Raw genomic sequence first — 288,358 nt, 5'->3', positions numbered from 1 at the left:
CACCTGGTGGGTAGGTCACATATGATGCGATGTTCCGGAAGACATAATCGGCGCTGCAGAGCTGCAATGCGTGATCTTGCATTGCTGGAACGCCGCAAGTGAGCGCACTCTATGCGGACCTTGTGAAGCAGTGCATCAAGATCCGGATAGTCCCTCAAAAAACTCTGCACGACCAAGTTGAGCACATGTGCCAGACATGGGATGTGAGTGAGGTTGCCTAGGCCCAGAGCTGCCACCAGATTTCGGCCATTGTCACACACTACCATGCCTGGCTGGAGATTCGCTGGCACAAACCACACGTCACTCTGCTGCTTGATGGCATTCCAGAGCTCCTGCGCTGTGTGGCTTCGATTCCCCAAAGAAATTAATTTTAATACGGCCTGTTGACGTTTGGCCACGGCTGTGCTCATATCGGTCATCATAACAGGTAACCGTTCACGGGTCGATGTGGAGGTAGACCGTGACGGCTCCTGCAGCGCTGATTCAGAGGAACTGGAGTATGAGGAGGAGTCAATGTGTACAGACTGGATTCCTGCAATCCTTGGAGTTGGCAGAACACGTACAGCGCCACTCTCAAGATCTGTACCCGGCTCCACAACATTTACCCAATGGGCAGTGAGGGAAAGGTATCGTCCCTGTCCATGCTTACTGGTCCACGCATCAGTGGTCAGGTGGACCTTGCTACTGACGGCGTTTTGTAGCGCATGTTTAATTTTTCCCTCCACATGATGTTGCAGGGCAGGGACGGCTTGCCTGCTGAAATAAAAGCGGCTGGGCACGTTGTATTGTGGGACTGCCAATGCCATAAAGTTACGGAATGTGTCAGTCTCCACCAGCCTGAATGATAGCATTTCAAGGGCCAGTAGTTTAGCAATGCCAGCATTCAGAGCCTGTGCTCGGGGGTGGTTTGCCGAGTATGGGCGCCTTTTCTCCCATGCCTGTGCTAAAGATGGCTGTAGACTGGCCTGGGAGTGTGAGGATGACTGGGAAAGTGGTGCTGTGGGTGGAATTACACTGTCTCTGTAAAACAGTGCCAGAGATTCTTCCATGGCGATCCTGTGAGGAAGCCGAACCAGCTGTGTGTGAGCTGGAGGAAGAGGCTACAACACGAGCTGAAGAGGTGGTAGGTGGCGCTGTAGGTTGGCCTAGGTCTTCAGTGTGTTTGTGTAACTCCACCACGTGCTTGGTCCACACATGTTTCCACATATTTGTGGTATTGAGGTTGCTGACACTTTTCCCTCTTTTCACCTTCTGATTACACAGCTTGCATTTGACAAAGCAAATGTCATCTGCAACTGTGTCAAAAAAGGACCAGGCACTGCAAGTCTTGGGAGCGCCCGCTTTGGATTTTGGAAGAGCCATGCTCCTAATGGGTGCCGAAGTGGAGGCTACAGGCAACCAAGTCTGCCCCCTCCCTCTCCCTCCTTTTTGGGCCGTTCGGGGAATCTCTTCCTCAGAGCTGCTCCCACCACCTTCCTGTCCCTCACGCCATGATGGGTCAAGGACCTCATCATCTACACCACCCTCTTCAAACAACTGCTTCTCCTGGGTAGTCTCGACAGCACAGTACGCACCAGAAAGTGGCACCTGAGTCTCATCATCAGATGCGTACTGAGGTGTGCTGCTGACCATAGGCACTGGCCCACCCGCCTCTTCAGATTCAGAGAGACAAAACGGTTGCGCATCACTGCATACTACCTCTTCTTCAAATTCTCGAATTCTGCTTGGCTGGCCCCCTCTTTCCAAGCCAAGAGATTCAGAGAACAGAAGTAGAGATGGCTCCTGTCCAGGGCTCTCTGACTGCCTGGGCAATTTGGCAGGTGGTGAAGAGACAGATGGGTGCTCTTCAGTGCTCAGGACCTGAGAGGATCTGGAACTAATTGAAGTCGATGCGTTAGCTGCCATCCATCCGACAACGGCTTCAATTTGGTCATCGCGCAGCAGTGGGGTACGGCTAGCTCCTACAAAGCTGCGCATAAAGGACTGTTCCCTGGTAAAACTGGGGGATGCTGAGTCACTGGTGCCCGCAGCAGGCACAGAATCCCCACGTCCTCTCCCTGCAGGCACAGAATCCTCACGTCCTCTCCCTGCAGAAACTCCACGCCCACGCCCACGCCCACGACCACATGCCTTACTCCCTGCCTTCTTCATCTTGGTAGACTGATAAAGATAGGCAGAAAAGTACTAAGGGCTTAGTGTGCTTATTCCTGAACAGCTGCTAACAGGTATAAGAAACACTAATTTTATAAAGTGTGGACTAGACTTTAATATGAGCTAATGTGGCCTACACAACTGTAAAGTGGAGTGTTTGGTGAACTTTATTTAGGTTTTTTTTTGTCACAAAAAGACACTGGATGTGCCTAAAGATGTAATAACGATAGTATCACAAACTTTTTGTAGCTATTACAATGTAGGAAGGTAACCTACAATGCAATAGATGAGGCTGCAAAAAATAGGCTAATACTAATCTGGCTGGGGCTGCAGGGCCCAAGGCTGCAGAAAGGCTCCTCTATCTACTCCTATATAGTGTGTTTGGAATCAATTTAGCTGAATACGGATGGAACCACCACACTAATAGGAGATATCAGGAAAAATTATGAATTGGCAATAAAGGACAATGTATGAGGCAGTGACACACACTGAGTGCACTACAACCAGACGGGGTTGAAGCACACACTACAGGGTGAGCTGCACTCACACACCAGACCTTGCAGACAGCGGTGAACAGTACAGATGCAGAGCACTGTGCACTAGCGCTGCAAGACCAAAAAAATTTCTCTATCTACTCCTATATAGTGTGTTTGGAACCAATTTAGCTGAATACGGATGGAACCACCACACTAATAGGAGATATCAGGAAAAATTATGAATTGGCAAAAAAGGACAATGTATGAGGCAGTGACACACACTGAGTGTACTACAACCAGACGGGGTTGAAGCACACACTACAGGGTGAGCTGCACTCACACACCAGACCTTGCAGACAGCGGTGAACAGTACAGATGCAGAGCACTGTGCACTAGCGCTGCAAGACGGAAAAAAATTTCTCTATCTACTCCTATATAGTGTGTTTGGAACCAATTTAGCTGAATACAGATGGAACCACCACACTAATAGGAGATATCAGGAAAAATTATGAATTGGCAAAAAACTACAATGTATGAGGCAGTGACACACACTGAGTGCACTACAACCAGACGGGGTTGAAGCACACACTACAGGGTGAGCTGCACTCACACACCAGACCTTGCAGACAGCGGTGAACAGTACAGATGCAGAGCACTGTGCACTAGCGCTGCAAGACCAAAAAAATTTCTCTATCTACTCCTATATAGTGTGTTTGGAACCAATTTAGCTGAATACGGATGGAACCACCACACTAATAGGAGATATCAGGAAAAATTATGAATTGGCAAAAAAGGACAATGTATGAGGCAGTGACACACACTGAGTGCACTACAACCAGACGGGGTTGAAGCACACACTACAGGGTGAGCTGCACTCACACACCAGACCTTGCAGACAGCGGTAAACAGTACAGATGCAGAGCACTGTGCACTAGCGCTGCAAGACGGAAAAAAAATTCTCTATCTACTCCTATATAGTGTGTTTGGAACCAATTTAGCTGAATACAGATGGAACCACCACACTAATAGGAGATATCAGGAAAAATTATGAATTGGCAAAAAACGACAATGTATGAGGCAGTGACACACACTGAGTGCACTACAACCAGACGGGGTTGAAGCACACACTACAGGGTGAGCTGCACTCACACACCAGACCTTGCAGACAGCGGTGAACAGTACAGATGCAGAGCACTGTGCACTAGCGCTGCAAGACCAAAAAAATTTCTCTATCTACTCCTATATAGTGTGTTTGGAACCAATTTAGCTGAATACGGATGGAACCACCACACTAATAGGAGATATCAGGAAAAATTATGAATTGGCAAAAAAGGACAATGTATGAGGCAGTGACACACACTGAGTGCACTACAACCAGACGGGGTTGAAGCACACACTACAGGGTGAGCTGCACTCACACACCAGACCTTGCAGACAACGGTGAACAGTACAGATGCAGAGCACTGTGCACTAGCGCTGCAAGACGGAAAAAAATTTCTCTATCTACTCCTATATAGTGTGTTTGGAACCAATTTAGCTGAATACAGATGGAACCACCACACTAATAGGAGATATCAGGAAAAATTATGAATTGGCAAAAAACGACAATGTATGAGGCAGTGACACACACTGAGTGCACTACAACCAGACGGGGTTGAAGCACACACTACAGGGTGAGCTGCACTCACACACCAGACCTTGCAGACAACGGTGAACAGTACAGATGCAGAGCACTGTGCACTAGCGCTGCAAGACCAAAAAAATTTCTCTATCTACTCCTATATAGTGTGTTTGGAACCAATTTAGCTGAATACGGATGGAACCACCACACTAATAGGAGATATCAGGAAAAATTATGAATTGGCAAAAAAGGACAATGTATGAGGCAGTGACACACACTGAGTGTACTACAACCAGACGGGGTTGAAGCACACACTACAGGGTGAGCTGCACTCACACACCAGACCTTGCAGACAGCGGTGAACAGTACAGATGCAGAGCACTGTGCACTAGTGCTGCAAGATGGAAAAAAATGTCTCTATCTACTCCTATATAGTGTGTTTGGAACCAATTTAGCTGAATACAGATGGAACCACCACACTAATAGGAGATATCAGGAAAAATTATGAATTGGCAAAAAAGGACAATGTATGAGGCAGTGACACACACTGAGTGCACTACAACCAGACTTGGCTGAAGCACACACTACAGGGTGAGCTGCACTCACACACACAGACCTTGCAGACAGCGGTGAACAGCACAGGGAACTGTGCACTAGCACTGCAAGGCACAGTGATTTAGAAAGTAGCTTGGGTAAAGCAGTATAAAGCAAATAGGTAGCTAAAACTGTCCCTCAGAACAACAGCGTCCTATCCCTAACTGAATTCACAGCAGAGTGAGCTCAAAATGGCGGCGGTGGCTTTTATAGTGCATCATGACATCATTTCAGCAGCCAATCACAGCCATGCCATTAGTTAAGATGCCTACATGCCTAACAGGATGTGCCCACACTTCTTAGGATCCTCATTGGCTGAATAAAATGAAAATGTCTCATTGCATTATGGGAACTTCCGATTCCGGTATACGATATTGCAAAAGTATCGGAATTAAGTATCGGAATTCCGATACCGCGAATATCGGCCGATACCCGATATTTCAGTATCGGAATGCTCAACACTAATCAGAACCCTCGCGATGATCGATTACAGCATTTAGGGAATTAAACAGCCGGGGCTGTGAGAGCTGGGTCCCAGCTGTCATGTAAACTGAGCTCCCGGCAATGATCGTGCTGGCACAGCTCCTGTGCCTGTGCCGCACATGATCGCTATAATGTGCCTATACTTCGGTTAGGAACTCCTTCCCTTCCATGAAGTATAGGTACGTGAAGGGTTTAAGCAGTGTAGTTTCCAAAATGGGGTCACTTGTGGGCTGTTGTTTTTTTGCTGTTCTGGCTCCTTAATGGCTTTGCTAATGACACCCAGAATCTATTACAACAATATATACAGTCATGGCCAAAAGTTTTGAGAATAACACCAAAATTATATTTTCACATGATCTGCTGGCCTCTGGTTTTTATTAGTGTTTGTCTGATGTTTATATCACATACAGAAATATAATTGCAATCATATTATGAGTACCAATAGGTTATATTGACAGTTAGAATGAGTTAATGCAGCAAGTCAATATTTGCAGTGTTGCCCCTTCTTCTTCAAGACCTCTGTAATTCTCCCTGGCATGCTCTCAATCAACTTTTGGACCAAATCCTGACTGATAGCAGTCCATTCTTGCATAATCAATGCTTGCATTTTGCCAGAATTTGTTGGTTTTTGTTTGTCCACCCGTCTCTTGATGATTGACCACAAGTTCTCAATGGGATTAAGATCTGGGGAGTTTCCAGGCCATGGACCCAAAATCTCTATGTTTTGTTCCATGAGCCATTTAGTTATCACCTTTGCTTTATGTCAAGGTGCTCCATCATGCTGGAAAAGGCATTGTTGGGCGCCAAACTGCTCTTGGACGGTTGGGAGAAGTTGCTCTTGGAGGACATTCTGGTACCATTCTTTATTCATGGCTGTGTTTTTAGGCAAGACTGTGAGTGAGCCGATTCCCTTGGCTGAGAAGCAACCCCACACATGAATGGTTTCAGGATGCTTTACAGTTGGCATGAGACAAGACTGGTGGTAGCGCTCACCTCTTCTTCTCCGAATAAGCTGTTTTCCAGATGTCCCAAATAATCGAAAATGGGACTCATCAGAAAAAATGACTTTGCCCCAGTCTTCAGCAGTCCACTCCCAGTACCTTTTGCAGAATATCAGTCGGTCCCTGATGTTTTTTCTGGAGAGAAGTGGCTTCTTTGCTGCCCTCCTTGAAACCAGCCCTTGCTCAAAGAGTCTCCGCCTCACAGTGCGTGCAGAAGCACTCACACCAGCCAACTGCCATTCCTGAGCAAGCTCGGCACTGCTAGTAGTCTGATCCCGCAGCTGAAACAGTTTTAAGATACGGTCCTGGAGCTTGCTGGTCTTTCTTGGGCGCCCTGGAGCCTTTTTGACAACAATGGAAGCTCTCTCCTTGAAGTTCTTGATGATGCGATAGATTGTTGACTGAGGTGCAATCTTTGTAGCTGCGATGCTCTTCCCTGTTAGGCCATTTTTGTGCAGTACAATGATGGCTGCACGTGTTTCTTTAGAGATAACCATGGTTAACTGAAGAGAAACAATGATACCAAGAACCAGCCTCCTTTTAAAGTGTCCAGTGATGTCATTCTTACTTAATCATGACTGATTGATCGCCAGCCCTGTCCTCATCAACACCCACACCTGTGTTAATGGATCAATCACTAAAACGATGTTAGCTGCTCCTTTTAAGGCAGGACTGCAATGATGTTGAAATGTGTTTTGGGGGTTAAAGTTCATTTTCTGGGCAAATATTGACTTTGCAAGTACAGTAATTGCTGTTAAGCTGATCACTCTTTGACATTCAGGAGTATATGCAAATTGCCATTACAAAAAATGAAGCAGTAAACTTTGGAAAAATTACTATTTGTCTCATTCTCAATACTTTTTGCCATGACTGTATGTTCCAAAAGCCAAATACTGCTCCTTCCTTTCTGAGACCTGCCATGTACCCAAACAGCAGTATATTAATTGTAGGGTCAATTTTCTTTTATTACCCCTTGTGAAAATGACAAATTTGAGGCTAAATCAATAATTTTCTTCTTTTCTTTCCACTTTTGATTAATTCCTGTAAAACACTTAAATGGTCAAAAAAAAGTGTTGACAGCAGTTTTGAATAACTTGAGTGGTGCAGTTTTTATGCAATATCACTTTTGGGGTTTTTCTAATATATAGGCCGACATATGTCTCTTAGAGAGGAATTCACATTGATAGGGTCCTTGTATTTTGAGAAACGCCTTACCATGGCTACCAGGTAGACATGAATTGGCCAATTTATGCGTTAAGATTTCTCATTTATTTCTATTTTCTACAGCAGTAATGCTATTCAAATTTCATATATTTCATGTTGGCATACTTAGCGTTGCAGTGTGCTTCTTTGTTTGTTAGTTGTATATGGAGGTAACTGCTCCTAGTAAGCAACTGTTCACACCTGTTTCTTGTTTTGGAGGTGCCGGACAGTTTTTTCTGTTTCTAAGTACTTTGTAGATGAGCTTTGAATGGTAGCAAGGTGGATCGCAAGGTGTAGTTGGAATCTGCCCAACTCTGCTCGGCAGGCGCTGTTTGATGTGCTCCGATGGACTTTGAGGAGGTGTTTGCAAAACTCTAAGTGGAATATTTCTTTTGGCCCAGCGTCCCACTTTGACCAGTTTGGGCATGAGACTGGACTCCAGACTTTGCTGCTGTACATAAGGATTTGGGTATTGATGGTATCAAAGATTTTTAGCGTGACAGTTGCAAGTGCCTTAAGATGGTGCAGATGTCTTCTGATGGCATTGATGGCTTCGCACACCTTGTCTTTCAGCATCTCTATGGCTTGCTTAAAGCTCTCTGAGTTTTAGGCCCAGGTCGGTGTACTTGTTGGTTTCTGTAAGTGGACAGTTGTCTATTATGAAGGTGGCATGGCCAGCTGGTTTCTGCTTTCTTTTCTGGAACATCATGATATTAGTTTTTCTTCGGGTTGATTGGCAGTGTCCATGTGGTGCTGAAGGTCTCTAGGTTTTTAGTTTATCTTGGAATCCTTTCTCAGTTGGTGATAACAGCACAAGGTCATCAGCATACAGCAGAAATTTCACCTCAGTGTCATGGAGGGTGAGTCCTGGTGCTGAGGAGGACTCCAAAGCCACCACCAGCTCATTGATGTAAATGTTGAAGACGTTGGACTGAGGCTGCAGCCCTGTCTCACTCCTCGGCTCTGTCAAAAATGGTCCATCCTCCTTCCATTCACCCTCACACTGCAGCTGTTCTTAGGGTGGAAGCTTCAGATGACATCATGTGTTTTGACTCCTATTCCACTTCCCAGCTGTTTTAGGAATAGCCCTGGGTAGAGATGAGCGTTGTTCTACTCGAACTGTTCGCCAATCTCAAATTCGAGCTGTTTTGGGCGGTGTTCGAGCCGTTCGGCGAACACGAACGATTTGAGAAAAATTCGGCTGTTCGAGGTTATGTTCGATAACTGTTCGTGCACCAAAATCATAACTGGATTTTTTCTCAGTAATGATGAAAATTAATGTTAATACGCAGTTTGAGTGTACAGCGGGGTGGGGGGAGGGGCAGGGGATGGATCTCTGCAGGAATAATGAAGATCTCCATTTTTTTTTCTCTTTCCCGCATTTACAGTGGGGAGGTGCAATCTGTCAGCCTATCAGCAGCGCACACACGGAGCGAAGTGCTTTTTTTCACACAAGCAAGGGCATGTGTCATTGGCAGTGTATGTCACATGTCCTTGCCCTATAAGACCAAGCCATTTTCCCCGTCGCCACCATTTTCTCACTGCTGCAGCTGCGTGTTAGACGGCACCGCTGTTGCTGTGTGCGCTATACCTTGTTAATTTCAAGCCAATTTTCGCACAAATCTACAGATAGTTTGGGAGTAAAGACTAATTGTAATTGGAGTCCTTTTCAGGACTAGGTTACATCAGTTCCTATCAGTTTTTGCCAGGCAGGTCTGTGCCAGTGCTGTGCAAGTTTTTTTCACAGCATTTGGCTGAATCTAGCAAAGCTAATCCTTTTTGGCCTATTGCAGAGTGTGTTAGTCAGTGGAGTAGCCTATCTGTGTTGCAAGATATACCACCTGTGTATAGAATACCAATTTTTTACTGCACCTAGTGAAGTAAAATCTTTTGGGCATAACATCATTCTATTAGTCCATCTATACTGACCTCCATCAGGTTGCAAATTGAATATAATTTTTTTCTGCATCTAGCTCTGAAAAAATATTTGGCCTTCTAGCAGTGTGTGGGACTTTCTCTATTAGTCCATCTATACTGACCTCCATCAGGTTGCAAACTGAATATATTTTTTTCTGCATCTACCTCTGAAAAAATATTTGGGCTTCTAGCTGTGTGTGGGACTTGTTGTATTAGTACATCTATACTGACCTCCATCAGGTTGCAAACTGAATATATTTTTTTCTGCATCTACCTCTGAAAAAATATTGGGCTTCTAGCTGTGTGTGGGACTTGTTCTATTAATCCATCTATACAGACCTCCATCAGGTTGCAAACTGAATATAATTTTTTTCTGCATCTAGCTCTGAAAAAATATTTGACCTTCTAGCAGTGTGTGGGACTTTCTCTATTAGTCCATCTATACTGACCTCCATCAGGTTGCAAATTAAAAATAATTTTTATCTGCATCTAGCTCTGAAAAAATATTTGGGCTTCTAGCTGTGTGTGGGACTTGTTCTATTACTCCATCTATACTGACCTCCATCAGGTTGCAAATTGAATATAATTTTTTTCTGCATCTAGCTCAGAAAAAATATTGGGCTTCTAGCTGTGTGTGGGACTTGTTGTATTAGTCCATCTATACTGACCTCCATCAGGTTGCAAACTGAATATTTTTTTTTCTGCATCTACCTCTGAAAAAATATTGGGCTTCTAGCTGTGTGTGGGACTTGTTCTATTAATCCATCTATACAGACCTCCATCAGGTTGCAAACTGAATATAATTTTTTTCTGCATCTAGCTCTGAAAAAATATTTGGCCTTCTAGCAGTGTGTGGGACTTTCTCTATTAGTCCATCTATACTGACCTCCATCAGGTTGCAAACTGAATATAATTTTTTTCTGCATCTAGCTCTGAAAAAATATTTGGCCTTCTAGCAGTGTGTGGGACTTTCTCTATTAGTCCATCTATACTGACCTCCATCAGGTTGCAAACTGAATATAATTTTTTTCTGCATCTAGCTCTGAAAAAATATTTGGCCTTCTAGCAGTGTGTGGGACTTGTTCTATTAGTCCACCTATACTGACCTCCATCAGGTTGCAAATTCAAAATAATTTTTTGTCTGCATCTAGCTCTGAAAAAATATTTGGCCTTCTAGCAGTGTGTGGGACTTTCTCTATTAGTCCATCTATACTGACCTCCATCAGGTTGCAAATTGAATATATTTTTTTTCTGCATCTAACCCAGCCAATAGTTTTGGCCTAATACCACAGTTTGGCCACTCAGCTCTGCTCGGTTCCCATCCATTGTTTTTTTGTGCAAACAACTCCAGAGTTGTGAATTAGTTAACCACCAAAATGAGTGGAAAAAGGCCTGCTGCTGGTGGAAAGGGGAATAGGCGTGTTGGGAAGGGGAAAAAAGGTTGTGTCCGTGGGGTAGATGTTAAAGCAACAGTAACATCTGCAGAAGAAAGACCATCTTCCAGCCAAACTAAAATGTCTACTTCTTTTAGCGGACAATGTGATAAGATCCCTTTCTTACGGCCACGCCAATCGCTACAAATTCCAGATGAGGCACAAAAACAGCAGGTGCTTCAACGGATATCAAGTGCTCCTTTAAGTGGGCTCTCCTCCACATCAACTTCAACATCACAAATACTCCAGTCCTCAAAGGTGTCACCCCAATCGCACTTGCTTCCTCACAGCTCCCAAATCTCCAGCTGCCCGTCTGAGTATGAGGTAGAACAGATAGTTGAGTCTGCAGAGCTGTTTACTCATACTATAGCCTGGGAATCAGAGGTCGACTCCAGCGCTTCTGTGAATCCAGACGAGGAAATGATCTGCACTGATGCCCAGAATCTTTATGAGTCGGATCCAGGACCAGACGCAGAAGGTACTGACCATAATGTAGACCCTCATTCCCAAACTGTAACTCCTGTTGGTGGAGACAATGAGGAAGACGATGATGAGACTCAAATACCTGATTGGAGCGACAACTTTAGTTTTTTGTCAGGGCAGGAACAGGTTGGCTCTGAGGACGACGGGTGTGATAACGCACAGGGTGATGATGATGAGGTTGGAGATCCCACTTACTGTCAACCCACAGTCAGCCAAGAGATGAGGTCAGCAGAGGAGGTGGAGGAAGATGCTAGTGACGACGAGGTCAGGTTGCGCCTTCCTGGACAGAGACGTAGTACTGGAAGCACGTCAACAACTGCATCCTCAAACACAACTCTGCCTCTCACCACAAGTCGTGGTGGCTCTTCAGGTCGCATGGGTGCTAAGCCTTGCATAGCCTGGGCATTTTTTCAGATCGATAAAGATGACCCAACTCGTGTTATCTGTAACATTTGTCAGCAAAAGCTAAGTAGAGGCCAAAAAATACATAGTTTGAGTACTTCATGCATGAACCGGCACATGGACATGAAGCATAAGTTGCAGTGGGAAGCTCAGTGTGCTACAATGCGGCCTAGCCAGCCGGGCTAACCACCGTCTGCCATATCTTGTGCATCCGCGGCCTCTTCATCCTCTGTGACTGGGGGGACAGCAGTCACACCTGTTTTGGGGCGCAGACCTGCCACCTCTTTACCCGCAACAGCCAGCGTGATTGGCAGGTCATCATTTTCTTTGGAGGTGGTAACACCAGCTGGTGTTGAGCGCTGTCCGACATCGATAGCACCACCTTTGGATCAAGGCAACCTAACATGTCCGCCTGCATCTTCCTCACAGACCGGCAGTTTGCCGGGGACACCCTTATCAACCCCGTCTAAGCACAATAGCCAGCCCTCGGTCCCTCAGATGTGGACAAGTAAAAGACCATTTCCTCCTAGCCATGAGAAAGCTAAGAGGTTGAATTTCACCATCTGCAAGCTCTTGGCTACAGAAATGCTGCCTTTCCGCCTGATGGACACAGAGGATTTTCGAGACCTTATGTCCGTCGCAGTGCCGCAGTACCAGATGCCCAGTCGGCACTACTTCTCAAAGAAAGGTGTGCCTGCGCTCCACCAGCATGTCGCACACAACATCACCGCTTCTTTGAGAAACTCTGTGTGTGACAGGGTGCATTTCACCACAGACACTTGGACGAGTAGGCATGGACAGGGGCGTTACATGTCGCTGACTGGGCACTGGGTAACTATGGTGACAGCAGGACAAGGGGCTGCTGTCCAAGTCTTGCCGTCCCCACGAGTTGTGCGTCAATCCTCTTTATGTCAAAGTTCCTCCACTGCTTCTGCCTCCTCAACCTCCTCTCGGTCTTCCACCTGCACCCAAAGCCTGTCTGGTCATGCCACAAGCTTTCTAACTGCGCAGAAGGGATCCTGCACACCTCCTTACTATGCTGGCAGTAGGGCTCAACGTCATCAGGCGGTTTTTACTTTGAAATGTCTGGGAAATGTGAGTCACACAGCTGAGGAGTTGTGGTCAGCTCTGGAGAACCAATTTCATGAATGGTTGTCTCCACTGGACCTGAAACCAGGGAAGGCCGTGTGCGACAATGCTGCAAACCTGGGTGCGGCCCTTCGCCGGGGCAATGTCACACACGTGCCTTGTATGGCTCACGTGTTGAACCTGGTTGTCCAGCAATTTTTAGCCCACTATCCCAGACTAGATGGCCTTCTGCAGAGGGCACGGTCACTGTGTGCTCACTTCCGCCGTTCGCATCCCGCAGCTCAGCGACTTACATCTCTACAGAAGTCGTTGGGCCTGCCACTTCACCGGCTAAAATGCGATGTGCCTACCCGGTGGAATTCAACTCTGCACATGTTGCAGCGACTGTGGCTGCACCGACAAGCCCTGGTGCAATACGTTCTGACGTATAGCCTGGGCCAACGAGATCCAGACGTGGGGCAAATCACGCTGGAGGAGTGGTCTCAGATCAGGGACCTATGCACCCTTCTGCACAGTTTTGAAATGGCGACGAAGATGTTTAGTGCTGACGATGCCATTATCAGCATGACTATTCCGGTGATTTACATGCTGGAGCACATGTTAAACAGAATTCGGAGTCAGGTGGTGGCACAAGAGGAGGTGGAGGAAGTAGAGGAGGAGGAGTTGTATGCGGAAGGGCTAACATCTGCAAGGTCCAGACGGTCGGCAGCACCAAGGCGGCAGGCATGTGAGGGTGGGGGAGATGGTTTTACCAGGGCGCATGGTAGCAGCCAAACTAGTGAGGAAGGTGCAGGAGCCCAGGAAGAAGTGGAGGACGAACTGATGGAAGACTCATCAGATGAGGGAGACCTTGATCACATTTCTGTTGTGCGAGGTTGGGTGGAGAGGACAGAGGAAGGAAGCATGATTGTTACCTCGCCACCAACACAACAGGGACTTGGTGCTCCTGGATGCGCAACACACATGAGTGCCTTCTTGCTGCACTACCTGCAACATGACCCTCGAATTGTGAGAATTAGAAATAATCCTGACTACTGGGTTGCCACACTGTTAGATCCCGGGTACAAAAGTAAATTTGCAGAAATTATTCCTGCCATAGAAAGGGATGCACGCATGCAGGAGTATCAGCAGAGACTGTTGCAGAATCTTACATGTGCTTTTCCACAAAACACCAGTGGTGCACGTAGTGAATCTCACAGTTCCAACTTGCCAACCGTGGGACCGTCAAGTGTTCAGCACTCAAACCATAACAGAACCACAGTATCTGCTGGTAACATCAATTTTGCGCAATCATTTCACCACTTTTTTAGCCCATCCTTTGCAAGGCCACAGGAGACAAGAAGTCTGACACATAGTCAACGCCTAGAGACGATGGTACAGGAGTATCTCCAAGTAAACACTGAAGCCATGACTGTGTCACTGGACCCTTGCTCTTTTTGGGCTTCCAATCTGGATAAATGGCCGGAGCTAGCCACTTACGCCTTGGAGATCTTGTCATGCCCCGCAGCCAGCGTTCTGTCTGAACGTGTGTTCAGCGCTGCTGGTGGTGTGCTGACAGATAATCGCACGCGGCTCTCCACTGATAATGTAGACAGACTCACGTTCATAAAGATGAACAAATCATGGATCCAAAATGACTTTTCTACCCCTGTGTCATCCTGGGGAGAGTAAAAGATGGATGATTGGTTAAAATCACCCTACCAACCGTTTTAAGCTTTCAAATTACTAATCCTGTTTATCTGTATCTTGGCTGGAAAATAATTTGGGCTTTGTAGCAGTGTGCAGCAATGATTCTATTAGGCCATCTATAATAAGCTCCACCAGATTTAAAATTACTAATCATGTTTATCTGTATCTTGGCTGGAAAATAATTTGGGCTTTGTAGCAGTGTGCAGCACTGATCCTATTAGGCCATCTATACTAAGCTCCACCAGATTTAAAATTAATAATAATTTTTAGCTGCATCTAGCCCGGAAAATAATTTTGGGGCTCCGAGATGCGCAAGACACATAAGTGCCTTCTTGCTGCACTACCTGCAACATGACCCTCATATTGTCAGAATTCAAAGTAATCATGACTACTGGGTTGCCACACTCTTAGATCCCCCAAACTTTTCGATCAACCTTTTCATTTTAATAAAGACCAAAAAAATGGTCATTTTTGAAATTATAAGCATTAGCAGGTTATTAGAAACTGAAATCAAACAGTTTTCAACTCAAAACTTTATTCTAGGTGATGTTACATTTTCACATAGGACCCCTTGTTCGAAAGGAGCTTCTGAACTCTCTCGTCCATTGAATTTGTCAGGTTTTGGATGGTTTCTGCTTCAATTGTTTTGCATGAGGACAGAATACCCTCCCAGAGCTGTTGCTTAGATGTGAACTGCCTCCCGCCATCATAGACACTCCTTTTGATGATGCTCCAGAGGTTCTGAATGGGGTAGAGGTCAGGGGAGCATGGGGGTCACACCATAAGTTTGTCCCCTTTTATGCCCATATCAGCCAGAGATGCAGATGTTTTATGTGCAGCATGAGATGGTGCATTATCATGCAAAAAAATGATCTTGCTGTGAAATACACGGTTCTTCTTCTTGAACCATGGCAGGAAGTGCTGTTTGAGAAAATCCACATACATTATGGAGTTCATCTTTAGCGCCTTCAGGGATCCTAAAGGGGCCGACAATCTCTCTCCCCATGATTCCAGCCCAAAACATTACTCCACCTCCTCCTTGTTGGCGCTGTAGCCGTGTTTGCGTGGGGTGTCCATCAACCAGCCATCCTCCACTCCATCCATCTGGACCATCGAGCGCTGCACGGCACTCATCCGTGAACAAAACAGTTTTGAAATCAGTCTTCATGTAATGTTTGGCCCACTGGAGCCGTTTCTGCTTGTGTGAAGTGGATAGAGGAGGTCGACAGGATGGCGTATGCACAGCTGCAAACCTCTGAAGGACCCTGCATCTTGTTGTTCGGGGGACGTTGGAGGCACCAGCAGCTTCAAAAACTTGTCTGCTGCTATGACAAGGCTTTTTTGTCGCTGCTCTTTTAACCTGACGTAATTGCCTGTAGGAAAGAGTCCTCAATTTGCCCTTATCAGCACGCACACGTGTGTACTGTGAATCAGCTACATACTTCTTGATTGCCAAGACACTTCATCCTGATCATCGCACAATGTTGATTGTAATCATGCCTTGACCTAAACACTCCACAATTTGTTGCTTCTCAGCAGCCGACACATCCTTTTTCTTTCCCATTTTGGCAGAAAATGTAGGCTGCTTAATAATGTGAGACAGCCTTCTTAAGTAGTCTTGCCTTTCATTGGACACACCTGCCAAACTAATTAGCACAGGTGTCTGCAATTTCTTACAGTGATATAAAGAGCCCTGACACACATCACCATCAATGAGTTTAACTGACAAACAAACAAATTCTTCCCTTATCACTCCTAAACACTTTTTGCATAATAATTTGGAACACAGTGTACATGTGCTTTTCCACAAAACACCAGTGGTTCACGTAGTGAATCTTACAGTTCTAACTTGCCAACCGTGGTCTGTATGGAGTTGTTCAATAAAGGGCCCAAAATTAAGATAACATAGATGGGAGAGGTCTCTATGAATAGGAATTCCTAAGTATTTGATACCCTGTGAGGGCCAGGCAAAGGGAAAGTTGGACTGGATGGAATCCTGTATGGATTTGGGGAGGGAGACATCGAGGGCCTCAGACTTCGCTGCATTGATTTTAAAATTTGACCATGTAACAAAGTGATCTATTTCAGCCATAACAGCATGGATGGATATATGTGATTGAGTGATATATACTAGTACATCATCAGCAAATAGAGAGCACTTGTACTCGGTGCCTCCCACCTCAATCCACCTAATATTGGGGTTATGGCGAATTGATGAGAGCAGGTGCTCCGTCACTAGGATGTATAAGAGAGGGGACAGAGAACATCCCTGCCTTGTCCCATTGGTGATTGTGAAAGGTGATGAAAATGTTCTGACGCGCCCCCTGGGCCTTGGGACACCCGGAGCCGGACCCTTTTTGGTGGATGCTGGTGGTTGTAGTCTCCGTGGCGGCGAACCGGTTCCGTGGCTCAGGGCGGTCAAACCAGTGGCGGAACTATTTATGTGGTTTTGATGTTTAAATGTCCGACTACGCCACCCGTGGATTGCGGTCAGAGTGAACCGCCGCTCCAGGGCAGACCGCTGAGGCTGGTGTTGTGGGTGCAGCAGAGCGTAGCATAACTCCCCACGGGAGGAGTATAGCCTCAGGGCAGTGTATGCGGAGGATGGGGGTGATGGTGCAGGGCAGCAGCAGTAACGACACGGAGTCAGTGATGCAGTCCAGGGCCTTTACTCACAGTTCTTATTATCCAGACCACGTCTGCAGGTAACGTCTGCCCACGTCGTACTGTGCTCACCAGGTGAGGGGCTCAGACAACTCCCAGATAACTTTGGAGCGCTTCACAGGACCCCCTTTGTGTGTCCTTTGTCTGGCCTTTCTTACCAACCCTTCTGTCTGGCTGCCTCGGGCCTCCTCTTGGTAAACTTGGCGCCAGTTTCCCTGACCCTATGTGGTGCCTTCCTAGCGGGTGTAGCGAGGGGCTGCGCCACATAAAATGTCACAGCCTCCTGTTTCTAGCTGAGGGTCGTTTCCTGCCTCCACTAGTTTCGGGGACCGGTCTCCCCCTTTGGCCTGACCCCTCCACGCAGGTGGATTCGGGCGTGCGGTGGCGACTCGCCCGTCCGCACCCCTGGGATCCCTTCGTTCCTCGTTCCTGGAGCCTTCTCCGCTCCTCTTCCTTCCTTCTCCCTCTTCCAGGCCTGGGCCTCTGTTACTAGGCCCGCCTCCGGAGCAGAGCTCATGCAGAGCCCCTGCTCCCTGCCACTTCTGCTCAGACTTCTCTGCACTGAACTAAGATGGTGCCCACCTTTTATACTCCCTTCTCAATGCACCCAGGAACTGCTTCCTCCCTGCTCCTGCACTACAGGGTTCCCCTTCCTCAGTGTTCCCTCCCCCCACTCCAGCCAGGGACAGGGACTGTCGTGCCCATCTCAGGGGCATATTGGTCGCCCTGCCCCACGGCAATGTGGTGTAATGCATGCAGGTGTCGGGTCCTGATCCACACTCCATCCTTACCTGAGAGTGAGATATCACACCTCTGGGTGAGGTGCAATACCTCTGTAGCAACCGAGCCCTCAGGGTAATACAGTTCCATTTATCTTCAGCCTAGGTGACGTATTGCGATACAGGGCCGTGATTTTGGCTATAAAAGGGTCCCCTAGACCCCTACCCCAAGCTTTTTAAGAGAATCATATATGGCGTGCCAGGAGACTCTATGGAATGCTTTCTCAGCATCCAACGAGAGTATCTAATTACAAATTTTTAACTGCATCTAGCCCAGGAAATACTTTGTGCCTAGTAGCAGTGTCTGCTAGTCAGCGGATTAACCCGGCTGTTAAGCAAGCTACACCACCTGTAGTTTTGACACTTAATTTTTTCAAAGGAAATGCTTCGGGACCACGGGATACTCAGTGAAGAGCATCAGGAGGCACCCCAAGGCATAGGGGCTGGGACTGGCAGTAGGATGCCTTGCGGTGGACAGCCGAGCTCGATCCTTATAAAAGCTTTTTAACTGCAGCAGCTTTAGTGGACGCTACTAGAGCTGGAATTACGCGGCTGCTGGCATGAGACTTGCCCTCCAATAGATCCTTGTAAATGGATTTAAAGTGTATTCATTCAAATTAGAGAGACAATTTAAATTAAAAAGCTTAGAGCTGCCTCCACCACAGGGGGGCTCGCTCGACCCACCAGCGGACAGGCACCAGTATTGGGAGAGGGGGGCTGGCCGTCAGGGTTCACCGCGGCTCTGGCACAAACCCGGCGACACGGAGGTGGCACGGGCAGGAGCGGACTGAACGTGTCGGCTTCTCACTTTTTGGATTTTAGAAGGGCATGACATGCCTATATCTGTGTCTCCCCCTCCTTTTACTCCTCCACCTCTTTTCTTTTCGCATGATTATATGTACTTGTCACTTTTCCATGTGTTAGTTGTGTCTTCAGAGCAGTTTGTCAGCTTTTGGACACCTTTGAAGGTGTTTTCTATGTGTTTCTATGTGTTTTTGTTTGCCTGCCATTGGTTTTAACGGTGTTCGACGAACAGTTCGACGAACAGTTTGGCGAACACACGGGTGTTCGACGAACCGAACCGAACTCGAACACTACGGGGGTGGCTCAACACTAGCCCTGGGTGCCACATAGAGCCGAAGGCCTTCTTGAAGTCCACAAACCAGGCATAGATCCTTTCATGCTTTGTATTGTGGATGTGGTTCTTGATGAGGCTATGCAGGGTGTAGATGTGGTCCGTGTTGTGGTGATTTGGCATGAAGCCTGCTTGGCTTTTGCTGAGGACATTGTGTTGGGTGAGGATCCTCTTGTTCTCTCTCTGTCTCTCTCCTCTTCTCTCTGTCTCTCTCTTTGTGTGTCTCTCTCTGTGTGATTGAAATGCATCTAGTTGTTCCCCTCCTAGGGACATGTTGTGATTTTTAATTTTGGAATAAAAGGATTTATCGCATGTGGCACCGGATTTTACGTTTTTTATATATCTCTCTCTGTCTGTCTCAATCTCTGTCTCTCTCTCTGTCTGTCTCTCTCTGTTTGTGTTAGAACCCTCCTGTTTGTTTTTTCCATCCTGTGTTTTGCGGTCACGTGACCACCTGCCTTTATATTCCAGCTCCGCCCTCCTGGCTGTGCTGGACTTCAGTGTTTGACTGTTTCTCTAGCCAGGTGCTTCGGTGCCTCTCTGTCAGTTCTGTTGGTCCTTCTGGGATCTCTAGTACCTTTTTGTCCGTTTGCTTTTTTGTGTGTTCTGCAACAACTTCTCTATTTAGGAGGTGTCCCATTTTTGTTCCAGTCCTTAGGGACCCCTCCCCTTATGCTATAGGTACTCTGACCTATAGCACCAAGAAAAGACCTGCCCACAGGCACCTGAGACTATGCAGGATGCCATGCAATTAGCTGTTAGTGTGGTTAGAAGGCTGAGATTTAGGCAGAATGAGGTAAAGACTCATGTAAAGCCAGGTCCTAGTCCCCAGAAAATCTGCTCTGATGGCGGAGAACCGATGGAGGTTGGGGTGAAGTCTCTCTCCTCTCAGGAAAGAGACCGGAGATTCGCCGAGGGATTGTGTTTTTGTTGTGGTAAAGCTGACCATTTGATTAAGAATTGTGAGCTTCGTTTAAGTAAAGAAAAAAAAGAGGTCAGGTACGCCCGTATTTCTTTCAGGGAGTACTACTTTGCAGGAAAATTTGATTGAATTTCAGGTATTTGTGGATTGTGGTTCAACACTTAATGTGATTGATAAAGGGTTTTTGGAAAAACTTAAATTGAGATCCAAACCTTTGTCAACACCTATTTCTGTGATTGCAATTGATAGCACTACCTTTAAATGTATTACTCACAAGATTGCGGCATTTCCCCTCACTATCAATGGAGTTCACCAAGAAATTTTGGACTTGATTGTATTAGATAATTTATCCTCTCCGGTCGTTCTAGGCTTGCCTTGGTTAAAACTGCACAATCCTTTACTGTACTGGTCTACTAATGTGATTAAGTCTTGGAGTCCGAAGTGCTATGATAAATGTTGTAATGGTCGCATTGCGGCTGTGGAAAAAGGGGAATTACCGGCACCTATTCAAGATTTTTGGAGTGTTTTTTCGGAGGAGGAGTCGCAAGTTTTACCTCCTCATAGGGATTATGATTGCGCCATTGAGTTTGTTCCAGGAGCTACTCTTCCCAAGAGTCGCTTGTTTAATCTGTTTGTTTTTTCCATCCTGTGTTTTGCGGTCACGTGACCACCTGCCTTTATATTCCAGCTCCGCCCTTCTGGCTGTGCTGGACTTCAGTGTTTGACTGTTTCTCTAGCTAGGTGCTTCGGTGCCTATCTCTGTCCGTTCGCTTGGTCCTTCTGGGACCTCTAGTACCTTTTTGTCTGTTTGTTTTTTTTGCGTGTTCTGCAACAACTTCCCTGTTTAGGAGGTGTCCCATTTTTGTTCCAGTCCTTAGATCTTTTAGGGACCACTCCCTTTATGCTATAGGTCTTCGTTCAGACTAGCAGAGGACTAAGGCGGGTCTGTTCGCTAGGAACAGGCAGCCCGCTACATCGTAGGGATTCAGCTTAGTCTTACTGTAGGGATAGCTTTCCCCTATCTTTCCTTAGTACTTGTTGCAGGTCATAACAGTTTGTCTCTCTGTCCGTCTCTCTCTTTGTCTTTCACTTTGTCTCTCTCTGTCTCTGTCTTTTCTTGACAGGTCTTTTCTCGGTGCTCTGGCCTATAGCACCAAGAAAAGACCTGCCCACAGGCCCGCTCTGAAGCGCAAACATGTCATTAAATGGAAACTTTAAACACAGATTATGCAAGAACCACAAAATGGATTTCTTAATTTCAGGTATCATTTTAATCAGTGTAACAGCGCCAACATGACAATGCCTGTAATTTACTTAGCAAACTCCTGCTGACAGGTTCTATTTAACCAAGATCCATACTATCCTGTGTTGCAACCTTTCATCAATTTTTCTCTGCCGTCCGCATCCAGGGAGATTAGCTACAGTGCCATGGCTTGTAAACTTCTTGATTATGTTGCACACCGTGGACAAAGGAATATCAAGATCTTCGGCTCTGGAGATAGACTTGTAACCTTGATATTTTTGATATTTTTCAACTATTTGGGTTCTCACATCCTCAGACAGTTTTCTTCTCCTCATTCTGTTCTCCATGCTTAGTGTGACACACAATGCAAAGATTGAGTCAAATTCTCCCCTTATTATTCGGTTTCGAGCTCGATTTTTATATTGCCCACACCTGTTACGTGCCACAGGTGAGTTTGAACTAACATCACATGCTTGAAACAAAGTTGTTTACCCACATTTTTGGAAAGGTGCCAACAATTTTGTCTGGCCCATTTTGGGGGTTTTGTGTGAAATGATGTCCAATTTGCCTTTTTTCCTGATTTTTTGTGCTGTTCCAATACACACAAAGGAATTAAACATGTGTATAACAAAACATGTGTAAGTGCAATAATTTTCTGGGATAAATACTTCATTTTCTGCAACAATTTCAAGGTTGCCAACACTTTCAGCCATTCACACTGTGGCCATTAAAAAAACACTCCCCTCAAAGTTTTTATCGTCTTAATATATTGCAGTTATCATATTATATAGCACTGTGTACTTACAATTGCTTATTTTGCCATTCTACCCAGCTAATTCTTCTCTTTTCCATTAGTTCTATGCCATCACATGATTAAAAACAGAGTTGCTGAATTCTTCTACGCTCTATGTAGAAATAGGAAGTCTCTTTTCCCTGCATGAGTCATCATTAGAACTACAATTCTACATCACTGCAAAGTCCCTGGCAGAGGGAGGAGCAGAGCAGCTGGGTCAGGAGTTGAAGAGGTGATGGAGCTTGGTTGCCAGGGACTTTAGGATATAGGATTGTAGTTCTAATGATGACTCAAAATGAGCAATTGTAAGTACACAGTGTTATATAATATAATGATTGCAATATACTAAAGGGAATCTGTCACCCCCCTGGGATGTATATAACCTACTAATATGGGCATACAGGTGATAGAAATGTTAATCTAGTCCTACTTGTATGCCTCATATTAATAGTTTTTATGTTGTGAAATCTTATTTTATCCTCCACGATCCTTCGTTCTATGGGAGAAAGTCTCTGTGACTCACCGGCACCTGCACAGAAGATCACAGACTAGTGTATTCCTTGATCTTCTGCACAGTCGCCAGCATTGACAGGCTGGCACTCTGCCGTGCATAGGGTATAACAGGTCCTGGATTCTGGGAAGATGGCAGGTGGGTCAGCCCGGCTCTGATTAGTCTGTAGCAGAGCACAGGGGACGTCGCTGGCAGTGACGCCCCTGCGCAGAAGATCACGGAATACATTAGTCTGTGATCTTCTGCGCAGGCACCAGTGAGTCACGGAGACTTTCTCACATACAGTGGGGGAAATAAGTATTTGATACACTGACGATTTTGCAATTTCTCACACCTACAAAGAATGGAGAGGTCTGTAATTTTTATCGTAGGTACACTTCAACTGTCAGAGACAGAATCTAAAAAAAATTCCAGAAAATCACATTGTATGATTTTTACATAATTAATTTGCATTTTATTGTATGAAAAAAGTGCTTGAACAATAGAAAAACAGAACTTAATATTTGGTACAGAAACCTTTGTTTGCAATTACAGAGGTCAGACGTTTCCTGTTGTCCTTGACCAAGTTTGCACACTTTTCTAGATCTTTCAGGTTTCGGGGCTGTCGCTGGGCAACTGAGTTTCAGCTCCCTCCAAAGATTTTCTATTGGGTTCAGCTCTGGAGACTAGTAGTGTGTTACTAATGGTAATGCTTGAGACTGTCGTCCCAGCTCTCTTCAGATCATTGACCAGGTCCTCCCATGTAGTTCTGGGCTGATTTCTGACCTTGCTCAGAATCACCCTTACCCCACAAGGCAAGTTCTTGCAAGGAGCCCAAGAAGATTGACAGTCATCTTGTGCTTCTTCCATTTTCTAATAATTGCTCCAACAGTTGTTGCCTTCTCAACAAGCTGCATGCCTATTGTCCTGTAGCTCGTCCCACCCTTGTGCAGGTCTACAATTTTGTCCCTGGTGTCCTTACACAGCTCTTTGGTCTTGGCCATGGTGGAGAAATTGGAGTGTGATTGATTGAGTGTGTGGACAGGTGTCTTTCATACAGGTAACGAGTTCAAACAGGTGCAGTTAATACAGGTAATGAGTGCAGAGGAGGAGGGCTTTTTACAGAAAAACTAACAGGTCTGTGAGAGACAGAATTCTTGCTGGTTGGTAGGTGATCAAATACTTATTTCATGCAATAAAATACAATTTCATTTTTAAAAAATCATACAATGTGATTTTCTGTTTTTTATTTTTAGATTCTGTTTCTCACAGTTGAAGTGAACCTGTGACAAAAATGGCAGACCTCTCCATTCTTTGTAGGTGGGAAAACTTGCAAAATCAGCAGTGTATCAAGTACTTATTTTCCACACTGTAGAATGGAGGATCGTGAAGGGAGCTCAACACGCAGGCGCGAGATTACTGTGCCGCAACTGCATGGCACAGGACACTGTGACATGCAGGGGAGGGGGGTACTATTATAATGAACAGAGGAGGCAGGGATTCCTTATGGGCCCGGGGCCTGGAGGAATCATTACCATAAAGTTATAATATAAGATTTCACAACATCAAAACCATTAATATGAGGCATACAGGTAGGACTAGATTAATATTTCTACTACCTGTATGCTCAAATTAGTAGGTTATATACAGGTGCATGTCACTAAATTAAAATATCAAAAAGTTAATTTATTTCAGTTCTTCAATACAAAAAGTAAAACTCATATATTATATAGAGTCATTACAAACAGAGTGATCTATTTTATGTGTTTATTTATTTTAATGTTGATGATTATGGCTTACAGCCAATTAAAACACAAAAGTCATTATCTCAGTAAATTAGAATACTTTATAACAACAGCTTGAAAAATGTTTTTAAAATCCGAAATGTTGGCCTACTGAAATGCATGTTAAGTAAATGCACTCAATACTTGGTCGGGGCTCCTTTTGCATCAATTACTGCATCAATGTGGCGTGGCATGGAGGCGATCAGCCTGTGGCACTGCTGAGGTGTTATGGAAGCCCAGGTTGCTTTGATAGCAGCCTTCAGCTGGTCTGCATTGTTGGGTCTAGTGTCTCTCATCTTCTACTTGACAATACCCCATAGATGGGGTTAAGGTCAGGCAAGTTTGCTGGCCAATCAAGCACAGTGATACTGTTGTTTTTAAACCAGGTATTTACTTTTGGCAGTGTGGACAGGTGCCAAGTTCTGCTGGAGAATGAAATTTCCATCTCCAAAAAGCTTGTCGGCAGAGGGAAGCATGAAGTGCTTTGGTTTTGACTTTGGTCTTGATAAAACACAGTGGACCTACACCAGCAGATGACATGGCTCCCCAAACCATCACTGATTGTGGAAACTTCACACTAGACCTCAAGCAGCTTGGATTGTGTGCCTCTCCACTCTTCCTCCAGACTCTGGGACCTTGATTTCCAAATGAGAATTGGAACTCTGGGATCTTGGGGAGTGTGTCAATGACCGCCTTCTGGACATCTGTCAAGTCAGCAGTCTTCCCCATGATTGTGGAGTCTACTGAAACAGACTAAGGGACCTTTTTAAATGCTTAGGAAGCCTTTGCAGGTGTTTTTTGTTAATTATTTTAATTTACTGAGATAATGACTTTTGTGTTTTCATTGGCTGTAAGCCATACTCATCAACATTAACAGAGATAAACACTTGAAATAGATCACTCTGTTTGTAATGACTCTATATAATATATGAGTTTCATGTTTTGTATTGAAGAACTGAAATAAATTAACTTTTTGATGATATTCTAATTTTGTGAGATGCACTTGTACGTTCCAGGTGGTGACAGATTCACTTTAAGAGGATAAAAACTTTGATGGGAGAGCCTTTTTAACAAAAACCTAGGATAAAAACAAAATTAGCAAATACCGTGCAGTACTTAAATAAGTAAATAGTAATGGTACATATAAATAACATAGGGTTTGTTAACACTATTTTGATGAAAAAAAGTGTAGAAGCCATCCCATCATGACAAGTGATACCAAATCAGGATGGTCCTACCTCTAGTATTAAACCCTTCTTTGTGTCAGCAAGCCTTAATAGATGGGGACAGAGCAGGACCCAGGCCTGACTGTTTAAACACCTGAGTCAGTAGGAATATGGCACTCCTGGATAAGTTGGTGCTCCGATAGGGTCCCAACCCAAATCCATAAATAGAAAGAATCCAGCACTTGTATGGGGTTATGGTGAAATCAGATGAAAAATGTATTATGTGGTCCAAACTGTGTGTACAATATGTGACGTTTCGGTCTTACATAGACCTTTTTCAAACATACACACTGATGATCCTGAGAGATCCTGTTCAGGGTAAATTGTATGGCATCCTCCAGCTGAAGAGGATTCACCAGGGGCTCACCACTGAGGCGTGGGTAAGAGCAAGGCAGAGAAATTAGGTAGTGCAAACCCTGTAGCTTGTGGTGCAGGACACTGACCTCTCAGGATTAGTATTGAGCGAATTTGTTCGGCATTTCAAATTCGTATTTGGGGTTTCGGCATGTTCGCGCCAAAAAATAGACTCCACCCACGAACATCCCTGATTTGCCACGCTATCACGCAGATAACAAGCTATATAAACTAAATGCCCAGCCCAAAAAAGGGGAGCTACAGCCCTGTATGTACAAAGTACAAAAAACTCAAGCAAAACCAAAGAAATTAGCTGGAATGCATGTTGATATAAGTGCAATGTGTAGGTGCAAATTCACACTGTGGCTATTAACATACAAAACATAGGATAGAAACAAGTGAGCAAATAAGTAGTAGAAAGTAAATAATAATAGTATATGTAAATAATATAGGGTACATAGTTGACATTATTTTGACTAAAAAAAGTGTAAAAGCCTTCCCACCGTGACAAGGTGTACCCATTTTTTTTTTCAGTACAATAAACCAAGTGTTTTTTCAAACACTAGAGAGATCAGAAATTCTTGATCAGATGAAAAGACAGTCTTCTCCTCCAGTAAGGAACAAAAGCCTAAAGTTATTTTTTCATTCTCTCTGGAATTATGTTATCTAACTTAAGAGCCAGGAAGAATGCCAGTCTGTGAACGAGAGGACAGTTTCAGACTGGTGAAAAATCTTTTACAAATTTGGAAATCTATTTTATTTTCAGATTTACTTTGCATGTGTAAAAAGATTGATTTGTTTTTTTTTTTATGATTTATTGATGACTCAAAAGTCATATGAGTTTTCTATAATTTCTTAAGCAAGGAGGTAGGAATTATTTTGGCTACATACTACCTACGGGTCACAGCCCTCAGGTGTGCCCAGTGCCAACTAGGCTGAAGCACATATGCTAATAAAGAGAGAAAACATGTAAATTTTCCTTTGCATTAAAAACTGCAAGACATTACATCAGGGCATGTAAACATGTATCATACATGCTTTAGAAATACACTAAAAGTAAAATTTTGACTTTCTATATAAGAATAATGGAAAATGGAGCTATATCCACATCAACAATAGGCGAAGATAAAAAGATAGTTGATCCAAATTAAAAAGGTATTCCCATCTCCAAGATCCTATCCCAATATGTACTAAGTGTAATAATAATAATATTAGCAAATACCTCCAATTAGAAATGTAGTATATATCTCATTCGCTTTGCCTCTTTCTTCATGTGCAGGCATTGCAGGATCTTGGGTATCCATGGTTACGGCCACTGATATAGTGACAGTTAGCTAGTTTCTAGTGGTCGTAGCCATGGATACCTAAGGTCCTGCACATGAGGAAATAGACATAGCGAATCAAAAAAACTATACTGTATTTCCAATTGGAGATATTTTCTAATATTATTATTATTACACCTACTACATATTGGGATAGGATCTTGGAGATGGGAATACTCCTTTACCAGCAGCTATGATAACTGTGCTTTCTGTGCACATTCTGTCTCAATCAATATCCTTGTTCTCTAAGGTAACTTATGTAATGCCAAGATTATTCACCCAAGCTCAATTAAATGCATGTTATGTCCTTCTCCATTAAAATTAATGAAATAAGTTTAAAAAATAACTTTGACCTTGGCTCACTTTTGCCATATTCCATTTTTTTCCCATTTAATAGTCTAAACATGTTATGTAACTTTGTAAATACTTTGCTTTATTTACATTGTATCAATTTTTAATTACATGATTTTATGTTGGCTGTTCAGACTGAATTATAAGTGATTAAAAATATTTTAAAAATGTACAATTACACAGAGCAGTTTATTGTGGGAGCTAAGCTGACAGTTACTTGGTGATAAGCTATTAGGTCACATGTCAAATAGCAGAATGGTCTTGGCCAAACTCACTCAGCATATTTTTGCTTGAATATTAAAACTAGATCAAATGAATTAGGACACAACATGAAATAAATTGAAATGCAAGCATAACAGTAAAGCAAAGTACTTAAAAGGTTACTTAAAATTACATGTGACAATGAACAAGATCATAGAAAAATCAGCTCCTTTCCATTGAACAACACATTATCTATGGAATTTTCTTTAGAAATTAGCAACTTTGGATCTACTGAGAAATCTCCTTTATATGTAGCTAATATATTTATGACATGAAAGCTGTAAAAAGTCTTGGTTACACTAAAAAGAGTCAGAGAAGAAGAAATTTATGAAAATACATGACCACCATGATTTCCCTTTCAAGAGATAGCATGAAATCTGAGGCTCAGCCACCAGGCATGGGCTTTTAAGGGGATTTTTTGGCTACCTGCCATAAACAACCCCCTTTTACATTATTGGTCAGTTAAGCAAAACACATACATATGATCATATTCGGCAGGCTTGAAAGCTACAGAGGAAGTGTTCCCTCCAAGTCTTGACAGCTGCTGCCTTTTCCCTGACTGGTGTATTTTGTAGTTGACCTCTCCCACCTTTTTTACTATTTCATAGGTCCCCTGCCATTTGGCCAGGAACTTGTTCTCCACTGTGGTCACTAACACCAGTATCCAATCCACAGGCTTGAACTGTCTCACTCGATCTGACCGATTGTATACCCCGGACTGAGCCTCATGTGTCCTGAGAAGATGTACTTTCACAATCGGCATAACTTTGGCAACCTGCTCCTGCATCTGGGTCACATGTTCTAATACGCTTTTATATGATAGGGTTTCAGTTTACTATATCTTCTTTGTTTCATCCAGGAGACCCCGAGGGTTTAGGCAAAACACAGTATCTCAAACGGGGAGAGCCCTGTGGAAGCTTGTGGTATTTATCTGACAGAGAGCAAGAGATAAGCAGTCTTAATCGAAACCATCCTTTTCTACTACCACCTTCTTTGACATGGCCTTTAAGGTTTTGTTAAACCTTTCTACCCGGCCATCTGTCTGTGGGTAGTACACCGAGGTTCGGAGCCGTAAAATTTTCAGGGCCTAACATAACTCCCTCATGACTTTCAACATGAAAGATGTCCCTCTATCCATTAATATTTCCTTGGCGAGGCCAGTTCTGGAAACCATATGGAACAACTCTCGAGAAATAGTCTTGGGAGAGGAGCTTCTCAAAGGTACCGAATCTAGGGACCATGTAGCATAATCCAAGATCACCAAGATATACCAATGCCCACTGTCGGACTTTACCAGGGGTCCTACCAAATCCATTGCTATTTGTTTGAACAGAACTTCAATAATCAGAAACGGAACTAAGGGACTACAGAAGTGGGCTACTGGAGAGGTCAGCTGTCAGTCATGTGGGACAAGGCCAACAATAGGTTAGAATTTCCCTATATCCTCTGGAGTATTTGCTCCTGGGTCGTGTCTACCCCCCGATGACCACTCAATACATGGGAATGAGACATCTAATATCATGTGTCTGTAGCGTCCATGGAACCAGTAATTGCTCTATTTCTTCACCCCTCCCTTTGATCACATGATACAACAGATCACCAATATTGGAAAAATACAGGAACCAGCTATCGGCCCCAGACTCCTGGGGAGCACCATTTAACACTGTTACATTACATTTTCAAAGGAGTTAAGTCCCTGAGCTGGACGGTTTCAAAGATTTCCCTGGATACCTCCAGGTCAGGGATATTGGCTTAAGGGTATGCTTCCTCATCCTCAGTGCGAATTAGTACAGAAAATGGAAATTCATCAGCCCCATCAGGTGACATCGTTATATTGGCCGAAACCTGGTTGATAGCCGAACTACATGGTTCTACAACTTTTCCTCACAATCCCAAAATAACGGAAAGTCACGTCTGACAATTGTCGCATGTAACAAGTCATTGACCACTCCTACTTCGTGAGACACGATACCACAGTTTGTGCGTATCTCTACCAGGGCCAAGGGATAGTTCTTATTGTCATGATGGAAATACCTTAACCCCAACTCCTTCCCAGAGACCGACACATGTGGAAATGTGGCCCTTATCAGGGTCACCAAACTCCCGGAGTCCAGCAATCTCGTCACTATGACACCATTCACGTTTGAGGCCCCTTGCCAGGATCAGGCATAGCACTACAGACAGGGTATGCAAATAGGAGCAGTGCCGGCCTATGCTGCAGTCCAGGTTGTGCGGCCGCCAGACAACGGTTGGCCATATGTCCTGGGTTATGAAATCGCCAATAGAAAATGGCATGAGATGGATTCCTTGGAAGCATCTCTGACCCCTCCTAGGTTTTGGGCAGCCCACAGGCGAGGATTTGGTCCCCTTCTTTTGGGTATCCCAGTAGGGTGACCTAACACTCCCCTGACTGCTCAGAGAGTTCTACACAGCCAGGTATCTCTCCACAAAGCTCACCAGGTCATCTGCATTTTGGGGATCTCTCTGGCCAACCCAGTATTGTACTGACCTAGGCAGTGAATAGATAAACCGGTCCATCACCACTCTTTCCACCATCTTGGCTGTGGAACAGGTCTCAGGCTGCAGCCATTTCTGCACTAAGTATGGTAGTGCACTCCAATACGGTCCAAAATTATTGCTTCCCAATCAACATATAACTACAATGAGAAATCCGCATGCTGTCACACCAGTTTCAAGAGTAGGAAGATACACAATAATTAACATAATTTTAAAATGAATATTTTTTATTTGAAAATAATTTAAAATAAATTAAAAATAAAATTCAGGTACTTTCAAATTACATACACCACCAGCCCCAGGCTGATCAATTATAATTTTAATATATATATTTATTTATATTCCATCAGTTGCTATTCTAATATTATATTACACCTGATCCCATATCAAAAGGTGCAAGTAGGCTTCAAAGTGCAAAATGCAAAATTTTCCAGTGCAAACATGCTACAAAGTGCAAATGCAGTTTTTAAATACCTCTTTTATGTCCCTATATACAAATGACTATTAATTAATGGTTCCATATGTGGATAAAAGTGCTAATGCTGAACTCCTCTTCAACATAAAGGATTAATCAATGATCCTATAGTCACACTGGGGTCTTTACTTAGTATTTCCTACATATACATCTATATGGGTACGAATATAAAGATGTACTTACAAGTGTATAATATCAGAGAGTGGGTGGTGGTGCTGGTCTTTACCCCAATGCCGCTGTTTCGCCTTGGGCTTCTTCCAAAATATTAATTTTAAAATGATGTTAATTATTGTGTATCTTCCTACTCTTGAAACTGGTGTGACAGCACGGGGTTTCTCATTGTAGTACTAAGTACGGTAGGTCAAACATCTGGGACCGGGGAGGCTTGTCTCTGTGGTAGCCCCTGCGGGGCACCCATTAGGCCCTGATGGCCAGGGTTACGCCCAGACGAGTAATAATTTCTGCATTCAGCATGCTGTAGTCCTTTGCATCTTGGAGGGCATGGTCATAGTAGGCTTTCTGCAATTCCCCAGTCAAATGTAAACAACCACCAAAAAAAACTATATAAAGTCAGTAAAACAAGTAATGATTAAAAAATGTAAATTTTATTATTCAAGTATAAAAAGTGGGTCACACAAACGAAAGGGAAAGACAAGTGCAACAAAAATGAGTTAATAAATGGACATGTGCCAAAGATGAAACGGGGGGGGGGGGAACCATGCTGCATGGTAGTAAAGTACATATAATATAGATCAAAGTCCAATATATAAATATAATTACACATTATAGATATAATCTGTAGCAGGTTGTGAAAGTAGTAGTATACAGCATATATAGGTAAGTATATAGGTATAACAAAACACAAACATCCAGCAAAGACAAAGATGAATTAACACATACCAATTTGGCAGCAGGACCTCCTGTGTGAAGCGCCCATCCCACACAGTGGGCTACACTCGCCTGTGATCTTTGGGATTTTATGCCTGCATTTAATCCACCAATTGTAGTGGGCTGACGCTCTCTGGTAGCTGCTAAGTCCACACAGTCACAAGCTGTTTAAAATGTCAAACAGGTAAAGTTTATTTGTTCTTCATAAACTTTCAAAACAAAACGGCTTTTCTTCAGCCCCAAATGTATAACAAACCAAACAGTCTTTTTTGTCAGGGTAGACACAGTACATTAACATGGTCATACTCACACAACAGCATAGGCATTAGTTGCCTCAGGCACAGTCTGTGAATGAACACTGGCTTCCCTGCATCTCCACTACCACAGACACACCTGAGCAAATTCAACTGCCTTATGTAGGAGCTGCAAAGCTTGGATTGGACGCATGGGAGGACCATTCCCACACAGGCTCTTTGATCACTTCTAAATCCCAGACCAAAAATCCAGTCCATTAAAAACCTCCTCAGCAACCTGGAACCTTCTTTTCCAAGACTTACATCACCGAGGCCAGCCACCTTGATGACACATACCTGCCATTCAGGACCTTACCCTCTGCTTTTCTACATGCCATACTGATCTTTAGTCAAAACCTATATGACTAATATTACCACCATACAGGGACCATATAATTGTAACATCAATTTTACACCAGAGTTCTGACTATATATGTGTATAAGGTACAGATACTCACCAGAGATGTTGTTGATGATTGTATTTATTCATTTTCCCTTTTTGTTTACATTCAGCCCAGACTGCCATGACTATTCCATAACTAATCCCTACATAATGTATTACACTTTGTATCATGTCTTTGGATTCCTGCTTTTCCTGCACCCTCCTCACATCCCCCATCTCTACACAAACCATATAGTGTCCTAGACAGTAATAATGCCCCGATTGTGCCCTGCACAACAATGGTGCCCTCCTTTTGAGCCCCACACAATAGCAGTGGCCCCTCTGTGCCCCTACATAGTAATAAGGCTTCCTTGGTACTTCCTCATAGTAATAATGCTCTCTTGTACCTCCTTGCAGTTATACAGAACCAATTAGAAATAATATCCTTCTGTGCTGTCTTACAATAATAATGTCCCTGTGCCTCCTTTAATAATTACACTGTAACTCTTTATAATAATGACCCCCATACCACCTTAAAATTATAAAAATGCCCCTCCCTCCCTCCGCTTGCTTATAATACACGTGTGCTTCCCTAAAATAATGATTCCCAATTGAGCCGTCTTATAATGATGCTCCACAGCCCCCCATGTGCAGTATGATGGCCCCATAGTTCCCTATATATGTTATGCTGGCCCCACAGCTCAATATATAAAATCAAAATAAGTATTTGATACACTAACGATTTTGCAAGTTTTGCCAACTACAAAGAATGGAGAGGTCTGTAATTTTTATCGTAGGTGCACTTCAACTGTGAGAGACAGAGTCTAAAAATAAAAACCAGAAAATCACATTGTATGATTTTTAAATAATTAATTTGCATTTTATTGCATGAAATAAGTATTTGATCACCTACTAACCAGCAAGAATTCTGGCTTTCACAGACCTGTTAGTTTCTTTAAGAAGCCCTCCTACTCTGCACTCATTACCTGTATTAATTGCACCTGTTTGAACTCGTTATTTGTATAAAAGACACCTGTCCACATACTCAATAAATCACACACCAACATGACCAAGACCAAAGAGCTGTCTAAGGACACCCGGGACAAAATTGTAGATCTGCACAAGGCTGGGAAGGGCTACAGGACAATAAGCAAGCAGCTTGGTGAGAAGGCAACAACTGTCAGCACAATTATTAGAAAATGGAAGACGCACAAGAAGACTGTCAATCTTCTTCGGTCTGTTTCTCCATGCAAGATCTCGCCTTGTGAGGTAAGGATGATTGTAAGAAAGGTCAGGAATCAGCCCAGAACTACATGGGAGGACCTGGTCAATGACCTAAAGAGAGCTGGGACCACAGTCTCAAACATTACCATTAGTAACACACTACGCCATCATGGATTAAAATCCTGCAGGGCACGCAAAGTCCCTCTGCTAGTGCCAGCACATGTTCAGGCCCGTTTAAAGTTTGACAATAACCATATGGACGATCCAGAGGAGACATGGGATAAGGTAATGTGGTCAGATGAGACCAAAATAGATCTTTTTGGTATCAACTCCACTCGCCGTGTTTGGAGAAAGAAGGATGAGTACAACTTCAAGAACACCGTTCCAACCATGAAGCATGGTGGAGGAAACATCATACTTTGGAGGTGCTTTTCTGCAAATGGTACGGGATGACTGCACCATATTGAAGGGAGGATGGATGGGGTCATGTTTCGCACGATTTTGGCCAACAACCTCCTTCCCTTAGTAAGAGCATTAAAGATGGGTCGTGGCTGGATCTTCCAGCATGACAATGATCCAAAACACACAGCCAGGGCAACTAAGGAGAAGAAGCATTTCAAGTCCCTGGAGTGGCCTAGCCAGTCTCCATACTTGAGCCCAATAGAAAATCTTTGGAGGGAGCTGAAACTCAATGTGGCCCAGAGACAGCCCTGAAACCTGAAAGATTTGGAGGAGATCAGTATGGAGCAGTGTGTGCAAACTTGGTCAAGAGCAACAGGAAACGTCTGACCTCTGTAATTTCAAGCAAAGGTTTCTGTACCAAATATTAAGTTGTTTTTCTATTGTATCAAATACTTATTTCATGCAACAAAATGCAAATGAATTATGTAAAAATCATACAATGTGATTTTCTAGTTTTTACTTAGATTCTGTCTGTCACAGGTGAAGTGTACCTATGATAAATGGCTCACTACCCAGTTCCAGCTGTTAACAGAATCGGCGTCCAGTAGCAGAGCCTTACACAGGAATGTAAAAACTACCAATAAAATGGCATAAATATGTTTTCCTGTAATTCCTTAGCAAAAGTGTGAAAATATCCTAAAAAGAAGAATGTCAGAAAGTTTGTAATTTAATCTTTTCTTTCAGATGCAGGAAAAATATATATCTTTATACCATGTAAGGCTGTGTGCCCACTCTGCGTTTTTTAAGCATTTCCGCAGCGGCAATTCCGCCACAGAAACGCTTAAAAAATGCTTGTTAGTAGGTCTGCTATGTTCCCCAATTATGTGCTGTGCTCATGCTGCAGAAATTTCCGCTGCGGATTATCATTACAGAAAAATCCGCAGCACTACCAATTATTTAGCGGAATCGCGGCGATTTGGCCACCATAGACTTGCATTGAATCGCTTAATATCCGCATGACTACATGTGCACATGCGGATATTAAGCGATTCAATGTGTGGATGGTACCCGGGTCTGGAGAAGAAGAGACTCTCCTCCAGACCCGGGTACCATAGTACCTGTAAAAAAAAAAAGAATTTAAAATAAAAAAACACATACTCACCTTCTGAAGGCCCGAAGTCTTCTATCCGGTACGTCTTGGCTCCCCGGTGGCTCGTGATGGAGTAAAAGGACCTTCCATGACATCATTCAGTCAAGTGACAGATCACATGACTAAATGACGTCATGGAAGGTCCTTTTACACCACCGCGAGACACCGGGAAGACCGGAGAAAGAGACCGGGGGCCATCGGAAGGTGAGTATAATGTTTTTGTTTTTTTTTTTACCATTTTTATTCTTTTAACTTGGTCACACTATATAAATCCATGCCGGTTGCATGGATTTATATAGTGTGACCAAGTTGTCAAGCACTTTTCCAAGTGATGCTAAAATCGCTTGGAAAGCGCTTGACAGCCCGCATGCGAAATTGCATGTGCAAAACGCGTGACAAACGCTTGTCACTGGCTGAAAAAACGCATGTAAAATCTGCATGCGTTTTTTCTGCCAGGGAGATGCAGAAAAGCTCAGGAAAAATCCGGAGCATTTCTGCATCGTGGGCACATAGCCTTAGCCAGTATATAGAAAAATATTTTGATTTGAGAGTCCTCAGTTAAAGGTATCAACCACTGAGGACTCTCAAATAGAGATGAGCGGTGTTCGACTAGAACTGTTCGCCAATCTCAAATTCGAGCTGTTTTGGGCGGTGTTCGAGTTGTTCGACGAACCCGAACGATTTGCAAAAAATTCGGCTGTTCGAGGTTATGTTCGATAACTGTTCGTGCACCAAAAGCGTGTCCTGCATGTCTGGCGCTATTTAGAGCACCAATCATGCAGGGATTGTCTGCCACTCACTGTAATGCCACAGCCATGGTGGTTGTGGCATTACAGTGATTGCCCAAATCGATGGGAACAGTGCCAACAGTGAAACATGAAAAGCCGGCAATTCAGCAGCGGCATACACCGGTACCCGACAATTTAGAACCGAAAGAATAGAGCTTCACACATAGATTAGATAGATAGAAACATGTCAGTCACATATATAATAAGTACAGTGACAGTGTTGCTTACTGTACTTGTCATTTAGCGTAAAGGATTTATCAAAAAAAATAATAGTGTTTTCATGCACCGTCTCTTTAAAAAAGCCGGCCGGCAATTCAGCAGCGGTACCCGACAATTTATAACAGACAGAATAGAGCTTCACACATAGATTAGATAGATAGAAACATGTCAGTCACATATATATGAAGTACAGTGATAGTGTTGGTTACTGTACTTGTCATTTAGTATTAAAATAAAGGATTTATTATTAAAAAAATTGGCGTGGGGTTCCCCTTAATTTTAGGCTCTAGCGGAGGTTAAGCAGACGGCTGGGGCAGATGCTTGAAGCCTGGGAAGGGGGTAATACCCACGGAGCTTCCCAGGCTACTAATATCAGCCCCCAGCTGAATACATAGCCTTTACTAGCTATTAAAATGGGGGACCCCCCAAAAAAAATGACGTGGGGTCCCCCCTAATTTAATAGCTAGCAAAGGCTAGGCAGACAGCTGGGGGCTGATATTAATAGCCCAGGAAGGGAGCCATGAATATTGGCCCCCTCCCAGGCTAGAAACACCAGCCGTCAGCCGCCCCAGAAATGGCGCATTCATAGGATGCGCCAATTCTGGCACTTAGCCTCGCTCTTCCACGCTGCCCTGGTGCGGTGGCAGGGGGTAATAGGGTTGGGGTTGATGTCAGCTTATAATGCCAGCTGACATCAAGCCCAGGTTAGTAATGGAGAGGCGTCTATAAGACACCCCCATTACTAACCCCATAGTCAAAGTTAAAAAAAGCACAAACACCCAGAATAAAGTCCTTTAATTGAAATAAAGACACAATCCTTTATTGTTCTAAATTAAACCATACTTACCGTCACGCCCATTCCAGCTGAAGCCAACGATCTCCTGCAATAAAAGAAAAATAATAAAGCAACCTCATCCTTACCTTTCCATGGTTCCCACGACAGCTTCAGCTCTGCTACATCGAGATGACAGGCTGGACCGCAGCAGAACGCTGCCATCCAGCCTCTCATCCCACAGACACTGAGAAGCGCAGGCTTGCTTGCGCTGCTCAGCGTCTCTCTGTGACGACATCCAGATGAGCCGAGTTCATGTCCAATGAACTCGGCTCACCTCATGCACGTCACTGACAGCGTGGGAAAATTCTCTCACGCTGAAGCGGTGAGTGCAGGAGAATTCTCCCACGCTGTCAGTGACGTGCATAAGGTGAGCTCATGTCCAATGAACTCAGCTCACCTCCTGCACGTCACTGACAGCGTGGGAGAATTCTCCTGCACTCAGCGCTTCAGCGTGAGAATTCTCCCGCTGAAGCGCTGAGTGCAGGAGAATTTTCCCACGCTGTCAGTGACGTGCATAAGGTGAGCTCATGTCCAATGAACTCAGCTCACCTCCTGCACGTCACTGACAGCGTGGGAGAATTTTCCTGCACTCAGCGCTTCAGTGTGAGAATTCTCCCACGCTGAAGCGCTGAGTGCAGGAGAATTTTCCCACGCTGTCAGTGACGTGCATGAGGTGAGCCGAGTTCATTGGACATTAACTCGGCTCATCTGGATGCCCTCACAGAGAGACACTGTGGAGCGCAAGCAAGCCTGCGCTTCTCAGTGTCTGAGGGATGACAGGCTGGATGGCAGCGTTCTGCAGCGGTCCAGCCTGTCATCTCGATGTAGCAGAGCTGAAGCTGTCATGGGAACCATGGAAAGGTAAGGATGATGTTGCTTTATTATTTTTCTTTTATTTCAGGAGATCGTTGGCTTCAGCTGGAATGGGCGTGATGGTAAGTATGGTTTAATTTAGAACAATAAAGAATTGTGTGTTTATTTCAATTAAAGGACTTTTTTCTGGGTGTTGTGTTTTTTTTAAATACTTTACTAGAAATTCATGGTGGTCATGTCTAATATTGGCGTGACCCCATGAATTTCGGGCTTAGGGCCAGCTGATAATGCCAAGCTGGCCCTAACCCCTTTATTACCCAGTGAGCCACCGCATCAGGGCCCTGGATGAGTTGGGTACAGCGCCAGAAGATGGCGCTTCTATGAACGCGCCATTTTCCGGGGTGGCTGCGGACTGCAATTTGCAGCGGGGGTGGCCCAGAAAGCTTGGGCCTCCCTGCGCTGCGGATTCCAGCCCCCAGCTGCCTAGTTGTACCTGGCTGGACACAAAAACAGGGCGAAGCCCCACGTCAATTTTCTTTAAATTATTTCATGAAATAATTAAGAAAAAAAGGGCTTCCCTATATTGTTGTGTCCGGCCAGGTACAAATAGGCAGCTGGTGGTTGGGGGCAGCCCGTTCCTGCCTGCTGTACCTGGCTGGACACAAATATAGTGCGAAGCCCCACGTCAATTTTTTTAAAATTATTTCATGAATTTCCTGAAATAATTTAAAAAAATTGAAGTGGGGCTTCGCACTATATTTGTGTCCAGCCAGGTACAGCAGGCAGGAACGGGCTGCCCCCATCCACCAGCTGCCTATTTGTACCTGGCCGGACACAACAATATAGGGAAGCCCTTTTTTTCTTAATTATTTCATGAATTTCATGAAATAATAAAAAAAAATTGAAGTGGGGCTTCGCACTATATTTGTGTCCAGCCAGGTACAGCAGGCAGGAACGGGCTGCCCCCATCCACCAGCTGCCTATTTATACCTGGCCGGACACAACAATATAGGGAAGCCCTTTTTTTCTTAATTATTTCATGAATTTCATGAAATAATTAAAAAAAATTGAAGTGGGGCTCCGCACTATATTTGTGTCCAGCCAGGTACAGCAGGCAGGAACGGGCTGCCCCCAACCACCAGCTGCCTATTTGTACCTGGCCGGACACAACAATATAGGGAAGCCCTTTTTTTCTTAATTATTTCATGAATTTCATGAAATAATTAAAAAAAAAGTACGTGGGGCTTCGCCCTATTTTTGTGTCCAGCCAGGTACAACTAGGCAGCTGGGGGCTGGAATCTGCAGCGCAGGGAGGCCCAAGCTTTCTGGGCCCCCCCCCGCTACAAATTGCAGTCCGCAGCCACCCCGGAAAATGGCGCGTTCATAGAAGCGCCATCTTCTGGCGCTGTACCCAATTCATCCAGGGCCCTGGTGCGGTGGCTCACTGGGTAATAAAGGGGTTAGGGCCAGCTTGGTATTATCAGCTGGCCCCAAGCCCAAAATTCATGGGGTCACGCCAGTATTAGACATGACCGCCATGAATTTCTAGTAAAGTATTTAAAAAAAACACAACACCCAGAATAAAGTCCTTTAATTGAAATAAAGACACAATTCTTTATTGTTCTAAATTAAACCATACTTACCATCACACCCATTCCAGCTGAAGCCAACGATCTCCTGCAATAAAAGAAAAATAATAAACCAACCTCATCCTTACCTTTCCATGGTTCCCACGACAGCTTCAGCTCTGCTACATCGAGATGACTGGCTGGACCGCAGCAGAACGCTGCCATCCAGTCTGTCATCCCGCAGACACTGAGAAGCGCAGGCATGCTTGCGCTCCTCACTGTCTCGCTGTGACGGCATCCAGATGAGCCGAGGTCATGTCCAATGAACTCGGCTCACCTCATGCACGTCACTGACAGCGTGGGAAAATTCTCACGCTGAAGTGCTGAGTGCAGGAGAATTCTCCCACGCTGTCAGTGATGTGCATGAGGTGAGCTCATGTCCAATGAACTCAGCTCACCTCCTGCACGTCACTGACAGCGTGGGAAAATTCTCCTGCAATCAGCGCTTCAGCGTGAGAATTTTCCCACGCTGTCAGTGACGTGCATGAGGTGAGCCGAGTTCATTGGACATGAACTCGGCTCATCTGGATGTCGTCACAGAGAGACGCTGAGCAGCGCAAGCAAGCCTGCGCTTCTCAGTGTCTGCGGGATGACAGGCTGGATGGCAGCGTTCTGCTGCGGTCCAGCCTGTCATCTCGATGTAGCAGAGCTGAAGCTGTCGTGGGAACCATGGAAAGGTAAGGATGAGGTTGCTTTATTATTTTTCTTTTATTGCAGGAGATCGTTGGCTTCAGCTGGAATGGGCGTGATGGTAAGTATGGTTTAATTTAGAACAATAAAGGATTGTGTCTTTATTTCAATTAAAGGACTTTATTCTGGGTGTTTGTGTTTTTTTTAACTTTGACTATGGGGTTAGTAATGGGGGTGTCTTATAGACGCCTCTCCATTACTAACCTGGGCTTGATGTCAGCTGGCATTATAAGCTGACATCAACCCCAACCCTATTACCCCCTGCCACCGCACAAGGGCAGCGTGGAAGAGCGAGGCTAAGTGCCAGAATTGGCGCATCCTATGAATGCGCCATTTCTGGGGCGGCTGACGGCTGGTGTTTCTAGCCTGGGAGGGGGCCAATATTCATGGCTCCCTTCCTGGGCTATTAATATCAGCCACCAGCTGTCTGCCTAGCCTTTGCTAGCTATTAAATTAGGGGGGACCCCACGTCATTTTTTTTGGGGGGTCCCCCATTTTAATAGCTAGTAAAGGCTATGTATTCAGCTGGGGGCTGATATTAGTAGCCTGGGAAGCTCCGTGGGTATTACCCCCTTCCCAGGCTTCAAACATCTGCCCCAGCCGTCTGCTTAACCTCCGCTAGAGCCTAAAATTAAGGGGAACCCCACGCCAATTTTTTTAATAATAAATCCTTTATTTTAATACTAAATGACAAGTACAGTAACCAACACTATCACTGTACTTCATATATATGTGACTGACATGTTTCTATCTATCTAATCTATGTGTGATGCTCTATCTTTCTGTTCTAAATTGTCGGGTACCGCTGCTGAATTGCCGGCCGGCTTTTTTAAAGAGACAGTGCATGAAAACACTATTATTTTTTTAAATAAATCCTTTACACTAAATGACAAGTACAGTAAGCAACACTATCACTGTACTTCATATATATGTGACTGACATGTTTCTATCTATCTAATCTATGTGTGAAGCTCTATTCTGTCTGTTATAAATTGTCGGGTACAGATGCTGAATTGCCGGCCGGCTTTTTTAAAGAGACGGTGCATGAAAACACTAATATTTTTTTTAATAAATCCTTTACACTAAATGACAAGTGCAGTAACCAACACTGTCACTGTGCTTCTTATATGTGTGACTGACATGTTTCTATCTATCTAATCTATGTGTGATGCTCTATTCCTTCTTGTCTAAATTGTCGGGTACCGGTGTATGCCGCTGCTGAATTTGCCGGCCGGCTTTTTTAAAGAGAGTGTCTTCTGAGCAGTTTGTCAGCTTTTGGACACCTTTGCAGGTGTTTTCTATGTGTTTCTATGTGTTTTTGTTTGCCTGCCATTGGTTTTAACGGTGTTCGACGGTGTTCTAAGGTGTTCGACGAACAGTTCGACGAACAGTTCCTCGAACATCCCGGTGTTCGACGAACCGAACCGAACCCGAACACTACGGGGGTGGCTCAACACTACTCTCAAATCTAAATATCTTTCTTTCAGATGAGAATTTTGGTGCTGCACTGTTCAGCCATCCAGAAATTTGGTGTCATGCAAGGTGAGGGAAGGAACAAGTGTACAGCGACGGGAAGAGAGGGAAGGGAGCCCAACAACTAGGGAAAGGGGGAGTGGAGACCCCTAGGCAGATCCAATATCACCCTGACTACCCTATCGTCCCTCTTTAGGTTCCGCACCTATCACCAAGCAGGAGATAGGGTGAACACTAGTCAGGCCCCACTGTAACTAAAGACAACAAGGTAAACAAACAAAGGGGATACATTTAGCTTGAGAAGACACCAGGGAGAAAACGCCAACTGTCCTCCAAGGGAAGTCCAAGAAGAAACTAGCCGACTACTAGTACTCCAGGCATGGACAGAGGAACATAGAACTATCACCGACGACTCTCTGGAGACACTGAGATTATTTAACTACCAAGCAAGGGTGTGTCAATTAGCAGAAGAAGGTGCATATCGCTGCTGGGTCCTAAAGGGAGAAGCATATCACTACATTACAGAGATGAGAGGATCAAGAAGGCATCTGCAATGCCAAGTGCAGTGACCTTCTACACCCGGATCCAGAGCAACTGTCTGTCACATTTGATACACCCGTGACAATACCCACCCTTCTACGAGTGGCCCCTGGACACACAGGACCAGGTTTCTCAGGATGAGAGGTGTGGAACGAATGAACCAGCCTAGGGGCATTCACCTCTAATGCCGAAACCCACATCCTTTCCTCTGGACCATAACCCCTCCAGTGCACCAAGTACTGTAGGGACCGACGCTGGATACAAGAATCCACAATCCTCGAAATTTGAAACTCCAAATTACCATCATCCATGATTGGGGGTGGCGGCAGGGGAGAGGACTCAAGAGGTTCTACATATTTTTTGAGCAGAGACCTGTGAAACACATTGTGGATCTTAAGGGTCAGAGGTAGCTCAAGACGAAATGCAACTGAGTAGTGATGAGCGAGCGCTAAAATGTTCGAGTACTTGTTGTTCGAATTGAGCAAATTGGAATGCTCGAGTGCTCGATCCGAGCAACGAGCCAAATTTAAGTCTATGGGAAACTCGACCATTTTTCCGGCGCTCCCCACCCCACTTTCCACCGGAGGTCTGCAGGGGGTCTAAAAATTGCAGAAATCGATGGGAACAGTGCTCAAATGACATGGGAACAGCATGGGGAAGACTACTGGAAGCATCTCTGACTCCCAGGTCACTGCTGTCAACAATGTTGTCAGAGTATTACGCCACTTTTACGAACTCACAATAAAACATGCAAAAACTAAACAAAATGGATTTTCCTGGGAAAAATGTTAAGGAACATCCTTTCCAGGGTAATGACTTGTATATGAGGCAAAATAAATAAACAAAAACGTGCCTCCACACCTTGGGCTATGTTCACAACTAGTGTTTTTTATGCGTTTTTGCACTTTTGCATTGCTTTCAACTGTGAAAAATACATTCACTAGTAAATGTCATTTTAACATTTTACTACCTTATCTGGCCATGTTGTGTGTGAGACATGATCAGACACATCCTGTTTAATTTATGAAGGAGGGAATCTGAAAGTAAAGCCTATTTTTATAGGGCCATCAGGCGGCCCTTACTATTCTTAAAGGGCCAGCAGTCGGCCCTCCCTACTATTAGAGAGCCATCAGCCGGCTATGCTTTGTTGTTCCCATTATTAACGAGTGGGTCTCCTAATACTGTTATTGCATATGCAGTGACTGAAAGAGCTGTCAAAAATTTGGACGCACCCCAATACCCCTTTGAAGAGACATAGAGGAGGGCCTCAGTAAAAAAAAATGTTCCCATTATAAAGAAGTGGGTCTCCTATAGTGGTAATGCCCATGCAGTGACTGCAAGGGGTGTCTAAATTTGGGAAATACCCCAATACCAATTTAAAGACACATAGAGGTGGGCCTCAGTAACGATATATTCCCATTAAAAAGGAGCGGTTCTGCTATACAGTTAGTGTATGCAGTGAGTACAACGGCTGCCAAAATTTGAGAAAAACCTCAATACCAATTTAAAGATACATAGAGATGGGCCTCAGTAATGACATGTTCCCATTAGAAAGGAGTGGATCTGCTATACAATTATAGGGCATGCAGTGAGTACAACGGCTGCCATGATTTTGGAAGAACCCCAATACCAATTTAAAGACACATAGAGGTGGCCCTCAATAATGACATGTTCCCATTAGAAAGGAGTGGTTCTGCTATAGAGTTATAGGGTATGCAGTGAGTACAACGGCTGCCAAAATTTTGGAAAAACCCCAATACCAATTTAAGGACATATAGAGGTGGGCCTCAGTAACGACACGTTCCCATTAGAAAGGAGCAGGTCTCCCATACTGTTCTTGCATATGCAATGACTGCAAGGGCTGCCAAAAATTTGGAGGCACTCCAATGCCCCTTGCAAGAGATGTAGAGGAGGGCCTCATGAAAAAAATGTTCCCATTATTAGGAAGTGGGTCTCCCAAACTGTTATTGCCTATGCAGTGAATGCAAGGGCTGCCAAAAATTTGGAGGCTCTCCAATGCCCATTGCAAGAGACGTAGAGGAGGGACTCATGAAAAAAATGTTCCCATTATTAGGAAGTGGGTCTCCCATACTGTTATTGCCTATGCAGTGAATGCAAGGGCTGCCAAAAATTTGGAGGCACTCCAATGCCCCTTGCAAGAGACGTAAATATGGTGATATGGTAGATATGGTGGTGATATGGTGGTGGAGGATGAGTATGAGGAGAAGGAGGAGGACAAGAGCAAATAGACAAAATCAGGAAGCGTATACCAATGTCTGGGTGTAAATACAGAGGTGCATGGGAATAGAGTTAAACCTCCCAAAAAAAAGACACTGTATTTGAGTTTATGTTACGCTATCATTCGGTGGTGTTGAGAAGTCTGGCCAAATCCAGCACGTGTTCATTTTTATAAGAGTCAGCCTGTCAGTATTTTCAGTTGACAGGCGGATGCGCCTATCAGTTATAATTCCCCCGGCGGCACTAAAAACCCGCTCTGACAAAACTCTAGCGGCAGGGCAGACCAGGATCTCCAAGGCGTAGAGAGCCAGTTCATGCCACGTGTCCAGCTTGGATACCCAATAATTATAAGGTACAGAGGAATCACGGAGGACGTTGGTACGGTCGGAAAGGTACTCCTTCAGCATTTTCCAAAACTTTTCCCTCCTTGTCAGACTACCCTGGCATCAGGGCTTTTGCGATGGTAGGGTCTGAGAAAACTGTCCCAGAACTTTGACAGTGTTCCCCTGCCTCTGCTGGATTGGATTTGTGTCTCTCTTGCCTGTACTCCTTGGTTGTCCAACGAACTGTGACTTCTGCCGCCAGCGTTTTCAGATGGGAATTTTTTTAATTCCGCAACAAGGCCATCTGGTACTGCGCCATTTTAGCAGACCTGTCCGCTGCGGGAATAAGAGATAGAAAGTTCTCATTGTAGCATGGGTCTAGAAGTGTCACCAACCAGTAATGACTGTCAACCAAAATTTTTAGAACGCGAGGGTCATGGGAAAGGCAGCGTAACATAAACTCAGCCATGTGTGCCAGACTGCTAACAGGCAAGATTTCCGTGTCCTCACCAAGAGGACGACTGACCATGTTCTCCTCCTCAAGTCACAAAGCCTATTTTTATAGGGCCATCAGGCGGCCCTTACTATTCTTAAAGAGCCAGCAGTCGGCCCTCGCTACTGTTAGAGAGCCATCAGCCGGCTATGCTTTGGTGTTCCCATTATTGAGTGGGTTTCCTATACTGTTATTGCATATGCGTGACTGCAAGGGCTGCCAAAAATTTGGACGCACCCCAATACGCCTTTGAAGAGACATAGAGGAGGGCCGCAGTAAAAAATTATATTCCCATTATAAAGAGGTGGGTCTCCTATAGTGGAAATGCCCATGCAATGACTGCAAGGGCTGTCTAAATTTTGGAAATACCCCAATACCAATTTAAAGACACATAGAGTTGGGCCTCAGTAACGACATGTTCCCATTAGAAAGGAGCGGTTCTGCTATACAGTTATAGGGTATGCAGTGAGTACAACGGCTGTCAACATTTTGGAGAAACCCCAATACCAATTTAAAGACACATAGAGGTTGCCCTCAGTAACGACATGTTCCCATTAGAAAGGAGCGGTTCTGCTATACTGTTATAAGGTATGCAGTGAGTACAATGGCTGGCAAAATTTTGGAAAAACTCCAATACCAATTTAAAGACACATAGAGGTGGCCTTCACTAATGACATGTTCCCATTAGAAAGGAGCGGTTCTGTTATACAGTTATAGGGTACGCAGTGAGTACAATGGCTGCCAAAATTTTGGAGAAATCCCAATACCAATTTAAAGACACATAGAGGTGGCCCTCAGCAACGACATGTTCCCATTAGAAAGTCTAGAAGTATCACCAACCAGTAATGACTGTCACCATAAATTTGGAGAACGCGACGGTCATGGGAAAGGCAGCATAACATAAACTCAGCCATGTGTGCCAGACTGCTAACAGGCAAAACTTCCGTGTCCTCACTAAGAGGTCGACTGACCATGCTCTCCTCCTCATCTTCCTCCTTCTCCTCAGGCCATCCACGCTGAACAGACGGTATGACAGTTGTGCGGGTAGAACCGTCTATAGCGCAGGAAACTAGCTCCTTGTGTAATGCGGGGATGGCACACTGGGAGAAATAGTGGCGGCTGGGGATTGAGTACCGAGGGACGGCCGCTGCCATCAGGTTGCAGAATGCTTCCGTCCCCACGAGCCTAAAAGGCAATATTTCGAGAGCAAGCATTCACGAAATGTGTGAGTTTAGTAGTGTGGCCTGTGGGGCATTGGCTGCGTATTTGCGCTTGCGTTCCAAGGACTCGGGTAGGGACATGATGGTGCTAGTTGAGAGTGTGCAATGACAGTAGCAGGGTGGGAGACATCTTTGCATGCGCCACGGACAGGGGATTTGTGTGCTTGCACAACAACGGAACAAGCAGTGGTATCACCCGCAGACACTTTTTCTGGACCCTGGCGTTCGGCCCACTTAGTCGGGTGCTTTGCTTTCATGTGCCTGAGCATGCTGGTGGTGGTCAGGCTGCTAGTTTTGCTATACCTGCTGATGCTTGCCTGGCAGGTGGTTCAAATGGCCTTTTGTGGTTATCTGCAGAGTCTTTAAAAAACAACCAGACTCGGGAAGACCTAACAGTTTTACTGCCAACTTCTGTCGTGTTGGTGCTCCGGGGAGCGGATGCCAGCCTTGTGTGTGTGGCCACCACACTGCTTATTCCTGCATGTTGTGGTACTACGCATTCCACCCTCTGTGTGTTACTGTCCTCACTCTGCATGTCCCCCTGCCAGGTTGGGTCAGTGACTTCATCATCCACCACCTTATCTTCCACATCCGCACCCTTGTCCTCCTTCTGACTTTCTGGCAATTGTGTCTCATCATCATCATCCACCTCTTGCGACAGTAATTGCACTTTCCTGCCGGGACAGGAAGGTCGGGCGACAAGATGTGGGTGTTTGTTGCGGCACAATTTTAGCTTGCCCATGAACTCGGCCTCTGCATGCATCATCACCATCACGTCCACTTCCCCGTCCCTCGCCACGCGCCTTGCCCATTTTAAATGGAGGATAATATTTTTCACGTTCACTACAAATGCCTGGATTAGAACCGCAGTTATATGTGATACGTCTGACGGACACCCACAGATTTAAATAGCGGCCCTGTAGTTTACTATTCTTCACAGCGATCACGTGTGAATAGCTTCACTGCCACACTGATGCAAAACTCTAAATGGAGGACAATATTTTCCACATTCACTACAAATGCCTGGACTTGAATCGCAGTTATATGTGATACGTCTGACGGACAACCACGGTTTTACATAGCTTGGTTGTAGTTTACTGTTCTTCACAGCGACCATGTGTGAATAGCTTCACTGACACACTGCTACAAACTGTAAATGGAGGCCAATATTTTCCACATTTACTACAAATTTCTGGATTTTTGTTGCTGTAATATGGAAAAGATCTGGCTGTATTCTGCAGTGCTAACAAGCAAATGGAGCAGAAAAATGGTGTACTCTGGATTGCTTTTTAAGCAAATAATCAGGATTAAGATGAAAAAAATAGCCCTGGCCCCTGATATCTGGGGCTATGTCTACAAATATCTGTAACAGCAGGATCAGACAGAACGTGCAATGGACCCTCTTGTGCTACATACACTACCTCAAACCCTGCTCGCCTGCCTTGCTTTTTAAGCAAATAATCACGATTAAGATAAAAAAAATTAGCCCTGGCCCCTGATATCTGGGGCTATGTCTACAAATATCTGTAACAGCAGGATCAGACAGAACGTGCAATGGACCCTCTTGTGCTGTATACACTGCCACAAACCCTGCCTGCCTAACTCCTGCTATCATCACTGAATATATGCAGCTGGATTAGTCCTCAAAAAGACTGTTAGTTAAGATGGATATATGGATATGTTGTGGAATATCTACACTAACTAAACAAGCCAATCTCTCCCTGACTCAGCAGCAGCTCTCCCTACTCTGCCTGTTTCTGGGTTAGACTGTGACGAGCATAAGGCACCAGGTCTTATATAGACCCGATGAAACTGTGCGGCCAGCCAATCACTGTAATGCCACAAATAACATGGCTACGGCATTACATTGCGTGGCAGGCAATCCCTGCATGTTCATTGGTTCTCTAAAGAGCGTCAAACATGCAGGTCAGGGACCAGAGCTCCCGCTGAGCAACTCCGGAAATACTCGCCGAGTGCCGAGCATGTCGAGCACAGTGATGCATGGGCAAGTACTGATTAGTGGTGAGCAGGCTCGCTCATAACTACTGCTGAGTTAATGACAGCTGTTATTTTATAGGGACCAATAAATCTAGGTCCCAGCTTCCAGGAAGAAACCTTCAACTTGATATTCCTGGTAGATACCACACAAAGTCATTTACACATAGGTCCGTACCTGGCGAGCATTTCCTGTCAGCCATACATTTGTACCTGTCTCCCATGATCTTCAAATTACTCTGAACCCCCTGCCACACAGAGGAGAGCGACAAAGCAAAATGTTCCTCCTTAGGAACTCCTGAAGCCCCACCCCCACTAAAAGTACCAAACTGTGAATGGAAACCGTATGGACCAAAGAACGGTGACCTGCCAGTAGATTCTTCGCGATGATTATTAATCGCAAACTTGGCCAACTGTAAGTAAGATGCCCAATCCTCCTGGTTCTCGGAGACAAAACACCTGAGATAAGTCTCTAAATTCTGATTAATGCTCTCGGTCTGTCCATTTGACTGAGGATGGAAGGCAGAGGAAAAGGACAGCTGCACCCCTAGTCAAATACAGAAAGCTTTCCAGAACTTAGAAACAAACTGGGTCCCCCGATCTGACATCACATCGGAGGAACCCCGTGAAGCTTCGCAATCTCATTTATAAACACCTAAGCAAGAGTCTTGGCATTCGGAAGTGCCAGTAATGCAACAAAGTGAACCATTTTACTGAACCTATCTACAACCACCAGAACCACAGTCTTGCCTGCAGATACTGGTAGATCAGTAATAAAATCCATGGACAAGTGTGTCCATGGCCAGCTAGGAATAGGTAGTGGAAGAAGAGGACCAGACGGACGGGTATGCAATACTATAGAACGTGCGCAAATACTACAAGCAGACACATGTTCAACGACATCCTGATGCAACCCCGGCCACTAAAAACGACGAGAAAGGAGGTCCGCGGTTGCCTTACCACCTGTAACCATCAAACACCGAGCTATGTTCCCTAATTACTTTACTGCGCAGATTAGATGGTACAAATAACCTCCTCAAGGGGAAGTAGGCAGGGGCGACCCACTAAGCCTCCAACACCTTACCCTCCAGGTCAGGGTACAACACCGAAATGACTACCCCCTTCTGCAAAATCGGGGCAGGGTTCTCATGATGACCACCACCAGGGAAGCTCTGGGACAAAGCATCAGCCTTGATGTTTTTGACCCCTGGGCAGAAAGTGACAACAAAATTGAACCTAGTAAGAAATCTAGCTTGCCTAGGGTTAAGACGTTTAGCAGATTGAATATATGACAGGTTTCTATGGTCCATGATAACAGTAATAGTATGGACAGCCCCCTACAACCAATGTCGCCATCTTTGGATGCTAATTTAATCGGCAAAAGCTCTCTATTACCCACATTATAATTTCTCTCAGCTGAAGATAATTTCTTGGAAAAGAAAGCGCATGGACGCCATTTAACAGGGGACGGACCTTGAGACAACTCAGCCCCAACCCCCACCTCCGATGCATCAACTTCAACGATAAAAGATTGAGAAACATCGGATTGACTGAGTATAGGTGCAGTGGCAAAACAACTCTTTAGAGAGGTAAAAGCCTGCTGGGCGGCATTCGACCATTTAGAAAAATCAGACCTCTTCCTTGTCATGACAGTGAGGGGTTTCACAATTACCAAATAATTTTGGATGAATTTACGGTAAAAATTAGTAAAGCCCAAAAAATGCTGTAAAGCCTTCAGTTTCTCGGGACGGTCCCAATCAAGTACAGCACGGATCTTCCACGGATCCACCCGAAAACCCGAAGATGACATCAGGTACCCCAAAAACTGCACCTCCTGGACGGTGAAAACACATTTCTCTAGTTTGGCATATAGTTTGTTATCCCTTAATTTCTGGAGCACCTGTTTAACATGCCCCCTATGTGTCTCAAAATCAGGTGAGAAAACCAAAATATCATCCAGATAGACCACCACAAACATGCCCACCAAATGATGGAAAATATAATTTATGAAATGCTGTAACACCACAGGAGCATTGGTCAGACTGAAAGGCATAACCTGACTCTCAAAATGCCCCTCAGGGGTATTAAGTGCTGTTTTCCATCCATTCTCTGATTCTAACCATTGTATTGTAGGTTGCCCTTAAATTCAACTTGGAGAACACCTTAGCTCATACAACCTTGCTGAACAAATCTGGAATCAGAGGAAGAGGGTATGGATCTCGGATGGTAATTTGATTCAATTCCCGGAAATCTAAACAGGGATGGAGACTGCCATCTTTCTTCTTAACGAAGAAGAACCCTGCCGCCACGGGCGAAGATAAGGGTCTGAGATGTTCCTTCTCCAGACTCTCCGCAATGAAATCCTTCATGGCATGTCTTTCAGGGCCAGAAAGATTATACAGTCTGGACTTTGGTAGTTTAACTTCAGGGGTCAGGTTAATAGAACAGTCATATCCACGATGAGGAGGCAAATCTTCACACCCCTTTTCAGAAAAAATGTCCTCAAAACCAGACAAAAACGCAGGTAAGGTCTCCGTAGAGACTGCAGAAATGGAAATGTTTAAGGAGTTCTCATGGCAGTAATCTTGCCATTCAACAATCTCTCTGGATTGCCAATCCACTATCGGATTATGTTTCACCAACCAGGGTAGACCCAGTACAATCGGAGTGGGAAGGCCCTCCAGGACATAACAAGGAATTATCTCATAATGAAAAGACCCCACCCTCAGTCTCACATTATATACAATCTGAATCAGAGCTTTTTGTGCAAGTGGCGCTGAGTCGATGGCATAAATAGGAATGGGCTTAGCTAAAGTACAGCAAGCAAGCCCATGAGTTCCCACAAACTCAGCATCAACTCCAGCTCCACTGTCTACAAACACAGATATTTTTTCAGTCCTGCTCTCTAGCACCACCTCTGCTGTCAGGAAAAATCGAGAACTGCAGGTTGACGACAAACACATCCTCTGATTATCCAACTCCAGACTACCAAGGGTTAATCGAGTTTCTTTTTGCTTAGAAATCGAGGGACAGGCCTCAGTAAAATGTCCCTTTTTTCCACAAAAAAAACACAAGCCCTTTTTCTTGTGGATCTCAGGGGAAACATAGCCCCTAACTGCATGGGTTCTTCCAACTCCACAAGTACTGATTCTCCCTCAGACTGCCCCCCCCCCCCGGCAAAGAGGCGTTACCCAGAAAAGAGGGCCCAGAGAAGGTGGTCTCACCCACCTATACCGAAGGCATCCATCAACACGTATAGCCAATAACATGGCAGTCTCCAAGGACTCTGGGGTTTCAAACTTCCAAGTTATCTTTCAACCTTTCAGTAATGCCCTGACAAAACTGGCTTCTAAGAGCCTGGTCATTCCATTTGGTATCGGTTGCCCGTCTACAGAATTCAAAGCTATATGTCTCCACAGACTGATTCCCCTGCTGAAAGCGACGCAGCCTGGACTCAGCCAAGGAGATTCGGTCAGAATCATCATAGATGCAGGTTAGAGCCCCGAAAAAACCCTCTACTGACTGGAGAAAAGCAAAGAGAAAACCCAGGATTGAGGATCTCCTTTCAACAGTGAGATCACAATCACCACTCGCTGCTCCTCATCTCCAGAGGAGTAAGGAAAATGTTTAAAATATAATTTGCAAGCTTCTTTGAATACAAAAAACTTGTCCCTACCTCCTGAAAACCTGTCCAGGAGGGCAATTTTGGGTTCAGGCTGAACCGGCCTACCAGCAGAGTCCCCAACCTTAGGAGTCTGGAGCCGCTGCCGTTGCTGCTGAACCTCAGAGTGAAAGTCAGTCACCTCCAGTGACAGCCTGTGCAGCTGCTCTGGTAGCATTGCAATGGGATCCATGAACCAAGGGAAAGGGAAAAAAACACACAAAAAAAAAAACACGTGTCAGGTTGTTGTTTTTTTTATATTATTATTAGTGTTGAGCGAGTATGTTCTATTAACCCTTTCGCCGAGTATGCTCGGGCCGAGCTCCGAGTATTTACAGCTGCTTGGTGATATGGTTCAATCGCTCCCGTGTGCATGATTTGCAACTGTTTGACAGTTTTATTACATGTGAGGAATGTCTATTTCTTACACATTCCTCACATGTAATAAAGCTGTCAAACAGTTGCAAATCATGCACACGGAAGCGATTTAACCTTATCACCGAGCAGCTGTAAATACTCAGAGCTCGGCATACTCGGACAGAACATACTCGCTCAAACCTAATTATTATGTACGGCCGGTGATAATGTCATGCAAGGTGAGGGAAGGAACAAGTGCACAATGACGGGAAGAGGGAGAGGGGAGCCCAACAACTAGGGAAAGGGGGAGTAGAGACCCTTAGGCAGATCTAATATCACCCTGACTACCCTATCGTCCCTATATAGGTTCCGCACCTATTGCCAAGCAGGAAACCTAATGCCTGAATGTCCCTAGAACTAGGCCCTAGGTAGGGAGGGGACAGGATGAACGCTAGTCAGGCCCCACTGTAACCAAAGACAACATGGTAAACAAACAAAGGGGATACACTTAGCTTAAGAAGACACCAGAGATAAAACGCCAACTGTCCTCCAAGGGAAGTCCAAGAAGAAACTAGCCGACTACTAGTACTCCAGGCATGGACAGAGGAACATAGAACTATCACCAGTGACTCTCTGGAGACACTGACTACTAAGCAAGGGTGTGTCAATTAGTAGCAGAAGGTGGAGGTTGCTGCTGGGTCCTAAAGGGAGAAGCATATCACTACACTACAGAGGTGCGAGAGGATCCTAGCACAGAGCACTGACACTTGACTCCCGCTCGCAGCAGAGCAGGAGCCGAGTGTCATTAGTATATCGCATCCTATGCTATCGCACCCGATGCCATACGCTAGTGGGACTCCAGCCTGAGGCTGAAAGCACACTAGGGGATGAAAACTATGTCCGATGTTGATTCAGAAAAGTAGGATGAGTGTCATGCAAGTGTCAAGCGAGTACAATGCGATTTTTCTCACCTAGAATCCATATGACATCCATATGACTTGCGTATGCAATCCATATGCAATGCATTTTTAACATCATCTTTTACATACTGTAATTCTCAGTGTAATTTAAAGCTAGTTTTCTAACTAATAAAACAATTTTATATACAGATAGATAGATAGATAGCTAGATAGATAGAAAATATAAATACAATAGATAGAAAGATAGAATAGATACAGTGGGGAAAATAAGGATTTGATTAACTGCCAATTTTACAAGTTTTCTCACCTACAAAGAATGGAGAGGTCTGTAATTTTTATTGTAGGTACACTTCAACTGTGAGAGACAGAATCTTAAAATAAAATCCACAAAATCACATTGTATGATTTTTACATAATTAATTTGCATTTTATTGCATGAAATAAGTATTTGATCACCTACTAACCAGAAAGAAATCTAGCTTTCACAGACCTGTTAGTTTCTTTAAGAAGTCCTCCTACTCTGCACTCATTACCTGTATTAATTGCCCCTGTTTGAACTCGTTATTTGATGCAATAGAAAAACAGAGCTTAATATTTGGTACAGAAACCTGTGTTTGCAATTACAGAGGTCAGACGTTTCCTGTAGTTCTTGACCAAGCTTGCACACATTGCAGCAGCCTCCATATAGATATTCTCAAGAGCTTTCAGGTTTCGGGGCTGTCACTGGGCAACATTGAGTTTCAGCTCCCTCCAAAGATTTTTTATTGGCCTCAGGTATGGAGACTGACTGGGCCACTCCAGGACATTGAAATATTTGTTACGGAGCCACTCCTTAGTTTCCCTGGCTGTGTGTTTCAGTTCATTGTCATGCTGGAAGACCCAGCCACGACCCATCTTTAATGCTCTTATTGAGGGAAGGAGGTTGTTGACCAAAGTCTCGCGATACATGTCCCCATCTATCCTCCCTTCAATACTGTGCAGTTTATTCTTGCAGATGTTGTCCTTGGTGGGATGTGAACCCAGGAACCCAGTGCTGCAAGACTGCAGTGCTAACCACAGAGCCACCATGCTGCCCCAGTCCTGTGAAAGCCAGAATTCTTGCAGGTAGGTGATCAAATACTTATTTCATACAATAAAATGCAAATTAATTATGTAAAAATCATACAATGTGATTTTCTGTTTTTTATTTTTAGATTCTGTCTCTCACAGTTGAAGTGTACCTACAATAAAAATTACAGACCTCTCCTTTCTTTGTAGGTGGCAAAAGTTGCAAAATCGTCAGTGTATCAAATACTTATTTCCCCCACTGTAGATAGATGAATGGATGGATGGATAGATAGATAGTCTCTATGAGACTCGGCGTCCCTGATGAGCGCTGCTGTTACTGATGTCACCGCTTGAAACTCTACTGCAACCTATGTGTCACAAATCATTACGGGATTTGTGGCAGCTCTGGGTATGCTGGAATTTAAATGTAGTTTTTTCCTTTGGTCCAGCAAGAGTTAATGTCAGTCTCTTGCTGGCAGCTTTTTTAGTTTGGTTACCACTGATTGGTAACCACTCCAACCCTCTTTAAATAGTCACATGACCCATCAGCTGATCGTCGATTATAGAGTTTACTTCTATGCAGACCAGCTAGGTGTGGGGAGCTATATGTTGACTGTGGTTTTGCTGCTGTTGGAGTCCTGTTTACCTGGAGCCATTTTGGAGCTTTGAAGCAGTTTCTGAGCTGAGTTGTTATTCTTTTTGTCACTCCCTTGTTTGTCTTTTTCCCTGTGTTATATTACCAGCAGTGGCAAGGCTAGCGCCCTTTGCGGCCAGTGCACTAGCCAGGGTTAGTAGAGGTGACAGCAAGGGAGTAGGCATGTGACGGCGGTGGGGGGAAGGACCCGCATAGGGCATTAGTGGAGCTTAGGGACAGAAACAGGTTGGTGTCAGGTGTCCCATTCCCCACTCCCTACTGTTAGGGCCTTCCTCTCCCTTTTTCATCCCGTTGTACCCATATGTTGTGCTGTCCGCCGTTGTGGCATCATCGAGCTTGAATGAATGGGAGTGACCTATGAAGCATCATTCTCAGAATGACACTCCATAGGTTGCAATACTGAATCGTTGGATATAGTGGGCACGTGATGGATTACGTTGGAGCTGCAGGGATTTTTTTTAATAATAAATTGGTGAATGAGGGAGTGTTTCTTGACATTATTTATTTAATTCTCTTTTTTTATTTCTTTCAGGTTTCCATTTCTGGACAACTTCAGATTCCCAGGACTACTTTGGATCTTCATGTTTTTTTTTAAATTAAATTGGTGAACGAGGTGTGGGGAGAGTGTTTTTTAAAATAAGCTATTTTTTCTTTGTGTGTGTTTTTATTTTTGATTACTGGGTTCGTAATGGGTGTGTCTGATAAACACCTCTCCATTACTAACCCCTGGGCTTGATGCCAACTGACATTACAAAGCTGACATCACCTCCATAAACCATTACCCCGATTGCCACCGCACCAGGGCAATCGAGAAGAGCCAAGGCAAAGAGCCAGAATTGGCGCATCTAATGGATGAGCCAATTCTGGGGAGGCTGCCAGCTGCTATTTTTAGGCTGGGAAGGGCCATATTACCATAGACCCCATGTTATTTTTTTTAGTGTCCCCCTCATTTTTTTACAACCAGCAAAGGCAAAACAGACAGCTGTGAGCTCATATTACCAGGCTGGGAAGGTCCATGGTTATCTGGCCTTTCCAAGCCTGATAATATAAGCCCGCAGCTGTCTACGTTCCCTTAGCTGGTTATTAAAAATAGTGGGTACCCCACATCATTTTTTTATTATTTATTTAGTAGGTTTAATAAGGCTAAACACCCTTTAGTGCCAGATGAAAGACACTAAAGGGTGCTAGTTTATTATACAGCACAGGCCAAAAGTTTGGAAAACACCTTCTCATTTAAAGATTTTTCTGTATTTTCATGACTATGAAAATTGTACATTCACACTGAAGGCATCAATACTATGAATTAACACATGTGGAATTATATACTTAACAAAAAAGTGTGAAACAACTGAAAATATGTCTTATATTCTAGGTTCTTCAAAGTAGCCACCTTTTGCTTTGATGACTGCTTTGCACACTCTTGGTATTCTCTTGATGAGCTTCAAGAGGTAGTCACCGGAAATGGTTTTCACTTCACAGGGGTGCCCTGTCAGATTTAATAAGTGGGATTTCTTGCCTTATAAATGGGGTTAGGACCATCAGTTGTGTTGTGCAGATATCTGGTGGATACACAGCTGCTAGTCCTACTGAATAGACTGTTAGAATTTGTATTATGGCAAGAAAAAAGCAGCTAAATAAAGAAAAACGAGTGGCCATCATTACTTTAAGAAATGAAGGTCAGTCAGTGCGAAAAATTGGGAAAACTTTGAAAGTGTCCCCAAGTGCAGTTGCAAAAACCATCAAGCACTACAAAGAAACTGTCTCACATGAGGACCGCCCCAGGAAAAGAAGGCCAAGAGTCACCTCTGCTTCTGAGGATAAGTTTATCCGAGTCACCAGCCTCAGAAATCGCAGGTTAACAGCAGCTCAGATTAGAGACCAGGTCAATGCCACACAGAGTTCTAGCAGCAGACACATCTCTTCAACAACTGTTAAGAGGAGACTTTGTGCAGCAGACCTTCATGGTAAAATAGCTGCTAGGAAACCACTGCTAAGGACAGGCAACAAGCAGAAGAGACTTATTTAGCCTAAAGAACACAAGGAATGGACATTAGACCAGTGGAAATCTGTGCTTTGGTCTGATGAGTCCAAATTTGATATCTTTGGTTCCAACCACCGTGTCTTTGTGTGACGCAGAAAAGGTGAACGGATGGACTCTACATGCCTGGTTCCCACCGTGAAGCATGGAGGAGGAGGTGTGATGGTGTGGGGGTGCTTTGCTGGTGACACTGTTGGGTATTTATTCTAAATTGAAGGCATACTGAACCAGCATGGCTACCACAGCATCTTGCAACGGCATGCTATTCCATCCGGTTTGCGTTTAGTTGGACCATCATTTATTTTTCAACAGGACAATGACCCCAAACACACCTCCAGGCTGTGTAAGGGCTATTTGACCAAGAAGGAGAGTGATGGGTTGCTACGCCAGATGACCACGCAACCGGATGTTGCGTTCCACGATACCGGATATTGCGTCATAGCACTCCGGTTTCAGGAAGTGGATCACAAGTATAGCGCTATTTAAACACCGCTACTGCTCCTTACACTGCACCACCACCGGCAAGATATGCTAACCCAGAGGTACACAGGTAAGAGCCTTTCAGGCTGGTTTTTCCTAGCCCTCATGACACCAATAATACCTCCGTATTTACCCACTTTTCTCGGTCACAGGCACACTTGCCATATCCTAGAGGAATATCCCCTCGGTCACGACTACTATAATTGTTCACAGGCAAGTATGTCCTTTTAATAAAATACAGGGGGTATTTGGAGACTGGTGGCTTACACTTCGTATGCTGTCTTTCCACAGCTACTATTGCCGGTAGACACAATTTCCCTACTATAGCAACAACTGGTGCTTTTCATAGGTATGTACCTTCCCAGGAGGCTCTCATTGTGATGTATTAACACATATTATTGTATCCCACTTTTTCAGCGCCGCCTTAGTAGTATTAACCGCTTCCCGACCGCCCACTGTAGATAAACGTCCGTGCTGCCTGGGCTCTGTGCAGCACGGACGTTTAAAAACGGTGGGTGGTCCCGCAGCGCTCAGGACCCCCAGGGTCTTGCAAGCGCTGCGGGAGCGGTGCAGAGCGATAGCTCTGACAGGGAACATCATCGGGCCCTGATTGGATCAGGTCACAGTGATGTTAACCCTTTGCTGTCTTCTATATGCCGCGATCTATAGTGATCGCGGCATATAGAAGACAGCAGGAGGAGAGGGGGTCGTCCACTTACCTCTCCGACGGCCCCCTTATACCTTCCAGGACCTGACATTGCTATGACCACATGACCGCCTCCAGATCTGCCATATATGGTGTCCTGCCTGGCTCAGCCTGCAGCTGAAGACAGGCAGGAGACTGACTGTGAAACAGTCAGGGAAGATCTCATGTAATGTAATACATGTCTATTACATTACATGAGATCAGTGGTCAGAAAAATAAAAATTAATGTCCCATACAGGGACTAAGTAAAAATGTAAAAAAAAAGTAAAAAAAAATGTTTTTAAACTGTTAAAAAAAAATTACAAAATAAATAAAAGTAAATAAATTAAATATTAAACCGATAAATCCGTATATTTATGCAAAAATAAAAAAAGTACACATATTTGGTATCACCGCGTCCGAAACAACCCGAGCTATAAAACTGTCACACTAATTAACTCCTTCTGTGCACACCGTAATAAAAATAAATAAAAAACGGAGCAAAAAACTATGCTTTTTCCTCATATCGCCAAACAAAAAGTGGAAAAAAAATGCGATCAAAAAGCAAAATGTAAATAAAAATGGTACCACTAAAAACGTCATATTGTTCCGCAAAAAACAAGCCACCATACAGCTCCATCAGCCGAAAAATAAAAAAGTTATACCTTTCAGAATAAAGCAATGCAAAAAAAATATTTTTTCTATAAAATGGTTTTATTGTGTAAAAGCGCCAAAACATAAAAAAATATACAGTAAGTGTAGTATCGCTGTAAACGTACTGACCCGAAGAATAACGCTGCCTGATCACTTTTACCACACGCAGAACGGCATAAAAAAAACCCTCAAAAAACAAATCCTGAATTGTTGGTTTTTGTTCATTTTACCTCCCAAAAAACGGAATAGAAAGCGATCAAAAAATGTCACGTACCCAAAAATGGTACTAATAAAAATGACAACTCGTCCCGCAAAAAACAAGCCGTCACATGACTCTGTCGGCCAAAATATGGAAAAATTATAGCTCTCAAAATATGGCGATGCAAAAACTAGATTTTGCAAAAAAAAGGGTCTTTTAGTGTGTGACAACTGTCAGTCATAAAAACCCGATATAAATCTGGTATCTCTGTAATCGCACCGACCCGAAGAATAAAGTAATCTAATCAGTTATATCACACTAGGAATGGCGTAAAAAATAAATAAAACCAATACTTCACCTGCTACTGATTAGTTTATTATGTCTCCCAAAGATCGCAGTAAGGCGCAGAGCCTTACATTTATCCTGCGCTCTGCGCTGAGCACTTACCCCAGAGTTTCCGTGTAAATCTCTGAAATATGTGATTCAGCCGGAACCCATGACGGAAGATTACCTGTAATGAGGCAGATATAGGCACTGTGGATGCCGTCTGGCCTGGGATCCCACGGTGTCATTTGTTTTAGGCGTGCATAAAAGCGCGGTTGGCCACAGTTTTGTGCACTTCTGAAAAAAAGGACACCGCTAAACAGAGGCCAGATGAAGTCCAGAGTAACTCTGCTGCCTCATTACAGTGAATGGATCCCGCAGGGGTTTCATCTGAATTACATCACTTGGAAATTTAGATGGAAACCCCGATGTAAGTGCTCAGCCTAGAGCGCCGGATAAATGTTACGTAAAATGTTCCCAATAAAAGCTTCAACTCAGTCCTCAAAAAAAGCTAGTCCCCACCCAGGTCCGTCATCTGTTAAAAATATAAGGGACTTCCAAGTTACTGGTAGCAGAAAGGCTCTGGAAAAGCGAAATGGCCCTTGCCCCCCAAAAGAAACTCAGAAAATTTTGTGCTCCCAAATCCAAATGCCTATTCTGCAATAATTTGTTCTCCAATTGTCAAATAGCACTCCGTCCCCCCAAGATCTCGCCGTATGGCTGAGCGGTACGATACAGCCACATATGGGGTATTGACACTTTTAGAAGAAATTGTGTGGCACGTTTCGGCACCATTTTTACCCATTGCCCTGTGTGAAAATGTAAAATCTGAGGGTAAAACATTTTTTTGTGGTAAAAATATAATTATGCTTTTTTCACTGCCCAATGGTATAAATTTAAAAATTAAAAAATATTCACTACTTCCCTAGATGAATTCCTTGAGAGGTGTAGTTTACAAAATGGGGTCACTTGTGGGGGTTTCTGCTGTTTCGGCATGTCAGCGACTCTTCAAATGTGACATGGTGTCTGCAACCTATCCCAGCCAACATAGCGCTCCTTTCTCTTCCGAACCCTGCCGTACACCAAAGCAGTGGTTTTCCGCCACATATGGGGTATCGGCGTACTCAGGAGAAATTGCACAACAAATTTCATGGCGCAATTTATCCTGTTACCCTTATGATAATGCAAAATTAGGGAATGAAAAACATTTTTTGTGGGAAAAATGTGGAAATTTTATTTTTACGGCTCAATATTATAAACTTCTGTGAAGCGGCTGGGGGTGCAAGGTGCTCACCACACATCTAGATAAGTTCCCTAAGGGGTCTAGTTTCCAAAATGGTGTCACTTGTGGGGGGTTTCCACTGTTTAGGCACATCAGGGGCTCCCCAAATGCAACATGGCATCCGCTAATTATTCAAACAAATTTTACATTCAAAAAGTCAAATGGCGCTCCTTCCCTTCCAAACCCTGCCGTGCGCCAAAACAGTGGTTTGCCTCCACATATTGGGTATCAGCGTGTTCAGGAGAAATTGCACAACAAATTTCATGGTGCAATTTTTCCTATTACCCTTATGATAATGCAAAATTAAGGGATGAAAAACGTTTTTGTGGGAAAAATGTGAAAATTTTATTTTTACAGCTCAATATTATAAACTTCTGTGAAGCACCTTGGGGTTCAAGGTGCTCACCACACATCTAGATAAGTTCCCTAAGGGGTCTAGTTTCCAAAATGGTGTCACTTATGGGGGGTTTCCACTGTTTAGGAACATCAGGAGCTCTCCAAACGCAACATGGCGTCTGTTAATTATTCAGACAAATTTTACATTCAAAAAGTCTAATGGCGCTCCTTCTCTTCCGAACCCTGCAGTGCGCCCAAACAGTGGTTTTCCCTCACATATGGGGTATCAGCGCACTCAAGAGAAATTGCACAAAATATTTTAGGGTCCATTTTTTCCTGTTACCCCTGTGAAAATAAAAAAAATGGGTCTAAAGTAACATTTTTGTGAACAAAGTTAAATGTTAATTTTTTTCTTCCACATTCCAAAAATTCCTGTGAAGCACCTGAAGGGTTAATAAAGTTCTTGAATGTGGTTTTGAGCACCTTGAGGGGTGCAGTTTTTAGAATGGTGTCACTTTTTGGGTATTTTCTGTCATAAAGACCCCTCAAAGTGACTTCAAATATGATGTGGTCCCTAAAAAAATGTTTTTGTAAATTTTGTTGGAAAAATGAGAAATCGCTGGTCAACTTTTAACCCTTATAGCTCCCTAACAAAAAAAAATTTTGGTTCCAAAATTGTGCTGATGTAAAGTAGATATGTGGGAAATGTTGTTTATTAACTATTTTGTGTGACATATCTCTGATTTAAGGGCATGAAAATTCAAAGTTTGAAAATTGCAAAATTTTCAAAATTTTCGCCAAATTTCTGATTTTTTCACAAATAAACGCAAAGGATATCGAATAAATTTTACCACTATCATGAAGTACAATATGTCACGAAAAAACAGTCTCAGAATCAGGGGGATCCGTTGAAGCGTTCCAGAGTAATTACTTCATAAAGTGACAGTGGTCAGAATTGAAAAAATTGGCCCGGTCACGAAGGCAAAAACAGGCTCTGATGCGAAGTGGTTAAATACCAAACAGTCACATTTTCTCTATTACACAGTAATTTTTTTCCTGAAAGACTCTCAAGTTACGTGGGAAGTTTCCCAGAAAATTAGCAGAGTATAGTAACTAGGTATCTTTGAATTTTCTTTCTTTATAGCACTCTGCCCGTATGCCTCAAATAGACTACACTCATTCTCCCTCTCTCCCTCCTTTGTCCTCCTGTATATTTTTCCCTCCTTTTCTTCCCCCTTTTTTTCATTAATATGCTTCTTATTTTGGTAAATATTGCTCATTGTATGATTTAGTATATTATATGTCACTGATGGCTTTATTTATGTTTATGCTCTGGTTTTAAGCTCTTCTGACTCCCCTGAGGAAAACCCCGCTGGGGTTGAAACGTTGGGCAATTATATTTACTACGATTTGAACCAGCTAATGTTGGAGAAATAAGAGCAACTATATTGACAATGATTTGTACCAGTTATTGTTGGAGAAATAAAACATCTACTTTTATATCACCCATATGAGACTTTTCTGCATTATTTGGTGTGCCGGAATCTTTATCTACACGGATACATGTGTTGTATTCCTGGCACCCTTCTTCATTAGTTGAGCTTGGTCTCTATTTATTATTGATTCTATTTGGTTTGAACCAAGGCTCCTAGGCTATATCCCCATGTCGTTTAACACGTTTGCCTACAATGAGGAAGATACCGTAGCCATTCTATCAAAGATTGATAGGAACACCTTTCTTCACTCTTCCATTGAGGACAACAAGACACGAGACTACGAAAAGGAGAGAAAGAAACTGGTTGCCCTGGACCTCCATCTCTCCACCCTTGCTGAATACCACCGTGTCAAAAGGATCCCCAGGGGACTCAGGGTCAACCTTCAACCCACTTTATTTTCTGATAACGCTGACTTCTGCAACAAATTCGAGAGCATTCTCAACAAATGCTCCATGGACTTGATTTTACTTACCATTGAATCCATTCAAAAGGAGATAACAGAACTTGAAGGGAGGATCATCTCTCTAGAAGATCAACTGGCGAATACCATTTCCACTGAACAATTTGAGGGTCTTAAGAAAAAAACGACTGACATCCTATTCTCTTATGAGAAGACATTACAAGACCGTAAATTACATAAGTTCATGCGAGACGAGGAAGACTACCAATCCGGCAGGGTATACAAATGGCGATCAAGCCACACTATATATGGCTCCCGTTTCTACTCATCTTCCGGCAGCGACAGCGAGTATATGCCCCAACGTCCCAGACGTTTTTTTGGGGCACGACAACCCCGACGCACAAAATGCGGCGGGGCCAAAGGGGGTCTGTCCACAGAGTCCAACAGATTCCTAACTACTATACCACCTCCTGTTCCCCCACAGGTGCAGCCCGAGAGAATGACCCTCCGATCACAGGTAGGCCCGATACCCTCGTATACAACATCTCCTCACAGGTCCTTACCCCCACAGAGATTGGACTACTACAGAGGGGATTATCCTTCTGCCCAACCCCGTCCTTCGACCCATTTACCCTAGACCTCGAACTTAGACGCTTTTTTCGTAGTCTGAGACTCAGGGTACGCTTCTCTACCAATGATGACCCCTCGACACCTTCTTCCACTGCACTACAGAACCATGAACAACTATCACTAAAAGAACTGGGACTGAGGTTACCTTCACGTTTTAACCCCCCGAAAATATATCACCCAGTTGAAACTTATATTTCACTTGTCAACAAGGACATTGAAACACTTAGGACAAAAATACAACATAATGAATACCCTCTATACACTAATCTTACCAGGGAGGAAAAACAGAGTCTGAATTCCTTATCTAAGAACAACCTAATTACGATTAAGCCAGCGGACAAAGGGGGTGCCATAGTGGTCATGGACCGCTCTTATTATGTGAGTGAGATTGCGGGACAGCTAAATGACCAAGAAGTATACACTCAGGTTGCCATAAACCCTACATTTCGTATCAGCCGACTTAAAATCACTAACGAGCCGTGGTATTATTGATCAGAAATTATCCGAGTATCTCATTAACACACATCCGGTCACCCCAGTGTTTTATACATTACCCAAAATCCACAAGAACTTACAACATCCTCCGGGACGCCCAATTGTGGCATCCACTGATTCATTACTGTCTCCGTTAGCTAAAACTGTAGAAAAAATCCTGACTCCACTTTTACCGGCTATTCCGTCATATATCAAAGATTCCTCTGATTTTCTGTCACAACTTCATTACCTGGACACCATTCCCCCAGGATGCATTCTTGTTACACTAGATGTCAATAGCCTATACACATCTATTAATCATACCCTCGGCTTACAGGCATTGCAATGGTTCCTAGACAGATACAGTGGATATCCTCAATCGCGCCTGTATAGACCTAGAGGACATTATCCAAAATAACAATTTCTTTCTTTTTGGGGACAAATATTACATTCAGAGACGTGGGACAGCTATGGGGTCCAATATGGCCCCTCCATATGCCAACATCTTCATGGCACACTTCGAGCATCAATATGTGTCCTTGAACACCTTCACGGACATCAAAATGTGGAAATGTTACATTGATGATGTTTTCGTCATCTGGGGTAACACCGAGACTAAACTTAGGGAATTCGTCAATTACCTAAATAATTGTACCCCTCAAATCTCCTTCACTATGAACTATGACAAACATTGCATCAGTTTCCTGGACATAACTATCATCCAAGAAGAAGGAGGCCATTTCACAACCGATCTTTTTGTCAAACCCACAGACCGCAATAGCCTACTTCATTACATGAGTTATCATCCCCGACATATAAAAAATTCTCTACCCATTTCACAACACACCAGAGTTAGCAGAATTGTATCGGATCCATCAACACGTACCAAACGACACAGGGAAATGGGACAAAAATTCATTAACAGAGGTTACCCATCTCTAACAGCTTTTCCATCACTTGTCCCCAGACGACAGACACCCAAGACGAATCGCATGACTTTTGTAAACACTTACCACCCATACCAGACTCTGATCCGTGATATCCTTAGGATCCATTGGCCAATACTAAGCAATTCATATCCCAAGATCACGGACTTCCAAGAGCCAGCTATGGTATGTATCAAAAGACCTTTGAACCTTAGGGACAGACTGGTACGAGCAGACATTGGGAGTTTTTGCCCAAGGATACACCAGACGACACTATCGACACCACGCTTAGGCAATTTCCCGTGCCTAGGCTGTCGCCAATGTTCCTACATAACTCGAGGAAGTTCGTTCACACATCCTCTAACAGGTAAAAGGTTCCCAGTCAAGGGATATTTTACATGTGAATCCTCATTTGTAGTATATTTGATTAAGTGTCCATGCGGTCTAGGGTATGTCGGTGAAACAACACAGCACATTAGGGATAGGATCAGCAAACACAAGTCCACCATCCGATGTAAGTACAATTTATTACCCATCCCTAACCATTTTCTCGCTCACCACCATTCTATTGCACAATTGCGCTTCCAGGTGATTGATCATGTTCCACCAAACAGGAGAGGGGGTAATAGAATCCAGAGGCTCAAGGAAAGAGAGGCCTTCTGGATTTTCACTTTGAAGACATTAGAACCTCACGGTCTTAACCGAGAATATGAGGTTCACGTCTGAGATACCTCTTTATTTGAAAATGTACCGGTTACAATTTCTGATCTTCCTTATGTAAATACAAATATAAAGGACATCATGTACCTTGTACTATTGCCCATTACCCATATTTATAAAAAAATCTTTTTCCTTGTTCTGTATTTCTCATATTATGTTTTTGCTTCCTTTACAGACCCTACACATATAAATTGGATATATCCTTTTTTCACTTTATAGATGATATGTGATGTTACACTGTATTGCTTATACTATTTGCATGTATATGATGATATGTATTCCCCCTGCCTTCTTCCACCCATGTGGTTTCTCCTTTTCCTGTTCTTCTCTCTCTCCTCTACACATATATTGTCCTTTAAACAAGGTAGCCCTTCCCCCTAATTACCATTTATCTATACTTATCTGCTACTCCCTAGCCCAGAATAGGCCGCATTATCCCCATATAGCTCTTCAGAATGCATCCCGCGCACACGCGGTGATGCTTTCCACCCTTTTGCATAGTTCCACATAACGCATCCCGCGCATGCGCGGTGATGCGTTCCACGCAACCGGATGTTGCGTTCCACGATACCGGATGTTGATTCATAGCACTCCGGTTTCAGGAAGTGGATCACAAGTATAGCGCTATTTAAACACGGCTACTGCTCCTTACACTGCACCACCACGGGCAGGATACGCTAACCCAGAGGTACACAGGTAAGAGCCTTTCAGGCTGGTTTTTCCTAGTCCTCATGACACCAATAATACCTCCGTATTTACCCACTTTTCTCGGTCACAGGCACACTTGCCATATCCTAGAGGAATATCCCCTCGGTCACGACTACTATAATTGTTCACAGGCAAGTATGTCCTTTTAATAAAATACAGGGGGTATTTGGAGACTGGTGGCTTACACTTCGTATGCTGTCTTTCCACAGCTACTATTGCCGGTAGACACAATTTCCCTACTATAGCAACAACTGGTGCTTTTCATAGGTATGTACCTTCCCAGGAGGCTCTCATTGTGATGTATTAACACATATTATTGTATCCCACTTTTTCAGCGCCGCCTTAGTAGTAGTATTAAATACCAAACAGTCACATTTTCTCTATTACACAGTAATTTTTTCCTGAAAGACTCTCAAGTTACGTGGGAAGTTCCCCAGAAAATTAGCAGAGTATAGTAACTAGGTATCTTTGAATTTTCTTACTTTATAGCACTCTGCCCGTATGCCTCAAATGGACTACACTCATTCTCCCTCTCTCCCTCCTTTGTCCTCCTGTATATTTTTCCCTCCTATTCTTCCCCCTTTTTTTCATTAATATGCTTCTTATTTTGGTAAATATTGCTCATTGTATGATTTAGTATATTATATGTCACTGATGGCTTTATTTATGTTTATGCTCTGGTTTTAAGCTCTTCTGATGCCCCTGAGGAAAACCCCGCTGGGGTTGAAACGTTGGGCAATTATATTTACTACGATTTGAACCAGCTAATGTTGGAGAAATAAGAGCAACTATATTGACAACGATTTGTACCAGTTATTGTTGGAGAAATAAAGCATCTATTTTTATATCACCCATATGAGACTTTTTTACATTATTTGGTGTGCCGGAATCTTTATCTACACGGATACATGTGTTGTATTCCTGGCACCCTTCTTCATTAGTTGAGCTTGGTCTCTATTTATTATTGACGCCAGATGACCTGGCCTCCACAGTCACCAGACCTGAACCCAATCGAGATGGTTTGGGGTGAGCTGGACCGCACAGTGAAGGCAAAAAGGCCAACAAGTGCTAAGCATCTCTGGGAACTCCTTCAAGTTTGTTGGAAGACCATTTCCAGTGACATATTTTCAGTTGTTTCACACTTTTTTGTTAAGTATATAATTCCACATGTGTTAATTCATACTTTTGATGCCTTCAGTGTGAATATTCAATTTTCATAGTCATGAAAATACAGAAAAATCTTTAAATGAGAAGGTGTGTCCAAACTTTTGGTCTGTACTATGTGTGTGTGTGTGTGTGTGTGTGTGTGTGTGTGTATATATATATATACATTTTCTTTGTATTTTAGGCAAAAAACAAAAACATTGTCATTTTTTACATTTTAAAAATTACAAAAAGTAAAATGGGCCCATGCAAAAGTTTGGGCACCCTGCATGGTTAGTACATAGAAGCACCTCCTTTTGAAAGTATCACAGCTTGTAAACACTCTTTGTAACCAGCCAAGAGTCTTTAAGTTCTTGTTTGAGGGATTTTCATCTGTTCTTCCTTGGAAAACTCTTCCAGTTCTGTGAGATTCCTGGGTAGTCTTCTATACACTGCTATTTTGAGGTGTAGCCACAGATTTTCAATGATGTTTAGATCAGGGGACTGTGAGGGCCATTATTAAACCTTCAGCTTGCGCCTTTTGAGGTATTCTATTGTGGATTTTGATGTGTGTTTAGGATCATGATCCATTTGTAAAAGCCATCTTTGCATCAAGAATTTGTTGAATTTTCATTCAATTCATTCTTTCCTCTACTCGTGAAATGTTCCCTATGCCATTGGCTGCAATACAACCCCAAAGCATAACTGATCCACCCCCATGCTTAATGGCTGGCGAGATGTTCTTTTCCTGAAATTCTGTGCCTTTTTTTCTCCATACATACCTTTGATCATTGTGGCCAAAGAGTTCTATTTTAACCTCATTGGTCTACAGGACTTGTTTCCAAAATGCATCAGGCTTGTTTAGATGTTCTTTTGCATACTTCTGAAGTTGAATTTTTTTGGTGAGGGTGCAGGAGAGGTTTTCTTCTGATGACTCTTCCATGATGGCCATATTTGTGCAGGTGTCTCTGAACAGTAGAACAATGTACCACAACTCCAGAGTCTGCTAAATCTTTCTGAAGGTCTTTTGCAGTCAAGCGGAGGTTCTGATTTGCCTCTCTAGCAATCCTACGAGTAGCTCTCACTGAAATTTTGCTTGGTCTTCTTTCGAACTGAGGAAATGGCAACTTGAAAATGCTTTGCTATCTTCTCATAGCCTTTTCCTGCTTTGTGGGCCTCTGCCATTTTCATTTTCAGAGAGCTAGGCAGCTGCTTAGAAGAACCCATGGCTGCAAATTTTTGGCACAAGGTTAGGGTAGACTGGGTTTTTATAAAAGTGGGAAGTTTGCATCACCTGGCCTTTCCTACCGATGATAGTGAACAAGCCATAACCCTAACAGGCTAATTAAGGTCTGAAACCTTGGTCCAAGTTATCTGAGCACAGAAATCTCCGAGGCTGCCCAAACTTTTGCATTGGCCCATTTGCCTTTTTGTAATTTTTAAAATGTAAAAATGACAATATATATTTTTTTTACCTAAAATACAAAGGAAATGTGTCATTTTTAACTTTAGCCCTTTAGATCATTTCATCAACTTGCTTAACTGTTCACAATAACAGTAATTGTGACCAGGGGTGCCCAAACTTTTATATGCCACTGTATATACAGTATATCAATGATATCACCTTTAAAACAATAAAAGAAACAAAGAAGCTTTTTTTTAAGGAAAGTGTGGTTGTATCTGTTATAGGCTTAACTGGTGAGGTAGATTCACTAAGCAGTAGGTCTGGGTGAACAGAATGGACCGGTTGTGACAATGTAGCGGATTGGGTCTTGACAGGGGACATGTGGATTAGCACAGACCAGAGCAGCAAGGAATACAGGATGGAAGGCAAACATTTCGTATTTTAAAAATTTTTTCAAGCTGTTGTCATAAAGTATTCTAATTTACTGAGATGACGTTTGTGTTTTCATTGGCTGTAAGCCATAATCATCAACATTAACAGAAATAAACACTTGAAATAGATCACTCTGTTTGTAATGACTTTATATAATATATGAGTTTCACTTTTTGTATTGAAGAACTGAAATAAATTAATTTTTTTATGATATTCTAATTTAGTGAGAAGCACATGTCGATACATGCACCTAGATATTCAGGACCATGTTGCCACAATAAATATCCAGATTATTTATCTAATATATCAATTTTGGGACATTACCTGCAGCCATGGTGCATGGAAGGGACATGAACAACCTTGACGCGCGTTTCACCACCATCAGGAGGGTCTAACTTCTGCTGACAAGATATACATAGCTATTTTTTAAGATAGCCTGATTGATTCACGACATGTCAGCTGTATATATCACCAACTTGTTTGGGCAATATTGAACATACACTCCCTGACAGAAGCTACGTCGCTTATCCATGTTATGTAAATAAAAGCTTAGAACCTGATGTTAAATTCATCCATTGGTTTTATAAATTACTCTTTTGAAAGCTGAAACCCTCTCAAATTTGGTTTAGGTTAAGAAAATAAATTGGCATCAATGCTGAAATATTGATCATTTAATGAACACAGAATGGTCAGATTTTGGCAAGACAAAAGTTTTGTCGCCTGGTCATATAATGCACCCAATCTTAGTTTACATCCTCACCAGTGCTCAGTAAATGGTCGGTTAATTAGTGGGTGTGTATAAAAAGAAACCCAGCACTCCAGACCTTCACTTGAACTGTAACTTGAGCTCTGACAACATGCCAAAAATCCACCCTGCGACTAAAGTCTTGATAATAAAGATGCTGAACACCAGATCCACTGCAGAGGTGGCTGGCACCATTAATGTGTCTCAGAGTCAAGTACAAAGAATTAAAAAAAAAGATTTGAAGAGACTGGAGATGTGTTTGACAAGCCCAGGTCCGGCAGACCCCGAAAGTCAACTGCTCAGGAGGAACATTTGTTGGTTAGAAAATCCAAAGCAAGCCCCTCTTCCACTGCAGCAGAGCTCCAACAGGCCTGGTCACCTCAAGTCCCTGTGTCAACTAGAACAGTTTGTAGGATTCTGTCTCGAAATGGCCTCCATGGTCGAATCAGATGCCCAGAAGCCAGCACTAAACAAAAGGCAAATAAAAACAGATGGACGCTGGAAAAGTGGCAGAAGGTGGATTTCTCTGATGAATCTTCAGTAGAATTACACCACAGCCGCAAATACTGCAGGAGACCTACATATGGATCCCCATATGGATCCAAAATAAACCCAGAAAACAGTTACATTTGGTGGTGGAAAGATCATGGTCTGGGGTTACATTCAGTATGGGGGTGTGCAAAACATTTGCAAGGTGGAAGGCAATATCAATAGCCTAAAATATCAAGAAGTATTAGCTACCTCTTACCTTCCAAATCATAATAGGGGTCAAATTCTGCAGCAGGATGGTGCTCCATCTCATACATCCATTTCTACAACAAAAATCCTCCAGGCAAAAAAGATCAAGGTGCTCAAGGACTGGCCAGCTCAGTCACCAGACATGAACATCATTGAGCATGTTTGGGGTAGGATGAAAGAGGAAGCTTGGAAGACAAAACCAAAGAATCTAGATGAACTCTGGGAGGCATGTAAGACTGCATTCTTTGCTATTCCTGATAACTTCATTAATAAATTGTATGAATCATTGTTGAACCGCATGGATGCAGTCCTTCAAGCTCATGGAAGTCACACAAAATATTAAATATGACTCTAATAGCACCACAACTTCATTCACCTATGTGATGCAACATATATTTGTATTTTAAGATAATTATTTGTTTGAATATCACATTACTTTCTGTGGGCGACAAAACTTTTGTCTTGCCAAAATGTGACCATTCTGTGTTCATTAAATGATCAATATTTTAGCATTGATGCCAATTTATTTTCTTAACCTAAACCAAATTTGGGAGGGTTCCAGCTTTCAATAGAGTAATTTATAAAACCAATGGATGAATTTAACATCGGGTTATAAGCTTTTATTTACATAACATGGATAAGCGACATAACTTCTGTCAGGGAGTGAATGCCTAGCCTAACACTTTGTTGAAGTTTTCTATGATTTTATCACAGCATTTAGTCTTTTGGGGTAGGAGTCTATCAGTATAGCACATCAAGAATTGAATTCTTTGCCCACTATTGCTTGCAGTAGAGCTTCAAAACTGTCATATTGCGAGGCCATCTCCTGTGTACAGCCCTATTCAGGTCAACCCACAGATATTTCATGGACCATTCCAAAACTTTGAACTTCTTTGTGCAAAGCCATTGTGTTGATTTGGTGGTATGCTTGGGGTCATTTTCGTGCTGAAAAGTGAAATTTCTCTTCATCCTCAGCTTTTTAGAAAGGGATTGAAGGTTTTGATGCAAAATTGACTGGCATTTGGAACAGTTCATAATCCCCACCATCTTGACTAAAACCCATTTTCAGCTACAGAAAAAAACATCTCCAAAGCATAATACTGCCTCTACCATGCTTCACTGTGGGTTTGGTGTTCTTTTAGTCATGTGTAAGTTGGCTTTGTGACAAACAAACCTTTTGGAATGATGGACAAAAAGTTCAATCTTCATCTCATCAGACCATAACACATTTTTCCACATGTTTTTGGCAGACTTGCTGTATGTTTTGGCGAAGCATAGCTGGAATTGACTATTTTCCTTGTGAGAAAAAGCTTCCATCTTCTCACCCTGCCCCACAGGCTAGATATTTGAAGAATACTAGAGATTTTTGTCATATACAGTACACAACCAGTACTTGACAGAAATTACTGCAGCTCTTTTATTGTTGCTGTAGGCTTCTTGGCAGCCTCTCAAATCAATTTTCTTCTTGTCTTTTCATCAATTTCTGAGGAATGTCCAGTTCTAAGTAATATCACTGTTGTGCCAAATTTAAGCCACTTCTTGTTGACCATCTCCATAGTGTTCCATGGTATAGCTAATGCCTTTGAAATTTTTTGTACTCTTGTCCTGATAAATTTCAATTATGAGATCCCTTTGCTGTGCTGTAAGCGGTTTCTGGACCATGGCTTACAGTCATGGCCGAAAGTGTTCACACCTTTGATATTGTTTCAGAAAATGAAGTATTTCTCCAAGAAAATGGAATTACACCAATTACACATGTTTTGTTATACACATGTTTAATTTCTTTGTGTGTATTGGAACAACTCAAAAAAACTGAGAAAAAAAGGCAAATTGGACATCATTTCACACAAAACCCCCAAAAAGGGACAGACAAAATTGTTGGAAACCTCAACTTAATATTTCATAGAATCATAGAATGGTAGAGTTGGAAGGGACCTCCTGGGTCATCTGGTCCAACCCCCTGCTCAAAGCAGGATTCACTAAATCATCCCAGACAGATATCTGTCCAGCCTCTGTTTGAAGATGTCCATTGAAGGGGAACTCACCACCTCTCGTGGCAGCCTGTTCCACTCATTGGTTCTACACCCTTTGGAATAAATAACTGCAATCAACAAGCCTCTTACACCTCTCAACCGGTATTTTGGACCACTCTTCTGTAGTGATTATCTACAATGGTGAGGCACGCTGTCAAAGTGACATCAGTTCTACAGCCAAAACATCGATAACCGAGCAGATGGAAGTCATTGCTGGACTAAAGGAGGGTGAGCACTTGCACTGTTTGTTATTTTAGAGCTTAGGGGTCCACTTTCCTGAAGGTGGAAAATCCTTTTAAAGAATCTGCTGCTAATGTCTTGGTTTCAGATAGAACATGAAATCTTCACGGGTTTTGTGGAGTCCATGGCTTGATGGGTAATAGCTGTTTTAGTGGCACAAAGAAGATCTACTCAATATTAGGCAGGTTTTTATGTTCTGGCTGATCTGTGTATACAAAGTATATGCTGTAAACATTTAAGAAAGTGAGACAAGAAAGAAAATGACAAATTGTTGAAAAGGATAATGGTCCCATTGTTTAATTAAGAGGTTAGCAAAGCAAACTGCAATGGATTACAATATTTACAGGTTACTTAAAAAATAAAGTAGTGATAACATACATCACAACTCATTTTTGGTAACTACTCCATTTGTACAACAAGTACAAGGAGCTTGAAAAAAGGCCAATTAGCATTTGCAAGTTTCAGTGTTGAAAGAAAATTTCTCATACAATAACAAGTTGTTTGGAAATTGCTGCTTGAAATCAGAAACTCCTTGTGGCACAGTAACATTTCTGAAAGTGCAGCCGGGAACTGGATGAGAAGTAGGACATAAATGGTGAAACAGTTTTCCCATGAAACCAAGGAAACTTCAAGTTACTTCACAAAATGTCCAGTTGCGAGATAACCTTTGTTAGATACATACAGCTTTAATGAGACCCTGGCTGCCTCAATATAAATGTCATTCAGCCAAGGATCTCCCTTAAAGAAGCACTCCAAAGAAACTCTTTATCAGATAAATTCATGTATTGTGTAGTTTAAGTGCAATAAAACACTTGCCAATCACTGTTTTCCCCAGTTTCCAGTGCTGCTCCGTTACTCTTCTCACTCATGTGACTGAAATTTCAACTCACCGGGTAACACTGGGGTATATGTGTAAGCTGGAAGTTGCTTTTACAATGTCAATGGAGGGTTACCACGAGTAAAAGAGACTTCTAGCTCACACATAAATCCCAGCGTGATCCAGCAAGATGGAATTTCAGTCATGTGAGTAAGAAGGGGATAGGAGTGGCGCTGTAAGCTGAGGAAGACAGCGATTTGTAAGAATTTTTTTGGACTCGCACTACGCAATACATTTAAACAGGTTTATCTAATAAAAACATTTTTGGAATGCTTCTTTAGTGAGGTTGTCATGCATTCTAAAAAGATGGCAGCTTTCTTCCAAACACCGCACACATATGTCCACAGGTCATGTTTGGCATTGCAGCTATTTCAACTCATGGAATTGGAACTGTTTAAGGAAGAAAGCATATTATTTTCTTTTCACTTCATGCACAACCCCTTTAAGCCACGACTAAATTAATAGTTTAGAAAGCAAGTGCAAAACAAAACTTTGTGGTCACTTATGATTTTCAAAACTGTGCTAGAAAAATTGTAGAATCGGATTGATTGCTGTGAGTAACACTTTTCTTCACGTCTTCAGACATATCTACAAAGTTTTTCATTTTCCTACTAAGTACAATGTTGTTGTGGTTCTCAAGTATAAATTGTTAATTTTGAAAGTTAGACAAAAATGATGCATTATATATTCTATATGTAATGATTTTATGCCAACTTTCCAAAACATTAAATTTGTTTTACAAAGATCCAGCGGGTAAACATGAAATGCTTACCGTTCACAGAGAAAGGAATGAGGTAGGGGATTATAATACAGCAACTCAAGAATGAGTTCCATGCTAACAGTTGGATGAACATTACTTAAATTGGAAGTATAACAATAATAATAATAATATATATATAAAAAAACAAAACTTCAAAAATTTCTAAGAAAAAGTGCAATATACTGTATATTACAAGGGAAAGAAATCTACATTTTACATAAAATAGATCATAAAGGAACTGTACGTATTGATGGGTCGTGTCAGGTAAATTCAGAAATGTCAATTAACATGTATGTGCTGTATATAGTTAGGTTTAGAAGACTTGTGTGGTAGCAAATTATTTTTTGGCATCTTATCATCAAGAAAAGAACATTTATTCTTCAATATTTCTGGCTTTAACATTAATAGCCTGAAAACAAAGGCTTGAAATTTACTAGACCATTTGAAAGAAATGTGTAGTAACTTAAGTATCAGGGAAGCTTGTATAAATGGCTAAAAGTTCATAAAAATGTCATTTTACAGCACAAGTTTTCATTGGTCATTTCAGAATTGTGCTGTTTTTGTTTATTAAAGTACTAAAAGGAAATGGCTCAGCAGTTCTGCCAAACAGTCAGCATGAAAACACACTGGAATAACCTACCATTTCCTAAATAAAAGGATAATTGACAAACAGATTTCTAGTAATTTACTTTTTTTTTTTCATTTTATAATTTACATATATATATAAAAAAAAAACAAAAACAAAAAATAGTCACAGTATTTTAAGACAAAGCTCGTGAAAAGATGATCAAAAAAGACATCTTGACTATTTGCACGCATTCAGTTATTTTTGTTCTCCATTCCCATTAGCCTCCTCTGGACATTCATCCGCCTGGAAAAGCAGCCTGGGTAAATGCTTAGAATTCCCTTGAAACATTTTTTTTTTGAGGTACTAGGAATTTTGGTGACCACTGCAATAAACTAGGAAAACTGTAACCCTATTGTCTTTAGAACTGTTGCGACAGTATAGAAAACTGGTATTAAAAAGATGTCCCGAAACGGTAAGATTTTCTTTGTCATTTCATATTAGTCATTCCTACAAGAAAGTCCTGTGCCAGAGTTTTGCATCACTTAGTCCTGCGTTACTAAAGTAAAAGACAAAAAAAAATGTATGAACAAACAAGATGCGTAGTGATTTCTCCGAGCAACTCGGTTCCTTCTTTAAATAAAAGAATGTTAAGTATTTACATACACCTGCAAGAGTACCAGTGCTTGTCAAAAACAAAACAAAACAGATTTTTCAAGTCCTAAAAGCAGCTTTCTGGGTACGGTAACAAGTTGTTCAGTGTTTCAGAAAGTCCTAGTCACATGTCCAGATGTAGTTATTCTTTTTTGGTCACCATAAAATTTTTAAAACATGAGGTTCTAGTTTGTTGGGAAGCATCTATTGTTCTTTCATCCACATGTTTCATGTTGCTATAGGTGTCCTCCAAATTTTTGAGGGTTGATCTGATTTCCATGCTTTCCTGGTTTCCACCAGCAGTCCTGTAAATAAAATCAAAATGGCATAAAAAGGCTAAAATAACATATAAAATATATTCACTGCACGTTATAAAACAAGATAAGTAGCTTTATACATTCAGATATTATTTGCTACCAGACAATATAATGTTCCTGAGAAATGAGAGAGACAACTAATGTCTTGCAGAAATAAAAAGAATTCCTGGAAACACATGCTAGATTAAAAATACTGAAGAGTGCCATTCTCACAGGTACGGTGACCGCATTCAATGAAGTGCTACTGCTTTCTATGCTCTGCTTCTGTCGTTAGCAATCCGTGTGTCTGACGAAAGGCTGGAGTTATTGCTCGAAATGTTACTTGTTTCACTTTGGATTGCTTGAATAAATAAACTAACAAACATCACTATTTTGCAGAAATTGTAGTGTGGAGTTCTTTTATTTCTACTGATCTTACTGAGTGGGATCCTATCTGAGCACCCAGCTACCAGGAGTACAGGATAGATAGATAGATAGAGTACAGACCAAAAGTTTGGACACGCAGTCTCATTTAAAGATTTTTCTGTATTTTCATGACTATGAAAATTGTACATTCACACTGAAGGAATCAAAACTATGAAGTAACACATGTGGAATTATATACTTAACAAAAAAGTGTGAAACAACTGAAAATATGTCTTATATTCTAGGTTCTTTGATGACTGCTTTGCACACTCTTGGCATTATCTTGATGAGCTTCAAGAGGTAGTCACCGGAAATGGTCTTCCAACAATCTTGAAGGAGTTCCCAGAGATGCTTAGCACTTGTTGGCCCTTTTGCCTTCACTCTGCGGTCCAGCTCACCCCAAACCATCTCGATTTGGTTCAGGTCTGGTGACTGTGGAGGCTAGGTCATCTGGCGTAGCACCCCATCACTCTCCCACTTGGTCAAATAGCCCTTACACAGCCTGGAGGTGTGTTTGGGGTCATTGTCCTGTTGAAAAATAAATGATGGTCCAACTAGACGCAAATCGGATGGAATAGCATGCCGCTGCAAGATGCTGTGGTAGCCATGCTGGTTCAGTATGCCTTCAATTTTGAATAAATCCCCAACAGTGTCACCAGCAAAGCCCCCCCACACCATCACACCTCCTCCTCCATGCTTCACGGTGGGAACCAGGCATGTAGAGTCCATCCGTTCACCTTTTCAGAGTCGCACAAAGACACGGTGGTTGGAACCAAAGATCTCAAATTTGGACTCATCAGACCAAAGCACAGATTTCCACTGGTCTAATGTCCATTCCTTGTGTTCTTTAGCCCAAACAAATCTCTTCTGCTTGTTGCCTGTCCTTAGCAGTGGTTTCCTAGCAGTTATTTTACCATGAAGGCCTGCTGCACAAAGTCTCCTCTTAACAGTTGTTGTAGCGATGTGTCTGCTGCTAGAACTCTGTGTGGTATTGACCTGGTCTCTAATCTGAGCTGCTGTTAACCTGCGATTTCTGAGGCTGGTGACTCGGATAAACTTATCCTCAGAAGCAGAGGTTACTCTTGGTCTTCCTTTCCTGGGGCGGTCCTCATATGAGCCAGTTTCTTTGTAGCGCTTGATGGTTTTTGCAACTTTACTTGAGGACACATTCAAAGTTTTCCCAATTTTTCGGACTGACTGACCTTCATTTCTTAAAGTAATGATGGCCACTCGTTTTTCTTTACTTAGCTGCTTTTTTCTCGCCATAATACAAATTCTAACAGTCTATTCAGTAGGACTATCAGCTGTGTATCCTCCTGACTTCTGCACAACACAACTGATGGTCCCAATCCCATTTATAAGGCAAGAAATCCCACTTATTAAACCTGACAGGCACACCTGTGAAGTGAAAACCATTTCCGGTGACTACCTCTTGAAGCTCATCAAGAGAATGCCAAGAGTGTGCAAAGCAGTCATCAAAGCAAAAGGTGGCTACTTTGAAGAACCTAGAATATAAGACATATTTTCAGTTGTTTCACACTTTTTTGTTAAGTATATAATTCCACATGTGTTAATTCATAGTTTTGATGCCTTCAGTGTGAATGTACAATTTTCATAGTCATGAAAATACAGAAAAATCTTTAAATCAGAAGGTGTGTCCAAACTTTTGGTCTGTACTGTAGATAGATAGATAGATAGATAGAAATCTATATAGTAATATATATATCTATATATATTACTAACAACATGAATATGCCAGATGGTATGCTAGTGGATTTCAGGCAATTATTTCCTAAAGAAATGTAAAACTTGTTGATTTTATATTCTGATTGTTTTATTTTGAACATATTTTATGCATCTCTTAGGCATTGTTCACATCTTTATTTTTGTAAATGTTTAACATATACACCAAAGAGTGACATGTTACCAATAAACCACAATGACATCTATTTATTGAACATGTCACGACGTTTCAATGGCTTTTCATGACATTATTGTCTATGTGTGATGAATGACAGAGTTAGGCTCTAATTAGAGGCATCGATCACCATAGGCTATGGTGGCATCTGTTTGACAGATATGTAATGAAAACCTATTAAAAGTCTCATGAATTTTAAGTGCAATGCATACCTGTGACAGAAGCTATATAGATCCATCCTTTACCCATAGAAATCCACATTAAAAAATGTTTACCATACAGTATACGTTTTTTACGGGACTTTGCGGGATGCAATAGAGTAGTCTACTACCTTTTTTTACTGATGTATACCAACCGGGTACAATCACAACGTGAACACTTTGGCTTTAATCAGACTAATGGACTTTAGGAGCTAAACCAAACAAAAAATTGATGTGAACAGTGCCTTATCTCCACATACAAACTATAAAAATCTGTCAGATGATGACATAGTCAGGACCAGTTTTAAGCTTCTAAATGTAAATGAATAAATAGATTCACAAAAAATAGAAAGAGAACTTGCAAATGGTGAAACACAAAAGGATTCTGGCAGAAAAAAAACCTTAGTAAATCTAAATATTCGGAGCACTCAGAGGTTGCTCAAAAATATTGTGACATTTGATGTTTACATGCGAGTCTCAACCAGATTTGCCAATATGGATGTAGCTTGGACTGAGCATGGCTACTGCTGCCCATCAAAGTCATGAAACGCTACACCAGTTGTCTCATGTAACTTACTCCAGAAATGTACTCCAGTCCCTCACTGGTGAACATTTCAGGAGGCGGCATACACTAATTAATAGAGGCGCCTAATTTATTAACCAGAATGCACCATTTAATGAATTAGGCACATCATACACCTTTGAGCCTCTTCATTAATTAGAGCGTGCACAACTAAAGTCTTAATGAATCTGTCTCAAAGTATATTACAAATATGTATAACTTTCCATTATACAATTATTTTTTAAATAAAGGAAATGGATCAAATTATTGATTGAATATTTGGACATTTTAGAAATGTAGACAATAGCGTAATTAAATGCTTCGTTTTGAGGAGTTCAAATTAAATGTGAGTTACAAAGTTGGGTCCCTTAGCCAAATTGAATGAACTGATCATTAATCTTTTTCTTAAATTCAATATTATTGTAATTTCATTATTGCATTAGTTAATGAAAATGATTCACCATCTACATAATGATAGTGAATTTAGACTGTGAGCCCCAATGGGGACAGTGATAACAATGTGCATACAGCACTTCAGAATATAATGGCGTTATATAAGCAACCAGAGGCTCAGACTCAGTTTCTTCAGTGGTCCTCTGAACCAGGAGAGGGTTCCACCCCCACATGACAGTGCAATGGCTGCACTATATATGAGGTTGCTCATAGGCTTTTGTGACTTCCAATAACTGTATAAGAAGTTAGGAAGTGCCACCCACCAGCTCCAATCTTCTGCACAGCAGGCTGGCAGCTTTATAATACATCCACAGCTCTCAGCTTCCTCCGCTTTTGTCATTATTAAGTTGCCGCAATCCCCTTCACTCCTACTTTACAGTTACAACTGAGCTACAAGGATGTTGCAACTCCATACAAAAGCTTAGCAGTCATGCCAGGGGTTTAGAGGAGGCTGCACTGCACAAATACATAGAGAAGGAGCTGGAGGTTAGGGTTCCACTGCTATTCTGGACACCTTACACCATGTAAAATCATGTATACATATGTATATGTTTATATGTGTTACTTATTTGTCTGTACAACTATTTATTCACAGTCATGTTCACATGTAACATTTCAGCCCCATTACACTGTTGTATGTGTTTGAGATAAGCCTGGTAAAATACGGTTGAAATACTACATGTGAACATGAAGGTGAATGTTTGTAGTTTGTAGTCAAGGGGATCACGGCATTGCCAGACATCCCTGACTGTTTTTCTTAATGATGAAGCAGAAGCGGTCATGAAGGGCTGTCCCTGATCGCTGGGAATATTCTTGACCTGACAGTACTCACTCTCCCTACCTGACATTGATCGCATGATCATTACAGGGCAGCAGGAGAAGCCGAATGGCATGTGAACATTACTTTCAGCTTCTCATTACAGAGAGAACTCATGGCCGCAAATCTCTCCTAATTCCTGCCCGGCACTGATCTATGTGATTAGTGTAGGGCAGGAACAGAATCTAAAAGCAACGTGCACTTTGTGTCCTGCTTCCCGTACGGATACAAGACGAGAGCATGGGGAGGTGAGTAAAACTACTGGATGATATTACAAAAAAAAAGAAAAATCGCTGATGCAACATAGTAGTCATCATCTATTATGTTATTTTGTTTGTCTAGTTTCACACCATTATTTCCATTTTTCTGTCTTGTTATAGGAACAAAAGAAAAGTAAATCATGGCACTGCCTCATCTGACAATGTCCTTTTGCTGAATGTAAAAACCTTAGATTGAACTGGCGTACTGCAGTCTAAAAAGGACCTAAAAGTAATAACTATTGCAAAAATTCCGCCAGTCACATTCTGCTCCAATTTAGAATGAGATTTATGGATATATTAAACATCTGCATAACATAGAAAACAAGGTTAGTTTAAGGATATTGGGAGCTGCTTAATGTAGGTCCATGATAAATAAAGCTAAATCTGAATGGGGATTGGTTATTATATAGATAAAAGGTGGGCCCTGAGAATACCTGTCACTGGTGGATCCTATGTATCTCAGCCTGACACTGAGTAAGCATAATAAATAAATCTTGCAGACTAAATTTATGTTGACATGCATATATAAAATCTGGGGTGATCAGACAATAAAAGCTATAACGCATCATAAATGTAACCTGCAGTAAATCATTGTCCATCATGTGTATGTGTTAATTGTGTAGATGTGTGACAAGTCCTAATATCTGACTTACATGCCGTGTCTTAAAACATGCCGTTCCCATTCAGTGTTAAGCGTAAATGTCCTCCCACAGAATTCACATGGAAAGCGCTTTTCCTGAACAGTAGTCTTGATGTCAGACAATTCTGCAGGAGTGACAGAATAAAAAACATTCATCACATTGTTTAGCTGGTATTTTTGTGCTATAGCCTCAAGCATTATATTACTATTATTTATTGATATTCTTATGACAACTAAGTGTCACGTGATGCTGCGACCCGGTCCTCCTGGCCTCTAATTATAATTGATCAGTCATATGGGATTCATAGTAATAAACAGGAGGAGTCTTTAGCTTTTAAATATGGTGTACTGGGACATTGTTTTGCCATTATACTTGCTATGACCTCATATAACGACCTGTCCAATGTAGTCACCATTGTTTCTTTCCCATATAATAACATGTCCAATGTAGTCAACATTCTGTTTATTTCCCATATGTCATGTCCAATGTAGTCACCATTCTGTTTAATTCTCATATAATGACATGTCCAGAGTATTCACCATTCTGTTTATTTCCCATATAATGGCATGTCCAGAGTATTCACCATTCTGTTTATTTCCCATATAATGGCATGTCCGGAGTAGTTACCATTCTGTTTATTTCCCATATAATGACATATCCAATGTAGTCAACATTCTGTTTATTTCCCATATAATAACATGTCCAGAGTAGTCACCATTCTGTATATTTCTCATATAATAAAATGTACAATGTAGTCACCATTCTGTTTATTTCCCATATAATGACATGTCCAGAGTAGTCACCATTCTGTTTATTTCCCATATAACGACATGTCCAATGTAGTCACTATTCTGTTTATTTCCCATGTAATAACATGCCCAATGAAGTCACCATTCTGTTTATTTCTCATATAATGACATGTCCAGAGTAGTCACCATTCTGTTTATTTCCCATATAATGACATGTCCAATGTAGTCACCATTTTGTTTATTTTCCATATAATGACATGTCCAGAGCAGTCACCATTCTGTTTATTTCTCATATGACGACATGTCCAATTTAGGGACTAGTGATGAGCACAAGTGCTTGTTACTAAAGTCCCCGCAGCCACATAATTTGCGTAGTGACCATTCTGTTTATTTCTCATATAATGACCTGTCCAATGTAGTCACCATTCTCTTTATTTCCCATATAACGACATGTCCAGAGTAGTCATCATTCTGTTATTTCCCATATAATAACATGTCCAGAGTAGTCATCATTCTGTTTATTTCCCATATAATGACATGTCCAATGTAGTCACCATTCTGTTTATTTCCCATATAATGACATGTCCAGAGTAGTCACCATTCTGTTTATTTCCCATATAATAACATGTCCAATGTAGCCAACATTCTGTTTATTTCCCATATAATGACATGTCCAGAGTAGTCACCATTCTGTTTGTTTCCCATATAATAACATGTCCAATGTAGTCACCATTCTGTTTATTTCCCGTATAATAACATGTCCAGAGTAGTCACCATTCTGTTTATTTCCCATATAATAACATGTCCAATGTAGTCAACATTCTGTTTATTTCCCATATAATAACATGTCCAATGTAGTCACGATTCTGTTTATTTCCCATATAATAACATGTCCAGAGTAGTCATCATTCTGTTTATTTCTCATATAATGACATGTCTAATGTAGTCACTATTCTGTTTCTTTCCCATATAATAACATGTCCAGAGTAGTTCCCATTCAGTTTATTTCTCATATGACATGTCCAATGTAGTCACCATTCTGTTTATTTCTCATATAATAACATGTCCAATGTAGTCACCATTCTGTTTATTTCTCATATAATAACATGTCCAATGTAGTCATCATTCTGTTTATTTCCCAGATAATAACATGTCCAGAGTAGTCACCATTCTGTTTATTTCCCATATAATAACATGTCCAGAGTAGTCACCATTCTGTTTATTTCCCATATAATGGCATGTCCAGAGTAGTCACCATTCTGTTTATTTCCCATATAATGGCATGTCCAGATTAGTCACCATTCTGTTTATTTCCCATATAATGGCATGTCCAGAGTAGTCACCATTCTGTTTATTTCTCATATAACAACATGTCCAATGTAGTCACCATTCTGTTTATTTCCCATATAATAACATGTCCAATGTAGTTACCATTCTGTTTATTTCCCATATAATAACATGTCCAATGTAGTCACCATTCTGTTTATTTCCCATATAATAACATGTCCAGAGTAGTCACCATTCTGTTTATTTCCCATATAATGACATGTCCAATGTAGTCAACATTCTGTTTATTTCTCATGTAATAACATTCCCAAGGAGGTGCCTGAGCAACACCTTCACTTAGTTTGTCTTTGCAACTGAATTGCCAGGTCCTGTCCTGTTATCTCTGACTTCTAGTCTATTTCCGCCACTCTAGGGGCTGCATACCCAGACCTGTTATCTCTGACTTCTAGTCTGTTTCCGCCACTCTGGGGGCTGCATACCCAGACCTGTTATCTCTGACTTCTAGTCTGTTTCCGCCACTCTAGGGGCTGTATACCCAGGCCTGTTACCTGTGACTTCTAGTTCGTTTCCACCTCTCTGGGGGCTGTATACCCAGGCTAGTTCTTGTATCTCATTGCAGTAGCAGTTCCTGTCTGAACTGTATCCTAGCACGTTACCTGTTTGTCTCTATATCCGTACCTTCCCTTTTCCTGCAGCATCTGAACCTGCACCTAACTCCAACTCGTTGTCTCTGTACTTCTGTTTGTGAGTTTTGTGTCCACTCGCTACTTCATAGTAAGTACCTTGTGTGTATCTGGTTCTGCTTGTCCCTTTTCTCTTCTTCCGTATCTTCCTCCTGAGTTCTAGCCATCTTCCTGTATTTTCCAGTCTGTTCCATGTGAACAGAGCCCTGTCCTCTCTGCCTTGTCCACCGCACCTGCGGTTTCTCTCTGCTCTGACTTGCCCACTGCTCCGGCGGCTTCCCTCTGCTCTGCCTTACCCACCGCTCCGGCGGCTTCTCTCTGCTCTGACTTGCCCACCGCTCCAGCGGCTTCTCTTTGCTCTGCCTTGTTCACCGCGCCAGCGGTTTCTCTCTGCTCTGACTTGCCCACCGCTCAGGCGGCTTCTCTCTGCTCAGCCTTGACCACCGCGCCAGCGGTTTCTCTCTGCTCTGACTTGTCCACCGCTCCGGCGGCTTCTCTCTGCTCTGCCTAGCCCACCGCTCCGGCGGTTCCGCTCTGCTCTGCCGTGTCCACCGCACCTGAGGTTTCTCTCTGCTCTGCCTTGTCCACCGCTCCGGCGGTTCCGCTCTGCTCTGCCTTGCCCACCGCACCTGCGGTTTTCGCTCCGCTCTGCTTGCTCACCACACCAGCAGTTCCTCTCTGCTCTGCCTTGTCCTACGCTCCGGCTGTTTCGTTTTACTCTGCATGTCTACCGCATCTGCGGCTCTGTACCTGTCTCCCAGTCTGTACTGTACCCTATCCAACCTGCGCTCCAACCTGCTAGTACCTCCCTGTCTGCACTCCAGCCGTGCTTGCCAGTATCTCCGTCTGCACTCCAGCCGTGCTTGCCAGTGCCCACCTGTCTGCATACCAGCCGTGCTTGCCAGTGCCCACCTGTCTGCATACCAGCCGTGCTTGCCAGTGCCCACCTGTCTGCATACCAGCCGTACTTGCCAGTACTCACCTGTCTGCATACTAGCGGTACTTGCCAATACCCACCCGCCTGTATGCCAGTCTAACCTGCCAGTTCCTGCATTCCCCCGTGTGGGTCAACAACTGTGACCGGGGTCTGACCTGGAGTCGCACCTGGTCTCTCTGCTTGGTTCCTCCTTGGTCCACGGAGTCGACTAAGCCGCCGTGCGACCTTTGTCGGATCGGGTTGATACTTAGTTAAGCCCCTCCAGGCACTCCTCGGTTCATGGTACAGTGGGATCACTAATCACGATCACGCCAGTCAGCCCGGGCGCGAGTGTAACAATAACATGTCCAATGTAGTCATCATTCTGTTTATTTTCCATATCATGACATGTCCAGAGTAGTCACCATTCTGTTTACTTCTCATATAATAACATGTCCAATGTAGTCACCAGTCTGTTTATTTCTCATATAATTATATGTCCAATGTAGTCACCATTCTGTTTATTTCCCTTATAATGACATGTCCAATGTAGTCAACATTTTGTTTATTTCCCATATAATGACATGTCCAGAGTGGTCACCATTCTGTTTACTTCTTATATAATGACATGTCCAATGTAGTCACCATTCTGTTTATTTCCCATATAATGACATGTCCAATGTAGTCAACATTTTGTTTATTTCCCATATAATGACATGTCCAGAGTAGTCACCATTCTGTTTACTTCTTATATAATGACATGTCCAATGTAGTTATAATTCTGTTTATTTCTCATATAACAACATGTCCAATGTAGTCACCATTCTGAGTATTTCTCATATAATGACCTATGCAATGTAGTCACCATTCTGTTTATTTCCCATATAATGGCATGTCCAGAGAAGTCACCATTCTGTTTATTTCTCATATAACGACATGTCCAATGTAGTCACCATTCTGTTTATTTCTCATATAACAACATGTCCAGAGTAGTCACCATTCTGTTTATTTCTCATATAATGACATGTCCAGAGTAGTCACCATTCTGTTTATTTCCCATATAACAACATGTCCAATGTAGTCACAATTCTGTTTATTTCTCATATAACAACATGTCCAATGTAGTCACCATTCTGTTTATTTCTCATATAACAACATGTCCAATGTAGTCACCATTCTGTTTATTTCCCATATAATGACATGTCCAGAGTAGTCACCATTCTGTTTATTTCCCATATAACAACATGTCCAGAGTAGTCACCATTCTGTTTATTTCCCATATAATGACATGTCCAGAGCAGTCACCATTCTGTTTATTTCTCATATAACGACATGTCCAATGTAGTCACCATTCTGTTTATTTCTCATATAACAACATGTCCAATGTAGTCACCATTCTGTTTATTTCTCATATAACAACATGTCCAATGTAGTCATCATTCTGTTTATTTTCCATATATTGACATGTCCAGAGTAGTCACCATTCTGTTTATTTCCCATATAATGATATGTCCAGAGTAGTCACCATTCTGTTCATTTACCATATAATGACATGTCCAATGTAGTCAACATTCTGTTTATTTCCCATATCATGACATGTCCAGAGTAGTCGCCATTCTGTTCATTTCCCATATAATGACATGTCCAATGTAGTCAGCATTCTGTTTATTTCCCATATAATGACATGTCCAGAGTAGTCACCATTCTGTTTATTTTCCATATAATGACATGTCCAGAGTAGTCACCATTCTGTTTATTTCCCATATAATAACATGTCCAATGTAGTCACCATTCTGTTTATTTTCCATATAATGACATGTCCAATGTAGTCACCATTCTGTTTGTTTCCCATATAATGACATATCCAATGTAGTCAACATTCTGTTTATTTACCATATAATGACATGTCCAATGTAGCCAACATTCTGTTTATTTCCCATATAATGACATGTCCAGTGTAGTCACCATTCTGTTTATTTTCCATATAATGACATGTCCAGAGTAGTCAACATTCTGTTTATTTCCCATATAATAACATGTCCAATGTAGTCACCATTCTGTTTATTTTCCATATAATGACATGTCCAATGTAGTCACCATTCTGTTTATTTCTCATATAACGACATGTCCAATGTAGTCACCATTCTGTTCATTTCTCATATAACAACATGTCCAATGTAGTCACCATTCTGTTTATTTCTCATATAACAACATGTCCAGAGTAGTCACCATTCTGTTTATTTTCCATATAATGACATGTCCAGAGTAGTCACCATTCTGTTTAATTCCCATATAATGATATGTCCAGAGTAGTCACCATTCTGTTCATTTCCCATATAATGATATGTCCAATGTAGTCAACATTCTGTTTATTTCCCATACAATGATATGTCCAGAGTAGTCACCATTCTGTTTATTTCCCATATAATGATATGTCCAGAGTAGTCACCATTCTGTTTATTTCCATATAATGACATGTCCAGAGTAGTCACCATTCTGTTTATTTCCCATATAATGACATGTCCAGAGTAGTCAACATTCTGTTTATTTCCCATATAATAAGATGTCCAGAGTAGTCACCATTCTGTTTATTTCCCATATAATGACATGTCCAGAGTAGTCACCATTCTGTTTATTTCCCATATAATGACATGTCCAGAGTAGTCACCATTCTGTTTATTTCCCATATAATGACATGTCCAGAGTATTCACCATTCTGTTTATTTCCCATATAATGACATGTCCAATGTAGTCACCATTCTGTTTACTTCTCATATAAAGACATGTCCAATGTAGTCACCATTCTGTTTATTTCTCATATAACAACATATTCAATGTAGTCACCATTCTGTTTATTTTCCATATAATGACATGTCCAGAGTAGTCACCATTCTGTTTAATTCCCATATAATGATATGTCCAGAGTAGTCACCATTCTGTTCATTTCCAATATAATGACATGTCCAATGTAGTCAACATTCTGTTTATTTCCCATATAAAGACATGTCCAGAGTAGTCACCATTCTGTTTATTTCCCATATAATGACATGCCCAGAGTAATCACCATTATGTTTATTTCCCATATAATGACATGTCCAGAGTAGTCAACATTCTGTTTATTTCCCATATAATAACATGTCCAGAGTAGTCACCATTCTGTTCATTTCCCATATATTGACATGTCCAATGTAGTCAACATTCTGTTTATTTCCCATATAATGACATGTCCAGAGTAGTCACCATTCTGTTTATTTCCCATATAATGACATGTCCAGAGTAGTCACCATTCTGTTTATTTTCCATATAATAACATGTCCAGAGTATTCACCATTCTGTTTATTTCCCATATAATAACATGTCCAGAGTAGTCACCATTCTGTTTATTTCCCATGTAATAACATGTCCAATGTAGTCACCATTATGTTCATTTCCCATATAATGACATGTCCAATGTAGTCACCATTCTGTTTATTTCTCATATAACAACATGTCCAATGTAGTCACCATTCTGTTTATTTCTCATATAACAACATGTCCAATGTAGTCACCATTCTGTTTATTTCTTATATAACAACATGTCCAATGTAGTCACCATTCTGTTTATTTCTCATATAACATGTCCAATGTAGTCACCATTCTGTTTATTTCTCATATAACATGTCCAATGTAGTCACCATTCTGTTTATTTCTCATATAACAACATGTCCAGATTAGTCACCAATCTGTTCATTTCCCATATAATGACATGTCCAATGTAGTCACCATTCTGTTTATTTCTCATATAACAACATGTCCAATGTAGTCACCATTCTGTTTATTTTCCATATATTGACATGTCCAGAGTAGTCACCATTCTGTTTATTTCCCATATAATGATATGTCCAGAGTAGTCACCATTCTGTTCATTTACCATATAATGACATGTCCAATGTAGTCAACATTCTGTTTATTTCCCATATAATGACACGTCCAGAGTAGTCACCATTCTGTTTATTTTCCATATAATGACATGTCCAGAGTAGTCACCATTCTGTTTATTTACTATATAATAACATGTCCAATGTAGTCACCATTCTGTTTATTTTCCATATAATGACATGTCCAATGTAGTCACCATTCTGTTTATTTCCCATATAATGACATGTCCAATGTAGTCAACATTCTGTTTATTTACCATATAATGACAAGTCCAATGTAGTCAACATTCTGTTTATTTCCCATATCATGACATGTCCAGAGTAGTCGCCATTCTGTTCATTTCCCATATAAAGACATGTCCAATGTAGTCAAAATTCTGTTTATTTCCCAAATAATGACATGTCCAGAGTAGTCACCATTCTGTTTATTTCCCATATAATAACATGTCCAATGTAGTCACCATTCTGTTTCTTTTCCATATAATGACATGTCCAATGTAGTCACCATTCTGTTTATTTCTCATATAACGACATGTCCAATGTAGTCACCATTCTGTTCATTTCTCATATAACAACATGTCCAGAGTAGTCACCATTCTGTTTATTTTCCATATAATGACATGTCCAGAGTAGTCACCATTCTGTTTAATTCCCATATAATGATATGTCCAGAGTAGTCACCATTCTGTTCATTTCCCATATAATGACATGTCCAGAGTAGTCACCATTCTGTTTATTTCCCATATAATGACATGTCTAGAGTAGTCAACATTCTGTTTATTTCCCATATAATAACATGTCCAGAGTAGTCACCATTCTGTTTATTTCCCATATATTGACATGTCCAGAGTAGTCACCATTCTGTTTATTTCCCATATAATGACATGTCCAGAGTATTCACCATTCTGTTTATTTCCCATATAATGACATGTCCAATGTAGTCACCATTCTGTTTATTTCTCATATAATGACATGTCCAATGTAGTCACCATTCTGTTTATTTCTCATATAACAACATGTTCAATGTAGTCACCATTCTGTTTATTTTCCATATAATGACATGTTGAGAGTAGTCACCATTCTGTTTAATTCCCATATAATGATATGTCCAGAGTAGTCACCATTCTGTTCATTTCCAATATAATGACATGTCCAATGTAGTCAACATTCTGTTTATTTCCCATATAATGACATATCCAATGTAGTCAACATTCTGTTTATTTCCCATATAATGACATGTCCAGAGTAATCACCATTCTATTTATTTCCCATATAATGACATGTCCAGAGTAGTCAACATTCTGTTTATTTCCCATATAATAACATGTCCAGAGTAGTCACCATTCTGTTCATTTCCCATATATTGACATGTCCAATGTACTCAACATTCTGTTTATTTCCCATATAATGACATGTCCAGAGTAGTCACCATTCTGTTTATTTCCCATATAATGACATGTCCAGAGTAGTCACCATTCTGTTTATTTTCCATATAATAACATGTCCAGAGTAGTCACCATTCTGTTTATTTTCCATATAATGACATGTCCAGAGTAGTCAACATTCTGTTTATTTCCCATATAATAACATGTCCAGAGTAGTCACCATTCTGTTCATTTCCCATATAATGACATGTCCAATGTAGTCACCATTCTGTTTATTTCTCATATAACAACATGTCCAATGTAGTCACCATTCTGTTTATTTCTCATATAACATGTCCAATGTAGTCACCATTCTGTTTATTTCTCATATAACATGTCCAATGTAGTCACCATTCTGTTTATTTCTCATATAACAACATGTCCAGATTAGTCACCATTCTGTTCATTTCCCATGTAATGACATGTCCAATGTAGTCACCATTCTGTTTATTTCCCATATAATAACATGTCCAGAGCAGTCACCATTCTATTCATTTCCTATATAATGACATGTCCAATGTAGTCACCATTCTGTTTATTTCCCATATAATAACATGTCCAGAGTAGTCACCATTCTGTTTATTTCCCATGTAATAACATGTCCAATGTAGTCACCATTCTGTTCATTTCCCATATAATGACATGTCCAATGTAGTCACCATTCTGTTTATTTCTCATATAACAACATGTCCAATGTAGTCACCATTCTGTTTATTTCTTATATAACAATATGTCCAATGTAGTCACCATTCTGTTTATTTCTCATATAACATGTCCAATGTAGTCACCATTCTGTTTATTTCTTATATAACATGTCCAATGTAGTCACCATTCTGTTTATTTCTCATATAACAACATGTCCAGATTAGTCACCATTCTGTTCATTTCCCATATAATGACATGTCCAATGTAGTCACCATTCTGTTTATTTCTCATATAATAACATGTCCAGAGTAGTCACCATTCTGTTAATTTCCCATATAATAACATGTCCAGAGCAGTCACCATTCTGTTCATTTCCAATATAATAACATGTCCAATGTAGTCAACATTCTGTTTATTTCCCATATAATGACATGTCCAGAGTAGTCACCATTCTGTTTATTTACCATATAATGACATGTCCAATGTAGTCAACATTCTGTTTATTTCCCATATCATGACATGTCCAGAGTAGTCGCCATTCTGTTCATTTCCCATATAATGACATGTCCAATGTAGTCAAAATTCTGTTTATTTCCCAAATAATGACATGTCCAGAGTAGTCACCATTCTGTTTATTTCCCATAGAATAACATGTCCAATGTAGTCACCATTCTGTTTCTTTTCCATATAATGACATGTCCAATGTAGTCACCATTCTGTTTATTTCTCATATAACGACATGTCCAATGTAGTCACCATTCTGTTCATTTCTCATATAACAACATGTCCAATGTAGTCACCATTCTGTTTATTTCTCATATAACAACATGTCCAGAGTAGTCACCATTCTGTTTATTTTCCATATAATGACATGTCCAGAGTAGTCACCATTCTGTTTAATTCCCATATAATGATATGTCCAGAGTAGTCACCATTCTGTTCATTTCCCATATAATGACATGTCCAGAGTAGTCACCATTCTGTTTTTCCCATATAATGACATGTCCAGAGTAGTCAACATTCTGTTTATTTCCCATATAATAACATGTCCAGAGTAGTCACCATTCTGTTTATTTCCCATATAATGACATGTCCAGAGTAGTCACCATTCTGTTTATTTCCCATATAATGACATGTCCAGAGTATTCACCATTCTGTTTATTTCCCATATAATGACATGTCCAATGTAGTCACCATTCTGTTTATTTCTCATATAATGACATGTCCAATGTAGTCACCATTCTGTTTATTTCTCATATAACAACATGTTCAATGTAGTCACCATTCTGTTTATTTTCCATATAATGACATGTCGAGAGTAGTCACCATTCTGTTTAATTCCCATATAATGATATGTCCAGAGTAGTCACCATTCTGTTCATTTCCAATATAATGACATATCCAATGTAGTCAACATTCTGTTTATTTCCCATATAATGACATGTCCAATGTAGTCAACATTCTGTTTATTTCCCATATCATGACATGTCCAGAGTAGACACCATTCTGTTTATTTTCCATATATTGACATGTCCAGAGTAGTCACCATTCTGTTTATTTCCCATATAATGATATGTCCAGAGTAGTCACCATTCTGTTCATTTACCATATAATGACATGTCCAATGTAGTCAACATTCTGTTTATTTCCCATATCATGACATGTCCAGAGTAGTCGCCATTCTGTTCATTTCCCATATAATGACATGTCCAATGTAGTCAACATTCTGTTTATTTCCCATATAATGACATGTCCAGAGTAGTCACCATTCTGTTTATTTTCCATATAATGACATGTCCAGAGTAGTCACCATTCTGTTTATTTCCCATATAATAACATGTCCAATGTAGTCACCATTCTGTTTATTTTCCATATAATGACATGTCCAATGTAGTCACCATTCTGTTTATTTCCCATATAATGACATGTCCAATGTAGTCAACATTCTGTTTATTTACCATATAATGACATGTCCAATGTAGTCAACATTCTGTTTATTTCCCATATCATGACATGTCCAGAGTAGTCGCCATTCTGTTCATTTCCCATATAATGACATGTCCAATGTAGTCAAAATTCTGTTTATTTCCCAAATAATGACATGTCCAGAGTAGTCACCATTCTGTTTATTTCCCATATAATAACATGTCCAATGTAGTCACCATTCTGTTTCTTTTCCATATAATGACATGTCCAATGTAGTCACCATTCTGTTTATTTCTCATATAACGACATGTCCAATGTAGTCAACATTCTGTTCATTTCTCATATAACAACATGTCCAATGTAGTCACCATTCTGTTTATTTCTCATATAACAACATGTCCAGAGTAGTCACCATTCTGTTTATTTTCCATATAATGACATGTCCAGAGTAGTCACCATTCTGTTTAATTCCCATATAATGATAGGTCCAGAGTAGTCACCATTCTGTTCATTTCCCATATAATGATATGTCCAGAGTAGTCACCATTCTGTTTATTTCCCATATAATGGCATGTCCAGAGTAGTCAACATTCTGTTTATTTCCCATATAATAACATGTCCAGAGTAGTCACCATTCTGTTTATTTCCCATATAATGACATGTCCAGAGTAGTCACCATTCTGTTTATTTCCCATATAATGACATGTCCAGAGTATTCACCATTCTGTTTATTTCCCATATAATGACATGTCCAATGTAGTCACCATTCTGTTTATTTCTCATATAATGACATGTCCAATGTAGTCACCATTCTGTTTATTTCTCATATAACAACATGTTCAATGTAGTCACCATTCTGTTTATTTTCCATATAATGACATGTCGAGAGTAGTCACCATTCTGTTTAATTCCCATATAATGATATGTCCAGAGTAGTCACCATTCTGTTCATTTCCAATATAATGACATGTCCAGAGTAGTCACCATTCTGTTTATTTCCCATATAATGACATGTCTAGAGTAGTCAACATTCTGTTTATTTCCCATATAATAACATGTCCAGAGTAGTCACCATTCTGTTTATTTCCCATATATTGACATGTCCAGAGTAGTCACCATTCTGTTTATTTCCCATATAATGACATGTCCAGAGTATTCACCATTCTGTTTATTTCCCATATAATGACATGTCCAATGTAGTCACCATTCTGTTTATTTCTCATATAATGACATGTCCAATGTAGTCACCATTCTGTTTATTTCTCATATAACAACATGTTCAATGTAGTCACCATTCTGTTTATTTTCCATATAATGACATGTCGAGAGTAGTCACCATTCTGTTTAATTCCCATATAATGATATGTCCAGAGTAGTCACCATTCTGTTCATTTCCAATATAATGACATGTCCAATGTAGTCAACATTCTGTTTATTTCCCATATAATGACATGTCCAGAGTAATCACCATTCTATTTATTTCCCATATAATGACATGTCCAGAGTAGTCAACATTCTGTTTATTTCCCATATAATAACATGTCCAGAGTAGTCACCATTCTGTTCATTTCCCATATATTGACATGTCCAATGTACTCAACATTCTGTTTATTTCCCATATAATGACATGTCCAGAGTAGTCACCATTCTGTTTATTTCCCATATAATGACATGTCCAGAGTAGTCAACATTCTGTTTATTTTCCATATAATAACATGTCCAGAGTAGTCACCATTCTGTTTATTTTCCATATAATGACATGTCCAGAGTAGTCAACATTCTGTTTATTTCCCATATAATAACATGTCCAGAGTAGTCACCATTCTGTTCATTTCCCATATAATGACATGTCCAATGTAGTCACCATTCTGTTTATTTCTCATATAACAACATGTCCAATGTAGTCACCATTCTGTTTATTTCTTATATAACAACATGTCCAATGTAGTCACCATTCTGTTTATTTCTCATATAACATGTCCAATGTAGTGACCATTCTGTTTATTTCTCATATAACATGTCCAATGTAGTCACCATTCTGTTTATTTCTCATATAACAACATGTCCAGATTAGTCACCATTCTGTTCATTTCCCATATAATGACATGTCCAATGTAGTCACCATTCTGTTTATTTCCCATATAATAACATGTCCAGAGCAGTCACCATTCTATTCATTTCCCATATAATGACATGTCCAATGTAGTCACCATTCTGTTTATTTCCCATATAATAACATGTACAGAGTAGTCACCATTCTGTTTATTTCCCATGTAATAACATGTCCAATGTAGTCACCATTCTGTTCATTTCACATATAATGACATGTCCAATGTAGTCACCATTCTGTTTATTTCTCATATAACAACATGTCCAATGTAGTCACCATTCTGTTTATTTCTTATATAACAATATGTCCAATGTAGTCACCATTCTGTTTATTTCTCATATAACATGTCCAATGTAGTCACCATTCTGTTTATTTCTTATATAACATGTCCAATGTAGTCACCATTCTGTTTATTTCTCATATAACAACATGTCCAGATTAGTCACCATTCTGTTCATTTCCCATATAATGACATGTCCAATGTAGTCACCATTCTGTTTATTTCCCATATAATAACATGTCCAGAGCAGTCACCATTCTGTTCATTTCCCATATAATAACATGTCCAATGTAGTCACCATTCTGTTTATTTCTCATATAATAACATGTCCAGAGTAGTCACCATTCTGTTTATTTCCCATATAATAACATGTCCAGAGCAGTCACCATTCTGTTCATTTCCCATATAATAACATGTCCAATGTAGTCAACATTCTGTTTATTTCCCATATAATGACATGTCCAGAGTAGTCACCATTCTGTTTATTTACCATATAATGACATGTCCAATGTAGTCAACATTCTGTTTATTTCCCATATCATGACATGTCCAGAGTAGTCGCCATTCTGTTCATTTCCCATATAATGACATGTCCAATGTAGTCAAAATTCTGTTTATTTCCCAAATAATGACATGTCCAGAGTAGTCACCATTCTGTTTATTTCCCATATAATAACATGTCCAATGTAGTCACCATTCTGTTTCTTTTCCATATAATGACATGTCCAATGTAGTCACCATTCTGTTTATTTCTCATATAACGACATGTCCAATGTAGTCACCATTCTGTTCATTTCTCATATAACAACATGTCCAATGTAGTCACCATTCTGTTTATTTCTCATATAACAACATGTCCAGAGTAGTCACCATTCTGTTTATTTTCCATATAATGACATGTCCAGAGTAGTCACCATTCTGATTAATTCCCATATAATGATATGTCCAGAGTAGTCACCATTCTGTTCATTTCCCATATGATGACATGTCCAGAGTAGTCACCATTCTGTTTATTTCCCATATAATGACATGTCCAGAGTAGTCAACATTCTGTTTATTTCCCATATAATAACATGTCCAGAGTAGTCACCATTCTGTTTATTTCCCATATAATGACATGTCCAGAGTAGTCACCATTCTGTTTATTTCCCATATAATGACATGTCCAGAGTATTCACCATTCTGTTTATTTCCCATATAATGACATGTCCAATGTAGTCACCATTCTGTTTATTTCTCATATAATGACATGTCCAATGTAGTCACCATTCTGTTTATTTCTCATATAACAACATGTTCAATGTAGTCACCATTCTGTTTATTTTCCATATAATGACATGTCGAGAGTAGTCACCATTCTGTTTAATTCCCATATAATGATATGTCCAGAGTAGTCACCATTCTGTTCATTTCCAATATAATGACATGTCCAATGTAGTCAACATTTTGTTTATTTCCCATATAATGACATGTCCAATGTAGTCAACATTGTTTATTTCCCATATAATGACATGTCCAGAGTAATCACCATTCTGTTTATTTCCCATATAATGACATGTCCAGAGTAGTCAACATTCTGTTTATTTCCCATATAATAACATGTCCAGAGTAGTCACCATTCTGTTCATTTCCCATATATTGACATGTCCAATGTACTCAACATTCTGTTTATTTCCCATATAATGACATGTCCAGAGTAGTCACCATTTTGTTTATTTCCCATATAATGACATGTCCAGAGTAGTCACCATTCTGTTTATTTTCCATATAATAACATGTCCAGAGTAGTCACCATTCTGTTTATTTTCCATATAATGACATGTCCAGAGTAGTCAACATTCTGTTTATTTCCCATATAATAACATGTCCAGAGTAGTCACCATTCTGTTCATTTCCCATATAATGACATGTCCAATGTAGTCACCATTCTGTTTATTTCTCATATAACAACATGTCCAATGTAGTCACCATTTTGTTTATTTCTTATATAACAACATGTCCAATGTAGTCACCATTCTGTTTATTTCTCATATAACATGTCCAATGTAGTCACCATTCTGTTTATTTCTCATATAACATGTCCAATGTAGTCACCATTCTGTTTATTTCTCATATAACAACATGTCCAGATTAGTCACCATTCTGTTCATTTCCCATATAATGACATGTCCAATGTAGTCACCATTCTGTTTATTTCCCATATAATAACATGTCCAGAGCAGTCACCATTCTATTCATTTCCCATATAATGACATGTCCAATGTAGTCACCATTCTGTTTATTTCTCATATAATAACATGTCCAGAGTAGTCACCATTCTGTTTATTTCCCATGTAATAACATGTCCAATGTAGTCACCATTCTGTTCATTTCCCATATAATGACATGTCCAATGTAGTCACCATTCTGTTTATTTCTCATATAACAACATGTCCAATCTAGTCACCATTCTGTTTTTTTCTTATATAACAATATGTCCAATGTAGTCACCATTGTGTTTATTTCTCATATAACATGTCCAATGTAGTCACCATTCTGTTTATTTCTTATATAACATGTCCAATGTAGTCACCATTCTGTTTATTTCTCATATAACAACATGTCCAGATTAGCCACCATTCTGTTCATTTCCCATATAATGACATGTCCAATGTAGTCACCATTCTGTTTATTTCCCATATAATAACATGTCCAGAGCAGTCTCCATTCTGTTCATTTCCCATATAATAACATGTCCAATGTAGTCACCATTCTGTTTATTTCTCATATAATAACATGTCCAGAGTAGTCACCATTCTGTTTATTTCCCATATAATAACATGTCCAGAGCAGTCACCATTCTGTTCATTTCCCATATAATAACATGTCCAATGTAGTCAACATTCTGTTTATTTCCCATATAATGACATGTCCAGAGTAGTCACCATTCTGTTTATTTCCCATATAATGACATGTCCAGAGTAGTCAACATTCTGTTTATTTTCCATATAATGACATGTCCAGAGTAGTCACCATTCTGTTTATTTTCCATATAATGACATGTCCAGAGTAGTCACCATTCTGTTTATTTCCCATATAATGACATGTCCAGAGTAGTCAACATTCTGTTTATTTCCCATATAATGACATGTCCAATGTAGTCACCAGTCTGTTAATTTCCCATATAATAACATGTCCAGAGTAGTCACCATTCTGTTTATTTCTCATATTACAACATGTCCAGAGTAGTCACCATTCTGTTTATTTCACATATAATGACATGTCCAGAGTAGTCACCATTCTGTTTATTTCCCATATAATGATATGTCCAGAGTAGTCACCATTCTGTTTAATTCCCATATAATGATATGTCCAGAGTAGTCAACATTCTGTTTATTTCCCATACAATGACATGTCCAATGTAGTCACCAGTCTGTTTATTTCCCATATAATAACATGTCCAGAGTAGTCACCATTCTGTTTATTTCCCATATAATAACATGTCCAGAGTAGTCACCATTCTGTTTATTTCCCATATAATGATATGTCCAGAGTAGTCACCATTCTGTTTATTTCCCATATAATAACATGTCCAGAGTAGTCAACATTCTGTTTATTTCCCATATAATGACATGTCCAATGTAGTCACCAGTCTGTTTATTTCCCATATAATAACATGTCCAGAGTAGTCACCATTCTGTTTATTTCTCATATAACAACATGTCCAGAGTAGTCACCATTCGGTTTATTTCCCATATAATGACATGTCCAGAGTAGTCACCATTCTGTTTATTTCCCATATAATGATATGTCCAGAGTAGTCACCATTCTGTTTAATTCCCATATAATGATATGTCCAGAGTAGTCACCATTCTGTTCATTTCCCATATAATGACATGTCCAATGTAGTCAACATTCTGTTTATTTCCCATATAAAGACATGTCCATAGTAGTCACCATTCTGTTTATTTCCCCCAGAGTAGTCACCAATTCTGTTTATTTCCCATATAATGACATGTCCAGAGTAGTCACCATTCTGTTTATTTCCCATATAATGACATGTCCAGAGTAGTCACCATTCTGTTTATTTCCCATATAACAACATGTCCAGAATAGTCACCATTCTGTTTATTTCCCATATAATAACATGTCCAGAGTAGTCACCATTCTGTTTATTTCTCATATAACGACATGTCCAATGTAGTCACCATTCTGTTTATTTCTTATATAATAACATGTCCAATGTAGTCACCATTCTGTTTATTTCTCATATAACATGTCCAATGTAGTCACCATTCTGTTTATTTCTCATATAACATGTCCAATGTAGTCACCATTCTGTTTATTTCTCATATAACATGTCCAATGTAGTCACCATTCTGTTTATTTCTCATATAACAACATGTCCAGATTAGTCACCATTCTGTTCATTTCCCATATAATGACATGTCCAATGTAGTCACCATTCTGTTTATTTCTCATATAACATGTCCAATGTAGTCACCATTCTGTTTATTTCTCATATAACAACATGTCCAGAGTAGTCACCATTCTGTTTATTTCTCATATAACGACATGTCCAATATAGTCAACATTCTGTTTATTTCTCATATAACAACATGTCCAATGTAGTCATCATTCTGTTTATTTCTCATATAACAACATGTCCAATGTAGTCACCATTCTGTTTATTTCCCATATAATGACATGTCCAATGTAGTCACCATTCTGTTTATTTCCCATATAATAACATGTCCAGAGCAGTCACCATTCTATTCATTTCCCATATAATGACATGTCCAATGTAGTCACCATTCTGTTTATTTCCCATATAATAACATGTCCAGAGTAGTCACCATTCTGTTCATTTCCCATATAATGACATGTCCAATGTAGTCACCATTCTGTTTATTTCTCATATAACAACATGTCCAATGTAGTCACCATTCTGTTTATTTCTTATATAACAACATGTCCAATGTAGTCACCATTCTGTTTATTTCTCATATAACATGTCCAATGTAGTCACCATTCTGTTTATTTCTCATATAACATGTCCAATGTAGTCACCATTCTGTTTATTTCTCATATAACAACATGTCCAGATTAGTCACCATTCTGTTCATTTCCCATATAATGACATGTCCAATGTAGTCACCATTCTGTTTATTTCCCATATAATAACATGTCCAGAGCAGTCACCATTCTGTTCATTTCCCATATAATAACATGTCCAATGTAGTCACCATTCTGTTTATTTCTCATATAATAACATGTCCAGAGTAGTCACCATTCTGTTTATTTTCCATATAATGACATGTCCAATGTAGTCAACATTCTGTTTATTTCCCATATAATGATATGTCCAGAGTAGTCACCATTCTGTTTATTTCCCATATAATGACATGTCCAGAGTAGTCACCATTCTGTTTATTTCCCATATAATGACATGGCCAGAGTAGTCACCTTTCTGTTTATTTCCCATATAATGATATGTCCAGAGTAGTCACCATTCTGTTTAATTCCCATATAATGATATGTCCAGAGTAGTCAACATTCTGTTTATTTCCCATACAATGACATGTCCAATGTAGTCACCAGTCTGTTTATTTCCCATATAATAACATGTCCAGAGTAGTCACCATTCTGTTTATTTCTCATATAACAACATGTCCAGAGTAGTCACCATTCTGTTTATTTCCCATATAATGATATGTCCAGAGTAGTCACCATTCTGTTTATTTCCCATATAATAACATGTCCAGAGTAGTCAACATTCTGTTTATTTCCCATATAATGACATGTCCAATGTAGTCACCAGTCTGTTTATTTCCCATATAATAACATGTCCAGAGTAGTCACCATTCTGTTTATTTCTCATATAACAACATGTCCAGAGTAGTCACCATTCGGTTTATTTCCCATATAATGACATGTCCAGAGTAGTCACCATTCTGTTTATTTCCCATATAATGATATGTCCAGAGTAGTCACCATTCTGTTTAATTCCCATATAATGATATGTCCAGAGTAGTCACCATTCTGTTCATTTCCCATATAATGACATGTCCAATGTAGTCAACATTCTGTTTATTTCCCATATAAAGACATGTCCATAGTAGTCACCATTCTGTTTATTTCCCATATAATGATATGTCCAGAGTAGTCACCATTCTGTTTATTTCCCATATAATGACATGTCCAGAGTAGTCACCATTCTGTTTATTTCCCATATAATGACATGTCCAGAGTAGTCACCATTCTGTTTATTTCCCATATAACAACATGTCCAGAGTAGTCACCATTCTGTTTATTTCTCATATAACGACATGTCCAATGTAGTCAACATTCTGTTTATTTCCCATATAATAACATGTCCAATGTAGTCACCATTCTGTTTATTTCTCATACAACAACATGTCCAATGTAGTCACCATTCTGAGTATTTCTCATATAATGACCTATACAATGTAGTCACCATTCTGTTTATTTCCCATATAATGACATGTCCAGAGAAGTCACCAATCTGTTTATTTCCCATATAATAACATGTCCAGAGTAGTCACCATTCTGTTTATTTCTCATATAACGACATGTCCAATGTAGTCACCATTCTGTTCATTTCTCATATAACGATATGTCCAATGTAGTCACCATTCTGTTTAATTCTCATATAATAACATGTCCAATGTAGTCACCATTCTGTTAATTTCTCATACACCAACCTGTACAATGTAGTCATCATTCTGTTTATTTCTCATATAATAACATGTCCAATGTAGTCACCATTCTGTTTATTTCTCATATAATAACATGTCCAATGTAGTCACCATTCTGTTTATTTCTCATATACTGACCTATACAATGTAGTCACCATTCTGTTTATTTCTCATATGACGACATTTCTAATGTCGTCACAATTCAGTTTATATATTTGAGAACCCCATGTTTCTTTTCCCGCTATTGATGCCAACATGTCAGAAACATGTCTAGCATACAGAAAAAGGGATAAAGTGGGTTCTCTAGTACACAGTTACATAGAATAGCGCTTGACGGAGAGTGTGCGCAATAAACGCCAGCATATCTCATAGTTGTTTTGACACTGTCACAGCACAGACTAACTCTCTTATTTTGTACACGGTTCATCTATAGATAATGCACACACCGAGCATCACATGCCGGGATACAGACCATGTCCTGTTGTTGAGTGCATTTCTTATATTGCCCCATTGATCTTCTGATTCTTCATACTATTTTGTTTAGTAATTTTGCCTGAATAGTGATCTATGGCTAATGTGTACTATTTTATTATATATAATTTTAATAAACTTTAAAAGAACCTGTTTTCAAATTGTTGGGTTTGTTCTACGGTCCTAGGTATAGTACATTGAAAGCTCTTATAGGTAGTGGACCTGTCTTCGTTTTGAATATATGTAATTTTACTTGTTTTCTTACCTTTATTATGCCACAATAATAGTCCTAAATAAAGATTATTATTATAGTACTCAAAAACAAATCATGCCCTTGTACAAACACGTAAGGGTAAGGACAGCTGTCAAGCAGCTTGTGTACTTATGGGAAGTAAAACTTGCAGACTGACTTCTGGCAAGGTTTACACTCCAAAATACTGCACCCAATAATGCAAACATACAGTAGATCACTGAGCTCTGGTTTTATTCTATGTTGCTCTCAGATGGAGCAGCAAGGATGACCTGACAGATCTACTTTAACCCTTTCCAGTATAAGCCATTTTTTGTTTTTGTAATTTTGTTTGTGTCACCATTTTTTGAAACAGATAACTTTTTAATTTTCTATCTATGAAATTGTGCGGGGGTGAACAGCTTTGTATTTTGATAGATTGGCCTTTATGGACGTGATTATACCAAATTTGCTTTATTATTTATTTTGATTGTTACAGGAGGTGATTTAAACTTTTTTTTAAAAATTTCATTAATATATTTTTTAATTATTCTTAATGTTTCTTTAGCCCTCTCAGGGGACTTGAACTTGAGATCATTTATACTTTGTATTACATACTGTAATACTATTTAATTTCACTATGTACTCCAACACTAATTTTCTAAGAAGCCCAGCGCTTAATAGGAACACCAAGTTGGCAGTGACAAGGGACTTCAGTCGGCCCCCAACTATTATGGGAACCCATTGACATCCTATGATTGTCTAGTTAGAAACAATTAAATTCTGTTGTCAGAGATTGAAGTGATTAAATAGCAGTGTCCAGAGCTAGCTCCAATCACTGCTGCTAAAAGAAGGTTATAACACAACCAACACCTGCCCTGTATGGAGTGGCCTCAGCTCCTGAGTCGCACTACATACACCAGCTCCATGTATTTCAGAAAGAGGTTAAATAACCTCTGTTGCAAAAATAATTTCAATAACTATAAAAAACAGGTAGTCACATTTTTAGATCATACAGCAACCAGGACAGACTACAATGAGCACAAAAGGTAAAAGACCTGATTCATTAAGACTGGCATTGTACATGACAGTCTTAATAAATGGGCATGGCGGAATAAGAGACGCCATATTCATTAAGTGGTGGATTAAGATTCCTGGTGTAATATACACCACTTCTCATAATGGATTAAGGAGCAGGGCATTGCAACACTCCCGTTCTGCAGAACTGGCATGAAAACGCCAAAAGTTGCAATTTTTTTGTGCAACTTTGTATTGTGCAAAAATTTTGCACATTTTGACTGGTGTAAGCACTTGGATGTATCAACCACAACCCCATATTTAATGCAAGTAGTGTTTCTGGTGGTCCAATCATTGCTGACAGGAGGTTAGAGGAGTTGTCTCGTTAGCTGATTTCTCTGGCTGCACTCCACCAACACAAACAGCTGTAGCAAGGCAGTCATTTGCCCTGCAATCACTACCGCAAGGAAAATATATTATTTCATGGTGGCTAATCAGTTGAACTGCTGTCATGTGATACAGGAACATGCTCAAGTCAGAAGGGCAGCCTCTTCTATAGAGCAGCCCCTATATTGGTGACTCTTAAAGGGAGGTCCAAGCAGGTTTATGAACAGCAATTGCCATGATGAGACAACACATTTCACTTGATCTGCAAGCTGCCCAAGAATACAGTTAACACTGCTGTATGTACGTAAACAGCCACCAACCTCCGTTCTTGGTTGCACATTCTTCTTCATCACTGCTTGAAGTCTCAGTTTTATCTTTCATCTGCTCCAGTTGATCCAAATTTACTAATCCAACTAGCTCAAAGTTTCGACACACCTGTAATCCAACAACCAACATGAGAATATCAAGTCATGAGCCACCCAATCATGATAGTCATTATACAATGAAAGGTTTTGCAGACAGCTAGCATACTTGGTGATTGAATTTCTTGCCATTCTTGACATCTTTCTATCAGTAAAAACATTTTAACTGAAAGCAATCAGGACAGGTTTCTAGCCTTTGAGAGTAAATAGGAATGTTTCCATTCACTTACGGCAAAATGAAATCTTCAAAATCGTGAAACACAAAGTAGAAAGATCGTAAGCTGGTGATACTTTATAATATACAACCCCTGGCAAAAATTATGGAATCACCGGGCTCGGAGGATGTTTATTCAGTTGTTAAATGTTGTTGAAAAAAAACAGATCACAGACATGGCACAAAACTAAAGTCATTTCAAATGGCAACTTTATGGATTTAAGAAATACTAAAAGAAATCAAGATTAAAAATGTGGTACTCAGTAAGGGTAATTTTTTTCAGACCAAGCAGAGGGAAAAAAATATGGAATCACTCAATTCTGAGGAAAAAATTATGGAATCATGAAAAACAAACACACAAAAGAACACTCCAATACATCACTAGTATTTTGTTGCACCACCTCTGGCTTTAATAACAGCTTGCAGTCTCGGAGGCATGGACTTAATGAGTGACAAACAGTACTCTTCATCAATCTGGCTCCAACTTTCAGGTTGTACAATGGATATACTTTATTTATCCAAAATTAGAAAACTTCTTTCAAGAGATTTTATAATTTTGGCAACCCCTATGGAAACAGTCACTAGTCATGAGCAGACCCGTGGATATTCGGGTTCGTCAGGTTAGACTTTAGTTCAAAGTTTGGTTCAGGAACCAGAACTCTACCTGAACTTGAACCCAAACCCCAAAGAAGTCAATGGGGACCTGAACTTTGGTACTGTAAAATGGTCATAGTAAGGGCTAGGTGGCTGCAAAAGGAAGCAGAGTACCCCCACAGAATCTCAATGTCTCTCAGCATCTGAACTTGGAACACTACAAAGGACTTCCAGGACAAGTCCGTGTTCGGAAATCAGCACCAGACACTAGGTGTCCAGTACAAATCCCGAATTTTACAGTTCGGGTTTGCTCATCTCTAACAGTCATCTATTCTGATTCACTTTAGCATTGCTGCAAGAGAAATAAAGTATTACATGCCACATGGCATACCCATGTGTCATTTGTGCCGGGCCCTCCAGAGGGAGAAATAAGGAATAAGAAGAGTTTTTTGAAGTATGGATTAAGATTGTTACTTTTTTGATGGTCAACTACAAGATATTTCAAAATAGCCCCAACTTTAATCACTCTTCACATTACATTTTGTGACTCAAATATTCTAGAAACAACATTACAAATTCTCTACAAAGAACACAAGACAGCAATACATTTTTCAGCTTGATGTACCCTATTAATGATCATTTTAGCACTGTGGATAAACATCTTTACAGTGACGTTATATGAATGCATAACATCAACTGTAAACCATGCTCAGAACAAAGTATGATGCTTTTAATCATGTGAATTTACTGAACAGTGATAGTCTCACCAAGCTGTGCTGCACCATTAACTGTGGCTACTTAACAAAGGCAATATTTACAAATTGGAATCGGTCTCACAGACCATGTTATGTCATGGTTTTACTACCGTGGGCAGTCTGCTCGCCGACAGCTAAATAAATATGTGACTTATGAGAGACGGTCAGAGGCTCTTTTCATAGGGCTTGGGCATGTTTCCTGTAAGTCTCTGCAGTGTGTCTAAAAAGTCTACCTATGTAAAGCTGGCAATGGATGTAAAGACCATCTCCAATATTTGCTACTGAGGAAGAACTTATATAGACCACAAAATGATAATTGTATCATGGGAAATATTGTAAGTTTGCTTAGAAGAAATATATTGCAAGTATGTTTGCCATAAAAGCCAAGTAAAAACATTTAAACAAGGACAATACATGTAGCACCATACAGTGGGTACGGAAAGTATTCAGACCCCTTTAAAATTTTCACTCTTTGTTTCATTGCAGCCATTTGGTAAATTCTAAAAAGTTCATTTTTTTTCCTCATTAAAGCACACTCTGCACCCCATCTTGATTGAAAAAGACCGAAATGTAGAAATTTTTGCACATTTATTAAAAAAGAAAAACTGAAATATCACATGGTCATAAGTATTCAGACCCTTTGCTCAGACACTCATATTTAAGTCACATGCTGTACATTTCCTTGTGATCCTCCTTGAGATGGTTCTACTCCTTCATTGGAGTCCAGCTGTGTTTAAATAAACTGATAGGACTTGATTTGAAAAGGCACACACCTGTCTATATAAGACCTCACAGCTCACAGTGCATGTCAGACCAAATGAGAATCATGAGCTCAAAGGAACTGCCCAAGGAGCTCAGAGACAGAACTGTGGCAAGGCACAGATCTGGCCAAGGTTACCAAAAAATTTCTGCATTACTCAAGATTCCTAATAGCACAGTGGCCTTTATAATCCTTAAATGAAGAAGTTTGGGACCACCAGAAGTCTTTCTAGACCTGGCAGTCCAGCCAAACTGAGCAATCGTGGGAGAAGAGCCTTGGTGAGAGAGGTAAAGAAGAACTCCAAGACCACTGTGGCTGAGCTCCAGAGATGCAGTACGGAGATGGGAGAAAGTTCCACAAAGTCAACTATAACTGCAGCCCTCCACCAGTCAGACCTTTATGGCAGAGTGGCCCGACGGAAGCCTCTCCTCTGTGCAAGACATATGAAAGCACTCATAGAGTTTGCTCAAAAACACATAAAGGACTCCCAAACTATGAAAAATAACATTCTCTAGTCTGATGAGACGAAGATAGAACTTTTTGGTGATAATTCTAAGAGGTATGTGTGGAGAAAACCAGGCACTGCTCATCACCTGCCCAATACAATCCCAACAGTGAAACATGGTGGTGGCAGCATCATGCTATGGGGGCGTTTTTCAGTAGAAGGGACAGAACGACTTGTTGCAATTGAAGGAAACATGAATGCGGCCAAGTACAGAGATATCCTGGATGAAAACCTCTTCCAGAGTACTCTGGACCTCAGACTTGATCAAAGGTTCACCTTCCAACAAGACAATGACCCTAAGCACACAGCTAAAATAACAAAGGAGTGGCTTCAGAACAAATCTGTGACCATTATTTACTGGCCAAGCCAGAGCCCTGACCTAAACCCAATTGAGCATCTCTGGAGAGATCTGAAAATGGCTGTCCACCAAAGGTCACTATCCAACCTGATGAAACTGGAGAGGGTCTGCACGGAAGAATGGCAGAGGATCCCCAAATCCAGGTGTGAAAAACTTGTTGCATCATTCCCAAGAAAACTCATGGCTGTACTAGCTCAAAAGGGTGCTTCTACTCAATACTGAGCAAAGGGACTGAATACTTATGACCATGTGATATTTCAGTTTTTCTTTTTTAATAAATTTGCAAAAAATTCTACATTTCTGTTATTTTTCAGTCAAGATGGGGTGCAGAGTGTACTTTAATGAGAAAAAAATGAACTTTTTAGAATTTACCAAATGGCTGCAATGAAACAAAGAGTGAAAAATTTAAAGGGGTCTGAATACTTTCCGTACCCACTGTATATTGTAAAAATTATACCCCCTTGGTATTTTCCTAATCAGCTTCATCGGGTAGTCACCTAGAATGGCTTCCAAGGATAGGTATGCCTTGCCAAGAGCTCATTTGTAGAATTACCGGCCTTTAGAAATAGTTTATATTTTGGTATATTTTTCAGAGGCACTGTTGGTACACAGGTCCATACAGTGCTGAGTCCTATTCCACAACTGTGTTCAGCCAGAATATGACAAGAACCACTTAAAGTAATGAGAAATAACAGTCCATCATTACTTTAATACATGAAAAGCTGTCAATCTGGAAAATTGCTAGAAACTTGAAGGTATTCTCAGGTGAAGTCATGAAAACTATCAATCACTAAAATGAAACTGGATTTCATGAAAACAATCACAGAAAGGGAAAACTAAGAATTACATCTGCGGCAAAAGATAAGTTCATCACAGTTACCAGCCTCAGAAATCAAAATTTAACAGCAGCCCAGATAACAGCCCTCATAAATAATACACAGACATCAAGTAGTAAACACATCTCAACATCTACTGTTCAGAGGGGACCATGAGAAGCAGGCCTTTATGTTCAAATTGCTGTAAAGGACGCACTACTGTGGACGGCAAACAAGAACAACAGACTTGTTTGGGCCAAGTGACACAATGAGTGAACATTAGGACAGTGGAAATCTGCACTGTGATATGTTGAGTCAAAATTTGAGATTTTTGGTACCAACTACCATCTCATATGTAAGAAGCTGAAAAGGTAAGTGGATGTTTTTTTCTATGTGTGTTTTCATACACATGGAGTTGATGATGTGGGGGTGCTTTTCACTGTTGATTTATTTCAAATTCAAGGCACACTTACCCAGCACAGATGCCACAGAATTCTGCACTATAAAATACTCTGTAAGGGCTATGCAAGTAAGAAGAAGATGGAGTGCCATGTCAGAAAACATGGTCTCCACTATCACTCAAACTCAACCCAACTGTGATTGTTAGGGATGAGTTGGACAGCAGGGAGAAACCAGTAAGTGCTCAGCACCTCTGGGAACTCCTTCAAGACTGTTGGAAAGCCATTCCAGGTGCTTACCTGATAAAACTGTTTAGATAATGGCTAGGGTGTATAAAGCTGTCAAAGGGAGTACTTTGAGGAATCTAAGGTTTAACACATTTTTTTCACAAGTGTTTCTTTACCCCTAGTCTTTATATGTGTTCCTTCGAGTTTTGCTGCCTTCAATCTAAATCTATAATGTGCATATTCCAATAAGAACAAGGAAAGCTATTGTGTGAACAGGTGTGTCCAAACTTTTTAATGGTACTTGACTCATATAGATATTTTTCATTTTACACAATAACTTGCTTTTTCCATACGAAGTCATTCCTAAATCTATATTTTTAAATAACAGAATTATAAACTTCTGTATAGTCTCTAGAAAAGGGAACCATTACCTCATAATTTATTAAAAAAAGTGAATATACAATGTAAGAAAGTAGGTTCTGATCAACTCACTTATCTCTAGAGCATGTAACGCCTACCTTATGTTCCTCTCTTAGATGGCTATCTAGTTCTTCATTTAGTTTGGCTTGGTAGTAGCACAGCTGACACTTGTAGGGCTTCAGTTCATTATGCTTTTCTATGTGCTGTTGCAGGCTATCATCACTCGAGCAGGTAAAAGTGCATTTATCACACCGAAACACAACTCCCTGCAGTTGTTTTGATAACTTGGAACGACAAACTTCTATAGGAACGACTCTCTCTTCTGCAATGGAGACATAAAGAAGACACTGAAGCGATGTACAAAACAATTACACATCAATATTCATGCCAGTTCTATTGTATGAAGGGCTTTTATTTTAGACAATGCATCCTGTTCCAACAATAACTGTTACAGCGACTAAATATTTTCTGCTGTAGTGTGTATCAATTATGTTATTGTTCAGGTACCCACAAACGAACAAAGTGGCTAAAACAACAAGAAACCTGAGGCTAAAGTAGATCTGCTGGGAAGGTTCTACTAAAACAACAGCCTTTATGTTGTGTAGTTTGGTGGCACTATTTATAGTCAAAAGCTGTACTGCCATTATAAGTTTATGACTGTCCCCGAGTGGAGGTTTTTTCTGGTAGATTCAGTACAAATCCAAAATATAAAGTGTGGCTTCCTTTATAAGATTTCTTATGTGCAGAGGTATTCTCCAACATCAAAGCAATGTGGAGATGCTACTTTTATGCAAAACTGGATTTATGGTAATAGTATTATGATTTCTTGACTCATAAGACAATGTAATGGCTTATTATGTGGGCTTTATGCTATGAACAAAGGGGTCAGAAGAACTTAAAGGGGCATTCCCATCTCAAAGAACCTATCCCAACATGTAGTAGGTGTAATAATAATATTAGCAAATACCTCTGTACTCACCTCTGGTGCTGGCGCTGTATCAGCGGTGTCGGTACTGGCTCTCCCAAAACTCGTGTGACATTGTTATGTCAATCGGTGGCCACTTCACTTTCCCCTCCTTTAAACATAACTGACATCAGGAGGAAGTGAGAGTTATGGCTGTCTCTCACATCCTCCAGATGTCTCATTTGTCCAAAAGAGGGGAGAGTGAAGTGACCAGTGATTGGCCTCAGGGATCTCGTGACATAATAATAATAATCTCCCTGGTTTCTCATTGTTCTCCCAGTCGCACTGCTGGCTCCGTGCTGCGATCTTCTAGGTGGGTGAGCTGATATCCCTCTTTTTCTCTTTTGCCAGAGGTGAGTATAGGTGTTATTATTTTATAAGGAGGGAACATGGTGATAGTGAAGGGGTTTTCTGAGATGTGGACAACCCCTTTAAGCAAGCTATACACGTTAGACTAACATCGGCCGAACCAACTGATATCGATGGTTAGTCGCATAGGTGATTGTCGGGGGAGTTAAGGATGAGGCAAGTCAAATTTTGCCACCAACAGAGATGACTGGCAGTATCTCTCTGCTAGAGAATACATTTGAATGTTCCTATGTATGGGAGAGAAGGCATCGATAGATGCCAGATGAACGATCGTTCGTCTGACAGCCATCTAAGTTGTATGGTGGACTTTAGTGCTATAGTATATCTGCGAAACATATCTCATGTAAACAATCATCCTCCTATCTATGCCTTGGTGATACACATAAAGGTCTTCTACTATTTATCACAAACTGTGTATTTGGTGCAAATTGTCGGAAAGAGGCAGATGTATGAATACTGTCTAGAAGTTAAACTGTCTTTGTTGGCTATAACAGTTAATCTGTGTACATCTTTCATTTTTAAATAAGATATGCACTGGGATTGGTTGCTATTGTCAAACATTCTTTCTACAGTCATGGCCAAAAGTATTGAGAATGAGACAAATAGTAATTTTTCCAAAGTTTACTGCTTCATTTTTTGTAATGGCAATTTGCATATACTCCTGAATGTCAAAGAGTGATCAGATTAACAGCAATTACTGTACTTGCAAAGTCAATATTTGCCCAGAAAATGAACTTTAACCCCCAAAACACATTTCAACATCATTGCAGTCCTGCCTTAAAAGGAGCAGCTAACATCGTTTTAGTGATTGATCCATTAACACAGGTGTGGGTGTTGATGAGGACAGGGCTGGCGATCAATCAGTCATGATTAAGTAAGAATGACATCACTGGACACTTTAAAAGGAGGCTGGTTCTTGGTATCATTGTTTCTCTTCAGTTAACCATGGTTATCTCTAAAGAAACACGTGCAGCCATCATTGCACTGCACAAAAATGGCCTAACAGGGAAGAGTATCGCAGCTACAAAGATTGCACCTCAGTAAACAATCTATCGCATCATCAAGAACTTCAAGGAGAGAGCTTGCATTGTTGTCAAAAAGGCTCCAGGGCGCCCAAGAAAGACCAGCAAGCGCCAGGACCGTATCTTAAAACTGTTTCAGCTGCGGGATCGGACTACCAGCAGTGCCGAGCTTGCTCAGGAATGGCAGCAGGCTGGTGTGAGTGCTTCTGCACGCACTGTGAGGCGGAGACTCTTTGAGCAAGGGCTGGTTTCAAGGAGGGCAGCAAAGAAGCCACTTCTCTCCAGAAAAAACATCAGGGACCGACTGATATTCTGCAAAACGTACAGGGAGTGGACTGCTGAGGACTGGGGCAAAGTCATTTTCTCTGATGAATCCCCTTTTCGATTGTTTGGGACATCTGGAAAACAGCTTATTCGGAGAAGAAGAGGTGAGCGCTACCACCAGTCTTGTCTCATGCCAACTGTAAAGCATCCTGAAACCATTCATGTGTGGGGTTGCTTCTCAGCCAAGGGAATCGGCTCACTCACAGTCTTGCCTAAAAACACAGCCATGAATAAAGAATGGTACCAGAATGTCCTCCAAGAGAAACTTCTTCCAACCGTCCAAGAGCAGTTTGGCGCCCAACAATGCCTTTTCCAGCATGATGGAGCACCTTGCCATAAAGCAAAGGTGATAACTAAATGGCTCATAGAACAAAACATAGAGATTTTGGGTCCATGGCCTGGAAACTCCCCAGATCTTAATCCCATTGAGAACTTGTGGTCAATCATCAAGAGACGGGTGGACAAATAAAAACCAACAAATTCTGTCAAAATGCAAGCATTGATTATGCAAGAATGGACTGCTATCAGTCAGGATTTGGTCCAAAAGTTGATTGAGAGCATGCCAGGGAGAGTTACAGAGGTCTTGAAGAAGAAGGGGCAACACTGCAAATATTGACTTGCTGCATTAACTCATTCTAACTGTCAATATAACCTATTGGTACTCATAATATGATTGCAATTATATTTCTGTATGTGATATAAATATCAGACAAACACTAATAAAAACCAGAGGCCAGCAGATCATGTGAAAATATAATTTTGGTGTCATTCTCAAAACGTTTGGCCATGACTGTATGTTGCAATTGATTGTTGTTCCCTTTTTTCTCTTTTTACAACATTTATGTATGTATCAGGCCATAGTAAAAGGTCAGGCTAGTTCAAATAAGACTTACCCACTCCCAGAAAAAAAATGAAATTAGCTGTGTTATAAATATGACTTAAATATGTATATTTAGATACACACAAAAAAGAGGAAGCTACATCTAACAGACATTTCCTCTGAAGAGACTGCTGTAGGGCAAATGTTGTATTGTATGCTGGCAAGCAAATAAATGTCCAAACATGTAAAACATGGACAGACTAGGTCTGCCAGAGCTAGAGCCAGACTTTGTAAGAACTTCCCTACATGACGTTCATCAGCTCTAACAAGGTCTATGGATAGTGTTTGTCTTTTTGGAGACAACCCCTTAAAGACATGTACAGTACTGTGCTAAAGTATTGGACAGGTGAATAAAAATGATGCAAAGTAAGAATGTTTTCAAAAATAGAAATATTAAGTTTATTTTTATCAATTAACAAAAGGCAAAGTGAAAAAAAAAAAGAAAAATCGAAATCAAATCAATATTTGGTGTGACCCCCCTGTTTCCCTTCAAAACAGCATTAATTCATCTAGTTACACTTGCGTACAGTTTTAGAAGGATCTCGGAAGGGAATTTGTTCCAAAAATCTTGGGAGAACTAGCTACAGATCTTCTGTGGATGTAGGCTTGTGCAATTCCTACTTTCTCTTTATGTAATCTTGACTCGATGATGTTGAGATCAGGACTTTCTGGGGGCCATATCCTAACTTTCAGGTGTCCTTGATCTTTATTACGCTGAAGATACTTCTTACTAACATTGCTGTATGTTTAAGGTCGTTATCATGCTGCAGAATAAAATAGGAGCCTATCAGACTTCTCCCTGATAATATTGCACAATGAAGTATCTGCTTGTATTTCTCTGCAATGAGGATACCATTAATCTTGACCAAATTCCCAAATCCATTTGCTGAAATGCTGCTCCAAAATTGCAAGGAACCTCCACCATGCTCATTGTTGTCTGCATACACTCATTAATGTACTGCTCTCCGACCCTTTCATGAACAAACTGCTTTCTGATGAAGCAAAATATTTTACATTATGATTTAGTCCAGAGCACCTGTAGCCATTTTTCTGGATTCCAGTTTCTATGTTTTCGTGCACATTTCAGCCTCTTGGCCTTCCATGATGAAGGTATGACTTTTTGGCAACAATGCTTCCAAGATCAATTCCAGCCAGACTTCTCCGAACAATAGATGGGTATAGCTTGGACACCCTGCTTTTCTACCGGTTCTGAGCTGATGACACTGCTGAACATCTTCCGGTTTTGAAGGGAAGTGAGTATGATTTGTCTTTCATTTGCACTATATTTCCTTGATCGACCACTGTGTCTGTGGCTCTCAACATTACCCATTTCTTGGTGCTTCTTAAAAAGAGCTTGAACAGCACATCTTGAAATCCTTTTCTGCTTTAAAATCTTTGATAGGGGAGACTGCTAATAAAGTACAACTACCTTGAGTCGTGTTCCTGTGCTCAGTCCTGCCATGGTGTATGACCTGTGACATGAACCATTCTACCACAACCTCGCCTTTGTAGCAGAGCTTGGCTGTTCCTCACACAGTTTTAAGCCTCTTACACACCTGTTTCTGTTTCAGTTCAGTTCTGTATCATGTGCAAATGAGGATCATCACTAGTCCCTTCTATAATTGGTTATTCATACACCTGACCATAATCCTACAAAATCCTTGACTTTGTGTAAGTGTACCTAAAAGAATTAATGCTCTTTTGAAGGCTAATGGGGGATCACACCAAATATTGATTTGATTTAGATTTCTCTTTTGTTCATTCACTTTGCCTTTTGTTAGTTGATGAAAATAAACTATTAACATTTCTATTTTTGAGAGCATTCTTACTTTGAAGCATTGTTTTCCACACCTGCCTAATGTTTTTGTACAGTAAGATATATGGACTATTTTTTTATAAATGATGCAGAGATTTACAAAGATAAAAGTAGTTAAAAAAAACTTTGGATAGAATTTTTGAAATAATAGCTTAAATCATTCCTAATAACTATGCTGCAGCTACATGAGTGGTCCAACCATTTCCCTAAATGTCCTCCGTACTGTCAAATTAAATGACTGCCTTATGTTCAAATGTGGCATCGATTTACAAGAGGGGTGGATTGCCTGTTTTATCTGCCTTGTACTCTTTTCAGATGGATGCAAAATAAGAAGCCACAGCTCTAATAGGATTGCAGAGAATTAACATTGCACAGGCAGCGGTGCTGCCACAAGTATAGCACATAAGAGGAAATTTAACTAAAAGCATACTTACATACTTCACTGCATTAAACAATCATCTACTTTACATTTTCTGGCTTTTCCTTTTACATGTTTGGCACCCACTTGTTTGTGATCCTAAAAAAATTGCTCCTTTACGAGCAGTATTGTTCATTGACTATATTCATGAGAGTAACTTTACCCTATATACATAGGAACGCCACCTAATCATCTAAAAAACTAAAAATGAAACAAAAAATTATTTTATGGGATCTAAAACAGAATTGCCACTGAAATAAGGGCTGAAAATCTGCAAGGACGCTTTGTAGGGCAGATTCTTAATCTTTCAATTCCAAAAGCATATTTGTAAAAATAGGTCACCAATAGCAAGAGGGAAAATGGTTGAGACTGCTGTGAGGAGTATTTAAAGGGGAATGAACAGAAAGGATTGCCTCCAGAAGGAATCACCCTATTCGGCCTGTATTAGATAGGTACAGAAATTGCTAAAAATGCTAAGATTTTTTTAGCAATAGTGTTTAGGTCCCACATAGAATACTCAGGTGACCATAGAGCTCTTGACAAACACAGTAGAATTGGTATAATTGTTCCAAGTCAGTGTTATTTATTATGATGTCCACACCACCCACTGACCAGTGTAGTGGAGAGCGGCTGTTGCTAGACTCACAGTCAGCGCATACATCAAAGTGTTGGATAGAAATGTACAGCGTGGTATCAAATGGGGGAGGATGAAGCTATCTCATCTAAACTCACTCCACTGTGCCCTGTGCTGTGAACTCAGCAGTGTAGCGGAGAGTGGCTTCCGCTACACTAATTTGTGCGTTTGGCTCAGCTGCTCCTGCTTCACCAACCTGTTGCCGGCCGCTCCTGCTGCATTCACCGCTCATATCGAAGCACTGTGCAGGGATGTACAGCGTGATAAGGGCAGTACCAAGGCAGGGGGAGTGATGCATTTTCTATTACAGTCACCGTCCTGGGACAAGTTATCTAATAGTATTATATATTTCTAAAAATTTTGATACATTCATATATTACGCGATTTTTTTACTTTTAAAGCTCGGCCTTAAATATTGGCAACTTGTGTGTTAAAGGTAGTGTAGTGTGATGGTACATTGGTATACTGGAGTCTTTATACTTCTTATACTGGAGTTTCTCATTGCCGCTTAGAGAAAATAGTTCTAATAGTTGTATTAAAATATCTCCTGCAGTGTTATATTTCCAGCCAGAGGAGAATATTTATTATGTATAAATGAATTTATTAGTCTACGCAAGTAAAATATACAAGAAATTAATCGAATAATATCGAATAATTAGTGAATTTACATGATCCAACATGCATCCCGGAATACATCATTTACCTCTGTGAAGGACGATATGATCTATCATGTTATGTTTATATTTGGTATGATATAGACAGAGGGGACATCGAAGGTCTTTGGGCCCTTCCTCAGGACAAGTGGAATGGCCAGCTTCAACATGCATAGTAAAGGCAGATCTGTGAAAGTAAGACCAAGATATCTAGGTTACATAGTCACCAAGTCTTCTGTACACCATTTAAAAGAAGTATCCAATGTAAGTGTTACAATTACTCCAAGGTAAATTTAATATTAAGCATGTGTTCAGAGATGAAGAAATAGAGGACATTTGACCTACTATCTGAAGTGATGAAAGATTCCTGCTCGCATAAATGTGAAATCTGATGCTTGGGCTGCATGTCTATTTCATTACGTGTGTACAGAAGTAGAGAAGTGGCAAAGTACATCCTCATCTGACAGGCCAACCTTTCTGGCCAGAAAATTCTGAAAATTGTAGCTATAATCAGCTATAATTCACAAAATGGATTATATAAAACTAGATGTCAGCAGTGCCATTATGGCATTGGCAGTAGCTGAATCTTGACAGTCTGTTATATGCACACTCTTGCCCGCTCATGTAGTCATTTCATAAGCCCTAGTATGTGTTTGCATAGTTTCGGGCAGGTGCTGACTATCTTCTCATCTGCATCCCTCAATAGAACATTGAGAGAAGCAGGAGAAACCGACACGAGTGCCAGTATGCAAATCCCATACTTGTGGTCCCGTGATGACCATTTGTGCAAGCAACAAAGCAGAATCCTGGCAGTGCGCAAACTTCACACTGTCAACATTCAGCTACTGCCATTGCCATAGAGGCACTGCAAAAATCTAATCTTTAGCCCAAAAGTCCCTTATAATGAAAAAGCTGACGTAAAAAAATAAGTAAAGGTAAATTGGGATGTGGCACAAATTCACTGTTTATGGCATTTTAGTAAATTGTCCTATAAACTGTCAGAACCCATGTGTGCTTTGTATGTATGTACACAAGAAATGTTCTGGCCTTTATCTGCCAACTTGATTCTAGAAAACATTCTATTTACACACAATATTAATTGTATTATTTACATTGGCAAATACATTTGTACTTTTTGCTTTGTTTGTTCCTTTCATTTTTTCTGTTAAGTTATAAGCATTATGAATGGAGGAATGTATTAGGATGGTCCCACAGGGGACCACTGGCTATAATACGCATGTGTTATTTACTTATCTGCACTACAATTACTACAGATAGATCATATACAGTGGAACCCCTCCAAAAGGACAACTCATTGAGGAGACCATCTCTTTATCAGCACCAGATTTCCTGTGATGGTGACAAATTTATAGTGGACTTTTTAGCTCTCCTGACATGTCTATTCCGGTAAATACTTGTATGCTCCATAAAATAATAATTCTAGAGGATATTTTTTCAAAATTCTGCATCATACAGTTCCTCTTCTATTTGTACTAAAAATACCATGCGAACTTAAGGTTAGGCCATGTGCACACGTTGCGTGTTTGCCACTTTTTTTTGACGCTCTGATTTGTCACCAAAACCTGAAAGGATTCCTGATGCCAATAAAGTGAATGAGAATCCTGAAGTATCATGCACATGTTGCTTATTTGTGACTTGCAGATTTGGTGCAGAAAATAATTAGCATCATGTCAATTCTTTCAGCGTTTCTGCAGCATTTTACACACATTGACTTCAATGAAGTCAGTCAGTTAAAAATATTACAAAAACGCAGGTATAAAAATGATTGCGGATTTGCTGCATTTTTCTAGTGTTTTTGCTTGCGTTTTTTGCATGTCATTTTCAGACAGCATTGATTGTGGATTTGTTGCATTTTTCTAGCGTTTTTGAATGCATTTTTAGACAGCATTGTATGCTATAGAAATAGATAATAACCTATTTGGCCTCGGTGACAATATTAGGCTATATGCCCACGTAGCGTTTTAGCGGCCGCGAAAACGCTTGTAAAACCGTCTTTCATGCAAAGCAATGTGAATTCGGATGTGCTGTGCACATGATGCGCTAATTAGAGCGCCGAATTCGCATTGCATTGCAAAACGCAGCATGACCATTTCTACCGCGATTACGCTGCAAATTCGCGGCCATTGAGGAACATTGAAACGCAGCAAACCCGCAGGTATATGTGGATTTGCTGCGTTTCAATTACATTCAATGGCCGCGAATTTGCAGCGTAATCGCAGTGCGTGTGGTACCCGGGATGAAGAGAAGACTACAACTCCTCTTTATCCCGGCTACCACACGGTGAAAAAAAGAAATAAAAGTTAAAAAAAAAAAATACCTGTATACTCACCTCTCCGGTCTGCTGCCGGCGGTGTCCTCTGTCCTGCGGTGTACTTGCAGGACCTGCAGTGACGTCTTTTAGCACCTGATGGTCACACGACTGCTGCATGCGTTTTTTTCTGCCAGAGAGAGGCAAAAACGCTATGCATCAAATCTGCTACGTGGGCACATAGCCTTAGAGTCAAATTCCCCCTGGTGTACATTCATATTGTAACTATTCTCCTGCATTGTTTTGTATTTAACATATTATGGTTACTTATTGTGCACTGGTTTAGTTCTGCCTTTGTGAGACTCCCATACTGTCACACCTTGGAGCATTATTTGCAGACACCCTGTTTACTCTCTCTTGTTTTTATATATTTTTTGCATCCTACACATTCCACTATTTTCTCTTTTTAAATGGTTTTAATATGTATATCCCTTTGAATTGATGTACAAATAAAGGATTTTTACATTAATCATTGGAGAACATAGTCTCTTTTTTTCTGTCGGATCTATAGAGATAAGTAATAGATAGAGATAGATAATAGATATACAGTAGGTAGACAGACATATAGACATACAGACATATAGATAGAGCAAAAGACATATAGACATAAAATTGCACAACCCCCTCGACATATTATAAAATTTCACCCTGTGGAGCTTATTGGACGGCTTTTTTTTAAATAAATAAATGAATGAGATAATTTTTGATAACCAGCAAAGGCAAAGCAAACAGCTGGGGACTGATATTATCAGGCTGGAAAGGTCTATGATTATTTTGGACAATTCACAGCTGACATCAACCCCAAATACCTTTAACCCAATTGCCACCACACCAGGGAAATCGGAAAGAGCGAAAGTTAAGCACCAGAAATAATGTGATCCGCCAATACTGGGGCGGCTGTGGACTGTTTTTTTTTAGGCTGGGAAGGGCCCAATAACCAGGGACCTTCCCAGCCTGATCAAATAAGCCAGCAGCTGTCTCCTTTACCGTTGCTGTTTATTAAAAAGTGGGGGCGACCCCACGTTGTTTTTTTTTTCATTTTTTTAATCATAAAAATCTGTCCAATAAGCTCCACAGGGTGCGATTTTATAATATCTTGGGGGGTTGTGCAATTATATGTCTATCTATCTATTATATTTCTCTCTGTCTATACTGTATGTCTGTCTGTCTATATCATATCTATTATCTATATCTATGTATTATCTTTCTGTATCTATTATCTGTCTGTATTGCATTCATTGCTGTGCAAAAACGCTATAAAAACGTAGGTGAAAAACGCATGCAAAAACCCATTGAAAATGCAGCAAAAACATGTTGTTTCCTGCTAAGAGATGCAGAAATTTCTGCATCCAAAAACTAGATGTGTGCACGTAGCCTTCTTGTCCTGCTGTCAAAGTGGTGTTTGTGGTCAATCAGTATCAACACTGATTGGACAATCTGACAGTGTGCAGGAACCGCTCACCGGCCCCAACTAGTAATATTCAGTTGTCAATTTCTTTACATATTTCTAGTAGGAATATCAGAAGAACTGCACCACACAGAGCTATAAAGAAAGATGTTCTAGAACTGTTAAAAGGAATATATATGTATTCACCAATAAAGTCATGTCAGGAAAGATGACCGATTTTCTTTAAGTTAAATCTGGCCATTGTCTTTGAGAGGACCAACCCTTTAGAAGGCAATTTTTAATACTATTTGGGGTAGTCGTCTCTAAGAAGTTGCAATGTATGAGAATTAAGGAAACATATACTGTATATTGTGTCTTTTTCTTACGGGAGGTTAGGAAGACGATTTATCAACTTTGGGCATTGGATCTAAATCATAAGGCTGCACAGATCTAGAACGTCCATTGAGTAATTAATAGTAGAACAAATACCACAAAGCAGTGTTTTTTTCTTACTTGTAGCATGTATAAAAAGAGCATTCTTTGCACTTAAATAGCTTCTTTCCCCCATGTTTGTCTCGATAATGACGACGAATGCTCTGAATGTAACCAGAAGAAAAGTCACAAAATTCACAGTTAAGGACAGCTTCTTCTTTTAGCTCAGGGACTGCATTGGTCACAGGAAGAGGAGTAGGACTATTGTTGCTGTTATTTCTGGATTGAGCAGCTGACTGGTAATGATTGAGCTGCTGCTGAACATCTGGTGGCTCAAAATATGATGATTCTGGGAATGACAATATGAAGAAGGTCAAAGATTAACTTACAAAGCTACCAGCGCAAAAGCATTAACAGCTACCAAACCACAAAAAATATGGCAACGCAATCAAAAGTCGTTTTATATAAGTCGAATATTACCCAGAGCTTCTATGCAACTCATGAATCTTCAGGACAATAACGTAAAATGATAGCCAATAAGAAATGGCTATTATTTTGTTACATATGGCAATTATAGCTATTAAAACTAGTAACTGTTCTGATGTGTACGATAATCGCTTTATACGAGTAGACCTGGATATAAGAAACACTGCTAATTTTCTAGTATATAGCCACCGAGGAAGAAAAATACATGACTTGTTATTATCAGAACATTGATTTGACTGCTCACAAGTAATATATTACCATTTGTAATACCTTTCACAGGGGGCAGATTCTCCATTGCACACATGAGGCTCATGCCTAAGAACAGTAATGTAAGAAATAGCCTTTATTTCAACCTATAGTGATCTTCATTCTATACTTAAACACAAGTAATATAGGTATACCAATTATTTTGCACTACAAGCAGAAGTTGTACGATAATGATTAAAAAGGGTTTTCTGAGGCCATCAGGATAAAAGAAATAAAGAAGTCAAACTTACAACAAATATTTGCCTAGACCAGCTCTGCCACTCCAACGATTTCCACCGGTCCAGAAGCGATAACTTCATGACTACTTTGTGACCTGACCGCTGAAGTCATTCAGGTTTTGCAGTGTTTTGTGTTTGGTGGTCATCATTTCCACTTCACCAGAGATTAATGGTAAGTATCGCCAGTTGACTTGATGTCAATGGTTCTAGCAGTCAGATCACCGGTGGTAATGAGGTCATTGCTTACACAAGTAACAAGCCTTGAAGTTGGGGTAGATTTCAGTGATAAATAGACCTTCTTCTTTTTTAATCAGGATGGCTTCCCATTGTTTGTTTAAAAAAATTAGAAACTCCTTTAATGCCCTATCTGTATCAACCATGCTATAAAATGTGACTCCTAACCCAGACCATATTTACAGATTTTTTATTTTCATCAGTTATTATACATACTGGCCATCTTATTGAGACAATCCTTAAAAGGTCAATTTTGCAATGCAATTTTGGGTATGAAATAAATTAACTGATATACCAAAGTATACCAAAGGTGCTGGTTAGTCTACAAGTCTGTATGTAAAAAATATATTTTATTGCCTGTTCTCTGGAAAATGGCTAAACCAAGTTCTGAACAATCAGGTTCTTACATGCCAGCAAACATGTATTGGCACACTATTTCCTTGCCTGAACTTCCTTTATTGCAGTTCTGTGCAATTCTCTATTGTAATCATTTAGATCTGACCTTCATAAAAATGGTGTTTGCTTAGACAGCTTATAGAGATAATGAAATAGCTTTCACCAGCACATTACAAAGCTTTCTATCTATATTTATTGTTATGAGAGAAAGATCTAGAATTACCCGTGAGTAAAGTGCATCTAACACTAAGATGAGTTAATTCTTCTATGTGCCCTCAGCACTACATGCAAATGTCTTCTTTATAAAGCACTATCTTGCCTTCCCACTACATTAAGACCTAAGTATGACTGGCACTTGCTGTCCACAAAGACCTGCTCTTGGAGTCCGACATAAGTATACTCAGAAAAACATACAATATATACCCTTTGTAGTTTATATACGCCTAATCTACATTCATATTTACCTAGCTTGAATGAGTTACATGCGGCATTATAGTCCAGAGCTGCATTAACAATTCACTGACATCTCCCAGCATTCCTTGTCAACGCCGAAATGTAAATGGAGCTCTGCTCGGTACTACAGATGTAATGAGTGATCAGAACAGAATGAATAATTCAATACATTTATTTATTTTACTCACTTATATAGCGCCATTAATTCCACAGAACTTTACAGACATGATCACTGTCCCCATTGGGGCTCACAATCTACATTCCCTATCAGTATGTCCTTGGAGTGTGGGAGGAAAGCAGAGAACCCAGAGGAAACCCACGGGGAGAACATACAAACTCCTTGCAGATGTTGTCCTCGGTGGGATTTGAGCACAGGACCCCAGCGCTGCAAAGCTGCAGTGCTAAACACTGAGCCACCATGCTGGCCTACACATACAACGGTATTACTTTTTATGTTTAACCCCTTAACGACCTTGGGATTTTCCGCCTTTGCGTTTTCATTTTTTGCTCCCCTTCTTTCCAGAGCCATAGCCTTTTTATTTTTCGGTCAATATGGCCGTGTGAGGCCTTATTTTTTGCAGGACGAGTTGTACTTTTGAACGACATCACTGGTTTTTCCATATCATGTACTAGAAAACGGGAAAAAAATTCCAAATGCGGTGAAATTGCAAAAAAAATGCAATTCCACAGTTGTTTTTTGGTTGTTTTTTTTTACCACGTTCACTTAATGCTAAAACTGACCTGCCATTATTATTCTCCAGGTCATTACGAGTTCGTAGACACCAAACATTTATAGGTTCTTTTTTATTTAAGTGGTAAGAAAAAATCTGAAGTTTGCTAAAAAAAAAAAAAGGCGCCATTTTCTGAAACCCGTAGCGTCTCCATTTTTCGGGATCTGGGGATGAGTGAAGGCTTATTTTTTGTGTGTCGAGCTGACGTTTTTATTAATACCATTTTGGGGTAGATCCGATGTTTTGATCACCTATTATTGCATTTTATTTCAATGTTGCGACGACCAAAAAAACATAATTCTGGCGTTTAGAATTTTTTTCTCGTTACGCCGTTTATCGATCGGATTAATTCTTTTTTTTATATTGATAGATCGGGCGATTCTGAACGCGGCAATACCAAATATGTGTATGTGGGTTTTTTTTTTCATTGTTTTATTTTGAATGGGGTTAAATGGGGGGTGATTTAAACTTTTATATTTTTTTATATTTTTAAAAACATTTTTTTTACTTTCAAATTGCTTCAATAGTCTCCACAGGAGACTAGAAGCAGCAGTTGTCAGATTGCTTCTACTGCATACAAGCGATGAGCAGATCGCTTGTATGCAGCAGAAATGCTCACTTGCATAGCAATCGAGAAATGACAACCACATGGGTCTGCTGCAGACCCTGGGTTGTCATGCCCACCCATCGGTGACCCACGATCATGTGACGGGGTCACCAATGGGTGGGACTAATGCCGCGTTTCCGGCTCAGCGCCGGAGCCCGCACTGAACCGGGGGTAATGGCCTGGGGCGAACTAATACGCCCCAGGCCACAAAGAGGTTAATGGCTTATAGGTAAATATTAGAGATGGGAGAATCGATTTTCAAGACATTGGCAGTAATCTGTGACCACTGGATGGGAATCTTCTTGTGAATCTCCTTACCTCCCGGCATTCCCGGCTCTTCTTTTGTTTATAACAATATAAAAATGCATACCCACAACACAGAATTATATGCAAAGTAGTGTGACATCACTTTATGAGAGTCCTTACCAAGTAGTCTAGATTCCTTTCCAATCCTTGAGCTTTGCTTAGCACGTGGGCCATTAGGAAGCAGACTGCGCACTTTTGGCAACGTAAGTGCTTTTCCGTGAACTTGTATAGAATGATCCTTTAACTGGCTGATTGTAATTGTTGTTACTGGGCAAAACGAGCATTTGTAGCCATGCTCACCTAAAATTAATAAGCAAGAGTATTAAGTGGGACTTATATAAATGGGGTTCCCAAGCTCTATCTAGAAAGCCGCATCTCTATTAGGTATTGCTACATTTTTTGTGATTCTCTAATTCTGATGACTTGGGTTCTTACTCCCATGTGATGCTTTTCTTGTGAGCTAATTTCCCTTTGTGACTCTGGCACTTTATTGCAGTGTTAGTACTTATCTCTTTTATATTCTTTTGCTCCTGCATTATATATTGTCTGTACATGTGCATTAAAGCTTTCTTCTTTACTGTAAACTATTTGATATCACTTTAGGGTTATTGTCTATCATAACTATTTCAGATATCCAGTATACTGTATTTTACATGGCTCTATTGGTTATCATGCCTTCTAGTGCCAGTTTTTGGCCTAGGAAAAAGGTTCTGGCACAATATGCACATTTTTAAAGGTTTTTGTTTGTCTTGTCTAGGATTTTGTGTTTTGATATAAAATTTCTATTGTAAATTTAGGAAGTGCAACCGATCTTTTGTAGGTGTCTTTCGTCTTTTTTTCAACTGCATATGTTTCACATGCATTTTGGTTAGCATTCTATTAATATACAGGCGCCTGCTATATTGTTACTTTTTGGTATTTAATTCTGATGACTTATGTATCTTTTTGCTTATTTTTGGCCATTCTGTCATGTTGTATTGCTTTTCTCATCCATAATGATCTTTCAGTTAATATTGTTTTTATCCAAGTTTTTTTAATCTAAGCAGTAAAATTTTGTACACAATCTAAAGGAGCAATATAAAACTAAAGGCTTATACATTTTTTTTTATATTTTGCGATCAAATCCAACCCTTGATAAAAAAAAGAAAGGTTTATTAATTCATAACATATATTTCTCCAGAAAAAAAAGCCTTTTCCTATTGTTGTAAAGGGTTTTCTGTTTTCAGGTAACTAAAGCATAAATCACTGAATAATAAAAAGGTACATTTTGCCTAGACTGTATACATTCGCATAATGTATCCATAAGACTGAATTCACATTTGTTGACTTATACGCCCGTAAATTCTCTTAATCTAAACATTGTCATGCCGTAGACTTAAGTGTGCAAAAGTATATGAAAAGTGTATCAATTTTGTACGTGTCAGGAATAAATTAGGATATGACATCTTTAACTTTTAATAAGCATAGTCAACTGCACTTAATATGTGAGGAATTTTACATAAAATAGACATGGAAAGTAGTTAATAAGATTACTTTTTTATTATACCTTGATAACAAGCTGAATTTAAACAAACCCATGAATCCCCTCTAAGATTTTGGACACTTTTGGACACAAAAGGAACCATAGTGATAAAATAAACCATGTGCACATAAGGGCCTGTTCAGACCGCGTTTTATAGTGTCTTAGTTTGGGACTTCCGCTTGAACTCCTGAATGGATGTGCCCCTGATGGAGTCTTTGAATTGAATAAGTCCAAAGTATGAAACTTATGCTCTGTTTGTGCTCCTTTTTGGCGATGTCTGTCTTTTAAAACTTTTAAATCCTAGTAGCTTATATTCATACATGCCTCTCCATATGTAAATAAACATGAATATCCAGCCCATAGTACTTGTTTATTGGTGGTATCTGGAGAAAGCGGGAGCAAGGCACGTAACATTGTTCATGCTTGTTGAAGGGACCACGGTCCAGTTGTATCTATTATAGAAGTTACTTCAGCACTGAAGAAAATTAATGCAGTAGTTTATATTTAAAGGGGTTTTCCCACTAACAAAAGTACATTTGAATCAATAGATCTTGGAATAATAATAAGTTCCACAATTGGATGTATTTAAAAATAATGTTCCTGTGCTGAAATAATCTTATAAATGTGCCCCTGCTGTGTACTGTGTAATGGCTGTGTCTGACCGTACAGGAACATGGTCTGATCATACCACATCTCCTGGGCAGGGGAGGAGGCAAAAGAGTATACAGACATTACAGTAAGGGATCACAGCTGATTCTTTCTGTGAGGTAAAATATTTCCCTGCCTGTTTTTAAACAATATTTTACCTCAAAAGAAAGAATTTGCTGTGACCCCCTGCTGTAATGTCTGTATACTCTTTTGCTTCCTCCCCTGTCCAGGAGATGTGGTATGATCAGACCAGGTCCCTGTACGGTCAGACACAGCCATTACACAGTACACAGCAGGGGCACATTTATAAGATTATCTCAGCACAGGGACATTTTATTTAAACACATTCAATTGTGGAAGTTATTATTATTCCAAGATCTGTTGATCAAAATGTACTTTTGTTCGTGGGAAAACCCCTTTAAATGTAATATTTTATTAGATCCAGCGAAAAGGACAAACAGATAACATCCAATGTTGCGACCTATGGAAAGGTCTTTTTCAAGGACATCTGTAGCGTGTGGCGGCTAGACTTGAAAGGAAATGTGAGTGGCGGTGCAATGCTGCTCCTAGTACCGCCACTCACATGTACCTACAAGTCTAGTTCTCTCACATTGAAGATGTTCTTGAAAAAGACCTTTGCCTAGCTCAAAACTACTGCATTCATCTTCTTCAGTGCTGAGGCTATTCATTAATACATCTCATGTGTAAGTTAGGATATGCATGTGTCTTATAATGCAAGTTCTCATACATGTTCACAGCCATCTTATCTCTTATTACTCAAGAAATGAAATAAAAGACAAAAACAGGGCAGTTCAATTACTCACCGCCATGTGCTTTCAAAATGTGCGTTTTCAATCGGCCTTTGTAGGAAGATTTAAAAGGACAATGTTTGCATCTGAATGGTTTGTTATGTCCATGGTGATCTTGGATATGACGATGAAGGCTAAACAAAAATAAAAGAAGCGACATCTATATCAATAGTAAAGGCCGATTTAACACAATTTTTCAAAATACATAGTTTTACATGCTGACAATTTCGAATGCAAGTTTGGTCGTGACAGCAATAGAACTAGCTAATGAAAAGTGACATGAGTGTACATTACAAAAAGTCTGAAATAATAATTATGTTAATTACGTGTAAGTGGTTAATTTTAATCAACAATAAACTCTGAATTAAGTTTGTTCTTTAAACTGGAAAAAAATCATGAGGATAACTACAAACAATAGCGATTAATGAGAATTGTCAATACCCACCAAGTGATCTAACGTGCGTGGGATAACATGTAATAGCAATACCACTATTATAATAACACGTTTCTAGGACAACATCCTGGTAACAAAAAAGTTTCAGAGCTGGCCTCTAAAACTGCTCACATTAAAACGGAACAAAGTGGCAACACGTAAAATAGTCTCTTGGGGCAGAGACATAAAGCCTCTATATAATTAGCTATAGGTGTCCATTTTTAGACTTTACTGGGAACTGAAACCTGGTTACATAGCAAAACTGTACGTGTTAGGGAGTGTTAAACGAACACTGTCTAGTCACAATATTGAGTGCATAGCAAAAGCACAGTAGGTAGTAGATCTAAAGATGGGAATTCTAATGCATTTTGGACTATAAGGACCAGGAATTTTTTTTTGCATTATTGATTGACTCATTTCAAGAGCCATAAGTTTATTTTACACATATATTGTATGTCTCTGGGTAACCTCTATACATATCCTGTACACATATACTGTATGTCTCTGGGTAAGCTCTATACATATCCTGTACACATATACTGTATGTCTCTGGATAACCTCTATACATATCCTGTACACATATACTGTATGTCTCTGGGTAAGCTCTATACATATCCTGTACACATATACTGGATGTCTCTGGGTAACCTCTATACATATCCTGTACACATATACTGTATGTCTCTTGGTAACCTCTATACATACCCTGTACACATATACTGTATGTCTCTGGGTAAGCTCTATACATATCCTGTACACATATATTGTATGTCTCTGGGTAAGCTCTATACATATCCTGTACACATATACTGTATGTCTCTGGGTAACCTCTGTACATATCCTGTACACATATACTGTATGTCTCTGGGTAAGCTCTATACATATCCTGTACACATATACAGTATGTCTCTGGGTAACCTCTATACATACCCTGTACACATATACTGTATGTCTCTGGGTAACCTCTTTACATATCATGTACACATATACTGTATGTCTCTGGGTAACCTCTATACATATCCTGTACACATATACTGTATGTCTCTGGGTAACCTCTATACATATCCTGTACACATATACTGTATGTCTCTGGGTAAGCTCTATACATATCCTGTACACATATACTGTATGTCTCTGGGTAACCTCTATACATATCCTGTACACATATACTGTATGTCTCTGGGTAACCTCTATACATATAATGTACACATATACTGTATGTCTCTGGGTAACCTCTATACATACCCTGTACACATATACTGTACGTCTCTGGGTAAGCTCTATACATATCCTGTACACATATACTGGATGTCTCTGGGTAACCTCTATACATACCCTGTACACATATACTGTATGTCTCTGGGTAAGCTCTATACATATCCTGTACACAAATACTGTATGTCTCTGGGTAACCTCTATACATATCCTGTACACATATACTGTATGTCTCTGGGTAAGCTCTATACATATCCTGTACACATATACTGGATGTCTCTGGGTAACCTCTATACATACCCTGTACACATATACTGTATGTCTCTGGGTAAGCTCTATACATATCCTGTACACAAATACTGTATGTCTCTGGGTAACCTCTATACATATCCTGTACACATATACTGTATGTCTCTGGGTAAGCTCTATACATATCCTGTACACATATACTGTATGTCTCTGGGTAAGCTCTATACATATCCTGTACACATATACTGTATGTCTCTGGGTAAGCTCTATACATATCCTGTACACATATACTGTATGTCTCTGGGTAACCTCTATACATATCCTGTACACATACTGTATGTCTCTGGGTAAGCTCTATACATATCCTGTACACATATACTGTATGTCTCTGGGTAAGCTCTATACATATCCTGTACACATATACTGTATGTCTCTTGGTAACCTCTATACATATCCTGTACACATATACTGTATGTCTCTGGGTAAGCTCTATACATATCCTGTACACATATACTGTATGTCTCTGGGTAAGCTCTATACATATCCTGTACACATATACTGTATGTCTCTGGGTAAGCTCTATACATATCCTGTACACATATACTGTATGTCTCTGGGTAACCTCTATACATATCCTGTACACATATACTGTATGTCTCTGGGTAAGCTCTATACATATCCTGTACACATATACTGTATGTCTCTGGGTAAGCTCTATACATATCCTGTACACATATACTGTATGTCTCTGGGTAACCTCTATACATATCCTGTACACATACTGTATGTCTCTGGGTAAGCACTGTACATATCCTGTACACATATACTGTATGTCTCTGGGTAACCTCTATACATATCCTGTACACATATACTGTATGTCTCTGGGTAACGTCTATACATATCCTGTACACATATACTGTATGTCTCTGGGTAACCTCTATACATATCCTGTACACATATGCTGTATGTCTCTGGGTAAGCTCTATATATACCCTGTACACATATAGTGTAAGTCTCTGGGTAACCTCTGTACATATCCTGTACACATATACAGTATGTCTCTGGGTAAGCTCTGTACATATCCTGTACACATATACTGTATGTCTCTGGGTAAGCTCTATACATATCCTGTACACATATACTGTATGTCTCTGGGTAACCTCTATACATATCCTGTACACATATACTGTATGTCTCTGGGTAACCTCTATACATATCCTGTACACATATACTGTATGTCTCTGGGTAAGCTCTATACATATCCTGTACACATATACTGTATGTCTCTGGGTAACCTCTATACATATGCTGTACACATATACTGTATGTCTCTGGGTAACCTCTATACATATCCTGTACACATATACTGTATGTCTCTGGGTAACCTCTATACATATCCTGTACACATATACTGTAAGTCTCTGGGTAACCTCTATACATATCCTGTACACATATACTGTATGTCTCTGGGTAAGCTCTATACATATCCTGTACACATATATTGTATGTCTCTGGGTAACCTCTATACAAATCCTGTACACATCTACTGTATGTCTCTGGGTAAGCTCTATACATATGCTGTACACATATACTGTATGTCTCTGGGTAAGCTCTATACATATCCTGTACACATATACTGTATGTCTCTGGGTAAGCTCTATACATATCCTGTACACATATACTGTATGTCTCTGGGTAAGCTCTATACATATCCTGTACACATCTACTATATGTCTCTGGGTAAGCTCTATACATATCCTGTACACATATACTGTATGTCTCTGGGTAACTTCTGTACATATCCTGTACACATATACTGTATGTCTCTGGGTAACCTCTGTACATATCCTGTACACATATACTGTATGTCTCTGGGTAACTTCTATACATATCCTGTACACATATACTGTATGTCTCTGGGTAACCTCTATACATACCCTGTACACATATACTGTATGTCTCTGGGTAAACTCTATACATACCCTGTACACATATACTGTATGTCTCTGGGTAAGCTCTATACATATCGTGTACACATGTACTGTATGTCTCTGGGTAACCTCTATACATATCCTGTACACATATACTGTATGTCTCTGGGTAACCTCTGTACATATCCTGTACACATATACTGTATGTCTCTGGGTAACCTCTGTACATATCCTGTACACATATACTGTATGTCTCTGGGTAACCTCTATACATATCCTGTACACATATACTGTATGTCTCTGGGTAACCTCTGTACATATCCTGTACACATATACTGTATGTCTCTGGGTAAGCTCTATACACATCCTGTACACATATACTGTATGTCTCTGGGTAAGCTCTATACATATGCTGTACACATATACTGTATGTCTCTGGGTAAGCTCTATACATATCCTGTACACATATACTGTATGTCTCTGGGTAAGCTCTATACATATCCTGTACACATCTACTATATGTCTCTGGGTAAGCTCTATACATATCCTGTACACATATACTGTATGTCTCTGGGTAACCTCTGTACATATCCTGTACACATATACTGTATGTCTCTGGGTAACTTCTATACATATCCTGTACACATATACTGTATGTCTCTGGGTAACCTCTATACATACCCTGTACACATATACTGTATGTCTCTGGGTAAACTCTATACATACCCTGTACACATATACTGTATGTCTCTGGGTAAGCTCTATACATATCGTGTACACATATACTGTATGTCTCTGGGTAAGCTCTATACACATCCTGTACACATATACTGTATGTCTCTGGGTAACCTCTGTACATATCCTGTACAGATATACTGTATGTCTCTGGGTAAGCTCTATACATACCCTGTACACATATACTGTATGTCTCTGGGTAAGCTCTATACATATCCTGTACACATATACTGTATGTCTCTGGGTAAGCTCTATACATATCCTGTACACATACTGTATGTCTCTGGGTAAGTTCTATACATATCCTGTACACATATACTGTATGTCTCTGGGTAACCTCTGTACATATCCTGTACACATATACTGTATGTCTCTGGGTAACTTCTATACATATCCTGTACACATATACTGTATGTCTCTGGGTAACCTCTATACATACCCTGTACACATATACTGTATGTCTCTGGGTAAACTCTATACATACCCTGTACACATATACTGTATGTCTCTGGGTAAGCTCTATACATATCGTGTACACATATACTGTATGTCTCTGGGTAACCTCTATACATATCCTGTACACAAATACTGTATGTCTCTGGGTAACCTGTATACATATCCTGTACACATCTACTGTATGTCTCTGGGTAACCTCTGTACATATCCTGTACACATATACTGTATGTCTCTGGGTAACCTCTATACATATCCTGTACACATATACTGTATGTCTCTGGGTAACCTCTGTACATATCCTGTACACATATACTGTATGTCTCTGGGTAACCTCTATACATATCCTGTACACATATACTGTATGTCTCTGGGTAACCTCTATACATATCCTGTACACAAATACTGTATGTCTCTGGGTAACCTGTATACATATCCTGTACACATCTACTGTATGTCTCTGGGTAACCTCTGTACATATCCTGTACACATATACTGTATGTCTCTGGGTAACCTCTATACATATCCTGTACACATATACTGTATGTCTCTGGGTAACCTCTGTACATATCCTGTACACATATACTGTATGTCTCTGGGTAAGCTCTATACACATCCTGTACACATATACTGTATGTCTCTGGGTAAGCTCTATACATATGCTGTACACATATACTGTATGTCTCTGGGTAAGCTCTATACATATCCTGTACACATATACTGTATGTCTCTGGGTAAGCTCTATACATATCCTGTACACATATACTGTATGTCTCTGGGTAACCTCTGTACATATCCTGTACACATATACTGTATGTCTCTGGGTAACTTCTATACATATCCTGTACACATATACTGTATGTCTCTGGGTAACTTCTATACATATCCTGTACACATATACTGTATGTCTCTGGGTAACCTCTATACATACCCTGTACACATATACTGTATGTCTCTGGGTAAACTCTATACATATCGTGTACACATATACTGTATGTCTCTGGGTAACCTCTATACATATCCTGTACACATATACTGTATGTCTCTGGGTAACCTCTGTACATATCCTGTACACATATACTGTATGTCTCTGGGTAAGCTCTATACACGTCCTGTACACATATACTGTATGTCTCTGGGTAAGCTCTATACATATCGTGTACACATATACTGTATGTCTCTGGGTAACCTCTATACATATCCTGTACACATATACTGTATGTCTCTGGGTAACCTCTGTACATATCCTGTACACATATACTGTATGTCTCTGGGTAAGCTCTATACACATCCTGTACACATATACTGTATGTCTCTGGGTAACCTCTGTACATATCCTGTACACATATACTGTATGTCTCTGGGTAAGCTCTATACATACCCTGTACACATATACTGTATGTCTCTGGGTAAGCTCTATACATATCCTGTACACATATACTGTATGTCTCTGGGTAAGCTCTATACATATCCTGTACACATACTGTATGTCTCTGGGTAAGTTCTATACATATCCTGTACACATATACAGTATGTCTCTGGGTAACCTCTGTACATATCCTGTACACATATACTGTTTGTCTCTGGGTAACCTCTATACATATCCTGTACACATATACTGTATATCTCTGGGTAAGCTCTATACATACCATGTACACATATACTGTGTGTCTCTGGGTAAACTCTATACATACCCTGTACACATATACTGTATGTCTCTGGGTAACCTCTATACATATCCTGTACACATATACTGTATGTCTCTGGGCAAGCTCTATACATATCCTGTACACATATACTGTATGTCTCTGGGTAAGCTCTATACATACCATGTACACATATACTGTGTGTCTCTGGGTAACCTCTATACATATCCTGTACACATATACTGTATGTCTCTGGGTAAGCTCTATACATACCCTGTACACATATACTGTATGTCTCTGGGTAACCTCTATACATATCCTGTACACATATACTGTATGTCTCTGGGCAAGCTCTATACATATCCTGTACACATATACTGTATGTCTCTGGGTAAGCTCTATACATACCATGTACACATATACTGTGTGTCTCTGGGTAACCTCTATACATATCCTGTACACATATACTGTATGTCTCTGGGTAAGCTCTATACATATCCTGTACACATATACTGTATGTCTCTGGGTAAGCTCTATACATATCCTGTACACATATACTGTATGTCTCTGGGTAAGCTCTATACATATCCTGTACACATACTGTAAGTCTCTGGGTAAGCTCTATACATACCCTGTACACATATACTGTATGTCTCTGGGTAAGCTCTATACATATCCTGTACACATATACTGTATGTCTCTGGGTAACCTCTATACATATCCTGTACACATATACTGTATGTCTCTGGGTAACCTCTATACACATCCTGTACACATATACTGTATGTCTCTGGGTAACCTCTATACATATCCTGTACACATACTGTATGTCTCTGGGTAAGTTCTATACATATCCTGTACACATATACAGTATGTCTCTGGGTAACCTCTGTACATATCCTGTACACATATACTGTTTGTCTCTGGGTAACCTCTATACATATCCTGTACACATATACTGTATATCTCTGGGTAAGCTCTATACATACCATGTACACATATACTGTGTGTCTCTGGGTAAACTCTATACATACCCTGTACACATATACTGTATGTCTCTGGGTAACCTCTATACATATCCTGTACACATATACTGTATGTCTCTGGGTAAGCTCTATACATATCCTGTACACATATACTGTATGTCTCTAGGTAACCTCTAAACATATCCTGTACACACATACTGTATGTCTTTGGGTAACCTCTGTACATATCCTGTACACATATACTGTATGTCTCTGGGTAAGCTCTATACATACCATGTACACATATACTGTGTGTCTCTGGGTAACCTCTATAGATATCCTGTACACATATACTGTATGTCTCTGGGTAAGCTCTATACATACCCTGTACACATATACTGTATGTCTCTGGGTAACCTCTATACATATCCTGTACACATATACTGTATGTCTCTGGGTAAGCTCTATACATATCCTGTACACATATACTGTATGTCTCTGGGTAACCTCTATACATATCCTGTACACATATACTGTATGTCTCTGGGTAAGCTCTATACATACCCTGTACACATATACTGTACGTCTCTGGGTAAGCTCTATACATATTCTGTACACATATACTGTATGTCTCTGGGTAACCTCTATACATATCCTGTACACATATACTGTATGTCTCTGGGTAACCTCTATACACATCCTGTACACATATACTGTATGTCTCTGGGTAAACTCTATACATATCCTGTACACATATACTGTATGTCTCTGGGTAACCTCTGTACATATCCTGTACACATCTACTGTACGTCTCTGGGTAACCTCTGTACATATCCTGTACACATATACTGTATGTCTCTGGGTAAGCACTATACATATCCTGTACACATATACTGTATGTCTCTGGGTAAGCTCTATACATATCCTGTACACATACTGTAAGTCTCTGGGTAAGCTCTATACATACCCTGTACACATATACTGTATGTCTCTGGGTAAGCTCTATACATATCCTGTACACATATACTGTATGTCTCTGGGTAACCTCTAAACATATCCTGTACACACATACTGTATGTCTTTGGGTAACCTCTGTACATATCCTGTACACATATACTGTATGTCTCTGGGTAAGCTCTATAAATACCATGTACACATATACTGTGTGTCTCTGGGTAACCTCTATACATATCCTGTACACATATACTGTATGTCTCTGGGTAAGCTCTATACATACCCTGTACACATATACTGTATGTCTCTGGGTAACCTCTATACATATCCTGTACACATATACTGTATGTCTCTGGGTAAGCTCTATACATATCCTGTACACATATACTGTATGTCTCTGGGTAACCTCTATACATATCCTGTACACATATACTGTATGTCTCTGGGTAAGCTCTATACATACCCTGTACACATATACTGTAAGTCTCTGGGTAAGCTCTATACATATTCTGTACACATATACTGTATGTCTCTGGGTAACCTCTATACATATCCTGTACACATATACTGTATGTCTCTGGGTAACCTCTATACACATCCTGTACACATATACTGTATGTCTCTGGGTAACCTCTATACATATCCTGTACACATATACTGTATGTCTCTGGGTAACCTCTGTACATATCCTGTACACATCTACTGTACGTCTCTGGGTAACCTCTGTACATATCCTGTACACATATACTGTATGTCTCTGGGTAAGCTCTATACATATCCTGTACACATATACTGTATGTCTCTGGGTAAGCTCTATACATATCCTGTACACATACTGTAAGTCTCTGGGTAAGCTCTATACATACCCTGTACACATATACTGTATGTCTCTGGGTAAGCTCTATACATATCCTGTACACATATACTGTATGTCTCTGGGTAACCTCTATACATATCATGTACACATATACTGTATGTCTCTGGGTAACCTCTATACACATCCTGTACACATATACTGTATGTCTCTGGGTAACCTCTATACATATCCTGTACACATATACTGTATGTCTCTGGGTAACCTCTGTACATATCCTGTACACATCTACTGTACGTCTCTGGGTAACCTCTGTACATATCCTGTTCACATATACTGTATGTCTCTAGGTAAGCTCTATACATATCCTGTACACATCTACTGTATGTCTCTGGGTAAGCTCTATACATATCCTGTACACATATACTGTATGTCTCTGGGTAACCTCTGTACATATCCTGTACACATATATTGTATGTCTTTGGGTAAGCTCTATACATACCCTGTACACATACTGTATACTGTATGTCTCTGGGCAAGCTCTATACATACCCTGTACACATATACTGTATGTCTCTGGGTAAGCTCTATACATACCCTGTACACATATAGTGTATGTCTCTGGGTAAGCTCTATACATATCCTGTACACATATACTGTATGTCTCTGGGTAACCTCTATACATATCCTGTACACATATACTGTATGTCTCTGGGTAAGCTCTATACATATCCTGTACACATATAGTGTATGTCTCTGGGTAAGCTCTATACATATCCTGTAGACATATACTGGATGTCTCTGGGTAAGCTCTATACATATCCTGTACACATATACTGTATGTCTCTGGGTAACCTCTATACATATCCTGTACACATATACTGTATGTCTCTGGGTAAGCTCTATACATATCCTGTACACATATAGTGTATGTCTCTGGGTAAGCTCTATACATATCCTGTAGACATATACTGGATGTCTCTGGGTAACCTCTATACATATCCTGTACACATCTACTGTATGTCTCTGAGTAAGCACTGTACATATCCTGTACACATATACTGTATGTCTCTTGGTAACCTCTATACATATCCTGTACACATATACTGTATGTCTCTGGGTAACCTCTATACATATCCTGTACACATATACAGTATGTCTCTGGGTAAGCTCTATACATATCCTGTACACATATACTGTATGTCTCTGGGTAACCTCTATACATATCCTGTACACATATACTGTATGACTCTTGGTAACCTCTATACATATCCTGTACACATATACTGTATGTCTCTGGGTAAGCTCTATACATATCCTGTACACATATACTGTATGTCTCTGGGTAACCTCTGTACATATCCTGTACACATATATTGTATGTCTCTGGGTAAGCTCTATACATACCCTGTACACATACTGTATACTGTATGTCTCTGGGCAAGCTCTATACATACCCTGTACACATATACTGTATGTCTCTGGGTAAGTTCTATACATACCCTGTACACATATAGTGTATGTCTCTGGGTAAGCTCTATACATACCCTGTACACATATACTGTATGTCTCTGGGTAACCTCTATACATATAATGTACACATATACTGTATGTCTCTGGGTAAGTTCTATACATATACTGTACACATATACTGTATGTCTCTGGGTAACCTCTATACATACCCTGTACACATATACTGTACGTCTCTGGGTAAGCTCTATACATATCCTGTACACATATACTGGATGTCTCTGGGTAACCTCTATACATACCCTGTACACATATACTGTATGTCTCTGGGTAAGCTCTATACATATCCTGTACACAAATACTGTATGTCTCTGGGTAACCTCTATACATATCCTGTACACATATACTGTATGTCTCTGGGTAAGCTCTATACATATCCTGTACACATATACTGTATGTCTCTGGGTAAGCTCTATACATATCCTGTACACATATACTGTATGTCTCTGGGTAAGCTCTATACATATCCTGTACACATATACTGTATGTCTCTGGGTAACCTCTATACATATCCTGTACACATACTGTATGTCTCTGGGTAAGCTCTATACATATCCTGTACACATATACTGTATGTCTCTGGGTAAGCTCTATACATATCCTGTACACATATACTGTATGTCTCTTGGTAACCTCTATACATATCCTGTACACATATACTGTATGTCTCTGGGTAAGCTCTATACATATCCTGTACACATATACTGTATGTCTCTGGGTAAGCTCTATACATATCCTGTACACATATACTGTATGTCTCTGGGTAAGCTCTATACATATCCTGTACACATATACTGTATGTCTCTGGGTAACCTCTATACATATCCTGTACACATATACTGTATGTCTCTGGGTAAGCTCTATACATATCCTGTACACATATACTGTATGTCTCTGGGTAAGCTCTATACATATCCTGTACACATATACTGTATGTCTCTGGGTAACCTCTATACATATCCTGTACACATACTGTATGTCTCTGGGTAAGCACTGTACATATCCTGTACACATATACTGTATGTCTCTGGGTAACCTCTATACATATCCTGTACACATATACTGTATGTCTCTGGGTAACGTCTATACATATCCTGTACACATATACTGTATGTCTCTGGGTAACCTCTATACATATCCTGTACACATATGCTGTATGTCTCTGGGTAAGCTCTATATATACCCTGTACACATATAGTGTAAGTCTCTGGGTAACCTCTGTACATATCCTGTACACATATACAGTATGTCTCTGGGTAAGCTCTGTACATATCCTGTACACATATACTGTATGTCTCTGGGTAAGCTCTATACATATCCTGTACACATATACTGTATGTCTCTGGGTAACCTCTATACATATCCTGTACACATATACTGTATGTCTCTGGGTAACCTCTATACATATCCTGTACACATATACTGTATGTCTCTGGGTAAGCTCTATACATATCCTGTACACATATACTGTATGTCTCTGGGTAACCTCTATACATATGCTGTACACATATACTGTATGTCTCTGGGTAACCTCTATACATATCCTGTACACATATACTGTATGTCTCTGGGTAACCTCTATACATATCCTGTACACATATACTGTAAGTCTCTGGGTAACCTCTATACATATCCTGTACACATATACTGTATGTCTCTGGGTAAGCTCTATACATATCCTGTACACATATATTGTATGTCTCTGGGTAACCTCTATACAAATCCTGTACACATCTACTGTATGTCTCTGGGTAAGCTCTATACATATGCTGTACACATATACTGTATGTCTCTGGGTAAGCTCTATACATATCCTGTACACATATACTGTATGTCTCTGGGTAAGCTCTATACATATCCTGTACACATATACTGTATGTCTCTGGGTAAGCTCTATACATATCCTGTACACATCTACTATATGTCTCTGGGTAAGCTCTATACATATCCTGTACACATATACTGTATGTCTCTGGGTAACTTCTGTACATATCCTGTACACATATACTGTATGTCTCTGGGTAACCTCTGTACATATCCTGTACACATATACTGTATGTCTCTGGGTAACTTCTATACATATCCTGTACACATATACTGTATGTCTCTGGGTAACCTCTATACATACCCTGTACACATATACTGTATGTCTCTGGGTAAACTCTATACATACCCTGTACACATATACTGTATGTCTCTGGGTAAGCTCTATACATATCGTGTACACATGTACTGTATGTCTCTGGGTAACCTCTATACATATCCTGTACACATATACTGTATGTCTCTGGGTAACCTCTGTACATATCCTGTACACATATACTGTATGTCTCTGGGTAACCTCTGTACATATCCTGTACACATATACTGTATGTCTCTGGGTAACCTCTATACATATCCTGTACACATATACTGTATGTCTCTGGGTAACCTCTGTACATATCCTGTACACATATACTGTATGTCTCTGGGTAAGCTCTATACACATCCTGTACACATATACTGTATGTCTCTGGGTAAGCTCTATACATATGCTGTACACATATACTGTATGTCTCTGGGTAAGCTCTATACATATCCTGTACACATATACTGTATGTCTCTGGGTAAGCTCTATACATATCCTGTACACATCTACTATATGTCTCTGGGTAAGCTCTATACATATCCTGTACACATATACTGTATGTCTCTGGGTAACCTCTGTACATATCCTGTACACATATACTGTATGTCTCTGGGTAACTTCTATACATATCCTGTACACATATACTGTATGTCTCTGGGTAACCTCTATACATACCCTGTACACATATACTGTATGTCTCTGGGTAAACTCTATACATACCCTGTACACATATACTGTATGTCTCTGGGTAAGCTCTATACATATCGTGTACACATATACTGTATGTCTCTGGGTAAGCTCTATACACATCCTGTACACATATACTGTATGTCTCTGGGTAACCTCTGTACATATCCTGTACAGATATACTGTATGTCTCTGGGTAAGCTCTATACATACCCTGTACACATATACTGTATGTCTCTGGGTAAGCTCTATACATATCCTGTACACATATACTGTATGTCTCTGGGTAAGCTCTATACATATCCTGTACAAATACTGTATGTCTCTGGGTAAGTTCTATACATATCCTGTACACATATACTGTATGTCTCTGGGTAACCTCTGTACATATCCTGTACACATATACTGTATGTCTCTGGGTAACTTCTATACATATCCTGTACACATATACTGTATGTCTCTGGGTAACCTCTATACATACCCTGTACACATATACTGTATGTCTCTGGGTAAACTCTATACATACCCTGTACACATATACTGTATGTCTCTGGGTAAGCTCTATACATATCGTGTACACATATACTGTATGTCTCTGGGTAACCTCTATACATATCCTGTACACAAATACTGTATGTCTCTGGGTAACCTGTATACATATCCTGTACACATCTACTGTATGTCTCTGGGTAACCTCTGTACATATCCTGTACACATATACTGTATGTCTCTGGGTAACCTCTATACATATCCTGTACACATATACTGTATGTCTCTGGGTAACCTCTGTACATATCCTGTACACATATACTGTATGTCTCTGGGTAACCTCTATACATATCCTGTACACATATACTGTATGTCTCTGGGTAACCTCTATACATATCCTGTACACAAATACTGTATGTCTCTGGGTAACCTGTATACATATCCTGTACACATCTACTGTATGTCTCTGGGTAACCTCTGTACATATCCTGTACACATATACTGTATGTCTCTGGGTAACCTCTATACATATCCTGTACACATATACTGTATGTCTCTGGGTAACCTCTGTACATATCCTGTACACATATACTGTATGTCTCTGGGTAAGCTCTATACACATCCTGTACACATATACTGTATGTCTCTGGGTAAGCTCTATACATATGCTGTACACATATACTGTATGTCTCTGGGTAAGCTCTATACATATCCTGTACACATATACTGTATGTCTCTGGGTAAGCTCTATACATATCCTGTACACATCTACTATATGTCTCTGGGTAAGCTCTATACATATCCTGTACACATATACTGTATGTCTCTGGGTAACCTCTGTACATATCCTGTACACATATACTGTATGTCTCTGGGTAACTTCTATACATATCCTGTACACATATACTGTATGTCTCTGGGTAACTTCTATACATATCCTGTACACATATACTGTATGTCTCTGGGTAACCTCTATACATACCCTGTACACATATACTGTATGTCTCTGGGTAAACTCTATACATATCGTGTACACATATACTGTATGTCTCTGGGTAACCTCTATACATATCCTGTACACATATACTGTATGTCTCTGGGTAACCTCTGTACATATCCTGTACACATATACTGTATGTCTCTGGGTAAGCTCTATACACGTCCTGTACACATATACTGTATGTCTCTGGGTAAGCTCTATACATATCGTGTACACATATACTGTATGTCTCTGGGTAACCTCTATACATATCCTGTACACATATACTGTATGTCTCTGGGTAACCTCTGTACATATCCTGTACACATATACTGTATGTCTCTGGGTAAGCTCTATACACATCCTGTACACATATACTGTATGTCTCTGGGTAACCTCTGTACATATCCTGTACACATATACTGTATGTCTCTGGGTAAGCTCTATACATACCCTGTACACATATACTGTATGTCTCTGGGTAAGCTCTATACATATCCTGTACACATATACTGTATGTCTCTGGGTAAGCTCTATACATATCCTGTACACATACTGTATGTCTCTGGGTAAGTTCTATACATATCCTGTACACATATACAGTATGTCTCTGGGTAACCTCTGTACATATCCTGTACACATATACTGTTTGTCTCTGGGTAACCTCTATACATATCCTGTACACATATACTGTATATCTCTGGGTAAGCTCTATACATACCATGTACACATATACTGTGTGTCTCTGGGTAAACTCTATACATACCCTGTACACATATACTGTATGTCTCTGGGTAACCTCTATACATATCCTGTACACATATACTGTATGTCTCTGGGCAAGCTCTATACATATCCTGTACACATATACTGTATGTCTCTGGGTAAGCTCTATACATACCATGTACACATATACTGTGTGTCTCTGGGTAACCTCTATACATATCCTGTACACATATACTGTATGTCTCTGGGTAAGCTCTATACATACCCTGTACACATATACTGTATGTCTCTGGGTAACCTCTATACATATCCTGTACACATATACTGTATGTCTCTGGGCAAGCTCTATACATATCCTGTACACATATACTGTATGTCTCTGGGTAAGCTCTATACATACCATGTACACATATACTGTGTGTCTCTGGGTAACCTCTATACATATCCTGTACACATATACTGTATGTCTCTGGGTAAGCTCTATACATATCCTGTACACATATACTGTATGTCTCTGGGTAAGCTCTATACATATCCTGTACACATATACTGTATGTCTCTGGGTAAGCTCTATACATATCCTGTACACATACTGTAAGTCTCTGGGTAAGCTCTATACATACCCTGTACACATATACTGTATGTCTCTGGGTAAGCTCTATACATATCCTGTACACATATACTGTATGTCTCTGGGTAACCTCTATACATATCCTGTACACATATACTGTATGTCTCTGGGTAACCTCTATACACATCCTGTACACATATACTGTATGTCTCTGGGTAACCTCTATACATATCCTGTACACATACTGTATGTCTCTGGGTAAGTTCTATACATATCCTGTACACATATACAGTATGTCTCTGGGTAACCTCTGTACATATCCTGTACACATATACTGTTTGTCTCTGGGTAACCTCTATACATATCCTGTACACATATACTGTATATCTCTGGGTAAGCTCTATACATACCATGTACACATATACTGTGTGTCTCTGGGTAAACTCTATACATACCCTGTACACATATACTGTATGTCTCTGGGTAACCTCTATACATATCCTGTACACATATACTGTATGTCTCTGGGTAAGCTCTATACATATCCTGTACACATATACTGTATGTCTCTAGGTAACCTCTAAACATATCCTGTACACACATACTGTATGTCTTTGGGTAACCTCTGTACATATCCTGTACACATATACTGTATGTCTCTGGGTAAGCTCTATACATACCATGTACACATATACTGTGTGTCTCTGGGTAACCTCTATAGATATCCTGTACACATATACTGTATGTCTCTGGGTAAGCTCTATACATACCCTGTACACATATACTGTATGTCTCTGGGTAACCTCTATACATATCCTGTACACATATACTGTATGTCTCTGGGTAAGCTCTATACATATCCTGTACACATATACTGTATGTCTCTGGGTAACCTCTATACATATCCTGTACACATATACTGTATGTCTCTGGGTAAGCTCTATACATACCCTGTACACATATACTGTACGTCTCTGGGTAAGCTCTATACATATTCTGTACACATATACTGTATGTCTCTGGGTAACCTCTATACATATCCTGTACACATATACTGTATGTCTCTGGGTAACCTCTATACACATCCTGTACACATATACTGTATGTCTCTGGGTAAACTCTATACATATCCTGTACACATATACTGTATGTCTCTGGGTAACCTCTGTACATATCCTGTACACATCTACTGTACGTCTCTGGGTAACCTCTGTACATATCCTGTACACATATACTGTATGTCTCTGGGTAAGCTCTATACATATCCTGTACACATATACTGTATGTCTCTGGGTAAGCTCTATACATATCCTGTACACATACTGTAAGTCTCTGGGTAAGCTCTATACATACCCTGTACACATATACTGTATGTCTCTGGGTAAGCTCTATACATATCCTGTACACATATACTGTATGTCTCTGGGTAACCTCTAAACATATCCTGTACACACATACTGTATGTCTTTGGGTAACCTCTGTACATATCCTGTACACATATACTGTATGTCTCTGGGTAAGCTCTATACATACCATGTACACATATACTGTGTGTCTCTGGGTAACCTCTATACATATCCTGTACACATATACTGTATGTCTCTGGGTAAGCTCTATACATACCCTGTACACATATACTGTATGTCTCTGGGTAACCTCTATACATATCCTGTACACATATACTGTATGTCTCTGGGTAAGCTCTATACATATCCTGTACACATATACTGTATGTCTCTGGGTAACCTCTATACATATCCTGTACACATATACTGTATGTCTCTGGGTAAGCTCTATACATACCCTGTACACATATACTGTACGTCTCTGGGTAAGCTCTATACATATTCTGTACACATATACTGTATGTCTCTGGGTAACCTCTATACATATCCTGTACACATATACTGTATGTCTCTGGGTAACCTCTATACACATCCTGTACACATATACTGTATGTCTCTGGGTAACCTCTATACATATCCTGTACACATATACTGTATGTCTCTGGGTAACCTCTGTACATATCCTGTACACATCTACTGTACGTCTCTGGGTAACCTCTGTACATATCCTGTACACATATACTGTATGTCTCTGGGTAAGCTCTATACATATCCTGTACACATATACTGTATGTCTCTGGGTAAGCTCTATACATATCCTGTACACATACTGTAAGTCTCTGGGTAAGCTCTATACATACCCTGTACACATATACTGTATGTCTCTGGGTAAGCTCTATACATATCCTGTACACATATACTGTATGTCTCTGGGTAACCTCTATACATATCCTGTACACATATACTGTATGTCTCTGGGTAACCTCTATACACATCCTGTACACATATACTGTATGTCTCTGGGTAACCTCTATACATATCCTGTACACATATACTGTATGTCTCTGGGTAACCTCTGTACATATCCTGTACACATCTACTGTACGTCTCTGGGTAACCTCTGTACATATCCTGTTCACATATACTGTATGTCTCTAGGTAAGCTCTATACATATCCTGTACACATCTACTGTATGTCTCTGGGTAAGCTCTATACATATCCTGTACACATATACTGTATGTCTCTGGGTAACCTCTGTACATATCCTGTACACATATATTGTATGTCTTTGGGTAAGCTCTATACATACCCTGTACACATACTGTATACTGTATGTCTCTGGGCAAGCTCTATACATACCCTGTACACATATACTGTATGTCTCTGGGTAAGCTCTATACATACCCTGTACACATATAGTGTATGTCTCTGGGTAAGCTCTATACATATCCTGTACACATATACTGTATGTCTCTGGGTAACCTCTATACATATCCTGTACACATATACTGTATGTCTCTGGGTAAGCTCTATACATATCCTGTACACATATAGTGTATGTCTCTGGGTAAGCTCTATACATATCCTGTAGACATATACTGGATGTCTCTGGGTAAGCTCTATACATATCCTGTACACATATACTGTATGTCTCTGGGTAACCTCTATACATATCCTGTACACATATACTGTATGTCTCTGGGTAAGCTCTATACATATCCTGTACACATATAGTGTATGTCTCTGGGTAAGCTCTATACATATCCTGTAGACATATACTGGATGTCTCTGGGTAACCTCTATACATATCCTGTACACATCTACTGTATGTCTCTGAGTAAGCACTGTACATATCCTGTACACATATACTGTATGTCTCTTGGTAACCTCTATACATATCCTGTACACATATACTGTATGTCTCTGGGTAACCTCTATACATATCCTGTACACATATACAGTATGTCTCTGGGTAAGCTCTATACATATCCTGTACACATATACTGTATGTCTCTGGGTAACCTCTATACATATCCTGTACACATATACTGTATGACTCTTGGTAACCTCTATACATATCCTGTACACATATACTGTATGTCTCTGGGTAAGCTCTATACATATCCTGTACACATATACTGTATGTCTCTGGGTAACCTCTGTACATATCCTGTACACATATATTGTATGTCTCTGGGTAAGCTCTATACATACCCTGTACACATACTGTATACTGTATGTCTCTGGGCAAGCTCTATACATACCCTGTACACATATACTGTATGTCTCTGGGTAAGTTCTATACATACCCTGTACACATATAGTGTATGTCTCTGGGTAAGCTCTATACATACCCTGTACACATACTGTATACTGTATGTCTCTGGGCAAGCTCTATACATACCCTGTACACATATACTGTATGTCTCTGGGTAAGCTCTATACATATCCTGTACACATATACTGTATGTCTCTGGGTAAGCTCTATACATATCCTGTAGACATATACTGGATGTCTCTGGGTAACCTCTATACATATCCTGTACACATATACTGTATGTCTCTGGGTAACCTCTATACATATCCTGTACACATATACTGGATGTCTCTGGGTAACCTCTATACATACCCTGTACACATATACTGTATGTCTCTGGGTAACCTCTATACATATCCTGTACACATATACTGGATGTCTCTGGGTAACCTCTATACATACCCTGTACACATATACTGTATGTCTCTGGGTAACCTCTATACATATCCTGTACACATATACTGTATGTCTCTGGGTAACCTCTATACATATCCTGTACACATATACTGTATGTCTCTGGGTAAGCTCTATACATACCCTGTAAACATATACTGGATGTCTCTGGGTAACCTCTATACATATCCTGAACACATATACTGTATGTCTCTGGGTAACCTCTATACATATCCTGTACACATATACTGTATGTCTCTGGGTAACCTCTATACATACCCTGTACACATATACTGTATGTCTCTGGGTAACCTCTATACATATCCTGTACACATATACTGTATGTCTCTGGGTAACCTCTATACATACCCTGTACACATATACTGTATGTCTCTGGGTAACCTCTATACATATGCTGTACACATATACTGTATGTCTCTGGATAACCTCTATACATATGCTGTACACATATACTGTATGTCTCTGGGTAACCTCTATACATATACTGTACACATATACTGTATGTCTCTGGGTAACCTCTATACATATCCTGTACACATATACTGTATGTCTCTGGGTAAGCTCTATACATACCCTGTACACATACTGTATACTGTATGTCTCTGGGCAAGCTCTATACATACCCTGTACACATATACTGTATGTCTCTGGGTAAGCTCTATACATACCCTGTACACATATACTGTATGTCTCTGGGTAAGCTCTATACATATCCTGTAGACATATACTGGATGTCTCTGGGTAACCTCTATACATATCCTGTACACATATACTGTATGTCTCTGGGTAAGCTCTATACATACCCTGTAAACATATACTGGATGTCTCTGGGTAACCTCTATACATATCCTGTACACATATACTGTATGTCTCTGGGTAACCTCTATACATATCCTGTACACATATACTGTATGTCTCTGGGTAACCTCTATACATACCCTGTACACATATACTGTATGTCTCTGGGTAACCTCTATACATATCCTGTACACATATACTGTATGTCTCTGGGTAACCTCTATACATACCCTGTACACATATACTGTATGTCTCTGGGTAACCTCTATACATATGCTGTACACACATACTGTATGTCTCTGGGTAACCTCTATACATATGCTGTACACATATACTGTATGTCTCTGGGTAACCTCTATACATATACTGTACACATATACTGTATGTCTCTGGGTAACCTCTATACATATCCTGTACACATATACTGTATGTCTCTGGGTAACCTCTATACATACCCTGTACACATATACTGTATGTCTCTGGGTAAGCTCTATACATATCCTGTACACATATACTGTATGTCTCTGGGTAACCTCTATACATATCCTGTACACATATACTGTATGTCTCTGGGTAAGCTCTATACATACCCTGTACACATATACTGTGTGTCTCTGGGTAACCTCTATACATATCCTGTACACATATACTGTATGTCTCTGGGTAACCTCTATACATATCCTGTACACATATACTGTATGTCTCTGGGTAAGCTCTATACATATCCTGTACACATATACTGTATGTCTCTGGGTAAGCTCTGTACATATCCTGTACACATATACTGTATGTCTCTGGGTAACCTCTATACATATCCTGTACACATATACTGTATGTCTCTGGGTAAGCTCTATACATATCCTGTACACATATAGTGTATGTCTCTGGGTAAGCTCTGTACATATCCTGTACACATATACAGTATGTCTCTGGGTAACCTCTGTACTTATCCTGTACACATATATTGTATGTCTCTGGGTAAGCTCTATACATATCCTGTACACATATACTGTATGTCTCTGGGCAAGCTCTATACATATCCTGCACACATATACTGTATGTCTCTTGGTAACCTCTATACATATCCTGTACACATATACTGTATGTCTCTGGGTAAGCTCTATACATATCCTGTACACATATACTGTATGTCTCTGGGTAAGCTCTATACATATCCTGTACACATCTACTATATGTCTCTGGGTAACCTCTATACATACCCTGTACACATATACTGTATGTCTCTGGGTAACCTCTATACATATGCTGTACACATATACTGTATGTCTCTGGGTAACCTCTATACATATGCTGTACACATATACTGTATGTCTCTGGGTAACCTCTATACATATGCTGTAAACATATACTGTATGTCTCTGGGTAACCTCTATACATATCCTGTACACATATACTGTAAGTCTCTGGGTAAGCTCGATACATATCCTGTACACATATACTGTATGTCTCTGGGTAAGCTCTGTACATATCCTGTACACATATACTGTATGTCTCTGGGTAAGCTCTGTACATATCCTGTACACATATACAGTATGTCTCTGGGTAACCTCTGTACTTATCCTGTACACATATATTGTATGTCTCTGGGTAAGCTCTATACATATCCTGTACACATATACTGTATGTCTCTGGGCAAGCTCTATACATATCCTGCACATATATACTGTATGTCTCTTGGTAACCTCTATACATATCCTGTACACATATACTGTATGTCTCTGGGTAAGCTCTATACATATCCTGTACACATATACTGTATGTCTCTGGGTAACCTCTGTACATATCCTGTACACATATATTGTATGTCTCTGGGTAAGCTCTATACATACCCTGTACACATACTGTATACTGTATGTCTCTGGGCAAGCTCTATACATACCCTGTACACATATACTGTATGTCTCTGGGTAAGCTCTATACATACCCTGTACACATATAGTGTATGTCTCTGGGTAAGCTCTATACATATCCTGTACACATATACTGTATGTCTCTGGGTAAGCTCTATACATATCCTGTAGACATATACTGGATGTCTCTGGGTAACCTCTATACATATTGTGTACACATCTACTGTATGTCTCTGGGTAAGCTCTATACATACCCTGTACACATATACTGTATGTCTCTGGGAAACCTCTGTACATATCCTGTACACATATACTGTATGTCTCTGGGTAACCTCTATACATATGCTGTACACATATACTGTATGTCTCTGGGTAAGCTCTATACATATCCTGTACACATATACTGTATGTCTCTGGGTAACCTCTATACATATCCTGTACACATATACTGTATGTCTTTCGGTAACCTCTGTACATATCCTGTACACATATACTGTATGTCTCTGGGTAAGCTCTATACATACCATGTACACATATACTTTGTGTCTCTGGGTAACCTCTATACATATCCTGTACACATATACTGTATGTCTCTGGGTAAGCTCTATACATACCCTGTACACATATACTGTATGTCTCTGGGTAAGCTCTATACATACCCTGTACACATATACTGTACGTCTCTGGGTAAGCTCTATACATATCCTGTACACATCTACTGTATGTCTCTGGGTAAGCTCTATACATATCCTGTACACATATACTGTATGTCTCTGGGTAACCACTGTACATATCCTGTACACATATATTGTATGTCTTTGGGTAAGCTCTATACATACCCTGTTCACATATACTGTATGTCTCTGGGTAAGCTCTATACATATCTTGTACACATATACTGTATGTCTCTGGGTAAGCTCTATACATATCCTGTACACATATACTGTATGTCTCTGGGTAACCTCTGTACATATCCTGTACACATATACAGTATGTCTCTGGGTAACCTCTGTACATATCCTGTACACATATATTGTATGTCTCTGGGTAAGCTCTATACATATCCTGTACACATATACTGTATGTCTCTGGGCAAGCTCTATACATATCCTGTACACATATACTGTATGTCTCTGGGTAACCTCTATACATATCCTGTACACATATACTGTATGTCTCTTGGTAACCTCTATACATATCCTGTACACATATACTGTATGTCTCTGGGTAAGCTCTATACATATCCTGTACACATATACTGTATGTCTCTGGGTAACCTCTATACATATCCTGTACACATATACTGTATGTCTCTTGGTAACCTCTATACATATCCTGTACACATATACTGTATGTCTCTGGGTAAGCTCTATACATATCCTGTACACATATACTGTATGTCTCTGGGTAAGCTCTATACATATCCTGTACACATATACTGTATGTCTCTGGGTAACCTCTGTACATATCCTGTACACATATATTGTATGTCTCTGGGTAAGCTCTATACATACCCTGTACCCATACTGTATAATGTATGTCTCTGGGCAAGCTCTATACATACCCTGTACACATATACTGTATGTCTCTGGGTAAGCTCTATACATATCCTGTACACATATACTGTATGTCTCTGGGTAAGCTCTATACATATCCTGTACACATATACTGTATGTCTCTGGGTAACCTCTGTACATATCCTGTACACATATATTGTATGTCTCTGGGTAAGCTCTATACATACCCTGTACACATACTGTATACTGTATGTCTCTGGGCAAGCTCTATACATATCCTGTACACATATGCTGTATGTCTCTGGGTAAGCTCTATACATACCCTGTACACAGATAGTGTATGTCTCTGGGTAAGCTCTATACATATCCTGTAGACATATACTGGATGTCTCTGGGTAACCTCTATACATATCCTGTACACATATACTGTATGTCTCTGGGTAAGCTCTATACATACCCTGTAAACATATACTGGATGTCTCTGGTTAACCTCTATACATATCCTGTACACATCTACTGTATGTCTCTGGGTAACCTCTATGCATATCCTGTACACATATACTGTATGTCTCTGGGTAACGTCTATACATATCCTGTACACATATACTGTATGTCTCTGGGTAACCTCTATACATATGCTGTACACATATACTGTATGTCTCTGGGTAAGCTCTATACATATCCTGTACACATATACTGTATGTCTCTGGGTAACCTCTATACATATACTGTACACATATACTGTATGTCTCTGGGTAACCTCTATACATATCCTGTACACATATACTGTAAGTCTCTGGGTAAGCTCTATACATATCATGTACACATATACTGTATGTCTCTGGGTAAGCTCTGTACATATCCTGTACACATATACTGTATGTCTCTGGGTAAGCTCTGTACATATCCTGTACACATATACAGTATGTCTCTGGGTAACCTCTGTACATATCATGTACACATATACTGTATGTCTCTGGGTAAGCTCTATACATATCCTGTACACATATACTGAATGTCTCTGGGCAAGCTCTATACATATCCTGCACACATATACTGTATGTCTCTGGGTAAGCTCTGTACATATCCTGTACACATATACTGTATGTCTCTGGGTAAGCTCTGTACATATCCTGTACACATATACAGTATGTCTCTGGGTAACCTCTGTACTTATCCTGTACACATATATTGTATGTCTCTGGGTAAGCTCTATACATATCCTGTACACATATACTGTATGTCTCTGGGTAACCTCTATACATATCCGGTACACATATACTGTATGTCTCTGGGTAACCTCTATACATATCCTGTACACATATACTGTATGTCTCTGGGTAAGCTCTATACATATCCTGTACTCATATACTGTATGTCTCTTGGTAACCTCTGTACATATCCTGTACACATATATTGTATGTCTCTGGGTAAGCTCTATACATACCCTGTACACATACTGTATACTGTATGTCTCTGGGCAAGCTCTATACATACCATGTACACATATACTGTATGTCTCTGGGTAAGCTCTACACATACCCTGTACACATATAGTGTATGTCTCTGGGTAAGCTCTATACATACCCTGTACACATATAGTGTATGTCTCTGGGTAAGCTCTATACATATCCTGTAGACATATACTGGATGTCTCTGGGTAACCTCTATACATATTGTGTACACATCTACTGTATGTCTCTGGGTAAGCTCTATACATACCCTGTACACATATACTGTATGTCTCTGGGAAACCTCTGTACATATCCTGTACACATATACTGTATGTCTCTGGGTAACCTCTATACATATGCTGTACACATATACTGTATGTCTCTGGGTAAGCTCTATACATATCCTGTACACATATACTGTATGTCTCTGGGTAACCTCTATACATATCCTGTACACATATACTGTATGTCTCTGGGTAACCTCTATACATATCCTGTACACATATACTGTATGTCTCTGGGTAAGCTCTATACATATCCTGTACACATATACTGTATGTCTCTGGGTAAGCTCTATACATATCCTGTACACATATATTGTATGTCTCTGGGTAACCTCTATACATATCCTGTACAGATATACTGTATGTCTCTGGGTAAGCTCTATACATATCCTGTACACATATACTGTATGTCTCTGGGTAACCTCTATACATATGCTGTACACATATACTGTATGTCTCTGGGTAAGCTCTATACATATTCTGTACACATATACTGTATGTCTCTGGGTAACCTCTATACATATCCTGTACACATATACTGTATGTCTCTGGGTAAGCTCTATACATATCCTGTACACATATACTGTATGTCTCTGGGTAAGCTCTATACATATCCTGTACACATATACTGTATGTCTCTGGGTAAGCTCTGTACATATCCTGTACACATCTACTGTATGTCTCTGGGTAAGCTCTATACATATCCTGTACAGATATACTGTATGTCTCTGGGTAAGCTCTATACATATCCTGTACACATATACTGTATGTCTCTGGGTAACCTCTGTACATATCCTGTACACATATACTGTATGTCTCTGGTTAAGCTCTATACATATCATGTACACATATACTGTATGTCTCTGGGTAACCTCTATACATATCCTGTACACATATGCTGTATGTCTCTAGGTAACCTCTATACATATCCTGTACACATATACTGTATGTCTCTGGGTAAGCTCTATACATACCCTGTACACATATACTGTATGTCTCTGGGTAAGCTCTATACATATCCTGTACACATATACTGTATGTCTCTGGGTAAGCTCTATACATATCCTGTACACATATACTGTATGTCTCTGGGTAAGCTCTATACATATCCTGTACACAAATACTGTGTGTCTCTGGGTAACCTCTATACATATCCTGTACACATATACTGTATGTCTCTGCGTAACCTCTATACATATCCTGTACACATATACTGTTTGTCTCTGGGTAAGCTCTATACATATCCTGTACATATATACTGTATGTCTCTGGGTAACCTCTATACATATCCTGTACACATATACTATATGTCTCTGGGTAACCTCTATACATATCCTGTACACATATACTGTATGTCTCTGGGTAAGCTCTATACATATCCTGTACACAAATGCTGTATGTCTCTGGGTAAGCTCTATACATATCCTGTACACATATACTGTATGTCTCTGGGTAAGCTCTATACATATCCTGTACACATATACTGTATGTCTATGGGTAAGCTCTATACATATCCTGTACACATATATTGTATGTCTCTGGGTAACCTCTATACATATCCTGTACACATATACTGTATGTCTCTGGGTAACCTCTATACATATCCTGTACACATATACTGTATGTCTCTGGGTAAGCTCTATACATATCCTGTACACATATATTGTATGTCTCTGGGTAAGCTCTATACATATCCTGTACACAAATACTGTATGTCTCTGGGTAACTTCTGTACATATCCTGTACACATATACTGTATGTCTCTGGGTAACCTCTATACATATCCTGTACACATATAATGTATGTCTCTGGGTAACCTCTGTACATATCCTGTACACATATACTGTATGTCTCTGGGTAAGCTCTATACATATCCTGTACACAAATACTGTATGTCTCTGGGTAAGCTCTATACATACCCTGTACACATATACTGTATGTCTCTGGGTAAGCTCTATACATATCCTGTACACATATACTGTATGTCTCTGGGTAAGCTCTATACATATCCGGTACACATATACTGTATGTCTCTGGGTAAGCTCTATACATATCCTGTACACAAATACTGTATGTCTCTGGGTAAGCTCTATACATATCCTGTACACATATACTGTATGTCTCTGGGTAAGCTCTATACATATCCTGTACACATATACTGTATGTCTTTGGGTAACCTCTATACATATCTTGTACACATATACTGTATGTCTCTGGGTAACCTCTATACATATCCTGTACACATATACTGTGTGTCTCTGGGTAAGCTCTATACATATCCTGTACACATATACAGTATGTCTCTGGGTAAGCTCAATACATATCCTGTACACATATAATGTATGTCTCTGGGTAACCTCTGTACATATCCTGTACACATATACTGTATGTCTCTGGGTAACCTCTGTACATATCCTGTACACATATACTGTATGTCTCTGGTTAAGCTCTATACATATCATGTACACATATACTGTATGTCTCTGGGTAACCTCTATACATATCCTGTACACATATGCTGTATGTCTCTAGGTAACCTCTATACATATCCTGTACACATATACTGTATGTCTCTGGGTAAGCTCTATACATATCCTGTACACATATACTGTATGTCTCTGGGTAAGCTCTATACATATCCTGTACACATATACTGTATGTCTCTGGGTAAGCTCTATACATATCCTGTACACAAATACTGTGTGTCTCTGGGTAACCTCTATACATATCCTGTACACATATACTGTATGTCTCTGGGTAACCTCTGTACATATCCTGTACACATATACTGTTTGTCTCTGGGTAAGCTCTATACATATCCTGTACATATATACTGTATGTCTCTGGGTAACCTCTATACATATCCTGTACACATCTACTATATGTCTCTGGGTAACCTCTATACATACCCTGTACACATATACTGTATGTCTCTGGGTAACCTCTATACATATGCTGTACACATATACTGTATGTCTCTGGGTAACCTCTATACATATGCTGTACACATATACTGTATGTCTCTGGGTAACCTCTATACATATGCTGTAAACATATACTGTATGTCTCTGGGTAACCTCTATACATATCCTGTACACATATACTGTAAGTCTCTGGGTAAGCTCGATACATATCCTGTACACATATACTGTATGTCTCTGGGTAAGCTCTGTACATATCCTGTACACATATACTGTATGTCTCTGGGTAAGCTCTGTACATATCCTGTACACATATACAGTATGTCTCTGGGTAACCTCTGTACTTATCCTGTACACATATATTGTATGTCTCTGGGTAAGCTCTATACATATCCTGTACACATATACTGTATGTCTCTGGGCAAGCTCTATACATATCCTGCACATATATACTGTATGTCTCTTGGTAACCTCTATACATATCCTGTACACATATACTGTATGTCTCTGGGTAAGCTCTATACATATCCTGTACACATATACTGTATGTCTCTGGGTAACCTCTGTACATATCCTGTACACATATATTGTATGTCTCTGGGTAAGCTCTATACATACCCTGTACACATACTGTATACTGTATGTCTCTGGGCAAGCTCTATACATACCCTGTACACATATACTGTATGTCTCTGGGTAAGCTCTATACATACCCTGTACACATATAGTGTATGTCTCTGGGTAAGCTCTATACATATCCTGTACACATATACTGTATGTCTCTGGGTAAGCTCTATACATATCCTGTAGACATATACTGGATGTCTCTGGGTAACCTCTATACATATTGTGTACACATCTACTGTATGTCTCTGGGTAAGCTCTATACATACCCTGTACACATATACTGTATGTCTCTGGGAAACCTCTGTACATATCCTGTACACATATACTGTATGTCTCTGGGTAACCTCTATACATATGCTGTACACATATACTGTATGTCTCTGGGTAAGCTCTATACATATCCTGTACACATATACTGTATGTCTCTGGGTAACCTCTATACATATCCTGTACACATATACTGTATGTCTTTCGGTAACCTCTGTACATATCCTGTACACATATACTGTATGTCTCTGGGTAAGCTCTATACATACCATGTACACATATACTTTGTGTCTCTGGGTAACCTCTATACATATCCTGTACACATATACTGTATGTCTCTGGGTAAGCTCTATACATACCCTGTACACATATACTGTATGTCTCTGGGTAAGCTCTATACATACCCTGTACACATATACTGTACGTCTCTGGGTAAGCTCTATACATATCCTGTACACATCTACTGTATGTCTCTGGGTAAGCTCTATACATATCCTGTACACATATACTGTATGTCTCTGGGTAACCACTGTACATATCCTGTACACATATATTGTATGTCTTTGGGTAAGCTCTATACATACCCTGTTCACATATACTGTATGTCTCTGGGTAAGCTCTATACATATCTTGTACACATATACTGTATGTCTCTGGGTAAGCTCTATACATATCCTGTACACATATACTGTATGTCTCTGGGTAACCTCTGTACATATCCTGTACACATATACAGTATGTCTCTGGGTAACCTCTGTACATATCCTGTACACATATATTGTATGTCTCTGGGTAAGCTCTATACATATCCTGTACACATATACTGTATGTCTCTGGGCAAGCTCTATACATATCCTGTACACATATACTGTATGTCTCTGGGTAACCTCTATACATATCCTGTACACATATACTGTATGTCTCTTGGTAACCTCTATACATATCCTGTACACATATACTGTATGTCTCTGGGTAAGCTCTATACATATCCTGTACACATATACTGTATGTCTCTGGGTAACCTCTATACATATCCTGTACACATATACTGTATGTCTCTTGGTAACCTCTATACATATCCTGTACACATATACTGTATGTCTCTGGGTAAGCTCTATACATATCCTGTACACATATACTGTATGTCTCTGGGTAAGCTCTATACATATCCTGTACACATATACTGTATGTCTCTGGGTAACCTCTGTACATATCCTGTACACATATATTGTATGTCTCTGGGTAAGCTCTATACATACCCTGTACACATACTGTATAATGTATGTCTCTGGGCAAGCTCTATACATACCCTGTACACATATACTGTATGTCTCTGGGTAAGCTCTATACATATCCTGTACACATATACTGTATGTCTCTGGGTAAGCTCTATACATATCCTGTACACATATACTGTATGTCTCTGGGTAACCTCTGTACATATCCTGTACACATATATTGTATGTCTCTGGGTAAGCTCTATACATACCCTGTACACATACTGTATACTGTATGTCTCTGGGCAAGCTCTATACATATCCTGTACACATATGCTGTATGTCTCTGGGTAAGCTCTATACATACCCTGTACACAGATAGTGTATGTCTCTGGGTAAGCTCTATACATATCCTGTAGACATATACTGGATGTCTCTGGGTAACCTCTATACATATCCTGTACACATATACTGTATGTCTCTGGGTAAGCTCTATACATACCCTGTAAACATATACTGGATGTCTCTGGTTAACCTCTATACATATCCTGTACACATCTACTGTATGTCTCTGGGTAACCTCTATGCATATCCTGTACACATATACTGTATGTCTCTGGGTAACGTCTATACATATCCTGTACACATATACTGTATGTCTCTGGGTAACCTCTATACATATGCTGTACACATATACTGTATGTCTCTGGGTAAGCTCTATACATATCCTGTACACATATACTGTATGTCTCTGGGTAACCTCTATACATATACTGTACACATATACTGTATGTCTCTGGGTAACCTCTATATATATCCTGTACACATATACTGTAAGTCTCTGGGTAAGCTCTATACATATCATGTACACATATACTGTATGTCTCTGGGTAAGCTCTGTACATATCCTGTACACATATACTGTATGTCTCTGGGTAAGCTCTGTACATATCCTGTACACATATACAGTATGTCTCTGGGTAACCTCTGTACATATCATGTACACATATACTGTATGTCTCTGGGTAAGCTCTATACATATCCTGTACACATATACTGAATGTCTCTGGGCAAGCTCTATACATATCCTGCACACATATACTGTATGTCTCTGGGTAAGCTCTGTACATATCCTGTACACATATACTGTATGTCTCTGGGTAAGCTCTGTACATATCCTGTACACATATACAGTATGTCTCTGGGTAACCTCTGTACTTATCCTGTACACATATATTGTATGTCTCTGGGTAAGCTCTATACATATCCTGTACACATATACTGTATGTCTCTGGGTAACCTCTATACATATCCGCTACACATATACTGTATGTCTCTGGGTAACCTCTATACATATCCTGTACACATATACTGTATGTCTCTGGGTAAGCTCTATACATATCCTGTACACATATACTGTATGTCTCTTGGTAACCTCTGTACATATCCTGTACACATATATTGTATGTCTCTGGGTAAGCTCTATACATACCCTGTACACATACTGTATACTGTATGTCTCTGGGCAAGCTCTATACATACCATGTACACATATACTGTATGTCTCTGGGTAAGCTCTACACATACCCTGTACACATATAGTGTATGTCTCTGGGTAAGCTCTATACATACCCTGTACACATATAGTGTATGTCTCTGGGTAAGCTCTATACATATCCTGTAGACATATACTGGATGTCTCTGGGTAACCTCTATACATATTGTGTACACATCTACTGTATGTCTCTGGGTAAGCTCTATACATACCCTGTACACATATACTGTATGTCTCTGGGAAACCTCTGTACATATCCTGTACACATATACTGTATGTCTCTGGGTAACCTCTATACATATGCTGTACACATATACTGTATGTCTCTGGGTAAGCTCTATACATATCCTGTACACATATACTGTATGTCTCTGGGTAACCTCTATACATATCCTGTACACATATACTGTATGTCTCTGGGTAACCTCTATACATATCCTGTACACATATACTGTATGTCTCTGGGTAAGCTCTATACATATCCTGTACACATATACTGTATGTCTCTGGGTAAGCTCTATACATATCCTGTACACATATATTGTATGTCTCTGGGTAACCTCTATACATATCCTGTACAGATATACTGTATGTCTCTGGGTAAGCTCTATACATATCCTGTACACATATACTGTATGTCTCTGGGTAACCTCTATACATATGCTGTACACATATACTGTATGTCTCTGGGTAAGCTCTATACATATTCTGTACACATATACTGTATGTCTCTGGGTAACCTCTATACATATCCTGTACACATATACTGTATGTCTCTGGGTAAGCTCTATACATATCCTGTACACATATACTGTATGTCTCTGGGTAAGCTCTATACATATCCTGTACACATATACTGTATGTCTCTGGGTAAGCTCTGTACATATCCTGTACACATCTACTGTATGTCTCTGGGTAAGCTCTATACATATCCTGTACAGATATACTGTATGTCTCTGGGTAAGCTCTATACATATCCTGTACACATATACTGTATGTCTCTGGGTAAGCTCTGTACATATCCTGTACACACATACTGTATGTCTCTGGGTAACCTCTGTACATATCCTGTACACATATACTGTATGTCTCTGGTTAAGCTCTATACATATCATGTACACATATACTGTATGTCTCTGGGTAACCTCTATACATATCCTGTACACATATGCTGTATGTCTCTAGGTAACCTCTATACATATCCTGTACACATATACTGTATGTCTCTGGGTAAGCTCTATACATACCCTGTACACATATACTGTATGTCTCTGGGTAAGCTCTATACATATCCTGTACACATATACTGTATGTCTCTGGGTAAGCTCTATACATATCCTGTACACATATACTGTATGTCTCTGGGTAAGCTCTATACATATCCTGTACACAAATACTGTGTGTCTCTGGGTAACCTCTATACATATCCTGTACACATATACTGTATGTCTCTGCGTAACCTCTATACATATCCTGTACACATATACTGTTTGTCTCTGGGTAAGCTCTATACATATCCTGTACATATATACTGTATGTCTCTGGGTAACCTCTATACATATCCTGTACACATATACTATATGTCTCTGGGTAACCTCTATACATATCCTGTACACATATACTGTATGTCTCTGGGTAAGCTCTATACATATCCTGTACACAAATGCTGTATGTCTCTGGGTAAGCTCTATACATATCCTGTACACATATACTGTATGTCTCTGGGTAAGCTCTATACATATCCTGTACACATATACTGTATGTCTATGGGTAAGCTCTATACATATCCTGTACACATATATTGTATGTCTCTGGGTAACCTCTATACATATCCTGTACACATATACTGTATGTCTCTGGGTAACCTCTATACATATCCTGTACACATATACTGTATGTCTCTGGGTAAGCTCTATACATATCCTGTACACATATATTGTATGTCTCTGGGTAAGCTCTATACATATCCTGTACACAAATACTGTATGTCTCTGGGTAACTTCTGTACATATCCTGTACACATATACTGTATGTCTCTGGGTAACCTCTATACATATCCTGTACACATATAATGTATGTCTCTGGGTAACCTCTGTACATATCCTGTACACATATACTGTATGTCTCTGGGTAAGCTCTATACATATCCTGTACACAAATACTGTATGTCTCTGGGTAAGCTCTATACATACCCTGTACACATATACTGTATGTCTCTGGGTAAGCTCTATACATATCCTGTACACATATACTGTATGTCTCTGGGTAAGCTCTATACATATCCGGTACACATATACTGTATGTCTCTGGGTAAGCTCTATACATATCCTGTACACAAATACTGTATGTCTCTGGGTAAGCTCTATACATATCCTGTACACATATACTGTATGTCTCTGGGTAAGCTCTATACATATCCTGTACACATATACTGTATGTCTCTGGGTAACCTCTATACATATCTTGTACACATATACTGTATGTCTCTGGGTAACCTCTATACATATCCTGTACACATATACTGTGTGTCTCTGGGTAAGCTCTATACATATCCTGTACACATATACAGTATGTCTCTGGGTAAGCTCAATACATATCCTGTACACATATAATGTATGTCTCTGGGTAACCTCTGTACATATCCTGTACACATATACTGTATGTCTCTGGGTAACCTCTGTACATATCCTGTACACATATACTGTATGTCTCTGGTTAAGCTCTATACATATCATGTACACATATACTGTATGTCTCTGGGTAACCTCTATACATATCCTGTACACATATGCTGTATGTCTCTAGGTAACCTCTATACATATCCTGTACACATATACTGTATGTCTCTGGGTAAGCTCTATACATATCCTGTACACATATACTGTATGTCTCTGGGTAAGCTCTATACATATCCTGTACACATATACTGTATGTCTCTGGGTAAGCTCTATACATATCCTGTACACAAATACTGTGTGTCTCTGGGTAACCTCTATACATATCCTGTACACATATACTGTATGTCTCTGGGTAACCTCTGTACATATCCTGTACACATATACTGTTTGTCTCTGGGTAAGCTCTATACATATCCTGTACATATATACTGTATGTCTCTGGGTAACCTCTATACATATCCTGTACACATATACTATATGTCTCTGGGTAACCTCTATACATATCCTGTACACATATACTGTATGTCTCTGGGTAAGCTCTATACATATCCTGTACACAAATGCTGTATGTCTCTGGGTAAGCTCTATACATATCCTGTACACATATACTGTATGTCTCTGGGTAAGCTCTATACATATCCTGTACACATATACTGTATGTCTCTGGGTAAGCTCTATACATATCCTGTACACATATATTGTATGTCTCTGGGTAACCTCTATACATATCCTGTACACATATACTGTATGTCTCTGGGTAACCTCTATACATATCCTGTACATATATACTGTATGTCTCTGGGTAACCTCTATACATATCCTGTACACATATACTGTATGTCTCTGGGTAAGCTCTATACATATCCTGTACACATATATTGTATGTCTCTGGGTAAGCTCTATACATATCCTGTACACAAATACTGTATGTCTCTGGGTAACTTCTGTACATATCCTGTACACATATACTGTATGTCTCTGGGTAACCTCTGTACATATCCTGTACACATATACTGTATGTCTCTGGGTAAGCTCTATACATATCCTGTACACAAATACTGTATGTCTCTGGGTAAGCTCTATACATACCCTGTACACATATACTGTATGTCTCTGGGTAAGCTCTATACATATCCTGTACACATATACTGTATGTCTCTGGGTAAGCTCTATACATATCCGGTACACATATACTGTGTGTCTCTGGGTAACCTCTATACATATCCTGTACACATATACTGTGTGTCTCTGGGTAAGCTCTATACATATCCTGTACACATATACAGTATGTCTCTGGGTAAGCTCAATACATATCCTGTACACATATACTGTATGTCTCTGGGTAACCTCTGTACATATCCTGTACACATATACTGTATGTCTCTGGGTAACCTCTGTACATATCCTGTACACATATACTGTATGTCTCTGGGTAAGCTCTATACACATCCTGTACACATATACAGTATGTCTCTGGGTAAGCTCTATACATATCCTGTACACATATAGTGTATGTCTCTGGGTAAGCTCTATACGTATCCTGTACACATATACTGTATGTCTCTGGGTAAGCTCTATACATATCCTGTACACATATACTGTATGTCTCTGGGTAAGCTCTATACATATCCTGTACACATATATTGTATGTCTCTGGGTAAGCTCTATACATATCCTGTACACAAATACTGTATGTCTCTGGGTAACTTCTGTACATATCCTGATCCTGTACACATATACTGTATGTCTCTGGGTAACCTCTGTACATATCCTGTACACATATACTGTATGTCTCTGGGAAAGCTCTGTACATATCCTGTACACATATATTGTATGTCTCTGGGTAAGCTCTATACATATCCTGTACACATATATTGTATGTCTCTGGGTAAGCTCTGTACATATACTGTATACATATACTGTATGTCTCTGGGTAACATCTGTACATATCCTGTACACATATACTGTATGTCTCTGGGTAAGCTCTATACATATCCTGTACACATATACTGTATGTCTCTGGGTAAGCTCTATACATACCCTGTACACATATACTGTATGTCTCTGGGTAAGCTCTATACATATCCTGTAATCATATACTGTATGTCTCTGGGTAACTTCTGTACATATCCTGTACACATATACTGTATGTCTCTGGGTAACCTCTATACATATCCTGTACACATATACTGTATGTCTCTGGGTAAGCTCTATACATATCCTGTACACATATATTGTATGTCTCTGGGTAAGCTCTATACATATCATACATATCCTGTACACAAATACTGTATGTCTCTGGGTAAGCTCTATACATATCCTGTACACATATACTGTATGTCTCTGGGTAAGCTCTATACATATCCTGTACACATACTGTAAGTCTCTGGGTAAGCTCTATACATATCCTGTACACATATACTGTATGTCTCTGGGTAAGCTCAATACAAATCCTGTACACATATACTGTATGTCTCTGGGTAAGCTTCATACATATCCTGTACACATACTGTAAGTCTCTGGGTAAGCTCTATACATATCCTGTACACATATACTGTATGTCTCTGGGTAAGCTCTATACATATCCTGTACAAATATACTGTATGTCTCTGGGTAAGCTCTATACATATCCTGTACACAAATACTGTATGTCTCTGGGTAAGCTCTATACATATCCAGTACACATATACTGTATGTTTCTGGGTAAGCTCTATACATACCCTGTACACATATACTGTATGTCTCTGGGTAAGCTCTATACATATCCTGTACACATATACTGTATGTCTCTGGGCAAGCTCTATACATATCCTGTACACATATACTGTATGTCTCTGGGTAACCTCTGTACATATCCTGTACACATATATTGTAAGTCTCTGGGTAAGCTCTATACATATCCTGTACACATACTGTAAGTCTCTGGGCAAGCTCTATACATATACTGTACACATATACTGTATGTCTCTTGGTAACCTCTATACATATCCTGTACACATATACTGTATGTCTCTGGGTAACCTCTATACATATCCTGTACACAAATACTGTATGTCTCTGGGTAACCTCTATACATATCCTGTACAGATATACTGTATGTCTCTGGGTAAGCTCTATACATATCCTGTACACATATACTGTATGTCTCTGGGTAACCTCTGTACATATCCTGTACACATATACTGTATGTCTCTGGTTAAGTTCTATACATATCATGTACACATATACTGTATGTCTCTGGGTAACCTCTATACATATCCTGTACACATATGCTGTATGTCTCTGGGTAAGCTCTATACATACCCTGTACACATATACTGTATGTCTCTGGGTAAGCTCTATACATATCCTGTACACATATACTGTACGTCTCTGGGTAAGCTCTATACATACCCTGTACACATATACTGTATGTCTCTGGGTAACCTCTATACATATCCTGTACACATATACTGTATGTCTCTGGGTAACCTCTGTACATATCCTGTACACATATACTGTATGTCTCTGGGTAACCTCTGTACATATCCTGTACACATATACTGTATGTCTCTGGGTAACCTCTATACATATCCTGTACACATATACTGTATGTCTCTGGGTAAGCTCTATACATATCCTGTACACATATACTGTATGTCTCTGGGTAACCTCTATACATATCCTGTACACATATACTGTATGTCTCTGGGTAACCTCTGTACATATCCTGTACACATATACTGTATGTCTCTGGGTAACCTCTGTACATATCCTGTACACATATACTGTATGTCTCTGGGTAACCTCTATACATATCCTGTACACATATACTGTATGTCTCTGGGTAAGCTCTATACATATCCTGTACACATATACTGTATGTCTCTGGGTAAGCTCTATACATATCCTGTACACATATACTGTATGTCTCTGGGTAAGCTCTATACATATCTTGTACACATATACTGTATGTTTCTGGGTAAGCTCTATACATATCCTGTACACAAATACTGTATGTCTCTGGGTAACTTCTGTACATATCCTGTACACATATACTGTAAGTCTCTGGGTAACCTCTGTACATATCCTGTACACATATACTGTATGTCTCTGGGTAAGCTCTATACATATCCTGTACACATATACTGTACGTCTCTAGGTAAGCTCTATACATACCCTGTACACATATACTGTATGGCTCTGGGTAAGCTCTATACATATCCTGTACACATATACTGTATGTCTCTGGGTAAGCTCTATACATATCCTGTACACATATACTGTATGTCTCTGGGTAAGCTCTATACATATCCTGTACACATATACAGTATGTCTCTGGGTAAGCTCTATACATATCCTGTACACATATACAGTATGTCTCTGGGTAACCTCTATACATATCCTGTACAGATATACTGTATGTCTCTGGGTAAGCTCTATACATATCCTGTACACATATACTGTATGTCTCTGGGTAACCTCTGTACATATCCTGTACACATATACTGTATGTCTCTGGTTAAGTTCTATACATATCATGTACACATATACTGTATGTCTCTGGGTAACCTCTATACATATCCTGTACACATATGCTGTATGTCTCTGGGTAAGCTCTATACATACCCTGTACACATATACTGTATGTCTCTGGGTAAGCTCTATACATATCCTGTACACATATACTGTACGTCTCTGGGTAAGCTCTATACATACCCTGTACACATATACTGTATGTCTCTGGGTAACCTCTATACATATCCTGTACATATATACTGTATGTCTCTGGGTAACCTCTGTACATATCCTGTACACATATACTGTATGTCTCTGGGTAACCTCTGTACATATCCTGTACACATATACTGTATGTCTCTGGGTAACCTCTATACATATCCTGTACACATATACTGTATGTCTCTGGGTAAGCTCTATACATATCCTGTACACATATACTGTATGTCTCTGGGTAACCTCTATACATATCCTGTACACATATACTGTATGTCTCTGGGTAACCTCTGTACATATCCTGTACACATATACTGTATGTCTCTGGGTAACCTCTGTACATATCCTGTACACATATACTGTATGTCTCTGGGTAACCTCTATACATATCCTGTACACATATACTGTATGTCTCTGGGTAAGCTCTATACATATCCTGTACACATATACTGTATGTCTCTGGGTAAGCTCTATACATATCCTGTACACATATACTGTATGTCTCTGGGTAAGCTCTATACATATCTTGTACACATATACTGTATGTCTCTGGGTAAGCTCTATACATATCCTGTACACAAATACTGTATGTCTCTGGGTAACTTCTGTACATATCCTGTACACATATACTGTAAGTCTCTGGGTAACCTCTGTACATATCCTGTACACATATACTGTATGTCTCTGGGTAAGCTCTATACATATCCTGTACACATATACTGTACGTCTCTAGGTAAGCTCTATACATACCCTGTACACATATACTGTATGGCTCTGGGTAAGCTCTATACATATCCTGTACACATATACTGTATGTCTCTGGGTAAGCTCTATACATATCCTGTACACATATACTGTATGTCTCTGGGTAAGCTCTATACATATCCTGTACACATATACAGTATGTCTCTGGGTAAGCTCTATACATATCCTGTACACATATACAGTATGTCTCTGGGTAACCTCAATACATATCCTGTACACATATACTGTATGTCTCTGGGTAACCTCTGTACATATCCTGTACACATATACTGTATGTCTCTGGGTAACCTCTATACATATCCTGTACACATATATTGTATGTCTCTGGGTAAGCTCTATACATATCCTGTACACAAATACTGTATGTCTCTGGGTAACTTCTGTACATATCCTGTACACATATACTGTATGTCTCTGGGTAACCTCTGTACATATCCTGTACACATATACTGTATGTCTCTGGGTAAGCTCTATACATATCCTGTACACATATATTGTATGTCTCTGGGTAAGCTCTATACATATCCTGTACACATATATTGTATGTCTCTGGGTAAGCTCTATACATATCCTGTACACAAATACTGTATGTCTCTGGGTAACTTCTGTACATATCCTGTACACATATACTGTATGTCTCTGGGTAACCTCTGTACATATCCTGTACACATATACTGTATGTCTCTGGGTAAGCTCTATACATATCCTGTACACATATACTGTATGTCTCTGGGTAAGCTCTATACATATCCTGTACACATATACTGTATGTCTCTGGGTAAGCTCTATACATATCCTGTACACATATATTGTATGTCTCTGGGTAACCTCTATACATATCCTGTACACATATACTGTATGTCTCTGGGTAACCTCTATACATATCCTGTACACATATACTGTATGTCTCTGGGTAACCTCTATACATATCCTGTACACATATACTGTATGTCTCTGGGTAAGCTCTATACATATCCTGTACACATATATTGTATGTCTCTGGGTAAGCTCTATACATATCCTGTACACATATACTGTATGTCTCTGGGTAAGCTCTATACATATCCTGTACACAAATACTGTATGTCTCTGGGTAACTTCTGTACATATCCTGTACACATATACTGTATGTCTCTGGGTAACCTCTGTACATATCCTGTACACATATACTGTATGTCTCTGGGTAAGCTCTATACATATCCTGTACACAAATACTGTATGTCTCTGGGTAAGCTCTATACATACCCTGTACACATATACTGTATGTCTCTGGGTAAGCTCTATACATATCCTGTACACATATACTGTATGTCTCTGGGTAAGCTCTATACATACCCTGTACACATATACTGTATGTCTCTGGGTAAGCTCTATACATATCCGGTACACATATACTGTGTGTCTCTGGGTAACCTCTATACATATCCTGTACACATATACTGTGTGTCTCTGGGTAAGCTCTATACATATCCTGTACACATATACAGTATGTCTCTGGGTAAGCTCAATACATATCCTGTACACATATACTGTATGTCTCTGGGTAACCTCTGTACATATCCTGTACACATATACTGTATGTCTCTGGGTAACCTCTGTACATATCCTGTACACATATACTGTATGTCTCTGGGTAAGCTCTATACACATCCTGTACACATATACAGTATGTCTCTGGGTAAGCTCTATACATATCCTGTACACATATAGTGTATGTCTCTGGGTAAGCTCTATACGTATCCTGTACACATATACTGTATGTCTCTGGGTAAGCTCTATACATATCCTGTACACATATACTGTATGTCTCTGGGTAAGCTCTATACATATCCTGTACACATATATTGTATGTCTCTGGGTAAGCTCTATACATATCCTGTACACAAATACTGTATGTCTCTGGGAAAGCTCTGTACATATCCTGTACACATATATTGTATGTCTCTGGGTAAGCTCTATACATATCCTGTACACATATATTGTATGTCTCTGGGTAAGCTCTGTACATATACTGTACACATATACTGTATGTCTCTGGGTAACCTCTGTACATATCCTGATCCTGTACACATATACTGTATGTCTCTGGGTAACCTCTGTACATATCCTGTACACATATACTGTATGTCTCTGGGAAAGCTCTGTACATATCCTGTACACATATATTGTATGTCTCTGGGTAAGCTCTATACATATCCTGTACACATATATTGTATGTCTCTGGGTAAGCTCTGTACATATACTGTACACATATACTGTATGTCTCTGGGTAACCTCTGTACATATCCTGTACACATATACTGTATGTCTCTGGGTAAGCTCTATACATATCCTGTACACATATACTGTATGTCTCTGGGTAAGCTCTATACATACCCTGTACACATATACTGTATGTCTCTGGGTAAGCTCTATACATATCCTGTAATCATATACTGTATGTCTCTGGGTAACTTCTGTACATATCCTGTACACATATACTGTATGTCTCTGGGTAACCTCTATACATATCCTGTACACATATACTGTATGTCTCTGGGTAAGCTCTATACATATCCTGTACACATATATTGTATGTCTCTGGGTAAGCTCTATACATATCATACATATCCTGTACACAAATACTGTATGTCTCTGGGTAAGCTCTATACATATCCTGTACACATATACTGTATGTCTCTGGGTAAGCTCTATACATATCCTGTACACATACTGTAAGTCTCTGGGTAAGCTCTATACATATCCTGTACACATATACTGTATGTCTCTGGGTAAGCTCAATACAAATCCTGTACACATATACTGTATGTCTCTGGGTAAGCTTTATACATATCCTGTACACATACTGTAAGTCTCTGGGTAAGCTCTATACATATCCTGTACACATATACTGTATGTCTCTGGGTAAGCTCTATACATATCCTGTACAAATATACTGTATGTCTCTGGGTAAGCTCTATACATATCCTGTACACAAATACTGTATGTCTCTGGGTAAGCTCTATACATATCCAGTACACATATACTGTATGTCTCTGGGTAACCTCTGTACATATCCTGTACACATATACTGTATGTCTCTGGGTAACCTCTATACATATCCTGTACACATATACTGTATGTCTCTGGGTAAGCTCTATCCATATCCTGTACACATATACTGTATGTCTCTGGGTAAGCTCTATACATATCCTGTACACATATACTGTATGTCTCTGGGTAAGCTCTATACATATCTTGTACACATATACTGTATGTCTCTGGGTAAGCTCTATACATATCCTGTACACAAATACTGTATGTCTCTGGGTAACTTCTGTACATATCCTGTACACATATACTGTAAGTCTCTGGGTAACCTCTGTACATATCCTGTACACATATACTGTATGTCTCTGGGTAAGCTCTATACATATCCTGTACACATATACTGTACGTCTCTGGGTAAGCTCTATACATACCCTGTACACATATACTGTATGTCTCTGGGTAAGCTCTATACATATCCTGTACACATATACTGTATGTCTCTGGGTAAGCTCTATACATATCCTGTACACATATACTGTATGTCTCTGGGTAAGCTCTATACATATCCTGTACACATATACAGTATGTCTCTGGGTAAGCTCTATACATATCCTGTACACATATACAGTATGTCTCTGGGTAACCTCTGTACATATCCTGTACACATATACTGTATGTCTCTGGGTAACCTCTATACATATCCTGTACACATATATTGTACGTCTCTGGGTAAGCTCTATACATATCCTGTACACAAATACTGTATGTCTCTGGGTAACCTCTGTACATATCCTGTACACATATACTGTATGTCTCTGGGTAACCTCTATACATATCCTGTACACATATATTGTATGTCTCTGGGTAAGCTCTATACATATCCTGTACACATATACAGTATGTCTCTGGGTAACCTCTGTACATATCCTGTACACATATACTGTATGTCTCTGGGTAACCTCTATACATATCCTGTACACATATATTGTATGTCTCTGGGTAAGCTCTATACATATCCTGTACACAAATACTGTATGTCTCTGGGTAACTTCTGTACATATCCTTTACACATATACTGTATGTCTCTGGGTAACCTCTGTACATATCCTGTACACATATACTGTATGTCTCTGGGTAAGCTCTATACATATCCTGTACACATATATTGTATGTCTCTGGGTAAGCTCTATACATATCCTGTACACATATATTGTATGTCTCTGGGTAAGCTCTATACATATCCTGTACACAAATACTGTATGTCTCTGGGTAACTTCTGTACATATCCTGTACACATATACTGTATGTCTCTGGGTAACCTCTGTACATATCCTGTACACATATACTGTATGTCTCTGGGTAAGCTCTATACATATCCTGTACACATATACTGTATGTCTCTGGGTAAGCTCTATACATATCCTGTACACATATACTGTATGTCTCTGGGTAAGCTCTATACATACCCTTTACACATATACTGTATGTCTCTGGGTAAGCTCTATACATATCCTGTACACATATACTGTATGTCTCTGGGTAACTTCTGTACATATCCTGTACACATATACTGTATGTGTCACGGGTGTGTCGCCACGAAGATCGTCACGATTACACAGCCTGACTTCTCGCAGCTGACTTTTTGGTGCTTTGTGTTTTTCAGCAGTGAGGGAGTTAATTCTCTCTCTCTCTGTGCTAGACGAGGTCCAGCCTCGTCCAGCTGCAATCAATGCTGCTGTAGTGAGACTCCTTCAAATGCCTGCTGGTCTGTTAGGGAAGTGTCGGTGAAAGCATTTCATGCAGACTAACAGAGCGGATCGTGGTATTTGGAGTTTCAGAGATAAGTGTATTCGGAGAGTTTTTTCCCTTCCTCGCTTTATCATTTATCTCCTTTCCCGTTGGTGTTCCCTCTGTTGTAGTTGTGTAGTTTTTGTATGCAAGGTGGTTTTGGTTTTTCCCTTGTACTGTCTCGTTCGTCTAAGTACTGTGTGTGGGCATATTATTACTTGTCCCCTTTTGTTGTGATCGGGGTCCTTCTCAGGACTAGATTACTTAGGTGCAGGGATCCTCAGGAGGTAGGGGTTACGCTGGCGGCCTGGACCGCTGTACCTTTAACAGTACCTCCAGGTTGAGGGATTAGTCAGGGCCCCAGCTTAGGGTCAGCTTAGGCCCCCTACCTCCAGTATACAGAGACAGCGTGATATTTTCACCGACCACTTAGTTTTTCTCCAGCTACCATGGATCCAGTAGCCGGTCTAGCTCGGCAGTTGCAGAGTTTGTCCATGGAGCTGGCGGACGTTAGGTCCATGGTTTTGTATCCTCAGGAGCAAGCCGGACCAGAACCTAAAGTAGCTCTCCCTGACAGGTTCACTGGGGGGCGGGACAAGTTTTTTGTTTTCCGGGAGGCATGCAAGTTGTACTTTCGGCTGCGGCCTCGGTCATCGGGGAGTGAAGAACAAAGGGTGGGAATTGTCATCTCGCTCCTACAAGGGGACCCAAAATCTTGGGCGTTCTCTCTTCCCCCGGGCTCCCCGGCTCTCCAGTCAGTGGATAGGTTTTTCGCTGCTCTGGGACTCGTATATGATGACCCAGATCGGATCTCCCTTGCTGAGTCTAAGTTACGTAGGATCCAGCAGGGAGATCGTCCGGCAGAGGAATTCTGTTCGGAGTTCCGTAGGTGGGCCACGGACACCCAGTGGAATGACCCGGCTCTTAGGAGCCAGTTTTGTCAAGGTTTATCCGACAAATTACAGGATGTGTTGGCACAGTATGACTCTCCCGCGTCACTGGAAGCCGCTATGGCCCTTGCTATTCGCGTTGACAGACGGCTTCGGGAGAGGTGCGGGATAACTCTACCCCCTGTGATGACTCCACCTCCTACAAGGTCCCCTCATATGGTGGTTCCCCTGGTCAGTCCAGAGGAGCCTATGCAATTAGGAGGGACATCATTTCGGGGGAGGGGACCGGTGGTGCGCCATAAGACAGGAAGGTGTTTCTTCTGCAGGAGAAAGGGACATTTTATTGGGGGGTGTCCATCCCGTCCCTTGCAGAGTGAAGAGTCGTCGGAAAACTGTTGATCCCAGGTTGTGTGGTGGACGGCAATCTGGGAGTAGGTATTTCGTCCCTAGGTTCGTCTCAGTTTCTCGTACCGGCGGAGGTGGTGGTGGGTACGAGAACTGAGAGGATATCTGTTCTTCTGGATAGTGGGGCCGGGGCTAATCTGGTTGATGCTCGGTTTGCCCGGGTTCAAGGTATGCGATTGAGTGAGTTGGCTAAACCCATCCCCATATTCTCGATCGATGCCAGGCCTCTCGGTCAGGGAAGTTTTTTGCAAGCTGTGCATGACGTAAAACTTCAAGTGGGGGCGATACATAAAGAACTGTTGTCTTGCTACGTGTTGGAGGGTCTTCCCACTCCTATAGTGTTGGGCCTTCCTTGGTTAACTAAGCATAACCCGGTTATTAATTGGCAAACCAGAGAGATAAGCCAATGGAGTAAATTCTGTAATAAAAACTGCATGAACACGGTCATCGGTGCGGTTACTCCTTGGGTCTTACCTCCATTTCTGGCGGACTTTGAGGATGTATTCTCGGAGAAAGGGTGTCAGGAACTACCTCCTCATCGCGAGTATGACTGTTCTGTAAAACTGCTCCCTGAGGCCAAGTTACCTAAAGCTAGGTTGTATAACCTTTCTGGTCCTGAGAGGCAGGCCATGAAGGATTATATTTCAGAAAGTCTGGCTAAGGGGCATATTAGACCTTCATCTTCACCGGTGGCTGCAGGGTTCTTCTTTGTTAAGAAGAAAGATGGAGGCCTACGCCCTTGCCTGGATTTCCGTGAACTTAATCGGATTACGGTCCGAGATCCGTATCCGCTCCCACTTATTCCCGATCTCTTTAATCAGATCGTGGGCGCCAAATGGTTCTCTAAGTTGGATCTCAGGGGGGCGTACAATCTGATTAGGATGAAGGAGGGGGATGAGTGGAAGACGGCGTTTAACACTCCGGAGGGGCATTATGAGAACCTTGTCATGCCATTCGGTCTGACTAATGCCCCGGCGGTGTTCCAACACTTTGTTAATGACATTTTTCGCCGCCTGGTGGGACAGTTTGTTGTCATATATCTGGATGATATCTTAATTTACTCGCCGGATCTGGTGTCTCATCAGGAGCACGTTAGGCAGGTGTTACAGATCTTGCGGGATAATAAACTGTATGCCAAATGGGAAAAGTGTGTGTTCGCCGTACAGGAACTCCAGTTTTTAGGCTTCCTGGTTTCAGCGTCCGGTTTTCGTATGGACCCTGGGAAAGTGCGGGCAGTTCTTGAGTGGGATCGGCCAGAGAATCTTAAGGCACTACAACGTTTCCTGGGGTTTGCTAATTATTACCGGAAGTTCATTCGTAATTTCTCGTCCATGGTTAAGCCTCTCACAGACATGACTAAAAAGGGGATGAATTTTTCTAGGTGGTCTGACAAGGCTTGTCAAGCATTCTCCTCCTTGAAAAAATGTTTTGCCTCGGCACCCATACTCATTCAACCGGATGCGTCACAGCCATTCATTGTAGAGGTAGACGCTTCCGAGGTAGGGGTGGGAGCAGTATTGTCACAAGGTTCGTCCCCTGGTAAGTGGCATCCGTGCGCCTTTTTCTCTAAAAAAATTGTCGTCCGCTGAGAGGAATTACGATGTCGGCAATAGGGAACTCTTGGCCATTAAGTTAGCTTTTGAGGAGTGGCGCCATTTTTTGGAGGGGGCAGTCCATCCGGTCACCGTCATCACCGATCACAAGAACCTGCTATATCTGGAGTCCGCGAAACGTCTGAATCCCAGACAAGCTAGGTGGTCATTGTTTTTTACCAGGTTTAATTTTGTCGTTACATATCGTCCTGGGTCAAAAAATGTAAAGGCAGATGCCTTATCTCGTAGTTTCCCTGGGGCCGGGAATACGGACGACCCGATTCCTATCCTTCAGGAGGGGGTGGTGGTTTCGGCAGTATGCTCTGAGCTGGAGGAGGAGGTATTGGAGGCTCAGGGGGACGCCCCTGTTGGACCTCCGGGGAGACTGTTTGTTCCAGATCAGTTGCGACAAAAGGTGATCGAGGCACACCATAACTCAGTTTTTGCAGGACACCCGGGGAGTAGAGCAACTGTGGATCTCCTCTCGCGTCGGTTTTGGTGGCCTAACTTACATAAGGAGGTGGTAACTTTTGTCGCGTCCTGTGGGGTTTGTGCGCGCTCTAAGACCTCACATACCCGTCCGTCTGGGGCCCTCTTACCTTTGAAGATCCCGGAGCGTCCTTGGACTCATCTGTCTATGGACTTTATTACGGACCTCCCTCCGTCTTCGGGTAAAACGGTCATACTGTTTGTAGTGGACAGGTTCAGCAAGATGGCACATTTTATCGCTCTTCCGGCTCTCCCTAATGCTAAAACTCTTGCACAGGTGTTCATTGGGGAGATTGTGAGGCTTCACGGGGTACCCTCCGAGGTGGTGTCTGATCGGGGGTCTCAGTTTGTGTCCAAGTTCTGGAAGGCGTTTTGTGCACGGCGGGGTATGCATTTGTCGTTCTCATCGGCTTTTCATCCTCAGACCAATGGTCAGACGGAACGTATGAACCAGAGCTTGGAGACATATCTCCGGTGTTTTGTGTCAGAGAACCAGGAGGACTGGGCTTCTTTCTTACCTCTGGCAGAGTTTGCTCTTAATAATAGGCGGAGCGAGTCCACTGGTAAGTCCCCGTTTTTTGGGGCATATGGTTTTCACCCCCAGTTTTGTACTTTCAGTAGGGGGGGCTCTTCGGGGGTTCCTGAGGAGGAACGATTTTCCTCATCACTCGCTTCAGTATGGAGAGGGGTGCTGAAGAATCTGAATACTATGGGGAACCGATACAAACGTATGGCTGATAGGAGGAGAGTGTCTGGTCCGGACCTAAGTGTGAACGATCGGGTATGGTTGTCTACCAGGAATATAAAACTTAAGGTTCCCTCCTGGAAACTGGGTCCCAGGTTCATCGGGCCGTACAGAATCAGTTCTATTATTAATCCGGTGGCATTCCGTCTTGACCTCCCCCCTACGTTTAAAATTCACAACGTGTTCCACAGATCGTTGCTTAAGAGGTATGTGGCGCCGGTGGTACCGTCACCTTTACCTCCCCCTCCAGTGGTGGTCAAGGGTAACTTGGAGTTCCAGGTATCGAGGGTCATCGATTCACGCTTTAATCGCCGGTCCCTTCAGTACCTGGTTCATTGGAAAGGGTATGGTCCTGAGGAGAGGATGTGGGTTCCTGCATCGGATATTAACGCAGACCGATTAGTTCGGGCCTTCCACACGACTCACCCGGATAAACCTGGCCCTGAGGGTCCGGAGGCCCCTCGTAGAAGGGGGGGTACTGTCACGGGTGTGTCGCCACGAAGATCGTCACGATTACACAGCCTGACTTCTCGCAGCTGACTTTTTGGTGCTTTGTGTTTTTCGGCAGTGAGGGAGTTAATTCTCTCTCTCTCTCTGTGCTAGACGAGGTCCAGCCTCGCCCAGCTGCAATCAATGCTGCTGTAGTGAGACTCCTTCAAATGCCTGCTGGTCTGTTAGGGAAGTGTCGGTGAAAGCATTTCATGCAGACTAACAGAGCGGATCGTGGTATTTGGAGTTTCAGAGATAAGTGTATTCGGAGAGTTTTTTCCCTTCCTCGCTTTAACATTTATCTCCTTTCCCGTTGGTGTTCCCTCTGTTGTAGTTGTGTAGTTTTTGTATGCAAGGTGGTTTTGGTTTTTCCCTTGTACTGTCTCGTTCGTCTAAGTACTGTGTGTGGGCATATTATTACTTGTCCCCTTTTGTTGTGATCGGGGTCCTTCTCAGGACTAGACTACTTAGGTGCAGGGATCCTCAGGAGGTAGGGATTACGCTGGCGGCCTGGACCTCTGTACCTTTAACAGTACCTCCAGGTTGAGGGATTAGTCAGGGCCCCAGCTTAGGGTCAGCTTAGGCCCCCTACCTCCAGTATACAGAGACAGCGTGACATTATGTCCCTGGGTAACCTCTATACATATCCTGTACACATATACTGTATGTCTCTGGGTAAGCTCTTTACATATCCTGTACACATATATTGTATGTCTCTGGGTAAGCTCTATACATATCCTGTACACAAATACTGTATGTCTCTGGGTAACCTCTGTACATATCCTGTACACATATAATGTATGTCTCTGGGTAAGCTCTATACATATCCTGTACACATATACTGTATGTCTGTGGGTAAGCTCTATACATATCCTGTACACATATACTGTATGTCTCTGGGTAAGCTCTATACATATCCTGTACACAAATACTGTATGTCTCTGGGTAACTTCTGTACATATCATGTACACATATACTGTATGTCTCTGGGTAACCTCTGTACATATCCTGTACACATATACTGTATGTCTCTGGGTAAGCTCTATACATATCCTGTACACATATACTGTATGTCTCTGGGTAAGCTCTATACATATCCTGTACACATGTACTGTATGTCTCTGGGTAAGCTCTATACATATCCTGTACACATATACTGTGTGTCTCTGGGTAACCTCTATACATATCCTGTACACATATACTGTATGTCTCTGGGTAAGCTCTATACATACCCTGTACACATATACTGTATGTCTCTGGGTAAGCTCTATACATATCCTGTACACATATACAGTATGTCTCTGGGTAACCTCTGTACATATCCTGTACACATATATTGTATGTCTCTGGGTAAGCTCTATACATATCCTGTACACATACTGTAAGTCTCTGGGTAAGCTCTATACATATCCTGTACACATATACTGTATGTCTCTGGGTAACCTCTATACATATCCTGTACACATATACTGTATGTCTCTGGGTAAGCTCTATACATATCCTGTACACAAATACTGTATGTCTCTGGGTAAGCTCTATACATATCCTGTACACATATACTGTATGTCTCTGGGTAACCTCTGTACATATCCTGTACACATATACTGTATGTCTCTGGGTAACCTCTGTACATATCCTGTACACATATACTGTATGTCTCTGGGTAAGCTCTATACATATCCTGTACACATATACAGTATATCTCTGGGTAACCTCTGTACATATCCTGTACACATATACTGTATGTCTCTGGGTAACCTGTATACATATCCTGTACACATATCCTGTATGTCTCTGGGTAACCTGTATACATATCCTGTACACATAGCCTGTATGTCTCTGGGTAACCTCTAAACATATCCTGTACACATATACTGTATGTCTCTGGGTAAGCTCTATACATACCCTGTACACATATACTGTATGTCTCTGGGTAAGCTCTATACATATCCTGTACACATATACAGTATGTCTCTGGGTAACCTCTGTACATATCCTGTACACATATATTGTATGTCTCTGGGTAAGCTCTATACATATCCTGTACACATACTGTAAGTCTCTGGGTAAGCTCTATACATATCGTGTACACATATACTGTATGTCTCTGGGTAAGCTCTATACATACCCTGTACACATATACTGTATGACTCTGGGTAAGCTCTATACATATCCTGTACACATATACTGTATGTTTCTGGGTAAGCTCTATACATATCCTGTACACATATACTGTATGTCTCTGGGTAAGCTCTATACATATCCTGTACACAAATACTGTATGTCTCTGGGTAAGCACTGTACATATCCTGTACACATATACTGTGTGTCTCTGGGTAAGCTCTATACATATCCTGTACACATATACTGTATGTCTCTGGGTAAGCTCTATACATATCCTGTACACAAATACTGTAAATCTCTGGGTAAGCTCTATACATACCCTGTACACATATACTGTATGTCTCTGGGTAACCTCTATACATATCCTGTACACATATACTGTATGTCTCTGGGTAAGCTCTATACATACCCTGTACACATATACTGTATGTCTCTGGGTAACCTCTATACATATCCTGTACACATATACTGTATGTCTCTGGGTAACCTCTATACATATCCTGTACACATATACTGTATGTCTCTGGGTAACCTCTATACATATCCTGTACACAAATGCTGTATGTCTCTGGGTAAGCTCTATACATATCCTGTACACATATACTGTATGTCTCTGGGTAAGCTCTATACATATCCTGTACACATATAGTGTATGTCTCTGGGTAAGCTCTATACGTATCCTGTACACATATACTGTATGTCTCTGGGTAAGCTCTATACATATCCTGTACACATATACTGTATGTCTCTGGGTAAGCTCTATACATATCCTGTACACATATATTGTATGTCTCTGGGTAAGCTCTATACATATCCTGTACACAAATACTGTATGTCTCTGGGAAAGCTCTGTACATATCCTGTACACATATATTGTATGTCTCTGGGTAAGCTCTATACATATCCTGTACACATATATTGTATGTCTCTGGGTAAGCTCTGTACATATACTGTACACATATACTGTATGTCTCTGGGTAACCTCTGTACATATCCTGATCCTGTACACATATACTGTATGTCTCTGGGTAACCTCTGTACATATCCTGTACACATATACTGTATGTCTCTGGGAAAGCTCTGTACATATCCTGTACACATATATTGTATGTCTCTGGGTAAGCTCTATACATATCCTGTACACATATATTGTATGTCTCTGGGTAAGCTCTGTACATATACTGTACACATATACTGTATGTCTCTGGGTAACCTCTGTACATATCCTGTACACATATACTGTATGTCTCTGGGTAAGCTCTATACATATCCTGTACACATATACTGTATGTCTCTGGGTAAGCTCTATACATACCCTGTACACATATACTGTATGTCTCTGGGTAAGCTCTATACATATCCTGTAATCATATACTGTATGTCTCTGGGTAACTTCTGTACATATCCTGTACACATATACTGTATGTCTCTGGGTAACCTCTATACATATCCTGTACACATATACTGTATGTCTCTGGGTAAGCTCTATACATATCCTGTACACATATATTGTATGTCTCTGGGTAAGCTCTATACATATCATACATATCCTGTACACAAATACTGTATGTCTCTGGGTAAGCTCTATACATATCCTGTACACATATACTGTATGTCTCTGGGTAAGCTCTATACATATCCTGTACACATACTGTAAGTCTCTGGGTAAGCTCTATACATATCCTGTACACATATACTGTATGTCTCTGGGTAAGCTCAATACAAATCCTGTACACATATACTGTATGTCTCTGGGTAAGCTTTATACATATCCTGTACACATACTGTAAGTCTCTGGGTAAGCTCTATACATATCCTGTACACATATACTGTATGTCTCTGGGTAAGCTCTATACATATCCTGTACAAATATACTGTATGTCTCTGGGTAAGCTCTATACATATCCTGTACACAAATACTGTATGTCTCTGGGTAAGCTCTATACATATCCAGTACACATATACTGTATGTTTCTGGGTAAGCTCTATACATACCCTGTACACATATACTGTATGTCTCTGGGTAAGCTCTATACATATCCTGTACACATATACTGTATGTCTCTGGGTAACCTCTGTACATATCCTGTACACATATATTGTAAGTCTCTGGGTAAGCTCTATACATATCCTGTACACATACTGTAAGTCTCTGGGCAAGCTCTATACATATACTGTACACATATACTGTATGTCTCTTGGTAACCTCTATACATATCCTGTACACATATACTGTATGTCTCTGGGTAACCTCTATACATATCCTGTACACAAATACTGTATGTCTCTGGGTAACCTCTATACATATCCTGTACAGATATACTGTATGTCTCTGGGTAAGCTCTATACATATCCTGTACACATATACTGTATGTCTCTGGGTAACCTCTGTACATATCCTGTACACATATACTGTATGTCTCTGGTTAAGTTCTATACATATCATGTACACATATACTGTATGTCTCTGGGTAACCTCTATACATATCCTGTACACATATGCTGTATGTCTCTGGGTAAGCTCTATACATACCCTGTACACATATACTGTATGTCTCTGGGTAAGCTCTATACATATCCTGTACACATATACTGTACGTCTCTGGGTAAGCTCTATACATACCCTGTACACATATACTGTATGTCTCTGGGTAACCTCTGTACATATCCTGTACACATATACTGTATGTCTCTGGGTAACCTCTGTACATATCCTGTACACATATACTGTATGTCTCTGGGTAACCTCTATACATATCCTGTACACATATACTGTATGTCTCTGGGTAAGCTCTATACATATCCTGTACACATATACTGTATGTCTCTGGGTAACCTCTATACATATCTTGTACACATATACTGTATGTCTCTGGGTAACCTCTGTACATATCCTGTACACATATACTGTATGTCTCTGGGTAACCTCTGTACATATCCTGTACACATATACTGTATGTCTCTGGGTAACCTCTATACATATCCTGTACACATATACTGTATGTCTCTGGGTAAGCTCTATCCATATCCTGTACACATATACTGTATGTCTCTGGGTAAGCTCTATACATATCCTGTACACATATACTGTATGTCTCTGGGTAAGCTCTATACATATCTTGTACACATATACTGTATGTCTCTGGGTAAGCTCTATACATATCCTGTACACAAATACTGTATGTCTCTGGGTAACTTCTGTACATATCCTGTACACATATACTGTAAGTCTCTGGGTAACCTCTGTACATATCCTGTACACATATACTGTATGTCTCTGGGTAAGCTCTATACATATCCTGTACACATATACTGTACGTCTCTGGGTAAGCTCTATACATACCCTGTACACATATACTGTATGTCTCTGGGTAAGCTCTATACATATCCTGTACACATATACTGTATGTCTCTGGGTAAGCTCTATACATATCCTGTACACATATACTGTATGTCTCTGGGTAAGCTCTATACATATCCTGTACACATATACAGTATGTCTCTGGGTAAGCTCTATACATATCCTGTACACATATACAGTATGTCTCTGGGTAACCTCTGTACATATCCTGTACACATATACTGTATGTCTCTGGGTAACCTCTATACATATCCTGTACACATATATTGTACGTCTCTGGGTAAGCTCTATACATATCCTGTACACAAATACTGTATGTCTCTGGGTAACCTCTGTACATATCCTGTACACATATACTGTATGTCTCTGGGTAACCTCTATACATATCCTGTACACATATATTGTATGTCTCTGGGTAAGCTCTATACATATCCTGTACACATATACAGTATGTCTCTGGGTAACCTCTGTACATATCCTGTACACATATACTGTATGTCTCTGGGTAACCTCTATACATATCCTGTACACATATATTGTATGTCTCTGGGTAAGCTCTATACATATCCTGTACACAAATACTGTATGTCTCTGGGTAACTTCTGTACATATCCTTTACACATATACTGTATGTCTCTGGGTAACCTCTGTACATATCCTGTACACATATACTGTATGTCTCTGGGTAAGCTCTATACATATCCTGTACACATATATTGTATGTCTCTGGGTAAGCTCTATACATATCCTGTACACATATATTGTATGTCTCTGGGTAAGCTCTATACATATCCTGTACACAAATACTGTATGTCTCTGGGTAACTTCTGTACATATCCTGTACACATATACTGTATGTCTCTGGGTAACCTCTGTACATATCCTGTACACATATACTGTATGTCTCTGGGTAAGCTCTATACATATCCTGTACACATATACTGTATGTCTCTGGGTAAGCTCTATACATATCCTGTACACATATACTGTATGTCTCTGGGTAAGCTCTATACATACCCTTTACACATATACTGTATGTCTCTGGGTAAGCTCTATACATATCCTGTACACATATACTGTATGTCTCTGGGTAACTTCTGTACATATCCTGTACACATATACTGTATGTGTCACGGGTGTGTCGCCACGAAGATCGTCACGATTACACAGCCTGACTTCTCGCAGCTGACTTTTTGGTGCTTTGTGTTTTTCAGCAGTGAGGGAGTTAATTCTCTCTCTCTCTGTGCTAGACGAGGTCCAGCCTCGTCCAGCTGCAATCAATGCTGCTGTAGTGAGACTCCTTCAAATGCCTGCTGGTCTGTTAGGGAAGTGTCGGTGAAAGCATTTCATGCAGACTAACAGAGCGGATCGTGGTATTTGGAGTTTCAGAGATAAGTGTATTCGGAGAGTTTTTTCCCTTCCTCGCTTTATCATTTATCTCCTTTCCCGTTGGTGTTCCCTCTGTTGTAGTTGTGTAGTTTTTGTATGCAAGGTGGTTTTGGTTTTTCCCTTGTACTGTCTCGTTCGTCTAAGTACTGTGTGTGGGCATATTATTACTTGTCCCCTTTTGTTGTGATCGGGGTCCTTCTCAGGACTAGATTACTTAGGTGCAGGGATCCTCAGGAGGTAGGGGTTACGCTGGCGGCCTGGACCGCTGTACCTTTAACAGTACCTCCAGGTTGAGGGATTAGTCAGGGCCCCAGCTTAGGGTCAGCTTAGGCCCCCTACCTCCAGTATACAGAGACAGCGTGATATTTTCACCGACCACTTAGTTTTTCTCCAGCTACCATGGATCCAGTAGCCGGTCTAGCTCGGCAGTTGCAGAGTTTGTCCATGGAGCTGGCGGACGTTAGGTCCATGGTTTTGTATCCTCAGGAGCAAGCCGGACCAGAACCTAAAGTAGCTCTCCCTGACAGGTTCACTGGGGGGCGGGACAAGTTTTTTGTTTTCCGGGAGGCATGCAAGTTGTACTTTCGGCTGCGGCCTCGGTCATCGGGGAGTGAAGAACAAAGGGTGGGAATTGTCATCTCGCTCCTACAAGGGGACCCAAAATCTTGGGCGTTCTCTCTTCCCCCGGGCTCCCCGGCTCTCCAGTCAGTGGATAGGTTTTTCGCTGCTCTGGGACTCGTATATGATGACCCAGATCGGATCTCCCTTGCTGAGTCTAAGTTACGTAGGATCCAGCAGGGAGATCGTCCGGCAGAGGAATTCTGTTCGGAGTTCCGTAGGTGGGCCACGGACACCCAGTGGAATGACCCGGCTCTTAGGAGCCAGTTTTGTCAAGGTTTATCCGACAAATTACAGGATGTGTTGGCACAGTATGACTCTCCCGCGTCACTGGAAGCCGCTATGGCCCTTGCTATTCGCGTTGACAGACGGCTTCGGGAGAGGTGCGGGATAACTCTACCCCCTGTGATGACTCCACCTCCTACAAGGTCCCCTCATATGGTGGTTCCCCTGGTCAGTCCAGAGGAGCCTATGCAATTAGGAGGGACATCATTTCGGGGGAGGGGACCGGTGGTGCGCCATAAGACAGGAAGGTGTTTCTTCTGCAGGAGAAAGGGACATTTTATTGGGGGGTGTCCATCCCGTCCCTTGCAGAGTGAAGAGTCGTCGGAAAACTGTTGATCCCAGGTTGTGTGGTGGACGGCAATCTGGGAGTAGGTATTTCGTCCCTAGGTTCGTCTCAGTTTCTCGTACCGGCGGAGGTGGTGGTGGGTACGAGAACTGAGAGGATATCTGTTCTTCTGGATAGTGGGGCCGGGGCTAATCTGGTTGATGCTCGGTTTGCCCGGGTTCAAGGTATGCGATTGAGTGAGTTGGCTAAACCCATCCCCATATTCTCGATCGATGCCAGGCCTCTCGGTCAGGGAAGTTTTTTGCAAGCTGTGCATGACGTAAAACTTCAAGTGGGGGCGATACATAAAGAACTGTTGTCTTGCTACGTGTTGGAGGGTCTTCCCACTCCTATAGTGTTGGGCCTTCCTTGGTTAACTAAGCATAACCCGGTTATTAATTGGCAAACCAGAGAGATAAGCCAATGGAGTAAATTCTGTAATAAAAACTGCATGAACACGGTCATCGGTGCGGTTACTCCTTGGGTCTTACCTCCATTTCTGGCGGACTTTGAGGATGTATTCTCGGAGAAAGGGTGTCAGGAACTACCTCCTCATCGCGAGTATGACTGTTCTGTAAAACTGCTCCCTGAGGCCAAGTTACCTAAAGCTAGGTTGTATAACCTTTCTGGTCCTGAGAGGCAGGCCATGAAGGATTATATTTCAGAAAGTCTGGCTAAGGGGCATATTAGACCTTCATCTTCACCGGTGGCTGCAGGGTTCTTCTTTGTTAAGAAGAAAGATGGAGGCCTACGCCCTTGCCTGGATTTCCGTGAACTTAATCGGATTACGGTCCGAGATCCGTATCCGCTCCCACTTATTCCCGATCTCTTTAATCAGATCGTGGGCGCCAAATGGTTCTCTAAGTTGGATCTCAGGGGGGCGTACAATCTGATTAGGATGAAGGAGGGGGATGAGTGGAAGACGGCGTTTAACACTCCGGAGGGGCATTATGAGAACCTTGTCATGCCATTCGGTCTGACTAATGCCCCGGCGGTGTTCCAACACTTTGTTAATGACATTTTTCGCCGCCTGGTGGGACAGTTTGTTGTCATATATCTGGATGATATCTTAATTTACTCGCCGGATCTGGTGTCTCATCAGGAGCACGTTAGGCAGGTGTTACAGATCTTGCGGGATAATAAACTGTATGCCAAATGGGAAAAGTGTGTGTTCGCCGTACAGGAACTCCAGTTTTTAGGCTTCCTGGTTTCAGCGTCCGGTTTTCGTATGGACCCTGGGAAAGTGCGGGCAGTTCTTGAGTGGGATCGGCCAGAGAATCTTAAGGCACTACAACGTTTCCTGGGGTTTGCTAATTATTACCGGAAGTTCATTCGTAATTTCTCGTCCATGGTTAAGCCTCTCACAGACATGACTAAAAAGGGGATGAATTTTTCTAGGTGGTCTGACAAGGCTTGTCAAGCATTCTCCTCCTTGAAAAAATGTTTTGCCTCGGCACCCATACTCATTCAACCGGATGCGTCACAGCCATTCATTGTAGAGGTAGACGCTTCCGAGGTAGGGGTGGGAGCAGTATTGTCACAAGGTTCGTCCCCTGGTAAGTGGCATCCGTGCGCCTTTTTCTCTAAAAAAATTGTCGTCCGCTGAGAGGAATTACGATGTCGGCAATAGGGAACTCTTGGCCATTAAGTTAGCTTTTGAGGAGTGGCGCCATTTTTTGGAGGGGGCAGTCCATCCGGTCACCGTCATCACCGATCACAAGAACCTGCTATATCTGGAGTCCGCGAAACGTCTGAATCCCAGACAAGCTAGGTGGTCATTGTTTTTTACCAGGTTTAATTTTGTCGTTACATATCGTCCTGGGTCAAAAAATGTAAAGGCAGATGCCTTATCTCGTAGTTTCCCTGGGGCCGGGAATACGGACGACCCGATTCCTATCCTTCAGGAGGGGGTGGTGGTTTCGGCAGTATGCTCTGAGCTGGAGGAGGAGGTATTGGAGGCTCAGGGGGACGCCCCTGTTGGACCTCCGGGGAGACTGTTTGTTCCAGATCAGTTGCGACAAAAGGTGATCGAGGCACACCATAACTCAGTTTTTGCAGGACACCCGGGGAGTAGAGCAACTGTGGATCTCCTCTCGCGTCGGTTTTGGTGGCCTAACTTACATAAGGAGGTGGTAACTTTTGTCGCGTCCTGTGGGGTTTGTGCGCGCTCTAAGACCTCACATACCCGTCCGTCTGGGGCCCTCTTACCTTTGAAGATCCCGGAGCGTCCTTGGACTCATCTGTCTATGGACTTTATTACGGACCTCCCTCCGTCTTCGGGTAAAACGGTCATACTGTTTGTAGTGGACAGGTTCAGCAAGATGGCACATTTTATCGCTCTTCCGGCTCTCCCTAATGCTAAAACTCTTGCACAGGTGTTCATTGGGGAGATTGTGAGGCTTCACGGGGTACCCTCCGAGGTGGTGTCTGATCGGGGGTCTCAGTTTGTGTCCAAGTTCTGGAAGGCGTTTTGTGCACGGCGGGGTATGCATTTGTCGTTCTCATCGGCTTTTCATCCTCAGACCAATGGTCAGACGGAACGTATGAACCAGAGCTTGGAGACATATCTCCGGTGTTTTGTGTCAGAGAACCAGGAGGACTGGGCTTCTTTCTTACCTCTGGCAGAGTTTGCTCTTAATAATAGGCGGAGCGAGTCCACTGGTAAGTCCCCGTTTTTTGGGGCATATGGTTTTCACCCCCAGTTTTGTACTTTCAGTAGGGGGGGCTCTTCGGGGGTTCCTGAGGAGGAACGATTTTCCTCATCACTCGCTTCAGTATGGAGAGGGGTGCTGAAGAATCTGAATACTATGGGGAACCGATACAAACGTATGGCTGATAGGAGGAGAGTGTCTGGTCCGGACCTAAGTGTGAACGATCGGGTATGGTTGTCTACCAGGAATATAAAACTTAAGGTTCCCTCCTGGAAACTGGGTCCCAGGTTCATCGGGCCGTACAGAATCAGTTCTATTATTAATCCGGTGGCATTCCGTCTTGACCTCCCCCCTACGTTTAAAATTCACAACGTGTTCCACAGATCGTTGCTTAAGAGGTATGTGGCGCCGGTGGTACCGTCACCTTTACCTCCCCCTCCAGTGGTGGTCAAGGGTAACTTGGAGTTCCAGGTATCGAGGGTCATCGATTCACGCTTTAATCGCCGGTCCCTTCAGTACCTGGTTCATTGGAAAGGGTATGGTCCTGAGGAGAGGATGTGGGTTCCTGCATCGGATATTAACGCAGACCGATTAGTTCGGGCCTTCCACACGACTCACCCGGATAAACCTGGCCCTGAGGGTCCGGAGGCCCCTCGTAGAAGGGGGGGTACTGTCACGGGTGTGTCGCCACGAAGATCGTCACGATTACACAGCCTGACTTCTCGCAGCTGACTTTTTGGTGCTTTGTGTTTTTCGGCAGTGAGGGAGTTAATTCTCTCTCTCTCTCTGTGCTAGACGAGGTCCAGCCTCGCCCAGCTGCAATCAATGCTGCTGTAGTGAGACTCCTTCAAATGCCTGCTGGTCTGTTAGGGAAGTGTCGGTGAAAGCATTTCATGCAGACTAACAGAGCGGATCGTGGTATTTGGAGTTTCAGAGATAAGTGTATTCGGAGAGTTTTTTCCCTTCCTCGCTTTAACATTTATCTCCTTTCCCGTTGGTGTTCCCTCTGTTGTAGTTGTGTAGTTTTTGTATGCAAGGTGGTTTTGGTTTTTCCCTTGTACTGTCTCGTTCGTCTAAGTACTGTGTGTGGGCATATTATTACTTGTCCCCTTTTGTTGTGATCGGGGTCCTTCTCAGGACTAGACTACTTAGGTGCAGGGATCCTCAGGAGGTAGGGATTACGCTGGCGGCCTGGACCTCTGTACCTTTAACAGTACCTCCAGGTTGAGGGATTAGTCAGGGCCCCAGCTTAGGGTCAGCTTAGGCCCCCTACCTCCAGTATACAGAGACAGCGTGACATTATGTCCCTGGGTAACCTCTATACATATCCTGTACACATATACTGTATGTCTCTGGGTAAGCTCTTTACATATCCTGTACACATATATTGTATGTCTCTGGGTAAGCTCTATACATATCCTGTACACAAATACTGTATGTCTCTGGGTAACCTCTGTACATATCCTGTACACATATAATGTATGTCTCTGGGTAAGCTCTATACATATCCTGTACACATATACTGTATGTCTGTGGGTAAGCTCTATACATATCCTGTACACATATACTGTATGTCTCTGGGTAAGCTCTATACATATCCTGTACACAAATACTGTATGTCTCTGGGTAACTTCTGTACATATCATGTACACATATACTGTATGTCTCTGGGTAACCTCTGTACATATCCTGTACACATATACTGTATGTCTCTGGGTAAGCTCTATACATATCCTGTACACATATACTGTATGTCTCTGGGTAAGCTCTATACATATCCTGTACACATGTACTGTATGTCTCTGGGTAAGCTCTATACATATCCTGTACACATATACTGTGTGTCTCTGGGTAACCTCTATACATATCCTGTACACATATACTGTATGTCTCTGGGTAAGCTCTATACATACCCTGTACACATATACTGTATGTCTCTGGGTAAGCTCTATACATATCCTGTACACATATACAGTATGTCTCTGGGTAACCTCTGTACATATCCTGTACACATATATTGTATGTCTCTGGGTAAGCTCTATACATATCCTGTACACATACTGTAAGTCTCTGGGTAAGCTCTATACATATCCTGTACACATATACTGTATGTCTCTGGGTAACCTCTATACATATCCTGTACACATATACTGTATGTCTCTGGGTAAGCTCTATACATATCCTGTACACAAATACTGTATGTCTCTGGGTAAGCTCTATACATATCCTGTACACATATACTGTATGTCTCTGGGTAACCTCTGTACATATCCTGTACACATATACTGTATGTCTCTGGGTAACCTCTGTACATATCCTGTACACATATACTGTATGTCTCTGGGTAAGCTCTATACATATCCTGTACACATATACAGTATATCTCTGGGTAACCTCTGTACATATCCTGTACACATATACTGTATGTCTCTGGGTAACCTGTATACATATCCTGTACACATATCCTGTATGTCTCTGGGTAACCTGTATACATATCCTGTACACATAGCCTGTATGTCTCTGGGTAACCTCTAAACATATCCTGTACACATATACTGTATGTCTCTGGGTAAGCTCTATACATACCCTGTACACATATACTGTATGTCTCTGGGTAAGCTCTATACATATCCTGTACACATATACAGTATGTCTCTGGGTAACCTCTGTACATATCCTGTACACATATATTGTATGTCTCTGGGTAAGCTCTATACATATCCTGTACACATACTGTAAGTCTCTGGGTAAGCTCTATACATATCGTGTACACATATACTGTATGTCTCTGGGTAAGCTCTATACATACCCTGTACACATATACTGTATGACTCTGGGTAAGCTCTATACATATCCTGTACACATATACTGTATGTTTCTGGGTAAGCTCTATACATATCCTGTACACATATACTGTATGTCTCTGGGTAAGCTCTATACATATCCTGTACACAAATACTGTATGTCTCTGGGTAAGCACTGTACATATCCTGTACACATATACTGTGTGTCTCTGGGTAAGCTCTATACATATCCTGTACACATATACTGTATGTCTCTGGGTAAGCTCTATACATATCCTGTACACAAATACTGTAAATCTCTGGGTAAGCTCTATACATACCCTGTACACATATACTGTATGTCTCTGGGTAACCTCTATACATATCCTGTACACATATACTGTATGTCTCTGGGTAAGCTCTATACATACCCTGTACACATATACTGTATGTCTCTGGGTAACCTCTATACATATCCTGTACACATATACTGTATGTCTCTGGGTAACCTCTATACATATCCTGTACACATATACTGTATGTCTCTGGGTAACCTCTATACATATCCTGTACACAAATGCTGTATGTCTCTGGGTAAGCTCTATACATATCCTGTACACATATACTGTATGTCTCTGGGTAACCTCTATACATATCCTGTACACATATACTGTATGTCTCTGGGTAAGCTCTATACATATCCTGTACACATATACTGTATGTCTCTGGGTAAGCTCTATACATATCCTGTACACATATACCGTATGTCTCTGGGTAACCTCTATACATATCCTGTACACATATACCGTATGTCTCTGGGTAACCTCTATACATATCCTGTACACATATACTGTATGTCTCTGGGTAAGCACTGTACATATCCTGTACACATATACAGTATGTCTCTGGGTAACCTCTGTACATATCCTGTACACATATACTGTATGTCTCTTGGTAAGCTGTATAAATATCCTGTACACTTAAGCAGTTGTGACGCCCCTGCGGGTTCAGTGTGATACCCCACTCTCGGGTAAGGAGGAAGCACTACCCAGGACCCACACACCCACATCCAACACCACATCACTCCAGTAGGGAAGGGTGAGATTGCTCCTGAGAGAGAGCACAGTCCCTGTCCCTGCCTGGAGGATGGAACTAGGTAGAGGAGGTGGGTGGAGGAAGTAGTTTAGGGGAGCACTGAAGGAAGGACTCAAGGTAGAGGGGACCACATAGAGTCACAGTTGGTGACGTTGGTCACATGACAGGTAGTATAAAAGGAAAAGTAGAAAGATCTATAAAGTCAGTTAGTCAGTGAGAGCAGTTGGTGATAGGAGTTTGTCACAGGGAGTGAAGAGAGAAGGGGTCCTAGGAACAAGAGCACAGTGAGAGAGGACCGTTGAGGAGTGGGGTCCAGTCAAAGGGGCCCAGTAAGAGCAAGAACAAGAGGAGCGAGGGAGTCAGAGAAGGGCTCCAGAAACAGAGAAAGGATTTTAGGGGCATGAGAAGTGCAGAGTCCATCCGTGCGCCCGAGTTCACGCCGACCGTGAAGAGATCAGGTCGCAGCAGGGGACCGGCCCCAGACTAGTGGAGGACTACAAGACTCAGCTAGGAAACCGGAGGTTGTGGTATCTCTATGTGCCGTAGCCAAAACCACACACATTCGCTGAAAAGGTGGCCATATAGGACCAAGGGGACAGAGAGCCAGCGCAGAGAGACGACCCGGGAAGGTACACAAGAAGGGAGTCCCGATCAAGTGCACCCAAGTTATCCGAGAGTTGGCTGGATCACTTCCCCGGAGGACACAGGACTCGGTGGGCTGTTATAACCTGCTGGTAGTTGTAACCTGGAACATCATAAGAACTGTGAGTAAAAACTCGAAGACTGCACCCCGCTGTGTCCTTGACTTAATTGCTGCGTCACCTGCCTTGCACTACACCAACAACAAAGCTATCTCTTTAACTGCCCTGGGGCCTAGTTCTACCCGTGGAGAGCTGAACCATCTCTGCTGTGTCACCAATGGTCCCAGTGGATCTGAACAGCAGCGGCGGCCACCTATAGCCGATTACCACGCGTGGCATCACAAAACTTTATCCCCAAAACTTTCCTCCCCACTCCAGGACAGATCCCGCAGCCGCAGCAGCTGACCCCAAAGTGGAGAAGTAGGGATGAACTTGGATAATCAGACCGGCCAGGTACTGGTTCACAGAATGGGTAGATGCAGTACAGCTGGTTAATAGGACGGATACCGGAACTGAAACACTAGCATTGCTCAGGCACCTCCCCACAGGGGAGGGTGCCTAAGTACTTGATATGTCTCAGCAATTGGCTGGGGACATTTTATGAAGTGCGCGCGTTGCCCCTTAAGAAACACGGAGGGCACGCACGCCTTAATCGCATTCCCGGGATGTCTGCGTGTCCTACACAGATCCCTGAAGGAAACCGCTACGGCAGGGACTGGAACAGCGCTGCCGTGGCAGTGAGCATGTCGGTATCCCTGACGGGAGGCGGAAGGGGGATCGTGCAGGGATGCTGAGGCAGACATTACATAGACAGCTTAGGAAGGTTGATCCTACTGACAAATTCCCTTTAAGTAAAAAAAAAAGCAATGCTTAAATAAATAAAATGGTTTAAAACTATACATTTTGAATACCATTTCTGGCCACCCATAGAAAACTAATATGTGGTCTTTAAGAACAGCTCACTGATATGTACTAAGCAGTTGGTGAGAAATAAATATCCTAATAAAAATGAATAGAAAGCATTCTTTTACGGATCTTACTTGGGCCTGAAGGCAGAGACAAAAGAGCAAAACTTGCAGTTATATTTGCCTTCTCTAGCAAACAGAGCCAGTGCCAAATGACTTCTCTCATGGGATCGCAGGCCTTGCATGGACATTAAAACTCGATCACACTGTTTACATGGGTAGCCACCTGGCCTGCAGCGTTTTGGAAGGGGAGTAGGCATGGGTTTTTGTTCTACTTCGGTGCTACATTCTCCAGCCTGTGTGCTGGAATCAACAGGCTGCCCTTGAAGATCTTTGCCATCATCTTGGGTTGTATCCTCCTTTTGAAAGAAAAGAGCATAATTCATACTTTGCACTGTGTCAAACATTTACTTATGTATCACAGAAAAGCTATTTCTACTTTTAGGTACCAAAATTAAACATACACTTTGAAATGCCAAGACGTTTGCATGGTAAGGAACAGTAGCATTTCATAGGTTTGGAAACACACAGGTGAAATGTTGGATTAGTAAGTATATACTACAGCGATACATTTACATAGTATATAATTAAAATGTATCAAAGAATCCCGTATCCTGGAAGAATAATGGAACAACAATTCTGAAATACTTTTGCTAGCATAAACTAAAAGGGCAATGCTTTCAAGAAACACAGTAACATGTAGACATAACCTGACTTATCTGACAGTGAATTATGTTTTTAGGAGAATTCTACTTCTATACTTGAAGAGTTATAAGATGTCTGACTGTTCAGAGGCACCATTTAAAACAGTCTTTTATTCAATAAAACATGTCAAGGCTACAAGAGAAGTAGCTTCAAAATGTTTGTGCCGTTAAGTCAGAATTTACTATTTGTACCTTTAGTTCAGGAGGAAGTGGGGGAGCATTTCCATACTGGACATGTTTGCGAAGGTGATTACAGATGGCTCGGAGTGTGGGATGGATTTCCACGCAGAACTTACATTTGTATCCCACTATATTTTCCTTTAATCCCTCTTGACCACTTCCTGTCTGTAACCATATCCAGAAAAATACAGAATTATGACAGCTACATGGACACTAAAAGGGTCATTGTTCAGAAGGACAAAACAATATCTCTCTACGCATCTATTTACTCACAGCTAACATGAAAGCTCTAAACTAATTACACATAGTGTAAAATCTCAATAAATGAGCATGAGACATAGTATCTCTACACCACAATGAAGTGCAGAGAAACAATCTAAACCATGAAAAATGCCAAACTGGCTCTTGAAGCACGTTATCTACTCCTAGAGTACTTTGTTCTATAGAAAAACACAAAAAAGAACTTCGTATTGAGAGCTTTTCAATAAAAACATGAACAGGTAAGAGTTTTTTTCTAATCGTATTCATCAGAATTAGTTAATATGCCGTATGCAAGAGGTGGACCAAAGAAATTGGCCACAACTGACAGAAGAATCCAGAAAGAAAAATAGAGAATAATAAAATGCAGAGGCTTTCTAGATAATGTTATCAAATAGTTATATTGATCAGATCAGATTATAGGGTGTAATTGGCCCCACCTAATAATAAACTGATTTCTGTGCTATAACAATTGCTTCTATTAATGTTTAATAGCCACCAACCATCATTTTTTTACCTAAATTCAATACTATTGACTTAAGATTGCCCCAATAAATATAGTGTCATGAATGTTATAGGAGATGGTAAATATCACTCATAGACGACCTAACAAACAAGGGCTACAATACCATTACAGGTGCACAGCAAAGCTCATAAATGCCCTATTACTAATAATGTATGATCATTTATTAGGCTACCCCTTTTTATAATGCAGATAAAGCTCACCTGCTCCCCAGAAAGGATGCAGCATCTCACTATCTCTCAATGTATTCTTCTTTAGAAATTACCGTAGGTTTACATTTTTGTATAACAGGAAAAGACAACAAGCTAAAGAAGCATAAAATTAGGAGATGGGGTGTAATGTTGTACCATTATTTAGCATAATTCTTCTCATGAAAATAAAATATACTTATGTACCTTTTTTTGGCAGTGGGTTAAGATTAAAATACTGATAAGAGATCTTAAATGAATTTTCCGTTTAAGCGCCTATGATCATACACTACATTTTAGTCATCTAGAAATTGTAATATTTTTGGTTTATCTACTACTTATTTAATATAGTCAGTGTAATCCCATTTTAGCTGAAATTTTTCTTTCTTCTTAATGTCCACATTTTGACTGTTTTTAGACTTGATTGATCATTCCTGTGACATTGCTTTCAATGTGTAGGACGTTATTTTTTCTTGAATTTTTTTTTCTTGAATTTGGATATTGACCCAGTTTTTCAATAATACCAACAACATGAGCACATTGCACCGTCATTATATGACTGTATTCGGTTAGATTTCATATTGTAAAGTCACTTATAATAAGGGCTGCAAACGAGACAGAGCAATGCACTCACACAATGGAATGTCTTAATGTCTATGGAAGCTAAGTGGCAAATATGGTGATATTTTTTAGAGCAGATATTCAGTAAGTTTAGAAAAACGTAATACTGGTGAAATCATATGCTTAATGGGATAGTAAAATAACCAGTGTAAAAAGCTCCTATATGTTTGGCATTAATATAAGGCTTGCATTTACCAGCTTTGTGCAGGATATGTAAATGCCAGTTTTTTAACACTATGGTGATCTTAGCACTTCAAGAAACAGATGTAGCCTGTGTCACTGCTGGTCTAATAGGACATTGGCATTTATTCATCATTTGATACAAGCAAATGTAAAAGCATCCAATTCATACAAACAAAGCATGAATCAGGATGACAAAAGCCCTGTGTGTAACCGATCGAACATAAAATAGATACTAAACACTATTCTGTATTTAACTTAATTATCATCAATATCATTAGAGAGTAACAGCTATTCACGATTCACTGAAGCCTAGACTATTGATAAGATTTATTTTCTTTTATCCCCACAAACAAAACAAATATATTCACTGATCCCCAGAGGGGATTGAAAAAAATCAATTAAAATCTCTTTTTTTATATACTTTAAAAATGAACTATTGCAACCAAATAATGCAAAGTAAAATTATGGTATGGGCACATTTAGCCTTTTTCAGGCGGATTCTGATGCCTTAAAAAGTTCAGAAAATCCAAGCCAAAAAATGAACATAATATAAAAATTGCATTGTTGCAGACATGTTCAGTTTTTTTGTTATGTCTTTTAACCACTTCAGGGTTCAGAAACCATGAAACTGGTAAAAGAAGTAGCATGTTGATTAAACAATGGCAAAACTATCAAGACCGCTTCAGGAAATAGACTGCTGGCTTTTTCCTGAAGTGGCTCTGCAGAGGAAAACCTAGGCTGTTCTGCCGTTGGAATAAAGTCATTGTGTGCACATACCAGTTTTTGAAGGCGTTCCTGGAGTAGAAACTGAGAGTAAACTCAAAGTTTTCAGGAGTTTTGAGATTTGGAGGAGGATTTCTAAAGTTTCCACTCACTATAAAGACTCCTCGTAAAGCTCTGTGTGCAAATAGTCACTTAGCACAAACTCTCCAAATCTTTCTCAAAAACGTAAAACTCCTCAAAATCTTGAGCGTTTACACTTTTTTTCTGCTCTAGGAGCTAGGAACAAAAAGATTCAGTGTACATTCAGTGGGGAAAATAAGTATTTGATACACTGACGATTTTGCAAGTTTTCCCACCTACAAAGAATGGAGAGATTCTTGTGATTTTTTTATTGTAGGTACACTTCAACTATGAGGCCCACGATGCAGAAATGCTGCATATTTTTTCCGCTTCTCCCTGGCAGGAAAAATGCATGTGGATTTTACATGAGTTTTTCCCGCCAGGTAGAAGCGTTTGTCAAGCGTTCTTCACATGCATTTCTGCATGCTGGTTGTCAAGCGCTTTTAGCATCAATTGGAAAGTGCTTGACAACTTGGTCACACTATATAAATCCATGCAACCGGCATGGATTTATAGTAGTGTGACCAAGTTAGTTAAAAATAAAAAGAATAAGAAAGGTAAAATATAAAGATTATACTTACCTTCCAATGTCCTCCCAGTGTTTTCTCCGCCGCATCTGGTCTCTTGCACTGCTCGCGGTGGTGTGAAGGACCTGCGGTGACATCATTGAGTCATGTGACAGGTCACATGACTCAATGACGTCATGGCAGGTCCTTCACAACAATGCGACCCATACAGCAGACCAGACGGAGGGGAGAAAACACCGGGAGAACATCAGAAGGTAAGTATAATCTTTATTTTTTATTTTAAATTCTTTTTTTTTACAGTTTCTATGGTACCCAGGTCTGGATGAGAGTCTCCTCTTCTCCAGACCTGGGTACCATCCGCACATTGAACCGTGTGATATCCGCTTGTGCACATGTAGTGATGCGGATGTCACGCGGTCCAATGCAAGTCAATGGCGGCGATTACGCTGCGTGTCCGCAAAATTAATGGACATGCTGCAGATTTTTGAGCGCAGCATAAATGCTGCAAAAAAATCCGCAGCATGGGCATTGACATTGCGGCTTGTCATTGGGGACCATGCGGGACGGATTACCAAGCGTTTCCCAAGCGTTTACGCTGCGTAAATTCCGCAGCATAAACGCTTGGAAAATGCTTCGTGGGCACGCAGCCTGAGAGACAGAATCTAAAATAAAAATCCAGAAAATCACATTTTATGATTTTTACATAATGAATTTGCATTGTATTGAATGAAATAAGTATTTGATACAATAGAAAAACAGAACTTAATATTTGGTACAGAAACCTTTGTTGGCAATTACAGAGGTCAGATGTTTCCTGTAGTTCTTGACCAAGTTTGCACACACTGTAGCAGGGATTTTGGCCACTCCTTCATACAGATCTTCTCCAGATCTTTCAGGTTTCGAGTCTGCCCCTGGGCAACATTGAGTTTCATCTCCTTCCAAAGATTTTCTATTGAGTTCAGGTTTGGAAACTGGCTAGGCCACTCCAGGACCTTGAAATGCTTCTTATGGAGCCACTCCTTAGTTGCCCTGGCTGTGTGTTTCGGGTCATTGTCATGCTGGAAGACCCAGCCATGAACCATCTTCAATGCTCTTACTGATGGAAGAAGGTTGTTAGCCAATATGTCGCGATACATGACTCCATCCCTTTAATACGATGCAGTTGGCTTGTCCCCTTTGCAGAAAAGCACCCCCAAAGTATGATGTCTCCCCCATGCTTCATGGTTGGGACCGTGCTCTTGGGGTTGTATTCATTCTTCTTCCTCCAAACACAGCGAGTGGAGTTGATACCAACCAGTTCTATTTTGGTCGCATCTGACCACATGACTTTCTCCCATGCCTTCTCTGGATCATCCAGAGGGTCATTGGCGGACTTCAAAAGGACCCTGACATGTGCCGGCATGAGCAGGGGGACCTTGCGTGCCTTGCAGGATTTTAATCCATGATGGCGTAGTGTGTTACTAATGGTAATGTTTGAAACTGTGGTCCTATCTCACTTCAGGTCATTTATCAGGTTCTCCCGTGTAGTTCTGGGCTGATTCCTGACCTTTCTCAGAATCATTCTTACCATATGAGGTGAGATCCTTCATGGAGCCCCAGACCGAGGAAGATTGACAGTCATCTTGTGTTTCTTCCATTTTCTAATAATTGCACCGACAGTTGTTGCCTTCTCAACAAGCAGCTTTCCTATTGTCCTGTATCCCATCCCAGCGTTGTGCAGGCCTACAATTTTGTCCCTGGTGTCCTTAGACAGCTCTCTGGTTTTGGCCATGGTGGAGAGGCTGGTGTGTGATTGATTGAGTATATGCACAGGTGTTTTTTATACATGTAAAGAGTTCAAACAGTACAATTAATACAGGTAATGAGTGGCTTCTTAAAGGAAAACAGGTCTGTGAGAGCCAGAATTCTTGCTGGTTGGTAGGTGATCAAATACTTATTTCATGCAATAAAATGCAGTTTAATTATTTAGAAATCATACAATGTGATTTTCTGGTTTTTAGTGTACCTTACGATAAAAATTACAGACCTCTCTATTTTTTGTAGGTGGTAAAACTTGCAAAATTGGCAGTGTATCAAATACTAATTTTCCCCACTGTATGCCTTAAGAGTATGTACACATGATGCCTATTAGACTTCATACCTGCACAAGTTTTGAAAACATGTTGGTGTTTTTCTTGACACATCTTCTTTGTTGTCTTGTTATTTTTGCAGTTGCTTTGCCTGCAACGTCTTTAAAAAAAATTATGTAAAATAGTGGCGGTTTCTAAGCGAAAGTCACCTGAAGAATGGTCAAGTCACTCTTTTAGCTGATTCTTGGCTTTCCAAGCCTAAAGTGGTTCAAAGAAGTTAAAAACAATGACGCATATGCACAGCAAGTTATTTGATATTGCTGTCCATATGTTTATTATTTTAACAGTTATTGAGCACTTTTTCAGCTGGTTCCAGGTGGAGTTTACCTGAAAAAGATGCCGGGTGCACATACACCTAGGTTATTTGAACACTGAGTCGTTTTGCTACGCTTTTGAAACAGAAACTGGTTATGTGCACACAGTTTTTCAATGTGTTTGGAGCAAAAACAAAGGAGATACTGAAAGGAAACTCTCCAAATCTTCCTCAAAAATAAAAAAAATCCTAAAAACTTTGAGTTTCCTCAAAAAAAAAAACAACAAAAAGACTCTGTGTGCCCATAGCCACTGAGAGTAATCTTCAATTTTTTGAGGAGTTTTGAGTTTGTTTAGGAGGACTAGAAGAGTTTATGTTCAGTTTCTGCTCCATAAACTCCTCAAAAATCACAGTGTGAACAATACCAAAACGTTATGTGCACACGACGTTCGTTAAAAAGCAAGCATAAAAAAAAACGCTGAAAAAATGCTAAAAAGAATGAACATATGCACAGCAATCTCAAAACTACTTGCTATACATATGTTCAGTCTTTTTTAGGTTATTTTAACTGTTTCACCTTCAAAAGCCACAAAGCATTTTAAAAAAAGTGAAACTTGCCTGAAAAATAATTAAAGAAGACTACAAAGAATGAACATAATGCACTGCAATATCAAATCAACTTGCTGTGCATATATTCCGTCCTTTGGAGCTTTATTTAACCGCTACAGGTTTCGAAAGCTGTTAAGCAGCAAAAAGAAGTGACCTGACCATTCTTCAGAGAGCTTCCCACTTGCCAGTTATAGTTTACATTATTAAAGAAACCAGCGGTGGAGCCATCAAAAAATGGCTGAAAAGACACCAAAGAAGATACTTTAGGATATTTGCACAAGAAGTCTTTTTGCTAAGTCTTTCGAACAGAAACTTAGTGAAAACTCATCGTTGTAAAGTCTGGAGATTTAGAGGAGGATTTGAAGAGATTCCGCTCACTTTCTGCTCCATAACCTCTTTGAAAAACCCAACTAAGCATATAGCCATATTTATTTTCCTGTTTACCAAACATTGCAACCATTGTGGACTTTGTTATCATCTGTTCTGCTGTGCCGTTTATTTCTTAACCCTAGAAAGCATACCTGGGGCCTCGCAGGCCCGCCCTGTTAATTGTTTTCTATTTTCTGCAAGATTACTTTAGTTAGAATTTTGAAACTCTAGGTATTCCTCAGGTATATAGTTGTTTGTCATTTCCAGTTGTTCATTTATTTTTATGTTACAACTCTTTTTTGAAAATACCCATTTTTATGGTCATGCGTTCTAGGGTTAAGCTGGCCATACACATAAATTAGCAGTTGACTTGAACATTGGCTTGGCCAGATGTTCTTCAACCTTTCCATGAACATGCACACTCAGCTGAGCATTAGTTTATTAAAAAGACAACCTACTATCTGACATCAACTTTTCTCCCTAAGCAATAATCCCTGATCCACATTTCTTTTGATAATCGCCGATAGGAAATATTAAGGCCCCCTGAAAGGAGACACAGAAAGCTAGTAGCTAAAATTTAAATTCGAAAAATATGTTATAAACACATTTTGGCTACCTGGTGCTTTCTATGCCAGTTTTCAAAGTCACGTCTGCAGAAAAATAAAATAAAAGTAACCACCATGACTCTAACCTTCTGAAAGATATGCTTCACTCTAATAAGAGTGAAACAGATATTAAATTGTATATATCTGACCTTTTCTTGTTTGCCATCTGCAGCAACGATGTCACAATTTTTTTGCTTGCTTAAAAGTTGCTTCCGTCTTTCCTGACGTTTTGCACGTTTTTGGAACTCTTCAATGTGAGATGTCAAATGGCTCGTCAGTTCAGCAATACTGTTCAATTTGCTGTTACAATGCTTGCATTGATATGTGGTGGTATAGGAACGGGTGCCAGTTGTGCCCAATATTGAAAAATCTCTCTTTACGTCTTTGCTATGATGATCTGTGTAGTGCATGCACAGGAGATCAGCTGTGCTGAATGACAGCTTAAAACATTTAATACATCTATATGGAAGAAGCTCAGTTTCATTACTTTCTGAATCATCAAAAGGAGCCTCTGTTTCAGACATATCTTCAGGTGCACTTTGGTCTTTATGTTTCTCTGAGTACACAGGTGTAAAAAAATGGTCAAGCTTACCACCATGTGCCTTTTTAGGGAAGACTCCAGGGTGTCTTTTTACGTAATGTGACACGATTCCTTTCTTGCTATAAGATTGAAATGAACAGAGAGAACACGTTTTCCTTTCAATTGCCTTCTTCAGGTCGTCATTCAGCTCAGTTGAGCTTTCTTTCTGTGGTAAAGGAAGAACCATCTTGCTTGGTTTATCATTAACTGTTCTAGATGCTGCTAGACAGTGAGTATAGTATGCATCTATGTCGTGCCGCTTCTGATAGTGGGCTGCTAGACCCTTGCGAATTGGATTAGTATAGGAACAGAGGGCACACTTAAACAAATTGTTTTTACCCTCTGGCTGTGCTCGAACATTATTATGTTTGATACGGTAGTGCCTAGCTATCCCTTTTCTTGTTGAGCAAAAATACTTGCATAATTGACATTTAAACACTGTGTGTGATGCCGTATTTTTACGTGGCCTGAAATCTAGAATTTCAGTGACTTCACCGGGTTCTAGAGTTACAACAGTTTCATGTGGCTGATCATCAGCTGGAGTGTCTGGTTCAGTGCTGGAAATTTCATTTGGAGATGTTTCTGAAATCATGTCTGCTTCTGGCTGATTATGGTATTTTTCATAGTGAATCTTTAATTTTTCTAAAGTGCCATGGGTATAAGGGCATATTTTACATCTGTAGGCACCATATCCTTGTTTAAAAATTCGATTATTTTCTTCATTGTCATTTTGTACAGATTCATTGGGTGGTTCCACATCGTGCACAAAATCTTCAGCAGTTACCTTTATTAACGGGTGTCGTTTTTGGTAGTGAGTAAGAACCCCATGAATTCGAGTGTTGATATATGGACAATGTCTACATTTATAAACTGCTCCAGGATTAATGTCAACATCCTGGGCGAAGTCTGCAGCTTTGACTTTCATGCCTGGATGCTTCTTTCCATAATGAGTTAACAGGCCATGTAAATTGTTGTACTCAGATAAACACACAGTGCATTGATAAGGTGATGAAGCAAGAGCAGAAGACAATTGTGTTGGCTTTTCCTGTAATACACTGGTATTTTCTAAACTCTCCATGTGAGTTTCGAAATGTATGGAGCCTTTCTGAGTAACATAAGTTTCAGATGTTTCTTCTTCACAATTTACATTCTGTGCAGCATCCTTCTCCTTAATAATGTCAAGCAGAACAGATTCATCCCCTTTCAGAACCCAAGGATGCACAGCTTGATAGTGGTTAGTGATATCCCAAATAGAACTGGCTTCAAATGTACAATCTCGACACTTATAAGATTTTAATTCAGGAGTTGACTGCACAGGAACGGGATCTGGGCCAGCACATAGCTTTGTTGCCATATAGGTATAATCCACATAGTGCTCTGGATGTCTTCTTTGATAATGTTCAAGAAGACCACTGGGCTCTGGATGCGAATAAATACACCATTCACAGTGATAGCCAGCTTCAATTAAGCCATCCAAAAAAGCCCATTTTAAAATTAAAGTCACTGTCGCTTTTAAACTAGGATGGTCTTTCTTCATGTGCTTTCTTAGCGAATAGACATAAGGGGTTGAAAACAAACACTGCCTACATTTTAGAGTTCGAAGCTTAGTCTTCTCAGGCTCATTATTTGGAGGAGAGGTTTGGATGTTTGTGCTGGATTTCTTTTGGCCTTGCTCACATAGACTCCTTACAGCAGCTGTGTGTTGTCTAATAACATCAGCATTTACTTTATAATCTCTGTGTTTCTTCTGATAATGAATAAGAACTCCTTTGACAGTTTGATTACCATAGTCACAATGTTGGCAAAAGAACATTTCATTTTCTTTAGGTTGAACACTACCTTTTTTGGTGTTGAACATAGTTGTAGACTGCTTACCAGGTACGTATTGTTGAGGATCTGCATTTCTCATGGTCTCAGAATTTGGAGGTGCCTGTCTAATGTACTTTGCAGTGACCTTAATTTCAGGATGCCTTTTCTGATAATGTACCAATACACCAACGACTGAACGATTACTGTATGAACAGTGCTTGCAGTAGTATAGTTCAACATTTTCTTCTGGTGCAGCAGCTACATTGGTAGAATTTGGAGTTACAGAAGATCCTCCATCAAAAGCTAGCTGAGAAATAGCTGTTCCGCTGTCAACAGTGACAATGCGCATTGTTTTTTGAATCCTGAAGTACGATGCCTTTTCGTCAGGATGCTTTTTTTGATAATGAACCAAAACAGAATGCATGTTTGGACTAGCAAATCCGCACACATCACAATCGTAAACCACAACATTATTAACAGCAGTATTCTTCTGAGTCTCATTCTCTGTAGAAAATGGCTTTGTGGTACTTGCTTGTTGTGTAGGTTTATTAAAGGTTGCAGAGCTGCTGATTCCATGCCCTGAAGGAGTAGAGGTCACCATGTTTTTAGGGGCAGAATTCAAAATTTCTCTTAATGTTTGCGATTCAGCATTAAGCTCTTCTTGTCGTTCAACAACATAACTTGAAAATATCATTGCGTTATTGATTTTAACTGTAGGGTGCATTCTTTGGTAGTGAGGCATTAAGCTTCGGACATTAGGACTTGTGTAAGAGCAAAAACGACATCTATAAATAAGATCTGACTGGTCAAAGTTAAGAACATTCATTGCTTCTGGATGATGCTCTCCATAATGTTGTTGCAAATCCTCAAAATTATTATAGTCTATGTAGCATTCAAGACAGCGGTATACTGCACTATGGTCATTGGGATCCAGGATATACCTAAAACTGAATTTAATATAGGGATGCATGCGCTGATAATGCGTGCTAACACTACGTGCTGACTTATTGCTAAAGTCACAGTGTTTGCAATAGTATAGTCTTCCAGACTCGTCATTGTACTCCGCATTTTCACTATTCTGTTCACTTTCACTAAACTGATTAGACTGGTTACAACCAACAGACGAATTTTGATCTTGGTCTTTAAAGCCAATGGACTGGAAGTAGTACTCTTCATCATCATCTGACAGTGTTAATTCAATTTCGGCACCATTGGCTGCTGAGTAACTATGTTGGATGTTTCTAAAACTCATGTTTTTTTGTGCTAAGCCGATATCCCGATTCCATATTTGTTGGATAGAGTACTGGTCAGCAGTCTCCAATTGTTCAGTTGTATCTTCCTCCTTGTCCAGTTCTACCTCTATTTCTACTTCATTTTCCTCCTCATCTTCGTCATCCTCCACATTAATGACTGTATCTTCTTGCTGTTTAGTTTGGCTAATTTTGCTCTGTAAATTGCTTGCAATTTCATCAATTCTTGTTCTTTTCTTTACAGGTGACAAATCCAAAGGAAAATCATTTGATATTTTCCGGGATGCCTTTGCAACAAAATTATTTTTTGAAGATAGCCCCAAAATAGAAGTCTGACTCTTTCGCACAGTACCAGAATTACTAGAATCTTGTTCGTTCTCTTGTATTTGCTGTACCACATTACTATTGTTTGGCATGTTGTCACAGAATGAATGCTTATGCTGCTGGTGAACACGCAGACCTTTTAAGGTTGTTGTGGAGTAATTGCACATTGTACATTTGTATGGGTTCTGCAAAGAAGTTTCTGGCATGTTTCCAGATTTTCTGCCATTTATATTACTAGTGTCATACACTTCATTTAATTGTGAAGACATACTTTCACTCAGCGCACTTATAGGATCCCAGTCAGGAGATGCACCACTGTGACACTGCTTATGTGCCCCGAGTTTTAATGGGCTTTTGCATGAAAAAGGACATTCATCACATTTGTAAACTGCAGTCTTTCCAGATAAGTGAATATTTTCAATATGACGAGAGATACTTCGTCGATGCATGGTAAGAAATGGGCAAAAAGGACACTGAAATCTGTTCATAAATCTTCTAAAAGGAATTCCCTTTGTCTCCAGCAATTTGTTGTTTTCAGATCCCAACAATGGTTCCCCAGACATATCATGATGGTCCATTAGGTTGAAACCATTTTCACCATCTATTTCTATGTAGTCCTCATCAGAACTTGAATCATTTAATAAGCTATTCTCATCCATATCAACCATAGAAGTGGACTTTTCTGAAATTACATAAGGGGATCTTTCTGATACATTTAAAATACCAGCATTTGAAGGAAATTTAGGTTTCATTGGAACATATGACATTGACTGATACTTGGAAGTATTACCTCCAGGAAGATTACTTATAGGGGTCCTGTAACCAGAAATATTTGCACTAGATAAGTCTTGGGTTGCCATGTTTAGTGGCATGTAGCTAGTTCCAGGACTAGACATTTGTAAACCTTTAGTTTGGAAATCTGGCATGTTTAGTCCATCTTGTCGTAAACTTGACAATATTTTGACCATCCCACGATGTTTTTTCATCATATGGTCACACCAGCGTTCCCTTCGTGGTGTTTGGTAGCTACACCATTCACAGCAAAAGTTTCCCCTAGACTTTGTCAGAGGTTTCACCATGGATTCAAGTATACTCCGCTCTACTACTTCAGCAGGCAATTCTTTACATGTTTCCTGAATTGACATGGAAGTAGGAGTACTATGAGACACTGAAGGCGATAAACTTTCTTTCAGGCTATTCTTATGGTACATTTTTTGATGCTTGATTATTCTTGCTCTTCTAGGTGACTTGTAAGTGCAAAACTGGCATGAGAAAACTTTTCCAAACCCATCATGCAGCATAATATTATAATTTCCAGACGCTCCTGTATTTCCACTAGCATGTCCATGAACTTTCCTGGTATGTTCCACCAGAAGATATTTAGATCGAAAATAGCGAACACAAAATTTGCATTGGAAAAACTTATTGGTTGGTTTGGAACTGGCAGCAGATGACATGTCATAAAAACTAGAAGTGGGACTGTAATATGATCCGGTAGGCGCCTGAGGAGTATTCTGGCCTGAAAAGAAATAAAATATTTCAATTAAATAATTTCAAATATGTCAAGATATGTTTTATTGACATTTTGCTTGGTTTTCTCAACTCTGTTGCTAAAATATGGGACTTTGAAGTTTAAGGTACCTAACATTTTGTTTTCTCCACTCCGTTGCTAAATATGGGCTTTTGAACTTTAGGGGGCCCAAATATAACATTTCAACAAAGGGGGCGTTAACAGAGAAGCAACAGCCCACAGAGACTGTCAAAACAGTCACTTTCAGCTTCATATGGTTAGACTTGACATGTCTCACTTGATCAAGTTGAAAACTCACTCACCGCCTTCTGTCGTTACAGTGCCAGGAGAGGAGGAGATTTTCAGAGTGGGAGTACCTGTGCAGTGAAGATTATTGTGGGAGCAGCGTTTGTCACATACAGCACTCTGAACTCACTACAGGTATTGGAGCATACGGTTAATCTCCTTATTCTCCGATACTTGTGGTATGTCCAAAGCTTTGTGACAAATGCTGCTCACGCAATTTTTCGACACTCCCACGCTGCTGCTCTCCTCCTCTCCCAGTGCTATAATGACAGGGGGCGATGGAAGTGAAGACTTCTCAGCAAGTTCAAGTGAGATACATCCAATCTAACCAGATAATGTGCAAAATTTCTATTTTGACATTCTCTGTCAGCTTTTCCTCCTACTCTATGATGCTGCTTTCTTATGACTGAGCTGCATCATAGAAGTGAAAACACCCCTAGAGAAAAACCACTGTTAACATCCACTTGGCTGAAGAAGAAATTGGCATATTGGGCGCCTTCTACTTCAAAAGCACCCAAAAGCTCATAAATCAGCAATGGAGCAGAGGAAATCATAAAAAAATGTTTTAAATAGCTCCTTTTTAATGATGAATATAAAATAAAAAAATGTTGGGAAAACTCATCTTTAACGTATTTAACTGAAAAGCTACCTGTATTTATAGGAAACAATGGAAAACACTGAGAACCCACCATGAGTTTCTTCTGTAGGCACAAATTCATTTTTCAATGAAGAAAACACAGCTTCTGACTGGTTAGTGGAATTCGTACCCACAGTTCTAGCTTGACTAGAACTTTCCTCTGTTACATCTGTGGGCTGCAGAAACGCAGTATGAACATCTTGTATGTGAGATTTTAGCTCTTCATAAGATTGGGCTCTGAAATCACAACCATCACATTGAAGAACTTCCATGGTCTCTGTTTTTACATTAGAAAATTCTGAAAAATACAAAGAAAATCTAGTTGTATTGCATTGCATGATTGAATAAAATGTATAACAATTTCTACATAATGATTTTTAAAATTATCTGAATAAAATGGTGTCAACTGTAACATTAGATTTTTTTTTCATATTTTCTAACACTGAAGCCTGTTCAAGATATAGCAAATGGCTGACTTTAGGTTACACAATTTTTTCTTTAATATTCCAAACCATATATATGGAAAGTAATTCTTGCCAGTTTGGTCACTGTATAAACTTATTTCATGTCCCCAGTCAAAAAATAAACCCATTTAACCATTGAACTCTGGTCAATATGTACTTAAGGTTAATGTTTATGAAAGAAAAAACTATACACAATAATAAAGACATCAATACAAAACAGGGTACAAACTTTGGCACTGGTGTCAAGTAGTGTAGCTAAATGAGAAGGTGTAAACAAAAAGTTTTATAGATTAAGAAATAATGGGAGAAAGTCAAGTCTATCACAAAATCACTTTAAAACTTTTTATCACATAAAAAAAAAACAAGTAACATTTTTGACAAATATATTTATTTTCATTTTTTTACATTTTGATTGTAAAACCACTTGGACATTCAAAAACGACTAGGTGCCATATTAGAAATTTAAAGAAATGGTAATTTCAAGACCATACAGAATACTATGATATGCCTAACCAAATTATGTGCACAATAAACCGACAAAAACTTTTTGGAAATTAAGTCAAAGACAATAAAATGCACTTGATGCAGCTTATAATAATTTGCAATGCAATGCAGTTTATAATAATTATGTACAACCCAAAATAAATTAGGCAAAAAAAAAAGAATGCAATAAATATAATAATGTCAAGTATGCAGTATTTAAAACTACAGCAAGTGAAGTAAATCATAAACATAAAATAGACATAGCATTTCTAATCAACTCATTAGGACAAGAAAATTATATAGTACAGGTAAATAATATGACTTAACAGTCATAAATCAAAGAAAAAGAAGAAAAAGATACTGAGATTGAAAAAGAAATCCCACCTTGTGTAAGAAACCTCTGGTAAGACACACAGAATATACTATCTAAAATACAGGCTGTCTTCTGTTATCAATAAAAGCCTTTGTGCTGAATGGTTTTAAAAACAAGAGGAAATCTAGCTCTTATTTCAGCTCATAAACTTGGATTGTGGCTATCCAATGTTGATCAAATTACAGCAGCAAATTATGCCCCATCCCAAGTTTCTTCAACAAAATCCATTACATCTCAAAACATTTTTCCATGGTGCAGATGAGTCCTGCACTTTAAGCACTTCATAGAAGCAGATCATCCAGTTTTCTTCTCCTTTCCCATCCCCCAAAGTGAGACCTTTCTTCTAAAGGAGGAAGAGCTCTGCTGAATATTTCTGGCACATGTTCCAGAGACAGGAGACATTGCTTCATAGAAGCAGTAAGACTCGCTCTGCAGTTAAGTCCTCAGAGCTTTAGAAGCAGCCATTTTAGCTCTGCAAATGCAATCACACAAGAAGCTTCAGCATAATGTTGCCTTGAACAGTCAGGCAACCAGAAACAGGCAGTGTTTAATTTCATGAGAAATCGTAACAATTCAAACAAATTAATTTCAAAGCTGGGACAATCTATCCATTCAGTAAAAGGAAGTATTTAACAGTGTAACCAAAGGAAGAAATAGAATGTGCAAAGCTAACTATCATACATAACTTTCCAGGTTCATACCCTTGTGCTCACATGGCAGTTGCCTTCTCTCAGCAGAAGAACATATGCCTTCTGGATTACAAAATCTAAACCATCTCAGATAATCACAGACTGACTGCATTGCTATTCCTGCCGCATCAAACACACCCTACAAAACACCACTCTCAACAATGTTCTGGGAAACATTGCACAACTCTGAAGAACAACCTGTTTCAGTACAACATGATTCCTGAAAAAAGACCAGAAAATAATCTTATAAAATAATGATAAATTATAGGGCAAAATTCTAGTCTTTCAATGTATATAAGGCTAATTAATAGTGTTCCCCAAATATGAATGTTGAGCAATCTTTGCATTATATATACTGACAAGCAAAAGGGTACCAATGTTTTGAACTTTTGACTTTCAGGTGTAACGGGTCTGGGAGGCGGAACCTCTGAGCTACTATACAAGGGGGCGGTCCTTGTAAGGGAGCGGGTGGCGACCAGGGAAGACGGGCAGGCAGTCACACCAGGTGACCGGAACAGTCTCTGGGTGTACGGGCAGGAGGTCACGGCAAGTGACCGGGGCAGTCTCTGGATGAACGGGCTGGAGGTCACGGCAAGTGACCGGGGCAGTCTCTGGATGAACGGGCTGGAGGTCACGGCAAGTGACCGGGGCAGTCTCTGGATGAACGGGCTGGAGGTCACGGCAAGTGACCGGGGCAGTCTCTGGATGAACGGGCTGGAGGTCACGGCAAGTGACCGGGGCAGTCCCTGGGTAAAGGGTAGGTACAACCTGTGATGGCTGAACCTCCAGGTAGGCTAGCAGGCAGATGGAAGATGTGTGCTCCCAGGTGAGCAAGCGAGAGTCTCTGGATGAACGGGTGGTCACAGCATGTGACGGCGGATCCTCCAGGTAGGCAAACAGGCAGGTAGCGGAGGAGCGCTCCCAGGTGAGCGGGCAGGAGTCTCTGGAATAGCAGGTGGTCACAGCACGTGACGGCGGAGCCTCCAGGTAGGCAAGCAGGCAGGTAGCGGAGGAGCGCTCCCAGGTGAGCGGGCAAGAGTCTCTGGAATAGCAGGTGGTCACAGCACGTGACGGCGGAGCCACCAGGTAGGCTAGCAGACAGGTAGCAGATGTGCGCTCCCAGGTGAGCGGCCAAGCTGGTCCATAGACAGACTGACAGGAGTAGGAAGGCAGACCGTCGGACCTCAGGCTAGCAAGCAGGTAGCAGGAATATCAGGCAGGAAACAGACAGCAAACTGGCAAGACTCTGGCAGGAATCAGGCAGGTAACTGACAGGTAACTGGCAACGGGACCTGAGGGCTGAAGCAGAGTAGTGAACAGTGCAACAACATTGCTCGGGCACCTCCATTTTGGAGGAGGTGCCTTATATATGGTGAAGTCCTCCGGCCATTGGCCGGGGACTCCTTAGGACGGCGCGCGCGGCCCCTTTAAGAGGGAGGGAGCGCGCGCGCGCCCTAAGCACAGTGGCCGGGAAGGAGCGCGCGCTGCCAGCAGAGCGGGAGGAGGACGCCGGGCTCGGAGCAGAGAGGTGAGGGGAACAGCGTCCCTGCCTAACAGAGGGCAGGGACGCCGACGCTACAGTACCCTCCCCTTTAGGCCCCCCCTTTTTTAGGCCAGACAGAAATTTAGCAAGGATGAGAGGGGCATGGATGTTCTCCCGGGGCTCCCACGTTCTCTCTTCAGGACCAAACCCCTTCCAATCTACTAGAAAAAAGGTCTTCCCTCTTACCCTTTTGGTGGCCAGAATGTTCTCTACCTCAAATTCGTTTTCAGCGGAAACCGGAGCAGGAGGCGTGCCTGTAGACTTGGAAAAAGAGTTAAGTACCACGGGTTTGAGGAGAGATACATGGAAGGAGTTAGGGATCCGCAAGTTGGCCGGGAGTTTCAATTTATAGGCCACCGGGTTGATCTGACTGATGACCTCCAGAGGACCGATGAACCGAGGCCCTAACTTATAGGAAGGAATCTTGAGCCGGACATACTTGGACGAGAGCCAGACCTTATCCCCAGGACGAAATTGAGGAGGATCCAGACGTTTTTTGTCAGCATGTCTTTTCATACGCTCGGATGACAGAAGGAGTGCGGACCGGGTACTCTCCCATATGGAGGAAAATTTGTTAACAAGAGATTCCGCAGCCGGATTGTCCACCGAGGTGGAGACGGGAAACGGGATCCGAGGATGCTGACCGAAGACAACAAAAAACGGGGATTTGGAGGAAGATTCGCTCTCGTGATTGTTGTACGAGAATTCGGCCCATGGCAGGAGATCCACCCAGTCAGAATGGTGGGCATTAACGAAGTGCCGGAGGTAACTGGTCAGGATCTGATTGATCCGCTCCACTTGACCATTAGACTGTGGGTGGTAAGCGGAGGAGAAGTCCAGGGTGACGTCTAGCAATTTACAAGTGGCTCTCCAGAAACGAGAAGTGAACTGTACCCCACGATCCGACACGATGTGACGGGGCAGGCCATGAAGACGGAAGATGTGGCGGATAAAGTCTTTAGCCAGCTCGGGTGCAGACGGGAGGCCTGGCAGGGGAATGAAGTGAGCCATCTTGGAAAAGCGGTCAGCGACCACCCAAATGACCGTACAACCGGCAGAGACGGGAAGATCAGTTATGAAGTCCATCGCTATATGCTGCCAGGGGGCAGCAGGTACTGGCAGAGGAAGGAGGCGACAGGCTGGCAGGTGTCTCGGAACTTTGTTGCGGGCGCAGGACACACAGGCAGAAACAAAGTCTATTACATCCTTGTGCAGGCTAGGCCACCAGTAGTGCCGGGTAATAAGCTGGAGGGTCTTTTTCTGACCGGCGTGGTCAGCTAGTTTAGACGAATGACCCCAGTGTAGGATCTTCTCCCGATCAGGTACCGATACGAACGTCTTACCGGGAGGGAGACGATTTAGACTCACGGGAGCCACCTGCATTACTCTGGCGGGATCGATGATATGTTTAGGTTCTTCCTCGAGGTCAGATACCAGAAAGGATCGGGACAAGGCGTCCGCTTTGATGTTTTTGTCAGCCGGGCGAAAATGTAGAACAAAATCAAAGCGAGCAAAAAACAAGGACCACCGGGCTTGGCGCGGGTTAAGTCTCTGGGCATGCTGGAGGTAAGCCAAGTTCTTGTGGTCAGTGTAAATTATTACCGGGTGAAGAGCCCCCTCGAGCAGGTAACGCCACTCCTCCAATGCCAGCTTGATGGCCAATAACTCTCGGTCTCCTATGGAATAATTGCGCTCAGAAGAGGAGAAGAGTTTGGAGAAGAAGCCGCAAGTTACCATCCTCCCGGAAGATGATTTTTGAGTAAGTACAGCTCCGGCTCCAGAGGAGGAGGCGTCAACCTCCAGGAAGAACTGCTTGTTGCCATCCGGACGATGCAGCACCGGGGCGGAAGAGAAGGCCTGTTTTAAGGAAAGAAAGGCCTCCTCTGCTTCGGACGGCCACTCCTTGGGATTAGTACCCTTACGGGTGAGCGCGGAAATTGGGGCAGTCCGGGAAGAGAAGTGTGGTATGAAGAGGCGGTAGTAGTTGGCGAAGCCCAGGAACCGCTGAATGGCCTTCAACCCCTCCGGTCGGGGCCATTTCTCGATGGCAGACAGTTTCTCTGGATCCATTCGTAGGCCGGTCTGAGAAATAATGTAGCCAAAAAACGGAAGCGAGGTCTGCTCAAAGAGGCACTTCTCATATTTAGCGAAGAGGTGATTCTGCCTGAGCCTGAGCAGGACCTGACGAATGTCCCTCCGGTGAGTCTGGAGATCCGGAGAGAAGACCAAGATGTCGTCCAGGTACACCACAACGCAGGAGTAGAGAAGGTCCCGGAAGATGTCATTGACCAACTCTTGAAAGACGGCAGGAGCGTTACAGAGACCAAAGGGCATTACCAGATATTCATAGTGGCCGTCCCGGGTGTTGAATGCAGTCTTCCATTCATCCCCTTGACGGATACGGACCAGGTTGTACGCCCCACGGAGGTCCAGTTTGGTGAAGACTCTAGCCCCCCTCAGGCGATCAAATAATTCTGGAATGAGCGGAAGGGGGTACTTATTCTTCACCGTGATCTGGTTAAGGCCTCTATAGTCTATACAGGGACGGAGAGAGCCGTCCTTCTTTTTTACGAAGAAGAAGCCTGCTCCCGCCGGGGAGGTAGATTTCCGGATGAATCCCCTGGCCAAATTCTCCTCAATATATTCGGACATCGACCGGGTCTCTGCAGCGGACAATGGGTAAATACGCCCACGGGGAGGAGTAGTACCGGGTAACAGGTCGATAGGACAGTCGTATGGTCTATGAGGGGGTAATGTCTCTGCCTCCTTTTTATTAAAGACATCAGCAAATGACCAATAGGGAATCGGAAGTCCAGGTAGATTAGTTGGGGTAGGAGAAGGACGGACGGGATGAACGGGAACGAAACAAGTCTTATGGCAGTCCTGTCCCCAGCGAAGGACTTCTCCGGTCTGCCAGTCAAGCAAGGGTGCATGTCTCTGGAGCCAAGGTAGACCTAGTAAGAGGGCGTGAGAGAGTCCAGGCAGAACATGAAAAGAGATGCTCTCAGAATGCAGCATTCCCACCTGCAGAGTTATGGATTCGGTGATGAGTTGGATGGGACGTGGTAAGAGGCCCCCATCCACAGCAGCGACAGATAATGGTACAGCCAGAGGTTTGGTGGGAATGCGGTATTTTTCTACCAGGGACTGTGAAATAAGATTCCCGGCCGCTCCAGAGTCAAGTAGGTCTAGTTCGCAATAACGATTCTCCCCGCAGATAATAGAGACTGACAGTAGCAGAGATGGAGAGGATTTATTCTTGTCTAGGTCGACCTCTCTGAGCGAACCTAGACACAGGCGTTTCCCGACCTCTCCGGGCAGGTACGGATCCGGTGCTCCTTACTGCCACAGTAGAAGCAGCTCCCTTCGGCACGGCGTAAGTCCTGACGGGTTTTGACCATCTTGGTCTGGTCGACCTGCATAGGCTCAGGAGAGTGTACCTGGGGAGAAACGTAGGGAGTGACGGGTTTCTGAAAAGTAGGAGCTAGACGTGGAAACCTCCTCTCACGGGTGACTTCTCTGGCACGCTCCTGGAACCGTAGGTCAATCCGGGTGGCAAGAGTTATTAAGTCATCGAGAGTGGTAGGAATGTCCCGACCGGCGAGTTCATCTTTAATACGGCCGGACAGACCCTCCCAGAAGACAGATACCAGAGCGTCGTTATCCCAAGCCAGCTCCGAGGCAAGGGTACGGAACCGTATGGCATATTGGCCCACGGTGAGACTTCCCTGACGGAGGCGTAGCAGAGATGATGCGGATGAGGTCTTCCGTCCGGGTTCGTCGAAGACTTTCCGGAAAGCCGTGAGAAAGGCAGGCAAGTCGGACACCAGGGGGTCTCCTCTCTCCCATAGAGGATTTAGCCAGGCCAGGGCCTCCCCGGTGAGATGTGACATGATGAAGGCAATTTTGGCCCGGTCAGAGTTAAACTGGTGGGACAGGAGTTCAAAGTGCAGGGTGCACTGATTTATGAAGCCCCGAGCCTGAGCGGAGTCGCCTCCGAAGCGAGGAGGTGCAGAAAGCCGGGGTCCGGGGTAAGATACCATGGTATTGGTGGGCAGCGGAGCTGCCGGGTTGCGAGTCATGGCACTGGCGGTGGTTGCTGGTGGAGCAGTCATAGTGTCCAGGCGAGAATTGACATTCCGCAGGTGACCCAGGATGGACTCCTGTTGGGACCTCTGACGGGACAGTTCATGACAGAGGTCCGAGAGCGAGGGAGCTTGGGTGCCACCGGGTTCCAGGGCCCGAGCAAACTGTAATGGGTCTGGGAGGCGGAAACTCTGAGCTACTATACAAGGGGGCGGTCCTTGTAAGGGAGCGGGTGGCGACCAGGGAAGACGGGCAGGCAGTCACAGCAGGTGACCGGAACAGTCTCTGGGTGTACGGGCAGGAGGTCACGGCAAGTGACCGGGGCAGTCTCTGGATGAACGGGCTGGAGGTCACGGCAAGTGACCGGGGCAGTCTCTGGATGAACGGGCTGGAGGTCACGGCAAGTGACGGGGGCAGTCTCTGGATGAACGGGCTGGAGGTCACGGCAAGTGACCGGGGCAGTCTCTGGATGAACGGGCTGGAGGTCACGGCAAGTGACTGGGGCAGTCTCTGGATGAACGGGCTGGAGGTCACGGCAAGTGACCGGGGCAGTCTCTGGGTAAAGGGTAGGTACGACCTGTGATGGCTGAACCTCCAGGTAGGCTAGCAGGCAGATGGAAGATGTGTGCTCCCAGGTGAGCAAGCGAGAGTCTCTGGATGAACGGGTGGTCACAGCATGTGACGGCGGATCCTCCAGGTAGGCAAACAGGCAGGTAGCGGAGGAGCGCTCCCAGGTGAGCGGGCAGGAGTCTCTGGAATAGCAGGTGGTCACAGCACGTGACGGCGGAGCCTCCAGGTAGGCAAGCAGGCAGGTAGCGGAGGAGCGCTCCCAGGTGAGCGGGCAAGAGTCTCTGGAATAGCAGGTGGTCACAGCACATGACGGCGGAGCCTCCAGGTAGGCTAGCAGGCAGGTAGCAGATGTGCGCTCCCAGGTGAGCGGCCAAGCTGGTCCATAGACAGACTGACAGGAGTAGGAAGGCAGACCGTCGGACCTCAGGCTAGCAAGCAGGTAGCAGGAATATCAGGCAGGAAACAGACAGCAAACTGGCAGGACTCTGGCAGGAATCAGGCAGGTAACTGACAGGTAACTGGCAACGGGACCTGAGGGCTGAAGCAGAGTAGTGAACAGTGCAACAACATTGCTCGGGCACCTCCATTTTGGAGGAGGTGCCTTATATATGGTGAAGTCCTCCGGCCATTGGCCGGGGACTCCTTAGGATGGCGCGCGCGGCCCCTTTAAGAGTGAGGGAGCGCGCGCGCCCTAAGCACAGTGGCCGGGAAGGAGCGCGCGCTGCCAGCAGAGCGGGAGGAGGACGCCGGGCTCGGAGCAGAGAGGTGAGGGGAACAGCGTCCCTGCCTAGCAGAGGGCAGGGACACCGACGCTACATCAGGCTCCATATCTCACCATCCGCTACTGCTTCGAACGTGAGACTATCATCATTTTATAGACAATCATCTTGGCTATCGCATACATAAATTTGACTTGCAACTATTTTGCATATGATTAGTTATGCAGATTCTTGTCATGTCACTGCATTTTTACTGTTTTGCTCCTAAAAATCAAAATTTAAATTTTTAGTATTTTGTTAGTGTTTTGTAAACCCAGCTTTGGCTTTCAACGCAGCCTAAATCCTTCTGGGCATGCTCTCAATCAGATGCAAGCATGTCTCGACTGAAATATTTGATCCCAGGTCTCTTCTACACATTCCCAAAGTAGGTGCATACTGGTCGATTCACTTGGTTATGTATACAGCTTTTTCTTCAACTCTACCCACAAGCGTTCAATTGGGTTGAGTTCTGGGGACTGTGGGTGCCAAACCAGCACCTCTACTTCGTTGTCATTGAACCAATTCTTCACCAATCTCGATGTATGCTTCGGATGGTTGTCCTGCTGGAACTTTATGTTGTCCTTTTCATACCCACACTACTTGAGTGTATGAAGTAACTCGTTTTGTAGGATACTCACATATAGCTCAGCATTGAGACCACCATCGATCCTGGTCAAATATCCAACAACTTTGGCTGTGAAACAACCCCATATCATCAGGCTTCCTCCACCGAACTTGACAATTCCTTCAATTTCTTATCAACTTTAGCCCCTTTTTCCCTTGTTTCTTCCAGACCTAGTTGCATCCATCAGAGCCTAGTCTGACTTTCATCTTATCACCCCAAATCATCTGCTTCCAATCTTCTACTGTCCACTTTAAGTAGTTGTTTGCAAAGTCGAGCTGACACTTCTTATGACGATATTGAAGTCGAGGCTTCTTCACCTTTTTTCGGGCCACCATTTCAGACTTGTGTAACGTGCATTGCATGGTGTTTGATGGACGTCTGTGATCTCACTATTATGAAGCATACGAGCCACCTCCACTGCCGTGTTTGTTGCGCCAGAACTGATAGACCTTGCAATGAGTTGACTTGTTGACTCCGATATTTTGCCTGAACGTCCACCTCTTGGCTTTTGAATGGATGGACGGACTTCATATCATATTCTTCCAACTGTCATGGCACTCGCATGATGCAGTTTGGCAATTTTCTTGGCCGAGAGACCACTATAAATGAGCTGGATGATGCTGTTTCTCTTTGCTTGGGAAATCTTCTTCATGGCTGCTCATTGATTTCAACCAGTGACCTTTCACTTGAGAATCAACCTAATAACACACTGAGCTATTAGGGAATGTGAGAACAGGTTGTAATTTGTAGTATACAGGAAGAAAAAGATTTTTCCACCACCAGGAGCAAAACAGTAACAATGCAGTGACATGACAAAAATCTGCATAACTAATCATATTCTAAACAGTTGAAAGTCAAATGTATGTATGAGATAGCCAACATGATTATCTATAAAATGATGGTAGTCTCACATTAGAAGCAGTAGTGGATGGTGAGATATGGAACCTGAAAGTCAAAAGTTGAAAACATTGTTACCCTTTTGCTTGTCAGTGTAGAAATCATAACTATCGCAAAATCAAATAAATGAATCAAAATATGAGGTTATAATCTTGCACATGGAAAAAGTATAATCTCACAAATCACAAACTTTTGTAAAACTGGCATATTCCCTTATCTCTAAGTATATTCTAATGATTTAATTGACCAATAAACATGACATACTTAGGTCACCACAAGGAGCTCATAGTTGATACAAAACTTTATTATATAAAACATTTCCCAGTTATTACTGCCTAGAGAATAATGCATGCACAAAACTTTACATGAGGAAGGCTAACATAGATAATGCTAAACCAGCAGATATCTGGTGAACGGTCCTTCAAGACAGAGAACTATTTCATATAATGAACATGCATATTAAATATAATTTCATATATAGAACTTAGATATAAATAGAAATGTGAGAAACAATATTTTTGGTTGCAAATAATGGCCCATATGAACAGTTCAGTTCAAGCCATTTGTAAGTCAGGTTCACCCTTTTAATGACTGCTAAGGCAAGATAGGAAAATAGTCAAATTATTAAACTAGCCAGTAACAGAATAATAGAATGCTACATTCTCATATTACTTCATCCTGTCCTCTCTCTTAGCTCACCTCAAAGCTCTATGTCAGGATCTCTAATCTTCTCCATCTACAGTTTTGACCTGGGATTACTCAATAAGTCATGGCTTCCTGTACCACAATATGTTGATGCTCAAATCTACCAATCGGATCAAGATTTCAAGTGTCTATCAGCTATATCAAACTTCTGTAGAATGTAAGCTCGCAAGAGCAGGGTCCTCTTCCCTCTGTACCAGTCTATCATTGTTAGTTTGCTTACTGTAAGTGATATCTGTATTTTGTATGTAATCCTTTCTCATGTACAGCACCATGGAATCAATGGTGCCATATAAATAAATAATAATAACTTCTTCTCATCCCATTTTCTGAAGCTCAACATGAACAAAACAGAATGTAACATCTTTTCCTCATCGCAAACCTTTTACCAGACCTATCTATCACATTATATGACTCCACACTTTTCCCTCTTTTACTATTCTGCTGACCGAGTGTAATTTTTGACACGTCTCTCATTCATACCACATATCTAAGCCCTTACCATCTCCAACTCAAAAATATTTTCTGAATCTGCCTTTCCTCAACATCGAGTCAACAATATTAATACAAGCCCTCACAATTTCCCACCTAGAATACTGCAACATCCTCTTTTTGGGCCTTTCATCTAACACTCTTTCACCACTGCAATCTATCCTTAATTTTGCTGTCCAATCAAACCACCTCTCCTTTCACTACTACTCTGCCTCTCATCGCTGTCAATCTCTTCTAACTACATGGATACTTGCATGCAAGCCCAATCATAATCTGCCCCTCCATATACATATTTCAGCTAATCATCTGTTACCTCCCAAAACATGATCTCTGGTTTTCACTAGATCTCCTGCTTTACTCCTCCCTTGTATGTTCCTCACACAACTGTATCCAAGATTTCTCCCAAGCATCCCCAAAACTCTGGCACTCACTTCTTGAGCATATCAGATTGTCTACCCTGATTGAAGCCTTCAAATGCAATCTGAAAACCTACAACCTGAAGTAACCCTGCTGTAACCTCATTACTAACAAAGATGCTCCAATCTCTTAACCTACTGTTTCCTTCCACAATACTGTGTAGATTGAAAGTGTGTAGGGCAGGATCCACTCGCCCTCTGTACTTGTTCTGTCACTGTTAAGTTTATTTTTATTGCACTTTATTTCATATATGTATTATATGTATGTAAACCATCCTTGCACGTGCAGCACCCTAGAATTAATGGTGCTCTAATTGCCCAATTACAAGAAATTAAAAGGAGGGTTTGGTTCTTCAGTTATCTTCTCTGTTACTTCAAACTGGGAGATCCCTTGTTGCAAATCTTCAATGTTATATACTACTTTGCAAATATATTATAAGTCTCCATGTTCAGCTTTTAAGTCACAAGGTAGAAGAGATATTATAGACTGCTTGAAAAAAAAAAACAAGTCAAGGATTGATGTTTTGATGCCACCATCCTAAAGTCCACAATGCTTTCAAAAACAATAACCAGGGATTCATGTCTACCCTGAATTATAAAGAAAGGGCTCTGAAGTCTATAATTCAAGCTAGTTACAGGTGTTATGTTTAATTGCCTTTTTTACTTGTGCTAGCTTTCCCTAGGATCCCATCACCTCCTCAGCACGGCTCAAGTTAACCATATATCAGAGTTAGCTGTTGGCCGTTAATTTGTTCAGCCGACAGCTATATCTCCTGAGCTCCTAACCTCCCCATATACATGAATATTTGGCTCCCTGGTGTGTTCATCTGTTTTTAATGGGGGAAGGGGAATAAACTGGTTATATCCGGGGTTTTGAATACAATTCTTATCTCCTCCAATAATCTCTGTTAGAGAGGAGGTAGGAGGCCTCCAAACACACTGGATGGTTGGAAAGTACGGCCAAAATTGGCAGGTTGGTGGCTTTGGGTAGACTGACAATGAAGAGTAATATAAGTAAGCAGCAATCATAATTTTTCTTCCCACCAACACTGGATTACTTGCACACAAAACTTAAAATTACTAAATTTGAGCCTCCTGGGAAAAACATTAGTATAATCTCTAGCATATATTATAGATTAATTTCTGTATTATAGGTCACTGGCAACAGTGTTGAATGTTTAAGCATAAAAATAATAGTAGAGCAGATATACCCCCATCACAACTGAAACTGGCAAGTTTGTACATCTCTCCACGTTTTACCTATTTTGTAGGGTAAGATAAAAATTGCATGCAACATAGTTTGAGCAACTGTGCTGTAATCCTATCGTGGTGCGGTATGAGCTCATGAAATCATTAAACCACCTACAGAACAGAAGAAGCAAAGTTTTCCAGCAAGGTTACATGCACAAGGTCATCTGTTTTAATCTCTTTTGCTTCTTGCCAAGTCAATAAAGGAAAACATATACCAAAATACTCAATTTCTATGTAAATGCACTGTTACAGTACCCGCACAAGCTTTATGACTGAACAAGACAGATCATCTTTTATTTCCTCCTGGTCTCTTAATAGCAAAAAGTGCATTACACCTGCCATTCTTCTAAGAGGGAATTAAACAGAAAGGAAGACAGATAAAACGCATCCAGAATAAACCTGAAGGCAAACTATTCTGATAATGTAAGAAGATCAAAAATAACATAGACGTGGGTTCATTTCAATGGAAAATAGCAACATTTTACGATTCCTGGATAATCACCATCCTCCATTTTAGTTTACCTATAAATCAAGCCACCTTAAAATCAGATCAGACAAGTCTAAGATCACCTCTCAGAGCATTTGTCTACACAACCATACCATCTAGTTTCTTTTTGGATCTCCGCTCTAGGGCCTAAAGTGTTTTCCACCAAAATAAAAAAGCTTTATTGTTCCATCACTCCCCCTACATTACCATGAAGACTGCAATACTCATCAACCAATTTTGCTGCTTAACACCCTACTTTTGCTAGGCTTTAGGGTAGCAAAATGGAGTCCACGATTTTGATTAGTATTTGAAATATGCCAGCCCCTACAATCCAGATATTATGGTATATGCTATAATTATACCATAAATATTTGTCACTCGAACATCCTTTTTGATAACATTGTACATTAGTTATAGATCCAAGTAAGACTCCTTACTAAGATAGTGATTTATCCACAATGTAATAACAGAACTTTTCAACAATGTACCAACAAAGTTAGTAATTTTAAATGTCCACTCACTTAATCTCTACTCAGAAACATGATATAAAAAACAACAAAATTGTTAAAAAAAAACAAAAAAACACATACATATACAGTGGGGAAAATAAGTATTTGATACACGGCCGATTTTTTAAGTTTTCCCACCTACAAAGAATGGGGTTTGTAATTTTTATCGTAGGTACACATCAACTCTGAGAAACAAAATCTAAAAAGAAAAAACAGAAAATCACATTGTATGATTTTTAAATAACAGGTCTGAGACTAAAAAGCAGTTATTTTCATATAATTTCCACGTATTTTGGTGTTTTAATGACGAAACAAATATTGAAAAAAATCCTAAAGGTCAGGACTTGCCACAAACCTATAGGTTCTTCTGCAAACTCTGGTGTGAATCATCGGAAGGCACCATATTTTTTTCCCCATTAACATCAATAGGAACTGCGTGATTGGCTGGTGGTAGTCAGGTGGTTAGTGACATAATGAAAGGTCCTATACTTTCAAGAAACTTACATGGGAATTTCATTCATCAACCGTGTTTTCCCATATTAGCGTTATGGCTTTGTGGAAAGCCACATGGAACAAACGGTGGATATCAGTGTTCTCACTTTCAGGACTTCCTCTCTTTACTCTACTTGCACCAGAGCTACCGCACCTTTTTGGACATCTGTCCACCACAAGCTTACTGGCTACGCATTACTGTACACTGATGAAGGTCAATTGTTTTCTGTACTGCACTTTCCCTTATTAAAATTTACAAAAAATAATCATTCAGTCATACGAGTGCCAAGTTTATACTATACAAAATGGCTTTGTGGAACTGTATTAATTCGCCTGACCGTTTCTGTTTCATTTGTGGTGAATATACAGTGTTGAATCAACAGCTAAATATTACAGACTTTGTGAAAAAAGTATACTTCGGACTAAAACTTGGAGATCAAGATAAAGTTTAGGCGCCTCATAAAGTGTGCAAACGGTGTGTTGAGGACCTTCAAAATTGGTTCAAGGGTAAGAAAAAAGCTTTCAGTTATGGGATTCCTATGGTATGGCGAGAGCAAAAGAACCATGGTGACGACTGTTACTTTTGTTCATGCAATGTGAAAGGGTATAATTCCAAATGGAAGCATTCCATTTCATACCCCAATCTTCACTCAGCAATTCGTCCCATTCCCCATGGCAAAGATATACCAGTAGCCAAGGCCCCTGCTACCTTGGAAGAGATATCTAGCTCCAATGAAGGTGGAATCATAGCTGAACCAGATGACGAATCAAGTTCTGACTTTGAAGATGATACAAGACCAAATTTTTTTTCCCAGGAGATGAAGGATTTAGTAAGACTTGAATCTTCCCAAAGATGCCGCTGAGTTACTCAGATCAAGGCTCAAAAGCAGGAATTTATTGTTACCAGGAGTGTCTTTTTCATGGTTCAGACATCGTGAAAAGGAGTTTGTTCCTTACTTTGCCCAGGAAGACAACTTGGTTTATTGCATCGATGTCGAAGGTTTGATGGGTCAATTCAAAATCCAATATGATTCAGCGCAATGGCGTCATTTAATAAATTCTTCAAAAAGAAGTCTCAAAGCAGTTTTACTCAGGGCTGTGGAGTCGGTAAGCCAAACCTCCGACTCGACTCCTCAATTTCCATGACACCGACTCCTACTCCAAGACTCCCTCGTACATGGCTCATATTTAAGTGATAAATTTACTATAGCACAGATTCAGCTCAGCTAAAAGTCTAGACCCTTAGATCAGGAATAGAACAGACATTTATAGGACATTTCATAACTTTCCAAAATTCTTATGAAAAAATATTCCCCACAAACTGCATTGATTTACTGTGCACAATTTATTATATATTTTACGAGTCGGATTCGGTCCATTTTATACCAACTCCGACTCCACCAAAATGGGCTCTGACTCCGACTCCACAGCCCTGGCTTTACACCACAACAGCGGTTTTTATGCTTCCATCCCTGTAGGTCATTCTGTACACTTCAAGGAAACTTATGAGAACTTGGAATAGGTTCTTCGTAAATTTAAATATGAAGACCACGGTTGGCAAGTGTGTGGGGATTTGAAGGTCTTGTGCATGCTGCTCGGGCAACAAGCTGCGTATACCAAATACCCTTATTTTCTGTGTCTTTGGGACAGTTGAGACCGACAAAATTACTGGACCAAGAAGAGTTGGCAGCCAAGGGTGCTCACAGTCAGTGAAAAAAATGTCCTCCGGGAAACTTTGGTACCTCCCTATAAAGTTATTCTACCACCTCTCCACATAAAATTGGGCATGATGAAGCAATTCGTAAAATCACTTCCAAGAGATGGGGAATGCTTCAAATACTTGGTCACCAAGTTTCCAAGCCTCTCGGAGGCAAAATTGAAGGAAGGTGTGTTAGTCGGACCAGACATTAGAAGGCTTATAGCTGATAAAGAGTTTGTCAATACCATGACGGATCCTCAAAAAGAAGGGTGGATTGCATTTAAAGAGGTTGTAGAGAAATTTTTAGGCAATAAAATGTTTGAAAGTACATTTCCTCCATTCCCACATTGACTACTTTCCTGAAAATTTGGGAGCTGTAAGTGAAGAGCAAGGTGAACGATTCCACCAGGACATTAAATAGATGGAAAGAAGATACCAGGGAAAATGAAGCATTACAATGATGGCAGACTATTGTTGGATGTTTCAGAGAGACATTCCAGATGCTACTCACAAGCGTAAATGTACCAAGAGGAGCCTCACAGGGAAAAATAATCGATTTTAGTGAGTGTTAGTGAGCTCATTTCAGTTCAAAAATGATTTTCATGAAAAATTTGTAATAAAAATAATTATTTTCATTTATTTTGTGGTATTGCCTTATTTAACATAGTTACCTAAATTGTCAGGAAACATGATGTCCTATGACAAAACGGAGGTCATTTTCGGATTCAGCGCACCAAAAAACAGATTACGTGAAATAACCAAAACAGCTCTTGAAATTTTATTTTTTGCAGGCTTGCGTAATTAAATTTCATTTTATTGCATCAAATAAGTATTTGATCACCTACCGACCAGCAAGAATTCTGGCTCTCACAGACCTGTTAGTTTTTCTGTAACAAGCCCTCCTACTCTGCACTCATTACCTGTATTAATTGCACCTGTTTGAGCTCATTACTTGTATAAAAGAAACCTGTCCACACACTTAATCAATCACACTCCAACCTCTCCACCATGGCCAAGACAAAAGAGCTGTGTAAGGACACCAGGGACAAAATTGTAGACCTGCACAAGGCTGAGATGGGATACAGGACAATAGGCAAGCAGCTTGGTGAGTGAGAAGGCAACAATTGTTGGCACAATTATTAGAAAATAGAAGAAACACAAGATGACTATCAATTTTCCTCGGTCTGGGGCTTCATGCAGGATCTCACCTTGTAGGTTAAGGATAATTCTGAGAAAGGTCAGGAATCAGCCCAGAACTACATGGGAGGACCTGGTCAATGACCTGAAGAGAGCTGGGACCACAGTCTCAAACATTACTGTTAGTAACACACTACGCCGTTGTGGATTAAAATCCTGCAGGGCACGCAAGATCCCCCTGCTCACACAAGCACATATCCAGGCCCGTTTGAAGATCGCCAATGACCATTTGGATGATCCAGGGGAGGCATGGGAGACGGTCACATAGTCAGATTAGACCAAAATAGAACTTGTTTGGTATCAACTACACTTGCCGTGTTTGGAGAAAGAAGGGTGAGCACAACCCCAATAACATGGTCTCAACCGTAAAGCATGGTGGGGGAAACTTCATACTTTGGGGGTGCTTTTCTGAAAAGGGAACAGGACTACTGCACCATATTGAAGGGAGGATGGATGAGGTCATGCAACGTGAGATGATTTTGGCCAACAACTTCCTTCACTCAGTAAGGACATTGAAGATGAGTTGTGGCTGGGTCTTCCAGCATGACAATGACCCGAAACACACAGCCAGGGCAACTAAGGAGTGGCTCTGTGCAAAGCATTTCAAGGTCCTTGAGTGGCCTAGCCAATCTTTGGAGGCAGCTGAAACTCAATGTTGCCCAGTGACAACCATGAAACCTGAAAGATCTGGAGAAGATCGGTATGAAGGAGTGGGCCAAAATCCCTGTTGCAGTGTGTGCAAACTTAGTCAAGAACTACAGGAAACATCTGAATTCTGTAATTGCAAACAAAGGTTTCTGTACCAAGTATTAAGTTGCGTTTTTCTATTGTATCAAATACTTGTTTCATGCAATAAAATGCAAATTAATTATGTAAAAATCATACAATGTGCTTTTCTGGATTTTTTTTAAGATTTTGTCTCTCAGTTGAAGTGCACCTACGATAAAAATTACAGACCTCTCCATTCTTTGTAGGTGGGAAAACTTGCAAAATCGGCAGTGTATCAAATACGTATTCTCCCCACTGTATATATACAGTACAGACCAAAAGTTTGGACACACCTTTTCATTTAAAGATTTTTCTGTATTTTCATGACTTTGAAAATTGTACATTCACACTGAAGGCATCAAAACTATGAATTAACACATGTGGAATTACATACTTAACAAAAAAGTGTGAAACAACTGAAAATATGTCTTATATTCTAGGTTCTTCAAAGTAGCCACCTTTTGCTTTGATGACTGCTTTGCACACTATATTCCCCAAAAAAACAGATTCTCCCAAGTTTCTTCCCATAAATCAAAGGCATGCTCCACAATATGTGTGTACTCATTCAAGATACATAAATAAGACTAGGAGCCTTCTAGGGATCCAGATCCAGATCCATAAGAGTGCATCCAAAACCCAGCAGATGTGCAAATCTTTCACTTAGTTTTTCTCTAAGTATGCTAACTTATTGGTACAAAATGCTGATCAAAAGATAGCCAAAGAAAAGTATCGTATCTTATGACTGTGATCATTTAAAAGCGCAATATTTCACTAAGTAAAAAACAAATCCAGATTACAATAAATTTTAAGTAAATCAATAAATAATAAAATAAAATATAATTTTACAATTTACAAAAATCTAAACTCCAACAACCTGAAGTGAATAAGGCAATACAGTAATAATGTAAACCCAATGGTCATCAAATAAACATTAATAGGTCTCTCTCACAAAGAAAAAAAACATGAGAAAACACCAGAGGCAATATGTGGATGGATTTCAAAACACACTTATCCCTCTTAGAAGTCAGGGTATAAAATCTGTCCAAGAGCTGCAAGGAAGCGAATGGAATTTTCCACTCTTGAACCTGATCTGCTGCTTCAAACCATATCTGCTACAGAGTTGGCTCCTAACTATAGAAGTATCAGTGACAGAACTAGTCTCACAAAAGTGAAAAAGAAATCCAGTTTTTGCTTCTAAGATTTCCCCAGTATTTCTGGTAAGGACCATTTTTAAGAATAATAAGTTGCATAACTTCCCTGCTAAAAAAAATCACTGTACCCTTTACTTGTTAATCAGTGTTTCGTAATAATTAAAGACAGGGATGATGTTCCTATAGTAAAACAGTAAAATGCCCTGAAGAATAATGCTACTTGTTAAAATCGCTAAAGGGAATGTGTCGTCAGAAAATTACCTACTCTTTAAATCAGATAGTTATGGCAGAATGGTGGCTCAGTGGTTAGCATTGTACGGTGGCTCAGTGGTTAGCATTGTAGCCTTACAGCGCTGAGGTCCTGGGTCCAATTCCCACCAAGGACAACATCTGCAAGGAGTTTGTATGTTCTCCCCGTGTTTACCTGGGTTTCCTCCCACACTCCAAAGACATACTGATAGGGAACTTAGATTGTGAGCCCCAATGGGGACAGTGATGATGATGTCTGTGAAGCGCTGTGGAATTAATGGCACTATATAAGTGAGTAAAATAAATAAATGTATTTAAAAAAAATTGCAATTTTTTCATATCACATCATTATTAAAAATACAAATTAGAAATCTTTCAAATCTCACGCGGGCCACTGGGGCTTATTTAACTCTAATTTCCTATTTCAGAAAACAACACATGTTAACAGCCACAATGAATAGACTCAGAGCCTCTCTTTTGTATTGAAGCATCTATTGAGCATGTGCAAAGGTTATTGTGAAGGGAGGAGCCGCAGGATCCGATGTAACATAGCTTATTATGATTGGTGGATCCTGTGTTATTAGCATCCTATAGAGGTGTCATCAGTCATTGTTAACCTGCCTCTGATGATAAGGAAACTGCAGTAAACTCTTCCTGAAAGGACAGGAAGTCTCGCAAAGCCTCATTGGCCAGTGTTAAAACCGTAAGATTTTTAATTAGGTTTCTTAAAATGACATGAACATCATGTAACAACATGATACAACATAATATGAGATAAAAGACATTGCAAACCTTTAAAAAATACATGTAACACCAAAAATCTGAACATATTCTGACATCAGATTTTCTTTAAAGATACATCTGCTTGTAATCTGGTGTCTCAAACAAGACTCCAACAGCCCTTAGATGGTACTGATATTGTAGATACTGAAGTATCATTTACACTGATCAGAGATTTACAACATATTGAACATACCCTATATACTGTAGAATGATGAGTGATTCTGTCTGTCAAAATCTATCATTGCTGCCCTGACCACCATCAGAGCCTGAATAATGGGCCAAATGTAGTCAGATTTATCATAAAATTGATTCTAACATCTGACAGCTGGCATCCCCAATTCCACCATTAATATGCACTTCTGGCCGGTCTGGTGTTATTTCCATCGGTCTGGACAGGTAAACATCTAACTTGTTTGCTCCTGTTTTCTCCATAAAGAAGTCTTTGATGGACTTTATGGATCACAGACATTAGGTCTGTGATCTGCCAACAACAGCTTTCTTCCAAATATCCCATACAATATAATGGACATACTAGCTGTCATCAACTCAGGATGGACATTCTTAAAAAGCAAACGCTATTAAAGTGGTAAAGCATAGTACAGGACATAACGTGTTAAGTGGCATATGTACATTGCAATCACTAATACAGAAATAGAATAGAAGACAATATATTTATATGTATCATAGAACACGACAGTCACTTGATTAATGGGTTTTTTTTGCAAAGTAATAAAGGCTTCAGCATTTCCCTTTTCCTCCGTGTGTCTAACATTTAACAATGTCTCTTAGTGGAAGTTTAGAAAGACATGTGCCAGATCTCTAAATATATCTAATATAAAATGCACTTTGTAAAACTTTATTACATGGGTACCCCACTTTTAACTTCTATATAGTTGCTCTGCATTGATAAAATGTGAATACAGGCCAAGGAGCATTAGAGAAAGCAACATGTAGCGATACATTTATTTTTGTACTTTTGTATTTGTAATTTACCCTTTAACAAGAAAGTTATCAAAATGCAAGTTGTTACAAACTAGAGATCAATTTCGCAAGAGAACATTTCTAGCAATGACACATGTAAGTTCTTATCAGTGGACAACAAATTGGAATAAAAATGTACATAATTCATGAACTTGCAGGACCCCCTTAACTTAAAAGAAAAGAGGACTATACCAAGGTTAATTTATTTAAAAGCCTCAAAATTATATGTACACAAAATGACGTAGAATTAACACTATTCGGCATATTACAGATCCATAATAACCAATAAATATAATTTAATGTATTTTAAAGAGTAACTTTGAAAATCAGTATATTAGGAGATTTGTCTTCATTACTGTAAAAAAAACAAATTGCATATAAGTGGCTTCCAAACCTCTGCTTTTGCCCAGTCTTTCTGATGTGCCTTCAGATGCACTGACCTCAGAATAAACTCATTTGGAGTACAGATAATGGCAATTATAGGGTCGGCTCAGCACCCTAAACTCCCACTAACTCTGGAGGATTGTCCTGTTAAACACAACATTTAGAGGAGGACACAGGTGATTGCCTTTTCACTGCTAACATCTGTACTCCAAATGAGTATGTTCTGTTATTAATGTAGATAGAGGCAGGTAAATAGACTGGGAAAAAGCAGGGAGACGGAAGCCACATAAGTGAATTTTTTTTTTTTTACAAAATGCAGACGAATCCATTACTAAAAGTGATTTGCAAAGATTCATAACTTTCTATACTGGACTACATTGTTAAAAGAAAACTGAAAGTTTAGTTATTCTTTAATAACTTTTTATTTTTATATCTAGTATAGGCTTTTTGTAATCAAATTTTTACTACTGAAATGTGTTGCTGGATGGCTTAAGTACACCACACGAATAATGCAATATTTTTTCGGCATAAAATTTCATCAATGAAGTGCAAATAGGTTGCTATAGATGTCCATTGACAATAACAGGTTTAGTTCTTTTTCATTTATTTCCAGTGTGAATTTTCTGCACTGTCATCACTACAGGCATATATATACGGCTGGAAAATAACTAATCTCATTCAATATTAATGAGGTTTCACATGTTTACTATGAAATATGTTAAAAATCAAAAATTGTTAACCTCCCTCATACATTTTTGATAGCTGTCGACCAATCTATCGACCAGTAGCTATCTCACCCTATTTACCCATGTACAGTAGGAAGGCTCACTGCCCAACGCCTGTATGTTATTCTTTTTTGTTGTACTTTTCACACTTTTGGCATATGGCACTTAAAGATTATCCACTTACATTTTTTTTTCATGCTTTTCTGTTATTCTAGGTAGAGTAAAGTTCATTTTATGGGAAATTCTAGAATAATGTAGAAGTCAGGAGAAGGAAAATATGCCAACCCAAGTACCTCCTACTCAGATTATTACACCAAAATACTCCCAAGGCTATAACTGTGTTTTTGCTGCACCACTAAAACGTGAGGAGAGAACTCTGTCTCCACAGCATAAAACCTAGGCTTTTTACCAGAAAAATGAGAACCTACAATTTGGGTATAATCAGAGATTAAGTAGATGTCAGTCAAGAAAAACTAAAACAACCAACATAACCCAAAACAATGTAATAGAGTTCTTAATGGGAACCTGTTATCTTGTGATATAAACTGTTTCCACCCTTTCGTTAACCTTCTAAATACTTTTTCTAAAGGTGCCCCATTACACAACTGCAATCCAAATTTGACTTCATACACTTCCTCTACCTCTGTAAATCATAACTGATCAGTCCATTGGGCTGATAGAGACTGTCTTCAGTACCTTTGATAATCCAGCCCCTTTGCCTGTAACGTTGTTGGCGTGCCTTACACGATTCACATTGAGCTGTAGACCTTGCACTATCGTTTTTCATCTAGAGCAGGGTTCCCCAACACAAGTCCTCAAGACCCACCAACAGGTCATGTTTTCAGGATTTCCTTACTATTACACAGGTGATGGAATTATTGCCTGTGGAGGTGATGTAATTACCAACTGTGCAATAGTAAGGAAATCCTGAAAACATGGCCTGTTGGTGGGTCTTGAGGACTGGACTTGGGGAACCCTGATCTAGTGGACGAAGTGTGCTCATAGTTCAGCCAGTTTTACTGAAACATGAATGCACCGGACTTTTGGTGAACAAATTTTCGGTTATGGGCCTATCAGCTAAGACGGACCCTTATTTTAAGTATACAGTGTGTGGGAATTTGGGAGACTGCTCTACATGTGCTGGTCTATGTTCCCTAGAGCATTTATTAGATATGATGTGATAAAAAACTGCCTATCATGCTGACAGATTCTCTTTCCAATAACTTCTTAAACCAGATCTGGGAAATGTTTCTAAAACTCCTAGGTTAAATCATGTTTATATTATATTTCTATCTGTCAAATTTGTTTTGGAAAATGTACCAGATAAATTGTGATGCATAGGACACTGAAACCATAAGGTCATACCTAAAAAAAAACCATAGTTCTTTATTGTGATATCTACATTGGATTCCTAAAAATCCCATTCACTTTGAAATGCCGCAGCCAAATATGCACTAAAAACATCACACGACCTGAATACATTAAATAGATTCCTCAGACCTGAAGAAGCTGGTATACTTGCTTTGGAAATGAGTTTCAGAATGATTCTTTTCTGCTTTCAGCATTTTGTAAGTTTAGCTAGAGCTTATAAGTACACCGACCTCATCAGATTGAAGACATCTGTTTAATAATGAATGAAACTAATATGACGAAATCCGGTGACAAATCCTCCTTAGTTAATAATCTAAAAGGGAATCTGTCACTGAGTTACACTTACCTCATAGATAAGGGATGCATTTCATATTTTCAGTTATTTCACCACCACCAGTCTTTTTTTCCTAAGCACAGGAGTTTCCACATAACAGAAATCCCTTGTAAGTACAACATTATATTCCCTTGTTAAATATAGCATAGACATACCAATAAAATGGAATACTGTATATAATGGATCAAAATTTTCTTTGGTGTGTTCTGGTTTACCACCTTTCCTTTGTGTCTACATATCAAATAATAGAGCCCATAATTCAATGACAAACCCTAGTTCACTGATTTTATCACAGGAAGAAAGGAAGAAGGAAGTTAGAACATGTGCAACACTATTATAAAATCTCTATGTACCAAGCCGAGATCTAGCTCCACCCTTAATTAATGCACAATACTCTAAAAAAAAAGTTGCACAAAGCCTGTTAAGAGCTTTCCACTGGTCTTGTCCCTATATAGAAGAAAATAAAAAAGTCACACTGCCAAATAAATAGACACTATACACTACAGTGCTGGTGGGTTTGTTAGAAGTCTATTTGGGCTGTAGGCTGTTTATGAAATCAGGCTTTGCTCCTAGTTCTTTGTTGGCCCACATGGTGACATCCATCCATGTTTTTAGCAACAATTAGGTACCATGGGCCGGGAAAGTTGAATAAGACCTAACACTGGAGCAAGTCTACATTTTAGAAATGTTCCTTCTTTAAAGCTTTCTGGTTTCCATTTTCTGGTGAAGATAGACTTATATGACTCAGCTAGAGCACACTGCAGCTAGTAGTGTAGCCACTTCCTCTAAAATATAATTAAACTGCACTAAAAGCCACTGTAATCTTTAATCTTTAATGTTCCTCTCAAAGCAGATCATTCATCTGATTTTATAATGCTAAATATAGGTTACAAAACTGCGTAAACAGTTTTTACGTTGACTTCCAGAAGATTAAAGAATCTGGTAAAAAAAAGTATGGTGTTATAAAGGCACCAACATGAAAACAAATGTAACTAAAAGTCAAAGGCTGAAAGACAAATCAATGCACTAGAACATTATTGTAAATATTCAAAGGTAACCCAAGTCTCAAGCCTTTCTTCTTAAATTCAGTTTTTTTCAGAAACCATGGTAGAGTTGACAGGTTATCTAAAATTCATCTTATTGACCATACAAGTGTACAGACAGAAAAGACATTTTTTGTGTATGAGACTCTCAGTTACAGTTTTGCAAAATCTGATGTATGTCTAAATTATCTGGAGTTTATTTGCTGCTATCTAAACTTTTGGACATTTATTGTCTATGACCATACCATGCCACATAAAGAGTTAACAAGGCTTCAAGAGTTGTCCCACTGGCTTATATGTAATAAAGGATTGTATGTTTCCATTCTTGGATTGGTAGAATGCATTGATAGGACGTAAAAGTTAACTATGTGATTAATGTTTGTTTTTTTGTTTTCCCATCCTGGAAATCCTAGTATTAAATGTTCACCCATTGCAGATCAAAATCTGCAAGATCTTGAAAGTAAAGATGTCATGTCCAAGCTTTATTTGGTCTGATAAGTGTTAAATCTAATCCAGCCTGCATGCAGTTTAAGACAATCTTTCAACTGATTCTACAGCCAAGTTTAGCATGAAGATGTCTGGTTGGAAACAAATGGGATTCTCTGTGACACATCCAGTAAGCTAAAATGATACTTTGCCTTCCAATGTGTTTGAGCTTTTTCAAAAAGCCCCAACCATGATATAACAATCCTGTGTAACAGAGAGCAGGTCTGCGTTTGGTGGAATAGGTTTCTACCTGTTGTAGATCAGATTACACTTGCAAATTAATAGCAACCCCATTTCTCCTCAGCACAATCCACAGCTCATTTTTATTTTCCAAGGAGCAGATGATTCCTGCTTTGTAAGCACTTCACAGGAAAGCAGATCATCCAGTTATTTTCCCCTCTACCCATCCCCCAAGGTTAGACCTTTCTTCTCAGCTAAAGGATGCACTGCTCTGCTGAATATTCCTGGCACATGTTCCAGAGAAAGGAGACTCTGCTTCACAGAAGCTATACTCACAGCTTCAGAAACAGCCATTTTCATGTAATGCTTGCAGACACAAAAGGCTTATAGTCTGAGCACAACATGGCTTCAGACCATTCCAGTCTCATCTGGACCCAACACCATACTCATACACAACCTTCCTTCACATCTGAAATCTATTTTGTAAGATATTATGCATTTGTGAAGCGCGTAGAAATTGTGAAAACAGACAAAGGCAAGACAAAATAAAAACACTGGTCGAGTTTGTGAAAAAAATAGGTCACAATCTCTCACCTTAGATGGGGGTTATCCTGTTGTGCTGAGAGAGGACATCATCTGTTTGCAGGAGTCTAAATGACCTTTGTTAACCATCAGCCAGTCTGTCTGCAACTGCAAACCTTGCCAACAGGCACACCCTTCACAGAAAGGCTTCAATGAAAAGGTTCTCTGAAAGCTTCATTGTCCAGGAGAACAAAATGTCTTCAGCCAACCAGCATTTCAGACACCACCACGTATAACAATTAGGTAAAATTCAATGCAAGTTATGGAAACCCGAGCTACAGCATTGAACATTGGCTTGTTTTGCAGCACAAGTACAACCCAACCATTGCTAGCAGTTTCCTACATTTTCATAGGTATGACCATATAATATAGCATCTTCAAAAACGACTTAAAAAGAACTTGACTCCATTGTAAGGAAGAGTACATTTCATTAAGCATTATCTATGCTGGTTACATGTACTGTAGTCCATAGCTACATGTATGACGGTAAATTGCCATGTGACAGCCAGTGAATGGTTCTATTTCCAAATATGGGTTTACTACAACCTACTTGTCTTTACTAAAAGAATGAATCAAAAATTTGATGAACATAGACTACATTCAGAAGATTTTTAGCCCATCATAATTAATCCAAATACCAGAAAAAAGGCAAAAAATCCTCAATTCTTTCTTCCTAAAGGATTATCTACTTCCTGTAATGTGTTCCCAAGCGAACAGGAGCCTAATTCTGCCACAAATATTGAGCTACTACTATATGGGTCTACTGTATGTTCTAGACCATTTCCAGCTGTTTTGTTCCGGAATTAACAACAGCCAGCTGAATGTTCTTTATATGCATTGCTCATCTACTATTTTACAACTGTAAATATTTTAATCCATCCAATGACAGATGCTAACCCATATTTTAAAGGGGTTTACCATTTTCTTTTGTTAGTGTAGCTTTCCTCACAAACTGCTAAGAACTTCTGTCCAGCATTGAACATGTGACCAGACTTGTCCATCAGCCTCCACCAATAGAAAAGCAGCTTTCCCATGTGAGGTGTTTTACAACTGGAAGAGGCTGATGGGCAGGTCTAGTCGCATGCTCCTCCATTAGAAGCTATTTTATGGACAGAAGTGTTGGTCAGTTTCTGAGGAAAGCTGCACAAACAAAAGAAAATGGCCAACCGCTTTAAGGCTATGTGCCCACGAGGCAGAAATGCTCAGGATTTTTTCCTGAGCGTTTCTGGATCTCCCTGGCAGAAAAAACGCATGTGGATTGTACATGCGGATTGTACAAGCGGATTGTACATGCGGATTGTGCATGCATTTTTCCTGCCAGGGACATGCGGATGTGAAGCGTTCTTCACTTGCATTTCCACATGCGGGTTGTCAAGAGCTTTCCAAGCGATTTTAGCATCACTTGGAAAGTGCTTGTCAACTTGATCACACTATATAAATCCATGCAAACAGCATGGATTTATATAGTGTGACCTAAAGAATGGTAAAAAATAAAAAAATAAATATATACTTACCTTCTGATGGCCCCCGGTGTCCTGCTTCCCTCCGTTCTCCCTTGCCGGCAGCGGTACACTGAAGGAAGGATCTGCAGACGTCAGCGTTGCGTGACCAGTCACATGACTATGACATCAGCGCACGTCCTTCAGTACATCGCGAACTGCCGGCATGCGAGGAGGAGCGCAGCGGGGCTCGCCAGAAGGTAAGTATATATTTACTTTTTATTTTATTCTTTTTTTTTACAGTTTTCTATGGTACCCAAGTCCGGAGGAGAGTCTCCTCTTTTCTAGACCTGGGTACCATCCGCACATTAGAACGCATGGAATGCGCATCTACATATACAGTGATGCGTAAACCATTAGATCTAATGCAAGTCAATGGCGGCGAAAACGCAGCACTTCCGCAAAATAATTGGCAGTTCTGCGTTTTTTTCCGCAATGATAATCCGCAGCGAAAATTTCCGCAGCATGTGCATAGCACATGCGGATTATCATTGGGGGACATGGCAGGCCATCTACCATGCATTTTTTAAGCGTTTCTGCAGCGTTTTTGCCGCTGCGGAAACGCTTAAAAACGCATTTTGGGCACACAGCCTAAGATTGCATCTAAAATCTAAAGCCAAGATCGATTTTTACTTTACCACTAGGCTTCCCCTCCCTAATATTTCCTTGAGCTAGTCACTAAGTATAACATGCTTCCTCCTACAGTTTATGTATGATGAGTGTGGTGATTAATACAGGAAAAGGAAGGAAGAACTTTGGAGAACATCTAAAATTATGCAGTCTTAGGATAAGCATCAAAAAGAACAAAAAGTCAACAATGCAGCTAAGACAAACCAATCTACATGTAGTCTTGGTGCTTTTATGTCAAGACAACCAGGCATAGAATCATCCATGCAGTTTGGGAAGGCCAATCATAACCTGGATTCATTACTTAAATCATAATGCCCACCTACATTTGTCTTTTTGTAACATGGGATTCTACCTGATGACTACAAGGGTTTATAAAAACGTGACAAAGTCTTAAAATGTGCATTTACATCTCTCATTACCAATTCAGTTGGGTTCTTCTAAAGTTATTCATCATTATATTAAAGCTAAACCTTAAATGAAAAAGTGGTTTGATTGTCATTACAATACCTAATACATCATCATAAATTTAAATTAAGACCAAAAACACACATGAGGTACCAAAGCTTATGAAATTTGGGTTTAAATGTTAAAGAGGTTGTTCAGTCACACCATATTGGTGACCCACCTAAGTAATTGGGCATCAATATCCGATAGATGGGGGTCAGATACCCAGCATTCCTACTCATCAGTGGTTATTTGCTGTAGTGGGAAACATTTTGAACAGAGCAACGAAGCGCATCTCTCTTCAATGCATAGTGCTCACCACCAGGTACTACACAACAGCTTCTATCAAAAGAATAGTGTTGATCCCCCCACCGATATGATATTGATGATTTATCCAGCGGATAGGTCATCAAAATATTGAGTCCGGACAACCTTTTTAAATCCATGTGGCATCTTTTTGCTATTTCTTTCATCTCTCCATGATCTCCAATGGGGTAGTCTAAAATAAGTTCATGAGCAGATAAATCCAATTCTGAAAATAAACTAATTATATCTGTCAACTTCAATGACCTCAAAATATTAAGCCATGGATGAAACTGCTGTATCCAATTACTTGCCTCCACCATGATGTTTGCTTGTGTGGCATGTGACCAATGAGTCCAGTAATTGGTTGCAGAGGGCAAATAAATCACAAAAGAACTAATAGTACCATTAGAGAGGTGGCGCTGGAGTGGAACGAGGTTTCAACAGGTAAGTAATGACCATTCCTTTACAGTAGAACATTCTCACCCATTGGCAAAGTTTGGTAAAAACCCAGAAAAAAAGCTTTAATTCTATGAAAGGAAGCTGTCAGAACACACAGTCCATGGCACATATAACTGTGCCTCTGCAGACTGGTCAGAATGACCCCTGTCACTGGCAACAATGGGTACATGATTATCAGAACTGGACTATAAAGCTACGGAAGAAGATCGCCTAGTCTAAAGAATCATGTTTTTTGTTTTCATCTCATGTGGGTAACTGTGTACAAGTGAACCTTTTACCTTGCTGCACCAAGATGCACCATGGGAAGAAGGAAAGCTGGAGAAAGCAGTGTTATGCTCTGGGCGATGTCCCGTTGGGAAATCAAGGGTTCGGGCATTCCTGTGTACGCAGCTTTAACCCATACCACTTATCTTAACACTGTTTCAGATCAAGAACATTCCCTTCATGTCAGTAAATTCTTTAGGATAAGTTTGAAAAACATAACAAAGGTGAACATGTTATTTTACCCTGTACATTGCCTGCATCTCAATTGGATAGAACATTTGTTTCAAGTGACTATGGCAGCACGGTGGCTCAGTGGGTAGCCCTGTTGATTGGAAGCTCTGGAGTTGTGGGTTCAAATCCCACCCAGGGTAACATCTGCAAGGAGTTTGTGTGTTCTCCCAGTGTTTACATTGGTTACTTCCTGGTACTCCGGTTTCCTCCCACACTCCAAAGACATACTGATAGGGAATTAAAGTGAGCTCCAATGGGGACAGTCATGATAATGTTTGTAAAGCATTGTAAAATATTACGGCACTATATAAATGAGTGAAATAAATAAAGATGACTCTGATGGAGTCAATATTCAAAAACATTTTCAATCCATAAGCAGCAAAGTGACAGTATTTTGCCGCCTAGACATTCAGCTATTGTACGGTCATGAACTGTCATTGAGGATAGAAATTATGGTTAATATTCATGAAATCAGTCTTGATACCATGTGGTTTAGCAAATGTGGCTGTGAAAACATACTTCTTGATTGAAAATTTGACTTGAGACATATATGATTTATCCCTATGGAAATACCAAATACAGTTTATGCCTACAAAATTCTAGCTCACTGATAATCTACCATTTTGATAGCCAAGGACCAATAATTAGGGTATGTCAAGATGGTGTGGCTGACTACATGTGGCCAAAACAAGGCCCGCAGCTAGTGGTCAATTGCCACACAGTTTCGTTTCACAATTGTGAGGCCATTGGGGTTGGCGGAACTTTGGCAGCACAGTCGACTCCATGTTTGGCCATACCATTATGTTCTGTAGACGCAGCAACTAAGAACAGATAAACTCACATGATGTGTATTGGAAAACTATGAAGCCATTTACTCTGGGTGAATCCAATTTAGCTTAATCATACTAAATCCATTCTAGTAAGGCATGAAAATGAGACACAATTGCTCCTCTTTTCCTACCAACTCGAAATATTACTACATAAAAAATATTAAAATGAAAAAATAAGTGTCTTTAATAATCACCTGAAAATTGTATTTAACAAATGTTGTCACTCGAAACACACTTTGTTCCCTAGTATTAGTGGAATGGGTCTGTTGTACTGTCATCAATAAAAAGTATCAAAACACAACCGGATCAGATTTGTTGAAAAATTAAAGATGCATTCTGGCATGCAGAGTGATTACTAAAAAGAAAGAATATTGTATTGAGTTCTTTTTTTCCTTTGCTGGTAAAGACCTTCTTTCTTCCTTTTTTAAGCTACGGCTTCTCTTTTCCCCATCAATGAGAGGCTTTGCAATAGACATAATTTGAGACAAGCTATTATAATTAAGATGCTTCAAGCTTTTACTGCAGAGTACAAGACTGAGCCGTGTGGAAGAGGTTTCTATCTGCTGTAGATCAAATTACAGCAGCACATGAAGCCCCACCCTGTGTCTCTTCAGCACAGTCTAATACATCTCAGAATGTTTTTTTCCATAGTGTAGATGAGTCCTGAATTCTAACCACCTCACAGAAAGCAGATCATCCAGTTTTCTTCCCCATCCCCCAAGCTTAGACCTTTCTTCTCGGCTAAAGGAAACACTGCTCTGCTGAATACTTCTGGCACATGTTCCAGAGGCAGTAGATACAGCTTCACAGAGCTTTTAGAATCAGCCATTTTATATGCAGATCTTCAACACAACATGGCTTCAGACCATTCCAGCCTTATCTGGACACAGCACACTGCTCATGCAGAAATGCCTGGTACAATTGAGCTCATTGTGGAGTAAAGAAGAAAGAGAAACAGTTTAACCATCTCTAGGAAATGTTTTAAACTCAAGATAGCTAGGTTCCTCTACATTCTCCTTTAGAAGCATAGAAAAAGACCTCACAAAAACAGATCTAATTTAAGGAAATATAAGGTCTAACCTGAAAAGAAAATAGGTCAGGTCCATATTCTTCAGCTCACATGGGAAATATTATCTTTTTTCAGAGTCTTCTGGCTGCTGGATTCCAAAGTCTAAATGACCTTTGTTAATCACTAAGCAGCCTGTCTGCATTAGCAAACAGTGCCAACTGACACACCCTTCAACAGAAAGCCTTCAAGTGTCCTTTTAAAAAGTAGGTTCTCAGAAAATCTTAACGTGCAAGCTAAGGAGAAAAAGTGCCTTCAGAAGAATTTCAAAATAACAATTCATATCCATCTTAAATTGTTAGGAAACACTTATGAAGAACAACTTAATCTCAATATTAGGAATAAGTGGCAATAAAACTGTAAACACAGTGTACAAAATATACACGAAACAACAAAAACTGAACCCCGGTCTAGCTGAGGATGATATTGTCTAAACTTTGGCTCTTTAACTCGTTCAAAAGCCACCTTACTCCTTAAATAATATTCTATAAGATAGCACATAGAGTCTAAAAAGTCTTCTTTTGGTCAACATAGCATACTACAACCAGTAGTAAGTCCATATAAGTTCAATTCTTAGAGATCAAATGTATACTGACATAATGTCAATGACATCGAACATAGAATTCCATAGACTTGGTGCCATATGATATTGATTAACTCTTCCGCATGGTTTCAACCTTGTGTTCTACATCAACGTTTCTCAAGGAAACGTTCCAACCTTGAGTTCTAGATCAGTGTTCCTCAATACTTTTAAGTCAAGAACCCCCAATTGAAAAAAAGTAGATTATATTACCCCCATAGTTATGTACATACAATGGCATCTATTAAGCACAGCTTAATGACAGGCAATGATCCCCCCACCAAAGACATGGCGGGTATTCCATATGGAGCATATTCAGCAGGTTCTAAATTATTTTCATATTTACTTATTCAAGTCTTTACATCTTCAATTCATTGGATATATTTTTACAAAAAAGCCATGGTGAATACTGGATCAAAGAACATTTTCAGACACCGGTTTTTACAAAGTGGTACATATAAACTACACTGCTCAAAAAAATAAAGGGAACACTCAAATAACACATCCTAGATCTGAATGAATGAAATATTCTCATTGAATACTTTGTTTTGTACAAAGTTGAATGGGCTGACAACAAAATCACACAAAAATCATCAATGTAAATCAAATTTATTAACCAATGGAGGCCTGGATTTGTAGTCACCCCCAAAATTAAAGTGGAAAAACACACTACAGGCTGATCCAACTTTGATGTAATGTCCTTAAAACAAGTCAAAATGAGGCTCAGTATTGTGTGTGGCCTCCACGTGCCTGCATGACCTCCCTACAATGCCTGTGCATGCTCCTGATGAGGTTGCGAATGGTCTCCTGTGGGATCTCCTCCCAGACCTGGACTAAAGCATCCGCCAACCCCTGGACAGTCTGTGGTGCAACGTGACGTGTGTGGATGGAGAGAGACATGATGTCCTAGATGTGCTCAATCAGATTCAGGTCTGGGGAACGGGCGGGCCAGTCCATAGCTTCAATGCCTTCATCTTGCAGGAACTGCTGACACACTTAAGCCACATGAGGTCTGGCATTGTCCTGCATTAGGAGGAACCCAGGGCCAACCACACCAGCATATGGTCTCACAAGGGGTCTGAGGTCTCATCTTGGTACCTAATGGCAGCCAGGCTACCTCTGGTGAGCACATGGAGGGCTGTGCGGCAGTCCAAAGAAATGCCACCCCACACCATTACTGACCCACTGCCAAACCAGTCATGCTGAAGGATGTGGCAGGCTGCAGATCGCTCTCCACGGCGTCTCCAGACTCTTGTCACGTCTATCACATGTGCTCAGTGTGAACCTGATTTCATCTGTGAAGATCACAGGGCGCCAGGGGCGACTTTGCCAATCCTGGTGTTGTGTGGCAAATGCCAAGCGTACTGCACGGTGTTGGGCTGTGAACACAACCCCCATCTGTGGATGTTGGGCCCTCATACCACCCTCACGGAGTTGGTTTCTAACCGTTTGTGCAGACACATGCACATTTGTGGCTTGCTGGAGGTCATTTTGCAGGGCTCTGGCAGTGTTCCTCCTTGCATAAAAGCGGGGGTAGCGGTGCTGCTGAAGGGTTGTTGCCCTCCTACTGCCCTCTCCACGTCTCCTGGTGTACTGGCCTGTCTCCTGGTAGCGCCTCTCCAGCCTCTGGACACTACGCTGACGGACACAGCAAACCTTCTTGCCACAGCTCGCATCGATGTGCCATCCTGGAAGAGATCCCACAGGAGACCATCCGTAACCTCATCAGGAGCATGCCCAGGCATTGTAGGGAAGTCATATAGGCATGTGGAGGCCACACACAATACTGAGTCTCATTTTGACTTGTTTTAAGGACATTACATCAAAGTTGGATCAGCCTGTGGTGTGTTTTTCCACTTTCATTTTGGGAGTGTCTCCAAATCCAGGCCTCCATTGGTTAATAAATTTGATTTCCATTGATGATTTTTGTGTGATTTTGTTGTCAGCACATTCAACTTTGTACAGAACAAAGTAATCAATGAGAATATTTCATTCATTCAGATCTAGGATGTGTTATTTGAGTGTTCCCTTTATTTTTTTGAGCAGTGCATAATCATAAACTATAATATGTAATTCTCTTGACTTTTCGCCATTTTGTGACATTCATAGTTTCTTTCTTTTATCTTTATGATGCAATAACTGTTTCTGTCCTCAAGCACACCACACATTTCAGTATTGAATGTACATCTTCAGTTTCTTTGAACTAAATAGAAAGAAATAATCTTCACTTGGATGTGTTCAGAAGAGGCCCCCTTGGTTCATTGAGGGGCGTTTAACACCCTTCTTTATTACCAAGGACCATGAACCACATCCATTCAATATTTGAAGACCTCAAATATGCATTGAAAGCATTACGATGCTGTCCAGTTATGATCATATGGCCAAGGACTGCAGATTATCAGCATTGACGTTAGGAAATATAATATTTATTTTTAGCTTCTGTCTAGGACTTTGGACTTGTTTAGCTTTCCTCCTCTATATTTACAGTGAATCTCTATTAAGATTATCTCTATGTAAAAGCACAATGTCACCAAGAATTTAAGCCTACAGAGAGAACATATAGGAACTAGAAGCAACTAAACTATTATAGGGCTTGTCCGGCAGGAAAAACTTTGGAATGTAAGGGTTTAGAGTAATTTAAGAAAATCCAAAAATATTCGCTGATTTCCGGACATTCCTGTCCCAACACTTCTTGGGATTGTCTTGATAAACGGTAAGTGTGTTAAATAGCAGCTCATACCATCACTGTTCACATCGGGGACCCATCTCAGTCACTAATGGGCTGAGCAGAATGTCCAAGCATTTCGAGTGTGCCGATAAGGGAAAAGGAAGTTAAAACCAGCAGGTACCTGCACAATTTCAGAACAAGAGCGGTGGAGAAACAATGAGCTGACATTCACTTTTCTTTTATCTTTTAAATCACTTTGAATGTTTTACCAAAATATATACCCTGATGGACTATCCCTTTTATAGAGAAAAAGACTATGAATAGAAACACAATGATAAACTTTTGTGACTCACCTAACATCACATAATAGATGTTTACACTATTGCTACAGTTTGAAGTAATGTTAAAATATAGAATTATTAGATACAGTGGTGTTAAAAAGTGTTTGCCCCCTTCCTGATTTCTTATTCTTTTGCATGTTTGTCACGCTTAAATGTTTCACATCATAAAACAAATGTAAATATTACACAAATTTAACAAAAGTAAACACAAAATGCAGTTTTTAAATGTAGGTCTTTATTATTAGGGAAAAATGAAATCCAAACATACAGGGCCCTGTGTGAAAAAGTGACTGCCCCCTAAACCTAATAACTGGTTGGGCCACCCTTAGCAGCAACAACTGCAATCAAGTGTTTGCGATAACTGGCAATGAGTCTTTTACAACGCTCTGGAGGAATTTTGGCACACTCATCTTTGCAAAATTGTTGTAATTCAACCATATTGGAGGGTTTCCGAGCATAAACTGCGTTTTTAAGGTAATGCCCAGCATATCAATCGGATTAAGGTCAGGACTTTGACTAGGCCACCCCAAAGTCTTAATTTTGTTTTTCTTTAGCCATTGAGAGGTGAACTTGCTGGTGTGTTTTGGATCATTGTCTTGTTGCACAACCCAAGTGCGCTTCAGCTTGAGGTCATGAACAGATGGCTGCACATTCTCCTTCAGGATTTTTTAGTAGACAGCTGTATTCATGGTTTAATTTACCACAGAAAGTCTTCCAGGTCCTGAAGCCGCAAAACAGCCCCAGACCATCACACTATCACCACATTTTACTGCTGGTGTGATGTTCCTTTTCTGCAATGTTGTTATTACTTCTACACCAGATGTAATGGGACATATACCTTCCAAAAAGTTCAACTTTTGTCTATTCAGTCCACAGAGTATTCTCCCAAAAGTCTTGGCAATCATCAAGATGTTTGTGGCAAAATTGAGACAAGCCTTTATGGTTTTTTTTGCTCAGCAGTGGTTTTCGTCTTGGAACTCTGCCATGCATGCCATTTTTGCCCAGTCTATTTCTTATGGTGAAGTCAGGAACACTGACCGTAACTGAGGCAAGTGAGGCCTGCACTTCTTTGGATGTTGTTGTGGGGTCTTTTGTGACCTCTTGGATGAGTCGTTGCTGCGCTCTTGGCGTAATTTTGGTCGGCCAGCCACTCCTGGGAAGGTTCATCATTGTTCCATATTTTCGCCATTTGTGGATAATGGCTCTCACAGTGGTTTGCTGGAGTGCCAAAGCTTTAGAAATGGCTTTACAACCTTTTCCAAACTGATACATCTCAAATACTTTGTTTCTCATTTGTTCCTGAATTTCTTTGGATTGCAGCATGATGTCTAGCTTTTGAGGATCTTTTGGTCTACTTCACTTTGTCAGGCAGGTCCTATTTAAGTGATTTCTTGATTGAAAACAGGTGTGGCACTAATCAGGTGTGTGTGTGGCTAGGGAAATTGAACTCAGCTTCCTAAAGATGTGATAAACCACAGTTAATTTATGTTTTAAGGGGGAGGGAGGGCAATCACGTTTTCACACAGGGCCCCATAGGTTTGGATTTCTTTTTACCTTAATAATAAAGACCTTCATTTAAAAACTGAATTTTGTGTTTACTTGTGTTATCTTTCTCTAAAATTTTAATTTGTTTTGTGATTTGAAACATTTAATTGTGACAAACATGGAAAAGAATAAGAAATCAGGAAGGGGGCAAACACTTTTTCACACCACTGTATATCACTTCCAAAACTTTAAACTGGTTCATAGTCAAATCGTTCCACTTTTAGTGGATTCCAAATTGCATCAGGATGCCATGTAAAGAACTACTGCAGCAGCCTTTTCCCGTAAAGACACTGTAAAGTTACAGATAAAACATGTAACCTAACATACCACGATGCAGGACAATATCATGGTGCAGAAAAATGTAATTTGACGCTTAACATGTTCAATGACTTTTGTTGTGTAAAGTGTCTAGTTACAGTTTCAGCATCGTGACACCTTTCTGTGATGTGGTATAACTTATTGAAATGTGTTATATTAAGAAATGTTTTATCTGTATCATTTGCAGTGTTGTAGACGCAGTAGAGAGGCAGCTCCAAAGGAAAAATTAAGCTGGGCTCAAAGGATAGAATTGCCCACCACCTTGGCCTAGATCTTCTGGAGAACAGTCCTGCACAGGTTCTTCCCACCTGATAGCATATGACCAAATAGAACTACCGACCAAATGCAGAAGAATTTTTCAAGAAAAAAAGAAAACCTTCTCGTTCTGGTGACATCTTGCTAGATGACTACCTGGAGGTGTGAGTTTAGTTAGCTAATACAAAAGTCCCATTGCTTCCAATTGCAATGGCATTGGGTTACAATATTTACAGTCATACAATGATCTTTCTTGGGAAATAGTAACTAAAAGCCATTCAGCAGACAATGTCACATACACTGCTGATCTGCGACAGGTATGATTCAGCCAGTCAGTGCGGCATTGCACTGGTAACTGTCTAGTAGCACCTCTGTAAACTACAAAGCCATGTTATTTTTCTTCTACTCTGTGTCAAATTGACTGAAGAAGCTCTTCTCAACACAGAAGGTGAGTTATAATTTCCAACAACTATTTCTAACTTTGATTTGCAAGGACCTTCTTACTTGTTTATTATTGGCTATGAGATATTAACTAACAGCTAATTTTTTTATCTTATTTTTGGTTAACTTTTTGTGGTCTTCTGATCCAATTAATCATTATAGACTCAATTTACAATGGTCATCCCATTAAAATTATAGCTTGGCGGGATTTGGGGGCAATTATCATTTATTTACACATTGTATTCTGATCTGTAAAAGTGACACCGACCTTTCATTCATAATTCTAGAGTGAACTACTTTTTGCTAATTTGATGGATTTGGTTGAATGCTAAATCATTCACAATATATTGATATCCATAACAGTACAGAAGGTCTTAAATTAGTCACAGCTGAAATTACACAGAACTCATTTTCTGAACTACTCTTGAACACTCAAGTAAACTCTTTGACCAGCCTTTATCCCAAGTTGAATCATTTAGAGAACAAACAGACAACTTTTCAGTTCATCTAAGGAAAAGTTAGCCACCTCTAATGTTTTGTATACTCTGTGAATACAATGAGCTCTTTGGAAAAATATTTCAAAGTTCAGTAAAGCACTATATTATAATAAAAGATTGCAAAAGTGACATAAAGGATTTAAAAAAAATGACCAAAAAAGGTTATTTTTCAGTTGTTCATGGAAGAGATGAAAAAAACAATGTCAAATTGCATTCTACAAGAATTGAGGCTGCAGAAACTGTTGATCATGGCTGTGCTACACTGTTTCTTTAATCTCAATAGAAATTAATTATATTCACTTCTATAGGAGTTAGAAAAAAAGTGTTCACATAGGCCCACCACCTGTGTCCGACACTTGAACAATGTTATTTCCATCTTAGTCATGAACAAACAGTTTACTCCTTGATTACATAATTGTAAAGTACTGCGGAATAAGTTGGCGCTATATAAATAAAAATTATTATTATTATTATGAGTGATGTCAATAAAACCCAATCGAGAACATTACAGCCTTACAACATTACATTTTGTATTACAATACGAAATATTTGCAAAAGCAGAAAACTAGATGAGCTCATCATTGTAGGTATCCACCATCACATAGGTTTCGGAGGTCCAGCAAGCCACTAGGCCTCGGCAAGTAAATCCAAAATAAAGACAAAAAGACAACGTCTCTGATAAAATCTTGGCAGCTTTATTACACTTTCATTAAAATAAGGTCACAAACAGGACAGTGTTCTGGTGTTGACGTGTTTCGACTTGAACAGTCTTAATCGTTTAAGACTGTTCAAGTCTAAATGCATCAACACCAGAAAACTGTCCTGTTTGTGACCGGATTGTAATGAAAGTATAATAAAGCTGCCAAGATTTTATCGGAGCCCCGACTTTTTGACTTTATATTGGATATACAAAATATATTTGTATACTGATCACCACTGCTTCACCATACCACTGCCCAGGTCTCCCACCTATCTCCTTGCTGCTTCTTCCGGAGATGGAAAGGTAGAGACCAGCAGAAGGCCCAGGAAGCGGTATGGACGAGTGGTGGGGAATCGGTAAGTGAGTGTATTATTTTTACAGATGCTTCAGGAATGCTAATATACAAACAAGTTAAATATAAATGTCATGCCACATTCAGGAATATTACTTTTTAGTAGGTAAATTATTAGCTTTAATGTTAAATGTTCAATTATGGTGCTAATCCTTCTAAGATGATACTATAAAATTGCCTTTTTTGGCATCATAGGATTAATTAAAAAACAGAATCTAAAAGATAAAACACATATTTAAAGTGGGATATTGGGATGTGTCTATGCACTACTTCTTCCAAGTGAATTCACCCCCCACCCTTCCCAATGCGCTTCCAACCTGATTTGCAAATGGCTTCTATGGTAGATTTTCATGACTGGCACAACGATCCCTATCAAAATGGTGTAATTTTTATTAGGGGATATTTGCAAGCTATATCACTACTTCCATAAGTAAAAAATGTGCTGACCAATTCTTTTGAGTATATATTATTGCTCTGTCTTGACCTTTACATGAAATTAAAATCAATTTAGGAGCAACAAAAAGAAAAATAGATATCTGAAAGAACATACTTTTTTATATATGATTGGAATTTAAAATAATAACAGTTTGCAAGAATTGAAAGCACAATCAATAGAATGAATTCACTCAAAATTTCCTCTACATTAGACTCTTTTTTTTGTCTTTCACATAAAGGTCCACTAAGGTGAACATGCCTGTACCAAAGGATGTGGGTTTTGTATTGCAAATGGCTTGTTATAACTGGTTTCCTAGACCTACAGGATTGATGGTAAACCTTTTCGGTATGCTGTAAGAGATAAAATAAGAATGAAGACTAATATAACACTTAGTATAATCCAGTTGAAGACATTTTTGATTTATCGGATGAATAGAAGTAGATATCATGGACAACCATGTGACATATAACAGGCCAAGACTAGGGAAACCAATTTACCTAGACTGCTCTAGCAGAGGCGAACAAGATAGCAAGTACACTTTGTATAGTATACCTAATTTAGTGCCTAAACAAAGATGTTTCTATGTTTGTAAAAAGGCTTCTAAGGCAGCTGTATGTTGTTGGGTGTCGCAATTTTGGAGAACCACAGCAAAATAACACACTGAGGCCACAACGTGTGAACCCTCCCTTACTGTTCTGAACCCATTTAAGAAACAAGAAATGACAACTATTTGTCACCATTGTAAATGAAGAAAGCAAGCAACAGTGCACAATAAAAAATTTCTTTATTGCTGATGAAATTGAGCATTAATGCATAATATTGAATATATTCATGGAAATGTACTGTTCTGTTCTTGATGTGCAAACAAAAGCCTTTAGAAGGTCTAACTATCCTATTAAAGATATAGTATATTACTGTATAATTTGGATAAACAGCTATGGAATATACTTTTTGTTTCAATTCATCTCTACTTTAGTATATCTGCTTGTTATCATCATTCCTCTGTATCTGTAGAGGTCAAAAGCATCATAAAAAACATTAAATTCCCTTTACATAACTGATGAGTTTGCTACAAGTTATAATGTGTTTGGTTTACAGAGAAGATGGTCTGCACATACACAATAGCTGTCGACTGAACATATTCCAAACAACTCCCCCAAACGCATGTACCCCCAGGTCAGCTCATCTTCCCTGAAAACAAAAGAATTGAACTTCAATATGCCCAATCGTTCTTCCCCAACATCATTTGCGGTGGAGAGTCTAGGGACACCCATACATATAAGATAGTCAACTGGTCTAATGTGTGTTGGCCACTCTAATACTCATCAACTAACCCATCAAGTGTTTCAGCAAGAGTAGCTCAAGAAGAATATTTATTTTCAATTTCTTTATATATATAAAACATTCTCTTCAATTAACAGAAAAACAGCATTACTGGTCAGTGAATCACCAGTAAGAGGTCCCAGATCTATCTACATTTCATTAAAAAATACATTGCCAAGAGCAAGAAGAAACATACTGGCATGCAGGAAGCCTTAAGGTTGGCCATACACAATAGATGAAAATGAACAATTTTAACCAAAACAATTGTTTGTTGAGTAAAAACTTAACAATGAACAATTGCTTTGGCCAGCTAATCACAGACCGTCATCGTCGGAAATATAGTTTGCCATGTTTTCAACTTTTTTTGTGGAAAAAAACCCACTCATCCATAAATGAACTTTCATTGGCAAAATATTCTCAAAAAGATAGTCAATCGCCGGGGGTAACTTAAAGCACCACTCCAGCTTTTTTTATTGCAGCGCTGGAGTGGTGCTACTAATGTAAGGCCCCTGCACTTAGTCTTGTACTTACAAGCCACCGTCTTCTTTATATAACTTTTATAGTTGCCGCTCCGGTCAGTCTCAAGCAGTTTGTGACCTGCGGGATCGCTCCAGTGTTTTCTGGAGTGAGCTGGAGGTCACTTTTCAATGCAAGTTTATGAGGGAGTCATTCTAACTCTCACAGACTTTATCTTTGAGAGCTTGTGACCGTTATGTCAGAATTCTCATTAGACAGAAGTTGCGGTCACAGGACCAGAGTGGCGCCCGGAAGAGTTGAAGACGATGGGTGAAGAGTATAATAATAGGTGCTGGGATTTTACATTAGAAGCACCACTCCAGTGCAGAAATAAAGAAAAATGCTGGAGTGGTGCTTTAATATATATGGCCAGGTTAAATGACGGTAACAGGTAATATAGACTAAAATGTATGTTACTGGTATGGTTGTTCAACCAGTAACATACTAATGAGTATGATAGCCTTTAAGGTGGCCAAACAAATTAGATAGAAGGAGGTTGATGGCAGAAGAACCGTTGAATATACAATCGTTTAGTGACTGATCGTTTCACCAACGTCTCAATACACATTTTAGTCCATATTGCCAGTTACAGTTGGCTAAACAGGCTACATATGTTCAATGGTAATCTTTCTGGAATATTATTGGAATGCTCTGAAAACAGGGTTTCAGAAGGATCATTTGACTTCTTTGCAGTGGGTCAGCGATGATAATCATTTGTTGTTACATTTTACCAGATCAACAATCATTTTGGTTGAAGTCGTCTGTTTTGATCAACTTTAGACTAATATTATGCCTACCTTAAGACCTAAAAATCTTTCCTCGGACTTCTTTCCTAATGATGTGTCTTTGGTCATCTAAAATTATCGTTTGTGGTTAAATTTCGAACAACAAATATCCGTTATGGCTTAAAGTAACCATTTTCAGTAATTGTAGTTAAATTTGTATAGGTACGTTTACACAATGTTATTTTATAGCAAGTAAAAGTTCAAAAGTTTACTATAGATAGTGAACAAGAAAATGTCAATTCACTTGTAATATGCACTATAATATGTTAACTTTATTCCTCATTCATTGAATATTTTACTTCTCATTCACAGATTAGAGGGAGATAAGATCCTTCATCACACTCCTACATCATAAGAAAACTTCAATACTAAAGTGAAGAGCAATACATACTTTTATTGTTAATGCGAAAAGCCACAATGGTATAACCTACATTATATCTAGCGATTGTACTGGGAGTTTGAAACAATTTAAAAGATTGGCCATTTTAGGCGCTAAACCTATGCCTATGAGTAAAGTCAAGAAAGCTCTTTGCCATGGTTCAATTATTGATGTCACATATTTTGGGCAGCTGTAGTATATGGAGTTAATTAAGGTGTGGAAACTTTCATATATTCTTTTGTGAACTTCTAGGTTAAAAGAGGATGGTTCTCTCTTGAGCATCCTCATTTCCTGTTTAGTGTGAAGTGAGGTCACAAAGAGCATCCTTTACTAAGAGGACCTGTCTTCTCCTTTATAAGGATGCACTCAGACATCAGTTTTATCCATATTTTTCATTTACAGAACTCGTACCTATTATAATCTATGGGCTGTTTACTTGTCCATGATTTTTTGTGGAACTAGTGGTCCTCACAAAAACATGGAGAAATATTCAAATTTCATCAGTCACAGATCAAACTTACCAATGCCAGTTTATGTTCTTGAAAAAATTCAGACAGCACTCGGATGTCATCCATGTTCTGTCTGTTTTTCACTGACTGATTGATGGGAGAAACCTCCATGCATATGAGAAAAACTGATAAAATTTTGGTCATCAAAGCTGACATACTGATCAAATAATGATCACAATTTGATCCAAAACTGATGAAAATCAATAAATTTTTGAACAATAACCAAAAATCCACACTGGCGCTACTAATATACCATGAAATAGTCAACCTGCAGCAGAAAAACAATGCGCAATCCACCAAAAATGTATATAGCTGAAAGAAAAAATTATAATCTATTACACATAGTGATCATATAATTATCTTTTGTACATACTCAACGTTCCTGTGATAACCATATACTTGAAAACACCCAAGAGTCCACAATCTTATTATAGAGGCCCAATAAGTTTGGTCTCACTGTCCAGTACATGGTATTCGTATATATGTATATAGCCAAGCAATTTTTCTTAAAAGGATATTCAGTGTAAAGTATAGTGTGCATCTGAGATACGCATTGAATTGTGGAACGTATGTTGACCATGCTGCACATCGTAGAGTTTTTCTGACGCCAGAATTGGTTACTCGCTGCTCCATTTTGGAAGATGAGAGGCCATAAGGGAAGTTGCCCCTGGCCGGGTCGCTTTTTACAGAATATCCCTTCTCCTAAGAAAACCAGCTTGGTTGTATACAGATATAAGTATAGCATAAGCTGGACATTGGGACATAATAACCTATTGAGACTCTGTAATCAGGTTGGTGGACTTTTGAGACTCTTGGTTTTTACCTATATTGTTATTCTTGGAACTACTGGGTATATACAAAAAATGTTTATATGGTCACTATGCGAGAATAGATTTTAAGTTTCTCGATAAGTTTTTTTACGTACAGGATAAACCACTGACGTCTGAATGAGGCCTTACACAAAAAACTCGTTAATTTAAATGGGCAACGTGTAATTCAGAATTTCCATAATAGTGGTGCTAGAGAGAAACTGTATTCTTGCTACTACTGGTTTCCTCACATTGTGCAGCGGATAGCTGGTCTCATCTGGAGGGTAAGGCCACGTGGTCACGTTCAGTATTTGGCGAGTTTTTTACCTCAGTATTTGTAAGCCAAAACCAGGAGAAGAACAATCAGAGGAAAAGTATAATAGAAACCCGTCACCACTTCTGTATTTATCACACACTCCTGGTTTTGGCTTACAAATACTGAGGTAAAAAACTCATCAAATATTCAATGTGTGCACGTGGCCTTAGGCCATGTTCCCCCATTCAGTATTTGGTCAGTTTTTTACCTCAGTATTTGTAAGCCAAAACCAGGAGTGGAACAATCAGGAAAAGTATAATAGAAACACGTCACCACTTCTGTATTTATCACCCACTCCTGGTTTTGGCTTACAAATACTGAGGTAAAAAACTCATCAAATATTCAATGTGTGCACATGGCCTTAAGCCATGTTCCCCCGTTCAGTATTCGGTCAGTTTTTTACCTCAGTATTTGTAGCCAAAACCAGGAGTGGAGCAGAGGAAAAGTGTAATAGAAACACGTCACCACTTCTGTATTTATCACCCACTCCTGGTTATGGCTTACAGATACTGAGGTAAAATACTAACCAAATACTCAATGTGTGAACATGGCCTCATTGGGAGCGGAGAGACTTTACTAGCCATTTATAGTGAAGAGCACTTGTGATAAGAAGAAATTGTCTAAAGTGGAGAATGCCTTTAACATCATATGGATAAAAAATAGCTTTACAATGCGTAATTGTAAAAACCCTACAGCCAGTTCACCAAGCTAATGAAGCTAATGGCTAGAGGGGGTTGTTCAAAATGGACAACCACTTTAACTTTGCATCCAGTACGTGGGACCATTGGCTCCACTTTCAGAATAGAAAAACCTGTGGTTAAATGAAATATGTGGAGCGTTACCGGCCTGATGGGTGATGTTATGAGTGTGTAATATATTACACCTCATATTTGTCTCCTCTGGTTCATGTATTACATTTCCTCAGTAGTCTAAGTAAATACTTCAATTCAGGAATATATTCCTATAAATCATTCAAAATCTATCAAATTCAACCCTGGAGACCACGTGATGTGCTTTTTAAGACTCGCTGCCACGTTTTGTTTGGTTGCAAGGCTCCATTTTAGGTTTGCCTACTTTGAAGCCTTCTGTCCTCCATTTTCTGGTAGAACTTCAGCATGACTTAGGTTACCTCACTCAGACCATGACTTCCTATAGCAGCTATAAAATCCACTTCCTCTCAAAAAAAACATGAAGTGGCCTTTTTAAAATGAACATGGAGAGCAGAAATGCTGAAGGAAACTGCCTACTGGAAGGTTCTCCTGAAAATACAACATGCCATTAGCTGAACACTGCATTTCTAGGTCTCCTCAGTCTTGCAGACAGTTAGGAGAAGATGGTGACCAGAAGGAGGAAGCTCCACAGTGAGCATGGTGGAGCAGCCTTGTGCTATAAAGTCTGGACAGAAACCAGACTGCTAATGGAGGACAGGGAAGGCTGGGTAGATCTTCAGATTCTCATAGCTCTTAGAGACTGACTGAGGAGAGGACTTTAGTGAGAGAACAGCAGGTTTAGCAGCTTCCTTTCTCCTTCAGGCAGGTTCTCCAGCTGAACAACAACCTCTTCCCTCCCTCATAGGCAAGATATTCCAACCTTCAATGTCAACACTGCTCATGAGGGAGGGGAGCCAGGAGACCTCTTTCTATGCATGAGGAGGGGTTGAGGTACAATCTAAACCATGCAGCTGAGAAAGAGGTCACTCTGTCATGTTGGCCACCTAGCCAACCCCCCGCTGTGTCTGTCACCAGCTTCCTTCACTACATATAGGCACAAGTGCAAGCAAACATCACCTCACTCCATAAGTTCATATTAATCTCCACCACATGGGGGTGGTTGGGTAAAGGAGGGGGTCAATTAATGAATTCATTAATTAGCCGCCCTTCTTCTCCTCCTCCTTCCACCACCACCTCCTTTCTTCTCCAGACAGGCTTCCCACCCCTCTCCAGCCACCCCAAACCGCAGATCCTAAGGAACTGCTCCAGGATTCTCCTGCTAGACATTACAGATATTAGGAGGACACACACAATAGCAATTAGGGAGAAGATGACTGGCATGGCACTTACAGAGCGCTCTGGACGGGGCTGCTCCAGCCTCTTGTTGTCCTGCTCCCTCAGATAACAGCTAGGTGGAGAGATGGTGGCTCTCCTCTTCTTGCAGCTACTCTCAGCAATGGAGGATTGCCATCTTCCTTGCTTTAGTTCTCCTCCTCTCTCCTTCACTGGCTGCTGCTGCTTCTCTGCAGCTGCAGATGACCTGAAAGATCCGTCTCTCTCACTGAGTGTGTATGTGCGTATGTGTCTCTGCCTCTCTCTGAATAATGAGCAACCAGAAGGGAGAGGGAGAGTGAGAGAAGACAATCTCTACCACACAAAACGCCAGAGCACCAGGGGGTGCACAAAGTCTTTCTAACAGCAAGCAACGTGGAGACATGTCTCCTATCTCTGCTAGAAATATTCGGCAGGGCTGAGATGAAAGGACTAAGCTTGGGGGAAGGGTGGAGGAGGAAAAAAAAAACTTTTTCTTTCTGCTTTTCTGTGAAGTGCTTAGAATGCAGGAGACATCTGCACCATGGAAAAAAAGGAACAGTTTGAGATGTAATGGACTGTGCTGAAGAAGCATGGGGTGGGACTTCATTCACTGCTGTAATGTGACCTTCCATACAGTCCTGAAATGAGAGCTATCTGGAGCTTGCTTTTATATTGATGAGTGGAAAAGGGTTGATGTAGCAGAGGTCAAAGTATGCAGCAATGCTCTGCCTTTCTTCTAGCTGAAGGATACTGTTGTGCTCTATTCTTCTGTCTCTAACCTTGCAATCTGCAGTAATCCAGTCTATTCAATTTGCCACCATTTAGCATGATTCTGGAGAAGATATGATTATGAGGCTGACAATGGTCTTCTGGTAGTTCTTAACCTCACCCAATATCCTTCAAATTTCTAGTTTCACTGTAGTAAAACCAAAGTTTCCCACTCATCCAAGGTCATTCTATATAATGTAGCATTCAGAAATCTTCAGTGCAATAATCTACTCTAGATAATTTGCCACCAACTAGCATTATTCTAGAGAAGATATAATGAGGATGATGATGATGATAGTGGTCTTTTGTTAGCTAACAGACCTAACCCCACCCAATATCATTAAAATTCTAGTTTCACTGTGGTAAACATGAAGTTTTCAGCTCATCCAACGCCATATTCTATATGATGTAGCATGCTGAGTGCAATAATCTACTCTAGTGAATGTACCACCATCCAGCATAATTCTGGAGAAGATATGATTATGAGGATGATAATGGTCTTTTGATAGCTTCTAACCCCACCCAATGTCCTAAAAATTCTAGTTCCATTGTAGTAAACTCCCAAGTTTCCCTCTCATCCAAAACCATATTCTGTATAATGTAGCATGATGAAATCTGAAGTGCAATAATCTAGTCTTGAGAACTTTCTTCCATCTTGCATAATTCTGGAGAAGATGATGATGAGGACGATGATGATGATAATGGTCTTTTGGTGGCTAACAGACCTAACCCCACCAAATATCCTTAAAATAAGATTCCACTGTAGTGAGCCCAAAGTTTCCTAGACTGTAGGATGCTGAAATCTGAAGTGCCCAGCTGCAGTTTTTTTTTTGTCCAAGGATCTGCTAAACCTCCAAGGAATACATTGGTAATCAGTTTTTGAACACATTTGTATTAAGAATAGAAATTCAAGATAACCACTAATTACCTGCATGCCAGTTATTCAAGAACAGTAAATGAAGCTATCCAGTGTGAGGATCCCTCCTATACGGATTCCTGTGAGATTGCCACCATCTAACATTATGCTGGAGAATATATGAAGATGATGTTCTTAGAGCAGATAATTTCAATTTAAACCAAACACCATTCCTAAACCTGGAAATTTATTGAGTTTTTTTTACAGTGTATCATGCTGATGGTAACTACCTATGCTCATTCCATATTGGTTCTACAGGCACAGCTAAACAAGTTCTCTAGTGTGAGGATTCCCTCCTATTTGCTGTTAACTATAGTGAAACAGCTACAATGGTGCTTAAAAGTTTGTGAACCCTTCAGAATTTTCCATATTTTTGCATAAATTTGACCTAAAACTACATCAGATTTTCAATCGTCTTAAATGTACATAAAAAAAAAAAACTGAAACAAATTAGTTAAAAATATTAGACTGTGTATGTGAACCTCTACGACTATCAGATAATTTGAAGATAGAATTAGAGTCTGGTGTTTTCAATCATGAGACGAAAATTAGGTGTGAATGGGCGACCTGTTTGATTTAAAGAACAGAGATCTATCAAAGTCTGCTCTTCACAGCACATTTTTATGGAAGTGTATGATGGTACAATGATTTCTGAGGACCTCAGAAGACGAGTTGTTGATGCTCATCATTATGGGAAAGGTTACAAAGCCATCCCTAAAAAGTTTGGACTAGACCAATCTATAGTCAGAAATATTGTGTACAAATGCAGGAAATTCTGGACCATTATTAACCTCCAGAAGTGGTAGACCACTACAAGAACAAGAATAATGATGATCAGTAGCAGTGACTCGCCGGTGCCTGCGCATAAGAACAATGAAGAACAATGCCCGGAAAAGGTAAGTATAATTGAGCTTTTGCAGGGCGCAGGCGCGGGATTCCAGGGCCACCACTACACGTCACAGGGCACTGTGACACTGATGGGAGGGGAGTGGTACGCAAATAAAGACCGGAAGCAGAGTTTTCTTCGAGGCTCCGCATGCCCCAGAGTGTGGAAGAACCCATTACCATAAAGAGATAAAATATCATTTCTACACATCAAGACCGCATATGAGGCTTACAGCTAAGACTATTTTAACAATTCTAACGTTCCAGGGGATGAATGATTCCCTTTAATGTTCATGAGTCTACTATCAGGAATACATTGGACAACAATGGTGTCCATTGCAGGATTATAAGGAGAAAACCATCACTCTCCAAAAGAACATTACTGCTTTTCTGCAGTTAGCTAAAGATTACCAGAACAAAATTGAGTTTTGGTTTTGGCTATTATCCTAAGTCATGTGACAAGGCTCGTTAAAGGGTCGATATTGACTTTTAGGATTGCTACTTCCTATAGGTGGGACTAGTTCTCTTCCTCTCTGAAGAGACAATTTGCAAACAAACCATCAAAAGGCATTGCAAGACATTCGGCTACAAGCCAGATGTTCAGCTACAGATATTCCATTGACCTCATGCCACTGCTTTTGAAGGCTATCATGGTGCAAAACAAAGAGGCTGCAATGAATGTCAGTCCTCATCAGTGATCAGTTCCATTTTTGTCTTTGATGTAGTGAAAGCTGAAGACTGGTCTGGAGACCATGTGGGCATCACTATGAAAAGATTTTCATGAGTGAACATCACAACTACTCCTGGTCCAACTGTGTTTTGCCTGCAGCGGTGAAATCAGTGGGGCTGTACTCACAATCATTTCAGAACACAGCACAGTATGTTTGGAGCGAGCAATCCAAGTGTAATGCTATTTAATGCTTAGATAGCAATGCTATCCAAGTCTATAAAGCTAATAAGTCTATTCAAAATCAAAATAGAGGAATATTCTTAGCCCACCATTCTTGCATTTCTACGCTCCTGACCTTAAACAGCACAGCAGTTTGTGATCACCTCTCAAGCATAGAATAAAATAATCCAGCATGTCCATTGGTGAAAAGTATGGATGCTTTTTATTTCACATGTGTAGTAATGGAAACGCCATAAAATTGTAATGATTCCTCCCCTAAGCATGTCATGGGCACAATGTGTTGAATGACAGCTCAGTCGTCCCATCGGGTGCAGGGACATGCTGAGCTATCAGTGTGTTGATAGACAGCTCAGTTGTCCAATCTGGTATAGGGGTGTGCTGAGCTGTCGGTACTCTGATTGACAGCTTAGCCGTCCAATCAAAGAGTGGGAGGTGCTGGGCTTCTTGCAGGTGCTCCTTGTTTCTAACTAATTCCTTGCTACAAGTGCTTCTCACTAAATTAGAATATCATCAAAAGGATAATTTATTTCAGTTCTTCAATACAAAAAGTGAAACTCATATATTGTATAGAGTCATTACAAACAGAGTGATCTATTTCAAGTGTTTATTTCTGTTAATGCCACGCCGCATTGATGAAGTAATTGATGCAAAAGGAGCCTCGACCAAGTATTGAGTGCATTTACTTAACATACAGTACAGACCAAAAGTTTGGACACACCTTCTCATTTAAAATTTTTTCTGTATTTTCATGACTAGGAAAATTGTACATTCACACTGAAGGCATCAAAACTATGAATTAACACATGTGGAATTATATACTTAACAAAAAAGTGTGAAACAACTGAAACTATGTCTTATATTCTAGGTTCTTCAAAGTAGCCACCTTTTGCTTTGATGACTGCTTTGCACACTCTTGGCATTCCCTTGATGAGCTTCAAGAGGTAGTCACCGGAAATGGTCTTCCAACAATCTTGAGGAGTTCCCAGAGATGCTTAGCACTTGTTGGCTCTTTTGCCTTCACTCTGCGGTCCAGCTCACCCCAAACCATCTCGATTGGGTTCAGGTCTGGTGACTCAGGAGGCCAGGTCATCTGGCGTAGCACCCCATCACTCTTCCTCTTGGTCAAATAGCCCTTACACAGCCTGGAGATGTGTTTGGGGTCATTGTCCTGTTGAAAAATAAATGATGGTCCAACTAAATGCAAACTGGATGGAATAGCATGCCGCTGCAAGATGCTGTGATAGCCATGCTGGTTCAGTATGCCTTCAGTTTTGAATAAATCCCCAACAGTGTCACCAGCAAAGCACCCCCACACCATCACACCTCCTCCTCCATGCTTCACGGTGGGAACCAGGCATGTAGAGTCCATCCGTTCATCTTTTCTGCGTCGCACAAAGACATGGTGGTTGGAACCAAAGATCTCAAATTTGGACTCATCAGACCAAAGCACAGATTTCCACTGGTCTAATGTCCATTCTTTGTGTTCTTTAGCCCAAACAAGTCTCTTCTGCTTGTTGCCTGTCCTTAGCAGTGGTTTCCTAGCAGCTATTTTACCATGAAGGCCTGCTGCACAAAGTCTCCTCTTAACAGTTGTTGTAGAGATGTGTCTGCTGCTAGAACTCTGTGTGGCATTGACCTGGTCTCTAATCTGAGCTGCTGTTAACCTACGATTTCTGAGGCTGGTGACTCGGATAAACTTATCCTCAGAAGCAGAGGTGACTCTTGGTCTTCCTTTCCTGGGGCGGTCCTCATGTGAGCCAGTTTCTTTGTAGCGCTTGATGGTTTTTGCAACTGCACTTGGGGACACTTTCAAAGTTTGCCCAATTTTTCGGACTGACTGACCTTCATTTCTTAAAGTAATGATGGCCACTCGTTTTTCTTTACTTAGCTGCTTTTTTCTTGCCATAATACAAATTCTAACAGTCTATTCAGTAGGACTGTCAGCTGTGTATTCACCAGACTTCTGCACAACACAACTGATGGTCCCAACCCCATTTATAAGGCAAGAAATCCCACTTATTAAACCTGACAGGGCACACCTGTGAAGTGAAAACCATTTACGGTGACTACCTCTTGAAGCTCATCAAGAGAATGTCAAGAGTGTGCAAAGCAGTCATCAAAGCAAAAGGTGGCTACTTTGAAGAACCTAGAATATAAGACATATTTTCAGTTGTTTCACACTTTTTTGTTAAGTATATAATTCCACATGTGTTAATTCATAGTTTTGATGCCTTCAGTGTGAATGTACAATTTTGATAGTCATGAAAATACAGAAAAATCTTTAAATGAGAAGGTGTGTCCAAACTTTTGGTCTGTACTGTACATTTCAGTAGGTCAGCATTTCGGATTTTAAAAACATTTTTCAAGCTGTTGTTATAAAGTATTCTAATTTACTGAGATAAAGACGTTTGTGTTTTCATTGGCTGTAAGCCATAATCATCAACATTAACAGAAATAAACACTTGAAATAGATCACTCTGTTTGTAATGACTCTATATAATATATGAGTTTTACTTTTTGTTTTGAAGAACTGAAATAAATTAACTTTTTGGTGATATTCTAATTTAGTGAGAAGCACTTGCATTTAGCTCAACTCTCAGTTCAGATCTCTGCCAATGATAACATTCGCTCGGTGATACTGTCTGCCTGGTTTTCTGTGCTCTGTTCATTGATCTACTGCTGTCTGACATTGGACCTAGTTCTGATTATCTGCTTGCTCAACACCTTTGCTCTGATCCGCTATACTTCTGGTATTCTGACTTCGGACCATGACCTGACTTTGTCATGTCATTGTATTCTGACTTCGGACCATGACCTGACTTTGTCTTTTCCCTTCTGCTTGTTACGTGCTCTCTTGGTATCTGACCCCAAAACGTTTGACTATCCTGCCTCACGACTTGTACCTGAACAGTGAGTAGCGTTACAGTACGATTGACAGTATACTTTTTTCCCTGCCACTAATGGATCCAGTTTGTACACTCTGTGATCAGGTGGCAAATCTAACCCAGATGATGCATAATCTGGCCAGGGAGCACCAGAAGCTAGAATCCTCACAGTCCTAGCTGCAAGGTCAATTTTCTTTACCATGGATGCTTCTTAAAGTTCTTCACTACCGACTGTAGTTATGAATTCTATACCCTCTGACATGCAATTGGTCTCTCCCGAGAAAGGAGAAAGACCAGTTTAGAGTTTTCAGGGTTTTTATTTTTTACCTTACGATCCCGGTCTTCAGGGGATGAGAGTCAGCGGGTTGGAATAATTATGTCTCTACTGGGGGGTGGTGCCCATATTTGGGCATTTTCCTTGTCCCCACAAGCCCCAGAATGATCTTCTCTTGACACCTTTTTTGACGCCTTAGGAATGATCCATCACAAATCTGACAGGGTCTAGGTCGCAGAGGCAAGGATCATGAACCTGACACAGGGGGGCAGAACTGCTAACAACTATAGTTTAGGAGGCAATGGTCTTCTGAAGTGCTGTGGAATGATGCAGCTCTCAGGTGCCAGTTCCAAAGAGGTCTTTCTGATACACATAAGGACGCTCTGTATCTGCCTACTCCATCTTGCTCCTTGGGGAAGGCCATGACCCAGGCGAATCGTATGGATCAAAGGATTTGGGAGAGACGTGGTGAGCGAGAGAGGGTTTTGGTCATTCCTTCCAAGTCTATCCACTTGCCTGAGGCGGAACCTATGGAGGTTGAAGCTGCCAGCCCTCGGGCCATTGAAAGGAGACATCGGCGTGATCTCGGACTCTGCCTCTATTGTGATTGCGCTGGACATTTCCTTAAGGACTGTGCGGCACACCCACAAGCGAGCAAGTCGACCAAGCTGACGGGAAATGTCTAAGTCTGGGTGATTGTCGAGGATGTCCACAGACTTCCAGGTACCTTTTTACTCCTCAGACAAGATACTGTAAAACGTGGAGCTACTTTATAAAAACCAATGGTTATCTGCATTAGCTTTCTTTGACTGTGGGTCTGCTGCCAATTTCGTTGATTCGGGACTGGTTCAGAAGTTAGGGTTAGGGACAGTTAGGTTGGAAAGACCCATTCAAATATTTGCTATTGACAAGACACCGTTACTTCAGAATCTTATCCAGATGGTTACGGTGGAGTTCACACTTACAGTGGGAACACTTCCCTCTGAGTCCTTCTGCTATGTGTTGGACAATTTTCCTGCTGGGTTGGTATTGGGGTTTCCATGGTTATGTATCCGCAATCCTGTTATTGATTGGTGTCGAAAGGATATTGTTAAATGGAGGCCCTATTGTTCTAAGAAATGTCTTAGCTCTGTACAAATTTGCTCCGCTAGTCTGGAAGGTCTGCTTGGGTACCTGACGGACTTCGGAGATGTGTTCTCAGAAAAAGAGGTGGAGATACTACCCCCACATCGTCCTTATGATTGTACTATTGATCTTGTCCCTAATGCCAAATTACCTAAAGCTCGCATGTATAATTTGTCAGGACCTGAACATACTGCCATGAAAGAATATGTAAATGAAAGTTTATGGAAGGGTCATATCCGTCCTTCCTCCTCGTCTGTAGCTACTGGATTTTTCTTTATTAAAATGAAAGATGGAGGCCTTTGGCCTTTCTGAGAATTAAACAAGATTACGGTTAAAAATACCTACCCACTTCCACTCAACCCTGACGTATATAATCAGCTTATGGGGCCTAAGTGGTTTTCTAAACTGGATCTTAGGGGGCTTATAATTTGATACGCATCCAGGAGGAATATGAGTGTAAGACAGTGTTTTTAACATCCGAGGGCCTTTTTGAAAATCTTAGTAGTAGATATACGGCACTCGTGTGTTGGGATGCGGTGCTCAAGTAGGGTTTCCAGCCCGTATTCAATAGAGACAAAAACTTGGCACTCAAGTAGGGTTGCAGTTAAACAGAAGAGGCTTTTATTCAGACAATCATAAACAGTTATTAAACGTTTTCGGTCTTATAATTGGACCTTCATCAGAACTGATTGCCATTGGATAGGGGGTAGGCTGTCTTGGAGTAGTGCTATGGATGCGACGCACGTCGCTGTAGTGAACGCATTCATTACAGAGATGTGCGTCGCATCCATAGTGCTACTCCAAGGCAGCCTACCCCCCATCCAGTGGCAATAAGTTCTGATGAAGGTCCAATTACAAGACCGAAAATGTTTAACAGCCGTTTATTATTGCCTGAATAAACACCTCTTCTGTTTCACTGCAACCCTAGTTGGAAAGGTGCAGGCCATAATTGATTGGGTTCAACCTCGTGACCTAAAAGCGTTGCAATTTTTTTTTATGGTTTGCCAATTACTACAGAAAATATATTAGGGGTTTTTCACAGATTGTTAAACCTCTCACCAATCTCACACACAAGGGGGCAGATCTTAAGTGATGGTCGCTGGATGCTATTGGGGCATTTGATAAATTGAAAGAGTGTTTCATGTCCGCTCCAGTTTTAATCCAACCCAATATCCAGGGACCATTCATTGTGGAGATAGATTCTTTAGCGTAGAGGCTGTCTAAAGGTTTCAAAACTCTGACCAAATTGCGACCTTGTGCTTTTTTGTCAAGAAAATTTTTGTCTGCTGAGAGAAATTATGATGTCGGAAATCGCAAGCTACTCGCGGTTAAATTAGCTTTTGAAGAATGGAAACATTTTTTGGAGAGGGCTGTTCATCAAGTCACGGTATTGACAGATCATAAAAATTTAGCCTATATTGAATCAGCTAAATTGTTAACCCCAAGACAGGCCAGATGGTCTTTATTCTTTTCTAGATTAAATTTTTCTATCACATGCAGGCAAGAGTCCAAGAATGTGAAGGATGCCGCTTTAACACGCAGCCTTGATTCATTTTCTCCCCCAGAACCTGCATTCTTCCTCAGGGCATTGTGGTGTCTATGGTATCCTCGGACTTGGATGCGGAGATCCGTAAAGCTCAGTCGTTGTCCCCTTCCGCTACTCCAAGTTCCAAATGATTTGTGGCAGTCTATCTAAGATTATGTCTATTGCAGGAGTTTTATGATTTTTTCTTGAGTAGTTGTCCTGAAATTATTGCTATTGCTAGACTCCTTTGGTGGCTGTTCATGTATAATGATATTAAGAATTTTGTATCTTCTTGTGAAACTTGCACACGAGCTAAAGTCTGTCATAACAGCTGGCCGGGGAAATGAGTCCACTGCCAATTCCAGAAAGACCGTGGACTCATTTGTCCATGGATTACATTACTGATTTGTCTGGAGGGAAGGCTGTTATTTGGGTGGTAGTTGACCAATTCTGTAAGAAGCTCACTTTGTCCATTACAGGGGTAAGCTAATGCTGAAACGCTTTCCAGGTTGTTTTTAAATCATGTGGTGAGATTGCATGGTATCCTTCTGAACATTGTATCTGAAAGAGGGGTTCAATTCGTCTTCAAATTCTGGAAAGCGTTTTGTAAACAATTGGGTATTGATTTGTCATTCTTCTCTGCCTACCACCCTGAAACCAATGGACAGACAGAGAGGACAAATCAATTGTTGGAACCTCGCCTTTTTTTGCAATTTTCATCCCCATTTTGGTATATTCTCTAGGATGAATTCTGGGTGTCCTGGAGTAAAGGTGGCCATACAGAAACCTGGGGATGTCTGGAGAGAGGTTTAAAGGACTATTGGGTTGGTTCAACTTTGTCAAATACGAAAGGTTGATAGGAAATGTTTGGCGGGTCCCGCCTTCAAGGTAGAGGATACGGTTTGGGTATCCTCCAAAAATTTTAAGTTAAAAGTTCCATTAGCGAAGTTGGGTGCCAAATTTATTGGCTCATACAAGATTCTTTCCCAGTCTTTGCGTGTCCCTAATGTTTTCCATGGATTAAAAAAAATTTGTCCCTTCTGTGTTGTCTGTCTCGCCCCCACCTCATCCAATTCCTGTCAATGGATATTTAGCCTATGAGGTGCAGAGGATCGTGGATTCTCGGAGGGTCCAAAACTTCCTTCCAGTACCTTGTTCATTGGTGGGGATATGGACTCGAGGAAAGGGTCCTGAGTTCTGGCTCATTCTGTGAAGGTTAGTGTTAGTCAGGGCCTTCCATATTAGGTTTCCTGGGAAGCCTTAAGGTCCGGTAGCCCCTTCTTGAAGAGGGGGTACTGTCATGATTCCTCCTCTCAGCTTATCATGGGCACAAGGTGTTGAATGACAGCTCAGTCATCTAATCGGGTGCAGGGGCGTGCTGAGCTGTCAGTGTGTTGGCAGACAACTCAGTCGTCCAATCTGGTGCAGGGGTGTGCTGAATTGTTGGTACTTTGACAGCTCAGCTGTCCAATCAGAGACTGGGAGGTGCTGGGCTTCTTGCAGGTGCTCCCTGTTTATAATTAATTCCTTGCTACTTAGCTCAGCTCAGATCTCTGCCAATCATAGCATTTGATTGGTGTTGCTGTTTGCCTGTTTTTCTGTTCTCTCTTAATTGATCTATTGCTGCTTGACTTTGGACCTAGATCTGACTATCCACTTGCTCAACCTCTTTGCTCTGAACTGCTATTCTGGTATTTTGACTTCGGTCCGTGACCTTACTTTGCCTCTATATTTTCCCTTTTGCTTATTACGTGTTCTCTTGGTATCTTACTATCCTGCCTCACAGCTTGTCCGTGAACGGTGATTAGTGTTACAAAAATCATTTGCTTAGAGCTATATATAAATGGTCAAATGGTGAAAAAGTATAAATTGCCTTTATTTCAAATGTACAGCATTACAAAAACCATGAGATTACACAAGTTATTTATGACTTTTCCACTACCGTAAAATGTGAAATAAAAAGCATCCATACTTTTCACCAATGGACATGTAGGATTACTTTATTCTATGCTTGAGAGTTGATCACAAACTACTGTGCAGTATAGGAGGAGGACAAGCGTAGAAATGCAAGCATGGTGAGCTGAAAATATTCTTCTATTTTGATTTCGCATAGACTTATTAGAGTTTTATAGATTTGGATAGCATTACTATTACTACTATCTGAGTGTGAGTGCCTCACTGATTTCAGAGCTGCAGGCAAAACACATATGTATATACACACATATAAATACACACGTGGTCAAAATTGTTGTTACCCCTCGTTTAATGAAAGAAAAAGCCACAATAGTCACAGAAATAACTTGAATCTGACAAAAGTAATAATAAATTAAAAATCTATGAAAATTAACAAATAAAAGTCAGACATTGCTTTTCAACCCTGCTTCCACAGAATTTAAAAAAAAATTAAACTCATGAAATAGGCCTGGACAGAAATGATGGTACCCCTGAAAATAATGTGACAAAAGAGACATGTTAAATCAAGTTGTGTCCACTAATTAGCATCACAGGTGTCTACAATCTTGTAATCAGTCAGTGCGCCTGTATATAGGGCTAGAGATACTCACTGTGGTGTTTGGTGACATGGTGTGTACTACACTCAACATGGACCAGAGGAAGCAAAGGAAAGAGTTGTCTCAGGAGATTAGAAAGAAAATTATAGACGAGCATGTTAAAGGTAAAGGGTATAAGACCATTTCCAAGCAGCTTGTTGTTCCTGTAACTACAGTTGCACATATTATTCAGAAATTTAAGCTCCATGGGACTGTAGTCAACCTCCTTGGTCGTGGCTGTAGAAGGAAAATTGATGACAAATCAAAGAAACGGATAATACAAATGGTAACGAAAGAGCCCAGGATAACTTCTAAAGAGATTAAAGGTGAACTTCAAGCTCAAGGAACATCAGTGTCAGATCACACCATCCGACGTTGTTTGATCCAAAGTGGACTTCATGGGAGATGACCAAGGAGAAAACCATTGTTGAAAAAAAATCATAAAAAAGCCAGACTGTAATTTGCCAAACTACATGTTGACAAGCCGCAAAGCTTCAGGGAGAATGTCCTATGGACAGATGAGACAAAAATAGAAGTTTTTGGCAAGGCACATCAGCTCTATGTTCACAGATGGAAAAATGAAGCATATCAAGAAAAGAACACTGTCCCTACTGTGAAACATGGAGGAGACTTTGTTATGTTCTGGGGCTGCTTTGCTGCATCTGGCACAGGGTGTCTTGAATCTGTGCAGGGTACAATGAAATCTCAAGACTATCAAGGGATTCTAGAGAGAAATGTGCTGCCCAGTGTCAGAAAGCTTGGTCTCAGTCGCAGGTCATGGTCTTGCAACAGGATAATGACCCAAAACACACAGCTAAAAACACCCAAGAATGGCTAAGAGGAAAACAGTGGACTTTTCTGAAGTGGCCTTCTATGAGCCCTGACCTAAATCCTTTGAAAAGAGCTGAAACATGTCGTCTGGAAAAGGCAACCTTCACACACGAGACAACTGGAGCAGTTTGCTCATGAGGAGTGGGCCAAAATACCTGTCGAGAGGTGCAGAAGTCTCATTGACAGTTATAGGAATCGTTTGATTACACTGATTGCCTCCAAAGGTTGTTCAACAAAATATTAAGTTAAGAGTACCATCATTTCTGTCCAGGCCTATTTCATGAGTTAAATTCTGTGGAAGCAGGGTTGAAAAGGAATGTCTGACTTTCATTTGTTCATTTTCAAATAATTTTAATTTAGTATTACTTTTGTCAGATTCAAGTTATTTCTGTAACCATTGTGGGTTTTTCTTTCATTAAAAGAGGGATACCAACAACTTTGACCACGTGTGTATGTGCATGTATATATATATATATATATATATATATATATATATACAGTACAGACCAATAGTTTGGACACACCTCATTTAAAGATTTTTCTGTATTTTCATGACTATTAAAATTGTACATTCACACTGAAGGCATCAAAACTATGAATTAACACATGTGGAATTATATACTTGACAAAAAAGTGTGAAACAACTGAAAATATGCTTATATCCTAGATTCTTCAAAGTAGCCACCTTTTGCTTTGATGACTGCTTTGCACACTCTTGGCATTCTCTTGATGAGCTTAAAGAGGTAGTCACCGGAAATGGTTTTCACTTCACAGGTGTGCCCTGTCAGGTTTAATAAGTGGGATTTCTAGCCTTATAAATGGGGTTGGGACCATCAGTTGTGTTGTGCAGAAGACAGGTGGATACACAGCTGATAGTCCTACTGAATAGACTGTTAGAATGTGTATTATGGCAAGAAAAAAGCAGTTAAGTAAAGAAAAATGAGTGGCCATCATTACTTTAAGAAATGAAGGTCAGTCAGTCCGAAAAATTGGGCAAACTTTGAAAGTGTCCCCAAGTGCAGTTACAAAAACCATCAAGCGCTACAAAGAAACTGGCTCACATGAGGACCGCCCCAGGAAAGGAAGACCAAGAGTCACCTCTGCTTCTGAGGATAAGTTTATCCGAGTCACCAGCCTCAAAAATCGCAGGTTAACAGCAGCTCAGATTAGAGACCAGGTCAATGCCACACAGAGTTCTAGCAGCAGACACATCTCTACAACAACTGTTAAGAGGAGACTTTGTGCAGCAGGCCTTCATGGTAAAATAGCTGCTAGGAAACCACTGCTAAGGACAGGCAACAAGCAGAAGAGACTTGTTTGGGCTAAAGAACACAAGGAATGGACATTAGACCAGTGGAAATCTGTGCTTTGGTCTGATGAGTCCAAATTTGAGATCTTTGGTTCCAACCACCGTGTCTTTGTGCGATGCAGAAAAGGTGAACGGATGGACTCTACATGCCTGGTTCCCACCGTGAAGCATGGAGGAGGAGGTGTGATGGTGTGGGGGTGCTTTGCTGGTGACACTGTTGGGGATTTATTCAAAATTGAAGGCATACTGAACCAGCATGGCTACCACAGCATCTTGCAGTGGCACGCTATCCTATCCGGTTTGCGTTTAGTTAAACCATCATTTATTTTTCAACAGGACAATGACTCCAAACACACCTCCAGGCTGTGTAAGGGCTATTTGACCAAGAAGGAGAGTGATGGGGTGCTACGCCAGATGACCTGGCCTCCACAGTCACCAGACCTGAACCCAATCGAGATGGTTTGGGGTGAGCTGGACCGCAGAGTGAAGGCAAAAGGGCCAACAAGTGCCAAGAATCTCTGGGAACTCCATCAAGATTGTTGGAAGACCATTTCTGGTGACTACCTATTTAAGCTCATCAAGAGAATGCCAAGAGTGTGCAAAGCAGTCATCAAAGCAAAAGGTGGTTACTTTGAAGAACCTAGAATATAAGGCATATTTTCAGTTGTTTCACACTTTTTTGTTAAGTATATAATTCCACATGTGTTAATTCATAGTTTTGATGCCTTCAGTGTGAATGTACAATTTTCATAGTCATGAAAATACAGAAAAATCTTTAAATGAGAAGGTGTGTCCAAACTATTGGTCTGTACTGTATGTATACATATATATACATATACAGTACAGACCAAAAGTTGCAGTCCAGTAGCTCATTAAAATGCACAATTCTACGTGCTTTACCTCTACCTGTTTGCTTCGGCTGCACAGGTTCCACTAATGGTATATCCACCCCTGGATTATAATTACACTGGTACTGTGCTTAGTGAAAAATATGATTGTGGAATTACCGTTTAATCCTGCAGAAATGATCTGAAATGACCTGAAGCAAGCAGTTCATGCCAGAAAACGCTCAAACATAACAGAGTTGAAGCTGTTTTGTTTGGAGAAATGGGCTAAAATTCCTACAAACTGATGTGCAGGTCTAATCAATAGTTTTTGGAAACTTTTACATGCTGTTATTGCTGCCCAAGGGTGTTAGACCAGATACTGAAAACAAAGATTCACATACTTTTTGCCATTCACAGACATGTGATATTGAATCATTTTTGATAATTTGTTTGATTTGGTTCTCTTTATCTACTTTGTGTGAAAGTCTGATGTAGTTTTAGTTCAGATTTATGCAAAAATATGGAAAATTCTGATAGGTTCACAAACTTTCAAGCACCACTGTTTAATAGGCAGCTTTTTATCTCTACATGAAACAGTTGAATTGGTGAACATTAAAAGCAATGGAATACATGTTCTTTGCAGAGTCATACAGAGTTAAGCCCCTCATATACATTAGGCTAATGTTGGCCAAACTCGCCAGCATCAACAGTTTCGACCGACACTCTAATATGTATGGGATCCCTGGGCAATTTACTGTTGGGGAGATATCAATCTGGCATATCCTTATTTGGACTGACAATTTTTTGTTCTTCTGTAGATACATGTCTAGCAGTGGCAGCATGTCTAGCAGTGGCATGCTGCCACTGCTAGACATGTTTGGTGGCAGCTCCCTCATCGATAACATAGATGCGCTCACTGCAATGAGCGATTCTGTGTATGGTAGAGCCCTCTGAGATGACTGCTAGCCAAATGATCAGCAGAAGCATCATTCTGCCATCCGCCATCTCAGGTGTAGGTGGGCTTTAGAGTCTCTCTTTACAACAGCTCTTTAATCTTGCTGATATAATGTAATCTTCTCTGTAATGTCAACCATATGAGCAGCAGTTGACAATGTGAAAGAAAGATCAACTTCTTCTTTCTTTCGAATTGACTGACGCCTTGCAGTAGCGTGGATCACAAGCTTCACTGCAGATCGTATTGCATGGAAGGGAGAGCTGTTTTTTTCTCTCTTTTTCACTAATTCTTGAGTTGACAATGCCCTTAGACTTTGAAGGGTTGTCTAGGATTAGAAAAAACATGGTTACATTTTTTCACAAATAGCGCCATTGTTGACCAATATATCCTGAAAGTAACTACACTGCATTCCAAATTATTATGCAAATTGGATTTAAGTGTCATAAAGATGTAATTTTTGTGTTTTTCAAATAAACTCATGGATGGTATTGTGTCTTAGGGCTCTTTGGATTACTGAAATTAATCTCAAACACCTGTGATAATTAGTTTGTAAGGTGAGACCAACCAAAGGAAAGCTACTTAAGAAGGACTTTCCACATTATTAAGCAGGCCACAGGTTTCTGGAATATGGGAAAGAAAAGAGATATCTATGCAGCCAAAAAGCGTCAAATAGTGCAATGCCTTGGACAAGGTATGAAAACATTAAACATTTCAAGAAAACTCAAGCGTGATCATCATCCTATGAAGAGATTTGTGCCTGATATAGAGCACAGAGGTGTTCTTGCTGATAAAGGCATAATGAGGATAGTTTCTGCCAGAAAAATTCATCAGATTAACAGAGCAGCTAAAATACTATTACAAAGCGGGAAACAGGTATTTGAAGCTGCTGGTGCCTCTGGAGTTCCACGAACCTCAAGGTGTAGGATCCTCCAGAGGCTTGCAGTTGTGTAAAAACCTACTATTCGTCCACCCCTAAAAATTGCTCACAAGCAGAAACGCTTGCAGTGGGGCCAGACATACATGAAGACTTATTTTAAAACAGTCTTGTTTATTGATGAGTGAATGGTCCAGATGGATGGAGTAGTGGATGGTTGGTGGAGCCCACCATGTCCCAACAAGGCTGCAACTTCAGCAAGTAGGTGGTAGAGTCATATTTTGAACCAAAATCATGTTGAGAGAGCTGGTAGTCCCTTTTAGTGTCCCCGAAGGTGTAAAAATGACCTTGGCAAAGTATATAGAGTTTCTGACTGACTACTTTCTTCCATGGTATAAAAAGAAGAACCAATCATGTCAGCAGTAGCAAAATCATCTTCATGCATTACAATGCACCATCTCATGCTGCAAAGCATACCTCTGAGTCATTGGCTGCTATGGGCATAAAAGGAGAGAAACTCATGGTGTGACCACCATTCTCCTCTGATCTCAACGCTAATGAGAACCTTTGGTGCATCCTCAAGGAAAAGATCTATGAGGGTTGGAGACATTCATATCAAAACAGCTGTTCTGTGAGGCTATTCTGACATCCTGCAAAGAAAATCAAGCAGAAAGTATCCAAACACTTGCAAGTTAAATGGATGCAAGAATTGTGAAGGTGATATCAAACAAGGGGTCCTATATTAAAATGTAACTTGGCCTGTTAAGATATTTTTGATTGAAAAAAGTTTTGATTTCACTAAATGTGACCTCTTAATGCTGAAAATTTTTAGTTCTTTACAACCTATAAAATGTTTGGAAACTCTGTTGTGCATAATAATTTGGAACACTGTGTAATTGCTTCTCGATCCATGACACTATCAACATTTTATACATTTACATAGAGGTTTAAGTTATTTCATTTCAAGAAATCAACTCAGTGTCATTTTAAGCTTCGGCTAAAACCAGTTTTGAGGTACACTATTCCACAACTTCATAGATTTTATAGTGAAAAAGCCTTTTCTTAGATGATGTTTGACCTATGACCTTAACCCCTGTACCTCTGAGAGTGGTTTGCACGTTAATGACCGGGCCAATTTTTACAATTCTGACCACTGTCACGTTATGAGGTAATTACTCTGGAACGCTTCAATGGATCCCCCTGATTCTGAGAATGTTCTTTCGTGACATATTGTACTTCATGATTGTGGTAAAATTTCTGAGATATCACTTGCGTTTATTTGTGAAAAAAATGGAAATTTGGTGAAAATTTTGAAAATTTTGCAATTTTCAAAATTTTAATTTTTATGCCCTTAAATCAGAGAGATATGTCACACAAAATACTTAATAAATAACATTTTCCATATGTCTACTTTACATCAGCACAATTTTGGAACCAAATTTTTTTTTTATTAGGGAGCTATAAGGGTTAAAAGATGACCAGCGATTTCTAATTTTTCCAACAAAATTTACAAAACCATTTTTTTTAGGGACCACATCACATTTGAAGTCACTTTGAGGGGCCTTTATGACAGAAAATACCAAAAAGTGACACCATTCTAAAAACTGCACCCCTCAAGGTGCTCAAAACCACATTCAAGAACTTTATTAAACCTTCAGGTGCTTCACAGGAATTTTTGGAATGTGGAAGAAAAAAATGAACATTTAACTTTTTTCACAAAAATGTTATTTTAGACTCAATTTTTTTTTATTTTTGCAGGGGTAACAGGAAAAAATGGACCCCAAAATTTGTTATGCAATTTCCCCTGAGCACGCAGATACCCCATACGTAGGGAGAAACCATTGTTTGGGCGCACAGCAGGGTTCGGAAAGGAAGGAGCGCCATTTGACTTTTTGATTGTAAAATTTGCTTGAATAATTAGCGGACGCCATGTTGCGTTTGGAGAGCCCCTGATGTGCGTAAACAGTGGAAACCCCCCACAAGTGACACCATTTTGGAAACTAGACCCCTCAGGAAACTTATCTAGATATGTGGTGAGCACCTTGAACCCCCAGGTGCTTCACAGAAGTTTAGAACATTGAGCCGTAAAAATTTAATTTTCACATTTTTGCAACAAAAATGTTTTTCAGCCTCCAATTTCGCATTTTCATGAGGGTAACAGGAGAAATTGCACTATGCAATTTGTTGTGCAATTCCTCCTGAGCACGCAGATGCCCCATATGTGGGGGAAAACCACTGTTTGGGCGCACGGCAGGGCTCGGAAGAGAAGGAGCGCCATTTGGCTTTTTGAATGTAAAATTTGCTTGAATAATTAGCGGACGCCATGTTGCGTTTGGAGAGCCCCTGATGTGCCTAAACAGTGGAAGCGCCAGGTGCCAGCGATCATGTCACTGCAATTACGTGATATGCATACTCCCAGCCATGTTTCAACTGGACTGTTTCTGGCCTCGCTCAATCGACTTGCATTGACTGCAGACTTGTAGCTTAACCTCTTCATGACATGTGACGTATATTTACATCATATTTCGTGTCCCTGACAGCGGGATTTATCATGCTACGGCCGTAAGCGCGTCATTCCGGTCCCCAATCGGCACCTATGTCACATGATCGCGGGGCACCGATGGGTTGTCATGACAGCTGGGGGTCTGCAGAAGATGCCTGTGCCTGTCATTGCGATACTCCTGTGAACGCCCACCACAAGATCGTGATTTTTGCTATAAATATCAGTGTTGAAGATATGCAATGTATAGCACAAGCGATCGGATGATCGCAGCTTCAACTCTCCTAAGGGGACTATTAAATTAAGTAAAACGTGAAAAAAATAGTGTTTAAAAATATAAAAAAATAAAAAAACAGAAATGTTCAAATCACCCCCTTTTTGCCCCATTGAAAATAAAACATTAAAAAAAGAAAATACACATATTTGGTATCCCTGACTTCAGAAATGTCAGATCTATCAAAAAATAAAATAAATTAATCAAATTGGTAAACAGCGTAACGAGAAAAAATATCGAAACGACAAAATTATGTTTTTTTGGCCGCAGCAGCATTGCAATAAAATGCAATAAGAGGTGATCAAAACATCGTATCTACCCCAAAATGGCATCAATAAAAATATTAGCTCAGGGGGGAAAAGATAAGCTATCACCAAGTCATAGATCTCGAAAAATGGAAACGCTACGGGTCTCGGAAAATGTCGACAAACGCAAAAACTTTTTTTCATTCAAATTTCGAAATTCTTTTTCACCATTTAAATAAAAAATAAACTATACATGTTTGGTATCTTTGTACTCATACTGACCTAGAGAATCATATTGGCAAGTCTGTTTTACCATATAGTAAACATGGTAAATAAAAAAAAAACAAAAACAATTGTGGTATTGCACTTTTCATTTGCAATTTCACTGCACTTGGAATTTTGTTCCCGTTTTCCAGTACACTATATGGTAAAATTAATGGTGCCATTCAAAATTACAACTCGTCCACAGCTATATTGAAGGAAATATAAAAAAGTTATGGCTCTTGGAAAAAGGAGAGGAAAAAATAAATTGAAAAAACGGAAAATGGCCATGGCGTGATGGGGTTAAGACCAGACAATCCCTTTAACAATGCTTACTGTATATCCTGTCATTGATTCCCACAAAGACGACTACATCCACAGTCCATTCCAGTAATTTATCCTTCCTATTTCATCACTTGTTAAACCCTGGCTTTATTGGAACTACAAACCATCCATTTGAGAACAAATTATTCTAACCAGTTTCGCATAGGTTACCTCTAAACACAATATATGGTAATTGTAATAGCTAGGAGCAGCCAGGATAGGCAAGAAATCAATGTGCATTTTGATTGGGATAACACTTAGTAAGATTAAAAGTTGCCCTTGGCACCTATTGTATTTGCATTGATGTATGGCGACTTCTTCAGATTATGGGTCATCTTCCATCAAGTTGCGTTTAATGACTAGCTTATTTGTGCTAACATTATTAATATATAATGACCAATAATAACACATTTTTATCTCTGTGACACAGTCTACTAATCAAAGCAACCTTTGCATCTGGGGCCTTAGTTTATCATTTTTGGCTTGTATAAACGTTAACTTCAAGTAGATAGTGATTACAGAACAAAGGTTAAAGTCATTCACGGTCTTCTGGAGGCATGCCAATGTAAGACCATAACCTTAAATGTAAGGACTATTTTAGGCATCTGATGTTAAGGAGGTTTTACATAAAAACACAACATATAAACCTAAAGATCCCTTATCACTACCAAACACTAAAGATTTTTGCCTGCTGAAAAGATTAATTTCTAGCATTTTTCAATAATAGTACTCCATTTTAAGATGGTCTAATTGTGGACCTTTGCATCCTATCAAATAAAAGTGCCATATAAGTGACCATGAGATAAAAAAAGCCTTTTGGAGTTTCCATCTTAAGATATGTGCATATGATGTCTTTTAGATGCTAACAGAGAAGACACTTCAGGAAAACGCTGGCAGTGTATTTCCTGAAGCGTCTTTTTTGGCATCCTTGCAGTTGAATTTTGAGGTGTTTTTTTATCACTTGTATATAAATCGGAAGACACCTTAAAGCACCACTCCAGCGTTTTGTTTTGTTTTCAGCGCTGGAGTGGTGCTTTAAATGTAAGCCCCCTGCCCCCGGTCATATACTCACCCTCCGGCGTCTTCACCGATTTTCAGCACTGCTCCACTCCTGCGACGCCATCTTGTGAGCGCAGCTTCTGACTGGTCGGAAGTCACATGCTCTCAATACAAGTCTGAGAGGCAGAACGAGGCCAGAACGGGGCTCTCATAGACTTGTATTGTAAAGTGACCTCCGCACCGCTGCATGAAACATTAGAGCTGCCCGGATGGTCGCTTTACGCCGGGAGCGACGCTTGAAAACGATGAAGGTGATGGCAGGTGAGACGGGGGCAGGGGACTTACATTTAAAGCACCACTCCAGGAGTGCAATAAAAAAAAAAAACGAAGTGAAGCTGTTAGAATCTCAAAAGACTGAACATATGCACAAGTGATTTTTATATTGCAGTGCATGTCTTCTTCCTTTTTTATGTTTATTAAAGGGAATCTGTCACCAGGTTTCTTTTTACTCCATCTGAGATCAGCATGATTGAGGGACAGAGACCCTGGTTTCAGTGATTTATGACCTACCGGGCTACTTGCTGCAGTTTTGTTAAAATCACAGCTTTATCTGCTGCAGATCTACCAATTCTTTGAATACTGAGCTATGTATAACCCTGCGCCCACAACTGATTGACAACTTTCTGTGTACACTGTGCATAGGCAAAAAGATGCCAATTAGTGATGGGTAGGGTATTATACAGTGCCCATGAATATGGAGAAATACATGGCAGCAGGTTAACTAGTCCTCTGGTCTCCTGCTGGTATAACAATGATTTTGTCAAAACTACAGCAAGAAACATAGTAAGTGACACATCCTTGGAATCAGAATCTCTGTACATTTTGCTTTTCTTAATTGGCAAATTAGATATTAGATTAGGAGGGAAAACATTGGTGACAGATTCCCTTTAAGCCCTTTTTCTGGCAAGTTACAGAGCGTGCAGAGATGTCATGTGCACATACCCTTAGGGGGCTATTGATCAGGGGCTCTTAGGTTTTTGTGTTTTTTTTTGTTTCTTTACTTTTATCTTTACTGTTCAAATGAATATCAAGCATTGACATGTTGACCTGTGGGTATGGTAATCATACCAGTCATAATCTGTATTTCTTTAAATGAAGGGAGAGTCAATAGTACAGATAAATTATTTTATTTGCTCCTTTGTCTAGTTTTTGGTGTTTTTCCTCTGTTTTTCATTTCTGCCATATTCTTTTTTTATTTTGCTCCTTTTTTAAAGTGTATTTTATATGTTCTCTCCTGTGCGTTTATTTATGTTTCGGGTTTTGGGTTTCAGATGTTTTAATTTATTTATCAATTGCCAATTTTTAAGTCCCTAGTCCCCCGTTGGAGCATATCTTTCTATTCATTGATTTTTTTGTTGTTGACCTCATATTGCCTTACAATATATATTTTCATTTAACCAAATTAACATACCCTTTAACTGTAAGCAGTGGCAAACAAATGTGCCCATGTATATTTTGTACTCAATACTTATTTGCATAGTTTGGTGACTTTAGAAAAGTAAATTGTAGATTCATCTCCCATTACACTTTTATTAACCACTTGCTTACAAACCATATATTTACATTGCAATTGGTAGTGATTAATCATAAGGAATAATGGGAGGATGGTTATGAAACAAAGAAAGATTCCCGTAAAACCCATAGATATAAAAAAGTAGCACTCTAATGCTTTTCTTAGAAAGCGTTATATTAAAATTACTTTATGCACCAGCAAATAAAGAAAGTATTGTCTTTAGGCTATAAAATGCCTTTTCTCAGACTAATATAAAAAATCTTTAGGGGAATGCCCTAATTCCTAAACCCCAGCAATGTCTTATCCATGGGTTGCCAACCAACCAGAAGTTCCTGGACTGTCAGTAAAAATAGGATTCTCTCTTCGGAAGATTAAGTTCGAGTCGCATTTTCCTGAAATTTGCCGTTTCATGCAAATTCAAATATTTTGAGATTCGATTCCCGGTTCATAAAACAAAAAACTTACCCGACACTATTTCACACACTGCTGAGCCATAGAGCATTAGAGATCAGGCTAATGTAATTTCACATTGCCATGATAGCCTCCCCATAATGCCCTGCAGCTATTATATTTAACAAAGTATCATACTGTGTATAGTGGTGGTCAGTACCTGGATCATCTGAGATTACCGATTCCCAATGGAGAACAGTTTTTATGTTTCCGTCTCCGGAGTCACTGGGTAAATCTCTCCTTGTAGAGTGTATGCTCTACAGTCAGCAGGGTCCTCTCTCTCTCCTTTAGAGTGTAAGCTCTTAGGGTAAGCAGGGTTCTCTCTCTCCTCTACCTCACATGTATTTTATGTTCAATTACAATGTTTCCACTATTGAAATTCACGCAAATTTTTTTGCCGAAAATTTTTTTTTTGACGAATTGAGCGAAGTTGGCGAATTTGAATTTTAAAAGATCTGCTCATCTCTAGCTACCATGGCAGCCGGGGTTCTGCTGCCGGCTCCCTTGGATGCTGTCTTGGTACTTCTGTGGAGCTTAACCACAAGCTAAGCTCCATAAGTGACCATGATTTTTCCTATGTACTGCAATAATGTGGGAAATGCAATGAAACAATCGCATGTTCAAGCCCTTTAAGGGAACTAAAATATAAAGAATAAAAAAGAGTTTTAAAAATTTAAAGTGAATTAAAGACCACTTTTCTTTTTTCTTCCTCCTGGAGTGGTGTCACTAAGTTCCATGCCCTTAGTATTATACTCAACAACCACTGTCTTCATCTGTTATCGGCGCCACTCTGGCCGATCTTCTGCAGGTTGTGACCTGCCAGATCACTTCAGTGTTTGCTGGGTGAGCCGGAAGTCACTACTAAATGTAAGTATGTGACAGCCAGAATGAGGCTCTCACAGATTTACATTGAGAGCTTGTGACTGTTACCTCTGACTTTCGTTCAGTCTGAAGTTGTGGTCACAAGGTTGGCGGCTCAGGACCGAACTGGTGCTGGGAACAGCTGAAGATGGTGACTGGAGAGTAATACAAGGGTGAGGGGACTTAGATTAGTGGCACTGCTAAAAAAATAGAAATGCTTGAGTGATGCTTTAAAGCATATAAGAATTTAAATACCCCCCCTTTTCCCTTTTAAAAATAAAGAAAATAAAAAAGCATAAAAGATAAACATATTCAGTATCGCCGTGTCCATAAAAGTTTAGTATAATAAAATGTAAAATTCATTAACTTGTATGGTAAAGAGAAAAAAATTGAAATGATAGAATTGCATTTTTTGTCACTTAAAAAATACAAAAACAAGCAATCAAAACATCATATGAACCCAAATTGGTATCATTAAAAATGCCGGCTCATTGTGCAAGAGATCAAGCTTCATCAATGGAAAAATAAAAAATGTTACGAGTCTCAGAAAATGCCGACATAAGGCAATTTTTTTTTCCACTTAATAGAAAAAAAAAAGATGACCATTTAGTATCGCCATAATCTTACTGACCTACATAATCAAGTCATTTTTACATTGTAATAAAGAGCTGTAAAACCACAACCCAATAAACAATTGCAGAATTGTATTTTTCTACCTTTTCATATAAATTTTTTCCCATTGTCCAGTACATTATGTGGTAAAATAAATCATTCAGAACAACAGCTTGTTCAACAAAAAAAAATATCCTCATACCTTGGGTGAAAAAAAGTATCAAATACGTCACCATTTTTCTAAGTAAATATATTTCTAAAGGTGCTATTAACAGGAAATGCTCACCAGATGTCGGTAACAATGGATTTAATCCAGAAAGGCAAAAGAAATCAAACCATAGATGTCCATAAATTAAAGTTATGTGTAATAATGAGAATTCACACAGGGAAAAAAGTATTGAACGCACGAAAGAAAGAAAGGTGCAAAAAGCCATGGAAAGTCATGGCACCAGCTGAAATCTATCAGTAATTAGAAAGCAATTATGTCACAGTGAAAAATAATATTAGCTTGTTCAACTAAAGGCCTATAAAAAGGTGTCTCATTTTTGAATGATGGATTGAACAGTCCTCCTTGAGATGTTCAGAGCTTGGGCTGTTTTTTATAACCTAACCCTGCCTTACTCTTTTCCACAACTTTATGTTTTACAGAACAGCTGTAGTGATACTGAGAATAAATTACACACAGGGGAATTCAATTTACTAATTTTGTGACTTCTGGAGGCAATTGGTCACTCAGGATTGTATTAAGTGGTATCAGACTACAGGGGGCTGAATACAAATGCACGTCACAATTTTCAGATTTGTATTTTTAAAATTTTTTAAAAAACATTTATCATTTCCTTTACACTTCACAAATACTTGATACTTTATGTTGGTACATCACATAAAATACATTTAAGTTTTTGATACAACGTGAAAATTGTGAAAATGTTCATGGGGTACGAATAATTTTCAAGGCTTTTTTAGTGTTCCATTTTTAGCCACATCCCTTCCAGGGAACACGAGCCCCTTTTCCCCTCATGCATTTTACATTATTTTGTATAAACATGAAACATTTGCTGGATACTCAAAATATAATATTTAAAGTATTTCTGAGTCTTTACCCATTATTCTGTATTTCCATCTATGGTCTTAGCCAAGACATAATTTTATGTGTTTAAGTGTTATATGTTTTAAAGTGGATGTCTAGTTCAGAAAATCTCTTTAATACATCCGATTGAAGAATTCAGAGCTAATAATGGCTGATTGATCATCTCTTCAGAATCCTCTTCTCTTGGCTAGTGTGGAGAGCTAAAAGAGCAACTCTCTCTAGAAGACATAACAAAGAAGATCCATTGATGTGAATGGGTACCGTCCGATGCTTAAATGTAACCTGTCAGCTGATACATGCTGCCCAAACTGTGGGCAGAATGTATCAGCCATTGGCTGTAGTATCCCAGTCATGTATAATTTAAATAATCGCCAGGGACCGTGCCATTCTATTGACTAGTCATACAGGCGGGTCCCCGGTGGCTTCTCCCCGCCCGCTAACAGTGACTGACAGGCCTCTGCCTATACGCCCATGCAGGCAGAGACCTGTCAGTAACTGTCAGCGATGTGCAGAAACAGCCGGGGACCCGCCCGCATGACTAGTATACAGTGCAGCTATGTCCCCAGCAGGTATTTAAAGTATGTTTTTTTTCTGAAATGCCACAGAGTTTCAGAGACAGACATACAGTATATCACAAAAGTAAGTACACCCCTCACATTTTTGTAAATATTTTATTATATCTTTTCATAGGACAGCACTAAAGATCTAACACTTTGATACAATGTAAAGTAGTCAAGTAACCAAAATTTCATTAGGTACATCATAATGGAAAAGACCACCCGATCCCAATTAGGGTTCCATATATAGGGAAGATGATTATCAATGCCACTCCATAGAATGTAGATGAAAAAATGGACAAAAATCTGAGTTTTTTGACAAAAAAAGTAACAGCACACTTTATTAAACATGTAAGACAAATAACATATAAAAAAGGATGACTTAGACAACCAAGCTGGGCAGCGTGTCAATATAAAGATAATGCAATCACTGATATAAATAGTAAAAGGGCTAAAGTGCAAATAGTGCCAATCTCAAATGAGAAATTATATATACACAACACATAACATTTCATTAATATGTAAACGACCTAATAACCATAACAAGATGGTCATACATAAATATGGTATGCACAAATAAGAACTACAGAAAACTTCAGTTCATTATTATAATTATAGTATTGCACTCTTTCCCATGAATAGAAATCAAAGCTCCCAGCATAAGAAATCCCCAACGCGCGTTTTGCGTGGTGTATTAAAGCTTCCTTTGGGGGAATACCTGTAGGACCTTCCATGATTACTTAAATACCTTCTAGGACCTGTGGTCACGTGACCACGGTGCACCAATGAAATCCTGCTTTTTCGGAGCATGCGCATGCTTCAACCACACCCCCCACGGCCATCAAGTAGTACTGCTCATGTCAGGGAAACCAGGACGAGTTGCCATGGCTCCCGGACATGCGCAGACCACATATAGATGCCGGGAGAAAAGCGGGGACTCCGAATAGCCCAGCACACACGCGAACAACGAGACAGGTGAAAAAGAGTACATATACAATATGAGCATGATAATCACATAGTACAATAATCTTCCATCCTTAGACATGATGTAGATTCATGACTTGAGTGAAGATAGTATTTTTCATGGTGCATATAAATGTTAGGCTATGGAAAGAAAAGATATACAAAAGAAAGACAAGGACCACAATAATTAAAAAGTAAACAAAATAATATTAAAAAATAAGAGGGTCAGTCAATAAGTAAGGCCTCCTATTTTTTTTTCTCCTTCAATAAGGTAGTTATGTTAAATATTCGAATTTGGCACAATTCCTCTAACCTTCTTCTCCAATCCACAGCAATTGCAACTTCCTGCACCAACAGGTGGCAGGACTGTATCCTTTTGCAAACTGGCTGACATCGATGTTCGTATTAGACCACGTTCTGTGATTGAATTCTTGCATGCAGAAGGTGAAACGCCCATTCGAAATCATGAGAGACTGAAAAATGTGTACGGTGATGCAACTGTGGATGTCAGTACTGTTAGACGATGGGTTCGTCGCTGTAACACAGCTGAAGGGCCATCATCGTTGGCTGACAAAATGCGGAGTGGCTGGCCAGTAACCGCAGTGACTCCAAGCAACATTCAGCGAGTCGATGACATCATTCGTGGTGACCGCCGGGTGACTGCAGATGAATTGTGTGGCATTATCTGCCTCAGTAAAGGCAGTGTGATGAAAATTATTGGACAACTGGGATACAGAAAAGTTTGTGCACGGTGGGTCCCGAGAATGTTTTTTACCATGCTGGAATACATGCCCTTGTTAAACGGTGGACCCTGACTGTGGAAATGGATGGAGATTATATTGAAAAGTGACAAATTAATCGTTAATGTTGTGGTTTTCAACCTATGTAATTGCATTTGAATTTCCTGCCAATTAAAAGGAGAAAAAAAATAGGATGCATTACTTATTGACTGACCCTCGTATAACATGAAACTGGTGTAAAATAATAGGAGGATTGCCCAGACTAAGGAGAACAGGGACTAATAAAACACAGATGATGGGAACTCTAACTGGGCCGGAAAGGGGCGGTTCCTTTTCCCCGGAAAGAAATTGTGAAACTTGGACTTCTTTATAAGACTTTTAAACAGACATACAGACGCAACTCCATGATTTAGACCTATTTGGGTCGAAACATGTTGGTATCTATGCCTTTTTTGCAATCATGAGTGTATCCAAACTGCCTGACCTTCTGGTTCTCTCGGGGAACCCAGTGAACTCCACTTACATTAGCACCCTAGGTCTTTTAAGGCTGGCTAGGGCTGAGGCCAGGTGCTTGGGTATTAAGTAGCATTGTCCACAGTTGCATTTATTTTGTCAGGAGTATGCACATACTTCACTAGGCCCATCTGCAATCATGTTTTTCTCATCTCTTATGCTACTGTCACGGGTGTGTCAGGTGTGACAGACAGTTGTTCTGGATCCAGCTGTAGAAGGTCATTGCGCTTGGCTCTGCAGGCACCTTCTTGATCTTTTCATATCTGTATTGTAGTCATATCCTTCTCCCTCTAGGACCTAGCAGTGACCTCCACCTTCTGCTGCTAATTGACACACCCTTGCTGGATGTTTAAATACCTTCAGTCTCTCCAGAGAGTGGCCGATGATAGCTCTATTTCCCTCTCTCCAGGCTTGAAGTACTAGTAGTCAGCTAGTGTTTTCTTGGAGTTCCCTTGCAGGATAGTTGGCATGATCTGTCTGGTGTCTTCTCAAGCTAAGTGTTTCCCTTGTCTGTTTACCTGTTTGTCTTTAGTTGCAGTGGGGGCTGACTAGTGCTGATCCCGTCCCCTCCCTACCTAGGGCCTATCGCTAGGGGCACTCAGGGATTAGGTTTCCTGCTCGGCGATAGGTGCGGATCCTATTTAGGGACGCTAGGGGAGTCAGGGTGATTGTCAGATCTGCCTAGGGGTCTCAGCTCACCCTTTCCCTAGTGTTTTGGCTTCCTCCCCCTCTTCCCGTCATTGTGCACTTAGTCTTTCTGACACGCCCCCTGGGCCGGGGGGTACTCGGTAGCTGGGCTGGTCATTGCTAGGGGAGATGTCACAGTGGCGGTGACCCGATCCGTGACCCAGGGCGGTCAATAAAAGGGGAATTTGAGAAAGGGGATTTATAGTTTTTATATAATGTTCGTGACGCCACCTGTGGTATGCGGCTATAAGGAGCCGCCACTGCGGTGCAGAACCTCTGGAGCCGATGATGAGGCAGCAGAGTTGGTTCAGCTCTCCACAGGCAGAGCTTAGCTCCAGGGTAGGAAGTGGTGATTTTATAGATGTTGCTGTGCGGTGTAGTGCAGAGGATGGCGCAGTTAATAATCAGCCCACAACTTAATGGCGGTTTCCTCTTATCTTTACTTGCGGTGGTTAGGCAAACCGGGGCATGCGTACTAGCTGGTAGTAGAGGTCCGGGCGGCCTGGAAGCAAGTTGGGAATCCAGGTGAAGTTGTAGGCCTTCCCTTTGCACTAATCTCTTTGGCCCTGCTGCTTGTAGCTATGCTGTGGCCCTCGTCCCTGAGTAAAACGTCCTTGTGCTCACCCGTATAGCAGGCAGCTCGGGCCTTCCTGGAGTGTCGCTCCCACGTGGCGGTGCTGGGCCCTATCGTGCTGCTGAGCCTCCGGGCGTCTGATGGGGCCAGGAGACCTGCAGTCTCCTGCCCTCCAGTTTCTGCTACTGGGCCTTCAGTGCCCCACAATCTTGGACTCCGGTGTCCGTTTCTTCTGCGCTTCTCTCCTCTGGGGTGAACTGCCATGCAGCTCCACTCCCCAGGTCTTTCCTCGTTGACGTCCTGACTACAACTCCTCTCTGCTCTCCTCACACTAACTAACCCCACCTCTAGATCCCAGTTGCTAAGGGGAGGAGCTCCCTTTGCTGGTCTGGAGCCAGGAAAGTGTTGCATGCAAGCAAAACCTGATTAGGGGACCCCTCCTTGCTCCTAGGCATGGCATCACCCCTTGTGAGGGAGGCAATGCCACTGTGGCAACCGGGCTCCTGGGGTGCCACATTCCCCCTAGTTAACTTCAGTACTCCTGGACTGAGGATACCTTTTAAAATTAACAATTAACAATAACAATTCACATTACAAACAGTTTACAAAATCTCAAAAGGCAAAAACTACAAAAACCCAAGCAAAAACTTACAGCAGTCACTGCGGCACTTAGTCTTTACGCCACAATCCGGGGATTGTCTTTTTCTGGATAATTGAAATTTAGCTGGTGGGAACCGCATCAACCCACTTTGTGTATCGTCCCTGGGCGTGGCTTCAGGGCACTCTTTCAGTGGGCCAGGTCTTCAGCCACGCCTGCGGTTTATTTTCAAGGCCACTTACTAACTATTTTCAATATTGTCCTGACCACACCTAATCCTGTGGTCCAATTGTCCATAAATTTAACAAATATATATATCTAGCATTATTTAACGATTACAACTATATATAACATACACTTTTATTCTCTTACACTTTAGTTCCTCCAGCGGCCAGGGAGCTGGTTGATCTACTTAGTACATTTGTTGTCACTGACCTACCCTGGTCCCTAGTGTCTACCCCTGGTGTGGTGGATTCAGTGTGAACTACCCTACGGGTAGTCTGAGGTAACACAGTAGCCTGGGTAATCTCCTACGAATTCTTTGACTCACCCTGGGTACGACAGGTTCACTTCTAGCAGAGGGTAGATTGTCCTGATCTGCTGCTGATGAAGCATCTGTCTCTGGGGCCAACTGGTCTTCCAGATGTTCTGGAGCCTCTGCAGCTTCCGGTGAGGCCGCTTGGAGAAAGGTCAGGACAGGTACCACAATTGCTCTGCTCACCTGCGTCCAAGACCGGGGAAATGCTCCAAGGACTGTCTGGACCCTTTCTTCCACCTCTTCTGTGGGCTGAGGGCTGTCTTGGTCTTCTTCTTTGTGTTTCAACCGTTCAGGACATATCTTCAGGTGGTCTCTTGAGACTGCTGCTGAAGTTTCCCCTCCATCTTTACTGATGAGGCACACTTTGGTGTTATCGTAATTCGAGGGTAGGACTGTGTATGGCTCATCCTCCCACTGGTCATCTAATTTGTGGACTCGTCTCTTCCTCTTAAGTACCTGTTCTCCAGGTGATAAGGGAACTGCAGGTGCATGCTGATTGTAAGTTTTCTCCTGCTTCTGTCTCCCCTGGGACAAACTTCTCTCCATGCATTCTTGCACCTTGCGGTATTGTTGCTGCCGCTCCGTATCCCAATCTGCATTTGGTGATGTCGTCTCTGGTGTTAAAACTCCCATGTCTAAGTCGATGGGTAGCTTACCAGGTCTTGCACTCATCAGGTAAGCCGGTGTACAGTTGGTGGAGTTCACCGGGATGTGGTTATATAGGTCCACCAAATCTGGTAACTTCTCTGGCCACAGGCTACGTTCTTCAAGGGGCAACGTCTTCAACAGGTCTATTACCACCTGGTTCATCTTCTCACACAACCCGTTGGTGTGGGGATGATACGGCATCGTCCTGATTGTCTTGCAGCCGTACAAGTTACAGAATTCCTGGAACACCTCTGCTTCAAAGGCTGTCAAAGGCTGGACCTTGGTCAGTAAGCACTCGTTCAGGGTAACTGTGCGGGCGACAAAAGTGTTGTTGAAACGCTTTGGCTGCCGTCTGATTTTTCACTGGCACTACTACAAGG

The 288,358-nt window shown here is 40.6% G+C and overlaps 1 protein-coding gene across 6 annotated transcripts; it reads right to left on the bottom strand.

Annotated features, from left to right (window-relative positions):
• Nucleotides 1–75,498: 75,498 nt before the first annotated feature.
• ZNF462 (zinc finger protein 462) lies at nt 75,499–256,774 on the bottom strand. 6 transcript variants are annotated; one of them, XM_073666773.1, is made up of 13 exons: nt 256,375–256,773; nt 209,098–209,343; nt 202,779–208,111; nt 195,534–195,686; nt 194,713–194,996; nt 127,738–127,856; nt 124,864–125,043; nt 121,127–121,394; nt 116,948–117,084; nt 109,916–110,139; nt 104,669–104,783; nt 81,622–81,733; nt 75,499–76,341 (listed from the first exon to the last, which is right to left on the bottom strand). In XM_073666773.1, exons 2-13 carry the CDS (start codon nt 209,315–209,317, stop codon nt 76,179–76,181), a joined length of 7,308 nt encoding a protein of 2,435 aa, XP_073522874.1. In that variant the 5' UTR covers nt 209,318–209,343; nt 256,375–256,773; the 3' UTR covers nt 75,499–76,178. The 6 variants fall into 6 exon arrangements, with proteins under 6 accessions (XP_073522874.1, XP_073522907.1, XP_073522915.1 ...); XM_073666806.1 differs by lacking the exon at nt 256,375–256,773 and adding an exon at nt 241,559–241,691; XM_073666814.1 differs by lacking the exon at nt 256,375–256,773 and adding an exon at nt 235,828–235,957.
• Between the last annotated feature and the right edge of the window lie 31,584 nt (nt 256,775–288,358).

Source organism: Phyllobates terribilis, unplaced genomic scaffold (genome assembly GCF_046119375.1).
Source record: "Phyllobates terribilis strain yellow unplaced genomic scaffold, ASM4611937v1 Scaffold_1__5_contigs__length_1240528914, whole genome shotgun sequence".
NCBI lineage: Eukaryota > Metazoa > Chordata > Amphibia > Anura > Dendrobatidae > Phyllobates > Phyllobates terribilis.
The sequence above is the reverse complement of the archived record's forward strand: the minus strand, read 5'-3'. Positions and strand labels throughout refer to the sequence as shown.

What these genes read in the sequence shown, in the direction of transcription:
- ZNF462 (XM_073666773.1), bottom strand. Translation starts at nt 209,317, where the DNA reads ATGGAAGTTCTTCAATGTGATGGTTGTGATTTCAGAGCCCAATCTTAT. An exon ending in CACTTCCTCCTGAACTAAAG is followed by an intron (nt 194,997 to 195,533) that starts GTACAAATAGTA and finishes TTCTTTCAAAAG; the next exon opens with GAGGATACAACCCAAGATGA. An exon ending in CATTTTGAAAGCACATGGCG is followed by an intron (nt 125,044 to 127,737) that starts GTGAGTAATTGA and finishes TATTAATTTTAG; the next exon opens with GTGAGCATGGCTACAAATGC.